Source organism: Eupeodes corollae, chromosome 1, assembly GCF_945859685.1.
Source record: "Eupeodes corollae chromosome 1, idEupCoro1.1, whole genome shotgun sequence".
In the NCBI taxonomy this organism is placed as follows: Eukaryota; Metazoa; Arthropoda; class Insecta; order Diptera; family Syrphidae; genus Eupeodes; species Eupeodes corollae.
In genome coordinates this window covers 41,113,306-41,368,471 of record NC_079147.1, presented here as the reverse complement: position 1 = coordinate 41,368,471, position 255,166 = coordinate 41,113,306, and the positions used below count along the sequence as shown (strand labels likewise).

The following is a 255,166-nucleotide window of genomic DNA, read 5'->3' as shown; positions in this document are numbered from 1 at the left end:
GTGATCGCGCTTTAAGAGTTGGTTGGCAAAATTGTGAAAAAAATTTGAAGAGACTGAATTGGTTACAGTTTTGTAAGGCCTGTGCTTCATCGTTTCGGATGTAAGTGAAAGTGTTGCCGTACACCCCAATGTGTGAATTCCTCGTCGTTCTCAGGAATTAGGATTGTCTTACGGCACATTAGGGCGTATTTTGCATTGTCCCAATATCCATATAAAGTCCAGCTCACAGAAGCGAGATGACCATTCTTCTTCTGTTAATAAACAAAATTGTCGGACCTTACTTCTTCTAAAATGACGATGGAAAGACTGTCACAGTCAATTCGGAGGGTTATGGTCATATAATAACTTTTCATCGCCTGTTATTGAAGAATATGAATTGGAAAATTTGTGGTTTCAACAAGACAGTGCCACATGCCACACACAACTCGAGCGAAGATGGCTTTGTTCCAAGAGCTATTTCCTGGCCTCATGTATGGGTTTTTATGCAGATAAACTCTTGAGCATTTAAAAGTCAACATGCGTGAAGTTTTGGCCAATATGCGTGAAAAAGTGGTCGAAAATTACCTCAAAAAAACCGATGCTTGCAACAACTCTACTCGAGTGGTGGTCGTTTAAATAGTGAGGTATTTCTAACATGATGTTAACGTTCAAACTTTATTATAAAAAGAAATACTACAGTCCCTGGCGTATTGTAATTTCCATCTATTTTAATCAGGTTTTTGAGTATTGTTCCTTTAATAAGAGACTCAATTTTTCGCGGCATACTGACAATGCATGATTTGATTGTTTTCTGCATTTGTGGGTGGTGATTCGACAAGTGAATTACTCTTTCATTAAATGACCGCATTTTTAGCTGTTTCCCTCTTCATCAGCTCCCACACGGTTTCAATGGGTTCAATGGGCTGTTTCCCGGCCATTCCAACAGAGGGATGTTTTCTTTCCTCAAATAAGTTTTAATGGACCGGACTGTGTGGCATGAAGCTCCATCTTGCATAAAAATGTAACCATACATCCATTCTTGAACGTTAAAAATATTGCGTATAATGTATGAACAAAATAATTAATATGTGTTATATTAACGTTTGCTATTGAAACCGCAGAATGGATAACCGAGTGAGTTTTAAATTAAATAAAGACAAATGTATGCTACACTCTTTTGGATATTCTCTACAAAGGTATTTAAAAGATCGCATTTGTAAGCTCCTGAACGGAAATATTTACAGTGGCCTCATCCAACTGAAGCACCTTTTTATACGATTTTTTAATAGTTATTTATTGAAAATAGGGAAGTTACAACGCTCTTTATTGATTTGCTATTTATTTTTACGTGATGTAGTAAATCTTTCCAAAATTTGTGGCCTCATCCTAGTGATTTTGAATGTAAATTAAAAGAAATCAGTTGGAATTGTGATTTTCACAAACCTTACAGAGCGGTAAAATTTGACTAAAAAATAAATTGGGTGGCGAAACAGTCCGTTCAGAACTAGGGCCTAGTGACTTACAACTCTCAACCATTCCTGTGTGCGAGTAATCTTGTCAGGAATGGAGGGGACCTACAGTTTATATGCCGATTCCGACCACCTAATTTGGGAAAGCACTCTTTCATGACAAGAGGCAGGACACAGGTACTGCCTCTTGCGAGGAATTGACAAATTCTCCAAGAGTAATTCTTGTCATGAAAAGTGTTTCTTAAATTCGAATTCGGCATATAAATTGACATGACTCGCACATAGAAATGGTTGTGAGTTGTAATTCACTAGGCCCTAGTTCTCTGCGGATTGTTGCTCCACGTTATTTTTGTATTACTAGGTTGAAGTCAAGAATGGTTAAATGAAAAAATTAACCTGAAATTCAAAATGTTCGAGTATTTTTGTTCAAAATTGGAGAGAAAATGTTAAAATTGTCAAACAAAGCAAAATAATTGTATTCAAGTAGGCCGTCAGAAGGATTGGAGGAATGCAGTGATCTCACGAAAAAACGACGAGGTCATACTATGCTGCTAACATTTCAAATCGATTCAAATATAGAAAACAACAAAAATCATTACAAAATGATACAAATTGACTATCACTGAGCTTCCCGTCTGTAAGCTGATTCAATTCAATTAAATTCGATTGAACAATTTCAGAATTCACTATTGCTATGGTGAAATTTTAAAATGATTTTCGAATTACGTATGTTTTGTCAGTCATAAGAATGTGTTTTTGTACCTAAAAAGGGTAACTGAAAAAATGTTTCATTGGTTTTTTGTAAGCGCCTGGTAGCTCTATTTGGAAACGGCATATTTTTGTAGGAAAATGACTAGTCACATTTTTCTAGTGACAGCTTTTTAGGTACCAATGTAACTATCACCTTGCACAGATCAAATTCAATTATTTTGACTGTCAACAATCACCTTAGCCGATTCCACCCCAGACCTTTTAAAATAAATATACCTAGTGTAGAGAATTGGACATCAAAGACAGATAACTATACATCTTATTTTTCGTTGATCAGATTTTTTGAATTCTTGCTGCACATCTCCTACATATAGCCTTTTAATAATTGGCAAAAAGGTGGCCAAGAAAATAAAACTGCATTTACAGAAAGAAAAAGAGATTAAGGAAAATTTTAAGCTCAAAATGGTGTTACTTGTCGATTTTTCTAAACTAGCAATAACAGAAATACTGCTCGACGCTTTTTCGCAAATCATAAATTGAGTTCAGGAATTACAGGAATTGACAAAGAACTCATAAGCTATTTTGAAATAATATTTAGAACAGTATAGCAACTTGTCGTGAATTCAATAAAGAAAGATTAACGAATCTTTGACAAGATACTAAGAATGTGTATATTTCCAAATACAGCTGGTACTACATGCCTAGCAGCGTTCTCAAGGTTTTCGTTCATGCAAAGAATATAATTTCATTTTTTTATTTCTTGTCGTGAATTCAATAAGAAGATTTAGGAGTATAAGGAAATTCAAAAACCAGACTAGACCACAATCATATTTGATCTAGAAAAGATTAAAAAACTGACTGAAATTATACGCAGAGTTGATACTAATAGACTTTGTCGAAGTAGGTGGAACATCTCCATCGAACAGCTAACTATACACATATTTGTCCTGCAGCAGAATAGTGTATGACAGCTTCTCAATTTTAAAAAAGAGGCTGGGATGCGACCCACACTGATAACTTCCCATTCCGTCTGTCTATTTGTTCTGCTTATAAGTTTGTTGTTTTAGTCTTGGGTTAAGAAAGTTGTTAGTTGAATTATTTTTAAAAAATTTAAAATTACCAACAATATTGTTCATATATAGAAATAGTTATGTTTAAATATCTGGTTTTGTTAAATAACTTTTTATTCGACACAATTTTTTTACCAATTGTCTAAAATTTTTTCAAATTGGATGAATGAAATTAATTTGAGAGATATCAAGAACTATTTTTTGTAGATTTTATTTTTTTATTTAAAAACGAAATGTTGGATTTTTATAAGAAACTACTCAATATAGAAAACGATATTTTCTGTGAAATATAAAAGTTTGAAGACAATATTTAAGTTTTGAAAAGCTATTTGAGTCGAAAGTAAATTTTTACCAAGTAATATTAATTTTTTGTTTAGGTTTTTATTTTTTGTAAGAAAACTGTCAATTTGAGTTTTCTCAAAATTTTACTGAATGTTGAAAATAATATTTCTTGTAAGTTAAATTCAGATGGAAGCCATAATCACAAAGTTTTTTTTCACGAAAATCGATTTTTACGAACTTTTGTTACATTTTCTTTTAAGTTTTTATTTTTTTGTAAGAAAACTGTTAATTCGATTTTTTTCAAAATTTGTCCGAATGTTGAAAACAATATTTCTTATAAGTTAAAATTATTTGGAAGCCATAATTTCAATTTTTGAAAAGATATTCCAGTCGAAATTCAATTTTAAAAAACGTTGAGTAATGTTTTTTTTCGGTTTTTATTTTTTTTTTATAAAAAAAGCTGTCAATTTGATTTTTCTCAAAATTTTACCAGATGTTAAAAACATGATTTTTCGTGGCACAAAATTGTTTTGGAGATAAAATTATTTTGTATTAGAATTTTCGAGGTGACAAATATTTTTTCTCAGTTTTTTTTTATTTATAAAAAAGACCGTTAATTGAATTTTTTTCAAAAAATATATTTGTTTGGTATCACGTTACACTATATAATTTAAAATTTAATTGAAGTCTCTTGCGTTTTTGGGTCGTAAGATATATAGGTTAACCAAAATGTTCACCTTTTTTTAAACAGCTATGGTAAAAAAACCACCCACGCAATTTTCTTGAGAGCCCTTTCTGCTTTTTAATCTGTATAACAAAATTTATTTGAAGTCAATATCTCTTCTAGTTTTTGAGCTATGGACAACGAAAAAACGTGGCTAACGTACGGACGTACGAGCAAACGCACGCACAGAAATCTTTCTAAAAATCCTTTATTTCAACTTTAGGGACCCTGAAACGTTGAGAAATGTCAAAATTTTCAATTTGACAAATCGGACCTATTACAATAACTTCATATAGAAAGTTAATAAAAAGGCCTTTCTCCTTTTTGTTAATGTTATTACGCACGGGTAGACATCTCCCTAAAAACCTTTGGTTTCTATTCTAGGGACTTTGAACATACTTAACTCGACAATATTTTAATATAGGAAGTTAAAAATTAACCTACAGCTTCATTTTAAATAAAAACAAAAACTTTCGACAAAAAACAGCTTGAACTTTGATAATTAATGGCATAGTTTTCAAATTTCCGTTTTGTTTCTTTCAAATTTAAAACTGAGATTCAAGCTAAGCAGTGTTTATCCTAGCCTTTTCTTACATGAATAATTACACCGGATTTTCAGCCCGCCTCCAAGTTTTATTTTTCAAGTTATATATTCTAAAAATATGCGACTTGTAAAGCGGTTTAGCTCAGCAACCAAAGTTTCTTCACATGTTTAAGCCGTTGTTGTTCGAAAATACAAAAATGATTACAAAAATGTTTGAACAGGTTTTAAGCCTTACCTTACTTAATGTATTTGTTCCATACTATTAAAACTACAAGTCCTTAAATCTTATCTATAAAGTAAATAAATTCATTTCATTTAATTGTATAAAAATATATTTTCAATACCTTATTTATTTATTCGCTGCAACTACAAAATAACTTATTCAAAAACTTCTTTAATTGTTATTTTCTTAAAAATAAATTCCTTAAATTTCTTCAACTCGATTAGTCAAGATGTTTGGTACATTCCGAGGATGTTGAGCATCACCACGATCATAATAGCCATGATGATAACCAAATGGATCATGTGGAACTTGATATAATCCATAATGTACACCACTATTAGCAATCTGTTATTTAAAAAAAAATATTTTAAAAGAACTTTTAATTGAATAATAAGTAAACCATTGTTAATAAAATCATATACCCTTTTTAAGCCATTTATTGATGCTAACAACAAAGCCATTTTAGCCAAAAGCAATGCTTTTCCACTAATAACCGACAAAACCTGAAATCCAACAGGTACCATCACTGCTCCCAAAGCTGTAACTCCAAAGACCATTGCAATCATCATGTTGTTTCGATGACGTCTGTGACGAGGAGTTCCATAGACTTCAGATGATTTGCCTGCAATAAGGTTTTCAAAAACACAAAAGTCTCTTTAGAAAATTATTTAAAACAAAAAAAAATTATCATTGATATGACTTAAAGGGGTATGCTCATTTTCGGCCCGGAGTGTACACCAATGAATTTGGTATCAAATTAAAGGTTGTTCTAAGCCGGATATATATATATTAGGCTTAGAACAACCTTTAATTTGATACCAAATTCATTGGTGTACACTCCGGGCCGTATGTCCCTTATAAAATGAGCAATCCCCTTTTGTATCAGAATTTCTATGTTTTTTCTTTAAATAATCCAGAACAGAATCTCGTAACTAGAACTGTAACGCTTTAATTTGTTGGAATTTATTATAAGAGTTTTTGATTTTTGATATTCATTAAATGTTTTTGAAAAAACGGTTCAGATTTTCTTGTGTTATTTATTTTTTACGATTTTTTGGACTTTGCAAGCTATTATGTTTTTTAATTGAATAAACTTTTTAAGAAATTATTAAGAAAATTGTAAACTAATTTCATAGGAAAAACCAGTCGCCTGGAAGATGAATTAAAAAAGAAAATATATGGTATTAGCCAAACTAAACATTTTTCGACGACAAGAACTGCTATTTAATCCTATTTTAAATTCCTTAAATTAAAGCGAATTGTTAAAAAAAATTCTTTAAAATAAAAAAACTCGATTTATAAATATTTTGCATTGCTTACGAATAAATCCAAAAAATGAGATGGACCATTTTGTATGTTTAGATATCAAATATTTTCAATTTCTCTGTTAGCAATTTTTTGACAAAATACCAGCATTCAAATAAATTAAAGGTTCATACATTTAGTTCAAAGTTGTACGCATTGGGACACAAAATGAGTTATTTATACATTTAATTTTTAAATATTTTAATACTCAAAAAAAAAGATATTATACAAACTTGTAGGTTTGTATATAAAATTTCAATTACACTTAACTGGTTTAGTGATTTACACAAATAATCTTTTTTCTTGCAAAAATTAAATAAAACAAAATGGTTAACATATGTTTAAAAAATTACAAAATTAAAATTTTGTTTAAAAGTTTCTCGGATGCAATACCGAAGCCATGAAATTTAAAAAATTCAAAATCACGTTAAAAGTAACCTAGTATTAGTACTTTTGGACATCGAAGGTAAGTAAGTGGAGTTCCAGAGGGGTCTGTGCTGGAACCTATACTTTTCAACATTTAAGAGTAGGACCAGCAATACTAATCACTAAATTTTCTATATTTTCTTACGTCACAGGCATTTTTTCGTCTAGCCTATTGCCTCAATCTGCTATTAATAGCTTACAATATCACTGAATACCTTACAAAACTATCATTACAGCTAAACTCTGTTGGTATCGTTTGATCTGAAAACTGCAAGTAATAAGAATTTTATACCCGTTCATAAACCGCAAATCAGGTATAGATGGGCTAAATACAATTTTGATATTCAAAACTATTTTCAAGTCTTTACTTACTTTGGTTTGACTGCGATAAAGCTTCATATATAACAAAATATTAAAATGAATGTTTAAGAACTTTCTAAGAAAATTTTCTTGTTCTGATAATGAGCTAATTTTTGTAATATCTTAAATTCAGGGCCAGATGAAGAGGTCCTTACCCCTCGAAGCAATAAAGGAGTGGAGGCTCCTTCACATTAAATTATTTTCAAAATAAAGCAAACCATTTTTTTCACTCGAGTTTTTCAATAAATAATTTATTGTGATTCCTTTAGTATTGAACAAACACTTATAAATATAAACGGAAAAAAAAATTATCTGAAACTAAATTTTAGGGTTAACGAACGGAACCTTTCGAGCTTTTTTCGCCGAAAAATCGTTGATGGTTTCGTTGAAATGGAGTTCTCGGAGCAAATCGCTTTCAATACTCAGGAGAGAAAGCTTCGATAGACGGTGTTATCCCATCGTGGTTCGAACCCTATATTTTATAATCTTTATTTTTAAAAATGAGCGCTCTCCAGTGCAATTTGTTTCCATCAAAACCAAAAACATTCTCAATGCAATTTGTTCCATAGTCCTCTTCCTTTTTGTATGAATCGATCAAAGAAATAAATTGAACCAACTCATTACCAAGACTAGGCTCTAAATCACAAGACCAACGAGGGTCGCTGAGTTTTTTCAAAACTAAAAACTGGCCGCTTTTCTTCTCCGATAATTTCTCAATCAAAATTTAGTGCCATTCTGTACTAGTTGTAAAAAACGTGTACAAAATCAAAGATTTAAACAGCCGATATACAAGAGTTAGCAACTACCTTTTGCACTAAATTCAGAGAATGACCACAACAAGGTACGAACGTCGATAAATGATTTTTCTCCAAAATAAGAGCCTGCATCCTCTAGTATTTGCCACTCATTTTTGCAGTATTGTCATATGATTGGCCACGGAAGTCCATGATGTCTATTTGATGTTTCCCTAAAAATTTGAGCAGAACGGTTGCTGTGGCTTCGACAGTAGTATGACTGCAGTTTGGTAAAAAGAATAGAAACCTTTATTTAAGCGTCGATCCTTCCATATATCGAACAAGTATAGTTAGTTGATCAATGTGAGCTTCGTCGAAAGTAGAGTCCACTGATACGGAATAATATTTCGATTTTTAAATTCTGGATACTATTTCAGTTAGTACGTTATCACCCATAGAACCGATCAGTTCTTCCCAAATCGTGGACGAAAGGTAACTGACATGACCACTCCATTTGTTTGCATGCTCTTTCAAATGGGTTGCCAGAATTAGTTCATACTCGGCTAGCAATTCAAAAAATTCCCAGGAAATTTAAATATCTTGGTGAGCCAACAATTTCATTGTTACCTCGAAAGGCTAATTCGCGCTCAGCAATGAACTCAGGATTCTCAGGATTTCTCGCCTATACTCGATTTGTTGAGCCTCTTGTATCGCTAGCTCTTGATCGATGCGTCCTGTGACTTTTCCCCGCTGCATTAAAATCATTACTGATTCCAAATGAGTTTTCAAAATCTCATGTTCATAGGGACGATTCCAGTCACTGAAACCTTCTCCACTGAATTTGTTGTTTTTAGGGGATATCAATTTGCATGCATAACAATATATTTTCCCCGTAGTTGGAGAAAAGCAAAGCCAGAATCAATTGACGGTCTCTTGATTTTTATTGCGGCGTGTAAACATGTTCTTCGTAAATTTCCGAACTAAGTTTATATCTCGCCGCTGATCTTGATGAACTGAATTTTGCAGAGATACTTGATCACAATTTAGAAGTTCTAGGGAACTTATTTTAGTAAAATATTTGATCATTTCCTTTGTTATATAAGTATTAGCTGGCCAAAGACCGATGTCATTTTTGAGACCACAAGCTTTTGCTTTCGATGCTACCTCTTGGGTCTGATATTCGCTTATGGAAAATTGCCGGATGAAACCTCAACCTCATTATGACTTTGAATACTATCGACGGCAAATCCATCTACGGCATCTATTTTTGAATCTCCTGCTGTTTTGTTAGGATCTTGAAGGATTTCTTTTTTGCTTGACGACGTACATTAGATGTTTTGTTTATATCGCATTTGGTTTAATGTGTAGTTTTTAGAAGAAGACAACAATCCGGTATTCAGGCAGATCTTGAAACCCTCGGCAAAAAAGAGACAATCAAAATTAGTAGATTTGGCTTGAATATTATTCTCAAATATAAGAAAAAGCAAAAATCCTAAATGGCTACCTTATGGAACGCCTGATGGGACATAAATATCAAACCATTTTAAAAGAGACGAACTCATACTTAAATAAAGCAATTGTAGTTGTTACTGACTCTGTCAAATTCTTTCGCAAAGTCAGTAAAACTTATATCTTTTTGTAACACTTTTTAAATATTATGTATGGTTGCAGTAGATCTACCTACTAGAAGAATTTGTTGGAAAACTGAAATCTTTTCTTCGATTAAGAACGAAATTTTGTTATACATCACTTTTTCAAATAGTTTTGTATAGCAGATAGCTTGCAGATTGTTCTATAGTTTATTAACTCTTGCTTTGAACCTGATTAAAAAAAAAAAAAAAAACGGAAGTAAAATGAAATTTTAAAAATTGTCCTGTAGCAAGAAAATATTCAAGATGTTTGTAAAGGTTTGAGCTAATTTAATTCCACATTTTCTTAGTTGTAAAGGTGAAATTTTGTCCGGTCCATTACTCTTTATCAGAATGTCTATGTTCTTTCTTTAAATAATCCAAAGCAGAATCTCGTAACTAGAACTGTAACGCTTTAATTTGTTGGGATTTATTATAAAAGTTTTTGAATTTTGATATTCATTAAATATTTTTGATAAAACGGTTCAGATTTTCTTGTGTTATTGATTTTTTACGATTTTTTGGACTTTGAAAGCTATTATGTTTTTTAATTGAATAAACTTTTTAAGAAATTATTAAAAAAATATATTTCAAACTAATTTCATAGGAAAAACCAGTCGCTTGGAAGATGGATTAAAAAAGAAAATATATAAAATAAAAAAACTCGATTTATAAATATTTTGCATTGCTTAAATCCAAAAAATGAGATGGACCATTTTGTATGTTCAGATATCAAATATTTTCAATTTCTCTATTAGGAATTTTTTGACATTTTTGTATAGCAGATAGCTTGCAGATTGGTCTATAGTTTATTAACTCTTGCTTTGAACCTGATTAAAAAAAAAAAAAAAAAACGGAAATAAAATTAAATTTTTAAAAATTGTCCTGTAGCAAGAAAATATTAAAGATGTTTGTAAAGGTTTGAGCTAATTTAATTCCACATTTTCTTAGTAGTAAAGGTGAAATTTTGTCCGGTCCATTACTTATATTTCAATCTTAATTCAATAAAGCATTCTATACTTTATTTTGACATAAAACAAATGCCAACGCATCTGCTTAAGCCTGAAAAATCTTGTCATGTAGAACGGTTTCTCATATCTTGCAAATTTCAAAATCTTCACTAGTAGTCGTGCCTTGATACTTCGGAAGTCCTTATCCCCTGTGTTGAGTTTGATTTGGAAATTTTTAAAACTACATTTTTTAAAAAAGCGATAATGATCGGTGATTTTGTACCTTAAACTGAAAGCTGACCAGTCTCCCCAATTGAAGTTCACTACTCAACTACTACTTCTATTGGGGTTTTAAAGCTTTGAGATTTAAAGGCGCGTTATATCTTCAACTGGTTATGATTCTTAATTTTGAAGATAACAATTTAAGGAGCTTATCATACGCTGTCCCAACAATCTGAGTGTAATTTCGCTTGCAAAACAATTTAGTGGACTAAAAGTTAATGACAAAAATTCAATAATGAAAACAAGGACAAATTACTAGAGAAAAACGGAGTGTTGGGAAACACCAGAGTTTATTTTGTGGATTTCAAATTTGGAATCTTTTTATTTTTCTTCAAAATATCAATTATTTTTTAAATAATTTTATAAAACCAAATTGCTTCTGGCTTAACACTTTGTGATATTAAACATTCAATCTCTAAATCAAAAAAATATGTTTATGTTAAAAAAATTCTTTAACTAGATTTTACTTAAAACTTATAAAACAAGTTTGAAAATTACGTTCCAGTTTTTTAAAAGTAAACAAGAAATTCATTGTATATTTCTAAAATAATTTTCTTTAAATGTTTTTCATTATAGAGTTTTCAATAAGGGTGGGTAGATGTTGAAAAAATTATTTTAAAATAACTTTTTTCTTTGAAAGGCTCATATATGCCATTAAGAGTGATTTATGACTTCATTAAAATACCGACTGAATTTGAGTGATGGCCTGTGTTATGTTCACCGTTAGGTCATCGGTTGATTATGGTTTATTTGCAAAGACCTGCAACTTTAATAAGCCCCACAAGAAAACGTCTAGCCGGGTCAAATCGCCTGACCTTGGTGGCTAAATCACATCACTTGTGCGAGAGATAACCTTAACATCAAATCGTTAATGCAAAATGTCAATTGTAGCGTTTGCTGTGTGGCACGTAGCGCCGTTCTGCTGCAACCAATTGTTTTCCATATCCATATGGTTTAATTTAGGCCATAAGAAATTAGTTATCATCGTTATGTAGTGCTCTCTCTCGACGGTGACCGTCTCAATAATTGCGTCTTCAAAAAAGTACGGACCAATTACGCTGCTCGCCGCCGCCGCACCGGTCCAAAATACACACCAAACGGTAAATTTTTGAGGACGTATTATCAACTTGTGAACCTCGCATGGGTTGCTGTCGTCCACATACAGCAAATTTTGTTTGTTAACACAGCCTTTCATCCAAAAATGCGCCTAGTCACTAAAGATGATTTTTTGGCCAAAAGGGGGTCCTTTTCCCAACGATTGGAAGTCCAGCCAGCGTACAAGCGAAGTTGTCTATGGTCATAAACTTTAAGCTCCTGGTTCACCTGGATCTTCTATGAGGACCCAAGCCCCGACTCAAAATTTGTCAAGTTGAAGTGTTCGAAAGACCGAGATCTTGCGCACGGCGAGAAATAGACTTCCTCTGGTTCTGCCGTACACTTTCACGGACCGCGGCGATGTTCTCGTCCGATCTTGTCTTTCTTGAACGTACAGGTGTTGGCTAATTGTTTACTGAACCGGTCGTCTAAAATTTTAACAAGCACTCATTTTGATAATAAAGTTTTATCATTTCAACTTGCTGTTCAAACATGTAACTTGTATTGATGATTTGTCATAAGCAAGTTGTTAATGCACAAAAGATTTGACAGCTGATGTAAGCAAGACAAAATGGCCTCCACGGGGCCCAAAAATCTATCCGTGTCAATTGAAAAACCTCTCTCCATTTTTTAGTAATTTAGATTTAAACCATACTGATAATTTGGTTTTCTACAAATAAACTTTAACCTTTATTGAATTTCTGCAAAGTATAATAAAAAGACAAAAAGAATTCCAGTTCAATGAGCATGCCGGAAGTTATGACAAAAAGAATGTAATCAATTTGATTAAAATATGGAATCGTTTTTAGCTCGAAAATTAAATTTCCCTCTGTACCAAACTCTTATTTTTATTGCATTCAAGATAAAATTATGTTATTTTATAATCAACCTTCAACAAAGACGAATTTGTTTCTGAAGCTTTGTGAATAGCAAGAAAATGAAAACATTAAATTCACTTACAAATGTCGTAATGTTATAAGAAGACGAAATTTCTTAGATCTCATTTTTCACTATAAGAAAATCCTCAAAAAAAAAGTAAACTATGCATAGATACCAAAGTCGAACAAAAGTAAATATTGAATTTCCACCTAAACGCCTTCAATTGGACCTTCATATATGTATATACCAATTAACTTACTCACCTTTACCATCTAGCTCAAATCCATCAACGATTTCCTTAAAGCTCACTTGCAAGGCATGCGTTTGTAGGACTCTAGCCATTCTTTCGGAAATTTGATCCAGAAACACAAAACTCTCGGAATCCCTTTGAAAGGTAGCTCCAGTATCGGTATCACTGTTTGTATATGAAAATGTACGTTGTAAGGTTAAAGGACAGAACCAAAAACAATAAGACACACACTCAAAAAAAAAAAAATGAATTAATCCTTCGTAAAAGCAAACTCACCTTGGATCATCAGTCGTCCTTTCATCTACGTAATCGGCTACATGCACTAATCGAATCCCCCGCCATATGGGAATCACATTTGACGACATCATCTCGTCAAATAACTTCAGTGATGTGACTTTGAGGCAATTCCATGTTGGGCGATTGGTTTTCTGCATAGAGAAAAGAGGAATTAGCTTTAAAGGGTTTTTTGTCCGTCTATTTTGGCCTTGAAAACCAAATAAGAGTATTTAGCCGGTATGCAACTTAATGAGTTTTACGTAACCTTAAAGGTTCGATTAGGTTAGGGTTGTTTGAGTAAGGAATAATACGGAACACGGGCTTAAGGGAGGAAGCTAAAAAACGTGAATTGAAACGACAAGGTTCATATATGACGCGAATAAAATCAATATTGGAAAAAATATGATTTTGTTTTTTGTAATATTCTTTCAAGGACACTCGCCTGAACTCTGACGGACGATGACGGTCACCAAATTGTTTTATCGGTGGGTGGTCGGAGTTTATTGTGATGTTTTGCTTGTTTGAAATACATGCAATAACAATCACGTTGGGTTTTTTTTGTTTTTGGATACATTTTATTACATCATGGGAATATAATTTATGTAATCTCAATATATTAATGTACCTTGGTATACATATGAACTTTTAAAGCCGTTTGGATCAAAAGATTAAAAACGAACGACAGAAAAAACTGTTCGACATTTTACATGGAACTGATGGGATTATTACTATTTCCGGATGTAATGGGAAATATAAAAAAATGTTATGGAAATCTATACAGTTCCAAGAAGACTTTGAACGGATGTCAACTAAAGGATTTTAACCTCTGTAATTAGATTTCGAGTAAACAAAAAATTTGATTGGTGTCCCCAGTTAAATAAGTCCTTCAATATGGTCACGTTCCCAATAAAAGTGGACTATATGGTTATATATATTAAATATTTGTTACCTTTGAATTTAAAACAGAAGCATGGCTCAATTTGGCACTTTAAAAAAGCAAGTATTTTAAATTTCAATGCAATTTTCTAACAATCGCTTTAATCGACACAAAATTTGAGTACTCGAGAAGTTGAGAAAAATCCGACTTAAACCATTACATATTTGGGTGCAAATGATACCTGGCTATGTTTAATGCATAATCAAATCAACACAAGTACAAGGCGTGAGTTTCGTTTTATTTAAAAATATTACGATTTTTTGGGGACACTGTGGCGTATACGTATTTTTTGGTATTTAATTCAATTTGTAAGAATAATGGGTGCAATTGTCTTAGATCGATGTTTTACTTTAATGGCTTTATAAATACAAAATTGAAAGGTTTAAATGTATGCAACAATTTCGTATGGGCATAACGTTTGACGGTGTACAGGAATGAAATTATGAAGCAACTTAAAAGGAAAAGGTAATGTACGTATAAGGTTTAATTTAAGTCATAAATGTTGTAAGCCTTTTATTCAAAACAGATTTTTCTTTCATTCTTGAGTATAAGAAAACATGGGCTACAAATAAACGTTTATTTTGAGTTTGGTCAGGATTACATAAAACGTTCACCGTTTCAAGGAAAGACATTTCACATATTTTATGTAAAAGGTGATACAAATATCAAGCTTCAATGCAGTTTGTGTTTTGGACTCGAAAAGTACTGTTTTGAATGCATTTTTAATTAATAGTAGGCCAGGTATTTTTTCATTGCAGAGGCTTCATAATCTAAATTAAAAATAAAATGCACGACTGGGTCGCACGAACTTGCTCCTGTATGCAAAGAGTCTGTTTAAAAAAGTACTTATATGAGATTTAAAAATATATGTACCTGTAAAATAAGTTTGGCTTCAAAGATATAAATGCCATTTGAATTGTCAAAAAAACCGCACGATCTTTGTATATATGAAAACCATAGTACTCTCATGAGCATAAACTTTTAGGGCGGCCAGATGCCGAGTCATCGGCGGCGTGGCGTTAGTATCGAAAGTGGAGAAATTCAGCGGGAGCGAGAGAAAAATATTATTCCCATTCCCATAAGCAGCCAGCAGAATAAGGGAGATAATTAATTTTCGACGCAAAAAGTCAACACAATTTCCTTCATTTTATTTGAGTCTATGCTCGTATATGTTTTCACATAAAGAGCTTCCATATGAAGGTTGAAGAATTTGTTTTTGTTTTATTTATATCAATGCACTTTATATAAAAAACAAAATGGCTTAATATTGTATCTAATAAGGGGATGAAACAAACTTTTGCATGCTAACGTCAGCTGTTTAGGATCTTTTACGGATATTTGTTTTTATTTACATTCGTAAGTCTGCATTTACTTGGGTACGATCTTTGTACATGAACAATGGTTTCTATTATGTATAAAGCTACGATCCAATTCATATAGATTGAACTTGTTCCTTCAAAGCTTTTTACCTTTAGATAGCTTTATTGTAATTTCATATTAGAAGAACCAGGACGGAAAATAAAGAAGATAAGAAAGAGGCAGACCATGAATGTTTAAATTGTAAGGCGATCGCCTATTGGTTGTGTAGTTAGGTAGCAGGTAGATGTCTAAAACTACCATAGAATAGTTCACTTGGCGTGCTTAGCTTTATGCAGATAGATAGATAAGGACATGTTTATGATGATAATGAAGGAATGTTATTGGTGGCTAGAAGGAACATACTACATTCCTTCTTAAGTTTTCAGCGCAAACATGGAGTTATTACGTTCAGTCTATTTTTTTCACTAAAGTTTTAAAAAACAAGCATACGAACAAGTACAAGAAATTGCTGTTCATGTGTTGTTTACAGTCAGGCTCTTGTGCGTTTTGGATTTTAGTTAAGAAGTGACACTTAAGCAGTAGTTGTAGAAGTTGTACGTAATACCTTTATAAAGAGGTACAATGTGTATGCGTTGAAAAAGTGATTCTAATAGAAAATACATATACTCTTTCTGGCCCGTTTCTTTAACTTTTACTAAGTATTTATTCTTTTATATAGGCGAAGGCAAGTAAATCATGTGTGAAAGAACCTTTTTCGTAAAGAATAATATTTTAAAATCACATAAACAAAGTTACCAAGATAATACTTCTTGATAGACTCTTTAAAATAGATTGTTGATTAAATATATCATATAAATGTGTACCAAATGCATTAATTTGGATGAAAGATAGGAATGTAATTACAATTTTGTCAAAATATTGCGCTCTTTCGGGCTCATGCACAGTTAAAATAATTTAAAAAATAATATTTTAAGATTCAAAATTTTACCTGAAAAAGAGGTTTGTCTTCAAAAATTTGAATGGCATTTTATAAATCAAAAAACCGTTGATTTTTCAAATTTTTATTTTGAAAATCGTTAGAGCGGTTTTTTTTTAAATTAATTTTTTATATATAAAATTTTCCAATTTTGTTCTAAAAATATTTTTGGAACGCAGTTGTTAAGTGATTGTAAATATACGTCTTAAGTTTAAATTTCGTAAAAAATTGTTGACCCGTTTTTGAGATATAAAGTTTTTAAAAATAAAAATTCAATATTTTTTAAAAAACCCAAACAATTAAAAATTGCATTTTTGTTAATCAAATATTGTTAAGGCTATATAGAAGCTTACTCAGAAAAAAAATTATTAAAATCAGTTCATAAGTTGCTGAGAAAATTAAAAAACAAAATAACGGTTCTATGAGCGGTACCTTTCCTAAGCAATACAAAAATATGGTTTTCATATAAAAAGAAGCCAAGTTAAAAAATAAAATATTAAAGAAAATTTTTAAAAAATCTATCGGTTTGTTTTTGAGAAAATTCGAATTTTCGGTTTTTGACCAAAAAAATTGTATGGGGGCCACTGTTAGTTTTGATCTTAAAAATAAAATGAAAAAAATGCCTAACGCGAATCTGCTTAAAACCTTAACTTCCAAGTTTGAACTCAATTGACCCAATGGTTTAGGCTGTGGGAGCGTGGACAGACAGACAAAACCGACCGGACGGAATCGCGGGACCCACTTTTTTCGACTTCTCTACCAACGTAATATCATGTTTGATTAAAATCTCGAGTTCGAAATTTTGCACGAATGCAAAACTTGCCATATAGTTCCTATATGTCGCAAGTAAAAAAGAGGTTTTCGTATTGGGTTTAGTTGTCAGTTGAATTATTCTTAAAAAATTTAAAATTACCAAAAATATTTTTCATATCAAGAAATAGTTTCGTTTGAAAATCTAGTTTTGTTAAATAGATTTTTAGTCGAAAACATATTTTTACCAATTTTAGTAGCATTTGTTAATTTTTTATAAATTGTATAAATGCAATTAATTCGAGAGATATCAAAGATTGTAGATTTTATTTTTTTTATGAAAAAACGGACTGTTGAATTTAAAAAAAAAAAAACTACTGAATATCGAAACAATATTTTAGGTGAAATAAAAAAAAAAACAGTTTGAAAACAATATTTTTAATATTTGAGTTATTTGAGCTATTTGAGTTGAAAGTAAATTCTTACCAAGTTTTAGTATTAGGTTTTTATTTTTTGTAAAAAAACTGTCGATTTGATTTTTCTTAAAATTTTACTAAATGCTGACTATAATATTTCTTAAAAGATAAAAGTAGTTTAAAGCCAATATCTTAAAGTTTTGAAAAGATAATTGAGTAGAAAATCATTTTTTACCTGCTTTTATTAATTTTTTCGTTTAGGTTTTTATTTTTTGTAAAAAAAACTGCCAATTGGATTTTTCTCAAAATTTTTCAGAATGTTGGAAACAATATTTCTTATAAGTTTTAATTAGTTTGAAGTCATAATCTCAAGGTTTTGAAAAGATATTTGAGTCGAAATTTAATTTTTACCAACTTTGAGTAATGTTTTTTTTTAGGTTTGTTTTTATTTCTTATAAAAGAAACTGTCAATTGGATTTTTGTCAAAGTTTTACCAGATATTAAAAATGTTATTTTTCGTTGCACAAAATTGTTTTGGAGATGAAATCATTTTTAACTCGTAAAATTTTCGAGGTAACAAATTTTGTTCAGTTTTTTCAATGTATAAAAATCCGTTAATTGGACTTTTTTTCCAAAAATATACTGGTTTGGTATCACGTAACAATATATAATACACAAATAAATTCAAGTCTCAAGCGTTATTGGCTCGTGAGATATATAGGGTTAACTAAAATGTTCACCTTTTTTTAAACTGCTGTCTGCATCTTTATTATCTGTATAACAACATTTATTTGAAGTCAATATCTCTTCTGATTCTTAAGCTTTGGACGACAAAAAAAAAGTCGGGAACGTACGTACACACGCACGCGCAGACATCTTTCTAAAATCTTTTATTTAACACTCTAATGACCATGAAACGTCGAGAAATCTAAACATTTTCAATTTGACAAATCGGACCCTCTACAATAACTTTCTATTTTAAGTAAATAAGAAGAACAAATGTAATGAAAAATGTGTTCTTCACTTTTATTATAAAACTTGAATTTCAGAGTACATACGTATATGTTACTTTTTTTAAAATAAAAACTATATTGAGGGTAACCATGAATATCATACAATTTTTTTTGTACACTAACACGCTTTTTCAGTCAACAGATTATTACCAAAATAACTTAAGTATTTATAAAAAAAATAGGTAGCGCATAAGCTCATAGAGAAGCAAGCCATAGCAACTTCCAACTGTCAACCATTCCTGTGTGCTAGTAATGTTTCGACCAAAGTGGACCTACAATTTGTTTGCCAACTCCAAACTGCTAATTTCTCAAATTACTATCCATGACAAGAATAACAAAACTTAACCTAACCGTCATCGCTAGAGGCACAATCTTTCAAAAGTCCATCCAATCAAAATGGGTTTAGTGGTAGATGAGGGCAAAGCCAAATGCATGCTGTCTTAAAAAAAAAAGACTTTGAATGACGACGTCTTAAGCAAAATATCACCTTAGACAGCTATAACTTTGAGGTAGTTAAGGACTTTGGACTAAAAAGGCAATTGAGTAGTAAAGACGTCTCTCACGCATCTAAAATCACCATCTACTCGTATAAGACACTTGTTATCTCAATTCTCATTTAAAGCGCAGGGCCCTGGACTCTGTCAAATAAAGATGAGAGCATCTTAGGATGCTTCGAGAGAAAAAATTCTTTGAGTGATTTTTGGTCCCATTTGCATTCACGAAGTTTGGAGGAGAAAATAAACGACGAACTGTACAGCGACACTGATCTGGTCAATAAACAAACGATCAACGACTTAGATGGTTATCAATCAAATACAATCCTGAGGGACGGTGCAGTAGAGGAAGACCGCGACTCAGTTCGCGCACGCAGGTGGGAGAAGACAGCTAGCTAAGGATCGAGCTGGCTGGAGACGCATGTTGTTTGAGGTCAGTAAGTAAGTAAGTAATATGATAACATAATATATCCCGCCATGAATATGTCGTTCTAGTTCAAGAGATTTAATTCCAAAGAAGAGACATCTTCCTATGTAATCAAAAATCAAGCACAATTTACTTTTGTAGAACGCACAGTTTTTAAAACCACTTTAGACCCTGTCAACCTTGAACGTAGATATAATTTTTTTGTCAAATAACTTTAGAGTGATTGATTTGTCGCTTTCGTCGCGTTGAAATGTCTTATTTAATGATATGAGCAATTGCAAATAAAATTTTAAATTCAATAACGCGGAGATTTCAAGCCAGATGTAACTGTGTCCATCTTTTGGACTTACTTGTTAGTAATCATACACTCAAATTTTATTTTTCGTGAATGTGAAAAATAAAGAAGAAATGAAAGTATTCGACTGATTTTTGATTTTAATATAAGCGTTTCAAAAGTAATTGACCGACAAATACTAAGACGTGAAAACATTTGCACATGTAAATAAAAGTACACCTTTTACAGTGCTGCAATATTCTTTAAAAAAAAAGAGGCTGTGATGCGACCCACACTGATAACTTCCCATCCCGTCTGTCGATTTGTCTGTGAAATAAAATAAGTTTGAATCCATTATTTGTAATTTTTGAAAAGCTATTTGAGTCGAAAGTAAATTTTTAAGAAGTTTTAGTATTGTTTTTTTTTTTGGTAAAAAAACTATCAATTCAATAATTTCTTATAAGATAAAATTAGTTTGAAGATAAAGTTCAAATTTTTGAAAAGATATTTGAGTCGAAAATCATTTTTTACCAACTTTTGTTAATTTATTTTCGGTTTTTAATTTTTTGTAAAAAAACTGTCACTTCGATTTTTTTCAAAATTTTAATGAATGTTCACAACAAGATTTTTTGAAAGATAGAAGTAAATTAAAGCCAATATCTTAAAGTTTTGAAAAGGTATTTGAGTCGAAATTCAATTTTTACCAACTTTTGTTAATTTTTTTTTTAGCTTTTTATTTTTTGTTAAAAAAACTGTTAATTCGATTTTTCTCAACATTTTTCAGAATGTTGCAAACAATATTTTTTTTAAGATAAAATAAGTTTGAAGCCTAAATTTCAAGTTTTTGAAAAGATATTTGAATCGATATTCAATTTTTACCAACTTTGAGTAATGTTTTTTTAGATTTTTAGTTTTTGTAAAAAAAACCGTCAATTCGATTTTTCTCAAAATTGTATCAGATGTCAAAAGCATTATTCTTCGTTGCACAAAATTGTTCTGGAGATGAAATCATATTTTAGTCGTAAAATTTTGGAGGTGACAAATTTGTTTTTTCAGATTTTTTGATTTATAAAAAAGAACGTTACATTGATTTTTTTCAAAAAATATATTTCTTTAATATCACGTTTCAATATATTATATAAAATTTTATTCAAGTCTCTAGCGTTTTTGGTTCGTAAGATATTTAGGGTTAACCAAAGTTTTCACCTTTTTTTCAAATTGCTATGGTAAAAAAACCACCCACGCAATTTTCTTGAGAGCCCTCTCCGCATCTTTCTGCCTTATTATCTGTATAAAAAAATATGGAGGACGAAAAAAACGTCGCGAACGTACGGACGTACGAACGTACGTACACAAGCACGCACAGACATTTTTCTAAAAATCTTTTATTTCCACTATAGGGACCTTGAAATGTCAAAATGTTCAATTTGCGAAATCGGACCCATTACAATAACTTCCTGTGGGAAGTTAAAAATTGGATCCAGAAAGTAAAAAAAGGAAAATACAACACTCCCATTAAAATGATCTTAGTAGGGAAAGACAATAAAATCCATTAAATTTGTATTGTTATAAGAAAATTCCATTTGTTTTTATTTTAATACTTTCTGACACATTCTTAAAGACCTATGTAGGTCCTAAGATTTTACTTTTAGAACTTTCAGGAGTGTCAGAACTGACACTATTTGATTGTTTAAAATATCTAGAATAAAGGCAATTTATCGTCATTAAGTTGACTGACAATTTGTTGTCAAATAGCTGGATGGATACATATAAATAATGTGTCAGTGAATGGTAGATTTTCAATACCAAACGTGACAGAAAAAAACTGATTTATCAGCTCAATAATTTCCTGAAAAATTTAGTTCCCGTGGCCTGTGCCCACCTTAGTGTTTACACGGTCTCTTGCGAAGAATTGAAAAATCTTTCAAGAGTAATTCTTGCTATGAAAAGTGCTTTCTCAAATTAGCCATTGGGATATAGCATACCAACTATAGATCACTTGATCATTGCGTGTTTACACTATTTTTAAACATATTACTTGAATTTATACTGTATTACAACAATTTTTTAGATAATTTTTCTTCAATTTTGTAGCACAGCATGATTGTATGACACTATAACCATGTTTTTCATTGGCAGATTTTGATGTGTTATCGTAGACATTAAAATTCGTTAATTTGTGTTGATCTATCATCTGTCAATCATTTTTATTTTTGCAGCCTAATTTACTTTTTGTTTCAAATTGAAATTGAATTTTAGAATTGTATTAATTTTTATTTTGAACTATAAAAAATCTGAAAATATTGTAAGTCTATATCCGTAAAAAACAATAAATTTGGATTCTAATGATCTTAGAAGAAATTTCAAAAATATATGAATATGACATGTCGCACCAATAACGATGGACATACGGGACTCGAATGTAAGGTAAGTTTCTAGTACCTGATTGGCAAGGTACCACAAAATTTCTTTATGATCAAGGCAACTTTAATGGAAAGTTGAATGGGAAATTAGTCAACGGAAATCTCCCTTATTATCAAGTCAAGTCTACTAACGTCAAAATGTAAGCTGATCATGTTTTTTTATTAAACAGAAGGCTGAACTTCATCACTTTATTTATTTAGCGCACAATTTTATTTAAAGTTTTTTTTGTAAAAGAGTTCCATATTGTAATATTGGAAAAGGAATTAGAAGTTTTTCTTTAATATAAAGTTTTTTTCAATTGGCGCGGGTAGGTTTTTTGGCGCCATGTGGCGGAAATTTTGTTTCGTGACATCTGTCAAATCTTTTGTTTATTATTCAGTTGTTTATGCCAAATCATCATGGCAAGTAACACAATTGAACAGCATGTTCAAATGAATGCGTTGCGCGCATTGCTCCCGTTTTACGCTAGATGTGCTGGCCCACACATTCGACTTTTCAACGTTTGGTATGTTCAGCAAGATCAGCCGAGAACATACCCGCGGTCCGTGAAATTGTACGGCAGATCCCAATGCAGTCTATTCATTGGTCTTTCTCGGCGTTTCGCAGACTTCAACTTGGCGAATTTTGCGTCGGGACTTTGGCGTTTCTCTAAAAGAGGGCAGTTTTCAATACACGCTGGTAGTAGAAAAAAGGAGGGAAAAAAATAAAAATTTCAGAGGAAAAAAGACAACATAAGTACAACATTTTTTAAATAGGATAAAGTTTCCAAGCCAAGTCTAAAGACAAATTTTTTAAAGAAATTGAAATTGAAGAACATTATCAATTTATACACTAAATTGTCTGGCAAGATTCGCAGCCAAGAAATCTTTGAAGACATCAAAAAGTATATTTAGAATGCAATTTCAAAATGCAAGCCCAGTCATTTATGTACTCAAGGTTTTCAATTTACTAAATGTCCCTATTTTAGAACCAACGTTAATGACACCATTTATGTATGTTTATAAGGCTTTTATCAAATAAAAATAAATAAATTATCGGCTGTCACAACAGCCTAGTGACTTAAAACTCTCAACCATTCCTGTGTACGAGTAATTTAAGGGACGGAGGGAGCCTACAGTTTTTATGCTCAATCCAAAAGGCTTATTTCAGAAAAAAACTTTTCATATCAAGAATTTCTTTTGGAGAATTTATCAATTCCTGGCATGAGGCAGTACGCGTGTAAATACTTTAGCTGACACAGGCAGGGATTGAACCCAGAACCTCTAGCAAGACAATCCTACGCACTAACCATCGCGCCATGGGTACTAATTTAATAAATAACTTTTTAAAATAAGGTCATAACCATAAGTAAACGGAAGTACACTTAAATTTATACTAAAATCTTATTTTTCCTTTTTAAAGAATTTCTTGATTGCATAAGAATTAAAATGATAAGCCACTTCCTAAAGTAAGAGACTCCTTTCAATATTTGTTCAAGTTCAAGTTGACCAGTGATGTTTTAACAGGAAACAGGTGCGGAGCTTTTAAAGTCAAAAAGAAAACAACGGGATTCATTAGCCGCCATGGAACCTTCAAAGATAAGGAGGGGAATAGCGTAAACGAGACGCAGTCAATGCTAAGAATCTGGACAGATCATTTCAACCAGCTGCCCAATGGTGATGAAGTCAACGATTCCGGAAGCGAGCAGCCACGTCAAATCGTTAACGAACATGCCAAGTTGAGTTTTGGTATCCCTAATAAATTGATATGACTTATCAGGATGACATTGAAAAATGCTCGTTGCTACGTCAAAATTGGAAAAGACTCAATACAAACCTTAAAAACCACCAAAGTACTTTCACAAGGCGATGCGATTTCATGTAGCAGCTGCTTCAATATTGTTCTTGAAAGAGTGGTGTGCAAACCCAACTCCAATACAAGTGGCACCATCTTTTACAAATCCACACAATATCTTGGACATCGACATTTATGGCAAGAACAAAACAATGACGGGTGCCTTTTCTTATATCGAGTCTAAGGCGAAGAAAATGGGCCTTGAAATTAACGAGGACAAAACGAAGTATTTACTGTAGTCAAATAGAGTCGATTCAAATCGCAGACTTTTTCAAAACGTGACAATTGACATGCATAACTTTAAAGTGGTTTAAAGTGACTTTAGCGCCCTGATCAAACGTCCTTCTTTCAGAGGAAGGTTCTGCGTACGATTTTTGGTCCGATTTGTGTCAACAGGTAAAGTAACATATGGCATCTGTACAGCGACTTTCCACTGATCAAAAAACTTCGTGGTTAACGCTTAAGATGGCTAGGGCATGTCGAGCTAATGACCATCGAAGCTCCAGCCCGTAAGGTATTCAACGCCAAACCTGAGAGGACAAGAAGCAGAGGCAGGCATCATCTCCAGTGGAGTGATCAAATTGAGGCCGTAGCACGTCAACTGGGAATTTAGAGGCAGGAAGCTAGAGATCGAGTAAGCTGCCGAAAGCTATTACTTGAGGCTCAGGGGCACAATGCGCTGTAGCATCAACTAAAGTAAAGTAAGTATTTCAAGCCTTCTTGGGAATTTATTTCATTTTCAAGATTGGTTATTCATGTCACGGTGCAATTAAGCATGAGAGATTATTTCTTGGGAAGGTGAGCCACGCTCAACATTCAAATAGTTTTTTTAAATGTTTAAAAATATTAAACGTTCAAATTATTATATTCAATTATAAGATACATACCTTTTTTATTGTTTTTTTTTTTTTGTATTTAATCTTAATAATCTCAATTTCTAAACGCCACTTTTTAGTTTTCAGTTCATGTACCTAACCTACCTAACAATTTAAATGATTTGTTTTCAGTTTTATGCCTAAAATTGATAAAAAGATGTGATTAATTAAAAATAATAACTAACTATATGCAAACAAAAGTAAAAATCTAGTTGCTTTTATTCTCTCCTATTATAGTTATCCTGAAACACCCAAAACAAATAAAATATTAATTATGTTTGCGGGAATTTGCATTTCTATAAATTAGTGTCATAAATCTCTCATAATGCATTTGCATTTACATTTGATTTAAATGGCTCTAATGGTGTTTACAATGATATATATTATATCCATTCCCCACATTGATATACATGTGGGTACTATTTCTAGACAAATAATATTACAATATTGACGTCATTTCCGGAAGTCAATTAGTTGCTTGCCTTTTTCACTTATTGGATATTTATGTACATTTGCATAAAGAAAATTCGAATAACAATAATAATTCCAGTATCAAGTGTCTTTATCATTCCAACATGAAAGAGCAGATTGTGTCTTAATGCAATCATCTTATATTCACCTTACACAAGTTAAATCATCCAAAAACTTATATGAAACATATGTAAAAGCATATGAATCCCTAAGATTCACAAAAAGTTCAAAATGAATATGTTACACAGCACATTATTAATTTTTAATTCTATTCATCTGAAAACTGGAATAGGTAGGTATACCTTCACACAATCCCTAACATCACTTCGTATTGCTCTCATCCTCGTTAGCCAGGAATCTGAGTCCTTGTTGATAGAATCGTTATCGGGTTCGTTCTCGTTCTTGGTCTTGGTCTTGTTGATGTCGTTCACACTTTTACACGCACATAAATTATTCAAAAGAACCAAGAGGATAATCCCCTTCAAAAACAGAAACATCACAACGTAGATACTACGACGCACGACCGCGGCGGCAATGACGACGACGACGTTCAACACAAAACCTCTTAGGTTGTATTTTTTTATGAAACAAACACGATTTAAGGATCTCGTATCCTTGATTTAAATTGAATGCATTTCACTTTGAAACTTTGACGTATCTGATGCTCTGTGAGCTTGATTGCTACGCTATAGCATATGAAGCCAATATGTGGTGTTGACAACGCGGTCGACCATTGAACTGGAAGAACATCCACGCTCGTGTAGCTTTAAGTACTTACCTAACTGATGCATCACCATTCACCAGTCACCATGACCTATAGCTGGGTCTCCGTATGTTGAGGCATGGTCATGGCCATGGCCAATGACCACTGTAACGAGCATGTACGGCATGAGTGGATCTATGCAACTCATATCTATGGTTATCTTCTCGTTAGTTTCCTTTGCGGGTGTAATTATAGATGCCTTTGATTCTGCCATAAACAAACCTCTGCAACCTGCTGACCGATAAAGTTAGCAAAACCTTCTTGTTTGTTTCTTTTATTTTTATTTGGAAAAGAACCTTAGGCTTTAATACCAACAGTTTGATGTTATAGAACATAGGTACATAAGTGAAACCAACAATATTACATATATCTTTCTTGAAGATGGTTTTTGTGTAGTTAGTATCGGCTTCAAAATGTAAAGAGGATTTTACGCTCCAATGAAAAATAAAAGGCAATCTAATTTGAATTTGAAATGAAAATGATTCGGATGGAATTAAAGAGTCTAGAGGTGGTATCAGTGCGTATAAATGTGTTATTGGTTTTCATGATTTTTAAATTAGATTACTTCGAAGAAAGATTTTCTATTCATATAATTGGTAAGTATATAGGTATATATACTATATTTATTTAAACAAAAAAGAGTCAATAACTGGAACCGATGTTATACTATTTCTTTTCTGATACATATTTGAGAATGATTTCTACGGAACAAAAACTCTTTTAACTAAGTTTACAATTTCTACAAAAGAAAGGCAATTGTTTTGAACTATAAAGGTTTGTCCAGACCAAAGACTCATTTCAGAAATATTTTTGAAACATTTCAGAAAGATTTCCAAAAAACATCTGTACAAAACATTTTAGAAACAGAGAAACATTTATGAAACGTTTTTTAAATGCTTTTTCAGTGTATACACAACTAAAGGGCTAAGAATTGGAGAAAAAAGTAATATATTTGCTTCGTATAACAATTAAAACAATTTAAACTATAAAACTCTGTGTTAATTTGTATCTTCTAGAAGAACGAGAAGACACATTTTACTTTCGGAGATATAACACTATCAAGAATGTTAATTTTTTTCTATACTGTGATTTCAACAAAACTTTTTAAAGGAATTTTTTTTTCTGAATTAGAATGTTTCTATAAGTTGACGTTTTTTAAAATATACCTCCTTGAAAATGCAAACCTATATAATACGCAACAAGATATCATACGCTGTTTTTAAGGCTAGGATAAAACGCAACATAGCTTTTAGAAAATATTATAAGATGTTTTTACAAAGTACGAGTCTTTGTCTTCTAGATACAACTTAATTATTTTCGTATCTCAAATATTTTTCGTAATTTCTCATTAGTTATGAGGTGATATATGTATGTAATACGTAGGTCTTCATTTGATTCTATTTGAAGTTTTGAAAACCCTTTCCTTTTCGTTTTTGAACAATTTGTTTTGGAGTTAATTTTAAGAGCTGAATCCCAATTTGAACTCCAGTTTTAACTATACGTGTTTAAACTGAGAAATATCCATTATTTTGAAATTTTTTTCAGTAAATTTCAAATACTTAGTGATATAACCTAAAGCCTAATAAGAACACAAATTGCGTTTTAGCACAAATGCTTTTTAAGGTTTACTTATTTACAGTCGAAGACTTACAACTAATTAGGGTTATTTGAAATATATTTCAGATACAGAACATTTTAACACGGAATATTAAAGTAAGGATAGATTTGGAAACAAAAATTAATTAGAGAAAAACTTTCAAGACAGATTTAAAAATGTGCTACGACACCAGACACTCCCAATTGATATTTAGGAATTGCTAATCGCTAAGAACCGCATATCGGCAGCTAACGGGCATGTGCATCAAAGCAATGCAAATTAAAAAAAAAAACACGGATAAAAACATTTGAAATAAACAATAATCAACATTCAACAATATTGTTGACATATTATGCAGCTGTTTCACATCACTCACTTGTGACATCGACCGAAAGATTAAACCATGAAAACAATGTCATTCGATTTTTAATTTAGATCGAGATTTCATTTCTCTAGATTTTTGGAACCTTGATAAGGTTTTTTTTCGAATTATAAAATCTATAAAATATGACTTGATAGATTGGTTTTCAACTAATGCCATCACCTTAGAAAAAGTATGATATGATTGCCAGCTACATAACCTTGATGACCATTGACCAGTGCCATCATTTAATGTAGTTTTTCATTAGCAAAAATTATTTTTTTAAGAAAATTGTATTTATCCGTTTCATTAATGCCGCTTTTTATTTTTTAAATCAAAATTATTTTGACTGTAAAAATTGGCTTCTAAATAATTTTAAACTAATTTAAATTCGGATTGAAACATGGGACAACCTTTAAAATCAATTAATTTTTTATTTTTCTTCTAAGGTGCTTCAAGATAAAACATAATCCAGTTCGAATGACATATGTACAACATCACTAGTACTAATCAAAAAATAACAAAAACACAAAAAATAAAATTGCAGAGTATTCAAATCAAAGAAAAAAATCGCAAAGTAAATTTAAAAAAAATAGTACTACTCTCATCCAGGGACAAAAGTTCTTTACAAAAATTTTATTTCTAAACCTAAGGTTTATAAATTATTATTTGCTTTCAGTTCCTTAAGAAATTGCATAGAATTTGAGCTCCAAGATCTTATAAAAACGTTTGCAAAAATTTCGTAATATTCTGTTGCAAAAACAGAACAATACTTCCATAAAGGATTAAGATGTCCTGAATTCAAAACTCACCTCTAAATTTTTCTATAACATCAGGATCCTATAAAATTCCTACAACCAAAACGATGTTTTTAAGGCTAAATCAAAACACAAAAAGAGACTGGGATGCGACTCACACTGATAACTTCCCATCCCGTCTGTCGATTTGTTTTGCTTAAAAGTTTGTAGGATTTCTTGTTTTGTTAAGAAGTTGTCGGTTGAATTATTCTTAAAAAATTTTAAAATTACCAACAATATTTCGCATATAAGGAAATAGTTTAATTTCGAAATCTATTTTTGTTTAGCATTTCTAAATAATTTGTATTTTGTATATAAACAAATAAATTAGATAAATGAAATTAATTTTAAGTCAATATCTTCTATTGTTCACGAGATATCGAGAACCGAACATCATTTTATACCAAATTTGCGAACTATTTTTTGTTGGTTTTATTTTGTTATGAAAAAAAGGGCTATTGGATTTTAATAATATTTGTTTTTGAGTTAATAAGAGTGCTGATTCCCAATCCGAACGTTGATCTTAACTATATGTGCTCAGACTCAGAAATAACTTTTTCCAATTGATTTGTTTTTGTCAATAAATTCCAAAAACTTGTTGTTATGACCTCAAACCTACGTAATATGAACAAAAAATATTTTTAAACTTTTTTGTGATTTTCTGGTAAAAAAACAATTTATTTCAAATGTTCTTTAATGGTTTTTGTATGGCAGGTGAAGATTTGTTTAAATATAAAAAAGCGATTGATATGCTATCCACACTTCTCATCCGTTCCTGTATCTTGATTTTCCTAAAAGCTCAACAAAGTATTAGGTAATAACAACATTTTGTGTGATATTGATAAAAATTTAAGTCAATATCTTTCTTTTTTTCTGATAATTCTTAAGTCGAAAACCATTTTATATCAGTTTTTTGTTGTTTTTGTAGGTTTACGTGTTTTGTAAATAAAATCGAATTATTTCAAAAAAAAAATTAACTTATTGTTAGCGAAAATATTTTGCAGCAGATGTAGGAGTTAAGGAAGCGATCGCTTTCCACTCGTCAAAGATTTGTCTGACATTCCCCTTCTAATGCGAAAAATCTCCAACAATATTGGAACGGATGAATTTTATTACTGCTTCATGGCTAAGTCAAAATAATTTCCTTCAGAAGTATTGCCCTACCCAGCTCAGAGTTCCCTTCAACAAGGATTTTTCTAGAGCCGAGTGCATAACACTTTTCCCAATTAGAGTACGAAAAACTTTATTTTCAAGTCGCCACTACTACAATCATGAACCTCCCGAAGATTCCGAAAACTTTAAGGAAGTTCTGTCTGTCTGGCATATTCTAACGGATTGCCCAATTATACGCTACATCCAAAACACAGTTTTCTCAGAAGACAAACATCTACATATTGCCCAAATTCTTGATCCTTTAAGCACAACATTATTGAAGCTATTCAAAGAAGCCACAACGAACCACAACAAATAAAGAAATTTGAAAATTGATTAAAATATTGTTTTAATACTAGAAAATAAATTATTCCCATTTTTATTATATACAAACATTTAAACGTATATATTTTACCTCTAAACGGCATCTAATGGCCTTGTCACCCTGATGCCTTATATTTAAATAATATATACATTTATTTTGTAACTTATTTTTTGATAAATAAATAAATATAGAACCATCTTAAAATTTAATTCATTAAAACATCAAAATCTTCTTATTCTCCTCCTAAGAAGCACCAAGCTTAAACAGATTGAAAGTTGAATAACGACATCACAAGTTTTCTCGTCAAATAATATTACCAACCAAAACATAAGCAAATGGCAAATTGTTTTATTAATAACCTAATTTTACCAATGGAAACACTTATGATTTTAAGGATCATATCAATCATAAGTCATAATTCATTTTAAAGTAATAAATTAAAATTACAAAAAATCGTAATGATTTAAATTTTGAGTTCCAAAGTCTTATGAAAACGGTCGACAAAAATACGTTTTCAAATCTATAATATTTCTCGTGTCATTGTCGAGAATGATGGTTTTTATATATTAATGGTCACTATAATTAAAAAACAAAATACCGATATTCCACCTTAATTCTGCAATATTTCTAAACCATGACATAAGAGTAAAATAATAAAACGGCAATTTTGGTAAGCATCGTAAGTTTAAAAAAATAGCTAATGAATTTGTTAGATCAAAAGGCTTAAGAACTTCATACAACTTTGAACCATACATATGAAGTGTTGAGAAATTATAAAAACAACGCTTATGGTGTTTTTAAAAAATACAATTTGGACTAAATGACAATGAATTTACATAGATAACTTCAAAACGCCATACCTACATATATTATATATATATGTTTATATATGTTCTCTTTTCGGTTGTCTTGGTAATGAAGATTTGGGACTGACAAAATTTTATAATTAAATTGAAAGCTCCAATTCGATAGCTTCCTATTCACAGTGATCAACGAATTACAATTAAAAACTTGTTCAAATTTAAATTTAACAAAAAAGAAACTAATTTATTTTTGAATTTTCTCTAATCATTAGATGCAGGTTCATAAATTGTTTCAATTCATTTGTATTTTTTTTTACTTTACTTTTATACATGCATGTAATAAACTTTACATAAAGATAATATCCCAATTGTGAAAGACAAGTTCATTATAATTTTATCGTCTGTTACGAATTTCGAAATAAATGGAAATGTTCCCTACGATAAGTTATATTTGTTAGGATCGACGAACCACGGCTGTGTTTATGGATCCGTTTTACTTTTAAAAGTAATTTATTGCTTCAAAAGAGCAAAAACAACAAATAAGGAACAATATACCTAAAATGCTTAATCAATTCCTGAATGAGGAACCCGATATTGCACAAAAATATACCAAAACCAAAGCTCCAAAAGTAGAAGTGCATATGGTTCAATTTGATGGGGCCTAAAAATTGATTTCAAATGTTTTCGTTTTTTAATAAAAATTAAGCTAATTATTAAAATTTTCCGTTGAAAATTATATTTCACAATAATTTCGGATCTCCAAATCTAAATGTTCTTCTGCTTTTTGTGAGCGGCTAAAAGTTGTTTTATTTGTTGCCAACTGTCTCAATGTTGGTAACATAATTGGTCAGGTTCAGACAACATAAGAGACTTCACTTGCAGTGAGCTGGGGCCTGATTATGGGATTCACGGCGAATCGTTTTGCTAGCGAGTATGCTATTTTTCAAAAATTGCTTTCGGTTTCGCCTTCTTCGTTTTAAATTCGACCAATTAACGAATTCGAAGGCGAATTTGAAATGTCATAATGTTTGTTGGCGAGTTGAAATCCGACAGCTTAAGGCGGGTTCACAGGCGAAAGAGTGTTTATTATTATTCACTGTTCGGTTTTGGCTCTCGTCGAGTTTATGAAGAAAAATAAGGGGAGCAATCCTGAATATCAGGGTAAAACAATTTTAATTAATATTGAATATTGTTTATTGAATATGGGCAGGTTCAGATGACATAAGGGACTTGAAAGTAAGGCAAGTTTCTGGCGTATGATTGGCCAGCTGACAAAAAATTACCTTCCAGTTAAGGCAAATTTAATGGAAAGTGGGCTGGGGGGTTAAGCACTCCCTCAGCTTTTGTTTTGGCGGGTTCCTGTCAAGTGTTTTGGTTTGTTTTTTTTTTGTTTGGTTTTCATTTTGATGAGGAAGACAAAATGTAAGTTAAATAATAAATATAATGGTGAAAAAAAAAATATGATATTTCTAATATTTAGGCCTACAACTAATTCTAAACAAATAGACATGATGGTAGTAATCCTAATGTTGCTAAAAAAAATTCCATTTCTCATTTTTGGCTGGCATTTTCATTTCTCATAATCGCTCTACGCCATGAGTTTCGTTTTTCTGGGTTTCGTTTTTTTCTGCCGTTCGTTTCGTATTTTATAATAAGGTTCCTGGAAAGTTAATCAATACAAATTTCCCTTACTAATAAGTCAAGTCTACTTCTATTAAAATGACAGTTGACCATGATTTTTCATTCAACTGAAAGCTGAACCTTATTACTCTGTCATTTATTTATTTTCTGCACAACTTTGTTTGATGCTTTCTGTAAAAGAGAACCTTGTCAATTTGGAAAAGAAATAAGTTATATTTCTTAACAATAGATAATACAAACCGTGATGGACTTGTAGCTTGTCTATAATTAATAATAATTTTTGTACCATAATCTAAAAGTAGAGGTTTGTGAAGTAATGTTCTGTATTTGAAAATCATGATACTTGAAAAACTAAATAGCTGTCTTGGTCAAAATTTACGTTCAAAGGATGCAGTTGACTGCAATTGTAGTCGCTTATGTTGTCTGAACCTGCCCTAAATCACCGCAAATAATTCTATCAAAACAAAACAATATTTGCGGAAAGCTGTCAGACCAAAACTGTCCAAATACTGAAATATTGGAAGAAAATTCATACCAAAATTGCAAATCACTGGAATATAGGAAGAACTATTTTATAACTTCGCCGCGAATTCGTTAAAAAGGAAATGCGACGCGAGTCGAATTTGAAAGGTCAAATTGAAAACGATCTGCCGCGAACCTTATAATCAGGCCCCTGCATTATTTGAATGTAAGTTTAAACCAATGCAACTAGTTAGTTTTCAAGTATCATAAATTTCAAACTTGAACTTTACTTCATTTATTTCTCCTTCAGTTCATCGTACAAAAACTACTAAAAACATTAATGTCTACAAAACACTTCTCAGGCAAGTTACAAGCCCATCACCATTAGTATTTCGTAATGTAAAGGAATATTACTTATTTCATTTTTAATTTGACAAGGAACCCTATTACGCTAAAAAATTAGATGTAATTGTTCAAAAAATAAAAAAATCATTGTTTTCAGTTGAATGAAAACACGTGATCAACTTTCATTTTGACATTAGTAGACTTGACTTGATGGTAAGAGAGATTTTTCTTGACTAACTTTCCAGTCATTTTTTTAATAAAGTTACCCTAATTGTGAATTATTTAGCTTCTGGACAATCAGATACCTTACCTTCAAGTCCAGTATGTCGTCTAAACCAGATCAACCACTTTTTGGAATTGTTCGTCATTATTGTAACGTACCTTCCGTTTGGAGATATGAATGGATATTGTACGTTAAATCAGTAGAATTAAATTTTAGGTACAACAAATCAATTAACTACAAACAATTCGTTGGTATTAATACTTAAAAATATTATTAAACTTTAAAACAACGACTTATATCAAGTTTGAATACTTTCATGCAAATTACGAGTATGTACAAACTTAAAAGATTTTGTTTTACTAAGTTCAATGACCTACTGATGAAGGCAATAATAATAATTTTGAACTACACCAACAAAATTCTTGGGTCCAATAAGGTCCAATTTATTATAAAAATCCCGTTCTCAAGTCGTTTCAAGCTACGGATAAAATATTATGCAATAATGAGGCATTCCAGATAACAATTCAAGATACCAATTCAATGTATTTTATTAAATTAGACATGTCTTTAAGCTCGGTTGAAAAAAGTGATTAGTAATTTATCTGAAGGCCTCATAATATGAAAGTACTGTTTACATATCTAAGAAAACTGAAATAAAAATCCAACGAACAAGAACAACGTAATGTATTTTTTTGTTTCAGCTAGATATTTACACGTTTGTTAACATTCTTTTAATAATTATTCTTTAAAACTTATATAATGAAATAAATGCTAAGCACAATCAACAATTACAAAAAGAAAAAAGAAAATCAGTTAACAAAACTTCACAAAGTCTGAAACTTAATAATATTACGAGTAGATATCTAAATATACTGAAAGTACACAATCTCAGATTATTTATTTCTCTTTTTTGTTTTTATTCATGTGTTGTTGTTTGTTTTAAATTATATTGAACACTCTTCAGTTAAAAATAAATGAAATAAAAATATTATCTAGTTATTCATTATCCACTTTTTGTTTTGTTTATTTTAAAAAATTATTTCGTTATTAGAAAAAAAAAACAAGAATAAACTTTTAAAAAAATAAATTACCTACAAAGATCTCTGTTGAAGTTTGGTTCAACTAATAATTTGTTTGAGTTTACAATAAATTGAAATATTTAAATTTTTACTTTGTTTTTGCTTTTGTAAATTTGTTTAGATCTATAATTTAGTTTACTTAATTAATTCATAGTTTTCCTAACAAAATAAGGAAAGAGACGTTATTCTGAACAAAAAAAAAGTTTAAAAAACCTTAACTGGCGTTTCTATAGGTTTTTTGTTATATTTGGGGAATCACGACCCCGTGGACGGTGTTGGTCTACCGAAACGTGGCAAACAAAGACCGAATTTCGATTCAATGCCATTCAACAAAGGCACAGCCGCATGATAACCGCCAATGTGATCCGGATTTATTCTCTGAACGCCATCGTCAATTGCTTTGGATTTCTTAACCTCCGAACCTGTCGGCTGGCTGCCACCGAAATCAACATAGAACATACGCTGGAGTAACTCGTAAGTGACCAGAGTTACACCAAACTGAGGAGATGATCGCAGAACACGAGCTGTCGAAATCAAAATAAGTTAAAGTAGAAAAATAGACTTTAATTAGATAAATCTAACCAGCAGTTCCTTTCCAAAAAGCACGAGGTCCCTCTTCGGCCATTATTTTCTTTGTGGCATCCCAAACTCCTTTGTACGTAGTTTGTCCTGTTCGAGCAACGACTTGCAGACGAGTTTTGATGACATCGGCAGGTGTGACCAGAGAAGCAGCTGGAACACCAGCAATGGCACCAGCAGCAAGCAAAGTAAGTGGGTGATTATATCTATAAAATCAGATTAAACAATTAAATGAATATGTATATAAATACAAATTTTATTTTACCCGTCTTCATCGGCAAAAAGAGCTTTTGTGTGAGCATAAGTAGGGAAATAAATGGCAGAAAAGGGTACATCACGTAGAAGGCAGGCACGAGCTCCTTTGTATAAGCCAAAAAGTCCTAAATCACGAACGACTGATAAGGCACGAACTTTTGCGCCACCTAAATAATGAAATAATAAGACAAAAATATTTGTTAGCAATAAAAAAAAAGAAGAACACTACGATAAGGCTAGTGAAAGAAGAATTATGCATTTCTAAGTCTAGATACTTTGGCCTTAACTTCTAAGAGGCAGTGCCATTTGTATGTGAAAAAGAATAGTTCCTTTTTTTAAGATTTGTCATTCCAATAAATGCAGTAAGGGCGATAAGAGGTTTCATTTTGATATTAAGGCACTTTTTTAATATAAATAAAAGGATATTTAGTTAATTATTAAAACGATGCTATGCCATTAAAAATGAAAAACGGCTATGGATGCAGTACCATATAGATTAGGTTAGGTGTTAAAGTGGTTGCGGATTCAGAATCCACACACTTAGGCCAAAAGAAAAGGACCATTGTGATACAAAATTAATCTAGAGAATTACTTCCTACTAGTCGAACCATTTTGAGCTTTTTATAAAGCGATGAAGATATTTGATATCCTTTTTAGCTAGTTCACTGGGATTTTCAAAAGAGTATTCTCCCAGATGAAGTTTGCGTCTTAGTGAAAGAGCAGGGCAAGTGCAAAGGAGGTGAGAGATTGTTTCCTCTTCTTCCTCGTCCATACAGCTCCTGAAGAAGTCATTTGAGGCTAAACCAAGTCGTATTGCGTGTCTGGCTATAAGACAGTGTCCCGTAAGGACACCCATTAGGGAGCTAATATGAAGTCTGCTTTGAGGTCCAGTGAAGGCCATATGAGTTTTGTGACTGTGCATGTTGGTAAATTGTGCCACCTAGCGTTTGCTATCGCAAAAGCTGTTTCTTTTAGCAGAAGTTTACATGTAGCTATCGGTATACCTATCACCTCCCTTTCGGGAGGTGATAGGTATATCGGCTCTATAATTTCCCATGATGTCTCTGTGGCCCGGCACCCAACATAGGTGAATGTTAAATTACAGCGCCATCTCCATAAGAAACGATCGACAATCAAGGCCGTTTGAGATTTGGTTGAGACACCGTCTAGAGATTTAATAGCAGCCTGACTATCAGAGAAATTGCGGATAAAAAAAGTTGATATCACGTTTTCTCTTAGCTAGGAGAAAACCTCTTTGAACGCTAGAATTTCCGCTTGGAAGACGCTACAATGATTAGGGAGGCGGAATGAGATGCTTAGATTAAGCTTTTCTGAGTACAAACCGGCGTATAGTAACACATTCAAGGTGCAGCTGGATATTCTTAATCCTCCAGGAATTTCCTCTGCAAAATCATTTATAAATAACGAGAACAAAAGAGCGCTAAGTGGGCATCCTTGTTTGACTCGTGTGCTGTAGCTAAACCATTCTGAAAAGCTTACTTCTTCCCAAACATCAGCCTTCGTATCCGTGTACATCTCTCTAATTGCTTTCAAGAGCTTTGTAGAAATACCAATTTGTGTCAACTTATAAATAAGAGCATTCCTATTGATTAGGTAAAAAGCAGCTTTAAAATCAAAGATAAATGCAAAGACCTTTTTGTTACGTCATTGAAACGCTATGACTATAGTAAAAATGTAAAAATGTTATCAATTGTTGAAAAGTTTTTTCTGAAACCAGCCCGTAGACCAGATAAAATATTGTTCTGTTCGATCCATTTTTCGAGCCTTACAACTAGTATACTGCAAAATATTTTTGCAATTACATTCAAGTCAAGTGAGTCTTTTTTATGTATAGGGAAAATGACGGATTTTTTTAAAGATGAGGGTATGCCGGCATTCACATAAAACTTTTATTGAAAATAATTTTTAAATCGTTGAGATGCATATGTGTTGCATTTTTGAAGAATTCGTAAGGAATTCCTTCTTCACCAGTTGCCTTGTAGTTTTTTTTGCTTTGTTTAACACAGCGGTACACTTCGATACAGATGGTTCAAAGACCGATCACGGAGTTGGAAGTGGTATCTTTTCGGAACAACTGAATCTCAGTCTATCTTATAGACTTTCCAATCAATGAAGTGTATTCCAGGCAGAAGTAATGGCGATTAAAGAAACACTATCCTGGCTCAAAGAAAACATTATATCTTGTAAGGATATACGAATCTTCTCAGACAGCCAAGCCGCTCTTAAATCTCTCGCGTCTGTCTCCACAAACTCTCAAACAGTCCACGATTGTCGATCATGTCTGAATGAGATGACGAAACAGTTTAACATTCACCTCATTTTGGTGCCGGCCCACAGACATTCCGGGAAATTGTAACCCGATGAGCTTGCCAAAAACGGAACACTTCTGCCTAATGTTAGACAAAAACATAACATAGGAACACCACTTGCTACATGCAAATATCTTCTCAAGCAATATGCTCTAGAATCAACAAATGCTAGATGGTCACAGAGTACCACCTGCCTAGCAACCAAGCAAATATGGCCAAGTATAGTATAAAAACGGTCAAAAGGCTTGATATCACTGAGCAGACAAAGTATAAGCTCTACAATTAGAGTCATAACAGGACACTGCCTTATAGGAAGACATGCTCTGAGGCTAGGGGTCTACACAAATGACTTCTGTAGAAGCTGCATGGACGAGAAGGAAAAGGAAACAGTCCAACACCTTCTATGTACATGTCCAGCACTTTCCATTAGAAGGAATAACTTTCTCGGTATAATCCCTTTTTCGAAAATACCAGTGAACTGGCAACGATTGACACAAAACGTCTCTCTAACTTTATTAAAAGTACGAAATGGTTTGTTTAAGTTCATTTCTCTCCCATGAGTAACCTCATTAGTGGTGTCACAATGGACCCTTCAGGTCTACGTGCGTCAAGGACAACTGGACAGCCACTCCAACCTAACATAACCTAACACAGCTTCAATATCTTTTCAATGTCTGCATCTAATATTTGGTCAGTGATTAAATCATTGGCGAAAAGAATCGTAAAGTGAGTGGCAAGGGTTTCGGTAGAAATACCCGCACCTATTTTGTAGTAGGTTCCGTTTATTTCTTTCGCAATTTTTCAGAAGTCCTTTGGATTTATAGTTCAGTTGCTTTTTTATTATCATAACCACATTTTTTTTGCATATATGGGCATTTCGACAGTATTTTTAGCTTTCATGTTACCACAGTATATTAAGCCTTAGAAATGAAATTGGCACTTTCTAAGTGGATAGATTTTCGTATCATGACTTATTTCAATTATATAACTTGCCTTTGACTTGATTGGATTAAAATTTTTCATTAAAATTAATAAAAAAAATAGGCTTAAATATTGCAAATTTCAAGCGTACCAGATGCAAATTTATTAAGTTTTATAAACAAAAAACATTTCAACGACCTTTGAAACATCTTAACATCATTAATTTATAATTATTTATAATATACACTTATAGAAAAACCTCGAAAGAAACGTGTGCTACCATTTAAAAAATAGTACAAAGCAATTAAATTAGAGTACCTCCGTTTTTACAAATATTAAAATCTGATCTTTTTCTCTATAAAACTTTCTCAACGATCAATTGTGGAAGTATTTTATAGGCTTAAAATATTCTCTATCAATCAATAAATTAATTAAAATTTAATTGGATCATGTGCCTCTATTTAAAAATAAATAATGGCATTTTAAAGTTTAAAATTGAAAACGTGATTGGTATAGAATATGTGATTTTTTTAGCGGCACACCTATCGATAAGATGTTACAGAAAAATAAATAATTGTGAATGATAATTTTACGAATAATCAATAGTAAAAAAAAGCCGTTGGTCGAAATTTTTTAATTTCAAAGTTTGTACGACAGTACAAATTCAAATTTGTTTATGAAATGAGGGTTTTTCATTGAATGCACACATCTCCACTGCACTGCACAGAATGGAAGATAATTATTAACGATGTTTCAAAATGAATCACGCAAGTATTTTCTTGTTATTTAGATGATAAACAATCAAGAAAATGTTTGTTTATAGATGTGCCTCAAAATAAAAAAAAAATCAATTGTTGAAAATGAAAGATTCTGTGGAAATGCCTATATACTCGTAAAATTTTATAACTTGCATTCGCTTCCAGATACCAAATATTATGAAGATATCATAACTTACCCGCGATTTCTCCAGCTACTTGAAGTCGAATTTTAACAATTTCGAGTGGATTGGTGAATACAACTTGAGATGCGCCAGCCTAGAAAATTGTAAAATATCAACAATTAATTAAAAATCAAAAAAAGAATTCATGTAAAAGTTGCGAATGAAAAATAAAATAAACTACTAACACATGCTCCAGCTAAGACTTCGGCATATCTTGGAATTACACCTTGTTTGTCGGTAAACTTGTCTCGAACAAAATCGTTAACAGTCAGCTTAATAGCCTTCTCAGGTGCTACACCCATCAATTGAGGCAACAGACCACGATACAAACCAAGCACACCTTCGTGTCGAATGACCTACAAGATTTTTACATTTATAAATATTTTTCCTATTTTTTTTACAAAAACCTAGCAAACCTTTTTAAAGCAATCCCATGAATTTCTATAAGCAATTTCACCAATAAACGAACCAGTTCGTTGATTCTGCATTCTCGTCTTAACCAAATCAATCGGATAAACCACGGTTGCACCAACGGCTTTAAAAAACAAAAACAAAAATATTGTTAGGAGAATTTTGTAACATTTGGAATATAAATATAACTCACCTCCAGCAACTGAACCAAGGGTGAACCTGTATGAACTCTCAAGAATCTGAATGAACGCCGATCGGTCTGCCGGACTATCAACAGCCTTGATATCAGCCAGACGCGTTGTGATATGTTTTGTATAGTGTTCTGGAGCAATATTGCTAAGATCACCGTAGACAATGCGCCTAGATTAGGATTATCAATCAGAAATTAGCTAACATACATTCCAAAACAATTAAAATCCTTAAGTTTTTGTTTCTAGCAAGATAAGTGAGAGGAGGAAAATTTCACCACACGACCACAAGTAAATTGGTTTTCATTCTGGTGAAATTGACCTTTATCAAACGTATATATAGGTCAAAGGTTACAATATGGCCAACCAATTGAAACGGAAAAAAATAATTTTAATTTTTTAAAGAAAAACTCAATACAAAAATGTCCTGGATTAAAGGTTAAACTGGACAGAGGACAAATTAATTAACTTGCCTATTGATGTCAATCTTTTTACGCCTCCACCACCTTTAATGGATGTGAGAACGCGTGGAAAAATATACAGAAAAACGGGACAATAAAAGACCGGTTATTTACTTCTTAAGACATATCGCGATTTGTTTTGTTTTTTTTTGTACATAATTATTAAATTGAGATTGATTTATGATTGATTGTGTGCAGAGCGGGTAGCCAGCCCACTCAGCGCATTTGTTGTGTGAACATAGAAGATGAATCTAACATAAAACAATTATTCTTGAGTTGAATTTGAAACACAAACAAAAAATTATTCTTCAAATCTTAAACATTGTTATTGTGAAGCCTACCCCGTTTGATGAAGTGCACCGGTTAGCTGGAAAAGGATATCGATTTCTAGTGGTGTGATGTGGCTCATTGTTTGTGCTGCCAATAGGAGTTCATCCTTTGTGACGGGTTCGACGCGACTGCCTTGGGTTGCATACAGGTAGATTCGTTTGATCAATTCCATGTTGTTGAGAAGCGATGTGAATGCCATGAAATATGGAAAACTAACTTTGTGTCCTTCTGTCACCTAGATTAAAAGTCAACATCAATTGAAATAATGTAGTGGTTACATATAGCTACTTGAATGTTAACTTACTGCAACAAGATTGTCCTTAACATCTGATGTAAGTAAATGCCTTTTCACTTTAACCATTATATCTTGGAAGTCCAATGGGGAAATGTATCCAGAACCAGCTGGATCTTTGCTTCGGAATGCTTCCATTGCATATTCTTCGTGGAAATCATGAAGGAGTTGAGTGAATTCTATGTAATTGATAACTCGTTGTTTGTCCTAGTAGAATAAATTTAAAAAAGGATTAGTTAAGTTATTTGTGTAGTTTTCTATGACAACTTACATTTCCAAAGTATCGTTTTATGAATTGACCATCTAAGCTGAAAGGAATTTTTGAATGCAGTTCCGTTTTTTGTACCACTTCCGCAAATTCAGCTAAAAAGAAAGAAAAATGGAAAATGAGATTAAGACTTAGATGAGCAAAAATACTTTTGTTTAAATTCAAATGAAAAAGTTTAAATTTACCATAAGAAACAGATCCATTGCCTTTGCGGTCGAATAATTGAAATGCTGTTTTGTATAAAGCATCAGGAGCACAGAGTAGGCCTTCGAAAGCTTGAAATTCAGCAAATGAAATTAGGCCATCTTTGCTTGTATCTGCTATACCAGCTAGCAGTCTGACGGATTCCTGTAAAAGATAATAAATGGAAAGTATTTAAGTTGAGTTTGTTGTTTTATTTAATTAATTAATTCATAAAAGTCACACAAAAGTGAAGCTGCATTGATAACTTAATCTTCCTTACACTATAAGTTATTTATGCATATCTAAAATATATGTAAATGTATTTATATACATTTATAAAAACAAAATTATTTAGATTATATTTCATTCAAGTTATTGTTCACTAGCGGCGCGTTCCGGCTTCGCACTGGTAGACATAAAAAGGTACAGATATTTAAGTTATAAGCATGGTAATTAAAACGACCATGAATCACTAAATTAGAAAAAATTGTATCCTTATTTTAAAGCCTTATAGACGGCAACAAAACGTATTCATTTTTAGGAGATCCTACTCGAGAAAGTGCCTCATACAATTGCCCGTGGGAAAAGCACTCTTTCCTTAAGTCAATACCAACTATGGAAAAAGTTTGTTCCTGGGATTTAGTTATTGTTAGGGCAAAGGATATTTTTAAAGGGAACTGTAACCTTTTAAAATATATGGGCAAATCAGTTGGTATCATCGGGATCCACGGAAGATGTCCAAGTTGACCGGCCACAGGACCTGTAATAAAAGTTGGTACAATCACATTATCTCTTAATTCTTTGATCAATAGTCTTGTACCATTACACATATTGGAAGGGCTTAAATTTCCTAAAAGCATAACAGCGTACTTTTTTTTTTATTAAGTGTGATTCGTTATATTTATTGACGGCTTTTAGTAGTTATACTGTAGTATACCTCTTAAAATAAATCCGAGGTATTTGAACGGCTTATTCAGTATGTTGAAACTTTTAAAAATATTTTTTGTAGAGATGGGTAGGTGTATGCTTCTGGAGGCGAACCTAGAATATAAGATGGACTGAAAGACACCAAATATTAGTCATCTTTGTATTTTTGGAACAAAGGCTATTGTCTACATCCCTAAAGAAACTCGAAGGAAGTTATATGACAGAGCTGAGGCTAGGATTTTTTGTTGGTTACTACAAGCATTCAAAAGCTTATCGGTTTGTGGACAAGAGAACCAAGAAAATTACAACTAGCCGAGATGCAAAGTTCTTTGAGTAATCAAAGAATGAGGAGGTTCATAAGGAAATGGTAATTGTACCAAAACGAATAGTTCAGAACTAATAGTGCCAATTTTACCAAAAATCCAAGACGTGACTACAGAACCAGAAGATACAAATAACGACGAAAATAAAATAGAAGAGGAATTAGAACCAACACAGGAAGATCTACCATCAACATCAAGCAGACAAAGTAAAGGAGTCCCACCACAACGCTTTATAAGCAGTGCAAATATGGTACAGAAATACCTTGTGAAAGAGCTTAGAAACTATAAGGAATCCATTACTTGTAAGAATAAAGAAGAGTTGAAACAGCCAATGACAGAAGAAATTCAAGGACTTGTGAAAAACCAAACATGGGAATTAGAATTTCCAGCAAGTCGGTTGTAGATGGAAGTATTCAGAGGTTCAAGGCTCGACTTGTCGCGCAGGGATTCAGTCAAAAATATAGACAAGATTACTACCAAACTTTTGCACCAGTCATCAGGCACACAACTTTTAGACTTCTTCTTTCTATAGCAGGAAAATTCAAAATGAAAGTTCAACATATGGATGTAAAGTCAGCGTTCTTAAACGGAGAACTCAAGGAAGAGTTTTATATGAAACAACCGCCTAGGTTTGAAGTTGGAGCACAGGGGTTGGTTTGCCAATTAAGGAAGAGTCTATATGGTTTGAAGCAAGCAGCACACGTGTGGAACGAAGTAATTCATAATGTTCTCATTGGAAGTGGTTTTATCCAGAGTAAATCAGATCTATGCCTATACATTAGTTTAACGAAAGGTGAAGATTGTTAATACTGGTGTATGTCGATGACATTTTAGGACGTTTATCAAGAAAACAGGCATTGCCAAATTATCATTTTGAATAATTTGGGAGAGATTAATCACTACTTGGGGATTGAAGTCTCCAAAGACGGCAATATGAATTACAGAATAAGTCAAAAACAATACATTGATAAACTAATTCAAGGCTTTGGACTTACAAATGCAAAGGACTCAAACGTTCCTATTGAACCTGAAAATGATAAGTCAACAAATTAAGAGAACCGTAACTACAAAACAAGAAATACCAAAGACAAATCGGATGCTTATTATATATAGCAATTAACATTAGACCGGACATAGCAGCAAGTGTATCAATTTTGGCAAAAAAGATATCCTCACAAAATCAAGCTGATTGGATCGAACTTAAACGGGAATATTATGGTGATGAGGATTAAGTGTCCTAAAAAAAGTATTGCAGTTATTCCAATCAATGTTGAGCTCCATTTTTAGCTCTTAGAAACAAATTTTAAGAGCACCTTTGGCTACATTATCCACAATTTTAATGCCTCGGTATATATGCTAATATGATATTATATTGTTCCAGAGTAGGGCATCATTGTTAGACCTTTTATTATCCCCGGGTTATCTGTCAATATTATAGTTCGCCCAAAATAAGACTTTGCAACTAGTATAGCTCTTTGAATTTCGGCTGATTCTCCAATATATGTAGCTGTCTGCTTCTTTAGGTAGTAGTCTTTTCCAGACCGAAAAAGTTTGAGAATGTTTTTCTCACTCGACTACATCATATGAAGAGTAATCATCTTTATATGAACCGACTATATAAAAGAAAGGATCAGGGTTGACGTTTTCGATCATCTCACTTAAAGCAAGTTTCGTTTTCAAGGAGGCGGACTGGATTTAATTGAACCAGGTTCAAACAAACTATTTGAAAATTTAACAAGCTAAATACTTTAACACATGCAGGTATAGAGTTTTTCGGTTTATTTCCTTCTAAAATTAATACTTTCGTTGGCAATGTTAAACAAGGAATGCGTCTGATCAGCAAGGGTCTTACTAGCTAAGTTAATAGCTCTTCTTTTGCAAAAGTTATAAAAGAAGTGATATTCCGTTTCAAGTCTTAGAGCCTCTAAACATGTTGATTGTAGGCTCCTGAGGCGGAACGAAAGCAATATTGTTAATCGCAGTGTCGATGTACTTGCAGTTTTTGAATCATGTGCACATGTAGTAAGTTCATTATAAATTACCTTCAACGAGTCTTTTTTAGCAATTATCAAGGCTATTTCAAGATTAAGTCGTTTTTATGTAGCATATCGTTTTAACCAGGTTGTACCGTTTTTTTTTAATTGAATAAGTACGTTTTAATATGAATATTCCATTTTAAATTAGATCTAAACGTAATAATTAAAATGTTTAATCTTTTCGAAGCCGAGATTCCAAGTAGCGCGAATATTAAATGGAAGTGAATAACAATTCCTTTTTCTGCATAGGTGCAATATATCTACTTTTGAAGTTGGAATTATGGTACATTTTTCTTTTGACTTAGTGTGAATAGCCCTGTCTGCCGTTTCTAAATTAGGGTTCACCTACATTGGGTAGCCAGATGGTACTACATAAATATTATCCGCATAAACTCAAAAAAAGTCAAGTTAAAGTTTAATCGACGTGAGTTTTACTATAAGCGAATCAACATGGGTGTTGTAAATTGCAACCGAGAGAGAAGACTTTTGAGCAGTTCCATTTTCAAGTTTAAAGAATGTGGATTTATGACCACCAATATTAACTCGGAAGGTTCTTGAAGTTATGAAGAACGTGATAATTTGAATTATCCGAATATACTGCCCACTGTGACCTCTGTTTTAGGACGGGAATTATTGTAACGCGATTAAAAGCTTTTTGTAGATCCGATGGCATAAATAGATTCTGTTTGGTTTTTGAAAGATTTTTTGCGAGTTGATGGTCGAGCACTTGAACAAGTATAATTACTATTTTGTTCTGACGAAGTTTTAAACGATTAATGCTTGAATTGAAACTGAAAAGGTTTTCTTTAAAATTGGAATTTTATAGCATATGAATAATGGGTTCATTTTAGTCAAACGTGTTACGGTACGTGGGAAAATAAGATAAGATCGAATTGTAAATAACTTGGGAGTTTTTAGAGCCTGGAAAGAGACGGTACATAAATAATATGTCATATATCGCTTTATGTTTTTGCAGACCTTTTAAATAAAGGCGGTCTTAATATGCTGGTAGGACTAAATTAATTTTTTAATTTTTTAAATATGTACGACTTGATAATGGTACCACTCCTGAGAGGAATTTTCAAAAGGGGTAAAACACAGGTTTTGAAGAAGATTGACCGAGTATAATAAGGATTGAGCCAACGTTTTACATAGCCGAGTGTCTACTTAGGAAAAATGTCGTCTACATGAGCCATGAAATTGAACTAAGGATCACATTAAAGCCCTATGTAACAAATAACCTCAACATAAGGAATGGATTGCATATAAAGGAAGTATTCACGGGATGAAGTTTTAACAAGCTTGTGTGATGAGTAATTGACTCACATTTATTTATTGGCAGAGGTAGCTATATCAAAGCGACATACATAGCTCAATGAAAATGTTTTTACCATTTTTATGAAAGAAATTCCAAAATTCTAGTAAAGCTGGTAAATATAATCGAGTGAGCTTCATCATCTTATGGTATATTGATAAACAAGTTTACATAAATCTTTGAAGAGTATGCTATAGCATTAAACTAATATGTCAAGTGTATTATCTAAACAGAGCGCTTAACTATTTGTATTTTTTGTTGCTAAAATCTATTCAAACTATAAATAGACTATCAAAAGAAATCATAAAATTTGAATTGTAAATTTTATTAATACTTTTAAAATTCGGGTTTAGTGTAGTACATAAATGAGGTTGACGACCTTTGGTGATTTATGTTAAATGCTATGACGTTTAAAAAAGTATAGTTTTATAGATGAATCACGTGATGAAAAACTGATTCAAAATTGGATACTTGTTTTTTGCCTTAACACACGACATTTTAGTTGATATAGGTTACTCGTATAAGTGTTATGTGTAAATAAATCTTGGACGTTAGGTAAATAGGACTTAAGCCAAAAAATTGATTTAAGGTTTTTGATTTGGTGTAACGGCAGATACGTTAGATTAGATTAAAGCGGTTGTCCTTGATGGAGAAGGATACACTTAGGCCAGTTTAATGGCCCATTGTGATACCACATGAATCTTGAGGCTTTCTTCTAAGCTCAATGAAACCAGTTTGAGTCCTTTACGAAACGTGAAAAACTGATTATGTTAATATGATTGAGATCTACTCGTAGCATTTACAGAGGAAGTAGGAAAAAAAAGTTTTGAGTTAAACTTGATATGGTTTTTAGCAGAAAATTTGATTGCAAGAGCAATTAACAATTTACGAGCTTGAATAATCATGGATTAAAGATGGCCCGCTATGAGAAACCAGCATTAAGAATTGTCAAATCCTTATTCGCTGGAAATACTTTGCTCAAAAGGTATTGCTAAATTATTGTCAACAAATGTATTATTGTTAGATTTATGATGCAAACATTTCAAAATTTCTGCGCTTTCTTTGACGTTCTTGTAAATAACGAGTCTACTTTAGCCTCGAACAAAAAAAGTGTCTAGCATTGAATAAGAATATCGTATCTCTTTGGCAAAATAAAATCACTTATTGATGTTAATAAAATAATTTTGTCATCTGAATGGAAAAGAAGCAACCATCCATGGAGGCTGCTAAATAGCTTTTGATTCCGTTCTGGGTATATGAATTAATCTGAAAAAAAGGGACGTGAGTCTGAAATCGAATACGAAAAGCTAAGCGAACTACCTTTAGCGAAACAATGCAATGGATAAAAAGTTTCAGACAAAAGATCATTAATACAATATAAAAAAACAGTGTTGGAGATAGAAAAGAGCTTTGTGGTACACCAGCATTTATTTTGTTGTTTGCAGAAAGTTTGGCCGTTTTGAATCTTTGCGCATTGCAATAAGTTGGAAACATTGAGGAAGATAAAGAATTCCACATTCGTGTAGTGCAACTAAAAAAAAGAATCTATACTTGACAGTACGTCTCCGAAATTGGGGTTAGGGGTTATCTGATGAGCATTATTATGTGTATTAAGTTGAGCTGTTTGAGGTGAGGAATGCAACTTGCTATTTCGCTAGACCGTAGTTTATTAAAATAGCGGCGGTGTTTGATATGAATGGCACTTGTATTAATAAGACTGAACATATTGAACCACCTCTTTTAGGACGCAAACATACGCGATGTCGCCAAAAATACTGCAACTTATTTGGGTTTCTTAAGGCAATGCAAGAAGTGTTTATTCCTTTCCAATCTGACTGAAATCCATGAGACATATAGAGTAATTTAACAGTATATACTCTAAAAAAAATAGGGTTTCTTAAGGCAATGCAAGAAGTGTTTATTCCTTTCCAATCTGACTGAAATCCATGAGACATATAGAGTAATTTAACAGTATATACTCTAAAAAAATAGACAGCTTCATTCCTTCCCTTACACAGTTTAACTGTAATACTGGCGCTTATAGGAATGCCCATTAGTATTCCCTTGATCCCAACTACGGTCGTACTGTCAAGTACAGAGATTCGGTCTCAAGCCGTACTACGTAAATTTGAAATACCTAACCACATTCTGTCTTTCCCAGTCATTGCAATTGTCAGAAATTCAAAACCAATGTGCAGCAACATCTCCTTGAATATCCCCCCTTTTTCCTAAAGTGCGAACGTTAATAAAAAATAAAAGGATTTAAGGGCACATTTGTTCAAAGAAGAGTGAAAAACATAATGAGTTCATAATTCTACATTCTTGATGTTCGGCTGAAAAAATAATACTTGTTCTTGACAACAATTGAGCTTAAGGAAAAACTGGGGGGCATTCCTGTATGTGAAAATTAAATAGTTTGACGGAAGAAATTAAACTTGCTGTTAAGACAGAACATTATTTAAAAAAAAAACATCTTAAGACAGCGAAAGACATAAAACATTGACGCGATTTTCAAGCTACATATATAAAATTTTGAGTTATAATTCTTTTGCCTACCATTTTCCCAAAAATTTGCTTTCGTATAAAAAGCTTATGTATTTTCTTGCACAAACGACATAGATCATCAATTAGGTGGAATTTAATTTTACCCAGTGTTTTGTTTGGGGGTCTTGTCAATTTTTTCTTCAAGCTTTAAACGAAATGGTAGCGAAATTTTTATTTTCAGTTATTGACGATTTGAATCTTGAATTGAAAATTAACGTTTTCAACAAAGACATTTAATTTAGGCTTATAATTAAATTAGTATCTTGCTCCATTTTAAGCAAATGTATTTCGGTTCTTATCGGAGGTCGTTTTTCAATTCCGTAATTTTGTGCACTATAATGATTCTATATGTTAACCTTAGTCATTTTCAAAATTAACTTACATCGTTAAATGCAGCATCTGTAAATAATCCCAAATATTTTCGGACAAAATCTTCACTGGTCATATAAGCTTCTCCATCTTTTTGTTTTGATGCGTACTTAAGGAAGACATCTTTTAATTTATCTGTACTGGCACGTTTCAAATGTGACGGTCCCTGAAAAAAATAAAATCAAAAATAGTTTGAATATACAATAACATTAAGATAAGATTTATTTTTTTTTCATTTCTAGCAAATTTAAACAAAAAACATTCAAACTTAAATTGATAATGATTGATGATCGAAATTACGTGTTCTTATCCCATAAAATGTATTTTTATTATAAAACGATTATTTCAAGACTTCAGCTACATACATATGTAGCCCTTGGAAATGGGGTTTATTATTATAAATTAAAGTTTATGGAAGAATATAAACATTAAGAGTTTTATAGAATAATGAAGGACAGAAATAATAACACCGCAACTTCTATAACGTGGCACAGTTTTTGATTTATAGCTGGTTCTAAATATAAGAAAGAATAAGGAAATGATTTTATTAGTAACCGTTCTAAATAACATAAAAGACAACTTGTGTATGCGAAAAAAAGGAATAATACGAGTGTCACTTAATAACAAATTTTTCTATCGGCTTTTTTGAGAGAAACAAAATTATTATTTTTAATAGAACATGTAAGGCCATAGGTTTACGTTTAGAAGGAAGTCTAGTTTTGCGAAAAAACCTAAATTATTTAGTTGGATGTGGTTTTAGTCCCCTAAATAGTTTTCTACTTGTTTAATTCTGAAGTTCCGTTGCAAATGTTTCTTTGATTTTTAACTAATTTTAGCCTTGATCGCTATCAGCTAAGTAACGATGATTCGAAAGGGAAGTGGCAGAAATTGCATTGACAATCTTTTGATTTCTTATATTTCTCTAAAGTGATTAAGTAACATTTAATTCAAAACTTATAACGTCACTAATTTTTTTCAGAAACAGTTTCAGACACAAACCCAATGTGTATGTTGTATGCGTACTATTTTTAAACAGACTTACGCTTTCACTTTTTTGTCAAATTTTATAGAAGAAAAAAAAACATTTTAGGCAAATATCCAATTTTTTTTGCACGTGAATAATATTGCATCAGCTACAATCGAAAATAAAACGAAACCATACGATAAAATAAATTAGGACATTCTTAAAAGTTTTGTTGACTCAATTGAAGTGACATTAAAAAAAAAACTTGTCGCCAAATTGTCTTTTATAGTTTAAATAAAAGAAGCTTGGCATTTAGCAGGTGTTCAATATGATCAGAAAATATAAATAATATTATTTTTGTTGTCAAGAAGTAAACCAAGAAAACAGTGATTAAAACATTAACAACTGCAAGATAATTTTTTTAAAGCTTTTGTGATTTATTTGCAAAATTTAAAAATCATTTAGTATCAATTATGAAATAAGGCTATTCGGATGAAACAACGATTTTATTTGTTAAATTGAATTCCGCTAAAATAGAACTATGATTAGTTTTTGGTGTAGTTAAAACAATTTCACAACTACATTATCTTTATTTAAGATTGCTTTGTAAAGCGTGAAAAAAAAACCCACCTACTATTCAAAACGCATTGAAGCCAAAACCCGAGTCCTTAATTTTTGTTTTAAACTTTGATAGTTCAAAACGAAGAAATGGTCAATTGCATCAAATTTAAATCTCACAGGGTAATGGTTTATTTGCAAAATGCCCACTCAACATTTCATTAAGATGAAGATTTTAAATTAAAACGGAAATTTTATTAAAAAAAAAAAACAAATTATGAGCTTATCAAAAAACTAACAAACATTTTGTCAACGATACTTCCAAAATTCGGGAAACTAGAACCTTGGAGCTTTCAAATCGCATTTTTTATACACAGCATTTTAAAAAATCGGTTAATTACATCCTAAATTCGTTTTTCTATTAAAAGTTAAAAACATTGAAAACAGTTTAAATTTGAAACATCACTTAACAAAAATAAACACATAAAAGTTAAAAGCGCAAAGTTTTAAACCTTTGCTAAATCCATATGACATCTTTATATAAGAGCAGTTTATGGAATGGTCTAGTCACAGTTGGAAATTCCAATTAAAAGGTCCGTTTAAGCTTATTGCTTTGTTTATTTTCACTTTGTGTAAAGACAATTTTTTTTTAAGTTTTAACGACCATGTTTTCTATTTTTCGATATTCGATAAGATGTAATTAAAATCGGTCCGATTTGTCGAGTTAAATTGCTTGACATTTCTCAACGTTTCAAGGTCTCTAGGATCTACGTTAAAGATTTTAGAGGGATATCTGTGCGTTTGTCAACCCTAGAGACCGCAATAAAATCTTATAGTAATACTATATTGAAAAAAGAGGGTGGGATGCGACCCACACTGATAACTTCCGATCCCGTTTATCGATTTGTTTTGTTTCAAAGTTTGTAGCTTTTCGTGTTGTGGTAAAAAAGTTGTCAGTTAAATTATTCTTAAAAATTTAAAAACTACCAACAATATTTTGGATCTAATGAAATAGTTTTATTTCAAAATCTATTTTTGTAACGAGATTTTTTTGTCGAAAACCAATTTTTACTAATTTTAGTAGTATTTCTTAAAAGTTTTTATTTCTTACATTAACAAATACAAATTGGATGAATGAAATTTATAATTTGAAGTCAATACCCGTGTTTTGTTGGAAAATTTATCCATAAAATAGTAGGATTTTAACAAAAACAATATCCGTAGTATAAAAGTTAAAGTAGAATCTTACTAAGGATGGGATTTTGACTTTTATGCGAGTCTCGAATGGATCTTATGTGATTTCGTTCTTAAATGTTGGTACGATTGATATTGCATTTGGATCTCGATGGTACGATTGATATTGCATTTGGATCTCGATGGCTGTGTTTGTTGAGTAGTTGTGCATCATGTGTTCTTTATTGGGGAAAAAAATCAATCTGGTACTGTGGATATTATTTAGTTTTGTTAATGAAAATGGACTAACTGGGCTTATTTTGCAAGAGAAAACAATAGAAAAGATAATTAAGTTTTGCTATGTTTCCATCAAAGGTTTATCTCTGTTTTGATGAAATAAATCTTTTTAGTTTTTTAGAATAAAAAATGATTAAGTTTGACTGCACTTTTTAAAATGCAAATGGTGTTTGATGTTTTTTATGAAGTGAAGCAAGTGAGATAGTTTGATTCGTGTTAAACAATGAAAAACTGAATAGTTTGGCACCATATAAGAATATGCTCCATGTGCAATTTTTTTTTTTATTTGATTAAAACACAACTATATTTTTTGTACACAAACATGCAAATAAACAGACCATAACGCATTATCTGTAACACCAACTTCTCCACACAAGTTTTTCTTCGCAGATTTTGACTCGACTCCGATCCCCCACCGGAATCGAGGCGAATCAAGCCCATTTCAACTCGATTTAGGTATATATAGAATCTAGGCGAGCTTCAAGCTCGCTTCAACATCACATGTTAATGTAAGGTAGTAGTCTACGAACAGACCCCCCTCTTGAAGTTTTTATTTTATGTCAAACTGTTTGGTTAAAACTTTGAAATCGACTATCACATTACACAGACGTATTTTTTTTATTCTGATAGTCAAAAATCAGCTTACACAATTTCACCCGTGGTCTGAACTTCGCTGATTTCATATTAATATCTCTTATTGTTCACGAGATATCGAGAACCGAACATCAATTTTTACCAAGTTTGCGTACTATTTTTTGTAGTTTTTATTTTTTGTATGGAAAAAGTGATTGTTGGATTTTTATAAAAAACTTACTGAATGACGAGAAACTATTTTCTGTGATATGTTTGAAGTTATTATTTTTATTTTTTGAAAAGATATTTGAGTCGAAAATCAATGTTTACGAACTTTTATTAATGCTTACTTTAGGTTTTTATTTTTGTAAAAAACACTATGAATTCGATTTTTCTTAAAATTTAACCGAATGTTGAAAGCGATATTTTTATAAGATAAATAGTGTGATTTGAAGTCAATATTTTTATTTTTTTGAAAGATATTTGAGTTAAAAATCAACTTTTGCCAAATTAGAGTAATTTTTTTTTAGGTTTTTATTTTTTTGTAAAAAAAACAGTCAATACGATTTTTCTAAAAATTTTACAGATGTTAAAAACATTATTCTTCGTTCAATAAAATTATTTTGGAGATAAAATCATATTTTGTTCATAAATTTGTTGAGGTGATTTATAAAAAAAACCGTTAATACTATTTTTTTCCAAAAATATATTTGTTTTATATACGTTCAAGTCTTTAGCGTTATTGGTTCGTAAGATATTAAGGGTTAACCAAAATGTTCACCTTAATTTTTAAATTGCTATGTTTCTGCTTTATTATCTATATAACAACATTTATTTGAAGTCGATATCTCTTCTGATTCTTAAGCTATAGACGACGAAAATAACTTCACGAACGTACGGACGTACGAACGTACACACGCACGCACAGACATCACTTTTTAAAGATCTTTTATTTTGACTCTAGGGACCTTGAAACGTCGAGAAATGACGGCATTTTCAATTCGACAAATCGAACCCATTACAATAACTTCCTATGGGAAGTTAATAAACTTGAATAACAATAAGCTTACGGTTTTTTTAAAATCAAAAAACATACAATAATATTTGTCAACTCGAATATTATAATAATAAATAATTTTATGCAACGAAGAACAACGTTTTAGACATCTGGTGAAATTTTCAGGAACGTCGAAGTAACTTTAATTTAATACCAACAAAATGCTAAGCGGTGCTCAATTTTCGCCCTGTATCTTTGAAACGGTTAAGCGTATGTATGAAGTGTAAGACACAAACAGCTGTCTTCAATATCGTCATGAAAGTTGAATCATGGATCTTCAAATGCTATTCAGTCTGAAACTAAACATAAGTCAACCTATGGGCGTTTCAAGATGAACCCAACCTACTAAAAGTAGTTCGTACTTTAGTACATAATACAGTAACAACCAATTCCAGATTTCTTCTTGGCAATACGAGAAAGCCAACTGGGACGGCCTCAATAATAACTTCAGGATCTTTAACTGGTCACTGTGCTTCCTCGATAGTGACGTTGACGCCAGCGCTGATATGATCACAAGTTTAATTCTCCTGGGTATGAGAACTGTTATACCAAACAGGGTTAAAAGTATCAGACCCAAGGAAAATGCTTGGTTTGATGCGAGCTGTAAAGAGGTTATTAGGGCCAAAGAGGTTAGTTTCCGTTGCTATGAAGCCAACCGTACTGAGGAAAGCCGGAAAAAGAAACAAGCCAGGAAGGCCTGCAACGCCCATATTCGACGGACCAAATTTTTACATGACCAAAATTTACGGCAAAAAATACTGCAATGTCCCAAAGGCAGTAAAAATGTTTGGTCATTTGTAAAAAATATGAGGAATTCTTCCTCATCCTCGGTTCCTACGCTCGTTGTGAATGACACTCCTTTTGTTAGCTCTTTAGAGAAAGCTAATCTCTTTGCTAGACAGTTCGCCGCCAATTCTACGCTGCCAGTGAGTGTTATGACTCCGCCTGTACTTGAGCGAGTTAGTGATTCTATTGGACCAATCTTTTTTCGCACTCGTACTGTGGCAAGAGTCCTAAGAGATCTAAACACACATAAATCCGCTGGTCCGGATGGTATCCCCGCTATTGTTCTGAAGAGGTGTTCTTCAACGCAGGCAAAACCACTGCGTAGGCTTTTTCATCTGTCCTACTCCTCAGGTTTCGTTCCGAGCGGATGGAAAACGGCATTTGTCCAGCCTATTCCCAAAAAAGGCGAATCTTCCTCACCCTCTAACTACCGACCGATTGCACTTACGTCCCTTCTTTCCAAGGTCATGGAAACGCTTATTAATTATCAGCTAAAGAAATATCTTGAAGATCGAAAGCTTCTTAGCAATAGGTCCACTGGTGATCTCATGGTTCATCTCACCAAACAGTGGAGCAAATCTTTACATGGTTTTGGAGAAAGTAAGATTATTGCTCTTGATATTTCAAAAGCATTTGATAGCGTTTGGCATCAGGCTCTCTTATCGAAAATGCGCGCTTTCGGTTTTCATGAATCCCTGCTTCATTGGATTAGTAATTACCTTTCGGATCGTTCAATACAAGTAGTATTGGATGGATTCAAGTCTGAAAACTGTAAAATAAATGCTGGTGTGCCCCAGGGCTCTGTTTTATCTCCAACACTCTTTCTCATTTTTATTAATGATCTTCTGTCTGCAACATCTAATCCAATACATTGTTTCGCTGACGATAGTACTCTTAGCTTTTTATATTCGTTTTCAGACTCACATCCCTCTTCGTCGGATGTGGAACTGCAACGACAAAATATGATAAGCTCATTAAATTCCGATCTAAACAGCATTGTTCAATGGGGATTAAAAAACCGCGTGGAATTTAATGCTTCGAAAACCCAATGCTGTCTTGTATCGTTAAAGCGAGATATACCCCCATTGCCATTATCCATGGATGGAACTTGCATCAATGAGACTGAACACCTCGATATTCTCTGTATGTGTGTCACCAACCACCTCTTGTGGAATGATCACATACGCGATGTCGCCAAAAATGCCGCAAGGTGTTTGGGTTTCCGTAGGCGATGCAAGAAATATTTCACCCCTGTTATCTACAAGACTTACATACATCCAAAGCTTGAGTATAACTCCCATCTCTGGGCTGGTGCTTCTGCAACTTACTTAAGCCTTTTGGATAGTATTGAACGTCGAGCATTTAAATTGATGGATGATAATATCATCATAAGTTCATTTACTTCGCTTGAACATCGTCGTAAGGTCTCTTGTCTTGATTGTGTTAAAAATTCATAAAAGCATTTTAAATGAAATACTATTGAATATTGTGCTAATATTTTTAGGCCGGAAATGTGTTTAAAGTTAAAATACAGGTACCACCATTAACAATCTTCTTTCTATAGTTTCAACTATATTTTGTTAATTTTTTGTCGGTCTATGTTATGTAAACAAATTTATATAAATGTGTTATTGATTAACAACAAACTAAATTAATCTATAATTTTTGCTGACGGTTGAGTGCGAAATATCAAGCTCAACCCATTTAAGAATGAAACAATGACGTGCCATCATCAAAATCAGCGTCGTTGTCGTTGTGACCATCGTTGGTCGTCGCATTGATGTCGACGACTACGCAGTGTGACTTGCCCTTGTTTTTAAACTTATAAACTTTGATTAAATTGTTTATTTTTATGACAGATAAGCAATGGAATTTGCTGGGGGGCTATTAGTGTTAAAATTAAACAACAAACAAATTGAATTTTTGCCTGACAACATCATCAGATGCCTTTTTGTTGTTATTTTTGTGTTCTATTACTCGAAATATCATGGATTTGTAATGAAATAGGAAGCATAATAATCTTATCAATTGTTAAATTGTTTTCCACAATTTTAAGCTTTGTTGACGTCATATCTCTATTAAACTTATTAAAAAAGAGGCAAAAACGAATTATCGTAATTAAAAATAATAATTTTCAATGAAAATAGATAATAATAACAATAAAATTAATAAATCAATTTTGTTGTTCATGAAGGTATTTAGAAAGCTAAGTTTGACAAAAAAAATACTTTTGCGTTTATTATTGTAAACAAAAAAGCAAGTCTTTCAAATGACGGTTATCCGAAAAATCTATAGTTTCGTTCCATTCAAGATGCAAAACTGAATGATCGTAACTTCCAATAGAATTTTTGTACTTGAAAGAATCATTATGAAAACTGAATTCCTCATTTAATACACATCATTATTTTAGAAGACTTTATTAGTTAACAGACGGTTTGACTTCTCTTGACTCTTTATAAATTAATAAATTTAGTGGTGCTATAGCTTCTAGACAATCAGGATCTATTGACTTAGTACTCTCTTTGTTGCAAAAATTGCTCTTGGATCGTACAGTGATAGCCCGCGAATGGAAACCTCGTGGAGGATAAAAGTAAGAATAAGAGTTAATATTTTTCGGCTGGAAATGAACAGTATTTTAATGGTTTATATTTAAATTTAATTCATTTTAGAACACGTACAGAATGTATGTTACATAGGTGGAATAAAAACAAAAGTAAGTGATAGGATTATTCTATCTTAAGAGTTTGCTATAAGTGTTACTATAACAAACAAACAACACTTGAGACGACAATTTTTGCAAAAATAAAAACAAATCAATTTGTAACTAGTGAAAATTTACTAAGATTCGTTTATGATTTTTTTTTTAAATTTAATTATTAAGATCTTCAACTTAGATAACATTTCGTGAAATCGAATTCTTCAATATAGCTTTGAAAAGAAGTTTATGATTTTTCAAAATGAGTTCTTGGATTACATTTTTTTAAGAAGTATTGTAGCCAATGACTCAATTTCTCTTGCGTTTCCGAGTTTGTTTTTATTTTTGCAAAAATTGTCGTCTCAAGTTGTGTTTGTTTGCACAGCTACAGAATATCATTAATAATATTAATTCCAGTTAATTGCAACAATATTAAGCTACCAGCAGTTATGTGTATGGAATGTGAAGTATCAATTTTTGCAGTTAAATAAAATTAATACCTATGTAAATAATTATTTCCAAATCAATTCAAAAACGTGTATTGTTAGATTTTCAGTAATTATTTAGTTTTTTTGTGAAATGTCAGAATATGACATCCTTAAAAGTGACAGCTGCTCAAAAAGCAGTAAACAATACTTAAGCCTTTTTTAGAACTTTTTTTAATATTCTTATTTTTTGTTTTTTAATAAGGACTTCACAATTTGAACTGAACCAACTCTTTCGTTAATTATCGAACTGACATTGTCAATTTATCAAGTAAACTGAAAATCTCCACAGTGTTCTTAAGAATTTGGCATAGTTCAGATTACATTATAGTGCATTTTGTGGAAGGATCATGGTTTACAGTTGAATAAGCTTGCCTCAAGAATTGCAGCCCATGGACTATTTGAAGCTACACATGTTTTCTAAAACAATAATTGTATGATATTTTCTTACCTACATGACAATTTTAGTTGTAAATGGTTTGGCATAGTTAGTACATGTGGCGTTGGTAAGTGCGTTGGACTGTCATGCCTCTTGCGAGGAATTGACAAATCCAGCAAGAGTGATTCTTCAAAATAGCAGTTCGGATTCGGCTTAAAAATGTAGATTCCATCCATTCCTGATAACAGAGTACTCGCACTCAGGAATGGTTGAGAGTTGTAAATCACTAGGCCCTAGGTTTCAACAGACTCGTTCGCCACCCAATTTGATGGTTTTACATAGTTAAGAACGTCAGACTATGTTGACTTTTTCGTTTGGTAAGATTTAATAATTCAATGAATTGTTTGACTCCAGAAAAAATAATCCAAATTGTGAAAATTACATTAAACAATAATGACTCGGATTGAGCAACTTGTCAATTTAACAATCAATGGTAATGAAGCTATTTCTGGTTAAATGGATTCGCTAAGAAGCATTACAAGAAAACAATCCTCAAGCTATTGGCAAATCACCATTATATTCATTGAAATCGAACGTTTGGTGCTGTTTAGAAGCTGAAGGTTTCATTAGTCCTTAATAACATCCCATAGGAATGTTCGTAATCGGTCCGATTTATCGAATTGTAAGTTTCGACATTTCTCGACATTTCGACGTGCGTAGTGGTTTGGGAACCTTTTTTTGTCGTCCAAATCTCAAGAACCAGTAGAGATATTGACTACAAATAATTTTTTTATACAGATAATAATGCAGAAAGGACTCTCAAAAAATTAAGTGTTTTTTTTTTAAAGGGAAAGTATCTCACAAACCAATAGCGCTTGCTTTTTGAAAAAAAACTGAAATATAACAATTAGAACCTCCAATATTTTACAAACCAAAAATGATTTTAGCTTAAAAAAATTAATGCAACGAAGAATAACGTTTTCAACATCTAGTAAAATTTTGAGAAAAATCGAATGGACAGTTTTTGTACAAAAAATAAAAACATAGAATAAACATTACTAATGCTTGGTAAAAATTTATTTTCGACTCGAATATCTTTGCAATGAAATATTTTCTGACGCAGCTTCCAAAGCTTATTATTATGAGAGAGCTTTCAAGATTCAACTCTAGGTTATGTTATTGGTATGGCAAGTTAATGAAGGTATCTGTTTGACCTGCAACCAATCTATAGGTTTTTTTTAACTTCCCATAAAAAGTTATTGTTTTCGATATTTAGAAGTTTTTTTTTTAATACGAAAATAAAATATACAAACATTAGTACGCAAATTTGGTAAAAATTTATGTTCGGTTCTTGATATCCTTCAAATTAATTTCATTCATATAATTTGTAAAAATTAGATATGCTACTAAAATTGGTAAAAATTTGTTTTCGACTTAAAATCTATTTAACAAAACTAGATTTTCAAACCAAACTATTATCTTATATTATAAATATTGGTGCTATTTTTAAAATTTGTAACAATAATTCAATTAACAACTTTTTTAACCCAACACGAGAACCTACAAACTTTTAAGCAAGACAAATAGACAGCCTCAATTTTTGGTTTAATTTCATATTTTTTTTCAAACTGCAACATTTTGCGGCTACACTTTTTTCTGGAGAAAAATTTGTTTTTATAATATTTGGAAACTGCAAATATTGTTGGTCGCGGTAAGATGTTACTCAAGTATCTGTATTCCAAAAAAAGGGACAGTATAAAAAATATAAACAGTACTAAAAGTTGGTAAAAATTTATTTTCAACTCAAACATCTTTTCAAAAACTAAAAATATTGGCTTCAAACTAATTTTATCTCACAGAAAACATTCTTTTTGACAGTCAGTAAATTTGTTATTAAAATGCATTAGTCGTTTTTTACAAAAATAAATTAAAATCTACAAAATTATTACGCCAAATTGGTAAAAATTAATGTTCAATTCTTGATGTGTCAATATTGTTTTTTAGAAATATCCAATCCGTATTTGTTGATGTAAGAAATTAAAATTTATAAGAAATTCTACTAAAATTGGTAGAAAATAGTTATCGACTAAAAATGTCTTCAACAAAAAAAAATTGAAATCGAGCTTTTCAATAATATGCAAAATATTGTTCATCATTTTAAATTAATTTTGTAAACAAATTCAACTAACTCCTTTTTTAACAAAAACGTACAAAAACAACAAAATTTGTCAAGACATCGTTTTTAACTCAAGTATCCACACAAAATATTGTTATGAATATTTTGTTAAAGTTTTGAACAAAGACAAATAGACAAACGGGATGGAAAGTTATCAGCGTGGGTGGCATCCCAGCCTTTTTTATTAATAAAAATTCATTCCAGCAATACTTCTGCCTTAAATTATTATTAGAAGTTTTTAAAACTCTTGAAAAAAACAACCCCTATTTACTATTCATTTGTTATTCAAAATAAAATATTGCATATTAAAAAATGTTATGCATTTTGAGAAATTGAATTTGTATATTTAAATCAATTCTTTTTATAAGAATAAACATACAAACAAAATTACTAATTAAAAGTTTTCTAAGAATAAAAAATGTGTTTCATAATATGTCACATGAAAAAATTATATCCATTCAGAAAATTAGATAAATGACCTCGAAAACAAAATTCCTTCTTTTTAATTTTCTTTTATTCAATAGTAAAAAAGTTAATGCTTATCAAATCAAAACGAAATTATGAAATTATTTTATAATATTTAATTATTTTCCTCTGACACTTTTTTGTTTTAAACAAGTCACACTTCTTTACATCATCAATTATACAATTTTATCTAAGCCCAAGCAAGTACACTTTTATATCTAGCATTTACCATTAATTATTCGTTGCTAATTACATTTTCCAAACAAAATCAAAGCAATTATAAATCAACGTAACTATAGAAGAGTTATATATTAAAACTGGATTTATAATTATTATATAACCTTTAACTAAAAAGCATTTGATGTACTAGAAAAATAATTAATAGAAATATAAATAACCTACACTCACATTCCCATAATGGACAACAATAACAGCAGAAATTATTTTTGTATTATTTTTTCCAACTTTTGACCTCTAAGAACCTTTACAACAATAAATTATTTTTCATTCTTCTCAACAAACTACATAACCTATAAACAAAAGGATATAAGTTGAGCTTATGATGTAAAGGAATTCACATCCTTAACAAGGATTTCTTACACGACAAATAAAGTGAGAGAAAAAATAAAAGAAATGCTGACACCGAAGACACTTTTTCTCTCACTGTTGTTGTTGTTTTTCTTTTGTCGTATTTTTATGAAGGAATGAACGTCATCATATAGATGTCGCTCTATGAGTGTAGAATGCAAAAAGTGTATCTATGGAGACGAGTAAGTATGTTTACATTTTTGTGTTTCGGTGACTTTTTTCAAAGTCAACCATTAAGTTTATAGATAGGGTAGGTATAGGGGGAGCTTTTGACTGATGAAATACTGAAAAAATAAAACATCACGAATGAGTGGAAATGAAGCTTTGCGAATTATATTTATTTTTCTCCACCCTCAGTTCTAATACCCTAACCCCCTGTTGAGAGGCATCATATTTGCAAAAACACATTCAACACACCAGCAAAACGAACAGTTGCAGTCATATAAGTTAATCCAGTGAAATTTGAGTTAGCTTTTTGTTGTTGAAAATTAAGTATTGACCTTACAGTTCCTAAATTACATCTATTCAAACAAAATTGAACATTAAAAACTAGTTTTTTGAAGAAATTTGTTTGAGATTTCAGGAACTCACACAAAATTCAGCCATTTTCCATAAAGAACTTTGAGACTGCAATTCGTGCAGCTTATAACACGGTTGGAAATCTTTTTGTCGGATAAATTATGCACATCTTTGCGACACTGTACCGAAGAATAATGCACATTAAGGAGAAGATGTTTTAATAAAATCCGGTTGGATTATTCCACAGAATGGGGCCTTATTCATTGGTTTTCGAGGGCAAATACTCTTTTAATAGATAATATTCCAGAATTTGTTCATAGGGTTTAAATTACGCCAGAAATGTAGTAGAATTATTATCATACATTACGATTTGACAATGCAAGAGAACTGTTTCTATTCGTTATTTTGGTGAAATATCGAAGCTAAACGGTCTACTCGATGTTCAAAAAAATATCCAGATTATATCAAAATACATTTGACCAGCAATTTTTGTATTGACCTGAATAATAGGTGAAATATTCTTCTATAATTTCCAAAAACTTTGAAATTATATTCGTGACCAAATTGTAAAAACTCGAGGTTTTGTGAAGATGCCTTCGAGAACGAAATTATTCTTCTATTAACAATTTATTTCGTCACATTTTGTTTACTTTTAGCAAAGCGTCCATTCAAGTTCTTATTCTGGAAATACCATCTTATGGTTTAAGCTAATAATTTAAAAGCTTTTCGTTTGATCTCTAATTTGAATCGATGTCAAGAAGGAATACAATTTGATAATTCTTATGTTTTTCTATCCCCACCAGAAATGTTTTTTTTCCAGCTTAGTTTGTTAAAAATACTCATAAATTTTATTATTTGATGAAATAAAGCTAGTTTTTAAATAACCCTTGAGAAATAACGGGTTATGCATTCTGCGGTTTCAAAAGTATAGGGCTGGAATTCGACATCTGTCAAACTAAGTTGTTAAGCCAATTTTTTTTCAGTTGAAAATCTGACATTTGAGAAAATGGATCGCTTAATTATCGCACGACGTATACATATCATGCTTTTAGAGAAAATAATGGTTTACATAATCGTCCAACTATGAAAGCAATTGGCAAAATTGTGAAGAAATTTGAAACGACTGTAAGTGAAAGTGTTACCGAACACCCGAATGTGTCGATTCATCGTCGTTCTCAGGAATTAGGACTTTCTTACGTATGGCGTATTTCCTACACCCATATAAAGTCCAGCTCACACAACATTGAATGCCAGCTGACCATTCACAATGTGCGTCGTGATGGGGTGCTTGATCAACAAGCGGTGGACGGCGTTTTTTCAAACAAAATTTTCTTTAGCACCGAAGCACATTTCTGACTCGATGGGTATCTTAATAAACATAATTGTCGTATTTGGGGTTTTGAGAATCCTCAATTAATTGAAGAGAGGCCATAACATCCACAAAAATTACTGTTTGGTCCGCTCTTTGGTCCAGAGGTGTGATTGGGACTTACTTCTTCAAAAACGGCGATCGAAAGAGTCTCACCGTCCATTCGGAGCGTTATGGTCATATGATAACTGACAACAAGACGGTGCCACATCCCACACAACTCAACCGAATATGGCTTTATAGCAAGAGACATTTCCTGGCCGCGTAGTTTCTTGTCGTGGTGATATCAACTGGCCACCAAGATCATTATGCAATTTGACACCGCTGGACTTTTTTTTGTGGGGCTACTCGAAAGACCGGCTTTTGCAGATAAGCCTTTAACTCTTGAGCACTTTAAAACCAACATTCATCAAGTTATAACTGAGATACCGTAAAATATGTGTCAAAAAGTGGCCACAAAAATTACCTTAAAAGAATCAAGCATTAAATTGCGTGGTGGTTATTTAAATGATATAGTCTTTCACACGTAATGTCAACGTTCAAACTTTATAATAAAAGAGAAATATCAGGAAAACAAATATTTTTTTTGTTTATTTACGTTTACTTTTGAAACCACAAAATGAATAACCCTGTATATAATATTGGCGTATGGTAAGGTTGGTTTAAGGTGCTAGGTATGAAGTGTTGGAGATGATAAGTAACACAATTTCTCCAATCACTAGAAGTAGATATCATTGTTTGGTAAAACTTTAAAAGGGTAAGTCTTCAAGTTTATGATAAAAATAAAAGATTTTGAATACGTGAACTAAGTTTAAAAGTATTTGATTGTCACATTGAGTTGAGCTTTTATTTTTGACGAACTAAATTTGATGGAGAACATAAACGAAAAAACTGAAATCAATTGAATTATATAATTATCTATTATTTTTCTACTACTTCCACAACAAATAGCTGCAATGTCATAAAAATTAAACATTACTCTTCCTTTGACGCGTATTTGCCCATTTTTTTTAAAGAAAATAAAACTAAGTAAATGTATTTTTGTGACTTAATTATATGACCACAACTGTACAATACACACTCTAACCTGCCTACTACTAAGTATTCAATTGAGTAGAAAAGAAGAGGAAGTGTTTTAATATGTACATAAGTGTTTAGTTCATACGCCCGCCATGCCATACCTTTTCCGTATCCTTTTTTTCCGGCATGATTTAAAGAAATATAGAGGGAGGATGATCTTTCACTTTGAGCTTTTTTTAAACGCAGTACATTAAAAGCGAACAACCGCACCGGATCCTTGACACTTATATATTGGAAACACAGGAAATGGGATTTTTCTTCTTTATTTTCTATAAAATATTATGTTGATTTAGATTTTTTTATTTTTATTTTTCACGCAAAAGATCTAAAAATATCCGCGCACGAAGACCTTGCAAAATATTTCGAGGTACGAGTGTGTAGACTATCACAAAATTTAAAAGTTCAATAAAAAAACAACGAAAAACGTAAAATTAGAAGATGTTCGTCAGCGAGTTAGAAGACCCGTACTGATGAAACATAATTAAGAAATATTTTCTTGAATCCAGCAGAGATCAAAAATTAAGTTTTCGATTTGTTGTGATTTTCTCTTCGGATGGAAAAAAAGAGCACACTTAATAATTATAATGCAGGGAGCTTTTGTTTTCTTGATTCGACTTACTACAGTATCAGTCGGTTGAATTAAATCACATCACTTATGATACACCACACATCTACCGTTAGATTGAACGAAACGCGAGTGACTACAGGAGATTTATGACGGTCTATACTACGTCTGATGTATTTGTATCTATAAATTACATGAGTCTCTATCTATTTCAATACTTTATTCGAATCAGCCGCTTGTAGAGATACTCGTAGATACTGATAAGAACAAACTTTTATTTGAGATTCTTTTTCATTTGAATAGTTCTCTGGGAAAATAACAACAAATTCTCGCTCTTGTAATTTGTTTTTTGTTTTTCACTTCCTCGCGTCTGCTAAGTGTGGGAGAGCGGGTTTTGTATTTTTAATAATAACAAAAACTATACAGAAAAATAGCAACAACAAATAATAAGCGTGGAACGCATGTACACAAAATGAACTTGTGATATTGACTTTGATAAAAGTGATCTAATTCCATGGCCAACATATATAGGCAGCGAGTACAGGTAGGTACAGTAAAACCCGTTTAAACTTCGCTTCTATACAGCAACTTTTTTATCTCGTAGTTGGTATATGTAGATCAATTGCACTAGTCGACAAGGTTCTGTTGCTGCCAATCAAGTAAACGTTTGCATAGGTTTTTGTTATGTTAAAAGCAACCCATTACGTCAAGTTTTTGAGTTATCACCATTTAGCCCAGTAACAGAAATTTCATATGACTTTTAACATAATGCCTAGAACACTAAAAAGAAGGCATACACAAATTTCCAGCTTAATATATCTAATACGAGATGATTCCCTTGTTTTGAGGACTATTAGAAAAAATAAACATAATCGGGTTTTTGAGAATATGTTAATGCAATAATTTGTTTTGAAAACTTCTATTGAATTCGAGAAAGTAAATAAAATGGACGTTAGTAAGGACTACAAATCTACTTTTAGGAGCAATTTATAGGCCAAATAAGCATATAGAACTTTCACAATTTTCTGAACTTTTAGAAGAAATCTCTCTGGGCTTTCCAAATATAGTTTTATGTGGAGATTTTAATTGCAATCTACTAAGCCCAAACATTTTAATTCATAACATGCGTGCACTCAATCTTAGCCCTGTTAATACTGTGATTCCGACTCACTTCTTTGACGGGGGCGCGACACTTCTTGACTTATTTTTGGTTAGTGAGATTAGGGATGTGGTTTTGTATGATCAACTTTCCGCACCGGCTTTTTCAAGGCATGACTTAATATTTTTGACAATAAAGTTTAATCTTATATATGCCGTCAAACAGATTTCATATCGTGATTTTAAGAATATTAATGTTCTGCACTTGGAGGAAGATACAAGAGCCATCAATTGGGATAACATTTTTTACATGCCTTCTTCCAATGAACAAGTTCAATTCTTAACGAACAAGATAAATCTTCTCTACGACACTCATGTTCCCTTGAAAACAAAAATTTTGAAACAAAATGATAAGCCCTGGTTTACAAATAATATAAGATCGTTAATGCAAAAACGGGATCATGCATTTAATAATTGGAAGCGGTATCGATTGCCCGAGTTACGACTCGCATTTTGTTCTCTTCGGAACAGAGTTATTGCAGAAATTCGTACAGCTAAATCTCAAATTTTCTCTAAGCATTTAAATGTTTCACTGAATGGGCGACAACTATGGAGAAACTTGCGAAACGTTGGCATTGGAAAGTTGAGAAATGCGACTGCTGTAGGTCTTGATGTAAACACACTTAACGAAGCATTTGCCTCACGACCGTCACTTTCGCCTTTGCCAATCACTTCTGGGGGTGTCTCGTTTGTGGAAGACTCAGATCATCCTGGTTTCGGTTTTCGAGCAGTAGATTCTACTGATGTTGTAGAAAGCTTACTCTCAATCAAGTCTAATGCTATTGGTCTGGACGGAATTACCATTTTTGCTGCCCTACATCACGTTTACATTTAACTCCATTTTAATGTCTGGAGTTTATCCTGACATTTGGAAGGTGGCACAAATCTTACCACTTCCTAAAAATGCTAAAGGAACCGAATTCAGACCTATTTCAATTCTTTCTTATTTATCTAAAGTTTTTGAGAAAATTTTGCAGAAACAAATCAACGCTTTTCTTACGACTAACTCCATGCTTACCTCGCAACAATCTGGTTTCCGCAAAAAGCACAGTTGTATAACTGCGCTTTTGAACGTAACTGAAGACATAAGGCAATCGTTGGATAAGGATGATGTAACTTTTTTGGTTTTACTTGATTTCTCCAAGGCATTTGACACAGTTAATCATGTCATACTTTGTAACAAGCTTATGCAGCAGTTTAATTTTTCAACAGGCGCCACAAAGCTCATATATTCATATTTAAACAATAGAAAGCAAGCAGTCCAAGCTGGTGACAGTTTGTCCAATTTTCTACCTACGTTATCTGGCGTTCCTCAAGGATCGATACTGGGTCCTTTACTATTCTCAATGTATGTAAATGAACTACCATCTTTGATCGATAATAGTTCCTGCCACTTGTATGCCGATGACGTCCAACTATATCTAAGCTGCCCTCTCGGACTTATTGACAATGGAGTCTCCAATGTCAATGAGGACCTTGAGAAAATTTTAAATTGGTCCCATTTAAATGGTCTTTTTTTGAATCCGAAGAAATCTAAATGCTTAGTTATCTCAAGAAAGAACTTAGATCTTGTTTACTTTCCTCAAATTATGTTAAGTAATGGTCCAATCGAATACGTACAGACTGCAAAGAACCTTGGCGTTACATTTAATCGATATTTGACTTGGGACGATCACATAAACGGACTTGTCGGCAAAATGTATGGTGCTCTACGTACACTTTGGGTAACCCAGTATTTTACGCCAGTAAAAACACGAATACTGCTAGCAAAGACCTTGCTTATACCTATTTTGATTTATGGATGTGAGTTATATTGCAACTGTAGATATGATAGTAAACGCAAACTTAATACTGCTTTTAATAATATCGTTCGCTATGCTTTTGGTTTACGTAGGTATGACAGAATATCTAATTATTCTTCCCTGTTATTAAATATGCCCTTGGAAAATTATGTAAAACTTCGTTGTTTAATTCTCCTCTCCGATATATTGCACACAAAACAACCACAATATTGTTTTGACAGAATATGTTTCCCCACCTCTAACAGGACTCGTCAACTAGTTCACCCTCGCTATACATGCTTAACTTCTGAGCGTCAATTTTTTGTAAATTCAGTTCGCCTCTGGAACTCCCTTCCACGCTTTATTAAAGAAAATCAAAACACAACAAGACTTAAAAAGGACTTAATAAATTACTTTTCAATTTAAAATTATATTACATACTTACATAGACCGTATAGAAAGTTATTAAACTTTTCATATTATAATAATAATCATAATATAAATAATTGAAATGTCATTTAATTATAATAATTACATTGTCATTCTCATTTATAAGCTTGTTACTACCTTATAAGATATTGTATCTTACAGTTACTAAGCGTTCAAAATAAAATAAATAAATAAATAAATGATCAAATCCTGCACTAATTTAGTTATCTTAAATTTAAAGAACTTGATTTTGCGCTTTTTTTTTATTATTGTCAAGAAGTTTTCAATCGCCAATATCTTTGCAATCTCAACAGTTCCTCAAGACAGGCTTGTAAAAAAATGCAGTCCTTAAAAATCATTTATTGAATCTAATAAAAAGATTTAATTTATTTATTTCACTTTGGGACATCAGAGTTCAAATAATGCTATCGCCAATAACTTGTAGCAAAAAAACTACAATCATTTTTGGTCTCCATTGATTTTACTGCAATCAATTGAATGCAATCTTTTGAGAATTCATGTATTCTCTTACATTGCTTTGTTTAAAATCGCATTAAACTTTTTCAAACAAGTTTAAAGAAAGTTTAAAGTTGAATTCATCAACTTGTTCAAATCATAAATTAAACAATTTTTGGTCGAAAAGAATTGCAAAAGAATGCAAGGAATGTAAAAGAATTCAAAAGTATACAAAGAATGCAAGAGAATGCATGAACTCTCAAAGATTGCATTCAATTGATTGTGAAATATATGTTTTTTCTACATGTGAATTTGAAGTCTGAAGTTTGAAAGTGAAGTCATTGAATGCAATCTGATTAACAATGTTATTAATGTTATAAATGATTCAACTGTATATTTATGTCTATGATAATAATAAGTAAGTTAATATACTTCATCCGATTCTATCTTACTCTAATATTCCAATACTGCTATCTTGACTTTTTTCAGAAGCGATTCCATATTCCCTCCCGAACGTACAGTTTACAAGATATTACCATTCAATCTGTATATTGCATTCGTAACCTAGTTTAAATTTAAATTTTCGAGCGCATTTTATGTGCCAATTTATCCATTGGTAAAATAAAACGTAAGTTATAAGAATTCTCAAATCACATTAAAACTAAAACCTTATAACCAGTTTCGTTTGGCACCTCCTTCAATAAGTTAGTCATAGTTTAGATTTCTTAGATATGCAGTCCAGTCTTTCTTGCTATATAATTCTAAATTCTTTATAAAAATCGTTTTAGACTTATTAGTTGCAAGTCTCCCCAAAAATGTCATGATGCGTAGGTATATAATATTTTTCATTTTCATATCAGTGCTTCCTACATAAGAAACAATCTCAACAAATGTTTCCTAGTCCCTTAAAAAAAAATTATAATTTTTGTATTCTCAGAAATTCATTCAATTTTCTAAAAATACTAATTAGATTTTAAACTTTAGAAGAAACGCTTAACTGTTCTTGATTAAACAGTTTCAAACAGAAAACGGCAAAGAGTTCAAAAGTAAAGACGAATACGTCGTTTAATTAAGTTTTTAAAATATAAAAACATACAAATAATGTTTTTTGAAGTAAAAATAACCTTTTAAAAAAAACAAGGAAAGCCGTTTCTTTTAAGCTGGTTTTACTGTAGTGTTATTCAAGTATCAAGTAATAAGTTACAAGGTGTTAATATGGTAATGCGAATAGATAAAGATAAAAGCTATTAAAATATGGAATAAGAATTTTCTCAAGTCAGAAGATCGTTATGATTTGATTAATTAGATCTTTGTATAAGAAACCGTAAGTTAAGGTTAAACATAGTTTTTAAACTGGTTGTTTTTTTTTCTTTCCAAAACGGAATAGAGTCTTGTATATTATCATCTAATGTTTCGTTGGAAACGTACACCTTTAAAGTTCTCGGAATAATGCGGTGGCTTTCAATCAGTCTAACTTGCAGATTGTGGAATATATTTTCTCTTAAAATGTGCTGAATTGAAATAAGGACAAGAAAAACCAAACTGACAAATCATGAGTGAAAACGAACACGGTAACCCTCTTTTGGGTATGAGCGTACAATGACACTGATTGATTTATAACTTAACCCCTGTTAATCGGGAACAAATTATCGTCAAAATTCACAAAAAGTCTTGACACGATGACCTGATTAAGTTTAAGCAAACAGAAACATTGTTTAGTTCAAAAGATTAATAGGTCAATAGATGGGCGTGTCTTTTTCCTTCATTTCACAATTACTTTAAAAATAGATTAATAAAATACGAGTTTTTTTTATTAAATTTAAAAGAATCAAGTCTTTCTTAGGAGATATTTATCAAATATTTCATCAGTAACTACAGCCGCTGTATTAGACCTGCTGGTTTGTATTACTTGCCCGCTGTATCTTTTTTCAAGCTAAGATTTTGTGACTCTTTCACCGATTGCAAGATGACAATCAGCTTTTCATCATTACATCCATTAAAAATGACTTTTTGGTGCAGTTTACACACTGGCGGCATGGCCGGTTCTTTTTTCGAGTTTTTTAATGGGGCTTTCGAAAGTCATTAGTTAATGCCGGCTCTTGTAGCATTTAAAGTCAATATTCAAGTCACCATAAGGCGTTTTACTTTGTAAGCTCAAGTTATTTATGAAACACTCTAGAGACCTCAACTGTGAAGAGTTTTAGAATTTGGAATATGTCTTTTCCATAGAACATAAAACGAAAGCGATGTCAGCTTCGCTCAGCTTTTTGTTTGGTTATTTTATTTTGAAGGAATACATACAATTCTGTGCTTAAGAAGTTGAGCTTAGAAAGGAAAACGCCTATTAACATAACACGACCAGATTTATTGGAAAAAGTTTAACAAAATTGCACTGATCCTGGTCGAATAGAATATGAAACTCATAGCCGCGGCTCAGTGTAGAGGACATATGGGTTTTTAAATTGGCGCGGGTAGATTTAGGGCCTCCTGACGGCCATTTTGTTTAGGCGACTATTGCCAAATATTTTGTTTATTGTTCAGTTGCTTATGCCAAATCATAATGGCAACCCGAGCCAGTCTATTCTTCGTCGTGTAGAAGACCTCGGCCTTTCGCAGACTTCTACTTGGCGAATTTTGCGTCAGGTCTTGGGTCTACACCCGTACAAGATCCAACTGACCCAGGAGCTCAAAGCTCATGACCATAGACTACGTCGTTTGTTCGTTGACTGGGCTTTGAATCGTTTGAAAGAGAATACCAATTTTGGCCGAAAAATCATTTTCAGTGCCAATGCGCATTTTCGGATCAAAGGCTGTGTTAATAAGCAATATTGCCGTAAATGGTAGGAAATCAACCAACGAGAGGTTCACCAGGTTATGCATCCTCAAAAAGTTACAGTTTGGTTTGGATTTTGGACCGACGACGGCGGCGTAATTGGTCCGTACTTTTTTGAAAACGACATTAGTGAGGTGGTCACCGTCAACAGTGAGCGGTACATAACGATGATATAAATTGCTACGTGCCACACTGCAAACGCCACGATTGACATTTTTATCATCTACCCGCCTTTATTGAAAAAACCCTGTATTTATACAACAGTCCTGTGTTAACGAAGGCCTCACTTAACAAATTTTACCAACCAACTTAGTCCCTTGCTTGTTGGGTCTAGTTGAATGAGATCACTATCCACTTCTACCTGTGACCTGATCCGCGGGTTTCCTCTACTGCACTGTGTTGTGCTTCTAGTGTGAACAATGCTAAAAAAATCACATGACAGCCCATCACTTTGTCTACAGCCTTTTTTGACTTCGAAAGGTTCGGTTAAGTTATTTCCAACCTTTATGGAGCAATGCGAATTCTTAATGGTCATCCTGCACAAACGAAAGAGTACTCTCTGTGAATGCTGCCATATGTGGTCTTGAAATGGATGAAAAAATAGTGGATGTCGATTTAATGTTCTTAAAGTTTTCCCTAGATCTGTCATAATTTAAATATTTGATCGACTGCGGACTTTTCTGGTCTAACACCAAACTAATAAAGACAATAGGCTTTAAACGTTCACAAATTACGTCAGAGACGATTTTTTAAGAGATGTGAAAGAGCCTGATTTCTCTATAGTTGGTGGAGTTTGGAGGGTCTTTTTTTTCAGTGTCGGGTAAACAATATTGAGGTTCCATTTATCGGGCATCCTTTAATCCGGCTATATTTAACAGATAAGTTGATGCATAGTCCTAATAAAAGTTTCTCCAGCTGTTTTAAAAAGCTTAATTTTTAAGCCATTTGCTTCAGCGGCTTTTTCAGACTTCCGTTTAGATATGACAATCTTGACTTTGACTAAGTCGGGAAGCCGAGAAGCCAGGAAGTTTGGCTTTCATCGTCTGTATTGAATGGATCATCCTGTCTGACAGCGGAATTCGGTTCGTCATCGCCGTTGTACAATCTGAAAATGTGCCTTAAACATCTTCAGCAATGGTTCAGCGGTTCTACTTTAATGTTTTTAACAGATTATAATAATACAAAATTCATTCCAACAACATTTTGGGATTGGTGTTTTTGGTTATTTCAAGTTCTCAAGCTCTTTAAAAAAAAAAAACATCAAACTTATTGAAGTGATTTGCATTTATTTTTAAAGAAATATTCAATATATAGAAATACATGCGTAATAATCAATCATATTTTTGGTTTGTATGCCTAAAAGTGATTTTCAATAATTCAAATATAAATTTGTTCTATTTGTTTTGAATTAATTTAATCCTAAACCATCGTTGTCGTATTCCATCGTTCGTAACTAGTTGTCATTTAAACCATGAGTTTTTACAGCATAACTCGAAATGATAATAAATTCAAGGAAAACTTTTTCCATTGATTTAATTTGTTTCATAATTCTAACTTTTCCCAATGGAAATTTGGAAAAAGTTTCCATGGTTTTTGGTTTAATTTATCTCTCTCTCTCTATCACTATTTCTCTCTGTTTCACTCTTATTGATATCACTGTAGTGACAAATAACCGTGAATTTCATTGTGCGCTACAAATTTTAATTAAATAATATATATTTCTATATCTATACTTGCGAGAGAACATATTTTGAATTCCATAACTATATACGAGTACAACATGAAAATAATATTTAAAATAGAATTCAACATGCAAGCACGTCATGCTTATGTAGCTTATTGGTGCCTGACATTCGCGTTTTCTTCTTCAAATACTCATGATGGCTTCAAGTTCAGACAAGGAATGATAAGGCAATAATAATGGTTCCAGTGATGATAGTCATATATAATATTTATTATCAATATTCTACACATTATTAACAATCATGAGCAAAAAAAAAAATCTTCTAAGGAAGTCACAAGTCGAAAACGTGATTTGAATCCCAAGTCTGATTTCGATGACTGATAAGGGAAAGGTACCTACGTATACTGCTATTTGGCGGATTGATTGTGAATTTAATTTTAGAATAAAAGATGAAAATCTTCGTATCTATAGATTTGTCTTTGACTGATAAGTTTTATCATTTTGATTTCATTACAAAGAGTTGCAAACCAAAGTATAAGCTGAAACCTCATTTTACGCTCTTAAACATACAATCGAAGGTAAATCGATTCAATTATAAACCAATGGTAATTGTTTTGTTACTTACTTACTTACTTAAGGTGGCGCTACAGTCCTGTGTGAACTAGGGCCTCACCCAACAAATTTCTCCATCTAGCTCGGTCCCTAGCTAGTTCCCTAGCTAGGTGTCTCCAGTTTCGCGCTCCAAGTTGGGTTAGGTCACTTTCCACTTGTGCGCTCCACCTGATCCGCGGTCTTCCAAGCGCTCTACGTAACCAAGCCATCTTAGTAGTTGGACTTTTACCCTTCTGGCGTCGCTGTACATCCCGTACAGCTCGTCGTTCCATCTACTCTTCCACTCACCTTCAATGCATACGGGACCGTAGATCACACGAAAAACTTTTCTCTCGAACCGACCCAAGGTTCTTTCATCCGCTTTTGTCATAGTCCATGCTTCTGCACTGTATAGCAGGACGGGGATGATAAGGATCGTATATAGCAACACTTTGGTCTCTCGAGAGAGGACTTTACCACTCAATTGCTTTCTTAGTCCAAAGAAACAGCGGTTAGCAAGAGTTATTCTGCGTTTGATCTCAGCGCTGGTGTTGTTTTCTGCGTTTACAGCGGAGCCTAGGTAGACGAAGTCCTTGACTACCTCAAAGTTACGTCTGTCGATGGTGAAGATTTGACCAAGACGTCGGTGTTGTATGTCCTTTCTTGACGACAGCATGTACTTTATTTTGCCCTCAATAACCGTTAAGCCCATTTTTGCGCCTCTGCCTCAATACTCACAAAAGCCCCATTGACATCACGCTGAGTTCTTCCGATTATGTCAATGTCATCAGCATATGCTAGTAATTGGACAGACTTGTGATAGACAGTGCCTCTAGTGTTGACGTGTGAGCTCTGCACTATTCTTTCAAGCACGATGTTAAAAAAATTACATGACAGCGCATCACCTTGGCTAAAACCTTTTTTGACATCGAAAGGTTCTGTTAAGTTGTTTCCAACCTTAATGGAGCAGTCCGAATTCTCCATGGTCATCCTCCACAAACGGACGAGTTTGGCAGAGATGTCAAAACTAGACATGGCTCTATACAGCTCGTCCCTGTAGATGCTGTCATATGCGGCCTTGAAATCGATGAAAAGATTGTGGGTGTCGATTTGGTGTTCTTGGGTCTTTTCCAGGATCTGCCATAATGTGAATTTTTGATCGACTGTGGACTTTCCTGGTCTAAGACCACACTGATAAGGTTGTTGACGATGGGCTTTAGACGTTCACATATTACGGCAGGGAAGATTTTGTAGGCGATGTTAAGTAGACTGATTCCTCTATAGTTGGTGCAGTTTAGGGGGTCTCTTTTTTTCAGGATCGGGCAAACAATACTGAGGTTCCATTAATCGGACACGCTTTCTTCCGACCATATCTTACAGATAAGTTGATGCATACTCCTAACCAACTTATCTCCAGCTGCTTTAAAGAGTTTGGCATTCAAGCCATCCGCTCCAGCGGCTTTATTAGACTTCAACTTAGATATGGCAGTCGTTATACAGTCTGCAGAAGTGGTCCTTCCATATCCTCAGCTTTGACTGCGGTTCCACTATGATGTTTCCACTTTCGTCTTTGCAGCCTTCGGTGCTAGGTTTATGTACCTGTGAATTTCGTTTCACCTGTTCATAAAACTTTCGAACTTCATTCCTGCTTTTAAACCTCTTAACATCTTCTCACGCTTCTCATGCCCTATCTTTTTTCTTCTGAGAAGTTGGTGTTCCTCTCTCCTCTTCTGCTCATAGAGCTCATGAGCAGCTCTCGTCGTTTTATGCAGCGCAGCTTTACATGCCTGTTGTTTGGCTGCATTTGCTGCCGACATTCCTCATCAAACAGGGGGTCCTTGTTGGTGGCTGTTGTTGCCACTGGTTTTCGATACATTGTGTTGGCGGTGGAGTACTTTGAGAGAGGTTACTTGTAACTCGGTCGGAAAAGGATTTGGCGATCTCTGGCGATTGTAGCCGTTCGACGTTGTACCTTCTACTAGCACCTCCCTGTTTTGCCTTGGGTCTGAAACCCGAAGTGCTACCTTGGCTACAACGAGGTAGTGGTCCGAGTCGATGTTAGCTCCTCGGAAAGTTCGGACATCCATGATGCTGAAAGCGTGTCGGCCGAACGTGGTCTGTTAAGGTACCTATATACCACTTGCATATCCGAAGTTCGTTATCCTTAATTCGTTTGCGTAGGTTGTCAACAGTAAATCCGTCCGTATCCGAGGCGTGTTGGTGCTTCGTAGCTATAAAGTTTTTACGCGGCTAGGAAGTCACCCTGACGGCAAACACAACCTGGAGGGCAAGATCCTAAGTATAACTCCAAGGATGGGGAGCCGGATAAAATCGCTCCTTATAGGCCTGGATTTCGAATAAGTCGAAGAAGACCTACATATAAGGTGTTCACTTAGTAGTTCAACCTTACTGGAACTGTTTTGTTAGTTTACCTCAAAATTTAGTCGGATCGTACCATTTTGAATCTTACATACACAATATAATTTAAAATACAAATATTCAAATACCACCACTTGAATCGACAGGCACAATTCATACTTGTAATGAAAAACAAAGCAAATACACTTGCAAATACTTTTGCTAGCAATATGATACTACCATTAACCTTTTCAACGATCCTGTTTTAACAAGCCTTGTAGATACCTCTGTCATTGAATTTAATAAGCTTATCTGAAGAGGAATAAATTTCGGTTGAAGACATTGAATATTTGATATGTGATCTTAAGAACAAAAAATCTCCTGGAACGGAGCAGAAGAAAATATTGCAAATTCTTAAAAATAAAATTTTAAAAATGATGCTCAAGCTCCCCTGGTATTTCTCAACCCAAGCCTTGCAGATAGAGACAACAAACGTCTTAAAAGTAGACGAGAAAATTGCCATTCTCAGTAAAAAAAATGTCTACAAAACTTGTATTAAGTGAAAACTCTCTAATTAGAAACTTAACTTAACAAATTGTTATTGTGTATTATTTATTATCTTATATTTACGATATTTTTATATTATTTAGTTATGCATCATTATATGTTTATATTGTTTGTTTAATAATTAATGTATCTTATTACATATTCATTCTATTGTCTACTTATTTATTTAAACATTTTTTCTCCTTTACTAATTTATATTTATATATTTATTTATTTGTTTATTTATGTACTTATTTATTTACTTTTTTATTTATTCATTTGTGTATTTACTTGTTTGCCTTTTTATTTATCATTTATTTATTTGGATATTTGTTTTTCTCACTGATAAAATAAATCACCGAAAATTAGTTTCTATTAAATTTAACCATAACCATATAATTATACACAAAATTCGAATGAACACAATGCTGTTGTTGGGGACCCATACACTTAGCTTAAAACAAATAATCACACCGCCAATAATAATTCTTTTATTTTCACTGCCAGCATAAATGATGCGTTTATGAACTCTACCCATAAGGAATTCTGTGTGTTTCCAATAAATGACCGACATATTTCGAAGTACAAAATTACCACGATAAGTGTATCCATTTCCCTCAATGCGGAAAACATGGAATTGAAACAAGTTGAAAGGTGTAATTATTCTTCCCTTCAACTTGATCTTTCTTTTGATTCTTGATATCAGCCGGTGGTGGAACTAATAAGGAAAGTCATAATTCTAAACCTAAAATTAAATTAAATTGATTTTTTTAAGTAAAATTAAGTCCCTACTTAACATCATACAACTTAATAATTTAAAGTTAAAAAATTAAAAAAACTATTGCGCCAAAACTAAATTAATCTTTCATCAAATTTTTGTATAACAAAAAAAAAGAGAAAAAAGAAGAAAAAGCTGTGTGTCATCGTGCATTTCGGCAAAACAAGTGCACAACTATACCAAATCTTTTACGCAAAGCGCTGTCTCTCTAGCCAGTGCCTTGCCTGTCCAGACGACTCCAGTGGACAGAGACACCGAACAGCACTTCGAAGATCGCAGTCAATCATACTCTGCGTGCACATGGTCATTCAAATCTTTCTCCACACCGGCCTAGCTTTAGTTAACCTATTTGGTTCTCGCTAATACTCTGCGTACGTCACATGCTTGGTAAACTTTATCGTAAGGCCTAGTGGCAAACTAACCTGTGACACCACTCTACGAAATTTTGCCAAATAATCGACACCTCGTGCCCTAAACATTGAAGCAAAGACAATTTCGCATTCACATCATCATCTTACAATAGACCTGCAATAGACATATTCATATCCACCAAAACTATCTACAATCCATCATCCAACACCCTATAATAGCAATCTTATATGTCAGCATCATCGTTATCATCAGCATCATTTCCAGCATCAACAACACCATCATCAGCCAAGCAAACAAAAAGATAACAACAACGACGATCTACATAGTATGATCAAGAGTTAAAATTTTGTGTTCTTTTTACTTTTTTATTCGGTCATCCCGAAACCACTCAATTAATTTTTCCGAATTCACAACACCGAAAGTTGAGTATTTCCAATTTTATCATTTTGTTTTTGTAAAGATCGTTCATTTGTTTACTTTTCTTTTATTACATATTTTTTTATTTAGCTAGAGCATCGGTTATTCAATCTGCTGTGCACAACAAATTGAGAAGCCACCGCTGCTGCGCAAATGACATGGTATATTCAACTTATACATTCGACAACAACTTTTTTTTTTAACATAATATTACCTTCAATTGGTGAGTCGTTATATACATTTATTTAATTTTTTTTTATTTAAACATATGAACGAACTATAATTATTTGAATTTATTTTTTTTGTTTATTATTTATATTGGTTCCATCAACCCTTTAAAGGGTAATATAGTAATATATATATATAAAAAAGGTGAATACAAAAGTTCTTTTCTGAATCCATCGATAAATATATATTTTTTTTTTAATTTTAATTATTCGGGTTAAAAAAAAAAAAAATTTCATAATCTCATTCCATTATTTAAATTTTAATATTTAGTTTAAGCACCCATTATTTAGACAATGAATCCATTTTTTTAGAATGTTTGCTAAAACCATTTATTTTTTTTTATTGAATAAAATTTTTTGTTGATTGTAGATCTTAAAAATGAATCAAATTAAGTTTTATTTTAATTTGAAATGATATTACCTTCCTGAGATGAGATTCTGATTTCGTTGTGTTAGTGTGGGTAAGTGAAATTAATAAGTGATGTGAGTGAAGATCAAGTGAGCCTGTGGGGTTCACTTTTCACTATAGGGGCTTTTGCTAAAATCGAGTGGAGCATTAGCCAAGGTCTTATCTGTAATCTTTGGTTATAGATAGTGGGAGGGCAACACTCTAGGAAACCAATACCACCTTAAGGTTTCCCATAGTTTAAAGGTTTTGAATTAACATGCTGTTGTTTAATTTTGTTGTTTGAGTTATTTTTTTGAAAACTATTTAAATTTTTCTAGGCATGTATAAAAAATGTACGGATGTTCAGTAGCCTGCGCAAGATCCCACCCCACCGAAGAGCTGGTTTTTCGTGCATAACGCAAGCATGCCTACCGCGCATCGCTAACTGAACAACCTTTCATACTACCCATAGATTCCTGCAAGGATTCCTGTGTCCTTGGGTTTCTTTGGGATGGCTTAAGATCGCCCTTTTTGGTGTGATAGGACCAACTACCGTTACACAGGTGGCGCCCAACGTGGGGCAAGAATATGCCAACACAATTTATATAAAATTATTAGCAAGATAATATACCAAATTTCTTATGTCCGGAAGATATCTGTTTAAAAAACAACTTCTTGTCTGTTGCATTGTCTTTTGGTATAAAACCATCTATTTTGAGCTACAACTTGATTTGTGTTTTTTTTTAGAATTCTTTCTTTTAAAGATCTTGTCAGACGACCGAAAGATTCAAGTCCATGAGATCATATCTTTGACAGTTGCGTCGGAGCTTTCTTTTTTTGTAAAGTTTTCAAAATTACTTAAATTTTTGTTGCATATAACTTGTCCAATTTATTTTAACCATAATTAGTTTTCAAAAAATCACATTTCGATAACACCTTTAAATGAAATCTCAGTGATAAGTTTCCAGACTTGACAGACGACCAAAAGATGCGGTCAGTGAAATCAAACATTTATTGAAGCGTCGAAGTTTGTTTACATCACAGGATTTCACATTGAGTCAATGAGAGTGATTAAAGATTTAAACGACCAAGAGAATCTATGTAATACAACTTTTTCTCTTTGCTGCGTTACGATCATATTTAAATCTTTCTCTAGAGCCAAGCCAACAATATTTTTTTTATGCAGATTTTGTTTTATAAAACCTTTACGCACTACACATCACAAAATTATATTTCATGAACCCACACACATATTTATGATTTATATAACAAAAAATATTAGTTTTTTTTCACACATACACAAATATACATAATTTGTTTTCAAAAATTTATAATATGACTTCTAAACAAAGAGGAGGGACCCAAAGTGGTCGTACTAAAAGAGATGGCGGAGTTATACCTCCAGTAGACACACGAGATGTTGACCTTGAATTACCGGGTTTACAGCTAAACAATAGCGAAATTCCCCCAGTAAATAATGTTTCAAATAATGTAAATGTCACAGATACTACAAATGATAATGTAACAAATAATGTAGAAGGAGCTAGTGGTTCGAATGTCAATAAACAATTTCCTCACAATAGAACTTTAACAGAACATATTCAGGAAGTCGTAACCGCTTCTATAGGTATAGCCAGAGCTGCCGATCTAATAAGTTTGCGACAAGAAATCGAAAGAGAACGGCAAATAACCTTAGAAAAAGTAGCAGAGACTATTCGACAATCTCTTGAAGCTCCTACACCTCAAGTAAATTCGGACGAATATGACGTAAACAGACTTCCCCAATCTCAGAGTACTGCAAATAGACTTATTTCTCAGCCTTTAGCAACAAATATGCCAAACGCCGCCGTTGGTAATACACCAGAACCTCCCGATCATATGAGTGAAAATACTCATAATTTTATAGCTCAAATTAATGCCTTAAATCTTAATCAAGATATTTCCAATGAACGCCCAGCTTGCTCTTCTTCTTCACGAAGTAACCCATTCAAAAGGTTTGAATTCCATAAGTGGGGTTTAAAATTTGACAACCAAAATATGACGGTTGATGAATTTGTCTTTCGACTCGAGAGGTTGAAAGAAAGTTATGGAGCTTCATGGGAAGATATCTTTCTAAACTTTCACTTGTTTGTAACAGGTAGCGTAGAATCCTGGTACTGGATGTATGTTAAATCTCATAGAGCAGCAAATTGGCAAAGTCTTCAGCTCGCACTAATCGAACAATATCGAAGCTTAGAAACAGATTCTGAGCTTTCAAGAAAAATGTTCGACAGGCGACAAGGGCACAATGAAAGTTTCGATGACTTTTATAACGCCATACTTTTGATGAATACTCGTCTTCGAGTACCTAAAACAGCTAAAGAGATTATCGATTTAGTTAAACAAAATGTTAAACGTCGCATGGGGGAACTAATGATTACGTACAAAACAAACAGTTTACCCGAAATGCTCTACGTATGCAGAACCATTGAAAGATATGTCCTTCAAAGTGAGAGTATCCGCAATAAACAATTTACTCAGTTGAATTTTAAGAAACAGGTCAATGAACTTGATTTTGTGGAAGATGATCCACAAGACTTTGAAATTAACGCACTTAAGACAAATTCAGTTCCCAAACGCGATCAGTCATCTTATGTTTGTTGGAACTGCAAAACTAAAGGTCATTCATTCGTCCAATGTCCCAGCTCACAGAGGAATCTTTTCTGCTTTCGATGTGGACTAGAGAACACCACGACACCCCATTGTGTCAAGTGTTCGGGAAACCGAACACAGGGCGAATCGAAAACCGGGTAGTTTTGCCCTGTAGTAAAGAACCCGAATCTTTAAATTATGCAACATCTATTTCTAATCAATGTTCACCTGTTTTTACATATACAACTGACCTTATAAAAATTCCTGATTCTACGATTATTTTACCGGCTATTCCAAAAAACAATGAATTTGAAAACTCAACTAAATTCGAAAATAACACAAATATTCCAAACATTTCCGTAAAGAAAAATGAAAACGAATCGACGACAAAAATTTTAAAGAATTCTGAAATTCCAATCAAAATTTCTTCAGGACAAATACAACCTAAATCTCTTCACGAGAGATTACTGAATTATCACGAAGTTCGATGCCGGATATTCAAGTGTAAACCACCTAATCATATAATTAAACTTCGAGAACGTTTTCGAAAAAAGAAAGAAGTTCAAAATCAGATAAAAATTTCAAGTCTTTGTAATGTAGATGATCCCAGACCGTATGCGACCATTACTGTCTTTGGAAAACGAATACCTGGACTCCTTGACAGTGGTGCAAGCGTCAGCTGTTTAGGAAGTGGTTGTTTTGAACTTTTGAAAAATTCCAATGTTGAATTTAAACCATTTAAATCGAACATTAGAACAGCAAGTGGTCAATCTCAACCAATGGTTGGAATGGTAAAAACCAATATAACTTACAAGGGAGTTTCGAAAGAGATGACATTGTTTTTAGTTCCCTCATTAGACCAACAGCTATACCTTGGTGTTAATTTTTGGAGGTTATTCGAGATTGCACCTCAAATTATCTCTGAAATTTCTTCGGGATATACTCCGAAAATTGACGATCCAAATGTCCACGAATTATCGCAGGATCAATCCAAACAATTAGAAGATGTCATAAACTTATTTCCGTCATCTGCTAAACTAGGGCTAGGCAGAACGACATTAGAAGAGCATGTTATTGATACAGGGGATACCAAACCTATTAAACAAAGGCACTACCCGGTTTCTCCAGCGGTGCAAAACCTGATGTATGAGGAACTGGATAGGATGCTCAGTCTTGGTGTCATAGAGGAAAGCAACAGCGCATGGTGCTCTCCGGTTGTTCTGGTAAGGAAACCGGGAAAAAATCGTCTTTGCCTTGACTCCAGAAAGGTAAACCAAGTATCCAAAAACGACGCCTATCCATTTGCTCATATGGAGGGTTTGCTCAGCCGTCTTCCAGGTAAACTCTTTATATCGAGTATAGATATGAAAGACGCCTTTTGGCAAATCCCACTGGAGAAATCCTCCCGTGAAAAGACTGCTTTTGCTGAGCCTGGTAGGCCTCTTTATCAATACACAGTGATGCCTTTTGGTCTCTGTGGTGCTGCTCAACGTTTGTGCAGATTGATGGACAAGGTGATTCCGCACAGGTTAAGACAGAATGTTTTCGTTTATTTGGACGATCTTTTGATAATTACGGGGACATTTGAAGAACACACCGCGATTCTCACTGAACTGGCTTCACTTTTAAGTTCAGCAGGTCTAACGATAAATCTTGCTAAATCAAAATTTTGTTTTAAACAATTGAAATATTTAGGATTCATTGTTGGAGATGGAGGTCTGAAAACGGATCCTGACAAAGTCTCAGCTATCAAGGAATTTCCCATTCCAAAAACACCAAGACAAGTGAGAAGATTTTTAGGACTATCGGGATGGTATAGGCGCTTCGTCAAAGATTATTCTTCAATCGCCACTCCTATTACTGATACTTTGAAAAAGGGAAAATCGTTTGTATTTGGCCCAGAGGCAATTCAAGCATTCGAAAAACTCAAAACTGCGTTAACCACAGCTCCAATACTGATAAATCCGAATTTCGAAAAACCGTTTGTGATTTTGTGTGATGCTTCGACAACGGGGATAGGTTCAGTCTTATGCCAAAAAGATAAAGAGGGTATAGAAAGGCCTATCTATTACTTCTCACACAAGCTCAACTCTGCTCAACGAAATTACAGTGTGACTGAGTTGGAATGCCTAGCAGCGGTCATGGGTGTTGAAAAGTTTCGATCTTATGTAGAAGGGCAAGAATTTAAAATAGTGACTGACCATGCGAGCCTGAAGTGGCTCATGAATCAGAAAGACCTGAGCGGACGGTTAGCTCGTTGGAGTCTTCGACTTCAACGATACTCTTTCGAGATAGAGCATCGGAAGGGCTCACAAAATGTTGTTCCAGACGCTCTGTCTAGAGTGTATGCGGTTGATGGAATCGTACCTGAAACATCATTGAAAGTGCACCCTTCAGATGTTCTGTCAATCGATTTGACAGATCCAGCCTTTAAGTCGGATGAATATGTCGACTTGATTAAAACGATAGAGGAAAACAAAGAACAATTACCTGACCTTTGTGTCTCAGAAAATTTTGTGTACAAAAAGGTTAAATGTTGCACAGGAGACCCTAGAGCTGACGACCTCATCTGGAAGCTCTGGATTCCATCCATGCTAACCAACCAATTGATACTTCTGGCACATGATCCGCCAAAAGCCTCGCATGGTGGGATCGCTAAGACACTTTACCGTTTGCGTGAGCGCTTTTACTGGCCTAATATGGCAGCTCAAGTAAAGGCTTTCATTTCAAGCTGTATGGTGTGTAAATCTTCAAAAGCTCCGAATTCTACTCTCAGACCGCCAATGGGGAAAGCTTTTGTGGTAGAACGGCCTTTCCAACATCTCTTTGTAGATTTTCTTGGACCTTACCCAAGATCAAAATCTGGAAATACCTTCATAATTATATGTCTCGATCAATTAACAAAATTTGTATCTATTTCACCCTTAAGAAAAGCAACTAGCGAAATGGCCACCACAGGCCAACGCAAGTGAGCGCGTAAATAGGTCCATTCTTTCAGCTATTAGGTCATATATAGGTCCAAATCATACAAATTGGGATAAACACTTAATCTCTATAACATCGTCTCTTCGTTCTGCAGTCCATTCGGCTATCGGCATGTCGCCACACGAAGCTTTATTCGGGCATTCAAAAATCGAACATGGCTCAGACTATGCGTTACTTCGCAAACTAAATGGTTTGAACAACCCAGAGTATGAACTTTTGCCTAAAGCCTCAAAAATGAATATCATTCACAAACATCTTAAAGATTCTTTATCCAAAGCACATGATCAATATGAACACACGTATAACACAAGAAGTAAAAACATCACCTTCAAAGTAGGGCAATTAGTTTTGAAACGTAATTTCGTCCTTAGTGACGCTTCTAAAAAGTTTAACGCAAAACTTAGCCCAACATTTGTACAAGCCAGAGTAAAAAGTGTAGCTGGTAACAGCCTCTATGAACTTGAAGATATGCAAGGAACATCACTCGGAATCTTTCATGCTAAAGATATCAGAAAATAAAATAACAAAAACAACGAAAGCAATGCTCATTACTTATTTTAAGACAAACAAATTTTAAGATTTCATACCTTCAGGTCCTTTTTCATTCAATAGACTTTTCCTGCTGTTAAAGCTATTGAGATGCTTTGTTGGGGACCCATACACTTAGCTTAAAACAAATAATCACACCGCCAATAATAATTCTTTTATTTTCACTGCCAGCATAAATGATGCGTTTATGAACTCTACCCATAAGGAATTCTGTGTGTTTCCAATAAATGACCGACATATTTCGAAGTACAAAATTACCACGATAAGTGTATCCATTTCCCTCAATGCGGAAAACATGGAATTGAAACAAGTTGAAAGGTGTAATTATTCTTCCCTTCAACTTGATCTTTCTTTTGATTCTTGATATCAGCCGGTGGTGGAACTAATAAGGAAAGTCATAATTCTAAACCTAAAATTAAATTAAATTGATTTTTTTAAGTAAAATTAAGTCCCTACTTAACATCATACAACTTAATAATTTAAAGTTAAAAAATTAAAAAAACTATTGCGCCAAAACTAAATTAATCTTTCATCAAATTTTTGTATAACAAAAAAAAAGAGAAAAAAGAAGAAAAAGCTGTGTGTCATCGTGCATTTCGGCAAAACAAGTGCACAACTATACCAAATCTTTTACGCAAAGCGCTGTCTCTCTAGCCAGTGCCTTGCCTGTCCAGACGACTCCAGTGGACAGAGACACCGAACAGCACTTCGAAGATCGCAGTCAATCATACTCTGCGTGCACATGGTCATTCAAATCTTTCTCCACACCGGCCTAGCTTTAGTTAACCTATTTGGTTCTCGCTAATACTCTGCGTACGTCACATGCTTGGTAAACTTTATCGTAAGGCCTAGTGGCAAACTAACCTGTGACACCACTCTACGAAATTTTGCCAAATAATCGACACCTAGTGCCCTAAACATTGAAGCAAAGACAATTTCGCATTCACATCATCATCTTACAATAGACCTGCAATAGACATATTCATATCCACCAAAACTATCTACAATCCATCATCCAACACCCTATAATAGCAATCTTATATGTCAGCATCATCGTTATCATCAGCATCATTTCCAGCATCAACAACACCATCATCAGCCAAGCAAACAAAAAGATAACAACAACGACGATCTACATAGTATGATCAAGAGTTAAAATTTTGTGTTCTTTTTACTTTTTTATTCGGTCATCCCGAAACCACTCAATTAATTTTTCCGAATTCACAACACCGAAAGTTGAGTATTTCCAATTTTATCATTTTGTTTTTGTAAAGATCGTTCATTTGTTTACTTTTCTTTTATTACATATTTTTTTATTTAGCTAGAGCATCGGTTATTCAATCTGCTGTGCACAACAAATTGAGAAGCCACCGCTGCTGCGCAAATGACATGGTATATTCAACTTATACATTCGACAACAACTTTTTTTTTTAACATAATATTACCTTCAATTGGTGAGTCGTTATATACATTTATTTAATTTTTTTTTATTTAAACATATGAACGAACTATAATTATTTGAATTTATTTTTTTTGTTTATTATTTATATTGGTTCCATCAACCCTTTAAAGGGTAATATAGTAATATATATATATAAAAAAGGTGAATACAAAAGTTCTTTTCTGAATCCATCGATAAATATATATTTTTTTTTGAATTTTAATTATTCGGGTTAAAAAAAAAAAAAATTTCATAATCTCATTCCATTATTTAAATTTTAATATTTAGTTTAAGCACCCATTATTTAGACAATGAATCCATTTTTTTAGAATGTTTGCTAAAACCATTTATTTTTTTTTATTGAATAAAATTTTTTGTTGATTGTAGATCTTAAAAATGAATCAAATTAAGTTTTATTTTAATTTGAAATGATATTACCTTCCTGAGATGAGATTCTGATTTCGTTGTGTTAGTGTGGGTAAGTGAAATTAATAAGTGATGTGAGTGAAGATCAAGTGAGCCTGTGGGGTTCACTTTTCACTATAGGGGCTTTTGCTAAAATCGAGTGGAGCATTAGCCAAGGTCTTATCTGTAATCTTTGGTTATAGATAGTGGGAGGGCAACACTCTAGGAAACCAATACCACCTTAAGGTTTCCCATAGTTTAAAGGTTTTGAATTAACATGCTGTTGTTTAATTTTGTTGTTTGAGTTATTTTTTTGAAAACTATTTAAATTTTTCTAGGCATGTATAAAAAATGTACGGATGTTCAGTAGCCTGCGCAAGATCCCACCCCACCGAAGAGCTGGTTTTTCGTGCATAACGCAAGCATGCCTACCGCGCATCGCTAACTGAACAACCTTTCATACTACCCATAGATTCCTGCAAGGATTCCTGTGTCCTTGGGTTTCTTTGGGATGGCTTAAGATCGCCCTTTTTGGTGTGATAGGACCAACTACCGTTACACTGTTTAAAGCGGAATTTAACGAGCTTGTGATATTTTGTTTGTGAGTCTGGAAACGAATATGAAAAGCTTAGATTAGAAGTTGCAGACAATCAAATCAAATGGGGTGACGCAACAGTCCGTTGTGAACCAGGGCCTAGTTACTTACAACTCTCAACCATTCCTGTGTGCGAGTACTTTTGTCAGAAATGGAAGGGACCAACAATTTAAGGCCGAATCCGAACGGCTAATTTGAGAAAGCACTTTTTCATGACAAGAATTACACTTGAAGAAATTGTCAATTCCTCGCAAGAGGCAGTACCCGCGAAAATTAATTTTTTAAATTAAGGTGGCACAGGCAGGGATTGAACCCAAGACCCCTTGCATGACAGTCCAACGCACTAACCATCATGCCACGGGTACTACAGTTGCAGACAATAGATCATTAATAAAAATGAGAAAGGGGGTTGGAGTTAGAACAGAGCCATGGGGCACACTAGCATTTATTTTGTAGTTTTTAGACTTGAATCTATCCAATACTACTTGTATTGAACGATCCGAAAAGTATTTACGAATCCAATGAAGAAGAGATCCATGAGAACCGAAAGCACGCATTTTCGATAAGAGAGCCTGACACCAAACCCTATCAAATGCCTTTGAAATATTAAGTGCAATAATTTTCTTCTCCAAAACGATCTAAAGATTTGCTCCACTATGTTCGGTGAGATGAACCATGAGATCACCAGTGGACCTATTGCTACGAAAGCCGTATTGCCAGTCATTAAGAAGCTTTCGATCTTTAAGATAATTCTTGAGCTGATAATTAATCAGCGTTTCTATGACCTTGGAAAGAAGGGTCGGAGGGTGAAGAAGATTCGCCTTTTTTGGGAATAGACTGGACAACTGCGGTTTTCCATCTGCTCGTAATGAGACCTGAGGAGTAGGACGGTTAAAAAAGCTATGCAGCGGTGTTGCCAGCGTTAAAGAAAATCTCTTCAGAACAATAGAGCGGATACCATCCGGACCAGTGGATTTATGTATGTTAAGATCTTTTAGGATTCTCGCTACAGTCCGAGTTGCACTCACTGGCAGCGTTGAATTGGAGGAGAACAGCCTAGTAAAGAGATTAGCTTTCTCTAAAGAGCTTACAAATGGAGAGTTATTGACAACAGTATTTTAACTAGTTTACTTTTTCATATGATGGGAAATGAGTTGACGTTTTTTGTGGGTTTACCGAAATTTACAAAAGAATTCCGAAACATTTCGTTAATATTATAAAATATTATTCAGGTGATCGTTTCCTTAGAAAAGCTACGAGCTCGAACATCTTCTATTGTATTTGTTTGTTTTTGAAACACTATATTCTCGACAACTATTTAGTTTCACCTTAATCCATTAGTTAAAATTTATGGTGGGTTTATGGGTTCTTTAAATCGTTTGTGTTATCAGATTTTTCAAAGCGTCTATTGTTTCTAGCAAAACCTAATCGAATGGCTTCCAGGATTGACTTTGACCGGGGTGCTATTGATAGAACTTCAAGACCCAATATGGATTTTAGCAGGCCAATGGATTTGTTTACGTTAAAAAGAGTAAAAAATCACTAAATTCAGTTTTCTAATGGAGACAAAAGTCCCAGATACTTAAAAAATCAGAGGAACTTACCTCTATCTTAAGAATGGTACATATTTCAGCAGAATTGTCAAGCAAAACCTGTTATAGCAGTTAATTTTAAAGAGGTCAGATATTATATTAAATAAAACAAAGACGATGATACATTTTTGGTGAACAAGGACTTTTGCGTAGTCCAACAGAATAAATCATTATCTTGGTGGCCAATAAACGTCATTCTCAAACCGTGAATCATGTAAACAGGAAACTTCTCAGACAATAAAAATAAAATTGGTCAAAGTACTACACGTTAAATAACTGTAATGAATTCGGATCATCAACAAAACTTACAATTGTAGGTAGATTATAGTTACCATACTTATCCTTTTCTTTTAATTACTAATTTTGTGGCAAGTTTAAATGGTTCAAGACTTTAAACAACTTATTTTAATCCTTTCTTTTCGATTTTCTACCTACATAGTAAATTCTAATTCTCTTTCATTACAAAACGGGCATCCGAACATGTCTAAAAAGTGACAGTTCGTAGAAATAAACAAAGCAAACACGCCTAAAGGAACTTATTAATTCGGCTCGTTTAGTATCATATTCGATATGATATCTTAGATACGTGGATTTTTAAATATCTTATTGAACGCGTTGGATGAATAAATTGAGATAACTGTCAAAAAATAAAAGCAACTTTCAGTTGTTCACAAAAAGGTAAAACCAACAGTTAAATTTTAGGGTCTAAAACTATTTTATAATAAAATTTTCAACTCATAATTTTAATAATTCATCGGTTTTTTCCAAAAAAGAGACAGGAAATTAAAATCAATTTTCTGATTCCTTCAAGTTCAACCATTTATTGAATCAGCTGTCAAATACCAATATATAACAGACATTTTATGATTCTTTTACATTCCTTTTTATTATGACATACAAGATGTTTTTTATCAGCTGTATGCGGGCATCCGGAAATCCTTTATGTCTAAGACTTAACGGAGCCATTTGAATTCCCAATTGAAGACTGGACCAATTAAAGTTTTACGCTTATAATTTTAACTCTTTGTCATATTGTTAAATGATTCATTATGGTAAAACATTCAACTTAAATCATGTAACTTCAAATGACAGCTGATTCTGACCGTTGTCAAATACCATCTTCAAACCACGAAATTAAGGAATTTGTCCGCGAACGAAAAAATAAACTCACATTTCAAAGTAGAAAAACTTTGAAATACTGGCAAGTCCTTTTTGTACGCTTCTAAGTTATGTTTGTTTTTATAAAATTAAAAAAGTGCTCACCATGAAAGGATACACAAAATATGTTTTACTTTTAAGTCATGACAATGCGACTCTCTGTCCTATTATTCTATATTAATTATACTATTATACTTACTGCTTTTATTTTCAGCACGTTTCCATACCTATCATGCCAATTAAAAAGTTGCTTTATTTTTATTTGTTTAGACAAAAATATATGCGACAATTCATATATTTTTATCTCTTAAAGGTCTCAATCGATGGAATAAATTATTTTTATCTATGGATACCTTCATTTCTATTCAAAAAAAAAAAAAAAAAACAAACAAAGACCGAAAACAAATTCTTATTTATCATTCCAATTTGTTTCCAATAACCGATAAAAATATTTGTTTCTTTTTTAGATTGAAACTAAAACTAAAAACCTGGAAGATTAAATCAAAAATACGAGTATACGAGGCTTTGGTTTTGGCTTTGGCTTAAGCCCACACTATCTAACTATAAATGCCTATACTCAGATTGTCTCTAGAGAGGAGGCAATTGACTACATGACTGTGCAATAATAATGCAGCTCAATGCCAACTTTTGTATTAATCAATAATGTGGCATCACGTGCATGCACAGCACATAACTACTGTATCGAGGTCAAATGTCTGTTTTTCTTTTGTTGTATTGTTTAATATATTTTTTTTTTATCTTAAGGATTTTATTGATATTGGGAATATTATGAAGATGGGTAGTTAACATTTTAATTTTCATTTGTGGCTGGATATTGACTTTATGATTATTTTAAGTGAATGAACGAATTGAACATAGAAATTTCCTGCCCATATTGCTGAAAGGCTTCTATGCGATATAGGAAAGAAGATACTGGGATGCGACTCACACTGATAACTTCAAATACTCGATATTTTTAAAAGTTTAAAAACTATTAATAATAACAGATAAAGAAAGCTTAAAGTCAAAATCTTTATTTGTTCTTAAGATTTAGGAGTCGAAAACCATTTTGTATCAGTTTTAGTTTTTTTTATAGGTTTTCATGTTTTTGTAAAAGAAAAGTTGTTAATTGGATTTTCCTAAAAAATTAACTCAAAGTTAACAACAATATTTTGCATATGATAAAACAAATTTTATTTCAACATTTGGTTTTGTTCCCGAAAGCGATTTTCTACCAATTTTTGATAGCATTTATATTGAAAGCTTTTATATCTTTATATAAAAATATGCGGATTAGATTTTCCTTAAAATATCACGTTATGTGGGTTCAGAATGATTGGCTATGTGGACGATGTTGCCATAGCACCATCAGATGCCAAGCACCTTAACACACTGAAGGAACAACTTCAAACTTCTACCAGATCCCTGTTCAAATTGTTGTAGACTCGGTTTCAATCTGCAAAAAACCGAACTTGTCTTTTTTACCAAGAAGATTGGTGAAGTTTGCATCGCGTGTTCAACATCAAGGCATTTTTCAAGAGTAACGTTTTGTTCGTAACTTCGGTATACGACGAATAAGTGATGGGCCGATATTGAATTTAATTCTTCAAGGACTCCCGAAACCATTGAAGTGCTGAATTGAGTTTACGTGACAATCCAATACTTATGAAACGGAAAGAGCGATTATTCATTAAGTTTTAAAAAAGGATTTAAAGTTCCATCCGTTCACAATTCAAATCATTGAAGAACTCAAAGAAAGAGATTTTGTCTTAGAATTGAGCGACGAGGCTCATTTTCATTTAAACGTTTGCGTTAATAAACAAAACTGCTTTTACTGGTGTGCCTTATCCAGACATGGAGTAATTGGACTATTTTTTTCGAGAATGTTCGGGGTCAGGCGACAAATGCAAATAGTTACAATAACAACGGATTTCTTTTCTCCGAACCTGCAAACTTTCCATCGTTTTCATCGCACACGTGGTTCCAACAGGATGGTTACCGCACACACGGTTAGAGATGAATTTGCTTCGGGACACTTTCCCTCAATGACTTTTCAGTCTCTTTGGAGACATTTCGTTACCGAGGTCTCCCGACCCACTCAAAGTTGATCAATAATAATATTTGCAACTCCATTGTTCTGAACTCATTCTGATCTTTTCCTAGTAACGTCCTCAACTAAAACTACATAAACTCTCATTCACAATTGAATAAAAACTTGCAAGTGTCCACCCTTTCCAGGTGTACCTAAAAGAAGTCATTTTTGAAAAATTAAACAATTAACTTATATACATATTTATCAAAAACCGATGACGGGATTAGTGGAAACCTGTACGCCGATGAACTAATTCAATGTCTCTCATTTCGTCTTCCCAATCACTGAAGGGTGTTCCAGGCAGAATTAATTGTCATTAAAGAAGCCTTTTTTTGGCCGTTGGCTACGTTTCTTCTCAGATAGTTAAGCTACCCATATATCATTGGGCTCTTATCCAGTAAACTCACTAACAGCTGAAACTGTGAGATAGCTGAACATTTCGGGTCGTAGATACAATCCAACAACCTGCAAAGCTGAAAAAAATTAAAGAACTTTACCTTTGATGGGCAACAAATACAACATCGGTATACTCTAGCTACTTTAAAGCGTATGCTAAAGTATGATACCAAAAATAAAGAATACCACTTGTCATTGAACTTAATTAATTTGATTCGGAGAAGCTGCATGGATGGGGAAGAAGAGAAGACAGTGTCTCACTTTCACAAAGACAAAGATTCTACCTTGAAGACTTTAACTAATACTGATCCTAGCGAACTATGAAATTTCTACATCTATGGTATTGTCTCAAACGCTTCATAGCTAGCTCTAACTCGTTAAACGAGTAAGATAGATCTATATAGATATATGTGATATAAAAACGAACCAACTATTGGTCTAAGTGCGTTGGCTTTTTTCATCAGCGGCACCTACCTTACATGAACAACAATAATTTGTGTAGAATTCAATTATTTTGAAGTCAATACTTTTATTTATTTTCAACCAAAGTGTTTAAATAAATTAGGTGGCGCAACAGTCCATTGAGAACCAACTCCTAACCATTTCTGTGTTCTAGTACTGTTATCAGGGATGGAAGGGACCTACAGTTTTAAGCCGAATCCGTACGGCTAATTTGAAAAAGCATATTTCATGACAAGAATTCCTCTTGGAGAATTGGCAATTTCTCGCAAGAGGCATTACACGTGAAAAAATCAGCCCTATTCTGCTATTCACGTGGATCGTATATTCGATTCCCTTTCACACTGTATTTGCATTCTGCTATCCATCAGGTCAACTACATTATCCCAAACCAATTTGACATTCAAATAAACAGCTGTTCATGTAAAAATCTTGAGATTGTTGGATAAATTGTTTTGATTCATACAAAAATTAAGTGTAATCAATCCACCTAAACAGAATAATTTGTGTAATTTTTAGAAATGGGCAGTATTTGACTTTTTATTTCGATTGGAAGCAGAGGAATAAGAGAATGCAGAGAGCTTCGGAGAAATGTTAAAGAGTGTCTTCTTTCCCCTTAAAATGTTAAAACTCTTTTATTTATAAAACAAATATTCTAAATTAAGCAATAAATTAGGTTTCTGTTACATTTTGCTTAAAAAAACTAACAAACCAGACATCATATGAAAAATCCGCTGCATTTTATATCCGGAACTGAATTGTAAAGAATGAATGCTTTCACGTGAATAGAAGAATACCGCGCAGTAATACCGATAAATTCACTGCGAATGAATAGCAGAATAATGATTAAAGAATATTCAAGTAAAATATTAGATGGCATAGGCGGGGATTGAACCCAAAACCTCTGGTATGACAACCATTATGACACGGGTATTACGTGTTTACTTGCTTTTAAATCGCTATTGTAAAAAAAAAACACACACACTCAACTTTTTTGAAAGTCGATTCTGCATCTTTTAATGTTTTTATTTGTAAAATAAAATTTATTTGAAAGCTTCCGGTTCTTGAAATATGGCTGTTGAAAAAAGATTTTCGATCGTGCTATAACACGATGAAAAATGTCAACATTTTCAATTCGACAAATCGGACCGATAACAATATTTTTAAGTTTATAATAATAATACATGTCTTGGAATTTGAAAAGAATATTTTAAAATCTTCAATGTTATTTTGAGTAAGTCTCTAATTTAAAAGTACTAATTTTTTGTCAGTAATCATTATCAAATCTCGTCTTCTTAATTTTGATGTTATTTTTATTATTAATATATTCCTTATTTCTCGATAAATGTTTACATTTTGTTCATATAAGAATTGTAAACCTTGACAAAAATTTTGCCGTCTGCCTATTTGACTTATTTCGAGTTTTCAATAAATAGAAAGAAAAGGTTAAAGTTACAAACACATATAAAAAATAATATATATGCATAAGAATCAAATTATTATATAAGATTTAATAAATTTTAAATTAATAAAAAAAAAAATAAAAAAATGAAGAACATGTTTTAACAAAAAAAAAGAAATTTAATTTTTGTCTAATCATCACTTAAATTAGTTTAAAATTCAATTAACAAAACTGTTACGGAAACCTAAGGCATGATTCACATCGATACCAAGCATGTTCCAACCTGAGCAACCATGTAAAAGATCCATCTTCTATGAGTGTAAGGAAACTCTTCGAGAAGTAAAGCCTGCGGATTTTTTGTAAGATTGGGCACACGGCTAGAAAATGATACACGTTTTTAATTTCATTGCAATTGCACAAATTACATATCGGGTGAAGGTCTATAGTTTAAACATATTATTTCAGTCCTTACTTTAAAGATAACACTCATTTGATTAAGATTGAGTTTTTCGTTAAAATAATTTTAAATAAAAAGTGCGTTGGTTTAATGCTTTATTATTATAAGCCTAGTTGTCGATGTTTGCGCTCTATTCAGACATTGCAAATACAGAAAATCATATATTTTGCTATACAGCTGTAGAATAAGTTCTGCTAATTGGTATGCCTTCTGCCATTAAGGTCAAAGTCTACGCTGTGTATAAAAGCTATATAGATCATTTCATTCTTTGAAAGGCGATACTTGATGTCTAAGTGAATATTTCAATATCTGTTTTTGAAGATTTGAGTCAGGCTTTTTCAAAACTTTTTTTATATAATCAGCATTTGATTTTAGATTCTTTAAAAACAATTGTGGCATACCGGATTCAGTATAGATTGCAAATGTAGGTGTTGAGTTATCCAGTTTAAAGATGCGCTTGAAAAATAAGCTTCTTCTTAGTTTTAGACAAACATAGCCAAACACTTGATTTGCATAGCGCAGGCATATTTTAATCGTTGCATCAAACACTCTAAATTTAGCAGTTGCATCAACATACTTGTTACAGAAAAAATTACTCCACAAAAGATTTATTGCAGTTCTGGCTGCATTGCATTTTTTTTACATGTGTGCGAAAATCAAGGTTGTGAGTTATAAAAAAAACTTAAGTATTTGAACTGATTTACTTTTTCTATAGGTTCACGTTCCAAAACCCATTTTTCTTGGCAAGTTATTCTTCGCTGAGTGTTTTCAAAATGATTTTCGACTTTGCAACATTTACACTTAAATCCCATAAATCACAAAAACGCTTAAGCTTGTTAATTTGTATCAGCCAATAGTACAATGTCATCCACGCTTAGAAGCATTTTTATTAACCCGACAATGGTGACCTTATGGTCTGTGAGACCGGGTGTGAGAAAAAATGCGAATAAAGTTCGTCCCCGTTATTGTTTTTTGTTGAATTTGAATTTATGTATTATAATAAAAGAGCTTATGTTGATTTAACATCATTGTTTTATTGTCAAAGAGCATCATGTATTAAAGAAAAAACACGAAATATTAGTCACACATTTCGAAAAATCTACAGTTGAAAAACCCGATCTGTGAGACCGGCGCGGCGTCACCATTGGTCAAAGTTAAATTTGCGTAACCAATGACGGGCTAATGTTTCACCAACCTTAATACCACCAGGTAAATCTTTGGATACGTCATCAATATATACTGCAACATTAATGGACTTAATCCACAACCTTGTGGAACACCAAAACTTGAATTAAAGAAATTTGACATTCTACTTCGATTCCATACAGCAGCAGAGGTATTAGTTAGAAGAAGCTTATATAAGTTGTGAAATTTTGTTGATATGCCTAAGGTTGAAATTTTATAAATTAAGGAACTCGTGTTAACCGTATCAAAGGCCGCTTTTAAATAGACAAAAAAAGTACCTAAAGTTAGTGAATATATGATCAACTGTTAATAGACCCGATCGAAAACTTCTTCAACCCATTTCGTCAACCTATGGCATAGAAGATGGGTGAATATTTTCCGAGCGACAATAAAATCGATATGCCCCTGTAGTTGTCTCGGCGCTGGGAATAACCTTTTTCAAATATTGCGCAAATCCATTCTCTTAAAAAAGATTTCGGAATAGATTCTCTCTCAAAAAGCCTGTTAAAGAATAAATTAATATGAACCAAAAATGAACTGATGAGTTTTTGTAAAATTCAACGGAAATACCGTCAATCCTCGCAGACTTATCATTTTTCATTGATTTCAAAGTATCTTACAACTTTTTCATTGAAATTGATTATCAAGTTCCGGTTTTTTCACTAAAAGTAGAGCATATTCAAAGGTTTGGTGAGCCGATAACGTGTTCAGAAGAATTTTGAAGTGATCAACAAGTTCTTAAACTGCCAAAACCGAAGATGCCACATTTTTACAGCCACCACCTCCAATTTTGACGAAAATGTTTTTGAGTCCTTACATAATGAGAGACCGGTTACTACAGCACTAAAATAAAGTTTCCGTTTTTGAACTAAAAGCTGTTTATATTGTTTGTTCGCCTCTAAGTAAAGTGCTTTGAAAAACACGAAATTGTTCCTCCTAAAAAGGTTAAGAAGAGCGAATACTTTTTTGCGAAGTTTTATACATTTCCAGTCAAACCATTCAGCCACGAATATGCCATCACCTTGGGGTTTTTTTTCTATACTAGATGCTTGCCGTACAATATTTAAAATATTTTTACTAGCCTGATCACTACTCCAATTTTCTTTTGCAGGAAGGTACTTTAACTGAGCATCAAGTCTTCGTTTGTGCTCATCCCAGCAATTTTCAACCCACTTTTTGCTCTTAATTTTGTTATTTGTCCCCAACGTCACCCCTGGCATTATGAGAGAAGTTACTCTTGGCAGAGTATTTCGCACTTTATACCTCGAAGTCACTAATAATTCTTAGCCAGTTTACTCTCGCGAGACAATAATCGATTACTGAACTGACTTGATCCGATGCGAAAGTGAGTTCGCCATTTTCGTCTGCTTTAGTTATTCCATTTAGTACTATAAAACCAAAGTCGTCAATAAATTCTAGAAGTTGCCTCCCGCATCTATTAATTTCTTCATCCCTAGATTTCCTTACACCTTCAAACACATTTTGATATCATAAAATAAAGTTTGCGTCTCTTGAGGGCTTTAGCAACCAACTAAGTAGGTATATCCAAGTCTTCAGTAAACAAAAAAGTAAACTTTTCATTTTTGTGTTAAGAGTGCAATCAATTAGGTTTTCTATGAACATTTTTTGAAGTATCTTCGCGAAACTAGGTACCTACTTATAATCCTTTGCTTTGGCACTTTAAACCTCCTCTCGAAACTACTTAAAAAGCATTTTACTTATATACACAAACATATGTATGATGATTCAAAAAAGCACCCTCTACATTATTTATACACAAAAGCCCATTTTGAAGCAAGTAGTTTTCTTTTTTTTTTGCTTGTTAATTAAAATAAGTTTGATGTTTTTTTTTTTTGTATTTTTAAATTAATTTGGATTTGAGCGGTTTGATCGTGATTTAATCGCATACAAAATAAATTATATATATAATTTAAAAATAAAAATTAATTAATAGGTGTGTACCTACTTTATGGTTATATCATCATGGTCTTATAGTCGTTAATACGAGGACGTAGTTAAAAGTTATTTTCAATTATGTCAGTCTGGAGTGACGTTAGAATTAACAATAGCTTAATTATGTTATATATGTTTTCGTTCTTGATAAACTAAACTATTTTAAGGGTTTTTTCACAACGCCACTAAAAAATGTGTTATATTTGAGAAATATTATCTCTAGATAGTTTGGAATGAACGGAATCTCAGAATTGTTTGCATACTACTAAAAAAGGGAAAACCTCTAAACTACACTAGATATAGAGGGATTAGTCTCTTTAACATCACATACAAAATCTTCTCTGTCGTAATACATGAATGTCTAAAGGCCATCATAAACAACCTAATAGTTCCCTATCAGTGTGGTTTTAGACCAGAAAAGTCCACAGTCGATTAAATATTCACATTACGACAGATCCTGGGAAAAACCCAAGAACATCAAATCGACACTCACCATCTCTCTTCGTCGATTTCAGGGCAGCTTATTAGAGCCTCTACAGATACGAGCTGTATTGAGCCATGTTTAGTTTTGGCATCCCTAGCTTGCTCATCCCTTTATGCAGGATGACCATGAATTCACATTTTGATTTCAAACAACGCTATAGGCAAGGTGATGCGATGTCTTATCATTCCTTTAACATCGTCCCTAAAAGAATAATGCAGAGCTCCCACGCCAACACTAGAGGCACTGTCTTTCAAAAGTCCAGCCAATTACTCACATATGCTGATGATAAAGTCCCTTGTCGATCATGAGTTCCGCTATGAATACAGAAAAAAACAAGCGCTGAGATCAAACGAAGAGTAACTCTTGCTGCTTTTTTGAGCTAAGTAAACAATTCATCAGTAAAGCCCTCTCTCGAGCAACCAAAGTGATAAGACCCTTATCATCCCCGTCCTGTTATATAGTGCAGCCGCATAAAACTATGATAAAAACAGATGATAGCAACTAGGGTCGTATCGAGAAAAAAGTTCTTCAATGGATCTACGGTTACAGTGGCCCGTTTATGCAAAACTGTTTGCAATATTCATTTTTCGGGTTGGTCAATAATGCAAAACTTTTTAGTTAACTGGATTCACAAATACTATGCTCGAGTAATCGAAAAAAATTATTCAATTTGGGTTATTGGTGTCTTTATAGAGCAGGCCATAGTTGAAGATTTTTTATGAAGATCATTTTTTTTCTTAACTTTGAATGTAAAAACTAAAAAAAGTGCTTGGAAACGCTTTTTGTTTTTGTTTTCGTAATATGCTGTGCCATTATTTTGATCGATAATTAAAAAAAATAGTTTTTAATTGTTTAATTTAATGTTTTTGGAAACACTACTTTTTGCATACTTTTTCGACTTCAAATTGTATAGAAAAAAAAGGTGCTGAGATCATAACTGATTTAGAATCCTTTTATATTTCTTAACATAATTCTAAAAGATCAACTGCGTCATTTTGCATCGAACTGAGCTAGGGAGCTGTCATTTTTTCACCCTCTTTTAACATGGAAAATTCTTTGAAAGTACGATTTCTCTGTTTTGTATGTTGTGGATTTAAAAAATATGATTTTATTTAAAAAATATCACCTTACATAGTCTAGTCGCTCAAAGTGTTGTGTTCTCTACTCTGTAAATTTATGGGCTGAGTTAAATGTAATGTATTTAAAAAAGGTTAATCATTTTTGATTTATATCAGCACATTAATGTACAGAGTAGAGAACACAGCACCTTGAACGACTAGACGTAGACAGTCAATAATATTAAAAGTCAAATAGCAGATATTCAACCAACGAAACTTAGTGAAGAAACAACTATAACTGTGAATCACGAGTTCTTTTTAACTATGATAGACGGAAAAGTATTAAACGAATTAACGGAAACAAAGTCTACGCGGTCGTGTCCGATATGCAAAAGGGCACAAAAGAACTTCAATTAAGATGAATCAATTAAGGACGAACATAATTACTAATATTCCATATTAGTAATCCCTCCACTGCACGCTAGAATCAGATGCATGGAATTTATTTTGAAGCTTGTGTATACTGTCCGACAAGAAGGAGAAGGTACTGACGAATTGATTGGGTCCAAAGAGGCGGAAAAGGAGAAGAAAATAAGAGATCTAAAGGCGTTTCCGCGATGAGCTTGGCGCCTTGGTTGGTGTGGATAAACCAAAACAAGCGTTTGGAAACACTTATGACGGAAAAACAGCAAGAAGATTTTTTGAACAGTCAGGTGCAACTGCTCGAATACTTGGAGTCAATGGAGATGTTAAAATGAGGCTCAAAGTAATATTGAACGTTTTGAATTGCAGAAAAGTAGTGAATTCAGTTAAATTTGGGCAGTATACTAAGAAAACGGCAGAGCTTTTTAAACTAAAGTATCCCGAAAAACTACTCACACCTTACTTACTTACTTAAGGTGGCGCTACAGTCCTGTGTGAACTAGGGCCTCACCCAACAAACTTCTCCATCTATTTCATTCGCGCTCCAAGTTGGGTGAGGTCACCTTCCACTTGTGCGCGCCACCTGATCCGCGGTCTTCCTCTACTGCGCTATCCTGTGGGTGCGGATTCGAAGACTTTCCGGGCCGGAGCATTGGTTTCCATGTGCTCTACGTGACCCAGCCATCTCAGTCGTTGGACTTTGATTCTTCTGGCTAAGTCTACGTCGCTGTACAGCCTGTACAGTTCGTCGTTCCATCTTCTCCTCTACTCCCCTTCGATGCATACGGGACCGTAGATCACACGAAGAACTTTTCTCTCGAAGCGACCCAAGGTGCTTTCATCCGCTTTTGTCATGGTCCATGCTTCTGCACCGTATAGCAGTACGGGGATGATAAGGGTCACTCAATTGCTTTCTTAGTCCAAAGAAACAGCGATTATCAAGAGTTTGATCTTAGCGCTGGTGTTGTTTTCTGCGTTTACAGCGGAGCCTATAGGTAGACGAAGTCCTTGACTATCTCAAAGTTACGTCTGTCGATTGTGACGTTTTGACCAAAACGTCGGTGTTGTATGTCCTTTCTAGACGACAGCATGTACTTTGTTTTGCCCTCATTAACCGTTAAACCCATTTTTGCCGCCTCTGCCTCAATACTCACAAAAGCCCCATTGACATCACGCTGAGTTCTTCCGATTATGTCAATGTCATCAGCATATGCCAGTAATTGGACAGACTTTTGAAAGATAGTGCCTCTAGTGTTGACGTGTGAGCTCTGCACAATTCTTTCAAGCACGTTGTTAAAAAAATCGCATGACAGCGCATCACCTTGTCTAAAACCTTTTTTGACATCGAAAGGCTCTGTTAAGTTGTTTCCAACCTTTATGGAGCAGCGTGAATTCTCCATGGTCATCCTGCACAAACGGACGAGTTTGGCAGGAATGCCAAAGCTAGACATGGCTCTATACTGCTCGTCCCTGTGGATGCTGTCATATGCGGCCTTGAAATCGATGAAAAGATGATTCAAGCCATCCGCTCCAGCGGCTTGATTAGACTTCAGCTTAGATATGGCAATTTTTACTTCGTCTAAGTCGGGAGGACGGGATTGTTGGCTTTCGTCGTCTATATCGAATGGGTCATCCTGCCTGACAGCGGAATTCAGTTCTTCATCGCCGTTATACAGTCTGCAGAAGTGGTCCTTCCATATCCTCAGCATTGACTGCGGTTCCACTATGATGTTTCCACTTTCGTCTTTGCAGCCTTCGGTGCTAGGTTTATGTACCTGTGAATTTCGTTTCACCTGTTCATAAAACTTTCGAACTTCATTCCTGCTTTTAAACCTCTTAACATCTTCTTACGCTTCTCATGCCGTCTCTTCTTCCTTCTGAGATGTTGGTGTTCCTCTCGCCTCTTCTGCTCATAGAGCAGCTCTCGTCCTTTTATGCAGCGCCGCTTTGCGTGCCTGTTGTTTGGCTGCATTTGCCTGCCGACATTCCTCATCAAACAGGGGGTCCTTGTTGGTGGCTGTTGTTGCCACTAGTTTTCAATACATTGTGTTGGCGGCGGAGTACTTCGAGACAGGTTACTTGTAACTCGGTCGAAAAAGGATTTGGCGATCACTGGCGATTGTAGCCGTTCGACGTTGTACCTTCTCCCAGCACCTTCCTGTTTTGCCTTGGTTCTGGAAATCCGAAGTGCTACCTTGGCTACAACGAGGTAGTGGTCCGAGTCGATGTAAGCTCTTCGGAAAGTTCGTACATCCATAATGCTGGAAGCGTGTCTGGCGTCGATCGCAATATGGTCAATCTGGTTGACGGTAGATTGATCTGGAGAGGTCCAAGTTCCTTTGTGGATGTTGAGGTGTGGAAAACGCGTACTGGCTACCATGACGTTTCACCCCGCAGCAAAATCTATGTGCCTGAATCCATTGTCGGAAGTGTGGTCGTGCAGGCTGTTCTTCCCGATTATTCCACCAAAGATGTCTTCCCTTCCTAGCTTGGCATTAAAATCGCCCAGGACTATTTTAATATCGTAGCTAGGGCACTGCTCATATGTTTTGTCTAGGAGCTCGAAGAACATATCTTTGGTGTTGCCGTCTTTCTCTTCTGTGGGGGAGTGCGCGCATATCAGGCTAATGTTGCCGAATTTAGCCTTGATGCGTTTGTACATGAGGTGCTCATTGTTGCACCTATAGCTCAAGACTTATTGCCTAAGTCTGGCTCCAATGACGAAGCCGCATTCAAATAAGCGCTGTTGGTTCTTGTGGTAGCAGTCACCATAGTAAATATCGCAGTTTTTCATCCTCTTTTTGCCCGGCCCATCCCATCGTATTTCCTGGATGGCGGTGATATCTGCGGTCTAGGGCCTCCGCTAATTCTTCGGCTGCACATGTTCTGTTAAGGGACCTAACATTCCACGTACATATCCCAAGTTTGTTGTCCTTTATTCGTTTGCGTTGGTTGTCAACAGTAAATCCGTCCGTATCCGGGGCTTGTTGGTGCTTCGCAACTATGAAAGCTTTTACGTGACCAGGAAGTCACCCCGACGCACAAAACCCAACCTGGAGGGCCAGATCCTAAGTATAACTCCAAGGATGGGGACCCGGATAAAACCGCTCCTTATAGACCTCTACTCCGAATAAGTCGAAGAAGCCCTATAAGGTGTTCACTAAGTAGTTCAACCTTACTGGAACTGTAGACGCCACTGTTGATTCCATCTCGGGAATTCCTCCGCTGCCGTCTGGATAAGGAGAGGTGCCTTAGTGGAAACACCTTTCCCCACCTCTCTCGTTTGCTGCCCCCAACGACTTTCGACTGGGGTTGGAACCCAATCTCCAGTTGAGGTACTAGGCACTCGATGTTCACTACGGGGAGGTGAGAGTTGGAGTTGATAGACAGAGGTTTGTTTTAAGAAAAACCTGTGGACGCTTGTGTCCTCTTGAATGCACATGTCTACCATTTGAAAATCACTACTCACACCTACTCTAAATAAAATATTGGTTCATAGTCAAAATATCATTGAAAATCAATCACTACCACTTGGAGAACTGTCAGAAGAAGCCCAGGAATGCCAAAATAAAGACTACAAGAAATATCGATATCAGAATACGTGTAAAATTTCAAGAATTCGGTAGAATGATGACCTATTTAACATAAATATTTGCAACCTCTTCGGATCCACTTATTTCTTCCTTAAGGCTTTTGAGAAGTCAAAATGATCTGAAAGAACGATACTCTCCAGAAATGATGAGTTTATTACACATTTTCCCGGACTTGGATGATAGGTTTCAAGAAATGTAGTGTTTATATATTAATTTGTTTGGTCTTTATTTCTTTTCCCACTGTTTTACTTTCGATATATCACCAAAATACATTATGTACTCTTGCATACTGGAAAAAAAATGCATTAAAATTAAAAAAAAAAATGTTCCCCCTATTTCACTCGAATTGGTCCTTTTTCTTTTTGATCAACTTATTCAATTCACTCAGAAAAATACAAAATTGATTTTGACGATTGTATATTAAAATACCGCTATGTTTATGACCTTTTTTAAAACTTCTTATTTTAACGCACATTTCTGAAACACCTGTTAACATTTTTTTAAAGTCACAATTTGTATAGCCTTCGAAATCTCCTTCAAGATAAAAAAAAAAATTGAGGCAATATTTTTATTCATTTAGGAGATATGATTTTTGCAACCAAAAAGTCAAAACGAGCCACTGTGGCATAGAAGGTCTGTGGACGAGAAGAGGGAACTACGAGCTGTACGGGCTGTACCGCGACGTAGACTTAGCCACAACAATAAAATCCAATGGCTGAGATAGCTGGGCTACGCATAAAATCCAGTGCACCGGCCCGGAAAGACAGCGTGGTAGAAGAAGGCCGCGGATCATGTGGCGTGCACAAGTGGAAAGTGTCCTCACCAACTTGGAGAAATTTGTTAAGTAGGGCCCTATTCACTCAGGACTGTCGCTCCACCTTAAGTAAGAAAGTAAGCTACATACATACATACATATGTATATAGAACTAAGCAGTTTATTTCCATGACGTGATTTTTGGAAATTTTTAACGTGAATATCAAAATAAGAAGAAATTGTCAAGTCTTATTTTTAAAAATTAGAAGAAACGCATCTAAAGTTGTATTGTATGCCTTGTCTTTTCCGAGATATATACAAAATGAATAAATCTTATTTTCTCGAAAGTCGAGTCAAAAACTAGCTTCAAAATCGATACCGACAATAAGGTTCACATTTGTTAAAGAATTAAAACTTGACATGCAGGTTAGTGAAACAAAAAGCATTGGCTAAAAAATAAGTTTAAAACAGAAAGACCACAATAGTTAAAATAACTACATAGCTAATGTAAATTGTTTTAAATGTCAGACACAAAATTTGCTTTAGTGACACAAAAAAAATATCAAACAAAGGATTAAAATGTGTACTTTACGTGTCGCCTATTTAAATCTTTTAAGTTATTTTATTTTATTTTATTTTTATAGTCAACATTATGTACATAGGCATTTGAACTCGAATAGAATAAAGTATACATACATAATAAGTCTTAACTATGGCTACAAAAAATTGGGGAGGATGGAATGTACATAAAAATGAACATTGCTTATCGATTACTATACACAACACAGTGTTAATGGGTGGCTGGAAATCGATGATGGTGGGCAAATGGTTAAAATAGTCAATGGGCTGTTGTACTTCCTTTCCACCATAAAGCGGAAAACATCAAAATATTTCATGCGTGGCAATAACAAGAGAATTTTTCTGAAGGTCGTTGGGAATTGGTCATTTAACCATGGATTTTCAATAATTAACTGTTGCCTTTTTAATATTTTGTTTGCCACCTATGAACTGCTTTACGACCTTGGCCTTTTATTCAAAGTTGCTTTTGCCTAAAACAACATTACTCAAAGTTCGTAAAAATTGATTTTTGACGCAAATATCTTTTCAAAACTTTGAGATTGTCTCTACCAACTTATTTTATCTTATAATAAATATTGTTTTCAGCATTCGGTAAAATTTTGAGAAAAATAGAATTGACAGTTTTCTTACTTATAAGAACCTACCAAAAAGAAATAATAAAAGTAAGTAAACATTGATTTTCGACTCAAATATCCTTTCAAAACTTTGAGATAATGCTTTTAAACTACGAGTACTTTTATCTTTTCAAAATATTGTTGTCAACATACAAAAAAATTTTGAGAAAAATCCAATCGACAGTTTTTTTTACAAACAATTAAAAACCTAAAAAAAATTAACAAAAGTTGGTAAAAATTGATTTACGAATTAAATATCTTCTCAAAAATTTGAGATTATGGCTTCCAACTAATTTTAGCTTATAAGAAATATTGTTTTCAACATTAGGACAAATTTTGAAAAAAATCGAATTGAGAGTTTTTTTTACAAAGAATAAAAACCTACAATAATTTACAAAAGTTGATAAAAATTGATTTTCAACACAAATATCTTTTCAAAAGTTTAAGATATAGGCTTCAAATCAATTTTATCTAATAAAAAATATTGTTTTCAACATTTTATAAAAATCTAACAGTCAGTTTTTTCATAAAAAAATAAAATCTATAAAAAATAGTACGCAAGTTTTCGGTTCGGATGTTCGGTTCTTGATATCTCTTGAACAATAGAAAACTTTAACTCCAAATTAATTTCATTCATCCGATTTGTATTTGTTTATACTAGAAATGAAATCTTTTAAGAAATACTACTAAAATTGGTAAAAATCTGTTTTCAAATAAAAATCTCGTTACCCACAATAAATCGAACTCTTTGATGTATGAATAATATTGTTGGTAATTTTAAATTTTTGTAGAATAATTTAACTTTTTAACTTTTTTAACAAAACATGAAAACCTACAAAGCTTTAAGGCAGTCAAATCGACAGACGGGGTGGGAAGTTATTAGTGTGGGTCGCATCCCAGCCTCTTTTTTAGTTTTTGAATTTCACATAGATACATAAAGTGTATCTACCTACTATAAAAGACTTTTCGGGCTGCAAACTGGGTTACCAATATACAGTTGTGTCTACTGATGTTCATTTTTTCAAAATTGTAGCGTCTCCGGAATAGTCCTTCTTCACATACCGAGCCAACAATGCAATCAACCAATAAGCCAGATCTCCGATTCATATGTGAGTACTGGCAGAACCATTGGAAAGCTTTCGCCTAATGTTTCGCTACCATGAGTTTTCAACGAACACATTAATGTCTTTAAAACAATTTTGTTTACAAAATAATTTACGCGCGTTTTCATTATCTTAAAAGTAAGTAGAGGCATTCCATATCTTTTTGGGACAATGCTGTTTTCAAGTCCCTTACAGACTAGAAAAAGGATCCTATCTGAGCTATATGTCTGATTTTGTATCTTTAGTTTTTGGACTTTTTGGCCTCGGTGGGAACTAACTGACCCTGACAAACTTTTTTAAAAAGTTGATAGATTTTGTCTTATTACAATTTTTCAGTGCTTGTTTGGCAGGGCAGAGAATCGGTCTTATTATATAAAACCCTGTTAATATTTTTTTTGGTTAAGTTTTCTGCTAAAAACATTTATGACCACAAAATTAATTCTCAAAATCAAAAAAAGGCAATTGGGGACATTTATGATATACAAATGGATTAACCAAGGTGATTTATACTCCTAAAAATGCACCTAATAAACTGCAATTAAAAATCGTATCGGTACTAACTATGTTACGGAGTGTAAATGAGCCAGGTGCTTTAAAAAATTAAAGAACAACGTCAGCGAAGCAAGAACAAGTACAAAGGCGAAGATATCTTAATTTATAATGTTGGCAAAGCAACAAGCAAGAATTTGTCTAGAATTTTAAAAGGACTTCATATTAGATTGTATGTCAAATACTACTTTACGAACGTATCCATTGAGCCTCGAGAAAGTATCAAACGTAGAAACTGCATTCTTTGAACGTAAAATTTGAACAAGGCCAAGTGTCATGAACTTCAAACTTGTTACTTCACTTTACTAACCTCTACATTCAATTATATTTAAAAACGAAATCAGATATAACTTTTCCAATTTCACTAGAACCTTTTAAATAATATAAGGTGATGTTTTAAAAGCTATAGGAAAATTAAAAAAAAAAACACATACAATTCAGAAAAATGCATAAAATGTTTATTTGAATCGATAGTACGGTCCATATATTTTTATGTTTGAAGATTATTTCATGCATATGTTGACCTTTAGTGCGGCTCAAATGGTCCATCCGCATAGTCCAATTTTGGCATACTCTTTTCAACATTTCGGCTGGTATCTCACCAATAAATGCTTCAATGTTGTCTTTCAATGCGTCAATTGAAGTGGGCTTGTCTGTATAGACATGATCTTTAACATGGCCTTACAAAAAATAGTCTAAAGGCGTAAAATCGCACGATCTAGGCGGCGGTTGTGTGGCACCGTCTTGTTGAAACCACATGTCATGCAAGTCAAGCTCTTGCATTTCAGGCAAAAATAAGTTTCACGGTAGCGCTAACCATTCACAGTTACGTTTGCGATTCACATCATCTTTGAAGAAGTACGGTCCAATGATGCCACCATCATTGGATTTTATTAAAAGGATTTTACGGATCCTTATGTTTTACTAACCCTTTATACTAGTTAGGTCAACAATCGAATATGCTGATGTGCTTGGAACCCATGCTATAGAATTCATTCTGATAGAATTGAACAGGTCCAAAGGCGGTTTACTAAATTTGTGTTTCGTTAAATGCGTTGCAATTTTAGTACAAACTATAAAGCCAATTGCTCGAATAAAATCCCTAGAATCTAGAAGAATAATTTATGATGTAATGTTTGTGAGAGATATACTTTGCTATCATATAAAAAGTCCGTTTTTGCTTTCTCAGATTTCCATTTATGTACCATCTGCATAATACTGCATAGAACAATATCACGAACAATTTCCTCGTTCAATGGAGTATGTGTTATTTTTGATTTTCATTTATCTCGAGATAAATTCAAAATTGAATTATTGTATAAATTTATATTTTAAATAAATAAGTAAAATTTTTGTAATTGCATCTGTTAACCAAATTGCTTGTATTTTTTGACAACTTATCTGTTTTTGATCAGCTGTTGTTTTACACGTAAAATACTAACAAAAAGGTATCCGGATACCCTATCGTATGAGATTGAACGCAGCCAATTAGTGCACACTGGTTTTGACGTTTCACAAAAATTCAAATTGAAGTGAATCTTTCGGATAAATCAATCAAAGTTTGTCTTCTATTTATTTAAATAGAAAAAAAACTATTTAAGGTTCTAAAAACGCAAATGTTTCTTATTTTATATATTTGTATTTGTCATCAATTTTGCATTCACAAAGCAAGTTGAATTTTGACTACCCAGTGACTAGCTTTGTGAATGCGCCCATTAAGATTTACGTGTTAAAAATTATTGTAAAATAAAAATTGTAATAATTTATTTAATTTTTACCAAAACCATACAAATTTAAAATCAATGGTAAGCCTCCTTTAAATTCAACCATATGTTGAATCAGCTTTTCATTTACCAACAATTCTCGGATACCTTTGGATTTGTTTGTAATCAGCTTTTCTTTTACACGTAAGAACTAACAAAAATGTATTTAGGTATACCCTATCCGTCTTGAACGCAGCTAATGTAAACGGTGATGTTTTAAGAGCTTGAGAACTTTTTTAAAAAAAAAACGCATAAAATTTGCAAAATATCATCGATTCTTTATTTGAAACGTTAGATTGGTCCATGACATTTACTTTTTGAAGATAATTTCATTTAAATGTTGAACGGTGGTCCATTCGGAAAGTCCAATTTTGGGTAACTTTTTCGAGCATTTCGGCCGGAATAGCCCGAATTTCTTCGGAAATGTTGTCTTCCAAAGCTGGAATAGTTGCTGGCTTATTTGTGTAGACTTTAGACTTGACGTAGCCCCACAAAAAATAGTCTAAAGGCGTCAAATCGCATGATCTTGGTGGCCAACTTACCGGTCCATTCCTCGAGATGAATTGTTCTCCGAAGTTTTCCCTCAAAATGGCCATAGAATCGCGAGCTGTGTGGCATGTAGCGCCATCTTGGTGAAACCACATGTCAACCAAGTTCAGTTCTTCCATTTTTGGCAACAAAAAGTTTGTTAGCATCGAACGATAGCGATCGCCATTCACCGTAACGTTGCGTCCAACAGCATCTTTGAAAAAATACGGTCCAATGATTCCACCAGCGTACAAACCACACCAAACAGTGCATTTTTCGGGATGCATGGGCAGTTCTTGAACGGCTTCTGGTTGCTCTTCACTCCAAATGCGGCAATTTTGCTTATTTACGTAGCCATTCAACCAGAAATGAGCCTCATCGCTGAACAAAATTTGTCGATAAAAAAGAGGATTTTCTGCAAACTTTTCTAGAGCCCATTCACTGAAAATTCGACGTTGTGGCAGATCGTTCGGCTTCAGTTCTTGCACGAGCTGTATTTTATACGGTTTTACACCAAGATCTTTGCGTAAAATCTTCCATGTGGTCGAATAACACAAACCCAATTGCTGCGAACGGCGACGAATCGACATTTCACCGTGACACTCTCAGAAACAGACGCAATATTCTCTTCTGTACGCACTGTACGCATTAGTGTGGTTGCTTTAATGTCCAATAAAGTAAACTGAGTGCGAAACTTGGTCACAATCGCATTAATTGTTTGCTCACTTGTTCGATTATGTAGACCATAAATCGGACGTAAAGCGCGAAACACATTTCGAACCGAACACTGATTTTGGTAATAAAATTCAATGATTTGCAAGCGTTGCTCGTTAGTAAGTCTATTCATGATGAAATGTCAAAGCATACTGAGCATCTTTCTCTTTGACACCATGTCTGAAATCCCGCGTGATCTGTCAAATACTAATGCATGAAAATCCTAACCTCAAAAAAAATCACCCTTTACTATCGAACCTTACCGAAAAGAAAGGTGAACACAGTTTGACATTATTAACTGTCAAACCATTGACAACAAAAATCGAAACTTCTCGTGCAAAAGAAACACCCTTTATTTTCTATTCGTTTAAGAAAGAGAACACAGACTTCAAAATTCCAATAAAGCTATAATTGCGAAATCTAGGACCACGAGCGACACAAACTCCCTGTGGATATCTTTTTTGTATGAAATTACAATTATAAAGAAAGCAAGTTGCAAAAGCAAAGTCAGTGAAGACTTCAATGGTGCGGATGCGGAGCTTTTTGTATAGTAAAAAAGGCAATGTCTCATAATCTCACAACAGCTCAAATAAAACACTTCTTTTGTATCTTTAACGTGGCATATTCTTTCATCATATTTTCTTTTTAATTTATTAAAAAGCAAACATAGAAAAAGAAATTAAAAATATGTTTTCATTCAGTTGAAAAATAAAATTATCAAGTGTCACGTGATTGACCTTGACTGAGAACCCATTCAAGGTCACATTAATTTGTATTCACTGGAGTCGAGTTGGAGTCGAGCACGCTCCATCGTCATGGTCTTATATTTCATATCCCAACCTTTCATAGATATTTTACTCAAAGTAAAAATTGTATAATAGTTGTGCCTCCCAGTCCCAACCCTGCCTCGGCCTCGAGCTTCTCCCGACAATAATTTGCACCACGAAGTCAAATAGAAGTCATTAATCCACATGTTTAAGCTCGGTTTGCACATTTTGTATGTACATAGGTTCATTTATAAATATGTGGCTAAGTAAGTAGGTATATATTTTCATAATTGGGATTGTGTCACCGCTCACGAATTTAGCAGCACCGGATAAATAAATAAAAAAAATTAAACTTAATCGTTCAAAGCCCAGGAAAACATCTGAGAACGAAACGAAAAGATGATGACAAATCCTGTTGACCGATGAAGCAATAACTACAACACCCTAAACGATTTCGGGTTGAGCTTGGACATGAGATTGATGAGATGGGTTATTCTAGGTTGACGCGTATGAAGGTATTGAATGAAACTCACCTCTTGACATTGGACTGCGGGTAAAATCCATTGAGCTGGTGAAGAAAATGCACTTCTCATTATCACGAATAGGCAAAACACACTTGAATTTTATTTTTTCTCTTTTTATTTTGTATTTCTAAAGCAAAACCAATTACGGAAATCCGATTCTTCTTTCTTGACTGACTTAGCGCACTCACGTTTTCTTTTCTTCTTTTTGTATTCTTTGTGTTTTGTGGATAGGAAGGAGGAAAAATTCAATAAAAATCTATCAAAACGAAGAGAGAAAGGATATTGAATTAATAGATTTTAATTTTTAATGGATATGCAGTATTTTTTCGGGGAGATAATCAAAAAAGACATACACGCCACACGCTTGGTCTTATTGCAAACAAAATAACTGTGGGAGCAGATTAGTCGTAGTCGTTTTCGCGTCCACGTCCAGAACCAATAAATGGCAAAATTTCAAGAGACGAGAGATGAAAAACGCAAATCCACGACGAACATGAGCAAGGGAACTTCTGCTTTGCTTCTGTTAGAGAAACGTTCACGTTGTGCAAAACGAAGTATCAAGAAAAATAGGTACAATTGTCGTTTCGTTGGGGCTTGGGGGGAGCTTCTGGCTTCTGCCTGTTCCAAACTGTGGCCAAGTGGAATGACGGAACGTCAGATATTTGTTGACTTTTGTTGTTGTGATTTGTGGGTCACTGGTAAAGGGAGGTATAAAAAAACCGTGTTTTCTTGACGTGGATCCGAGGAGCTTGGAGCTGGTGGTTGATTTGACAGTTGTTGATGTAATGTCATGGGGTGGTCATGAGCAGAGATGTACAACATAAAGCTGAAGTGAAGGGCTACGTTCAGAGATTAGATACTTGGCACGTTTGGTAACGTGGTGAGCTCTTACGAAAGTTTTCGGAGTGAATGAAAGACATACTAGTTTAATATTCTTATTCTATGGTGCCGCAATTTAAATGTATATATTCCATTGGATCTATTAAGTTAAAGGTTTTGAGTTTATAAAATAGGTTAAATTTGTTGCTTTTGTAGCTGCATTACAGTTTTATATGGTTTGACAGTTGTTGGGAGAGGCAGTGGATAGCGAGCGATATGCAGCCATGATTACTGATTCCGTAAATAATCCGCTAATTGACGTTTGATAAACTAGCCCCCGTGTTCGTTTTACATAACGCCTTTTGATGACTGTTTCGGATATATGTTTGTCGGTATAGTTTGTGACGACAAACGAGCAACGCTTGAAGTATTTTAAGCCAATATTTGATTTCTCATGTACGTTAGGTTAGGTTAAGTTATAGTGGCTGTCCGTGATGGAGGAGGACACACTTAGATCTTATTTTGCTCTTTTATTCGCCTGAGAGCTTAAATAAGATTTAGATGCATTCCAATTGTGTATAAAAATAGTCAGTCTTTAAGGTTAACCAAAGTACATTAATTTGTTCTTATTTAATCTGTCAGGTGAGAGATGCTTGGATGGTGAATCTCTTTCTTCTTCTTCCAAGGGAATGACTAATCGAGCTTCTTGAAGCCAATATCGTTGGCGTACTCCCTGAAGCACTGACGGCAGATATTCAAACCGTATTTGCGGATGAGACCATGTCGGTTAGAGCATGACCGGCAGCAACGAGAACCTTGTCCGTATTTTCGGAGCTGGGAATAAGAGAGATTTGCAGAACCCATGTTGGCTACTTTTCTTCAAAAAATCAAAAATCAAAAAAAGGATAGTTTAATAGCCAATTTTGGCACCACATGAATCTTAAGGCTTTCTTCTAAGCTCAATGAAAACAGTTTGAATTCCTTACAAAACATGAGAGGCTGATTATATTAATATAATTGAACTCTTTCCTCCTCTTCCTCATCCATACAGCTTCTGTTGAAATCATTTGAGAATACGCCTATTCACGTGGCCTGCTTTCCTATTACACAGTTTCCGGTTATGACACCTATTATCGAGCTTACATATATGCGATCTGCTTAGAGAGAGCATGTACCTTGAGCGCTTTAAATCTAATGTGGGCCAGATGTTTTTTGTGACCTGACACGTGGTGATGTTGTTCCACCTGGTGTGTGCCTTCTTCATAGCAACGGATATCAGATGTTGATAGCACGTTTTCTTTAAGCCAGGACGAGGCTTCTTTTTTCACAAAGCTATAGTTGAATTTTGACTACGTAGTCACAAGCTTTGTAAATGAGCCCATTCTAAGTAATTTTTTTAAATTCATACTGTGATACACACAAATGTCAAAACTGACAGTCTCCGCAGTGAAATAAAACTTTTTTCTATTTTCACTGAAAATGTGCTTTACATTAATTAATCAAAGAATTTTTAAGTTAAGTTGAATATACAAAATATATCATCTGATATTTTGGCACAAGTAGGACATTTAGCTCATATATAAAGTGCCTAGTTAAAAAAGTAGTACCCATGGCATGATGGTAAGTGCGATAGACTGTCATGCGACAGGTCTTGGATTCGATCCCTGCCTGCCTATGCCACCTAAAGTTTTTTCACGGGTACTGCCTCTTGCGAGGAATTGAAAAATTCTCCAAGAGTAATTCTTGTCATGAAAAGTGTTTTCTCAAATTTGCCGTTCGGATTCGGCTTAAAACTGTAGTTCCCTTCCATCCCTGACAACAGTACTCGCACACAGGAATGGTTGAGAGTTGTCAGTCACTAGGCCCTAGTTCTTAAACGGACTGTTGCGCCACCCAATTTATTTATTTTTAGTTACAAAATTGTCCTACCTTGAGCGGCTTATATATTCATATGCGTTATCTGATCTAATTGATTTACTCTGGTTTTCTTTAACTGGTCATTTGCCATTTGGTTAAGTGCATTTTAAATATTCTAGAAATCCAAACCGATTGAATTTTCCTTCATTTGGCAAGCTTATTAATTTTTCGGAATCGCAAATTGGTATGCATACCAAGACGAGTTTTCTCTGAAAACGTATAAAACTAGAAATCACTTCAAGAATCAGAATTAGTTGTCAAAATTGTGCTGATTCTTTTTGTTAATAAAATTGGATTTCATGTCAATTAAAGAATCTGAAAAATGAGTTTTGGGTAATTTCGGAGTGATTTTTAGACACATTGGGCAGGTTCAGACAATGTAAGGAACTTTATTTGCAGTCAACTGCTTTCTTTGAACGTACATTTTGAACAAGGCAACTAGATAATTTTCCTAGTGTCATACTCGTAAACTTCAAAACTTAACCATCCTCTACTTTTAGTTCATCGTGCAAAAATTACTAAAAATATAACTGTCAAAAAAAAAGTTATCAGGCAAGCAACCTACTTGTATTTTGTATTTTAAATAAATATTACTTATTCCAAAACATGGAATGGAATTGTACACAAAATATATAAATAATTATGTAATAAAGTTCAGCTTTTAATGTAAAAAAAAACTTTCATTTTGACACAAGAAGACTTAACTTGATACTTAGGGAGATTGGGCAGGTTCAGACGACATTAGGGACTTGAAAGTTAGGTAAGTTTCTAGTATCTTATTGGATAGCTGCAAAAAATTACCTTCCAATTAAGCAACTTTAATGGAAAGTTGACTGGAAAATTATCCATCAAAATGACAGTTGATCATGTTTTTTCATTCAACTGAAAGCTGAACTTTTGCACTCTATGATTTATTCATTTTCTGTTCGACTTTATTTAATGCGTCTTGCAAAAAGATTCCTTGTCAATTGTCAAAATAAAAATCGTGATGGACTTAGTACTTGCCTGAATAATGTTTTGTAGACAATAATTTGATTGATACTTTTTGTACTATGAACTTAAAGTAGAGGTTTGGGAAGTAAAGTTCTGAATTTGAAACTCATGACACTAGAAAAAGTAACTACTTGCATTGGTCAAAATTTACGTTCAAAACCTGCCATTTTTCTTGACTAACTTTCCAATCTACTTTCCAATAAAGTTGCTTCAATTGACAGGCTTTTTTTTTTGGCGGCTGAGCAATCAGAAACTTGAAACTTGCCTTACTTTAAAGTCTCTTGTGTCGACTGAACCTGCCCATTATCTTATGGTGACAATGTCAAAACTGGCATTGGATTCCAATAACAGTTTTTTAGGTTGAGTGTAAAATATACATAAGTTTTGTCCAATGAATGAACTTTGAACAAAACTATACAAATACACATTTATAAAAAAATTAACACGATAAGGCAGAAACCGAAAAAAACAGAATTGGCAAAAATATATAGATAACTGATATACTTAGTGGCCCGAAACTAGATCTTTTAAATTTATCAGATACAATGTACTAGATACTAGCATATGCTGATGTCATTGACATAATCGGAAGGACTCAGTGTGATATCAATGGCTGCATTCAATCTCAGACAGATAGGTTATTCGGATACCTTTTTATAAGTTTTTAGGTGTAAAATAACAGCTGATCAAAAACTGCTGAGATCTCAAAAAAGAAATCCAAATGGTATCCTAGAATTTCTGGGGTATGTAGGTATCTGACAGAACAGCTGATTCTCAACACATGGTTAAATTTCAAGAAACTTGAAAATTGATTTCAGCTTTTTTTTATTTGTTGGTAAACAAAAAGATACAAAATGTTAGTTTAAGTTGTATTTGAGGTTGCTATGTCCATAATCGACGATGAAGAAGCTATTTGCTTCCGGCTTTTAGAAGATAATTATTTTTATTTTTTAAGCTTCAAAATTGACTTATTTCGTTCTCGTTTTGTAGATGACCATCGTCCAACGAAACGATTCAGTTCAATTATCAATTAAATGTTTTATGTTATAACAATTTTGACTTCGAAGTTAAAATGTTTCTCTGTTTTCTTGAACAGCTGAAAGTTGTTTTTATTTTTTGACAGCCATCCAACTCGTTCAACAAAGTATCTAAAAATCTACTTATCCAAGATACCCTATCCAACACGAGATTGAACGCAGTCAATGAGCCTGTGTGAGTATTGAGGCAGAGGTGTCAAAAATGAGTTTAACGGTTCAAGAGGAAATAACAAAGTAAAAGCTGTCATCAAAAAAGGACCTACAACACCCACGACGTCTGTGTTGTAGGTCCTTTCTCTCTAGTCTCGATTAAAACGTCACCATCGACAGATGTAACTTTGAAGTAGTTAAAGATTTTGTCTACCTTAGATCCGCTTGTTCCGTTATTAACACAGAAAGCAACACAAGCTATGAGATCAATTGAAGAATTACTCTCGCTAACCGTTGCTTCTTTGGGCTAACAAAGCAGTTGAGTAGTAAAGCCCTCTTTCGAGGACCGGGGTGTCACTATATAAGACCCTCATTATCCTTGTCCTGCTATACGGCACAGAAGCATGGACTATGACAAAAGCGGATAAAAGCACCTTGGCTCGTTTCGAGAGAAAAGTTCTTGGTGTGATCTAAGGTCCGTCCCGTATGTATCGAAGGGGAGTGGAGGAGAAGATGAAACGACAAGCCGTACGGGCTGTACTACGACGTAGATGTCGCCAAAAATGCCGCAAGATATTTGGGTGTTCTAAGGCGATGCAAGAAGTTTTTCTCCCCCTCTGATCTGGCTGTTATCTACAAGACTTACATACGTCCAAAGCTTAAGTATAACTCCCATATCTGGGCTGGTGCTCCTGTTACTTACTTAAGCCTCTTGGATAGTATTGAACGTAGAGCATTTAGATTTATTGGTGATATTACCATCATAAGATCATTTACGTCACTTCAACATCGTCGAAATATTTCTTGTCTCACACTCTTTTACCGTTATTTTAATTATTTATGCTCTAGAGAAATAGCCAGCTGCATTCCTCCCCTAAACAGTTTAACCGTAATACTCGCGCTTCTAGGAATGCTCATCAATATAACCTCGAGCCCAACTTCGGTTGTACTGTCAAGTACAGAGATTCGTTCTTTAGCCGTATTATGTGAATGTGGAATACCTTGCCACACTCTGTCTTTCCCAGCTATTGCAATTTTCAAAACCAATGTGCACCGACATCTCCTTTCAACACCACTCTCCCTTTTCTAGTGCTCACACTGTGTCTACATAATAAGGGTAGTATATCTCTTTGAGTGTGCGCTTATTATAAGCAAAACAAACTTAGCCAGAAGCTTAAAAGTCCAATGACTTAGATGGCTGAGTCACGTAGAGCGCATAGAAACCAATGCTTCGGCCCGGTAAGTCTTCGATTCCACACCCAGAGGGCGGTGCAGTAGAGGAAGACCGCGGATTAGTATCTTCGTCATCAATAGTTCTTCAGCTGTTTTTTCGTGTTCACTTTCGTTAGATATTGTTGTCTCATCAAAATTTTATAATGTTGATAAATCAGAAATCAGGGAAATAAGCATTCAAAAATTGTTAAGATTATGACATCGTTGGAGTCATGGGATGTCACGGATGAATCTGAACATACAACTTTGCCGTATCAAAAGCAAATGCTTTATTTTACAAACCAACATCAGTTATTTCATCAACGAGTTTAGGACTGCTTGAAAACCTTCGACTTGCATTGCCATCATTAGTAATTCAAAAACTAGGTTGGGTTATATCAACGATGAGTCCAAGTTTTAATTCATACTTTTCTTGTGATAAATGTTTCTTTCTTGTAGAATATTTTTTTTCGGAAAGAACTCTTAGATGCCATTTCTTCCACGGAATTTTAAAAGCAAGATAAAGAATGCTTTCAAAAAAAACCTTATCCTTTGATGCAAAATTAATGATTTTTAACTTTAAGAATGGATAATTTTTCACGTTTCCATTGGAAACTATCGTATAAAGCCTTTTTATCTCGTTGTGCTCCTAGGAAAATCGATGGATTCTTTTCCATTGGAAACTATCGTATAAAGCCTTTTTATCTCGTTGTGCTCCTAGGAGAGTGTTGTATATAAATATTCATATATATGAGCAACTGTACTGAATTATTACTTTAAATATCAACTTAATCAAGTTATCAATTGATTTAATATTTTCCTGTTATCAAAATAAAATATTATTCGATTTTCGTTTATATTATAATAAAGACGTTTCATAATTGAGTTAAAGGAATCCGCTTTTCATTCAATCCAGAGTTCCAAGACACAACAGTATTGGCGACGAGGTGAACACTTATTTTCAAAAACAGAAGATCATCGAACATAAAAATGAATTCCGAGCAACTCAATTCCTTGATTCAAGCTATGTCGAATATGACGACGGCCTTGCAAAATCAACAGGAACATCGAACGGCAAATATAAGCATAATTTCAAATTTCGACCCATTCAACCCCAAGGTTGAACAATTCAATAATTATAAAGAACGTTTAGAAAATCATTTTCAGATAAAAAAGATATTCGAAGATAAAGAGATGTGCGCTAAATTATTGCTTCAATTTATTGGTTCTTCAAATTATTCGTTACTGACGTCACTCTCAGCTCCCAAAAATATTAACGAATTGAAATAATGATGAATTGATTGAAAAATTAGAGAAGCATTTTTGTCCGAAAAAAAATTCATTGGTAGAACAACATTATTTTTTATCGGAATATCAAAATGAAAAGGATTCCATAAATGATTACTTAGCAAAACTTCGACAAAGGGTACTATACAGCAACTTCAACTGCACATGTGGTTTGTCCATAGCCAACATTTTTCTACGAGCTCAATTTATTCGAGGGCTTAGGGACAACAACATAAGAGAAAAACTACTTCAGGAAGAAAACTTAGAATTCGACAAAATTGTTGAACAGGCGATTAAACTCGAAGCATCAAAAATTAATTGCAAACTCATTTCAATTACGAACAACTCTTCGAACATAGAAATAAATAAAATATCAAATTCAAATTTTCAATCTCAAAATAAAATTCACAACCATGGTCCAAAACCTCGATCTCAAGAATATTCAAAAACGAAAAAATCGAAATCTTTTATAGATTACAAAAGTTTGGGAATCGAAGGACTGTGTCTACGATGTGGTAGAAATAATCACCTGTCAAATGATTGTAAATCTAATCGAAATCAACTAAGTTGTGAATTCTGCAAGAAACATGGTCATGTGAAGCGAGTTTGTTTGAAATTCTTATTAAATAAATCAAACCAGAACACAAACGCTATTACAAATGCAACAGATAACGCAGAGTACGATTATTCAGATAACATACATCATTTAAATAAAATAATTGATGTTTATGGAAAATCTGAAATATTTTCAATAGATGGTCGCAAATTTTACATAAATGTTTCAATAAATGGGAAACGTCAAGAATTCGAAGTGGACTCTGGGGCAGGCTTCACGTTACTTCCAGAGAAAGATTTCAACAAATTGAATTTAAATGTTCCCGTAAAAAAGTCAGATATTGGTTTTCGATCCTATACTGGTGAGATATTTGCTCCAATAGGAAAGGTTGAAGTACAGGTCCAATATCAAGATACAGTATCGAACGAGGAAATGTATATAGTTCCTTCAAAATACGCACCGCTTATAGGCAGAGTATGGATACGACATCTTAACATAAATTTACAAACGATCGATCAACCTACACGTACTGTCAAAAACGAAATTTGCACTATCGATTCAGTAACAGAGCAAATGAACAAATATTCACCGTTGGTGATAATTCCAAAACCCGATGGTAAGGTGCGACTATGTGTGGATTACAAAGTTGGTGTAAACCCTCAGCTCGAAACAGCTCATTATCCGATTAAACGAATCGATGAACTTTTGAATCAGTTACGAAATTCAAAATATTTTTGTCGTTTGGATTTATACAAAGCATATTTACACGTTTTAGTCGATGAAGAAAGCAAGCAAGTACAAACTATATCAACACACAGAGGCACGTATCGAATGAACCGTTTATCTTTTGGCATTAAAACAGCTCCTAGTGAATTCAATAGAATACTAGACCAAATACTTCAAGGATTAGAAGGTACGTTATCTTATTTTGATGATATTATTATTCATGGTGCAATAGTTACTGAATGCAAAGAACGATTAATTAATTGTTTCGAAAAATTACAAAAGTACGATTTACATGTAAACAAAAATAAATGTGAATTTTTCAAAACAGAAATTCGATATTTAGGCTATGTTATACGTAAAAATGAAATTCTAAAGTCACCAGATAAAGTTCAAGCTATTAAAGATATGTCACGGCCCAAGAATTCAGATGAAGTACGTGCATTTTTGGGTATGATTACTTACTATTCAAAATTCATTCCTGATCTTTCGACAATAACTTTTCCTTTGCGACAATTACTTCAAAAAAATTATAAATTTAAGTGGTCAAAATCGTGCGAATTAGCATTTATTAAACTCAAAGAGGAAATTATGAGCAATCGTGTATTAACTCCTTATGATCCACAGTTACAGACTACTTTAGCATGTGATGCGAGTCCTGTTGGAATAGCAGCTGTTTTGTCACAGATTGATGAGGGTGTAGAACGACCAATTGCATTTATATCTCGATCACTACCACTGTCAGAACAAAATTATAGCCAACTCGACCGCGAAGCACTAGCTATTGTTTTTGCCATTGATAAATTTTACATGTATCTATATGGAAGAGAATTTATTTTGATCACAGATAATAAACCATTAACCAGAATTTTTCATCAACATTCAAAAATCCCAGCAATGACATCATCTAGACTTCTAAGGTATGCTTCGTTCCTTCAAGGATTTAACTACAAAATTCAACATAAAAAAGCAGAGGAACATCTTCATGTAGATTGCTTGTCGCGAAACCTTTCAACCGATTCATTTCAAAAATTTAAATTTTTCCTAGACGACGAAATCAAAGACCTTCAAGACCAAATTATCAATCAAATATCAACCGTGTCGTTAACAGCAACATCTATAGCGAAGGAAACAGAAAAAGATTCAAAATTGTCGAAACTTAAACAGGATTTACTTAAAGGCCAAATAGAAAACCCAGATTATTCTTTACAAGATGGTGTTATTTTTAAAGGAAATCGCGTCGTTATTCCAAACACTCTTCAAGACGAAGTCCTTAAAGAATTGCATCGTACTCATATCGGAATTGTGAAAATGAAACAACTGGCTCGTAAATATTGCTATTGGAATGGAATAGACTCAAGCATAGAAAAACTCGTCAGGTCTTGTGCAAAATGTGCTCTTTGTAAGAATAGTCCTCCTCAGATCACTACTCATCATTGGGATGAACCAAATGCTAATTTCGATAGAGTACATATTGATTACGCTGGTCCATTGCAAGGTTATAATTTCTTCGTTCTAATCGATGCAAAATCAAAGTGGCCAGAAATCAAAGTTACAAATTCAGCTCCTACATCAGAGGTAACTATCAAATTTCTTCAAGACATTGTAGCAACACATGGTCTACTAAAAGTTATTGTATCAGATAACGCTTCGATTTTTCAAAGCAATGAATTCAAAGCATACTGTAAGGAAAATGGTATAATGCAAAAATTTATAGCGCCAGGACATCCAGCTACAAACGGGTTAGCCGAACGATATATTAAAACATTAAAATCAAAATTAAACGCGATGTCAGAAGAAGAAGGCTCAATACATAATAAAGTACGTGAAATATTATATCGTTATAGAGCAACACCTTTATCAAATGGTAAAAGTCCAGCACAACAATATCTTGGAAGAGAGATGAGAATCAAATTAGATTGCCTACGTCCTGTTAAATATGAAAAATCTTCCAACGAAAAAGTAAACTCAATTCGAAATTTAAGTGTGGGAGATAGAGTTCAGTCAAGATTTTACTTAAACGGAAAGCCAGCTTGGAAATTTGGAGTTGTTAAGAAAAAGTTTGGTCAACTGCATTATGAAATCGAGCTCGACAATGGATATGTATTAAAACGCCATATAAACCAATTATACAAATCAGAAGTGGTTTTACCCGAAAAGGAAAATACTATTCAAGAAGATCAACCGAAAAGAAGTGATCCAAGTATAGATGAAATACAAATTCAGTTTGAGTAAGTTCCAGTAATTCCAGGAAGTTTTGAAGTTCGAAGACAATCAGGAATAGAGACAATGAACATTCCTGAAAATCGAATACACACAGACATAGAACCAAGCAACATTCCTGTTCCAAATCGAAGAACGAATAGAAACCGACGGCGGCCAGGATATCTTCAAGATTATGAATAAAATAGTGTGGGAGATTGTTGTATATAAATATTCATATATATGAGCAACTGTACTGAATTATTACTTTAAATATCAACTTAATCAAGTTATCAATTGATTTAATATTTTCCTGTTATCAAAATAAAATATTATTCGATTTTCGTTTATATTATAATAAAGACGTTTCATAATTGAGTTAAAGGAATCCGCTTTTCATTCAATCCAGAGTTCCAAGACACAACAGAGAGTCGATGGTTTCTTTAAGTTTTCTTGAAGCATGTGATTTTCGGGTTTCACGTAACTTCACTCCGGTATTAAACACAAGTTTAACCATTTCGTTCTTCTTCGCTTGCTGTGTACGCTAAGCTCTGTAAAAAGTTTCCATGGGTTTTTAAGCGACGGTGGGTTTTCTACCGACTTTTTTGGCTATGCAACCAGCACATTTTCGAAACACAGAATAAATGTTTAAATTGTTTTCACTCTTAAAAGGTGATGATTCTCGAGTGCAAAGTTAAATTTTGTCCACTATTTTCGTTGACACTTCTAGTAAAATCAATTAAATCGTAACTTCATTGTTATTATTTTTACATACATATTTTATTTTATTTTTATAATATAGATAAAAATAGTATGTTATGTATATATATATATATATGTAATGTATATTAATTTCATTAAAATGCCAAACTGTCTTTTCTTTTAAAAGTTAATGCATCGACTTAAAGTGAATTGAAAAACGCATCTAATTAACATACAAATTAAAAAAAAACTAGGATGTTTCAAAAACAAAAAGCTCTATTTTCAAAAATTACTTAAAAAAACAATATTAAATTATTTAAATGCAATTGCATATATCATCATTTAAAAACCAATATCCTAATTATTCAAGCTCTTTCTTACTCTTTTGTTTTATCAATTTTTCATTAAAATATAATATTATTTAGGTATTTGGTGTAGAAGCCGCCTTTATAAAGCACTTAATTTTTGTTTGTATATATATATGTTGAATTTTTGTTTGTTTTGTAAATTTTTTAGCTCCAGCTAAGCAAACAACATTGAACATGAAAAGGGCATGTAATTTTTGACCTTTAGTAGCATTTGTTTTTCCTTTTTGGTATAAACTTGAAGAGATCTTTTGTGTCAAATATTGTTTTCAGACTATCTTCTAAGATCAACAAATTCCACATTTAAATGTTCATCAATATGGATATGAGTTGCTTCCTATAAGCAGCGAGGACAGAAAAGGTTTAAATTTTATGAATTTTTAAAAAATTAAGAAATGAAAACAAACCATAAACAAAGGAGGATCATTTGGATGTGGATGAAATCCAGCTTGACGACATTGGGCAATATAATCCAGGCCATAATTCGGGGTTAAACAAAAGAAACCAGATCTGTGAATTTAGAAATAAGAAAATATAAAGAATTTAGAAAATATTTAAAAAGTTGTTACGAATTAATTTAACTTACGTTTGGTATTTGGGAGCACATACAATGGCAATAGCTTCGGGCATCATCATTTGATAGGAGCAATGAGTGTGTAGATCGACCGAAGAAAGAAAAGCCGTCTGAGTTGGATGAGTCTGAAAGTTAAGAAACGTATTTGTTTATTATTTTTTAGAAATTAAAAGTTATATTTTTGTTTTTGAAACTTTATTTAGAAAGTTAGCAGAAAAATAATTAACCAACTTTAACTTTAAGCGGATTTTGTGATCCTCCTTAACGAAGTCGCCTGCCTTGAACTCATTACTTTTTAATAAAAGAACTTTACAACAGGTACGCAAAATGTATAAATATTATGTTTATTAAAACAAAAAAAACGTAAATGGAAAATTTTTGAAAACAGGACAAAAATATTTCCAAAATCACCTCCCCGCGGTGAACATCGGGTGCCTTGTACCTCAACTGGAAATTGGGTTCTAACCCCAGTGGAAAGTTGTTGGTGGCAGCAAACAAGAGAGAGGGGAAAGGTGTTTCCACTAAGGCACCTCTCTCTATCCAGACGACAGCGGACCAATTCTCGCGATGGAATCAACGGTGGTGTCTACAGTTCCAGTAAAGTTCAACTACTTAGTGAACACCTTATAGGGCTTCTATGACTAGCGGTTTATCTGGCTTCCCGTCAATGGATTTATACTAAAGATCTGGCCCTCCAGGCTGGGGGTTGTGCCGTCGGGGTGACTTCCTGACCACGTAAGAAATACCTTAGTTGCGAAGCACCAACAAGCCTCGGATACGGACGGATTCACTGTTGACAACCCAAGCAAACGAAATAAGGACAACGAACTTCGGATATGTACGTGGAATGTTAGGTCCCTTAACAGACCTAAACTGCTGCAAGGCAGATATTACAGCCATCCAAGAAGTGCGATGGGATGGACCGGGCAATCGCAAACTAAATGACTGCGATATATATGTACTGCGGCGACTACTACCAAAAACATAGACAGCGACTATTTGGGTGTGGATTTGTTGTTGGAACTAGACTCATGCAAAAAGTCTCGAGTTTCAACATCGTGAGCGAGCGCATCACGACATATTGCATTAAGGCTAAATTCGCCAACATAAGCCTAATATGCGCGCATTCCCCAACAGAGGAGAAATATGAAGACACCAAAGACATATTCTTCGAGCAAGACATATGAGTAGTGCCCTGGTTATGACATAAAAATTGTCTTAGGAGATTTCAATGCCAAGCTAAGAACAGAAGATATCTTTGGTGGCATAATCGGGAAGTACAGACTGCACGACACCACCTCCGACAACGAATTCAGGCTGATCGATTTCGCTGCGGGCGAGAAGTTATCAATATCCACAAGGGGACATGGAAATCTCCTGATCAATCAACCATCAACCGGATTGATTGATTGCGATCGACACACGACACTTCTCCAGTATAGAGTATATCTGAACATTCCGAGTGACAAAAAATGACTCCGACCAATACCTTGTTCTACGGATATCCCGATCCAAGCCAAAACAAGGAAGTACTGTGAAAAGATTCGACGTTAGCCGGCTACAATCGCAAGAGACTGCCATGTCCTTTTCCGATCGAGTCTCTAATAACCTCTTAAGGAGTCCTATGCTGCCTGCATTAAGCATTGAAAACCAGTGGCATCATTGCCTTGCAGCCATCAGAAATGCCGCCTCTGAAGTGCTAGGTTTCACACGGCCACCACAGCGAAGCCCCTGGTTTGACGACGAATGCCGGCAAGCGCACAACGAAACAACAGGCATACAAAACGGCCCTGTACAGAATGGAAGATTGAAAAGAAGAGAGCTCGAGAAGAGAGCGATCGAAGAGATAGAGGGATGTCACAGCAGGAATGAGGCTCGTAAATTTTACCAAAAGGTAAAAAAAACCTCCCAAGGGTACCAGCCACGAAACGAAACCTGTAAAGACGATCAGGGGAACATCGTAGTAGAACCGCAGTCGATGTTGAGAATATGGAAATACCAATTCTCTAAATTAAATAATGGCGATGACAAACCAAATTCCGCTGTAAGGGAGATATAACCACTCAACCTACGCGACGCAGATCAACAATTCCGCCTACCCGACCTAGACGAAGTGAAGATTGCTATATCTAAACTTAAGTCAAACAAAGCTGCTGGAGCTGATGGCACGCTACCGAACTTTTTAAAGCAGCAGACTATGACTTGACAGGGAGCATGCACCAAGTCACCAAAATATTGTTGGAAGAAAGCATACCCGATGAGTGGAATCTCAGCATAGTTTGCCCAATACATAAAAAAGGAGACCCTCTAAATTGCGCCAACTACACAAAAAAGGACACTGAACAACGACGTCTTGGACGAAACGTCACCATGAACAGCTATAACTTTGAGATAGATAAGGACTTCTTCTACCTAGGAACCGCTGTTTCTTTGGACTGAGAAGTAAAGTCCTCTCTCGAGCATCTAAGTCACCATTTATAAGAAATTCATCATCCCCGTTCTCATTAATGGCGCTGAGCCCTGGAAAGAAAGAAGAAGAAGAAAAGAAAGATGAGAGCGTCGTAGGATGCTTCGAGAGAAAAATTCTTCGGGTGATTTTTGGTCCCATACGCATAGAAAGAGAATGGAGGAGAAGATATAATGACGAACTGTACGGGCTGTACAGCGACACTGACCTAGTTAGCAGAATTAAAGTCCAACGGCTTAGATGGCTAGGTCATGTAGAGCGGATGGACATTAACGCTCCAGCCCGAAAGGTCTTCGAATCCAATCCCGAGGGACGGCGCAGTAGAGGAAGACCGCGACTCAGGTGGCGCACCCAGGTGGGAGAGGACTTCAACCAACTTGGCGTGCGAAACTGGAGACAGCTAGCTAGAGACCGAGCTGGCTGAAGACGCATGTTGGTTGAGGTCCAGGTCCGCCCCGGACTGTAGCGCCACCTTAAGTAAGTAAATGGCTTCCCTGAGGGACAAAGTTGACACTAGTGGCTTTATACAAATTTCCGTGCAATATTGAGTTTTTTTCGTCTTGGAACTCCATTGGAATTGTTTTTCGTAACATTTGCAGTTATCTTCATTCTTTGAACGTAAATTTAGACCAATGCAACTTTTTCAAATTCAGACCTTTTCCTCGCAAACCTCTGCTTTAAGTTCATAGCATAAAAAGCATGACAAACTGCTGATTTTGGTCGAAGTAAACTTGACTTGATAGGCGTGTACCATCAACTGAGCGCTCCGAGCGCTCAACTATTTTTTAAGTGAGACAAAAAATTCATGGATTCATTTCTCAATTTGCTTGTTCACCCAAAACAGCTGTTCAGTTGTCATTTGTCTGGTGTGGCGCGTAATTTAAATTATTTTTAAGAAAAGAAATACAAATTTAAACATTTTTATAAATTAATTAACATGAGTGAAGAAGTTCAGCAAATTTTTGAGGTCGACGGGGTGCAATATCTTTTCATCGATACCGCCGAAAATATAGATGTATTGCGAACTGGTAAGCATAACTTTTTTTTTCCAAAAGTAACAAAGAATTATAAATACAAAAAATAATAAATTCACATCAAAAACTACAATGGACAACATATGTTTTTGACAACATAGTTAGGGAGATTTCCCTTGATTAACTTTCAAGTCAACTTTCCATTGTTGTCTTAATTGGAAGGTAATTTTTTGGCAGCTGGCCAATCAGGTGCTAAAAACTTGCCTTACTTTCAAGTCCCTTATGTCACAAGAACCTGCCCATTGTATTTTTTGTGTAACTTCGTACCTTGTCAACGAGTGCGATCGAGCTTTGAAATTTTAAGTTAAACTTATTTTAATAATCGTACTACCGGACCCGACAGACCTCGTCCTGTCAGAGAGAAAAAAACTAAACGAGAGAACCAAATTCGACGGTTGCTCTCTTTTGCATATGTATTAACTCCATATGAAAAAAAATATGGGGAACGAATACTGATGCAAGAAGATGTGCATACTCCCCACATTAAAAAAAAATGGCGTCCACCTTTGAAAAATGGCGGATGCCATGTTGTTCAGAGGTGTTCAAAGAAAATTCAAAATTGTGGATGAACAATTTTTTGGTACTCTTATTGTGTTACTTTGGAAGTAATATCATTCGAATATGAAGCACTACAACTATTATTTGTTTTATTATTAGCTGCGTTTATGCGTTTAATTTTCGCTCAGACCGTTAAAATATGCAAAAAAAACTGAGATTTGTTTCAATTTTCAGAGTTCATCGACTTAATTTTGGCTGCGAGAGTTGCTGGAACATTAACAACGAGAGTTAAAGAATGTAAACATGGATCATTAAAATAAAACAACGCAGAAACATTGAAAACATTTTTATAAACTCATCTCTTTTTTACATTCCTATTGTATTTGTGTGTACTCGTTGTTTATTTTCTTTACGTTACCGACATTTCCAAAATGCTGAAAATAAGTGATTTAAGTAGAGACTAAATAAAAAAAACCGTGAACTTCTGTTGCCAATTTTCATCGCATAAGATTTGTGAATTGGCGATAAGCTATGCTTTCTACTTAGCTAGTGTGCTGTTTTTAAAAGCTTAACTACATATCTAAGCCGAAAAGTACTTTTGTACAAAAGTAAAATTATTTGTATTCTCGCTAGGTCAGTGGTTTTGGGAAGGGAATATACAAATTTGTCAAATTTTCAACCAAAATTTAAGTCTTATGCATCATTTTTATAAGTTTTCCAGTTCTATTATTTATTTATATCTTATCTTTCAGTTTCATAACAAATAAAGTCTAGTTTAAAAAACCTTAACCTTGTTATACACTCTTTCTGAACACATCTTTTCTGGTTTTGGTTGTTAATGCCATCTATCTGTAACTCAAAGAAAGAGAAAAGAAAAACAAATTCACCACAATCTTCCGTTTTAACGTTTACCGTAATTCATTGACAAACGAAAATTGTTTGCTAGAATTAATTCGTGAAAACCAGAGAGAGAAAGAAATATCAAATATCTCGATTTTCTCTGCTCTTCGAGGTGAAAACATGTATACACCGATACGAATTCAACACGCTATAAAAAATGAGAGTAAGAGGTTCCAAGAGGACGGAGACGAGGAAATTTGGCTCTCTCATTTATATTTTTCTCTCTGATGTATACACCGTTACGAATTCAACACGCTATAAAAAAATGAGAGTAAGAGGTTTCAAAGGGACGGAGACGAGGAAATTTGGCTCTCTCGATTAGTTTTTTCTCTCTGGTCCTGTCATAAAGATTTGTAATATGGCAGTTTTTTGCTCCTACGTTTTTTTTTTTTTTTATATTCACAAGCACTAATGGGGTTATTAGTACCCTTTATATGTTTATATTTAAACACAGTGCGAGCCTTAGGAAAATAGGGAAGGATTTAAAAGGAGATACCGGAGCACATTGGTCTTAAAGTTCTGAACATCAAAATGGGAGGGAAAAACAGAGTTGGCCAAAGCATTCCACATGCAACTGGCTAATTCGACAGAACATTGTTTGTAAAAATATCTATAAAATAACGAAAGACATGAAACATTGCGACGGTGTTCTAGCGATGTAAATGTTTCGATTATAGTTCTGTCGCCTAACATTTTTAAAGCCCTTTTTTGAATTCTATCCAAGAGATTTTGGGGGCACCTGCTCAGATATGCGAATTATACTCAAGCTTTGGACGGATAAAAGCTTTGTAGATTATAGCCAGATCAGAAGGGGTGAAAAATTTCTTGCATCTTCGGAGAAATCCTAAGCACCTGGCAGCATTTTTTGCGATATCGAATATGTGATCATTCCATAAGAGGTGATCTGTGATATTCATACCGAGTACTGAAAGTTGATTAGTTTCCTGGATGCAAGTGCCGCTCATGGATAGGGGTGGGTTACGCTTTAAAGACAAGAGACAGCATTGAGTATTCGATTTGATTCCTCATTGGACAATGCTGTCAAGATCAAAATTTAATGAGCTTATCATACGCTGCCGTTTAAATTCCACATCCGAAGGACAAGGATGTGAATCTAGAAACGAATATGAAAAGCTGAGGGTACTGTCGTCGGCGAAACATTTTAATGGATTAGAAATGACATACAAAAGATCGTTTATGAATATAAGGAAGAGAGTCGGAGACAAAACGGAGCCCTGGGGTACACCAGCATTTATTTTATGAATTTCAGACTTGAAACCATCCAATACAACTTGTATTGAACGGTTAGAAAGGTAATTTCTAATCCAACGAAGAAGATAAATTAAGATAAAAGAATAAGATATTTTATAACCGTGGCTAAAAATACTCCTGAACAGAACCGTCACCCTGGTGAATGGGCGTTGTGTTCTTTACTTGGTGCATAGACAAACAAATCTGATGGGTTTCCAACACGGGAACATGCAAAATACAATTAACCATGTGAGAAACATGGGTTTTCTAAATTAATACCACAAACACCTAGTGATTGTCCCTGGGACTTGTTTATGCAAAAGCAAGCCGCCCTGGAGACTGTTGTCGCTTAAACTCAAATGGCACATCAATCCGAATCATCGGGTTGAGCGGTATGAGAACATCTTCTCTTATATACTTTCCTTTAAGAAAAGTTGCTTCTATCACGTTGCTTAGTAATTTTTTTTCTTGCTAACCATGTCCCGTTGCAAAGACGCCGTTGGTTGATATTTCGCAACATTGTAACTATTGAGCCAATCTTTAATTGATGATTGCGATGTGGCAATCCTGGCAAATCCAGCGAGTTTAAAAATTCCGTTGGATAGTTGACTACATCATCTTGGTTAGTAGCCGAATCAACTGATTTATATATCCTCGATTCGCCTGTAATTTGTTCTTGAATTTTGAAATTTAATTTATTTACATCTACGTTTCTTACAAATAATATAGCTCGTTCGCTCAACCAATCACGGTTTCTGTACTTTTGAGATGTGTTAACTGACAAAAACTTTGAAGAAAGATAATGCAGTCAGTCAAAATATCTACAGGAAATTTGCCGTTACCAATAATTTGTTTAGAAAATATGTTTAAATATTTTACAACTCGCATATTCATGCTTAAATAAAGTACTTTGACATGTTTCCACCAATTGGAGGACTTTAGACATGCATTGACTTCATCAGTTGGCGTTGATAGTGGAATCACTGATTTCATAATGATTAAGAAATTGAAGATTAGTGACGCATCCTAACTTAAGTGAAGAAAAATTTTATTCGCTAAAATAATTATGAGTAACTGCTATGATACATAACTTAAAAGGTTGCATAAAATTTTCCCGAACTATATTTTGTGCCCCAAATGAAGACATTCGAAAGCAAAAAATGTCAAGAAATGTATGGAATCTGTTATTATTCCTGAAACCAATGAGTTCAAGGGCTCTGGTGGTGGATCCAATGATAATCATTTTCACTTAACGCGCACTTGCGCAACACAATCCATTGGCTTTGTTTTTGTATTTCAATGCCTTACAGAGTGAGAAAACCGAGATCATATAACCAATAACAACACATAGGTAGTTACTGTAGTCAATTAAGACATCGAAACTGAAAGCAGACCAAGTTCAATTTAGTCTTCACGTTCTTGCGCAGTACGATTAGATCGGTAATTAACTTGTTTTGTAGCAGTTCGGGTTCTTCTACCTAAATTGCTTTGTCTTATGGGAGGCATATCAAATATAAATTATTTTGTCACTAAACACTAAATAAACAAACACTAACACTGACACTCTGGTACTAACCTCTTAGTAACTAATGTTGGAAATGAACTGACCTTTATTACTAAAACTCGACAAGAAGTTCAAGTAGCCAAAGAACATTCGTTCTCTGATCATAGATATATCCAGTCCAATATCAATGTGGATGGTCCAGTGACTTTTCGAAATCATTGAAAAACTGACTGGGCTTCATAAAGCAACTAATTACAGAGTTTACTAGAACCTGGACTATCTAGGCCTTTCTCTAACGATAACTACATTGACAACAAAGTCAATGAGCTCACCTCAGCTATGAATTGATCGCTAGAAATTGATTGTCCACTTATACTCATAAGAGGAAAGAGGAAACAGCAATGGTGGGCCTCAAGGTTTGACTCGTTCGGGTACGTGTATAGCATTGGCTATACACATCGGTAATTAGACCCATTTTAATGTACGGTGTGGCAGTATGGTGGACTACTTTAGAGTAAGCTATAAACCCACAAATTAGATAAAGTCCAACGTTCAGCTTGCCTATGTATAAGCGAATCGCTTCGCACGACCCAATCTGCGGCATAACCCCATCTGCTGCACTGTACACCTTACTCTAACTAACAACTCTTGACATATTTAGCAAACAAATAGCTGCAAACTCTGCTATCCGCCTTAAAGCTTCGTCGCAGTGGATTAACAACAACATTAGCCACTCCGGTAGTCTATAGAACAACTTCGGTAGTCAATACGACAATTTGGTTGTCATATTGACTACCCAAAATTGACTACCGCAGTTGTCCTATTGACTACCGCAGTTGTCCTATTGACTACCGCAGTTGTCATTTTGACTACCGCAGTTGTCCTATTGACTACCGCAGTTGTCACATTGACTACCTCAGTTGTCGTATTGACTACCGCATTAGTCAACACGACAACCGTAGTTTCAATTTCTTGCAACCAACGTTGTAATATTGACTACCGCAGTTGTCATATTGACTACCAAATTGTACAAAAATTTCGGATCCCAAAATTGACAACCGAAAATTGTTCTATTGACTACCGCGGTTATCGGGTGAAAATTGACTACCAAATAGTCATATTGACTACCAAAATAGTCAATAGAATGACTTTTTTCGTTCTGTGTATGTAAACTATTGTTAATACAGGACGCTATGAAGAAGCACAAAACACGATATACAGACTTGTTTCAGCCGTTTATCGGTTGACAAAAGCAAACTCAGTAGATAAGGTAACAGAAAATCCAAGAAAAACAACATCAAATCGACATCAACAATTTTTCTTTTTTTTTTTTAAATTGATATGACTTGAAGTCAAATTCTTTAAGCCGACTATTTGTATGGGTAAAAGAAAAGGGCTATTTTTATGGTTTTTCCGGCAATTATTGGAATTTTTCTCGCCGTAAAAACCATCCTTAAACTTCAACGAACATTTAAAAAAAAGAATTGGCCAAATAGATCCAGGCTTTTTGAGTTATGCGGTAACCAACACATTTTCCGATTCATTTTTATATTTAAGAAGATTAGTAAAAGTGCAAAGATGAGTAAATCTGCCAAAAAATCTAGATCCGTAGACATGTTCTTAAATCAAAAATAAATCCATTTTTTATGCCCTAAATAAATAAAATAAATTGATTAGTTTTAACCACGGGAAGTCCCATGATAAACAAAAGGAATAATAGTGGTCCCAAGAGGGACTAAGATTTTTTCTGACACTTTATCCTCAATTTTTACTAATTGATCTTTTAAAATGTTAGACATATGCTTAGCTAAAACATCTAAGGGTTCTAACATAAAAGCAGACATTAATCTTTGTCTTGAAATTCCATGAAAAACTTAAGATTATTATATTCTAAGTTTTAAAGTTTTAGAAAAAATTGCAATCACGAAACTCACATGAATCCAACCTAAAGTAATGAGATTTTGTTGATCCTGTACATCGAAAATTTCCTCTTCTTTCATCGTATTACAACTATCAGCTGTGCCCTGCTGTTTTGGAATTATAACATGAGTGATGAGCAAACGATTGTGAGCCAATCTTCCAGCTAGAATGCCGCATGTCTCAACATTATTCGCCGTGTTTTTACTTGCTAGACTAAGAAATAGCATCATGGTGTTATGTGGAATAACAACAGTTCGCAGAGAGCCTGAAGCCAGTAGCGATTCCGAAGAAGAGTCGTTAGCTGGCTTTTGACTTCGATCAAAAGCAGGTCTGGAAAAGACAATTAAGTAAAATTCCAGAATTCATTTAATTTCAAAAAATACTTTAAACATACTTTCCCGTTTTCTTATCAGAATCCGGTAAAAGCAGCCCCGACGATGGTAGGTTCGACCTGCCACCGGTACCACTTGGAAAATCGTTAGGATAAACCACTTGATCGAGTAAACTTAAATCGGGAGCACTAGGCTGTACTTTCGGGTCGATTTGAACTTGCAAACCCATCGGCATGGCTCTGTTCGATTTGTCCTTCTGTTCCTGAAGCAAACGTTGTTTTTCTCTTTCCATTTCACGCGCTTTCTCCGCCTCCTTATTGGCCAAAAACTGTTCATACTCTTTCTGATAGCGAACGAGGAGCTTTTCCTTGAGTTTCTCAGCAACTGGAATGATTTCTTTGAGTTTCACCCGAATGGGTTGCTTCACTGCTGCAGGCACGCTACTATAATCGGGGTGAGTTCGGATTTTCTCGATGAACAAGGTCATGAATTTTATATACAGAATGTATGCATTTTCATGATTGCCCTCGGTCAGATAGACATTGGCCATTCGAAGGATTTCTGTGCCTGAACGAAAGTATCTGCAAAATAAAAACAAACATTTTCGGTATGGCATGGAATTTGGAAGGGATTTTCAATGTGACTCACCTCTGGACAGGCATATTTGGATCAACTTCGACCATGTTGCCATAGTTGGCCAAATGTTTGATTCTCGCCTGGGGCTCAACTATGCTCATGCCCATGTAGTTGACGACTTTGGACATTTTTCGGCTTTTCTGTCCAGCTTTTTGATTGAATATTAATGAAATGAGTGATATTTTTGTAGATTTTATTTTGTAATCGTCGTCGAGTCAGTGTGAGATTTTTACTACTTTTACGATTCTTTTCCTTTTTTCCTCATTTGACCTCGCACAGCCAGCTGATTGATTCAAAACAAAAATGATGTACGGAGTGTAGGACAAGTGACAAGTGGTTTTGACGTTTTGTTTTTTCGGAACTCCGAAAATCGAAGTGGTTCGGAGTGGATAGACATGGTGGGTGTATTGGATAAGATGAGTTTCTATTGAATTTCTAATTCAAAAAACTTGTTAACAGTTTTTGTTTGATTTGATCTAAAAACGATCAAAGTAAAGGGTCATTCATTGAGAAGTTTAAGGCACAACATTCCATTGCCGCAGCACGAATTTCGACTTGCGGTTTTTTTATTTGATAGCTAGAAACATTTATTTCTATTTTTAATTAATTTTCAAAGTTCACTTTTTTATATACAAAAAATGGTTGATTTTGACATTTCTTTCCTGTTTTTTGTTCAGTGTTGCCATAATTGCTTTTTTTTTGGGGATTTCTTTGCTGCGTGCTGCGGTTATGGAAAGTCCCCCCAAGTTTAATTTTGAAAAGCACGCGTTGGCTTTTAAAGTTGTCGCTTTTTGACATTTTACAAGTAAAAACTACGCTATTACTCAAAAATTACTTGAAATTTAATACGAAAATGGTTAACTTAAGGTCATCATGGTATTGATTGGAGTCATGTGAAAGATAAGATCTATGCCGAATCAATTTAGGAAGAAGATGGAAATCGTGAAGTTATCGAGGCCGGTTTGGCCATGGAAATTTGTTTGAAAACGGATATGAACATTTGATAAACATCGTTTTTCATTGCCTTTGCATTCGTTCTTCTTTGAGTTCATGCGGTAATGAATATCTAAGGTTTGTTGTAAAGTATAATAGTTGGGATAGGGCAAGTATATAAGTCTTCATCGCACCACACTGTGCATCTGTACTCTACAAACACCACTTTTTTCAAAAGAGGCCCAACGAAGTTATATTGTTGCTGACAGTGGTTGATACCAGAAGTCTTATGTCATTTGAACAACTAAGTGAAACGATTCTAGGCGACAGATATAGGACAAGAGTACAAAGCGTAACCTTCGTCTCATACGATGAGAAGAACTTTTTGAGTCAGCTATAGGCATCAAAATTACCATGAAAGACTTCAAAACGAAGGTACAAACAACAAAGGGTTAAGCAGCATTCACATGAGCGCGACCAACAAACGACGAATGACTTACAAAATGTGAGTTTATATACGTTTGAAGACATATTTGGCTGTGGCTCCTTGTCAAACTTCATTCGCGACGAATTAAAAACTCTCATGTGAATGAAAAGTCAAAATCGACGAATATTCGTTCATTCGTTGGTCGTGCTCATATGAATTGTGCTTAAGTTAGACATCAAAATGGCCATGAAAATTAAGGTACAAACAATAGAGTGTTAGACAAGATGCCACACGCCACGCAGCACACCTTTACAATCAATTTATTGAAGAGTACGCTTGATAAGTGTGTTATTTCAAGAAATAAGCCATTCCATTAGCCGCATCGTTCTTCAGATTTAACGCCTCAAAACTATTTTCTTATGGGCTTTAGTAATTGCACAGGTTCAGCCGACATAAAGGATTTGAAAGAACAAGTTTCTAGTATCTGATTTTCAACTTTATTGGAAAATTGACTGAAAAGTTAGTAAAAACAAATTTCCCTTACTATCCAGTCAAGTCTACTTATGTGAGAATGACAGTTGATCATGTTTTTATATTCAACTGAAAGCTGAACTTTATTACTATTATTTTGCCTGATCATCTTAAAGTAGAGGTTAGTGAAGCAAAGTTTCCACTTTGTAGTTTCTGATGCTTGAAAAGCTAAGTAGTTGGTCAAAAAACGACTACATTACCAACATTGAAGGAAAAAAAGGGGTCGTTTTCGCTGAAATACATATGTAGCCAAATTGTCAAAAATTAGTTTCAACGAATCAAATATGAATGAAGTCGAGCTCCATAGGGAAGGTTAAGACGACATAAGGGACTTGAAAGTAAGGCAAGTTTCTTGTATCTGATTGGCAAAAAATTACCTTATAAAAGGCAACTTTAATGGAAAGATGACTGGAAAGTTAGTCAAGAAAAATCTCCCATACTATTAAGTCAAGTCTACTTCTATCAAAATGACAGTTTGTTATGTTTTTTCATTCAAGTCAGATTTATTTTCTTCACAACTTCATTTATTGCGTTCTGTAAAAGGGTTCCTTGTCAATTTGGAAAAGAAATAAATAATATTTCTTTACAATACAAAATACAAATCCTAATGGACTTGTAACTTGCCTGAGGAACATTTTGTAGCAATGATTTTGCTGGTACATTTTGTACTATGAGCATAGTAAAGGTTTGCGAAGTAAGGTTTTGAATTTTAAATTCATGACACTTGAAACTAACTAGTTTCTTTGGTCAAAATGTACGTGCAAATGAAGTCCCTTATGTTGCCCGAACCTGACAATACTCATAAATGTGTTGATCTAGTCTATAGTATAGATCTTGAAATATGTCAAATGGTTTACGTTTAAAAAAATAAACTGTCAAGCCTATATTGGAATAAAATTTATATTTGGGCCTGTGCAAGCAAGTAGAAACCACACTCAGCTGTTAGATGAGACTTAGGCCAAGGTCAACAAAAGAAAAAACTTTAAGGCTCCTATATATCAGTGGTATAGGAAGAAGATAGAAATTAACTGAATTTCACTAACTTCATGAAGACATAGGAAGTCCAATGCATTGTAAGACGTGACAAATGCAGTCATACCAACGCTTAGACTTGAAAAGGAAAATTACAGCAGAACCCTTTAGAAGATTACTAAATAAAGAGTTCAATGTTGTTTAGCGCTAGATCAAAGCAAAAATAATCATTTTAAGTCCGTGAAATTGTATGTGACTTAGTAACTTAAGGTAAAGCTTCAGTCAGTGTTAACTAGGGCCTTATCAAACAAACTTCTTTATCTGGCTCGGACCCTAACTAGATCTATCATGATCCTCGGTCTTTCTCTGCTGCGCTGTTCTGTGGGAGGCGATTCGATGACTTTACGGGCCGTTGCATTGGTTTTCATAAGTTCTACGTGACCAAGCCATCTCAGTCGTCTGACTTTTATGCTCCTGGCTAAGTCTACATCGCTGTACAGCCCGTACAGCTCGTTGTTCCATCTTCTCTCCCACTTACCTTCTTTCCTGAAAAGAAATTTTATCTCGAAACGACAATTTTTTGAGATAGACCATGCTTCTGTACCATATAGCAGGACGGGGATGATGAAACTTTGGTTTTTTAAAAGAGGCGTTTACTATCCTCACTTGCTTTCTTAGCCCATAGAAACAGTGGTAAGCAAGAGTAGTCAGTAGTCCATCGAGAGGGAGAGGGAAAGGGGGGATAACCCCATGGCCCCTGATTTTCTAGGGACCCGTAAAATTAAAAGTAATGAGGAGAGTGGTGTTGTTTTTCAATATTCATCATCAACTACTTCTTTTTAGGCGCCCGAAAATTACAAATCATTCATGCTTTCGCAATCGGGCCCCTGTTTGCATGTTATCTATATTATATTATTATTGACTTGCATAACTCTGAACTATTAAAAGAAAGTTGCAATATATTGTTTTGCTTTTCTTATTTAATTTAATGTAAACTTCAAATTTATTTTATTTTGAAAATTTGTGATGTAAAAATAGGGGACCCGGAAACTTAAAACAAAACAAATATTTATTTCGGTTTCTGTTTTTATAAAGGTTCTTTTCTTCTATTTTTGTTTTTGGGAACGACATTTTTGATTCGGTTTCGGGGGAGCGGAAAATCCCACGCAAACATTTTTCAATAATTGTGGTTTCCGTAACATTAATTAATAAATATTTTGAATAAGTTGTATACTAAAGATTTGAAGGATATTAAATCACTCCAAAGTGTGTATATCAAACAAGCCATATAAGAAATTCAGCTGAATGTTGTACTGATGCAATCACATTTGTTGGTGTTCTTCAAAAGTGTTTCAACTTGTTTAGCAGCAGTGCGCAACGTTCGGAAATTCTTAAGAAAAATGTGCCCGGAACCCTTCACAAACTATCCGATACCTTACCTTAGAACATCATAAGAAGCCATAAGTGATATTAATGTAATTGCTGAAGCTCGAAGAGATTTAAATGGTGTTTAAAAATATATGCAGACATTTGAATGCTTTCTGATGATGTCTTCGATTTGATGCAAGGTTTTTAGTGCTATAAATGAAAGAAGTATCATTCTTCAAGCCAAAAACAGACTATTGACGTTGAAATTCGAAATCTCGACAACTAGATCTCCGATTTGAACATTATTCGAATCGGATGGGATCAAATTTTATTTGAACTCAAAGCATTTCCTACTGGATTGTGGGATGTTCCAGAATCATTCCGAACGAACCGAAAAAGGCAATTTAAGAGACATTTCGGAGAAATTCGAGGAGCCGGAGAGCAAATTGAAACAAACGAAGAAATACATTTTAAGAGAAACACCTTTTACGTCATAGTTGATTCAATTATATCTAGAATTTAATTTTTATGGCATTGTTCAACTATGGACGAAAACTCCGTAACAAGGTTTATCGGATCTGTCTCAAGAGTTGAAAGCAGAACTTCCGTCATTGAGTTTGTTCAATGCTATTTATTCCCTGAACTTGGAGACAATTTTCTTCAGCATTTGTGTTGCTCTCCATACCTGTAACGGTAGCTAGGAACAAAGAAGTTTCATCTCTCGTGCTGATCACAAGATCGTGTTTCCGGACTTGCTACACTTATTACATGCTATTTGTAATTGAAATAAAAACGTTCCATATCAGTAGGAATGAACTTTGAAAAAAATAGTAAAAATGGGGGGCCTGAGATTTGTCCATCCCGGGCCCGGAATTCTGCGAACGAAAGCCATTAAACGTTTTATAGTTTTTTTTTTAGTCTTATTATAAGTCACGCAAACAGTACGGTTCGCAGGAATTCTAATATTAAATAAATATGGATAGTGTTTTTTTTTATATTTTTTACACTCTAAAAAAAGCGTTGTGTTTTTATTTTAATTCGGAAAGTTTCTTTTTCATAAATGGTAAGTTGGGCTATGAAACAAATGCTCAAGGAAAGCAACATCACTTTTTAGGTAATATACATAAGCGGAATTCTGACACTAAACAAACTTCAAAAATCGTAAAAACTGTAACGGACTGACTGAATGGTTATCAAATTGATGAAACACTTACTGAGATCTTAAAATCTTAAGATTCTATATAAAGATATGCTTTGTAGAGCAAACAATTAAAAAGGGGCGTAGTATTCACCCACTTTATTACACAAGAAATTAGTTTTTATCAGAACTTCAAAGTATAATAGAATATTAAAATTTAGTTGACTGGCAGCCGTGTATAAATATTTACATACAAACAAAATTAAGAGGGTTGGAGTGAGGGTAGGTAAGATATTATTATATTTATTATTTTTTGTATATTTGTGCCTACCCTAATTAAATAATCTACATGATTTCCTTCAGATAAATTGTTTTAATTTTATGATCGAAATTAATCCAAAATAGCTACCTTTTAAAATCTAAAATTGATAACCTGTCTTTTGCAGTTCTTGACTTCTAAAAAATGTTCAGTTATAAAAAAGAGTACGAATCAAGACCCTATGTACGTAAGGCACTTCGTATACTGTAAAATCTTATGATAAGGTTGAATTTACAGGAAACACATTAATTAACAACTAAAGGAAAGAAACCACAAGTGATAAGATTAAAAAATATTAAATCAAATGCGTACGACAATTATTATGCAACAATATTATGACATCAAAACATTTAAAAGAAGAAGGTATTCTAATTTATATTGGGTAATGTATATCTTCAAAACAGCATACGTAGGGTTCCAAAAGATATAAGTCAGGTATTAAACATTAATCAATTTTTAAAATGCTCAATAATCAAGTCTTCTTTCTATCAAATTCATAAATAATAAACACTTAGAAATAATCTTCTTGAGTTAGTTAAGGTTCATTTTCAGAGCCAACAAAACTTACAATTTATTAGCTCAAACTAAATAAATACAGTAACATTTCAATCTTTTATATACCGATTAAAGACATTATTAACCAAACCCTTTGGAGCTGGTTTTTTAAGAATTTCAAAGGATTTTAAAAACACAAAAACTAACATTTGTAACAGATAACATAGTCCACCCAAAGGACTAAGTAGACACTTCCTTGACATCGATTTCTCTTTAGCATAAAATTCTCTTATTGATTTCCCTTTAAACAATTGCAATTCAAATTCGTTTAATTTAAATTGAAACCATTTTAAAAATATTTCAATATTGTTAAATACCCAACCGAGACCAATTACAAATCCAAATCCGATAACCATAATTATATTGATTCCATTATTTTGACTATTTCGATTAGAATCTCTTCTTGTTGAATTTCGAATGCTTCGAAAACTTCCTAAGGGACTGTGACGTCGTGGAAAATTTCTCGATCCCCTGGAGACGATACTGTCAGTTGAAATGGCTTGTTTTAAGTTTAGGTTTTGTGCAATATATTCAACTTCATCTGGCGTATTTATACGAGCTAAAAAATATTACATACATAAATTCGAAAATGCATTTTTTAAAGGTTGCTAAACTTACTGTTACTCCGATTATTTCTTTGATGTAATGAATCTTCGAACGTATTGAATTTTGGAATGGGTATGGAGTTGATATCATTTGTTCTGGCTGTGTTTGAACGTGAAGTTTCATTCTCATCAGTTAAATTAAAAGTTCTTGTACGGCTTGTTTGAATGTCACGAGCGCTTTCATCGGATAATTCCTCTAACTCCTCCATCTCTACTTAAAGCTGTAAAAATTGTGTTATGTGAAACTAAAAAGGATTTTTTTTTGTAATTGGAAGTGAAATGTCGACATAATTAAAAAAGCAATCTAATCGGGATTCAGAGATATTCAAAGTATGAACTCATTTCTTTTTCAGTAGTAGCCAGGAAGGGCTTAACTAAACATCTTCTGTTACGTACCCACTTACTTAAGATGGCGCTACAATCCAGACCGATTTGGGCCTCAACAAACATGCGTCTTCAGCCAGCTCGGTCCCTAGCTAGTTGTCTGCAGTTTCACCAGCCAAGTTGGTTGGCTCTTATGGCTCTTAAGTCCACAGAAGTAGCGATTTGCAAAAGTTACTCTCCGATTCATTTCAGCGCTGGTGTAGTTATCTCAATTTATAACGGCGACTAGGTACATATGCAAAGTCCTTAACTACCTCAAAGTTAAAGCTGATCATTGTGACGTTTTGTCCAAGACGTCGTCGTCCAATGTCCTTTTTTGATGACAGCTTTAATTACTAAACCCACCTTCTCAGCTTCCGTTGCAATGCTCCTAAGCCCACAACTTACATCATGCCTTGATCTTCCAAATATGTCAATACAATCGACGTATCCGTATTGGATGTACGTTTGGAAGATTGTGAATCTAGTGTTGACGGTTGAATTTTGCACAATTCTTTAAAGAACGATGTTGAAGAAGTCGCATGATAGTGCATCGCCTTGTCTAACACCTTTTTTCCGAGCTTGTTAGAGCAGCGTGCATTCTCCATTGTCATTCTCCACAAACGGAGAAGTTTTACAGGGATACCAAACCTAGACACTATTCTGTTAAGCTCTTCCATGAAGATTCTGTCATACGGGCATTGAAGTCGATAAAGAGATGGTAGATATCGATTTGAAGTTTCTGAGATTTTGCCAAGATGATCTGCCATAATGTAAATACTTTGTAAATGGTGGACTTTTCAAATCTGAAGCAACAGTCACACTAATGTGGAGCTATCAGGTTATTGACGAACGGCTTCAGACGTTCACATAATACGGCAGAAAGGATCTTATATGCAATGTTGAGGAGACTGATGCCTCTGTAGTTGGCGCAGTTGAGAGGGTCTCCTTTTGTTTGTATCGGGCAAACTATGCTGAGATTCCACTCATCGGGTATGCTTTCTTCAAACCATATTTTGCAATGACTTGGTCCATGCTCCGTACCAAGTCATCGCCTGCTGCTTTAAATAGTTCGGAAGCGATGCCATCAGCTCCAGCAGCTTTTTTGACTTCAGTTTAGATATAGCTATCTTCACTTTGTCGGGGTCGGGTAGGCGGAATTGTTGATCTGCGTCGTCTAGGTTGAGTGGTTCTATTTCCCTTACAGCGGAATTTTGTTCGTCATCGCCGTTTTATAATTTGGAGAAATGGTCTTTTCATATTCTCAACATATACTGCGGTTCTACTACGATGTTCCCCTGATCGTCTTTACAGGCTTCGGTTCGTTGCTGGTACCCTTGGAAGGTTTTTTTTACCTTTTGGTAAAATTTAAGAACCTCATACCTGTTGTGACATACCTCTATCTCCTCTATTGCGCGCTTCTCGTGCTCTTTGTTTTTCATCTAAGAAGCCGGTGTTCCTCTCTCCTCTTCTGCTCGTAGAGCTCGCGAGCAGCTCTGGTACTTCTGATGTGCAGCGCCGTTTTCTGATGGCTGCAAGGCAATGTTGCCACTGGTTTTCAATGCTTAATGCAGATAGTATATGACTCCTTAAGAGGTTACTAGAGACTCTATCGGAAAAGGACATGGCAGTCTCTTGCGATTGTAGCCGTTTAACGTCAAAACTTCTCACAATACTTCTTTGTTTTGGCTTGGACCGGGATATCCGAAGCCGTACCTTGGCTACAACGAGGTAGTGATCCAACTAGCTACCAGAACGTCTCGTCCCGCAGCGAAATCGATTAGCCTGAATCCGTTGTCGGAGGTGATGCAGTGCAGGCTGTATCTCCCGATTGTGCCACCAATGATGTCTTCTCTTTCTAGCTTGGCATTAAAATCTCCTTAGAGCCAGGGACCTGCTCTTGTCCAAGACCTCGAAGAATATGTCTTTGGGGTCTTCATCTTTCTCCCCTGTTGGGGCATGCGCGCATATCTGCCTTACAGCAGTTTAGGGCTTCCGCTAATTGTTTGGCTGCACGTGGTCTGTAAAGGAACCTAACATTCCACGTACAGATCCGAAGTTCGTTGTCCTTATTTCGTTCGCGTGGGTTGTCAACAGTGAATCCGTCCGTATCCGAGGCTTGTTGGAGCTTGGCAACGAAGGTATTTTTTACTTGGTCAGGAAGCCACCCCGACGGCACATCCCCAACCTGGAGGGTCAGATCCGTAGTATAATTCCAAGGACAGGGAGCCGGATAAACCACTCCTAAAAGGCCTGGGCTCCGAATGAGGCGTAGAAGCCCTAAAAAGTGTTCACTATGTAGTTCAAAATTACTGACACTGTAGACGCCACCGATGATTCCATCGCGAGAATTCGTCCGCTGCCGTCTGGAGAAGGAGAGGTGCTTTAGTGAAAATACACCTCTCATCCTCTCTCGTTTGCTGCCCCCAACAAATTTCCACTGGGGTTAGAACCCAATGTTCACCGCGGATAGAGGTGGGTTTTGGGAAAAACTTGTGGACGAAATGGGCAACTCAGGTGATGGGTGTACGTTGTTATTAAAGACCGCAACAACATTTTCTTTGTACATCCTGAGCATCTTCTACATTCTTTATGTGTAATAAACAGTGTACCATCTATTTTTCCATCTGTTGGGTGTCTGATAACACGATTTGAAAATTTAATGAGTGAAAGATCGAGTGGCATGGCGCGTCTTACGGCAGGGTCCAGAGGTCGTCTAAATCTACGTCTTCAAATACAATAAAAAAATATTCAGTTAACAAATTTACTTGATACTCTACTGATTTAATTTTTGTCGCGCTTCACTATTGTGGAAGTCCTTTGCTTCAAAATGTCCGTTTTTAACGACAGCTCCTGCTCTAAGCGTTTTTTAAGCTTCATCGTATTCAGGCGGTTAAAGTAAATTGTAACAAAAAAAAACATTTCATTTGAAGTCAACTGAATTTCTTGAACGCGAAATAAGACCAAGAAAGCTGGTTAATTTTTCAGATGTCATTGGGCAGGCTTAGGCGACATAAGGGACTTGAAGGTAAAGGTAGTTTCTATCATCTAGCTGCCAAAACTATGCCTTTAAATTAAGGCAACTTTATTGAAAAGTTGACTTGAAAGTGTGATTTATTTGCACAATTTTATTTAAAAGGTTTCCTTGTCATATCGGAAGAGGAATAAGGACTTTTTTGTTAACGTATAAAATACACCTTATTATGGATTTGTACCTCAGGTAAGGTGTTGGTATTTTGTTGATAATAATGGTTTTGGTGCTTTTTGCACGAACAACAGATAAAATATAATGCAGTAAAGGTTCAAGTTTGAAATTAGAGACATCTGGAAAATTAACTAGTTATACATTGATCACATTTTGCGTTAAAAAAATTGAGTTCACTGCAAATGAAGTCTCTAATGTTGTCTGAACCTGCCCATTAACTTTAACATTGCAACTTTACTTGACGAACTTTTACTTGCGAAAAAACAACAACATGATTATATACAAAGTTCCCCTGTTTTTGCATTTTAGGTGGCCCAATTAATTGATTTCTTTTCAATTTAAGATTAAATCTTCGGATCTGGATTTTTCGCAGATTTACCCCTCTTTCCACCAATACTTAGAAAACAAATTTTTCTAGTCAGCTGTCCAATAAAGTTGGCTTAATCGGAAGGACATTTTTTGACAGCTGTTTACTCAGAGTTTAAAACTTGTCCTACCTCCAAATTCCTTATCTTGTCTGAATCTGCCCACTGTTTGTTCTACACAGTACTTACTTAGGATTTAAGTTTTCAATATTTCCCAACGTTTTTGTTTATAGTACCCTTTTTTGTCAAGATTTCGAAAAAAAAATGAACCATCTATTTATTTATTCAGCATAATTCAAGCTTTAACTTAACACTAACTTAACATTTTTTTTAAGTTCTTGTTATCAGTTTTCAACATTAATTTATGTTTGCCCTAAGGCCCACATAAAAGCTCTTTAATGTACAAGAACTAACAATTTTGATTTTATTGGACTTAAAATTAAAATTAAAATTGCAGTGACGAAGAATTCTGGACATTGTTTCAAAGTGTCCGTAATTAGTGCGGTGATGAGGGATATAGAAAAGGGAAACAGATCGCAGATTTCGAGGGTTGGTGTTAAGATGAATATCACTCAGGAGTGCCGGGGAATCTATATTGCCCATTAAAAATTGGTGAGCAAATAATATATCAGCGTTTTTGCGTCTAATATATAGGCAAGTTGGATGTATCATTCCAGGGAAGGCCACGTAAGGCAACTTGGCATGCATATTCAAGATGCGGAAGGACCAAAGAAATGTAATGTGATTTAGTTACAAAGGGGTTTGGAAAATTCTTTTGACCATCTCTTAATAAAACCAAGAGATCTATTAGCTTTATTAATAATTTGGTCAAAATGGGAATGGAAATTCAGGTGTTTGTCACACATACCAAGAACTCTAATAGAATCGACTACGTTAACGGCGTCATTAAGGAAGTAAGTATACACTATGAGATGGGATTTGTTTGCGGGAAAAACTCATTTGTTTACATTTACCTACATTTAACTTTATGAAATTATGCATGCACCAAACAAAAAAGATATTATCATTTTGTAAAAGTAAGGAATCAGATGGAGTAGAGATAATCTTAAACATTTTCTTATCATCCGCAAACAATAGGATATCTGAGTTTTTAAATTTAAGACAGACATCGTTAACAGATAAGACGAAGAGAAGGGGGCCAAGGTGACTACCTTGTGGGACTCCAGAAGTTGCATGTATAGGAATGGAGACTGAGTTACGGAAAAGGACTCTATAAGTTCTATTCGCAAGATAGGAGCTTATCCAGTTTATAAATATAGATGAAAGCCTAGGGCTCTTAGTTGGAGATAAATTATGTTATCGGATATTTTATCAAAGGCTTTGCTGTAATCAGGGTATACGACATCAACTTCTTTGCCATTCTCAAGGGCTGACAAAACTTTGGATATAAATTCAATTAAGTTAGTCGTGGTGGATCTACCTTTAAGAAAACCATGTTTAGCGGGGTAGAATAAAGGCTTGCAATGGAAATAAACGGAATCATAAACTAAGCTTTCAAAAAGTTTTGGAATGCATGAAAGTTTAGCAATAGGTCTATAATTGTTAATTTCAGTTTTATTGCCTTGTTTATGAATGGGAAATATAAATGAATCTTTCCATATATGAGGAAACACACCTTGGGAAAAAGAGAGTTCAAAGAGCGCAGTTAGAGGCTTTGACGGAGAATGCATACATTATTTTAGAACAACTGATTTGACGCCATCAGGACCAGGGCTAAAGTTTTCTTTGAGGTTCACGATTTTGGCAAGTACCATTTCTTCAGTTATTGCAAAAGATGAAAGAGATGTTTAAGTGCAACACCTGATACACCTTCAGATTCGATTGAAGTAGGAATTTGGAGTGATGAACTTTCAAAATTACTAGTGATAGGTAAAAGCACACTACGACCATGTGTATTACTCGCACATTCCACGACATCCATTCGTTAGATGGTTAGTTAGTTAGTTAGTCGTTAGTGTAGAATTCGGTACTACAGATATCAGGTGTGAGGTTTGTTTCGGTAAGGGCAAAGATGTCATAAGGAAGGTTTTGGGAGTTATTAAAGAAGGCAGACGTTTAAGACCGTAACTCTCTTACGTTATCATCATTTTAGGAGCGATAATATTTTTTTATATCTGTACGGTATTTTTAGATATGAGATAATCGTTTTGAAGAGATAAATAACGCAAAAGAGGTTAGTTCTCTCCACTTTTTGAGGAGAAATTTCAAGACCATCATGAAATTTCAAGAATATTTCCATAAGTGCATCACGTTTGGTAGGGAGGTCTTCTTGGGTGATTAAAACTTTTATGTTTGTATTTGTTTTACCTTCAAAGCAAACAGAATCTGGTTTGTCGTGCAGGAAATCCAGGTAAAGACAAACATTATTGTACATTTTGCGGTCTCTAAGACGGGACATAACATAGCGATCATTTGCATTCGCCTCAGATAGTTAACTTGACATTTGGAGGGATCAATGGCTTAAGAAATCTTTATGGTTATTAGGAAACTGATGAAGGGTTAAGCTGTTTATTTCAAAATAACACCTACGATTAAAATGTAAACCAATAGATGACTTAAGCGGACCAGCTCAGTTAGTTAGTTATTTAGTCAGAGCCGAATTTAGGAGAGGGCAACCGGGGCAAAAGACCCGAGGCCTCCACAAATTGGGGGCCACACAATAGAGGCTTGTAGACTTTTGTTTCAAATTCCAACTTATAAACACTAGTAAACATCTTTTCCTTTGATATCTTCTTTTTTTTGCTCTTTTACCTTTACCTGTACATACATGATTATTTAATTATATTAATCTTATATATAACAGAAATCATTGATCTATATTTGTTCACTCCAATCAGGCAATCAGTGAAATATCAAAATCTCAAGTGGAAGCACTTCCAATTCGCTACCCATCTTAAGTAACTCGCATTCTAATTGAGAAATTATCGGAGAAAAAAAGCGGCCAGTTTTTAGTCTTGAAAAAGCTCAGCGACACTCGTTGGTCTTGTCGAGCTGAAGCTACGAAAGCCTGAGTCAACGGCTATTCGGAAATTGAAAAGGCTCTAACCAGCATATCTTCCAATAAAGAGAAAAACGACATCGTATGGAATGAAGCAACGCGATTTTAAGAAGAGCAGCGGCATATTTTCCTGCTTAAAAATCATTGTGTAGAGGTACTCGCATATTCGTAGTCAGACAAAACTTTTTTACATGTACCCATAACACAGATGCTTTCAAACATGCGTTTATTTCATCTGCCGGTGTATGTACCTCTAGTAATTACCAGCAGGGTCTATATTATACTGTTTCAAAAACAATTTTTTGTTCTGCATTTAAAAGTGGAATATCCTCTGTTATTCTCTGCTCTAGAGCGACAGTATCATAATTTAATTCTCGAACTAAATCACTGCTCACTTCTCAAATTTTCTGCAGTCTGATTATCCCAAATTCAGACAAATATTTCCTTTTCATGTAAGGGAAACCCTAACAGACGACACACAGCTTGTTGCTGACATAACTGCCAGACTGATAGGATTGAACTTCGTGCCCGAAATTTGTAGCTTCCGTGTTGCTGAAATTTAATATTGCTGATTTGATGGCTTTATTAATATATTAATGAATTTAATAGCGCACTGATTGGTCCTTATCAGTGTGGCTTCAGACCAGGAAAGTCCACTATCGACCAAATATTCACACTAAGGCCGATCTTGGAAAAAACCCAGGAGCTTCAAATCGATACCCACTATCTCCTTATGGATTTTAAAGCCGCGTATGACAGCATCTATAGGGAAGAGCTCTACCGAGCAATGTCTAGTTTTGACATCCCTGTCAAACTTATCCATCTGTGCAGAATTACGACGGAGAATGCACGCTGCTCTATCAAAGTCGGAAAAGATCTTACCGATGCATTTGATGTCAAAAAAGGTTTCAGACAAGGCGATGCACTGTCATGCGACTTCTTCAACATCGTTCTGGAAAGCATTGTGCAAAACTCAACCGTCAACACTAGAGGCAAAATCTTCCAAAGGTCCATCCAATTACTCGGATACGTAGATGATATTGACATAATTGGAAGATCAAAGCGTGATGTCAGTGGAGCGTTTTTGAGCATTGCGATGGAAGCGAAGAAGATGGGTTTAATGGTCAATGAGGGCAAGACTAAGTATATGCTGTCATCACAAAAGGACACTAAACGACAACGTCTTGGACAAAACGTCACCATGGACAGTTATAACTTTGAAGTAGCTTAGGACTTTGTCTACCTAGGCACCGCTATTAATACAGACAACGACACCAGCGCTGAAATCAAAGGAAGAAATACTCTTGCAAATCGATGCGTCTTTGGACATAGAAGGCAATTGAGAAGTAAATTCCTCTCTCCAGCATCTAAAATCACCATCTTTAAGACACTCATCGTCCCGGTTCTCATTTATGGCGCTGTGGCCTGAACCCTGTCAAAGAAAGAGGGGACCGATATATATAACGACGAACTGTACGGGCTGTACAGGGACACTGACCTAGTTAGCAGAATTAAAGTCCAACGGCTTAGATGGCTAGGTCATGTAGAGCGGATGGACATCAACGCTCCAGCCCCGATGGACGGTGCAGTAGAGGAAGACCGTGACTCAGGTGGCGCACCCAGGTGGGAGAGGACCTCAATCAACTTGGCGTGCGAAACTGGAGACAGCTAGCTATGGACCGAACTGGCTGGAGACGCATGTTGGTTGAGGCCGAGAGAGAACCAAGCGCGCTGTCTGTCCTCAATTAAGCACGTACTGAACTTCAAGCCTTAATGTTTATGTGGGCGTTGAACAGTTTTGATAAAATCCATACTAATAACTTGCATAAAGGATGGGTAATTCCTCGTTGTGGACAGTCTCTTTGATTAGCTGGCGAGGGGATTTTTTGGTCAACTTTCCATCCTTCATGCAAGGGATTTGAGGGTTTTCGGGACCACATGGACCATGAATCATATTTTTGACAATAATGTCATGAAGTGTCAGGTCACTATTAGCATCTGGTTTTTCAGCACTGATGATTTTGTGTATTTGGTCTGGCGAAGCCGGCGCTAAATACGTGTATGATGAGTTTAACATGTTCGACAACTTATTTCATAAGGGTTGGGAATGCGTTCTTTTCCCGTAATATCATTTGTAACCGAATATTATTCAGATTTTTGGTAATTTAAGAGTGAAAGCGATCAGATTCGCAAAAAAGTAATTTTTCCCATGGGAATGCGTTGTTTTCCCGAGGTCAAAAGTAACACATGTCCTTTTTTAAGTTTCAAACTATCTCCTTACCAAATTGAATTAAATCTGTTCAGTAGTTTAGGCGTAAAAGCCACCGGCCCACCTGAATTTTCCCATGGGAATGCGTCATTTTTCCGGGGTAAAAAGTAGCCTATGCCCTTTCTCGGGTATCAAAATATCTTCATACCAAATTTCATGCAAATTGGTTTAGTTGTTAAGGCGTCATTGAGTAACAGACAGACAGACAGAGTTACTTTCGCCTTTATAATATTAAGTAAGATTTCGACTTTTCTTTTAAACTTTTGTATCTTCATTTAATAAATAAAATACCTTAATAAATTCCTATTCAATCAAATTAAGATTTCTAAATTGTTGATGTAATCATCATTTGTCAATCTGAGATTTTAGACCATGATTCTTACAAAAAACGGTATTTAATCTTTCATCATAATTAAAAGGAAACCATTAATAGAAAGCCACCGAAACTTAAATAAAGATATCAATCCACCTTCATTTTAATTATCATTTTCAAGATAGATGATGATGAACCCTTCATTAATACAAATCTAGAACAGAACTTTGAATATAGAAAGCTTTAATTGTATATTTTTCAATTAATATTTTATTATTGTTCCAATTTCTTTGTATTTCATTTTGCACCCGAAACCTCCAATAATAATTGATTTTTCTGAAATAAGCTTTTTTGCACACGTCTTATATTCAGCGTTTATGATGAACTTATAGAGCTGTTGAAGACCTAAAATTGTTTATTAAAACGTATGGTATTTTCTGAAGACACGTCTTTGTACTCAAACAGTTGCTACCTCAATTTAGATGGCAAAAAAGAAAAAAAGAAAAACATTTAACAAAAAAATAAACTAATTTACCTTTGAACATATAATTAAATAATCTAGATATGTAGGATTGTAGGTAGGTAGGTAAAGTATAGGTACCTGCAAAAGTATGATTGAAGATTGTTAAATTATAATGCATCAGCTTATTTCTTTTATTGCTACCAATATTTTATATTATTTTTTTCCATTGTTTGTTGCAATTTTGTTTTAAATATATAAAAAGATAAAAGTCCAGCTGTAGGTGCAAGTACTTTATTTTAAAATAGGTTAACAAAAATCAAAAAGGTTGCAAATGCATTTTATTGGAAAATGAATATTTGTCTTTTGAATAACTTGATCGATTTTCACCTGTTTTTCTTTTCTGTATTTTAAAATAATTTCATTTAAAAAATGAAATACGAGTGTCTGCGGTTTCAGTTTAATCCAAAACTGGTGATAAGATATACAACCAGTGAATCTGCCATTGTACATACTTTGCGATAACACTTTGTTTGGACTTCTGATAACATTTTTATGTTTAATATTTATACACGGCTCTGGAAATTAATTTAATTTAGTCGCGTGAAATACAACGACAACGCTTGGAGTGCAGTTTTAAAACACGGCGAAACAAAAACTTTTTTATTCTGATAATTTATATTTATTTTTGTTATTTTTGATTGATTAAAAAATATGGATCACGGTGATCATGGTATGGATCATGGGGGCATGGATCACGGGGGTATGGACCATGGTGGACATGGAGATGGTTCTTCCGACTCAAGAACTTGTCCAATGATCATGACAGTGAGTTTAAAATTCTAAAATATTACATACATATATTGAGAAATATAAATTAACTTAATCTTAAAGTAGTTAAAAATTGAAATCAATCAAAATAATACAAAAATGCTTGGCTTGTGGTGACGATAAAATTTTATTTGAATTTATCATAAATTTTGAGTTCATGTTTATCTTTTGTGTTAATATTTGCTCTTTTTTTGTGATATGGTTTCAATCAAAATAAAAGTAGGTAAATATTTTGTAATTGGAGAAAAAGGTGTCAATGATCTTTGAGTGATTTAAACAGTCCAACACGGATATATGAAAGTCTAGCCATTCAGAAATATCTTTGGAAATATAAAAAGAAATAAAGTGTTTTTGATTTTGTTTCATATATAGAGTCGTCCATTTGTCTGTTTCGTAAATAAAGCTTAAAAGAGGCTGGGGTGCGACTTACAATTAGAACTTACCATCCGTGCCCGTCTGTCTATTTTTCTTTCACAATTTATTAATAACAATATTTTAAACAAAGTCAATATCTTTTCTTGTTCTAAAGGAACCATTTCTTATAATTGTTTTTGGAGGTCTTGTTTCCTTTTTGTAGAAAAGCTGTCAATTGGATTTGCTTAACAAATAACTTAACGTTAACAACGATATTTTGAATATGATAAAATAAGTTTGAAACTCTCGTTAACAAAATCATTGAAACCTGATTTTGTTAACGAGAGTTTTAGTGCAAAACCAATTTTTACAAAGTTTGAATAGTAATTTTTTTAAGGTTTAATTTCTTATAAAAAAATGCTGATTGGATTTTCTAAGAAAATAACCTTATGTTAACAACAATACTTGTATAGAATGAATTGATTTTAAAGTCAATACCTTCATTGATTCTCGGGATATTCCAGCCAACAATCTGTCTATTTACCAATTTTCTGTAATTTAAAATTTTTTAAGTTGGTTTATGTTCAACATTCCGAATTCAAGCTTCATCAAACAGAAAATGTTTGCATTAACAATGGTAATGTCTCAAAACTTCATCTTTTTGAGTCTGACATTCTTAATGGTTTCTCTAAATTAAAATCAAGCTCAAATCCTGGTCCAGATAGAATTCCATCTCTGGTTCTGAAGCAATGTCAATTCACATTAGTGTTCCCACTATTAATAATTTTTAATAAATTTATCTGTACTGACGAATTTCTTGATGAGTGGAAGTTCTCATATAAGTCCTATTTACAAAGCTGGTGCAAAAAATCTTGTAACAAATTACCGCTCTATAACTAAGCTCTCGGCAACACCTAAATTATTTGAGCGTATAAAATCATGCTTTATTGTAAATATGTCGTCTATTCATTAGAATCTGGTTATCAGGTAGATACTACTTACACAGACTTTATAAAAGCATTTGATTCTATTTGTCATGAAATTCTTCTAGCTAAACTTCGAGCTTTTGGCATTCACGGATTGCTTCTGAAATGGATTTCCAGCTATCTTTATAAAAGAACACAATGTGTGAAATTGGGGAAATTCTTCTCTAATATCATACAAGCTTCATTAGGAGTTCCTCAAGGTACCCATCTGGGATCACTTCTTTTCAATATATTTGTTAATGATATCCCCTCTCTTCTTAAAAATGCATCTTGTTTGATGTATGCTGATGACATGACCATTTATCTTTGTTACAAAAATAGAATTGATCAGCAAAATCTTGAAAATTATTTAAATGTTTTATCTGATTGATGTGATACGAATATCCTTCCTTTAAATATCACAAAGTGTAATGTGTTTACGGCACATCGTATTTTAGTTCCCATGATCCACAACTACCATACGTTCAACCAGATTCTTGATCGCAAATCTAAGATTCGTGATCTTGGAGTCATTTTTGATCCGAGTTGTCTTTTTCGTTACATATAGATTATGTAATTGCAAGGGTTAATTCAATGCTTGGTTTCGTCAAGCGAAACTGCAACGAGTTTTCTAACCCTTATGCTCTGAAATCAGTGTACATGTCATTAGTTCGTCCGATCCTTGAGTATTGTTCAATTGTTTGGTGTTCTTCTATTTCCATTGGGATAACACGTAAAAAAAAAAAATATTCTATTTTAAGGACTTTGAAAAGTCCAGAAATGTCAAAATTAAAAAATCGTACTGATTACAATAACTTCCTATGTAAGTAAGCAAGCTCCGTCATTAAGTGTAAAAGTCAATCAAATGGTCGCGTCGTCGTCGAGGAGCTTTGTAGCATTCTATTCTTTTGATAGTATATATTTTGATGTTTTTGACGCGTCATATAATTGCTAAAAGGTCAATTTAATTAATAACATAACAAATATTTAACTGATGTTTTGACACTTCAAATGACAATTGAGCTTGACAGTTTATAAATGCCAGCACTATATTAGTTGGAAACCACAAAATGAACTACTCTGAATATTTATAAGTGTTTCTTATATCCGTAAAATACTGTACTGAATACATTTTCAGCCACCTGTGTAAGGTGAATGGTATAAACTCAAAATAATGTGACGAATGTATGTACATTATGTAGATATATATACATATGTATGTATATATCATAAGGAAATATATATGTATGTCGACATTTTATTTTTTTATTTTTTTTTAAACTTACTAATATAAACCTAATTTGTTGTTGCTTGTTTTTCAAACAAAATAAAATATTTACATATAAGCTTTTCAATTGTTTGCATCCAAAACTGTCTTCTTTTTTGATTTTTAAAAGCAAGACAAAAACTATATACTGTGGGTATTATGGTTTGGTAGATAATTTAAAGGTACTTATATTTTAAAAATGATTCCCACCGTAAAATCCACCGTGGCTACGAGTTACACGAGGAGATTGTGGAATCAAATCGAAATTGAATTGAGATTTCGATCCAAGTCAGTGGATCGACGAATCGAATTGAATTGGATTCAAAATGAAATTTGAGTTTTTTTTATGTGCGTACTGTGTTGAGAGTAACTTTTATAGATACAAAATAACAAATTGTGTAGTTTTAAAATTCAAATACAATAATGCTTTAACAAAAACCTCATTTTGTGAGATCAGATTTGGTAATCCTATTTCAATCCGATCCAGTTACATATATGCCGCGCTAAATCCTGATTCAATTTTCATTTAATTGTCCTTGTAAACTAGGTGATAGTCTATTACAGCAGTCCAATTTCTTTTTATGGAAGTTGATTTTTGGCTGATTAGTTTTTAAAAACATTCAGCACGTTTCGATGTTAGAGAACGGATTGCAGCTCCCTCCACATTTCGAAAGAAATAAGGACCAATGTTTCTACTAGTGTGAAAACCGCACCAAGCAGACAATTTTAATGGATTAAATGGTACTTCATTACTATGTGGCTTGTGAATTGTCTTCCCTCCATATACAACAATATAGTTTATTGACTAAGCTCCGTTAATGAATTTGTCTATAAACTTCGAGAACATACATATTTATTTGTTCATTTCGATAAATGTCAACAATAGGTAAGTAATAAGCATCGAAACTTTCCGTGCAGCTAAAAAAAAACACCCTATCGTACATACGACCATAAATTTAACTCTTGCTAAAAAACAAAAGTTTTAATTATTTAATGAATTTTATCTTTGAAATTGCTCTGCAGAGTCAAAAATAGACTTTATAATCTTGTTCGCTGATGTTATTAACTTGATTTCAAAATTAAGACGATTTTAACCAAATTGGATGTAATTTAAAAAAAATATAAATACAAATAACTAATATTATTTGTATGGTAAATAACTACATGCAAACAATTTGTTGATCTTTGAGCTTATCAAGTAACTTCAAGTTAGCTTTTTTATTAACTATACAATCTGTCAAGCAGAGCATGAGGTCAAATTGAGTCGGAAAATTTAGTTAGTGTTTTTCTCGACAAATGACAGAGAATATGAAAATTTATTTTAGAAGTGAAAACAACAGGTCATGTAAACAAAGTAAAAAAAAACATAAAAAGAAATGTCTTTTAGGCACCAGTTATAGCTATCATTAATTTTCATAACTGGAAACGAATATTGGAGTTTTTTTTTGGCAGGTTTATAGCTTTCATTTCTGTCATTGAAAAAAATTCCTGATTCAAAGCCACCGAAAAATTTTTACTGACAGAAATCTGTCATTGGAATTGTGTGAAATTAGAACACAAATCAGTGGAACGACTAGTTTCACTTTTGAACATAAAAGTATCAGCTGTTCAAGAAAATGAATTTCCGTCCGGAAAACATAAAAACATATTTATGGAGAACAATAAATGCGCAATTACACTTTTTTCTCAAAAAAACTTCTTTGTGTGATTTCCGATCGATAAATTCGATCAGTATATAATATCGATTCAAACATTTTTTCCGGATCGATTTCAATGATAGCTATCTATAACTGGCGCCTTACTTTTTTGAATACATTAGGCAATAACGACCATCTTCTTAAACTTGTTCATACTTTCATCGATTTCAACGTTTGTCTGTATAACTTCTTTTTCGTCAGTTTGCCAAACGGTGACTTCTTATTTCTTTTGATTTTCTGAGTTTTTGAATTCTTTCAAAATTCTGCAAGCTTTTGTTGTTGTTTCTTGCTCAAAAACTTTCTGCCAATCATCCAATATCCAATTAGTGGACAATCGTCGAATTATTTGAAAATACAAACGTGTTTAGAAGAGCACAAATGATTGCAAAAGGTCGGCCAATTTTTGATGTCACTGTCATTTTAGACAGACACTATTGAGTGTTTGATAGAAAATTGGTTAAAATGTTTTGCAAAAATCTGCTAATATCGGAAGATATTCTAATCGTGTATACTTAGCTTAAGTTAAGCAACTTTATATTCTTTGATGGAACATAAAAATAATATGCCCTTTGTTATCACATCTCATGAGACTCCAACGTATTTGTCAATATTTTCAAAACCTTTACGAATACCCAAAACAAAAACAAATTGCTCAAAAAAGGTGCCTGCAATCCATTTATAAAATTATAAATTGCCTAATTATTATATTAATTGAGTATTATAATTTGAAAGGGGGTTTTTTGGACTTGTCATTAGACTGCTGTGAAAAATTTGTATTACATTTTTTTATTTAATATCAATATTAAATAATAATTTCAATTATATATGTAATTAATCCGCAATACCTGGGGCACATATAAGTTCTTTTTAATTTAAATTAAAGGATACATTTAAGATGGGGTAGAGAAATCAACGGTAAACATTGTCAGACTTGTGGAAACTACGACTAAGGTTTCAGGACCATATACACATTATGAAATTTTGTCATGATCAATCCGTACATTTGAGATAAATATAATGTCCTCGATGAATTCACGAATTCCATCTTTAAGGCCTTAAATTTCTCTTGGCTTTCAGCAAAAAAGACTCAGTGTTTAATTGTCACTTTTCTTGCAAAACTAAGAAATTTTCGACGTCTTTGCATTGAAAGCGGGTATCGGTCTATTAGTAATGGCGTAATTTTTAATTGTGAAATATAAAAAGTTGCGAGCTTATTGAACATTAAATAGAATGGTTTTAATGTAAAACAACAGCTTCAAAAAATTCGGCCATAACAAATGTGTGTATTCAAAGTCTTATTCCATTGACATACTAGATTTGAACTGCTAGTCTATTTTAGTTGCCATACAAAAAGTTTAAAAGTTTCTCCATATTTCCGTTCAACCCAAAGAAAGTAGCATTAAGGAATAGAACGCAAAGTAGGTTTTTATCAGTCCATATCTGGTATGTCAATGAATTACACCTTATGAGCAAAGGGTAGGTATACGAATTGTCATTTGACAAGCTAAGCTTTAGTTCAGAGCCGTCGTTGGTACGGCTTACTTTTTTGAGAATTAACTTACCAAATTTTAATTTAATTTTTCTGCCTGAAGGCTTAATTTAAAATCAATCTTTCATTTGGATATTATTAATTTTTGGAACTCTCAAAGTTGCAATACAACTTGTGGTTAAAATATATGTCCATATCTAATTATTGATTGCATAAGTCCTTATCAAAAATAAAAAAAACTGGTTAAACCCAAGAAAATACTTAGCCTTGACAAAAAAGAAACGTGTAAAAGGTAAAGTTGTATAATGCACCATTAAAATAATATATTTGAATGTTCTAAAATAAAACTATTATAAAGACAAACAAACCGCAAATAATCAAGTTCAAATACGTATAAATACTGGAAAAATCACATGAGTCAACTCATTTGTAACAAAAAATTTGACCAATTTATTTTGTGGTTACATATTTTTATTTGACTTATTTTACTTCCTAAACAGTACAAGCTGCTTATAATTTCACTAGTTAAAAATTTAATATGAAATAAGATTATAATAATATTATTATAACTATTATGAAAAATTCACAATAACAAAAAGAGCAAAATAATAGCAATGACATATCTTATTTATTTTATTTCAAAAAATTTAGTAATTGTAGCATAGCCCTTATGATTGATTACGGCTTCATTACGACGATGACTCATTGAGTTGATAAGATTCTCACATGTTCCAAGTGGTATCGATTTCTAAGCATTCTCAACTACGGCCGACAGCGGCAACACCATAGAAAAAAAGCATTCCCGTACCACAATACTTGGCCATCCGTGTGTAAGGGATTTTACTGTAAATTTAGAATCATATCCGGTATTTGGTAGATGTTTCACATACTATCGATACTATTTTCGTCGGTCTAGAGAACATTCTTCCACTTTTCAGAAGCACATTCAAAAAGATCCCGAGAAAACTTTAATCTTTTGGTTCTATCATCTTTTTTAATTTGGAAATTTTCGTGGACTGCGAGCATTCAGACTGTAATACCTTTTAAACGACTTCTTACAGTAGGGACAACGCAAGGAAAATAAAGCTCTCTCAAAATATCTGTAGCTCCTCCAATTGGATTCTTTTTGGAAAATCAAATAAGGCGTTATTTTCTGCTTTTTCGTGGAATAACCCATTCACCGAAACAGCCTGGTTCATTGTTACGGGTGTTGTGTGGCATATGGTACCGTGTTGTTGAAACCACATGTCACGCAAGTCTAGTCATTCTTATCACCGCGGTTGCGCTTAACAATATCCGTATTTTGTTGGAAAATCTATGAATAGTATAGTAGGATTTTTCACGAATAACAAAAACAATATCCGTAATATAAATACTACCGATGAAAGTTAAAGTAGAATTTCACTACGGATGGGTTCTTGACATTTATATGAGTCTCGAAAGGATCTTTTGTGATTTCGCTACGATTTATATTGCATTTGTATCTCAATCGCTGTGTTCGTTGAGTAGTTGTGCATTTGGAAACATGTGTTTTCCATTGGGGAAACAAATTAATCAATTACTGTTGATATTATTTAGTTTGTTAGTGAAAATGGACTAACTGGGCTTATTTTGCAAGAGAAAACAATATAAAAGATATTTATGTTTTGCTATGTTTCCACCAAAGGGGTATCTCAGTTTAGATTAAATAAATCTTTTTGGTGTTTCCACTGGATAGTCCAGCACCATATAAGAATATGCTACCTACTCCATGTGTAAGTTTTTTTTTTTAAATTTGATTAAAGCAAATCGAGGCAAATCAAGCTCATTTCAACTCGATTCAGGTATATAGAGAATTGAGAAGAGGTTTAAGCTCGCTTCAACACCACATGTAAATTTAGTAGTCTACGAACAAACCCCCTTCTTGAAGTTTTATTTTATGTCAAATTGTTTGGTTAAATCTTTGAAATCGACTATCACATTACACAGACTATCAAAATCAGCTTACACGTTTTCACCCCTGGGTTGAATTTTGCTATTTTTTGTTGGAATGTTTTGATAAATTATTCTTGCAAATATTCAGTTGTATCAACTTTCAAATATAAAAACCGGACTACTGCGGATCGTTTTAATTTCCCACTGTACTATACATGGAATACCAAAAAACACGGTAAAGAGATACGGCCCAATGATTCCGCCATTTGATAATCCGCCCCAATAAGTAACCTTTTCAGAATGCACTGATAGCTCTTACAAGGATTCTGGCAGCTCTTCAATCCAAATACCGCAGTTTTGCTTGTTCACTTATTTATTCAAACAGAAATGACCTTCGTCGCTGAACATAATTTGTCTATTTTCCATATGTTATGGAGTATTAGAGTCGTAATCGCTACGAACGGCATCGAATCGATAGTTAACGGCTATCTCTAACAATAGCTGATAGAGCATCGATATTTTCCTCAGTAAGCACCAATCTCTCTTAACGAAAATTTGTGCTTTTGGTATTGATGAATCTCTTTTTCGATAGATTACAAACTATCTTTCTAACTGTTCAATACAAGTTGTATTGGATGGTTTCAAATCTGAAACTCATAAACCCTGGTGTCCCCCAGGGCTCCGTTTTGTCACCTACTCGCTTCCTTACATTCATAAATGATCTCTTGTATGCCACTTCTAATCCATTAAACTGTTTCTCTGAAAACAAAACCCTCAGCTTTTCATATTAGTTTCCAGATTCACTTACTTGTACTCCGGATGTGGAACTTCAACGGCAGGGTATATGATAAGCTTATTCTGATCATTCGATATTGCCAAAAATGCTGCTACATGCTTAGGCTTTCTCCGACCACGATGTAAGACATTTTTCACTCCTTCTGATCTGGCTGTAATTTACAAAGCCTTTATCTGCCAAAAGCTTAAATTAAATCGCATATCTGAGCAGGTGCCCCTAAAACAAGTTAAAATCTCTTGGATAGAAATTAAAAACGGGCCTTAAAAATAATTGGCGATAGAATTATAACCGAAATATATTGTTTCATATCTTTCGTTGTTTAATAGATATTTTTACAAACATTGTTCTGTCGAATTAGCCAATTGCATTTCACTCCTTAAACAATTCAGCCGTTATACTCGCACTTCCAGGAATGCTCATCAGTTTACCCTTAAACTCAATTTCAAGCGTACTGTCAATTATAGAGATTCTTTTTTTAAACCACACATCGAGAATGTGGAATACTTTGACCAACTTTGTTTCTCCCTCCCATTTTGATGTTAAAAACTTTATAAGACCAATGTACATCTCCTGTTAAATCCTTACCTATTTTCCTAACGCTCGGAATGTTTTTATATATAAACATATAAAGGGTACCAGTATAAAAAGTGTAGGTTCCTTTTATTCCCCAAATTATGGTCGCATACCAAAATGGTTGAGAGCTGTAAGCCGCTAGGTGGCCTTGTTCTCTACCGACTACTGCGCCATCTAATATATTTTATTTTATTGCTCCAAACGTATCTAACTTTATTGTTTTATTTTTAATTGTATTGTTTTATTTTTAATTTCATTCCAGTTCCACGGTGGCCATTGTGAGAGAATCCTATGGAAGAGTTGGCTAGCATACACCCTTACCGAGTTCATATTCTCAGCGCTGGCAATTTTTGCTGTTGCCTTCGCCTATGAAGGAATCAAATTCGTTCGCGAATATCACCTGCGCAAAGTTCTCAAAGAAGAAAGCGACCGTCTGAGAGCATTAAATTCAAAAAATTGTATGACCAATGAGGGTTCCTCTTCAAATACTCCACTCCATGTAGCTTATCAACTCAACTATTTCCAACGAATCTTCAATACTCCTCACATTCTTCAAACGTGCCTCAATCTAGTCCAGATTATCCTGTCCTATTTGTTGATGTTGATCTTCATGACTTTCAATTACTGGCTCTGTCTGGCAGTTATACTCGGCCTGGGTTTGGGCTATTTTGTTTTTGGTTGGATAAAACAAGATGTTTACGAGACAGAATGTTGTCACTGAATTAAAAAACAAAGAGCTGAACAATTGTATGTACTTACTTAAAAAACAAGTTCAGTATTTAAAATGTTATGTATACCAACGATAATTACCTTAATTTTGCTTTATTGAGTAGTTTTTAATAAAAATTAAATAAAAACAAAATTTACGAAATTGTATTCTTTGTGTCATATGTGTGTCCTGTGAAAAACAAACAATAAGATATGTAAAATAAGGAGAAGCCAACTTAATACGCCTTTTTGAATATGCTCCTATGCAAAGGACACCGCAGCAGTTCAATGAAAGGACACTCATAAATGTGACACTCGTGAAAAAGTAGGTTGGTATTATGTTCTGTGAAATTTCTCGCCATGCTTGATTAATGTTTAAGCGGGTGACTTTTGAAATAAAACACCATCCACTGCATTGTCAAGGTATTCAGAACTAAAATCGGACTAGAATTCTAGGACTGGGGCTGATTGCAGATTAAAGATATTTTTAGATTCGATGTTCAAATGAGACAGTAAATTTTCAGCCATATACCAAAGGATGAAGCTATGTATATTTTTAAATGTTCGTAGTTACTTAAAATTTTAAAATCAGCCAGTGATGATGGTTAAGGATGACTTTTGTATAACGAATGTGATTTCCGAGAAGTAATAAAATACCCGACTGGGTCGTACGAACTTGCATATGCATCCAGAGAGTCTGGCTAAAAAATTGTCTGTATTTTAAGATTTAAAAAGAGGCTGGGATCGTTTTGTCTTGCTTAAAAGTTTGTAGGTTTTCGTGTTGGGTAAGAAAGTTGTCAGTTGAATTATTCTTAAAAATTACCAACAATATTTTCATATAAGGAAATAGTTTAGTTTAAAAATCTAGTTTTGTTAAATATATTTTTAGTCGAAAACTAATTTTTACTGATTTTAGTAGCATTTCTTAATTTTTTTACAAATTGGATGAATGAAATTAATTTGAGAGATATCAAGAACCGAATATCAATTTTTACCATATTTGCATGTAATTATTTGTAGATTTAATTTTTTTACGAAAAAAAGGACTAATGAATATCGAGAACAATGTTTTCTGTGAAATAAAAAAATTGAAGACGATATTTTAAATTTCTGAAAAGCTATTTGAGTTGAAAGTAAATTTTTACCAACTTTTGTTAAATTTTCTTTTAAGTTTTTATTTTTTGTAAAAAAAACTGTCAATTTGATTGTTCTCAATTTTTTTCAAAATGTTGAAAACAATATTTCTTATAAGCTAAAATTAATTGGAAGCCATAATCCAAATTTTTGAAAAGATATTTGAGTCGAAATTCAGTTTTTACCAACTTTGAGTAATGTTTTTCTTAGGTTTTTATTTTTTATAAAAAAAAACTGTTAATTAAAATTTTTCTCATTTTCTATTTTTCGTTGCACAAATTTTTTTTGGAGATAAAATCATTTTGTATTCGTAAGATTTTTTCAGTTTCTTTGATTTATTAAAAAACCGTTAATTGGATTACGTTTGGCATTACGTTACAATATATAATATACAATTTAATTTAAGTCTCTAGCGTCATTGGTTAGTGAGATATTTAGGGTTAACCAAAATGTTCACCTTTTTTTAAACTGCTATGGTAAAATAACCACTCTCGCAATTTTTTTAAGAGCCTCTTCTGCATCTTTCTGGCTTAATATCTGTATAACAACATTTATTTGAAGTCGATATCTCTTCTGGTTCTTTCGCTATGGACGACGAAAAACGTCGCGAACTTACGGACGTACGGACATACGGACGTACGGACATACGGACGTACGGACATACGAACGTACGAACGTACGTATACACGCACGCACAGACATCTTTTTAAAAATCTTTTATTTCGACTGTAGGGACCTTGAAACGTCGAGAAATGACAAAATTTTCATTTTTTTTATTTAAATTTCGTAAAGCTGTTTTTTTTTTAAATAAATTTTGTATGTATGTATATACAATTTTTCAATTGTAGTTTAAAAATATTTTTGGTATGCAGTTATTTAGAGGTTATTGATATACGTTATACATTTCAATTTGGTAAAAAGATACGTCCTATTTTTTGGATTTTGAAAAAATAATATTATATTAATATTTTTTCAAAAATCAAAAAAAAAAATAAAACAATGACATTTTTAGTCATCAAATGTTATTGAAAAAGTTAAATGACTTGTGCCGAAAAAGTATTAGCAAAATCAGTTGTTTAGTTTTTAACAAAACTTTAAAACTTAATAACGGTTATATGGGGACTATTGTCATTTTAAAACTTGAAACACACAATTTACAAATACGACTAACGCGAAGGAGTTTAAAAGCTTAATTTCCAAATTTGAAGTCAAACGATCTAGAAATATGGATATCTCAGAAAATGTCAGAACATTGTAAAAGAAGTTTCATAAACAAATATTTTTACCAGATCCAAGATGTATTTGACACATCGCTACAAAAAACCTTTTTAAAAAGCAAACAATATACCGAAATATAACTTAATTATAAAACATATGTAATTGAGTAACATATGTTTCCTGAAGAAATTTTATGTACAAAGTTGTCCGATTACAGATTGGGAATTCGTTAAGTTATCGACAATGTTATGAATAGGGTGTTTTTTTTTTGTATAGAGAAGTTTCAATGGTTCTTGACTATAATTTGACAGTTGACTCTTGTATTGACATTTCTTATGAGTCAGGTTTAATAATTCATCATTAATGCTAATACAACGCTTCCATATTGTGGAAATGCACATTGAACTAAATTAATCTGTTTAAGAAATTCATAGAAAACTTTGTTAGAAAAATAGTTTTAATTTTATTTCTGGTTAAATAGTTTCGACAAGGGGCGAATTTGTCGTTGTATATTTTAATCCATCCGATTATCATATACCAACACTTAGTAACATTTACCCTACAACAGCTTCTCTGTTTAATCAATGACAACAGTAACACCTTTTTGTATATCTTCATTCTGGTCAAGGTTTATGTACCCTGTCCAGGAGTCGGAGCAAAATAGTTCCGACTTAAACATTGGATAGAGAAACTTGAAGTCATTACAGTTTGGTACGGTTAACATGCTAACGACGTCATCATCGGTCCGTGTATTTCTTTTGAAATGAGAAAGGAAGGAAGCTGCCGTTTTAGTTCACGAGTCCAGTTGATGAATTGTTGTTTCCAAAACTTAATCAGCTAGAAATCGACGACGTTTCGTTCCATAACCGCTTTTCCATAGGAAGTCATTGCTTTGGTCTAATTGGTCGAACTAAAAATGTTGATATTACTTGACGTTTAAATCCCTTATAGAATATAAATCAAAGATTTTTAGAGATGTTTCTAGGTGTGCTTGAACACAGAACATGCCGAAAATCTTTCAAAAATGAAAGATGTTTTTATGGTCTTTCATATGATACCTAAATCATTATCCTACGTGCTATACTTTTTGAAGTATGTATACGGAATTATTTGAGGTTTTTCCAGGATTTTCAGATTTTCGACGCTCAACTTCAAGTACAATCAAAATCCTCACGTTAGAATTAAAACATATTCGGCAGAAAGATTTGGCTAAATGTAAGCTTTCATTGGGTTATTCTAGTCTCAGAATGGGCCACCTCTTTGTTCTAACTCTTATATTTAAACTTTAAACAAAATTAAACCTTTTACATTCAATTAAAATGAGTTAGGTTATTTTTCATGTGAATTTATATTCCCCATCATCGTGTAATAAGTTGTAACCGTGGAAAAATGTTTTATTATTTCAAAAAATAAAATGCTTTTATTACTACGTAGACAATTTAAATTAACGCCTAAATGTATTCCTTATTTTAACAAAATAAAATGCTTTATGATGAATTCCAAGAAGCTTAAAGTATGCAATTGTATGCAGGAAAGTTCAATTGGCAATGGCAACGTAAGTGGCACTGGCAACAGTAAGTTACCCATTAGTCACGTGTAACTAGTTGCATTTAATTTTCCGCGTAACTAATGTAAATTATGTATCTAATTTATCTAATATGCACTGACGTTCATAAGGTTAGAAGCAGGCATTTTCGAGAATTAAAATATGATATTTCGGCCGTTATATGATGAATTAGAAAAAAAAAACAACTAAGGTATATAAGGAACTATTTTGTCAACAACAAAATATAAAATTTGGGTAAAGAAGAGATTTAGCTTATTGTTAGTAGAGTCAAGAATTAAGCGGAAATAAATCGGGTCATTGGATTTGAAGCAGTGGATAAATCAACGTTGTTTTGTGAAGTGCATACATTTTTTTTTTCGGAAAAACGGTACAATTTATAAAGTAATTGTTCTTGATTGAGTGTTAAGAGAAATGGACAACAACAAATGTTTGACAGTGGAGAAAAGGGCAATAATTACTCTAAAGGTCTTTAGTGCTTTGCTATGGCCCGAAAAAAGTCGACTAATTATTGTGTCAGCAATTATTATAAACAAAAAATATTTAAAAAACGAACTTCCTCTGCCTTATGAATAGCGTTAAATTCAGCTCTTTAGGCAGCTAAAACTAGGGAGAAAGCTTATGTTAAGGCCCAATTATTTACTGTTAAATGCACGATTCGCCATGCTAAACACTTAAATCGCCTGAATTTAATAAATTGGGGGGACCTACAGTTTATATGCCGACTCCGAACGGCTAATTTTTGAGAAAGCACTTTTTCATGACAAGAGTTACTCTTGCAGAATTTGTCAATTCCTCGCAAGAGGCAGTACCCGTGAAAAGACTTTAGATGGCATAGGCAGGGATCGAACCCAAGACCTCTAGCATGACAGTCCAACGCACTAACCATCATGCCACGGGTACTAAATCGCCTGAAGCTTAAGAAAAAACCACCAATAAACGACGCAAGGCAGAAACAACGCTTGTGATCCGTGAAAGATCACATGAGCTAGAGTGCAAAATGGAATTACAGAAAATGATTGGCGGAAGGTTATTCTTTGGGACGAACAAATTTAACCCAGATGGGCCCAATGATTATGTATAGTTATTATTCTTTTCAGGACCTGAGGAGAGAACAGTGATTTTGAAACCGTCATCATAGCAAAGAAGGAGGCGTTATCGTATGGGGCTCGATTTTATTGTATGGCGCTATCGACTTGGTAATCCAAGATACAAAATGACTAGAAAAAGATACAAAGTCTTGCTAGAATCAGTATTTCCCAATATTAGCAAGCTTTTTGGACCAATTTCATGGATTTTTCAGCAGGAAAACGCTCCCATACACGCAGCCCGAGAGGTTATTTATTAAAAAACTCGAGTGAAAAAATGGTTTACAAGATAGAATTTTTGAAGTTATTATGAAGGCTGGTGGTAGCATACATTATTAAAAACCTAATAAAAGCTAAAATACATAACAAAATACAAATACTTGCATTTTATTTCCATTTATTTGATGTGCTTCTAATCTAACGACCCGATTTATTTTCGCATATTCTTGACTCAATTAACAATTTGCCATGAAAGTTCCGTAAGCTAAATTTATATTTTGCCAAATCTTATATTTTATTGTTAACCCCATAGTCCCTCATTTACCATGGTTGTTTTTTTCTAATTCATTATGTAACGGGAGAAATATCAATTTTAATTCTCAAAAATGGCTGCTTCTAACCTTATGACTAGCAGTGTAGAGAGATAGAGACCAAGTGTAAAATGAAACTTTTCGGATGCTTGACGATGGCTCCAAATAGGGGTCAGCTAAAAGAACTTCATTTGTCGAATCCTTGGTTAAGATGAATAGTGAAACTGTCGTGTTTTCGACTATATCAGACATTTGAATCTAAACACATGCAAACATATTTTACGCTTTTTTACAAGTATGAAAATATTTAAAGAATATCGTGGTAATTTATTTTTAAACTATGGTTTATGCATAAAATTATTTTCAATATTTTCATCAATAATATTGGTGTAAGAACTAAAATTTTAATTAATGTTCATATAATGAACATAATATTAATAAATTTGATATTTTAATAATCTATGGTTTGTCAATTATTCTTATCAGGGCGGCGTAATTTCAAAATTGTAATTTTTAATCTGGTTTAACTTTTTCGGAGTTGGTTCTTGGTTTTGTGGCTTTCAAAATCCAACTCGTGCAAGAACCAGCGTTGCCACTTCAAAAAAGGAAGAGCGCAGTGGATCATAACAAAACAAAAGCAATAGATTGGAACTTTCCGTAGTAGGTTTTTATCGAACAAAAAATATAAAAGAAAATAATTTTAAAACTATATTTATATGTACATTTTTAAACGGATATGTATTAAAATCTAATATAGGAATTCTTGCTAAATATCTAAACGTTTTTTTGAAAGACTTTCTATCATTAAAAGTTAACTTTTCGAAATACATACTCAAAAAGCTCAGGACAGTCTGACATTTACTGAAATTATTCAGATTGTTTGTTTCGTTATTTAATTTTTACTGTCAGTATAGGGAAAGGATTCTAAAAGGGGATATATTGATGGAATCTATGTATGTACCTATTTCAGCAGTTAAAGTTATGTATCATTAAAATCAAAACGTTTTTTATTTGGTTACAAATGTCTACATAAAAATGTAAAACATCCCTTTTTAATTTATCAGTTCCTAGTTCAGTGAATTTACTTTATTTATTCATGAAATGCTATTCTAAAATATGAATTGAAAGCTTTCTAAATTTCTTATGACATCCACGTAGAGATTAAAAATGTGCATATTGGAGTGTACTCTGATTTTAATAGATATTTGTTTTTTTTTTATAATAATAATTCTTGTAAAATGAGGAATTGTCAGTGTCACACAGTAAATATACAAATTAAATAAGCTCTCAGAATCCTGTAGTTCCGCAGAAAACGGGAACACTTTAGAAACGAAGACAGAGATTTGTTTTATGAACGAAATCGTCAAAATAATTTCATACATCATATCAAGTATACAATGAATTGGCCTCGTTCGGCGGGTTTTCACAGCGGTTATTTGTATTTACGTTTTTAAACAGCTGTCCAAGAGAAGGTTTATTAAACATCAAAAAATGCAGTACATTGAATCTAGTGGCAGTAGATTTAGATTTTAGGACATGTGCAGTAGAGTTACTGCTTTTTCGGCAAAGTGGCATCGTTGCCATCAATCGTATCGCACGTTCGGCGAATGAGCCCAATTTTCGCAAGAAATTTTTCTTCAACGACGAAGTTCATTTATATTTATGAACCTTTTATCTACTTTGAATAAACACAAAAATATTAAAAACTTAAATACTTCAACAAATACAAAGAAATCAAGAAGTCTCAAATGATTTTAATCAATTGATTTCAGTAAAATGGTACAAAATAAAAACCTTTATTTTGTGAGAATATTGCAAACATAAAATCAAAACTATTTTTCTTTATTTAAAACTACGAGTGTTTGAAAATAACCTGTTTCTTATTTTTGTTCAACTGAAAATAATGATAAATGCAGATGGGCCATTTTTGTTCTTATAGTTTACTTATTTTTAATTTGGCAATGTCCTAAAAATACATATCTCCTGCACTTGACATTAAAGACTTTTTGGTTATAAATATTTTAATCTTCCCTTTTAATTTTACTTCGAATTTAGCTTGAACTAAGATAAGATGAACTTTTTATTCCTTTTTTAAAAACAACTTCACAATAAAATGTTAGATATAAAATGTACTCCTCGAATACTCAGAAATATTTGTAATGGGGTTAAGTCGCTTGTGTACGCATATAAATCCGATAGCATTTTATTTCTTCTTACATACAAACTTCAAATCTAAAAAAACACCCTTTAGATATACAATGATCCAATATTTACTCATCTTTGAAGAATTCTTGAAATTTATGTTTCCTCAAGTATTTACATGTGTATAAACATTTTTGAAATAATATAATTAATGTTTTACAAGAATATAAACATCAGCGAATAAAAAAGCCATAACAAAATCTTAAATAAATATATTTCAACAAATATTCGTTTTGATTTCTCTTTGCGAAAGACAATAAATAATTGATTGTTAATTCTTTTACATCAGATATTATCAACGATATGTTGTCAATTTCAAGTTCAATCAATGTTATCAGTTGTAAAAGTAAATCGATTAATAAAACAAGACATTTTTATCGATAAGATTTATTTAAAAAATAAAGTTTGCTATAAATAGCACTTACTCCACTAACTCAAGATCATTTATCTTCGAAGAATTGTGCAAATTTTCATCAGGATGAAACTTTTTGGTAAGAAATTTATAGAAACTGTACGCAAGAATCTATATTGAAATAAACTTTAAAACAGTAATTTGCAGTCTTTTGCTCATCTTGGCAATAAGTTCCACCATCGCTGCCCCACGAGGTAATGGTCGTCCCGGATGTGCAACCAGCCAGGAAATCCACACTAGATTCTATAGGAATTTTTGGGATCCAACTGCCTACTGGGTATGTTCTGAGTTAAGAAAACCAGCTTCAGCTGCAAGATGCCAAGACGAGGAAGCATTCATGGATAGCCTTAGGAAATGTGTCCCATGGAATGATTGGCATTGGGAAACTATTAAATCTCCACCAAGTTCAGCAGCTCATTAAATTACAATCTTTAACAAAAATAAATACTTACTCACATTTGAAAATATTAATGTTTTGTTTGTGTTTGTGGACTCGCATTTCAAGCCCAATTTTTAAACCAGCTTCAAGTTAATTTACGGATCCGTTTCGTATAAACTTTTAATTCAAGAAATAACAAAAACATTTATTTTTATTTCTTGTAAATATTTAATTTCTCAATAATATATTTAAGGGTTTTTGTAAATATAGGCACTTAAAATAATAAATTCACATTTGATGTGGGCATATAATTAAAAAATTACGTATTTTCAATGCTTCACTGTTATGGTTTTTTTTTTTTTTGTAAATTGTTATTAAACAAAATTTTAAATTCCTTAAAAACTACATCATATTCGTAATATACACTTTGTTTCCTATAAAGAAAATAACTCAACATAATACTTTTTTTTTAATTTACTAAAACAAAAACTTGCATATTTAAAAATAACCTAACTCAAAATTATTCCTTAATCTTATTCTAAAAAACCTACCAAAAATATCTAAAATAAATTTAAATTAATTAATCTTGAAAGTGTCAATTGAGAAAAAAAAACATAAAATATTTAATCTAACTTTAAATTTAAAATAACTTCACAATCCCGTCGCAGTCGTCATCATTCCGCCATGATGCATCATACTGGCGTTCTGGATGTACATATAGTAGTTGGTTTCGTCTACGCCGAGGTGAGTCGCAACTGGTGATCCGGCCGTTGGCATAGCCGGAAGGGCGCCTACTCCAACTCCCACGCCCACTCCCACATTGCCATTGCAGCTGTTTCGCAGGGCATTGTTGGCTGCCTGCGCTTGATGAGCAAGAATGTCCTGGACAGAATGCGACGATGGCCAACAGTGCGAGGGTCTGAGTTGGCCTTGTGGAGGGGATGGAGAATTGCACGAAACTGACCGCATTCCATAAGGATTGTAGGTTTGATAGAGAGAGTTGTACAGGTGCGTGTGGTGATGGTGATGTGCCGCAGCCGCCGACGCAGTTGTAGGCGAATGGTGTGGCATCGAACCCAATTTGTTGCGGAGAATTCTCGAAATCGAACTGACACTGGGAACATTGGTCTTATCACAAACTCCCTCGCTCAGCAAACGGTCACGAATTTCCCAAGCGAAAATGCCCGGATCTCGTTGCTTCAGATCGCGAATGTAATTGACAACTTTTGGGGTGGTTACCCTTGGCTTCGAGCCTCCAATGGCTCCCGGTAGAATCGAACCGGTCTCGTGGTATCTTGCAAGAATCTTGGACACACAACCATGACTGACTCGCAGATGACGGGAAATATCACAGGGCCGAGTTCCTCGCCGGGCCAGTTCGACTATTTGCAGACGTATATTATTCGGCAAGGGACGTCCATTCACAAACACTCCACCCAACTGGTTGACCTCTCCATATTGAGGGCACTGATTTTCTGCAAAGAAGAACAAACAAAATAATCATTAATATCAAGAGGAGAAAAGTTGTTTTGTTTATAATTATTATTTAAGTTTGAAATATGTTAAACAAGCGCGCTTACATCTCGCGTACATTTCTGTAATGAATTGATCTGTGTTTCCGATTGTATATGATGCCAACTAATTGGAATATGTTCTAGGAATCACGGATGTGGAATAGATGAGGAAGTTACGTCAGAATCGAAGAAATGCAGAAACGTGCAAAGTTTGAAATTTGTGTGTGTTTACTTTCGTTTTTTTATTTTGCTGCATTAGGTTGCGTATTTACTTCTGAATTTTGTACCCTAATGTTTGAATGTTAAGACATCTGGATAAGGTTTAGACAAATGTTTTTAAGTAGGATTTGAAAGTATTGTGAGTCGAAATACTGCATGGGAACAATACTCTAACTAAATGTTGTATGTCAAAATTCTGTGCTACAAAATTCTATATGCACAAATTTCTGTGTGGTTAAAATTGTGGAGGACAAAGTTTGTATTTCAAATTCTGTTTGGTTAAAATTCTATATTTCAAAAACGCTTTAAATAGTCTGAAATTTGATAATGTAAAAAATAAGCATACAATTTTAAAAACCCAGAATATTTTTAAAAATAAGGTTTGAAACAATTTTTTACGAACCCTACATTAACAAAACATTCTAAGGCAGTCAAATTTATCGAATGAAAATGAATTTCTTGTACATATTCCTAAAAAGTTGTTAGTTTTCAAGTTGTATGTGACTTTTTTAAATATTTTCTTTTAAACAAGGGTTTTTGTAAAATTATGTGGTACCCGTGTGTTGGTTAATATGTACATAAGGCTGCCATGCCAGAGCTCTTGCATTTAATCCTTGCCTACGGAGATATTTTGTCCATAAAGCGTTTTGGTATAAATTATTCTAAGTTTACAGTGTTTAGAAATCCAGAATTTGATCATACCAGATCGTGAAAAATAGAAGTTTGACCCACTCTCTAGTGAGAAACTTAACTTTTAAATGATTTGTCAATATATGTTGCCTTGACTTGCACACAAATTGAGTTGAACTTATAAGAAGACCAAAGTTTATATCTGCCAAAACATGAAGAATAACATAAAAGGATTTTGGATTCAGGTGTTGGTCCTAACCCAACATATTTAATTTTTTCTGCAACAACCCTTAGAGCTTTTTTCTTTACTATAAGTTTACAGAATTGACAGTCTCAACTTTCGATTCTCAACTTTCGAGATGATCAATTTTTGTTTTCGTCATTTTAAAAATAATAGAAGCTGAGAAAGCAACTGGAGAATTTTCTGGCAAATTCAAATTTTGTAACACATTTATTTGCATCTTCTTAAAAAAATTATTCTCGCTCTCGGTTTAAATAAAAATATATTTATAATATTGGGAAAATGAGAGGATAAATTTGAACATGTTATCAAAAACATTGAACCTTTGAATAGTGTGACACAACGTTTCAGATCCTCGGTATTTTAGGCTTTACCTTGGAACAAATTTTTTTTTTTGTGAAAAAACCTTCATCTTTACTTTAAAGCTAAGTTGAGTAGAATATATTAAAATTGTGAAGTCATAGAAGTACCATAAGTTAGGTAGAGTAGTCAGAAAACGCAAAAAGTGAGTAGATAATTAGTGTTGTTAATTTAAATTTGTGTTTTTTTGAATGTCTACATTTTTAAAATTTTCATAATTTGATAATTCCATCCATTGTTATTAATTTGAAAGCATTTTTTAAAATTAAAAGTCTCACCTTTTTTTTAGCGTTAAAATTTAAGGTGACCTTTAATTCTTATTATTTAACTATAGTTAACAATTTTCAAGAATTTTACTTTATTCAAACATTTTAATTGGTTTATTCATCGCTATAGTTACGGTGATCATCCTTACTTACTTACTTAAGGTGGCGCTACAGTCCGGGCGGACCTGGGCCTCAACCAACATGCGTCTAAAGCCAGCTCGGTCCCTAGCTAGCTGTCTCCAGTTTCGCACGCCAAGTTGGTTGAGATCCTCTCCCACCTGGGTGCACCACCTGAGTCGCGGTCTTCCTCTACTGCGCCGTCCCTCGGGATTTGATTCCGGGCTGGAGCGTTGATGTCTATCCGCTCTACATGACCTAGCCATCTAAGCCGTTGCCCGTACAGTTCGTCGTTATATCTTCTCCTCCATTCTCCTACTATGCGTACGGGACCAAAAATCACCCGAAGAATTTTTCTCTCGAAGCATCCTAAGACGGTCCCATCTTTCTTTGGCAGGGTCCAGGCCACAGCGCCATAAATGAGAACCGGGACGATGAGTGTCTTAAAGATGGTGATTTTAGATGCTCGCGAGAGGACTGCCTTCTTGCCTTCTAAGTCCAAAGAAGCATCGATTTGCAAGAGTATTTCTTCGTTTGATTTCAGCGCTGGTGTCGTTGTCTGCATTAATAGCGGTGCCTAGGTAGACAAAGTCCTTAACTACCTCAAAGTTATAGCTGTCCATGGTGACGTTTTGTCCAAGACGTTATCGTTCAGTGTCCTTTTTTGATGACAGCATATACTTGGTCTTGCCCTCATTGACCAATAAACCCATCTTCTTCGCTTCCATCGCAATGCTAAAAAACGCTCCACTGACATCACGCTTTGATCTTCCAATTATGCCAATATCATCTGCGTATGAGTAATGATGTACTTCTCGGTCGGCCAGCTCTTCTTCCTTCTTGTGTGAGCGGTTTCCACCTTTTCGAAGCGTACGTCCAATCCATTGCCTTGGCGTTACAGTGTATATAGGTTCCTGGCCTGTTCTTTTATGTAGGACCTTATTTGATATACGGTTTGACCAGAAAAACCTTAGGATGACGGTTGAGTTTTTCACAATGCTTTCCAGAACGATGTTGAAGAAGTCGCATGACAGTGCATCGCCTTGTCTAAAACCTTTTTTGACGTCAAATGTATCGGTGAGATCTTTTCCGACCTTGATAGAGCAGCGTGCATTCTCCATCGTCATTCTGCACAAACGGATAAGTTTGACAGGGATGCCAAAACTAGACATTGCTCGGTAGAGCTCTTCCCTATAGATGCTGTCATAAGCGGCTTTAAAATCGATAAAGAGATGGTGGGTATCGATTTGAAGCTCCTGGTTTTTTTCTAAGATCTGCCGTAGTGTGAATATTTGGTCGATAGTGGACTATTGAATGGAAGGAGAGCCAAATAAGTGCTGGAGATAGGTTGGTCGAAATGTTCAAGTTTTTCAATAAAAAAATAATACAGTATGAAAACATTTCAAAAATCGTAAAGATTTGTTTATGCCTTCCTGGGTTTAATGCTAGGGGCAGAGGGAGTTTTCTCAATTTTAAACAATGTATGGACAAACCTAAAAGCCCGAATTAATTTAAAAAAAATTGTTTTTACGAAAAGTACTTATTTTAACAATACTAATATATTTTAATTCGATTTGAAAGGTGTTTAACTAGCAAATATGATATAAAAGAGTTTAAGATTTTTTTTTGTTAATAAGTTAGAGACTGAGTTATTTTTATTTTTGTTTTGTTTATTATCGTTAATGGTTTCTTTTTTGTTTATTTCATAAATATACATAATTATACTATATTTATTAATTCATTTACATTTTATTATATTTATTAACAATTACTCAATGAAATAAAAAAAAAACTTGAAAACAGGTCAACAGTTTTCATTTTATGGATACTGTTCATTATTTTGTCTCGGAAAATATGGTCTCCGTAGCTATAGTTAACAATTTCTCTCTTATTAAGATCGCCTCAAATTTGAGATTTTAATTTTTTCTAAATGTGCTAAATATCCACAAAACCTTCAAATTATTAACAATGGATGGAATTATTAAATTAATACAATTTTAAAAAAGTAGACATTCAAAAAAAACACATTATGCTCTTAAAATCGTATACAATTTGAAATTCTTTTTTAAGTTACTAAAATGTCTTTAACATTTCAATAAATCGTTTAAAAACATTCGGTTTTATTGTATTCTTTTGATGTTGAAATAAGAACTTTTCGAAAAAGATTCATATAAACAGACCATCTTCTGCATGATCACTTTACTTAAGAGAAAAGTCGGGCCAATTGCAGTCTAGTAAAATAAAGATTTCACCTGGAAAAGATGATAATAAGCTAGAAACTCGTCTAAACAATCCTTTTTGCGTTATAAACGTTGTGTAAGGTCTCACAAAAATCTTGTGTCTGGAAGGTCAAAGATCACGTAAGTCGCATTTTGTGATTATATCCGTTGATATTACTTTTACCTTGTATTCTCTTTGGCAGTTTTCAAAGTTTTACAAAAATGTAAAGTGCAAAAATAGGCAAGTATAACGCCTCTGAAATTAAGAACTGTGAATTTTATACTTTACATTCAAAATTGTATAATATTCGAAAATACACTACAAAATTTTATGTTCTTTCTTCAGTTAGCTATGGTTTTTGAGGTTTTTGAAATTGTATAACACAGGAACTATGTATATACGTTTGTATATGGTATATATCTAATTGCATTCATGTTGGGAATTTTTAGTTTCTGACCAAAGTTAAAAAATCGTCTGAGATTGTTCTTGAATTTTGTGCTTTCAAATAAATGTGACCCTCGATTTGTTGGAATATGAACAATCTAACTCAACATTACAACACATATTGAACATCTCTTACATCTGAAATAAAAAATATAAATGTAAAGAGTTTGCTATTTACAAAAGAATTCCACAATGTGCGTTCAGAGACCGATCTGAAATGTTGGCTCAAGTTTTGTGCTCGCTTTAGATCGTTTATATCGTGATCTCGATCTGACAACTGTATTGTCATTGCAATTTCTGTTATTTCATAATCTGTGTATAGCAGCAGTATCTTATCTTAATTTATTAACTGCAGATTTTAAATTACCTTTTAAGGAAAACTTTTGAATTTAAGTCAAAAATAGCTTTACTGATCTGTATGGCTTGAAAAAATGTTTAAATTGAAATTCAATTTTTACTTAAATACAATTTTTAATTTAAGCAAACAAAAGCTGACCCGTAAACTTCTGAGAATGAAAATAGAATAGTGGGTATGTTCGGTTACTTATTTAGAGATTTCAAATATACTCTAATTCTGCCCATCTGGCAGGCACGGGATAGAATAAAAAAAAAGATTCAAAAACAAAACGTGAAGCCAGCCAAAGGTCCGTCATTCATGAGTTTGTATTTCTTACTATACCTTTTACTACAAGTTTTTGTATTTATTTTGCATCTATGGTAGAGGAGTACAAATGTAAGTACATTGTTAAAGGGCCACTTGCCACATACATCTTAGTCACGGACGCAACTTCTTATTTCTCACGTTTGAACAAAGTGTGATTTTTGTTTTTCTTTTTATTTTAAATCATTTTTCCCTTTGTTCGAAACACCACTCATAGGTTTTGTTTTTTTAATTATTGTTTCGACTTCGACTTGCCTTTAACATAACACTGCTCATAGAGTATAGACATTGGTTATTAAAATGAGCAATTCCAAGTTTATTACTAACAAGTGTGTGGAACTAATCGAATAATAATACGCGGAACACTTTCTATAGAAAACAATTGAAATTGAAATTGGATATCAATTTAGCTGCTACTGAACTCATTTAAAAATTATATGACTCAGAAATGAAAAAAAAAGTTAAAAAAAAACATTAAATTAGAATTTGAATCTTGACTCTACGAACGCGACTCGGATTTAACTTTTAGGTGCGGTTGGAAATGGTGCATGACGAAGTGTTATAATTGTCACAATATTAAAGGCAATAAAATGACTGTAACTTTCTTAGTTCATATAGTTCCGTTTTTGCATAGAATTATGCAATTTTGCAACAACTTAGGGTTTGTAAATTATGGTGGTTTCAAGTTATTACTGCTGTCATTTGACACCTGTCAAACTTCGAAAAGGCAAAATATTATTTTAATGTTTGCCATTTACGATAATGGATTGCGTGCAAATCGAACAACTCCTTATAATTATGAAAATATGTATTACTTAGCTACTTTACGTGAATCAGGTGAATGTTATGGTCGTCAAATCGGTTGATATTGTTTTCACACTCAAGGGCTAAGTCCAAACCTTTTTTATTTAAATTTTCTTCTAAACCAACAAATTAATGACTTTCATATCGAAATTTAATTCTATTCTGAAATTTGTAGCTAATTCTAAATATTACGTCTATAAGTGTTTCATTTATCATCATTTAAAATTACATTAATTTTGTTTTAATGTCTACCCAGCTATTAATTTCTTTTAGCTTTCCAAATCAAGTCTTATTCATTTAACGATCACTAAAATGTTCCCAGTCAAAAATATGTCAACTTCTTTTAATTAATTGCTAGACGGACAACCTTAATTTAATTCTTTTTCTTCATTAGGATATATTTACTTCCAGGGAGATGGTAGCTTCTGTAATTCATGCACTGAATAATGTGCGAACAAGATTTTGATGTCAACATAAAGTTGACACGGAACGAACGCACATGAAATCTAGGTACTTATGACTTGCATCATAATTTATCCAGCGAACGAACATAACACTAAAAATGTCGCCCACCCGAGAGAAGGAGAACTCACAAGTCACAACTTCAAAAAATGATTATTTTTGTTTTCCTAGTCATGTTCTAGAAATTAATCATGACATTTCGAAGATCGAATACTAGACAGTATAAGCGCCAACTCTTAAAAGACAAGAAAAAGAAAATGTCTATCATCCAACAAAAACGAGCAGAAGCGCGCCAATGTATTTTGCTTTTTTTGCAATTCTTTTTTGACAAGAAATGTCAAATATTCGCCATAGGCGGCAATTCATTTGTACAACACAAGTAGTGACGTGAGTGAATGTTACATAAATAAACAAGAAGTGCACAAATGTCACACAGTTGATAGGTTTGCATTTATTTCGGATGGCTGAATGTTTCTTTTTGCGATATATAGAAAAACATGTCACTTGCAATTTGTTTATGTGACATATATAATACTTTTCTTTTCATTTCTTTTGGTATTTTGTGTGTTTTTCTCTTTTGAAGGATTTTGTTTTTACACATTCTTTAATAAATGTAGACAAAGAGAATGCATTTGACACTTGTTCGTACGATATTGTGTTTTTTTTATGGGTTTTTTAATCCTTTTGGACTTGTGTTGAAAATCGTATTATCAACCTTTCGTGAAACTAGCGCCACTTAAGAATTCCTTTTGACTGATAAAAGTCAAATTTCTGACATAACAAACACACTTTCTTTAATTTTTCAATGACTCATAACAACAGTTCCCATATTGATATTTTTAAACAAACAGATCTCTCTATGATAAAAAAATGACAGTTTAATAATCAATCAGAAAAAGGAAGTTTCCGAGTTTCGTCATGTGAAATACATAGAAGCCTTACCACAATATGACGTTTAAAGATTCTCTATGTCAAAAATAAAAAGAAAACAGCACAACCCACAAAAGATATACTTTTTCTGTTAAACCAAATGTTGCCGCCGGGCTATACCGCCGCCACTCTGCTGTCGTTGACGTTCGACTTGAGTAATATGAGGGCGCGACTCCAATGAAATTTGAAAGTATATAATGTATGACAGTCTTCTATACAAACTTATAATACACATGGTATTTCGCCCTCCAACACAATGCATTAAATAAAATAAATAGGTATATCGTATATAGTAAAATAGGATTTTTACGGTCCGTTTACACTGACTTATTATTCTGAAATGGGGTGCAGTAGCCTCAAAGAGAAGCAGCCATATACATCGATGTGTTATGCTCTTCAGGAACGAATTTGATTCGGTTTTCTATTCATCTTATGAATGTGATTCAATATGATGCGCATATTTAAGAAGCTAAAAAATGTGCATTCATTAATTCTTCCATTTTAAAAACTTATATGATTTTTTAGAATTAAAAGCTGTTTTTATAGCAAAGATATTTCGTTTATTACAGAATATCATAAATAGACTGCAAAAGTAATTAAGTGTCAATTTTGACATTTGTACCACCGTTTTTAAAGTGCCAGCTATTAACAAATCACTCCAGTTCCATCAAAATTAGTTAACGTTCGATATAGAGAAGCATTCTGCGATAAGGTGACATTGAGTACATTCAAGTGCAATTTATCATTGTTACATTTTTAAGTTAAGTTAAACGTTGAGCTCACATTAAATCTAATATCTGAAGGTCAAAAATTGTGTAACAGATTTGCAATTTTACTAATAAGATTAACATTATATTTGAATTGGTACAGCAGTTTGATTTTTTATCGGTTTCTTGTTTGGATTTAAATTGAACAAATGAAAAAAAAAATTATTCTGATTCTGACAAAACTATAATTAAATATTATACATACATCGCACATTTAGTGAACAGTAATTCAAATTTTAAAATTAAGTAGGAAAAAATAATGCAGGCCTTAAACTGCATAAAGAGGAGAGTGTTTATAGCTCTTGAAGGTACTCAAGAATAAAAAGAAGAATAAGGCCAACAAAAGATATCTATATTTTTAAAAACTACTAAAAAGCCATTTAATCTTCTCATAATATTTAAACGTAAATAAATGTACTGTTTTTAAGTCAAACAATTCAAAGCCGTTTACAAACCCCAAAGTTAGTTGCTTATTAGTTTCATCTGAAAAACCGAAATATCAAACAAATTTTAAATCAAATACGTCCACAGGGCAAATTGGGATAATCTCATATGTTCAAAGGAGCTAATCTGTTGATAGATATGTTATGATTTAAAACTTTGTGTCAGAAGGCAAATAACTCCCTATTCGATTCAAAAAAAGAAGCTGGAATGCGACCCGCACTGATTATTTGCATCTAGTCTGCCAATTTGTCTTGCTTAAAACTTTACTAAAATATTCATAAAAATATTTTTTTAAAAAAGATGCCAGTTGGATTTTTCTAAAAAATAATCTTAAAACTACCAAAAATATTTTGCATATGATGAATTTTGAGATTTTTAGTCGAAAACCAATTTCTACCAATTTTAGTAGCTTTTCTTGAAAGCTTTTATTTCTCATGTAAAAAAATACAGATTGGATTAAAAAAAATAAAGCATTTTTCATTTATTCACGAGACATCGAGAATCTACCAATTTTGCGTATTATGTTTTGTAAGCCATTCGTTAAATTGTTTTCAAGTTTGTTAGGTTGGTATCACTTCACAATATATAACAGACACTTTAATTGAAGAAGAAGCGTTATTAGTTCGTGAAATATTTTGGGTTAACCATTTTTTGAGAGTACTTTTAGCACCTTTTTGCATTACTATCTGTATAACAACATTTAGGTATTTGGAGTCGTTATCACCACTGGTTCTTTAGATATATGGACGACGCTAACGTGTGTACACATGCACGCACAGACATCTCCCAAAACAATCATTTGTTTGGATTCTAGGACCTTGAAACGTCGAGAAAAGTAAAAATTTTCAATTCGACAAATCGGACCGATTACAAATTCTTCATATGGGAAGTTAAATAAACGCAGAAGGAGTTTGGGATTATTGTCATAACACGTAGTTAACCCATTTTTTTAAATACAAGCCTGAATGTGTTTTATGGACTGCGTCCGATCTCTTAGTTTCGTTATGTTTGAGTTAACCAATATGGTGTTTCTGCAATAAACTTTAAATTAATTACGGATCTAGAAGGGATATGACCTCAGTCCTCTGGAAGATTTTTTAACAATATTTTTTTAAAAAGCTATGGTTTCCAAAAACCTCTCTAAGCCATTGTATTTTAGCTCTTTAATAGGGCTTACATTGCTATACAACAGTTTTTTAACAAAATCATAATTTTTTCAGCCTTCTTTACAGAATATTAAAGAACGTTTTCAAGCGGTGCCCCAAAATTAGGGGTTATGTTAAGTGTATAGGGTCCCCCATCTGATAAAAGGTATTTATATGCCCTTGGGCTGAAACTTTATGGTATTGTTATATACTCATAATAATGATGGTATATTTAATTTCATCACTAATGCAAAAATTCTTAAACCTTTCTTTAGTATGACATAACATTGCAAATCCTCGGTACGCTCTTTCTTGTTATAAAGTAAGATGTTGTTCTTTATTTCAAAGCTTAGTTGAGTAGAATAAATTGAAATTGTGAAGTTCTAGAAGTATCATACGTGAAAAGAAAGTATTACTTGTTGTTGACTTGTAGGGTATTTTGACTTTTAGCACATTTTCAAAAATTTAAGGTAATCTTTAGTTCTTAACATTTAGCTATACATAGTTAACAGTACTCTAAATATGAAGCATTTTACTAGCTATTCAAAAATGTAAATCGTTTCGTCTAAACAGACACAATTTTTGCAAAAAAATACGTAAACTAACCTAAAAGTGAGAAAAAGACCTATTTATTTAAAACTTCAGAAATAAAGAAGTGATGCGGAATCTGCAAATTAATAAAAAAATTTAAAATGTAGACATTTAAAAAAAGATGTTAACACAACCCGGTTTTCTATAATAGTGGAACAGATATACGAGGTGTGTTCAAAAAGTACCCGGAATTTTTGCTTTTTTTTTTCAAAAAGTATTTATTTATTCGTTTATATCAATGTGGTCCCCTTCAAAGTAGTCCCCCCAGATATAATACACTTATTCCAGCGTTTTTTTCCAATTTTCAAAGCAGTCTTGATATTCACTTTATGATATGTTCTTGAGCATTCTCAGCCATTCGGCCTTTATTGCTTCGATCGAGGAAAAAACCGTCATTTCAAGGGTCACTTCAACTTTGGAAACAGGAAAAAGCCACACGGAGTCATATCTAGTGAATATGGAGGTTGGGGCATGACTACGCTATTGTTTTTGGACAACAAATTACGAACAAGCAACGACGAGTGAGCAGGTGCGATATCGTGATGCAAAAGCCATGAATTGTGTTTCTATAAATCTGAGCGTTTTTTTTCAGATTACTTCACGCAATCAATGGGTAACTTCAAGGTAGTACTCCTTATTAACCGTACGACCTTGTGGTAAGATCTCTTGATGCATTATGCCAAAATAATCCAAGAAAACAGTAAGCAAAACTTTCACATTTAATCGACTTGACGTTCTTTTTTCGTTGGTGACGTTGGATGCTTCCAGGTGTTCGATTATGCTTTGGTTTCGATATCATAACCGTACACCCATGTTTCATCACCGGTTATGACCCTTTCAAGCAAACTTGGATCGTCGTTGACGTCATTTAACAGCTCCTGCTGAGCGATGTTCATGCGATTATTTTTTTGGTCATACATTGTTTAAACAAGCAAAAATCACCTAGCTCATAAAAACACGTCGAACCTTAACAACTACGATAGACACCATACTTTAGGGACATGTATACCAACAAATTTTGACCTTCGGACTCTCCAGACCCGCAAAATTAAAAATTCCGGGTACTTTTTGAACACTTTTTAGCTATTAAAGAATTTGTACTTTAAACTCTCGTTACTTTTAATAGATGATCATTTTTCTGCATAAGAGAATAAAGAATTACTTCTTGCCTTGCATAGTTTATGTTCTTGGTGAAATTTCACTTCCTTTTGCGAAGTTTTTAAACGATGTGCCCGTAACAATGTTTGTCTCCGGAGATATGTAACCCGATCCTAACTTTAATACCTATGTACAAACATACTATGTCTGCACATATAAATTTCTTAAAAGAGGACCAATACTTGGAAAATATCGATTGTTATATTTAATTTGAACCTAATACGTCTCAATTTTTGGAATGTGTCTTGAAAATTAGGGCAAAACTTATACTGGCCAATCCATTTACATTTTCATATTATTACTTTTCAACAAATAGTTTTCATTTATGTTTCCTACTTGAATTTTGTTTAAAATTTTTAATATTTGTAAATGCAAAAAATACTTTCTTCTAAAAACTCCTTCAATTTTAAGACCATACTTAGTGTCTGAGACGAACATAATTTCTAATAATTATGAAATTGAAAAGTTTCTTATTCGGATATGGTAAAAATAAGTGCATGAAAAATAAATAACAAAATAACATGTCATCAAACATACATACTAACATCTCATTAAATTTATTGAACCAAATAAACGAACAACTTTATCATTAAACCGTATAATTAGTATTGTCAATTATGAGAATATACACAATTAATAATATAAATAGGAAGCAGTTATCAAAAGCATAATAGGTTATCTCAGTTTGAGATTCCAGAGTCTTGAAAATGAAAAAGGTCATCATTACATGTTGTTTTAATAAGATTTTTTATGAGATCTCTCTGAAATATGTACATTATTATGATTTCTTATCATTTGATGGGGGTAAGTCGAAGTCGGAGCTCTCGGAGAGCGACATATTGACTAGACAGACTTCCAATATCAACAATGTGAAATACTAAAAAAAATATATCTATTTCAAATGCAACATCGAACTTGTTGTCTGGCGTCATACATTATATGATTATATTTTAATGTTTCTTTTGATTTTTTAGCATTCTGAGGTAGATTCATTTAAAAATATGGTGGTATCAAAAAGGAATTGGACTTGAAAATAAGGAGAATTTTAACACAAATTGCGCACTTGTTTTTATTTCTGAACACATATGTCAAAATTGTAAGTATCCTAAAGTTAAGGGTTTAGCATTTTACTAGTAAGATATTTCTGCAATAGATATTTAGCAATTTACAAGGTATTTTAAAATTTGCTAACTAGTAAAATTATAATTCCCTTTTATTAAAAACTGTGCAACTAAACACGTCTAAATAGTGACAGTTCGTGAAAAAAGCAAACAAACCTAAACTGGAAACGGGCTTATTAATTTGAAATGTCAAAAACTCAGAAAAGGTTGCCATTTTGTTATTAAAAGTTGAGTAAAATATTGAGAGATAGTAACGTGCTATGGTCGTTGAATTTAGAAAAATCCTACTTTTTACTTAGTAACTTACTAAAATGCGAAGGTGTTCTTCAACGCTGTCAAAACCACTGCGTAAGCTTTTCCATATTTCATACCATACAAGTCTCTTTCCGAGCGGATGGAAAACAGCGTTTGTACAGCCTGATCTCCCTCTAACTATAGTCCAATATCGCTCGCGTCCCTTCCTTCCAAGGTCATGGAAAGGCTGATAAATTGTCAGTTTTAGAAAGAAAAAGCCATCAGTATGGCTTTCGTAGATTGCGTAGTTTATCCTACCGAACAGTGGAACAAACCTTTATATCGTTTTGGAGAAAGTAAGATTATTGCACTTGATATTTCAAAGGTATTTATTAGAGACTGGTACCAAACTCTCTTATTAAAAATGCAAGCTTTTGGTATTGACGAATCTATTCTTCGTTGGATTAATAATTACCTTTCTAACCGTTCAATAAAAGTTGTATTGGATGGTTTCAAGCCTGAAATTTATAAAATAAATGCTGGTATTCCCCAGGGCTCCGTTTTGCCTCCGACTCTCTTCCTCAAATTCATAAACGATCTCTTGACTATCACTTCGAATCCATTAAACTGTTTCGCTAATAGCAGTACCCTCAGCTTTTCATATTCGTTTCTAGATTCACATCCTTGTCCTTCGGATGGGGAACTTCATCGGCAGTGCATGATAAGCTCATTAAATTGTGATCTCGACAGAATTGTACAATTGTACAATTGGGAATCAAAAACCATGTAGAATTGAATGTTTCGAAAACTCAATGTTGTCTCCTGTCGTTAAAGCGTATATAAAGGTGCCACTAAAACAAATTTAAGTATTTTGGACAAAAAAGAGCTTTCAAAATGATAGGCGATAGAACTATAACCGACACAATAACGTCACTCGAACACTACCGCAATGTTTCATGCCTTCGTTTTTTTACCGATATATTTGTAATAATATTCTGTCGAATAAGCCGATTGTATTACCCCTCTCAAACTATTCAGCTGTAATACTCGTTATTCTAGGAATGCACATCACTTTAACCTTGAGCTCAATTTTGGTCCGTGTATAAAGATTCTTTTTAAAAACGCACATCGTGAATGTGGAATTCTTTATCCAGCTCTGTTTTTCCTATCATTTTCATATTCAAAACTTTAAGACCAATGTGCATCGGTATCTCCTTTTTAATTCTTCCCTATTTTCCTAAAGCTCGCACTGTTTTTATAGTTTGAACATGTTAAAGGTATTAATAACTCCTTGAGTGCCCGTTAATTAAATACAAAATGTACTAAATTGTATCTTTTGTGTGAAGCATCCGTTCATAAATTTTTGTTTTTAATATTAAAAAAAAATAAATAAACTAAATATCAACAAACGTTATTTAGGGACATATGTATGAAATTAATATAAATTGGGTGGCGCAACAATCTGTTGTGAACCAGGGCCTAGTGATTTACAACTCTAAACCATTCCTGTGTGTGAGTACTGTTGTCAGGAATAAAAGGGACCTACAGTTTTAGGCCGAATTCGAACGGCTAGTTTGAGAAAGCACTTTTTCATGACAAGAATTACTCTTGAAGGATTTGTCAATTCCTCGCAAGAGGCAATGCCCACGAAAATATTTTTTTTTTTAAATTAAGGTGGCACAGGCAGGGATTGAACCCAAGACCCATTGTATGACAGTCCAAAATAATCGTCTTTTAATTTAGAATTATTTTTGCTAAAGTTATTAAACTTACTTTAAAATTGTTTTAAACAAAAATAAAAATCAAATTCCTCCATTCGTATAAATTTGACGTCCCTGCCCTTTTGGGTTAAAAATATATTTCAAATCTGTTAACCTTTTTATAGGCAGAACTTTTAAACATTTTTCATATTAATGAACTGTGACTGTAATTTAATAATGAAACAAAAAGAACATATGAATATACGATACCGCCTTTGAGTTAAAAAAAATACACAGATTCGTATTATATATATACTAAACTCACCCTCAACAGTGTACAGGGGCTTTATACAAGTTTGATGAACATTCGATAGAAATATATATATAAATCCGTTGAATTATTTCAAACAGTAGTCGCGATTGTATTCTTCAATTTCCCAGAATTTATGCGGTTATGGTTCTTTAAGACAGTTTTAATTAGCCTTTTTACGATTGTGCTTTGTGAGACAGTATTGAAAGATGTTTGTAGACTTAAGAGATTTAATATGGATATAGAGAATTATAATATTAAGTCTGTGGTATTATTTGATTTTTAAAATTTCAATGAATAAAGAAAAAATAAGGAAATTAAGGTTATAAATAAGAAGTTGTACTTTAATAATGCTGTGCATCAAGGTAGACCATCTAGTGGTTTCTTTTTAGATTAAAGTTATTTTGGCATTGACAGCTTCTTCGCACGCGATACATTGACAGGAAGTCAATTTCAGACAGAAAAACAAAATATTTCGCTTGAAATTTGAAAACTTGTTGTAAAAGTGAAAACGCTGAGTTTTTATTTTGAAAAACGGTTTGGCCAAAGTGAAAACCCACCGCTATGCTCTTGCTATACCCAAGCTCGTATGCAACAAAATACTTGATATAAGACAACACTCATGTTTCTCGCCGTTCGTCGTCGCACAGTAAACATCTAATCTAAAAATTCCGGACATGGCATTAAATGAAATTTTGTTTTCCATTTTTGTAAATTACCTTTATTTTGACTTTCTCTTTCGTTCGAAAGTTATTCGAATTCTTTTGATACGTATTTTTACTTTCTAACAATTCGAAAGTTCATTTTAATTCGAAAATAAAGCAAATTTTAACTTTCTAATCATTAAAAATAAATTTCTTAGGCGTACACATTGTTTCATTTTCATGGAAATCAGTTGATGTTTTTATTAAAGGTCCAAGTCACACTCAAATTGGACAACTAGAGAAAAAAAGGAAGGATTGTTATAAAATTAATGGAAAAAAAAAGAAAGAAATGGCGAGGGGTTTTTAAACAAATCGAACTGATGTTGATCGCTTTTGGAGAAATGCCACCGAAAAATCCCTTACTCTTCTTCTGTGACTCTGTTCCTCACTATTTTCACTGCTCACAAATAAAACAATTGCCATTTTGCTGCTTAAATATTACTTTTGTTGAAACAAACGAATTCAAATTGGTTTTCTTTTGTTTTTTGAAAACTCACAGGTGTGACCAGATGTGGCCAGATTAATACGCAAACTTCATTTTGATGATTCCAGATATATAATTGAAAATCTTTGATTAAACACTAAAATTCAATAAAAGTGACTCGAATAGTCAAATCAAACTCTAATATTTCACTATACAAATGTTTTATATTTAATTTCATTCTTTTGCATGTCAAAAAACTTGTATTACAGTTCCAAAAAAAAAAGAGGCTGGGATGCGACCCACACTGATAACTTCCCATCCCGTCTGTCGATTTGTCTTGCTTAAAAGTTTGTCTATATGTACTCGTATCAATTTTTACCAAATTTGCGTACTATTTTTTGTAGATTTTGTTTTTTATGAAAAAACGGACTGTTGGATTTTTATATAAAAATTACTGAATATCGAAAACAATATTTTCTATGAAATAAAAAAAGTTTGAAGACAATATTCTTAATTTTTGAAAAGCTATTGGAGTCGTAAGCAATTTTTTACCAAGTTTTAGTATTGTTTTTTTTAGAGTTTTATATTTTGCAAAAAAACTGTCAATTCGATTTTTTTAAAAATTTTACCAAATGTTGAAAGCAATATTTCTTATAAGATAAAATTAGTTTGAAGCCAATACTTAAAATTTTTTTAGGTTTTTATTAAAAAAAAAAACTGTCAATTCGATTTTTCTCAGAATTTGGCATAATGTTGAAAACAATATTCCTTATAAGAAAAAATTAGTTACAAGCTATTATCTCAAAGTTTTTTTTAAAGATATTTGAGTCGAAAATCATTTTTTACCAACTTTTGTTAATTTTTTTGTAAAAAAAACTGTCAGTTCGATTTTTTTCAAACTTTAACTGAATGTTGACAACAAGATTTTTTGAAAGATAAAAGTAAATTGAAGCCAATATCTCAAAGTTTTGAAAAGATATTTGAGTCGAAAAATTTTTACCAACTTTTATACATTTCTTTTTAGGTTTTTTATTTTTTGTAAAAAAACTGTCAATTCGATTTTTCTCAACATTTTTCGAAATGTTGAAAACAATATTTCTTATAAGATAAAATAAGACTGAAGCCCAAATTTCAAGTTTTTAAAAAGATATTTGAATCGATATTCAATTTTTACCAACTTTGAGTAATGTTTTTTTTTAGATTTTTATTTTTTATAAAAAAAAACTGTCAATTTGATTTTACTCAAAATTTTATCAGATGTCAAAAACATTATTTTTCGTTGCACAAAATTGTTCTAGAGATGACATCATATTTCAGTCGTAAAATTTTAGAGGTGACAAATTTTGTTTTCAGTTTTATTGATTTATAAGAAAAACCGTTATATTTATTTTTTTCAAAAAATATACCTGTTTGGTATCACGTTACAGTATATTATATAAAATTTAATTCAAGTCTCTAGCGTTTTTGGTTCGTAAGATATTTGAGGTTAACCAAAATTTTCACCTTTTTTTCAAACTGCTATGGTAAAAAGACCACCCATGCAATTTTGTTGAGAGCCCTTTCTTTATCTTTCTGCTTAATTATCTGTATAACAAAATTTATTTGAAGTCGATATCTCTGCTGGTTCTGGAGCTATGGAGGATTAAAAAAACATCGCGAAAGTGCGGACGTACGGACGTACAAACGTACATACACACGCACGCACAGACATCTTTCTAAAAATCTTTTATTTCGACTCTAGGGACCTTGAAACGTCGAGATTGCAAAATTTTCAATTTGACAAATCGGACCCATTACAATAACTTCCTATGGGAAGTTAAAAATTCATGTTTTCGTTAATGTATTTCAAAATCATTAACTCATCCCGCCTTTCAGCAAAACATTACTTCGCTTTATGCTTTTGGAATATGTGGATTAAAATGCAGAGAAGTTGGGTATCTCTTACAACACCTTTTGCGTAGCTGTAGTGACCAAAGAGAAAGTGAAACGATAATCCATTTCCTCTGCAAATGTCCTGCTTTGGCAAACACTAGAATGAAATACTTTGGAAAATCATTCTTTCAAGAACTTGATGAGACCTAATCTTTTTTCTCAATGCGACAAAATGGCTCTAACATAATCGCTATGATGCTTCTCTATCAATCTATCCCTTTTAATCAAAGGTCAAACAAGTTTTTGGTATCAAAACGGAGCTCTACAGCTCTAATTGGATCTCAGGCTAGGTTGCCTTAAGATCGCCATTTCTACCTACCTACCTAGGATTAAAATTAAATAGTTTGCGAAAGAAGTCAGCTTCGTCATACTACATACATATAATAAAAATGTCAGTAAACTACAAGCAGATGATTTCGAAAACAACATTCATTTGCAGTATTTTTAAGGCCAAAGAACGGATTTTTGTGATTTGTTTGTCTCAGGGCATTTTTCTGTTATCTTTTTGAAATACAATTTTTGATGTGAAATTGGTTCACTTAAGCATTAGCATTGAGAAAATCCTTAAAAAAAAGTAGTTTTTGCCCTAAAAAAATCACTTTTTGTGACTATTTAAAAAAAAAAATCTTATTTCTGGTTTGTAGATTATTTTTAAAAAATGCTCAAACATGATCGGATTTAAGGTAATCTTAAATAAATCTTGTACTTATGTGGAGTCATATTTTCAAAAAATTGGATCCGACTCCGTTTTCCGAAGGGCTTTTAAAAATCTCCATTAGAGCTAAGAACTATAAACTTGAATAAAATAATTGTGTTGACTGAAGCAGGGGATAAGGTGTATCTTCGCATCACAAAAAATTATAACTTCAATGAATACATCAAAAAGTATGGAACAGTAACACGCATAAAAGAAAGACGAAAGGGGAGATGGGATTCTTTTTTCTTTTAATTAAATGTTATGTACCTAGTCTGGTTTAAGAGATTTTTTGTATAGGCTATTATTATTTATATTAGACTAAATGAAGTCACTGATTTAGATATAAAGCTTTTTAAAAGAATAAATATTTTATTTATAACTATGGTTTCAGATGAAGAAAAAGTTGCAGATGAATTTCAAAGCTACGAATACGATCCAATTTATGTTTCAACCTATTATTGGTATTTTATACCGCCGCCAATGGTTCATAAGATTCTAGTTCATGGGGCTGATCCCTATTGGAAAGCTTTCTGGAGAATCTAGACATAAGGAGTTTCGAAAAATTCATCTTCCACCAGGAAAATTAACAGGTTAGTTACAAATGAAGATTTGTTAACACGTTAACAATAATAAAAGTACAGCATAAAAGGTTTGAAAACTCCACACGTTATTGTTCAGAAACCAATGCACACACATACTGTGCAGACTCTTTTTCTGCAAAAAATGACACTAAAACAGCGATTTAGTCAACGGTGCAAGACAAAATAACCTTTTTCTTCGTTGTAGATAAGATAAAATGATGTGTCCTGAACACAAAGTCGTGCAAGAATCTGCTTGATGCAGCGCATTCTGTCATTCTTATTTTCCAAGACTTTGGTAAAGGTTTTCGGTTTAAGTTCCAAGGATTGCTAAAAATAGACCAAATAAATAAAATGCCAAGATTTGGCAATAATATGGAAAAATTTGATTCTCAGTTTAGTTTGGTATTTTAAAATGAATAGACTTACTCCTAAGCAAGTCTATTACCAAAATAATGGGTCGATTCGGGCAAAGGAGCAACGAAATAATCAAATTATTGATGACTCGTTATCTCAAGTCGTCGTGATCCTGTAACGTAAATTTCAAGTTCGTACGATTTAAGACCGCTTGACTATTTAAAAATCGACAATTGACGTCTTCTAAAAGAATATTCAGCGCGTTTTTGCTGACTTACCGGACCAATTGCTGTAAAAAGCAGCCGCGAAGGTTGCCCGAAATCATTTTTAAAACATAATGGCAGACCCTCATCTTAATAATAAAGCCTTAATTGTCTTAATTCTTTGTCAAAACATTAAATTACTTGTGTTTTATTTCTTTTTGAAAATCACGCATCTTAAGAAAACATATGGGTTTTCGGTTGGAGTAATTTGTATCCAAGAAAATTCGAAATAGTTTTCCGAATCTATAATCCCTATCTTCAATATTTCGAAAAATCTTCATAATTTTAATATTTCACTTGGTTTACATAAAACTTAAAGAAACTCTTAACCATTTTCGTTAAAATAGTTTTTAACAGCAAAGTTTAACACGGTTGAAAGTAATTTTATTTTTTTTGTAACGAATTCGTCACGTCTATACCAAGGCACATCAAGCTCGTTTTTAAATGTATCGTGTATATAAAAATAATTTTAAAAGCAAGTATTTTTAAAATTTGAGAAGTTATTTAAAGTTTGGATTCAAAGGGCCTTACTAATAATAGAATTGAATGTTCAGGTTAAAATTTGTGTGAAATTGACTTATATGCTAATGAACCTTTTGAATAAACGATACATGCTCTGACTTAAATATTGAAGTCGACCCATAACAATAAACTTACTCCTCAGGTAAAGTTCCGAGCGGATGAAAAACAGCATTTATCTAGCCCATCCCCAAAAAGGCGAATCTTTCTCATCCTATAATAATAAGTTGCTTTTTTCCAAGGTCATGGAAACGCTGATTACTTATCAGGTCAAAAAATATCTCGAAGATCAGCTCAAGAAATATCTCGAACATCAAATGCTTCTTAATGACCGTCAGAACATCTTTCGCAGCGATGGATCTACTAATGATCTCCTGGTTCATCTTACCGAACATTGGAGCAAATCTTTACATGGCTTTAGAGAAAGTAAGATTATTGCACTTGATATTTCAAAAGCATTTGATTCTGAAAGCCACAAAATAAATCAATTGATTTTGAAAGCCACAAAATAAATGCTAGTGTGTCTGACTCTGTTCAATATCCAGCACCCTTGCTCATTTTTATTAATGATTTCCTATCTGCAGCTTCTACCAACATATTTTTTCGCTGAAGATCACATCCCGCTTTTTCGGATGTGGAACTGCAGCGACAAAATGTAATCAGCTTATTCAATTCCGACCTAAACAGCATTGAACAATGGGGTTTTTAAATTAGTGCGGGTAGATGTTGGCGCCCCATGGTGGCCATTTTGTTTTGGTGAAATCTGTCAAATTTTTTGTTTATTATTCATTTGCTTATGCCAAATCATCATGACTAGTTACACGATGGAACAGGACGTCGAAATGATAAAAATAATCGTTTGAAAGAGCAACCCAATTTCGGCCGAAAAATAATCTTTAGTGACAAGCAAAATTGTCGTTTATGGGACGACACTAATCCACGCGAGGTTCACCAGTTGATAATGCATCCTCAAAAAGATAGCGTTTGGTGTGGATTTCGGTGACGTAATTGGTCCGTACTTTTTTGAAAATGACATTAGTGAGGCGGTCACCAAGAACAACGAGCTCTGCATAACGATGATAACTAATTTTGTGTGGCATAACGATGATAACTAATTTTTTGTATCCCATAATTGAACCATATGGACCTAGACGACATGTGATTCCAGCAGGACGGCCCTATGTGCCAACCAGCAAACGCCACGATTGACATTTTCATCATCTACCCGCACTTATTAAAAAAATGTATAGTTTGAAAATATATTAATATAGACGTTGTACATGGGCAAAACTTAATTTAGTTCATTTTATTGCTCTATCAAAAAGAAACATGTTTTTGAATCATCCCTTAAACTTTTCAATGAAATAAAACTAGAAAAACAAAAGAACGTCTATACATCCCAACACATCTGTTTCAGTAGCTCAAAAATAATTATGAAAATGACAATCAAACTTCAAACAAAAAACCCACATCCCATATAATTCAAATTCCCAAATAAATGTTTGCACAAAACATTAATGCACAAACAAAACAAACACTATTCAAGCCCCCACTTCCAATATTACTAATCTCTTGTTTAACATTCATTTGCCTGCCATTAGCCACTTACAAATTTTGTCCGACTTCCGTTATTCGCAAACCCAACAGAAACACATATTTTTATCCGTTTTTGCGGGACCTGAGACATTATTCTATTAAGAATCAAATAAATACGGACCGGGTTCAGTTTAGAGTACGAGATTCAGGCTTCAAAATGTTGAAAAACTGATCAATTAGGAAGGAACCTTTAAGTTAAGAAAATACTTAACAGCATTAATCGCAAACAGATGAATCGACCACCGTGTTGTTGATCCATTATCCCTTTATGTCGTCGCGTCGTCATCGTCGTCTTGGGTCTTTGGTCTTCGGTCGTCTTCATCGAACTCTGATGTTTGTACGTCTGTCTACTCGTATGTGACTGCTGGAGGAATAAAATATACTCAAGCCCATGCCCAACATTATTTATATTTCGGCTATGTACCGTCGGGAGCATTTTTACGTTGCCGTTGGCTGTAAACACGACGACGACTTCACTCCTGCTATCATGTATCATAAAATCTTAATAAGGTGTGCAAACAAATCCGTGTCGTCCTCGATCTCGGTCTCGGTGGCGGATGCTGTTGTCGGCGTGGCGGAGTCAGTCGCGTCGTCATATACATAGGTAGTGCGATTCCCTCAATGCACTTGCATTTGCTCTTCAGACATAAAAGTCGAGGTCGACTTTTGGATTAGGTACATATCGGATCGGTAAGATACTTCAAGACAGAGGTTATAGCTTCTGAAGATTTATAAACACTCGACCACGAATCATCATCTTCGAATCTTTGTTGCTGTTGTTGTTGTTATTGTTGTTTTTGTCAATTTTCATTCGGAAAGGTAAAAGAAAAATTATTTAGCTTGGTACACAAGCCCGATCCCGAGTAAATAATAAAAACCGTCGGCCCGGTCGATCTTTCGGTGATGAAAAAGAAAAACACGAGTAGCCCATAACTAGTAGCTAGCTTAGGTACTAATGCGCATCGTGTGATGATGACCGCTTTATGCACCATAAGTGATTTTTCACTACTTTTTCATTTATTTTCGACTTCGACACACATATAGATACGAGATACGAGATATCCCTTTACCCTTTGAGCTATTGTTATTCGTCATAATATATCATTGGAGAGAAGACCTCCAATGGTTCGAAGATGCATATGGCTCAAACCTTGGTATCTATATGAAATCTTTGTTGAACTAACAAATTTTAAACAAATAATTTTGTCGGCTACTGGCTTTTACGCAATTTTTATTAAATTACAGAAATATCTATAGACTCTGAAGATGGTATAACACGTCTAGATCTACCTTCTTTCATAGCCCTTCTAGTTCCAGTATAATGGAGAGACCTAAGCGGGGATTTCGATTTACTTAGTTTGTTTGTTTGCTGATTCCATTAAGCTTTAGGCGTTTTAATTTCATCTTAGCGAGAGTTTGAAGAGACTCTCTTAATGGCTTTGAACTTGATAAATCCCCATCAGCAGAGCAAGTTAACAAACATTCTTAGGCTATGTGATGAGCTGCTGGCCCATTCACATATTTTGAAGTTTTGCGTAATTCAGTAAAAATGTAGAAGGTATAGATAGTTAATAGCTAATTGAGAACCAGTCTTCAAGTATGGTGTTAGAAGCAGCGCGCGTTGACAATGGTTTGTAATGATGTTTACCTTTTTGGGTGGTCTATACTGTCATGGGCTGTCGAATTTTTATCGAAATTTTATTATTGACCGACAAAGAGGGGAATCGTTCATAAGCAAATATAAAATGTTGAATTAAATTACACATTCATATGTATTTAGTTATTTGTTGATTTGTTGAGAAACAGCTTTACATTTTAAATTGTAAATATGAAAAAGATTTTCGGGAATGTTTTCGATGACGTGATGCTTCAAAAATTATAGGAGTTAAAGAGTTTTTCTTTTGAGGAAACTGAGAAACAATTTCAGAAGAGTCTTAAGAACACTAGCGCTAGCTCAGATTGAAACCAAGCGATAAACGATACATTATTTTCACCGTGGTATGGGAAAAACGTAGAATTAATTAGAGCAAAACTAATGATGATTCAAACATTAAAGAGGCTTGCATGTCCTTTTACACCTGTACAAAAACTTTTGTTGAAAAGGTCACACTATTTAATCGATGATAATTTTGTGGCGTACAAAGCAGTGGGCCAGGGCTTAGGAAATCAAAGTATTGGTCTTCCAGATTTTAGTGGCAAGGAAAAACGAATGACAAGATTTCAGCGGATATTTTTGCTATATAGATCCCGACTTATAGAAGTTCCTTGAACCTTAGTAAACATTTTAAAGTCATCCCTTACCAGGACAGATTTGGAGGATATCATGGTTACGAAAAACTTCGATACCACTATCTTTACTGACGTTTCTAAGATGAAGTGTAGAGTTGGCTCGGGAGTGTGTATTTCAAGCTGGTTTGCCATCAATTATAGAAGCATTCAAAATATTCAAACAGAACTGAAACCAAAAGAGAAACATGGCTATCTACACTAACAGCCAGGCCGCAGTTTTAACTTTTTAATTGTCAGGATGAACTATCCAGCCTAAGTATCAACTTCTTCTAAGATTCCAGTTCATAGTGGCATTGATGGAAATGAACGGGCTGATGAGTTGGCCCAACAAGGATCACTTCATAGATCACTTGCGGAAAATGTAAATATTCCTCTTGGAGCTATGAAACGGATTGTATTATATCCAGAGAGATATGGCATCATATCTACTATCACTAAAAGCTTTAATATCGAAATTCTATGCAAACCGAAGCATGATATAGAGCCAACTAACCGATAGGAGAGCATGCAGTAAAGTTGGACATTTATTTCAAATTTTCATATTTGGCCTGCTCCACGAATTCCATCTTAAAGGTCTTAAATTGACTGTGTAGCATTGGCATAAACCATATGTTTTCCGAAAATAAAAAAGTTTGAAGTTTTTCAATAACAAAAGGCAGCTCTCAAGAACTCTTTAAACCTTAAAGAAATAACATAGACAGATATCATTGTTTTTGCAAATTGCGATTGTTTTGCTTTGAACAGATTAAGTTCTTATGTTAACTCAAACTTAAAAAGGCTTTTAACTTTATATGGTGTAATTTCGTTTGTGGAACAAATAATTCCAAAGATTGGTGAGGAATGTATAAACATGGCTTTACGCTTTCAACTACGGCCTACAGCAGACATACAGGAGCTCACAAATTTTTTGATCAAATCCTAATTAATACAATAAAATTTGTTAAAAAAGGAACTTTAGCTAAGATTTAATCTTTAAAATAAGAATTTAACCAACTTGTTTTATTTTGAAATCTTAAATTTTACCTAAGAAACACAAAATAATTAGATTTTCCAATGCAACAGCTTATTTGATCCACTGTGTTTAATCAGTAACTGCTCAATCAAAAACATTTAAATAACGGCAGCACGTTCTTTAAACATGGAAAAGCGAACAACAATTGAACAACATGAAATTCTCCTGTTTCATCACAGGAATGAACTTTCCCGGAAGAAAATGGCGGAAATTGTCAATATTCCAGACGGTACGATCAAGGCCATAATCCACCGTTTTGTTTTTTGAGGGAAAAATGCTTCGAACAAAATATTTACTGCGTCACATGAAAGATGCATACCTTTTGCGCAAAGTAAAGCTAAACCCCAAGTTATCGGCGAGGTGGAAAATAAGCTCGGAAAGTCTTGCTCTCCCGAAACGATAAGACGCATTTTGGGGACTTACGAGTTTAATGGAAGAGTTGCTCGAAAAAAGCCTTTCATAAACAAGAAAAACCGAGATAGTCGTTTAAAGTTCTCAAAAGAACACATTAGAAAAGATTTTGGCGGAAGAGTCAAAGTTAAAAAAAAAAAGATCTTATGCCTGGCGCAAGCCAAATACAAAGCTCCATAACAAAAATCTTAGTGCAACTGTGAAGCTTGAAGGTGGTCATGTCATGGTTTGGGCCTGCATGTCAGCAGCCATGAGTTGAAACTCTGGAGTTCATTGAGAGTACAATGGATAAAATGGTGTAACTCAATATCCTCAAAAAAATGTTCTCCAAAGTGGTTTTATCAAAACAACGACCCGAAACATACTTCACGAATTGTCCAAACATGGCTTATTTATAACTGTCCCAACGTCAATAAACCCACAGCACAGTCTCCGGATTTGAATGTTATAGAAAACCTGTGGTCTATTTTGGATGCAAACATTCGAAAACGACACATTTCAAACAAAAATGACCTCAAAACTGCATTGACTAAAGAGAGGCCAAGAATCCCACCAGAAATAAATTAATTTAGGTGGTGCAACAGTCCACGAAGAACCAGGGAATAGTGCCTTACAACTCTGGAAGGATGGAAGGGACCTACGAACGGCTAATTTGAGAAAGCACTTTTTCGTGACAAGAATTACTCTTGGAGGATTTGTCAATTCCTCGCAAGGGGCAGCACCCTTGAAAAAAGTTAGGTGGCACAGGCAGGGATTAAATCCAAGACCCCTTGCATGACAACGCACTAACCATCACGCTACGGGTACTACTCCAGAAACAACAAGAAAATTGGTGGATTCTTATCTCGCAAATGGGTGGAACGGTCTTAAGGAGATGGATAAAGCTCTTTCCAATGATGGCAACTGGCTTAAGTTGGAGAGTGGAAACTGTTAACACAATCATCATCGCTCGTTCTGTTTTCTATAACACAGCCATCGTTGAATTGGTGCCCCCACCGGAATTAAAAGGATATTTATTTGCGGTATGTTGCTGTTTTCTTCACATAATTTAGGAATTTTGTTTGAGAATTCCTTAGGCTCCGTTTTGAACTTCTGGCAGTTGTGCAATAAAGCGTTTAGAGGCTTCTTCAAATACAATTGATCTGTCAAATTCTGTTTAATTTGCGTTTATTTTTTACGCAACAATTTTAAAACTCGTTCCTGCTATTTAGGGTGAAAGGAAAAATCAACATTGGATGCATTTTCAATCTTCTCTCGAGCTTTGTCCTTATCGCGATAGGTAGCACCTTGCGCCTTTTTATTTTCTATATTTGAACTTTACTCCAATACGGTTCTCACTAGACAATCTTTCTTTTCTAATGTGTGCATACACTTTATTTTATTTAGTTATTTAGTCCATTTTCATTTCAATTTTTTTAAATAAATTATTTTTCAAGTTTATAAAGCATATCAGAAATAAAATTTGAAACAATAAAGAAAGTCAAATGGAACGTTGAGATTGAGACTGACATTTAGGTGGCATCTTTCTAAAATTATTAAAACAAACCATATATGGTGTGTCTATTATTATTATGGGGAATTTTTCGAAAACTGAAAATTGGCCTACTTTTGAATCTTAACTTCTAAAGTGTGAGTTGAAAGAGTAAAACAAAAATAAAAAATTCAAATTGCCTTTAAAATAACGGTTCAAAACAACTTTAGAGTTGTTTAAACTTTGATTTTCCAGCAAGTTGAACAGTAGAGAAAAAAATCGCCTTTATGGTTTAAAAGTTTAAAGGCTTTTATGGAAATAAAGAACATTTCCACTAATTAAGCTTATATTGGAGTCAAGGTAGAGAAAAGACAAATATTGCCTTAAATCATCAAGGTGCAGAATTAGCTTTGCTAGCAATTTAATGCCGCAATTGAGAACAAAAAAAAATAAAATACTAAAACTAACCTAAAACTAATTCTAAAATAGTTTGTCCGATACCGCAGAAGTCATTTCAGTGAACATATCGATAATCAATCAAAAAAATTTTTAAGTAAATCCAGCCATTCGGTATCAAACGTCAGCTGAGAAAGAGAACAATAATAATAATAAGGCCAGCTGTCAGAGCATTTTTCGTCAGATAAATTATATTTAAATAGTAAGTAACTCTCTATTCATTATTCTTTGACGTATTTTCCTTGTAGAAGATTTTGTATGTATTGTTTTCATTATTGCTTATTTAATATATGTAGATACATAGTATACCCCTGTTATTAAACAAAGCTTTAATTATGTGCTTTGTTTGTTTGAATTAATGGTTTCTGCAAGATATTCAATACTAAAAAATTTTACTAAAAAAATATGTGCGCTGCCCTGTCAAAATTTATTATTATATGTCCTAATTTCAAAACAGTATCAGCTTAAAGTCATCATTATAGCTTGCAATTTTTTTATAAAACAAGTTTTTCAATTTGCAACAAGAAAATTGACGATAATGAAAATGATCGACATTTTAGTTGTCATACCAATTTTTTTGTTTAGTTGATAACATAATTTTTTTTCCAGAATCCACACAACTCCAGCTTTATTGCAAAGGAAATTTTCTGGCCTGATATAGTGTTTCAAACATAATATCAACGTTCAAACTTTATAATAACAACAAAATATTATGAAAAAAGTATTTAATGTGTGTTTTATTAACGTTTATATTTGAAATCTCAAATTGGATACATTCGTTTTTGTTGATAACAATCACAGAGCTTTAATAAGCATCGAGCCAAAAAATTTCAATTTGATTGAGTCAAAATAATGCAGTTTATGTTAATTTAATTAAAATACGTGAAATTCCAAATCTTATTTCTAAACTTATTCAATTAAATCATTATACACATAATAAAAATTGATGCTTTATCCTTCGACACATAATAATCTGATTTACATTGTAATATTCTGGTAAATTGTTTTAGCCTAATTCTTTTGTTCGATACACCATTTTGAATTAAATTTACCGAAACAAAAGTTTACAGAAAGGAAAAACAAAAAATAATAAAATACAAAATTCCACAGAGGAAACAAAAATTAATTTAAATTACCTGCGAAAAATTCTTTCTGATCATTTAAATACCCCCGCGCAATATAAAATCCTCAAATGATGATCAAATCAAATCCATTGGTACAATAATCATCCATCCGCCAAAAGAGTTCTTGATATTGTGTGCCAAGGATGGATCGTAGCTCGTAGGTAGAGAAATTTAATTTTTATTCACGTTACAAATTGATTTAATTAACGCTCTGCTATACCGAACCGCGGAGTCTTGACGAGATATTTCGCTGTTCTCGTCTTCTTAGCCCATCAACCATCCCCATTCCCCATCCTTAAAAGTGGGCGATTTATTATTTTTCGCCCAGTTATAATACTGCACACCTAATTGCAATTTGTTGCATTAAATGTGCGATCGTGTTTTTAGTTTTCCTCTCTCTGCTTTCGATCTTGACGCCGCCGCCTCTAAGGAAGTTCAAAAAAATCTATAGTGCTCTATAAAGATTCTGTACTCTACATCGCACATAAGTTCTTCAAAATGTATCTTTTCTTGTTTTCTAATATAAAACACATCAGAAGAAAAATAAATAAAAGATACAAAAAACCGCTTTGTCAACGAAATAAATGACTTCATAAATCAAACGGAAGACATTTCTGAGCTGCAAACAACAATAACAAGATTTGAGTATAATCCCCTGAAGCTGATGCTGATGGCATTTGTCGGGGGTCACTAATGAGCATCATCGTGCATCTGAATCTGAGCCTGAGCCTCAACGAGAGTTATTGTAGAAACATTACCACAAATGACTTTGGGAACATTTTCGTTGACAGTTCAACACACATGCGACATTATGCCACTTGTTGGGAATGATTTGGTGATTTTTGAAGAAAATTCATTCCCAAAAATGTACATTTTTAACAACACAAAACAGGATACCTTTTTGTAGATGTATTTCCCAATGGGATATGATCCAAAGGGTAACCTTACAGAACCACATATGCCGATATGGAAGGATCAATAGGAAGAAAGGAGATATTTCAAAAATGTTTATGGTATCCGGTGGAATGCCATCAGATCGCGTGCCGTAGCTGACTATGGGCTATGTAGAGTGATTCTATAACAAAAGTTTCTACTGTATGAAGAGGGAATTTGATTATTCCAAATGTAGACGAAAGCGAAACACTTGTCAATTGAGTTCCCCTAGAATCAATTGGATAAGATTAATGAGACTACATATAAGGTCATGACAATTGGCGCACGCTGCGCTGTACCAGAATCAAATTAAAAGGGGGAATATTAAAATTGATTGGGTAATGATGGATAAGTTACATTATAATTGATGCTCTTATCCTTCGAGAGGGTCCTTTAGTGTTTTACAAACAAATATGTGCATATTTTAAAAGGAAATGTTTTACATCACATCATGATCTCAGATTAGTTAGTTAGTTAGTTTTATTTACTTCAAAAGATCCAATAACAAAACATTATAATTCTTAATTGTAAGATTACACAAGTCTTTAATTGGTTGGCAGAAGGCCGTCTAACAGACTAAAATTTGTTTTTAAATTTATATATACGAAAAAAAAATAATTATATACAATTTAATAAAATAATCTTTATAATTTTTAAACTTTAAAACCTTAAAAATTTTCCTCAACTATTCTGGTTCTATAGCGAAGAGCGTTTAATGAATATTCATACAGAAGGTCCCAACCTAGTTCTCCATTCAAGATGTTGATCGTTTCTTCTAAACCGAGTATATCTATCCCGAAATAGCACTTTCGGAACTCCTTGAGTATTGCACACATTCCGAGGAAATGAAATACATCTTCGCGTTCTTTGCGATTGCATGAATCGCACAAAATTGGCAATTCTGAACGGTGAGGAATGTAGTTCAAATTGATGAGTTCACCTCCTACTGTTTTCCTGTTTTGTTAGGTACTGTTTTGCCAAGAAGTAGGTGTTTTGGTTAAAGAAATGGTTTCCTTTACTGTAGCAAGATCTATAAATAGATGCTTCAGCTTCACTCTTAAACTTATCGTACATCATGTTGCCGACTTTTTTTTAGCAAGTTATCAAAATTCAACTTAGGACCTCGATACTTTTGTCTGCTGATATTGAAAAAGTAGTTGAGCATTCAATTGCCAGTTTCTTCCACTCTTCAACACACGAAACTTCAGAATTGATAGCTTGTGTGAGTACTATTCGCGGAATTATTTTGTCACGATCGACACTCCCATACTTGCGGTCCGTAAAACAATATTGCAATTGCAGTAGCTCGACATACTTTGTGTAAAGCCTTGTGCGAAACGCTATTTCTTAGAATGCAACTTCTCCACACAGAACAAATCGCACGCTTTGCTTCCTATAATTTAAGATGTAAATGATCTGAGATTAAAAAGCCATAAGTTTATGAAAAGGATAATAATCATAAGACAGGACCAAAAACAAATACAGATGTTTGTTATGCCAAATAAATCTAACGAAGGACATTTTTAAGGTTTTTAGTAGTCCTGAGTTCGAATCTCATATTATTATTTTAAAATATACATGGCTCTATAGTTTTGCTGAGATAAAACAAAAACGGAATTTTTAAATTCAAACCAAAACATTTCAGATCACATATGTTTATATTCTGGATCATTTTAAATCATTTTGGTATCTTAACTCCCTTCCGTAAAAACATCATTTAGCTTTGCAAGTCCTTACATAATCAGCTGTATGGGCAATTTATTGTGAAATATTTCTCCCACAGAATTTAACTATTCTCGAGAATACATTCCTCCTATCTTGAATTCCACGGTTAAGAGAAGAAAATTTCCCATACAAAAATAGTTCACGAGGTCAATATTTCTCGCGGAATTTTTCCCTGATTCCGAAATTAGTTCACGATACCTATTTTGCCCTGAATGATACCACAATAGATTCTTCATTTACAATGATGGAAAAACAAACTGCTTTGATTAAAATGAAACTCAGAAAGGCACCTAGTTACGATGGTTATTAATTTTAAATAGGAAATCCTTAATATATGAGCTTTCAGTAATCGGTTTATCAACCAAATTCCAAATGTTTTAAGAAATGCTGCTTGAGGACACTAGTTCAGCTGTTCATAACGGTTCAAAAAAAAATCGTGAAACTTTAAATGCCAAACTGGAGTTCATTAAGGTTGTGTCTTAAGTCTTTTACTTTTCAAAAATCACATCATAGAGTTAGTAAGGGTCGGTAATAAAATTGTTAAAATTCTCATATACGCAGACGTTTTAGTTATCTTACCTGATAACCCACTTTATCTACAGCTACAAATTAATGAGCTCGACAATATTGTCATACATGGACAAATTAATAGCTTATAATCAAAAATGATGGTTTTCAGATAGCGTAAAAGGTTAGTAGGTTATAATCGTAACTATAGACTCTCGAGTACGATACTGTTGAAGTAGTTGAGAATTCAAATACCTTTGTTATTTATTAATGTTAAAGAAAAATACGAAAGCGGCCAAAGTAGCTTTGAACAACACGTGGTCTAATTTGTTCAATAATTCGGTGAATCTAGCCTTAAAATGTAAAGTATTTAACGCTAAAATATAAAGAAGCCTTTACTGTAGCAGTGAAGTATTTAAATGCCATATGGATACGAGAAACTGGAAGAATTGGAAAGCGTTCAGATTAATTTTTTAGACTGCCAAGGAACACTCTAAATACTAAATTATGGCATTTACGTGAAACGGGATTTCCACAAATATTTTTGAAAAACCTGAAGGCAAATGCCGATTGCGTAACCAAGGTAATGCGTTGACCTGTCAAAAATCTCAAAAAAAGCAATCTCAATACGAATTGGGAATCGAAAAGAGTTAAAAACATCACTTTAGCATTAGCACGATGCTAGGAATCATCGTCTTGAAGTATTCATCCTCAACTATCTTTTAATCTGGGGGTGAAAAACTATTTTAGAAATGACCCCTTACTTCGTTAAATGATCCTAATTTTCAAAGTAAGAAGTATTAGATTAAAAATTATAGATAACACTTTACAGCGTTATGTCCGATCTACAGGAGATCTGTAGGCTCAATTTTTGCAAAATTTTCCCATCATCCCAAATGCTAGCCAAGGTTCGAAGTCTCTTTTTGAATATGACTTGCGAACAAAAATATCGAGACTATAGTATTTGAACGTGTTTTAAATCAAGAAGTTTGTTTGAAAAAGTAAAGAAGAATTGAATGAATTGAAAAATGTTTATTATGAAAAGATTTTATGAGTCTTCATATAAGACTCCGTGTAAAGATTTTATATTTAAAAAAAAATACATTTCAGACATTAATCTTGGTGCTGATTTTTAAGTTCACGTTTTCAACTTGTTTTTGTGTTTTTTTTTTGCAATATATTTCAATAACTTGATTTGATAGCCTGCTCAGACGAACGGTTTCGATTTTGTCTTCTTAAATTCAAGTTTAAGAACGTTTTAGCATAAATGATTGTTCAATGTATCTTTAAGTTTATTTATACAACATGATGAAAACTTACAAATATTGAGGCTATATTGTTAACTTTATTAAATACTGAAAATATTTAAAATTAATATTGATGAAAGGGTTTATAGGGTTTGAATATCATTACAATTTTATTCAAAAAACTACGTTTTCATTAATTTCTTGGTTTCAGGTTGGTAGCACAGACATTTGACACCTGTTATACTCAGCTGCCATTTGAAGTGTTTAATATTTGACAGGTTCAGACGACATAAGGGACTTGAAAGTAAGGCAAGTTTCTAGCTTCTAATTGACCAGCTGCCAAAAAATTGCCTTCCAATTAAGACAACTTTATTGGAAGTTCGACTGGAAAGTTAGTCAAGAATAATCTCCATAACTATCAAGTCAAGTCTACTTCTGTCAAAGTGATAGTTGATCATGTCTTTTTATTCAACTGAAAGCTAAAGTTTATTACTCTATGATTTATTTATTTTCTGCATATGTAGCTGTATTTAATGTTTTGTGTAAAAGGGCTCCTTGTCAGTTTGTAAAATAAAGAAGTAATATTTCTTTACAGTACAAAAAATACAAATCGTGATAGACTTGTACCTTATCTGAGGAGTGTTTTGTAAGCAGTAATGTTTTTCGTAGTTTTTGTACCATGAACTTAAATAACAGGTTTGTGAAGTAAAGTTTTGAATTTGAAATTCATGACATTTGATAAAATAACTAGTTGACTTGGTTAAAATTCGCGTTCAAAGAATGAAGTTGACTGCAAATAAAGTCCCATATGTTGTCTGAACATGCCCATTTCCTTTTACAATAATGGATCCACTGATCATCCGAATATCGTAATGGGTGGTTAAATTTTAAGGGGTGATGTCGATTTTGAATACAAAATTATTTAGAAAATTATTGTCATTTATTTTAATACTGAACTAAAAATGGAAGCACCGACCTCGGATTACTCTGAGGCATAAATTAAATACCATTAATGCGCCGAATTATCTCATGCTTTAGCTGAATTGTTGCTGGCTTATTGACGTACATATTTTTTTCAAATAAAATCAAAGAAAGAAGTCTACCGGTGTCACATAGTCGTCTACATCCATATCTTCCAATTTGAGCCATACAAACTTCTTACCTTCTCACGATAGCGAACACCATTCACAGTAATTTCCTAAAAGGCGTTATTTTAAAAAAAAAAAAGAAAGAACAAAGCCCGATGATGCCGACAGCCGATATACCCCACCAAACAGTCAACTGAACCTTGTAAGCGTGAAAATACACGTCTTTATGCATAACGTTTAACAACGACGAGTGCAAAAAGTACAATTGTTGGGCACGACGACGTTTTGGAACAGCTCTTCAGTCACACTATCGCGAAAATCATAGCAATATTTTCTACAATACTGGCTATACGAACAGGCACTGGTATTTTCACGTCTCCTAAAGACCCGGTTTGCTCAATTTTTCCTAATCCTAAATTCATTTCCAGTCTTTTATAATTTTTGTATTAAACAGAACATGATATTATTTTTGTCTAAGAGTGTACTGATTATATTAAATTGTGTCTAAGATTGGATCTAGAGCACACCCATGAGGTTCCTCATCAGCCACTCTTTCTTCTTGTCCTCTCTGTCTTCTTTTTTGTATATAAAATATAAAATTTTCAAATTTTGAGTTTTTGGTAATTATTCTATACGAAATTTTCTTAAAAATTTTCTCAACCTTTTAAATTGTTATCATGAAAAAAATGCATTGCACAACGAATAATACTTCATAATGTCAACGAATTTTTTGTTAAATTCATAAAAACTGTTTTTATTTAAGCTATAAGGAAATTCATAACATTTCCGAATGGAATGTGTTAAATGTGTTTAAACACAATTTGTATAAGAAAACAGTTTAAAAAAAAATAACTTAAGAAAATAGTATTAAAAATAAAATTTCCTTGAATTTAATTTTAAACCATTTTATTTTCTTACACATAAATCTTTTTTTTCTGTTAACTCAAAGAAAAAAGAAACAAAAATATTTCGTGCTTCTTTAATTAACACGTTCTTTTATTAATGTTGCATGTAATAAATTAAAATGCATTAATCAACTTTAACATTTTTATTTAATTATAAAATTGAAATAAGCAACAAAACAAACAATAAAAATTCCTTTTTGCAAATCTACAAAATTCTTATACCTAAAAATAAATATTTATAAAGTTACGCTTACATCCATGTAAAAACAAAAAGAAAGACGTCTCTTGAAAAAGCAAAAATGCAATTTATTGATCATTTTGAAAGCGCACTCTCAAAAACAAGCAGTACCTTCCTACATTTTATCATTTTGGCTTCATAACATTCTAACATATGTAGATACAAAATATTTTATGTCTAGATACATATTTTTAGTTGCCTAGGATCAGCAAGCACAAATTGAATTTAAATTTGGCATGAAATAGAAAGTTTAATTAATAAACTCAATATACTCGTTCCTATACAGCATCACCAGTAAGACAAACATTCCCCTTTTAAATAGAGACAAATAAAACAAAACCTAAAATAAAATATAGCTAAATCACTGTATTTTAATTTAGAAGAAAAAGATATTATTTTGTTTTTCTCTGACGACACACTGTACACAAAATGCAACCCAGAGAAACAGACTGTCAGACGCAGATTGATCTGATGTTTTGAAATATGAAGTTCAGATGAACAAACAACATTTGTATAAATTAATTTGAAAAAAAGTATAGTTTTTATGTAACAAGGGTGCCTACATATTTTTTGCCAAGTAATTAAATTTACAGAACTTTGTGGGCACGACATTATCATTTTGATATAATTTTAAAAAACGCAAACACTTAAAAATAGATTCATATACTTTGTATGAAAATGAAAAGCGAAGTTTGTTTTTGTTTTGAATTTTTAGGTGAAATTATTAAGGTGAAGCATTTTATTTCTTGGCGAAAGTTTTTTTAGGAAGATGGTTTTTAACAACCTATGCTTTTGAAGCTGTCATCTTTTAATATTTTACAAGATTTACAAAATTTGAAACGAAAATCACTTAAAAATTTCATTGAAATTGTTAAAAATTACATTGAACATTTTAAAGCCACTGTTTATTTTTACAAGACAAGTATCATGGCTTTGTTATTTCTCGAAGAAAAATTTAAATTTTCTAGTACGAACTTGAGATGAAACACTTTAAGACTTTTTTCTTTAGGTCCACGAAGAAGAGTTATAGTGTAAGAGTATACAAAACGAACCTGCGTTTAAGTAAGCTGGGACTTTTTCCAAAGTATAACTCTATGTACATGTTCCATAACCTATTCAAAACCTTAAACATTGAGTTCATGCACAGAAAATTTTACTAAAATGTTATGGGCCTGCAAATGTAGCAAGAGCGTCTATTTGCATTTGGCTGACATCGATTTTTTTTAAATTAAAGCTGTACAGAGATTTTTGATCTAATAACACTTATCACACATAAGTTTAAGAATATCTTTCTTAAAAGGATGATTAAATGTTAATTCGAAATTTGTCTAAATTTAGAAAGGTGATGAAAAATTGAACCACTAGGATGAAGTCTCATGCTAAATGTCATAAAAACTGTCAAACATAATAAAACTTTTTTAATTTACACCCGTAGTGCTTATGACATAATAATTAGTGCGATGGACTTTTTAAGTTTTATTTAAGGACCTAATTTTAAGTGTTTTTAAGTAAAAAATAAAAAAGGACATTAATATTAGTTTTTTTTTTCAAATTATCTAATAAATACAAAAAGAAATAAAATTTAATTGAAGTAAAACAGATCTTAGAGACAAAAGGCATTAGTATTAAGTGTTATAGTTTAAATTAAAGTGTCCGTATGGGACCACTAAGTTAGTTGTAAGTTATGGTTAATTAGGCTCGTTTTATGAATTTTTGTCTAGCTTTGAGATAGGTTTAATATTGAATTAATAAAAATGCTTAAAAGTTTGTCTATATGTACTCGTATCAATTTTTACCACATTTGCGTACTATTTTTGTAGATTTTATTTTTTATGAAAAAACGGACTGTTGGATTTTTATAAAAAAATTACTGAAAATTAAAAACAATATTTTCTGTGAAATAAAATAAGTTTGGAGCCAATATTTTAAATTTTTGAAAAAAAATTTTGGAGGTGACAAATTTATTTTTTCAGTTTTATTGATTTATAAAAACACTGTTATATTGATTTTTTTTCAAAAAATATACCTATGTAATTGGTATTATTATTAATAAATATACCTAATTGGTATTACGTTACTATATATTATATAAAATTTAATTCAAGTCTCTAGCGTTTTTGGTTTGTTAGATATTTAGGGTTAACCAAAATGTTCACCTTTTTTTTCAAACTGCTATGGTAAAAAAACCACCCACACAATTTTCTTAAGAGCCCTTTCTGCATTTTTCTGCCTTATTATCTGTATAACAAAATTTATTTGAAATCGATATCTCTTCTGGTTCTTGAGCTATGGACGACGAAATAAACGTCGCGAAACACACGCACGCACAGACACCCTTCTAAAAATCTTTTATTTCGACTCAAAGGACCTTGAAACGTCGAGAAATGTCAAAATTTTCAATTTGATAAATCGGACCCATTACAATAACTTCTTATGGGAAGTTAAAAAGTGCGATGGACTGTCATACCAGAGGTCTTGAGTTTGATCCCTGTCTGTGTCATCAAAAGTTTTTTCAAGGGCACTGCCTCTTGCCAGAAATTGACAAATTCTAAAAGAGTAACTCTTGTCATGAAAAAGTTAATTCAGAAAACTGTAGGTTACTTCCATCTCTGACAATTGTACTCACACACATGAATGGTAGAGAGTTGTAAGTTACTAAGCGCTAGTTCTCAAAACGAACTGTTTTTAATTTAATATTTAATTTTAGCTTTTTTGAACCAGGATCTTCTGAACTTTTGAAAACTTGTACAAAACTAATGATTTAACTTAAATTATTACAATTTCAAAGCTTTGTTTCCTTAATTTATTTCAAAACATAACAAATTATTGATAATAAAAAATATGGATCTTGAACAATATGTTCCTATGGTAAATCAGCTGTGGACTCAAGAAATGTTGGTTCTGTTGATACTTTCAAGACGCCTGGTGTAGTTATAATTTCATTTAAATGTGGTGTTGTAACATTGATTAAAAGTTTTTATTTACAATTGATGAAGTTGTATTCTTCTCTTCTATAGACAAACTTTTTAAACTCACCCACTCTCTGGGATTTGACAGTTCTTCTACAAAGTCAAAATTTCAAACTGTGTGTCTCTATAAAAATGACTATCCATCATTAATGCACTAAAGCATATATTTGATTTTTATTGTCAATATTTATTAAAATGTTTAACTACTTTGTCTGCAAGTTATGTTGGTTATATGAATTAAAGTACAATTTTAATATAAATTTCGTTTGCCGCTATATCAAGTGCAAGGACCAAAAAACGATACGCCAAAGAAATCTATAAAAGAATATGTTGTGTACTAAATTTAAAAAAAAAATGAACCATGCTGATTTTTAGTGGAGCTTTATTTTGTCATCCCCAAAAAGTTTTTGGGACTGACATGACAGCCCAACTATTGAGTTACGCTTTGAAAAATATTTTCTATTGAACGACACAGTTTTAAAAGTATAACAAGAAGGGAAATCCATCATCTTGAGAGCGTTGAATTATGTATGTATGAATATGGAATATTACACCCTTAAAATTTGTTCTCTCTACTCGAAATTGAAGGTTCAAGTTTAAGATGTAATAATCTTTCTACAAAACTTCATATCAATCGAAATTTGTTCGAAGTAAGGACCTTTTGTATCTTAATTTCCTAGATCAGTGTTTTTCAACCTTTTTCATGAAATGGACTCTTTAACACGAAGAAATATTTCGCGACCCACCAATCCATTACTTTTTATTCCGTACCGTCGAACTTCCATAGCTGGAACTTCGATAGCTCGCATTTTGTTCAATTAAAATAATGTGGCAACAGTCTTAAGAGTTTTTCTTTCATACATTTTAACTTTGGCATCTCGAACTTTTATCTTGAATAAAAGTCTTCAAGGCTGGGATGAAAATGTCATCTTTGATAAAAACAAAATCCTTGATTTTACAAACAAAATTGAATATTGGTCATCGTCTCTAAATCAAAACCACTTAGATTCATTTTTCTCGACACAATCTTTTGTTAAAGAAGTCGGATGTGAGATAAATATCAAAGAATTTATACCTGTTATGAAAATAGTGTTTGAAAAGTTGAAAGAAGAAATGTGTCATTACTTCTCAATGGAAGAGATATCGAAGAATATTGGACCAAGGTGGATCTTTAATCCGTTTTAAAATGCTGCTGTAAATGAGGCAAAATTGGCAATCAAGCTCAAGGAATGTCTGCTGGATCTATCTGCCGATCGAATGCTGCAATTCAAATTGGATACCTTATGGTTAGAAACGAAATTAGAATAACCTGGATTAACATTAGAGGTTTGAAGTGCTTGATTCCATTTGCCACCTTGAGTTGACATTTGCATCAATGGCTCAAAAAAAACCAAGCGCAACCCTCGCATTAGAAATAACATTTTGTTAATTTGATACAAATGTTTAAGATGGATAATATCTCATATATGTTATTTTTATTTTGTGTTTATCTGACACAAATGAATATTTCCTTTAATTATTATTTTTCTTAATAAACCTTTTTTAATTTTATTGGTTTCTTTAACTGCAGTATTTTCTTATGGTTTTTTTGGTTGGATGGAATACTAATACCTAAGGTCAGTAGTTGATCCGTTGTGATACCAAATATTTTTTCGAGCTTTCTCAATCGTTAAGCCATTTAGAGATTATTACTAATCGTATGATAAATTAGAATTGTCGGAATGAAGTCATATTTTTTTCTTTAAAAGATTTCTCTTAATGTAAATGTCAATTTAATCGTATTGTCCATTAAAACGTTTTAGAGAACTAGTTTTTAGTTCATTTAACCAACTCTTAAATAATACTCTCTATATTTATTTCGGAAGATTCGTTTTTCAAAATAGAAAAGAATATTAATGAAAACAATTTAATATAGAGAATAACTGATTGTCTAAATTTCCTTTATAAATAAAACACACTCAACGGAGAAAACTCCGGCATCTTATTTTTAGTCTCTTAACGATACATCGTACTTTAATTTTCTCAAGACATAGGTGGTGAATCTTTTTTGGAATTCTTTCCATTTAGAAAATAATATTTACTCCTTTTTCGGAAACCTGATATTGAATTTTAATATGGAGTTCTAAAGTGCATCTTTTAATCAAAAAAATCAAAAATTATTTATAACATTTACTCTAAGAAAACTAAAATAATGAAAATTGTATGTACTTTAAACTGTATACACTAAAAATGTTTCCATTTTGAATAATTCAATTTCAAGTGATTCTAATTGCACCATCTTAAAACATTGTTAAATGGCTGAATGCAATAATATGCAATCTCTTTTTAAAGATAGTAAAAGAACAATGTTTACATACTCTGCGAGCATCATATAATTCGAATATCTTAGTTCAACCGGTAACTTATTAGCAAAAAAAATAAAAAGAAAAGTGGCCTTAATTGTCTTGCTCAAATGAGCCTGTTCTTAAGGGTGATTTTGTATAAGCTAAAGGAAAGTTTTAAAAAACAAAAACACATAAAATTCAGAAAAAATCATAAAATCTTTATTTGAATCGAAAGTACGATCCATATAATTTAGTGTTTTGAAGATTATTACATGCAAATGTTGACCTTGACTGCTCCTCACATGATCCATCCGCTTAGTCCAATTTTGTCATACTTTTTCCAACATTTCGGCCAGTACGAATAATTGGTTCAATGTTGTCTTCCAATTCACGGAAGCTCTTACCATTCACAGTTACATTACGATTCGCATCATCTTTGAAGAAGTACGGTCCAATGATGCCACCAGCCCATAAACCGCACCAAACTGTCACTTTTTCTGGATGCATTCGTAGCGCTTGCAATGCTTCTGGCTGATATTCATTCCAAAATCGACAATTCTGCTTATTTACGTACTTATTGAGCCAAAAATGAACTTCTTGCAAGCGGCGTTCGTTTGTGTATTACAATTTAACCATGAAACTTATTGTTTCATGGTTAAATTATAGACAAAACTGAAGAGTTTTGAAAGTGAAACAAAACACGAAACGTGCGTCAGCTGTTTAAACCTGTATTGCCAAAAAGATAATAGCTATAAAATCACTATAATATTTGAGGTATACCTTTCTATCTCTACCATTTGCTTTCTATTAAGGATACATGGTTTTAAAAATTAAGGCAAAGCCATATTAAACCTTATGTTTTTTTAATAACTGCTTAAAAAGACCAGCGTGTACGCTATCAAATGTAGTTAGCATCAATGTTTCTTAGGAGATGTTGATCCATCTGCAGTTTGCTTCCTTCAATTAGGTGTCATACTTTATGAAAAAAAAGGTTTTAATGCGACCCACACTGATTACTTACTTAGTTACAGACGGGATGGGATCGTCTGTCAATTTGTCTTGCTTAAAAGGTTTGTAGGTTTTTGTGTTTTGTTAAACAAAATGTCAGTAGAATTATTTTAAAAAAATTTCAAAATTACAAACAACATATGCATGGTTTGATTTCAAAATGTATTTTTGTTAACGAGATTTTTAGTCCAGAACCAATTTATACCAATTTTAGTAGCAATTGTTAAAAGTTTTTTTTTTCTCAAAAAAAAAAACAAATACAAATTGCCTGAATGAAATTAACTTGAAGTCAATATCTTCTATTGCTCACGAGATATCGAGAACCGAACATCAATTTTTACAATTTTGCGTTAAGTTTTGTGTAGATTTTAATTTTTTTTATGAAAAAACCGGCTGTTGGATTTTTATAAAAAAAATTACTGAATGTTGAAAACAATATTTCTTATACTATTATAGATATTTGAGTTGAAAATCAGTTTTTACCAACTTTTAGTAGTGTTTTGTTTAGGTTTTTTCTTTTTGTAAAAAAATGTTTTCCTATCACGTTATAATATATTATATAAATTTAAATTTAAGTCGATAGCGTTATTGGTTCATGAGATATTTTGGGTTAACTAAAATGTTCACATTCTTTTTAAATTGATTTGATAAAAAACCACCTACTCAATATTTTTGAAAGTCCTTTCTGCTTTATTAAATCTGTATTACAACATTTATTTGAAGTCGATATCTCTACTGGTTCTTGAGCTATGGACGTAGGAAAAAACTAAAGACATGTAAACTAACAAACCTTTTAAGCAAGACAAAACGACAAACAAGATAGAAGAATTTTAACGGAATGCACTTATTAGAAATATGACAGGAACTTTTTTGAAATCTGTTCAAATTCCTTAAGGAAAAGATCACATCCATAATTTTAATATAAGATGTTCCTTATTTATGTACAAACGAAAAAGCAAACAATCCAAACGCTACAATTTGTATACAAATATAAAATATAAAAACAAGATGAACGACCTATAAATTTCAGTCTAAGAAGCTCAACTTCTAACCAAAAAGTGCGTTGCTGTACGATTTTTGAATCTGTCTAAAGCACCTATTAGAAAAACTTAATTATTTTCAAACTTTTTATTTAACAACAAGAAAAACTAGTAATCTTTAAAGGTATTTAAATCTTCAGACTTTCCAAGCAAATATTTTTAATAGAAAATCTAATAAAAATATTATTAAACTTTATTTTTATTGAAATAAAAGGACCATGAATTTCGATAAGTATTGTATATACCATCATAGCTATCTAAAAAATGTTTTAATGTACAAAGTAATACTTCTTCTTTTGTTCGTGCCTCATGCACTTCAAACAAAAATCAATGTCAACATAAGAAATAATATTCATATATAAATTCAAAAATTTAAACCTCAACGGATTGCCGCCATTGTTTGTAATTACTTTATGCTTCGGACATAATGTTAACTGAAGTGCTACCGGCACCTGTTGCCCTCATCCATGATCACTCTGACTCCGATCATCGCATTTAAACCTCCATTCATACTTATCATACTTGATTTTACATTTATTTACTCAAAAATGGTGTAGATACATGGTGCATATTTAATATGTAAAAAAGCAGTGTGTTGAGAGGTAAAAAAGAATTAACAAAAAGTACAAGTTTAAAGTTGGCATCATCGTTGGTATCGTGATGGTGACGTGACGACGACGACGTGATGAAGTAGCATTTTAATTAAAAGTAAGCAATATGTCCGCCGACCGCCGCCGCCAACTCGACAACGCCAACGAAAACGACATACAAAAACTAAAAGACGTGGATGTCTGATCTTTTGGTCTTTTTTTCTGAACACAAAATTAAAAGAAAATATATTATGGCTTTTTGTGTGCATTGCCATTAAGCATCAGGAGCCACTTACAATCTTACATACTAAAATTATGAACAAAAACGACATATTTGCGAGCAGCAACTCAGTAGGTACACCTAGTAGCTTCTTTTCCATGTACACAACAGCCATAGTCATTTAGGTACATATAAATAAATAAATATTTAACGAGTATTTTCTTATTTATGGTCGTATACACCTTGACTTTTTACGAACGAGTATATAAATAAGAGGATATGCATTTCTTATTATCCACCTAAGGACAAGTAAAATCGACACGAATCGAGTGTTAAAAATTCACCTAATGCAAGTAAAAATTTAAATAAAATCAGACAATTCTAACAAAGATTCATACTCATAGATTCATGTATCGTTACAAAACGTCAAATAAACGTCAATTTAATATTGTATAAAATGATGAATTGACGTAATCGCTTTTTTCTGAACCTTCAGAAATCAGATAGGAAAATCATCATTCAGATCTCTTGCAAACGCATTTATTGTCAATTGTTTGTATTTTTGCATAAGTATAATGGCCAAAAATGGCGTTAGTTTGGTCGAGCCTTTCACAGGCTTCTTAACGACTCTTAAAAAAAATCAAACAAAATTGTATTAACAAAACAGTTGTTGTCAGCTGTCAGAGTGCGACAAAATAGAAAATAGATGTATTTGTTCGTTTACAGTGCAGGGTGCTTCCGAACTTCGCAAGTAAAATATTCTTCCAACTTACTCGATTTTTATCGCGCTTAACTTGGTCGCCGCAGATGAGGTCCAACTCTGCTTCTTGCTTCCTCTGGATTAGCGTTTAATATACCATACAAGCTGGAGCTACGATATTCACTCGCTTAATAGTTGAACACGGAAAGTGTTAATTTACCAGTTGACACAAGTCGGTCTATAAAATAATAAAAGAGCCTTAATCGACCTGCAAGGAGGAACATCCTTCTACAACGTCTCCTTGGTGCAATTAGGAAGAGTTAAACTACGCTTGATTTCAGCACTAATGTCATTTGCAGAATAAACAGCACTGCCCAGGTAGATGAATTATTTCATATCAATAGTCAAGTTCCGACTAAGTCTGACAATAAGAAACGATCTTTCAATGAAAATTCCCATTTTATTCGATTTAGGCTCGATGCTTGAAAAGGCACCTGTAACAACACGTTTGGTTCCTCAAATAATGTCGAAGTTATAAAAGATATTGTGTGGATTTTTAAAAGATAATGCCATTTGGGCCTAGAGTTGCGCAGCATACTCTCTCAAAAACAATATTGAAATATTGTCGTAATCCTATTATGGTTTTGAGAGCATCTGTTGAATTACTTCTAATTTTCGAGCATTCTCCAAAGTCATTCTGATAAGGCGTATATCTGCTTGGGAGGAATACCAAAATTCAACGCGAAACGGTATATCACTCTGTGAACGGTGCTTTGAAATCGATGAAAAGGTGATATAAAGCGATGGTTCCTCTCCAGGATTTGACATAGACTGAAAATTTTGTCGATATGGTAGATTTTACAGGCATAAAGTCACACTGCGATCTGCCAATCAATTCGTCAGTAAATGGCTTCAGGCGTTTATCTAATACACTTAACAGGATCTTGTATGCGATGTTTAAAAATCTTATACCTCTTTCTTCCGAACAAATCATCTTCGACGTACTTGAAATGCTCCGTCTGCCGCTTTTTATAGAAAAGTCGTTCGTGATCATTTTGGCCTCATCAGCTTCTGAATTAAAAACTATGTTAAAGTCATGTTTTTAAACCTAAGATTAAGTTAAAAAGAAATTTTACATTTGACAAGCTTACACACTTCTGCTTAACAACTATTATTCTAGAAGTATATTTATAAACACACAGTTCACGAAAATATATTAGTTGGACTTTTAACAAAATTATGCATTTTTAAAGAAGTTTTTTGAAAAAATGGTTATTAAATAAAGAAATGATGTTATATTATATTAACTTAGAAATCACTAACTTTTTCAAGATACTAACTGTATGATGCAGCATAAACGAAAGTATTCAAACAAAAAATTTTTACACAAATTTTAAATTGAACAACAATATTTTGTATAATATTATGTACTAATTTTAAGCAGCTGTTTTTGAATTTGTTTTTCTTAAAATTTTAAAGGTGTTAAAACATAATTCTTCATTCCATTCAATTTTCCAAAGGTTATATAATTTTGTGTTCGTAAAATATTCGATATTCTATCCTTCTTTTTACCGAAATTATTATATAACATGCTATACGAGATAAGATATGATCCATTTTTGCGAAAAAATGTGACTTCTTTGATGTTTTATAAATTTATATTACAATTTCATGTCATTGATTTCAATTTTGCGTACTTTTCTTGGCCATGAACGCTCTTGGCAAATAAAGCCCTATTTTATTTTTAAAAAAATGTAAGACAAACAAATAACAATTTTACACTTCAAATGTCAAATAAATTATTCCACTTTGTATTTTAAAAAGTCAGTTGAGTCATGAGCTTTGAATATCCAAGCAATAGGAAAATAAATTGTTTGGAATTGTGTCGTTTAATATGTATCCATCTTACTTCCATCTTCTAACATTAGTCTTATTCTATCATGATTTTAAGTAAGGAAACTATTTTAGTTTTAAAACTAGATTCCTACAAACTTAATTAATAATATGGAAGATTTTTTCGGTTAAATTATTTTCGTCGAGAAATAAATTAATAAAAACTCTTAAAAGCTAAATGTGTTTGGTTTGAACACGAACAAATATTTTCTATTAAATTATAACAGATTTTGTAGACTTTTTTTTAGCATCACAATAATTTTCGGTTGAATTTCTTCTAGAATACCGAGAGTCATATTTGTCGTTTAAGATGAGGCATTTAATTCACTTAAATCAAATAAATATGTCTAAATCCAAAAATAAATATCGCTTTTATATATCACCATTGGCCATGAAAAAGCTGTGTAATAACTTCAAAAACTATCGCCCGATTAGGGCAATCGAAATTTAGACTGTTGTCATTACATTCAAAAAAACCTTACTCCAAATTGTTTAAAATATTTATATTATTAAATTCCAATAAATTATTATTGTAATCGGTCCGATTTGTCGAATTACAAATTTTGACATTTCTCGAGAACAAATAAAAATATTGACTTCAAACTTTTTTTATCTTACACAAAATGTAATTGTTAATATTTTGTTACACTTTGAGAAATATCGAAAGAAGGGCAAGAGTTTTAAATTATCAGAGTGGGTCGCTACCCAGCATCTTTTCTTATTATAATGTTATATGTGATATTTTCCTTTTTCATGACGTAGTAAGTACAAATGTTTATAAAGGGTTCTCCAATAAGAAATTTAATTTTGAATATAGAGAGTCTTGTATCTATGGGAAAATTTTATTTTTTTCACCTTTTGAAATTTTATAAGTAAAAACTACTCCATTACTTAAAATGGAACCATATAAGCTTAAATCGACAATTTAATAAAATTGTAAAAATTCACTATAGAAATGATGTAAATTTAGCAGTTACAGTTCGAAGTTCTATTGACTTTTCCAAATCGTAAACAGTTAATTTAGTTCACACTGCTTCTCTCAATTAGTCTTTTTTATTTTTCCACTCTCAGATCGTATTTTCACAAATAGTTTTCAATTACAGTCAAGCAAATCGATATAGGAGTTCTCAAATTAGCTTACTTCATTTCATAGCAACAAACCTTACAGGAAACAATTAAAACCGTCGCATATTTTTCTATGATATAATTTTTTAAAATTCAAATTTAAGTTGAAGTATATTTTAATTTTGCAAAAAGTTCGCAAAAATAATTAAGTGGCTTCCGACATAAGGTATCAATATGTAAAATTCAAGACGACGTTAAGCTATTAATGCTTTTCTTGAAATTGTGTGATTTTTAAAATGGTCACGAAACCAGAAAATACTAAAATATTAATATGAAAAAGTCACTTTACACATGGAAACTAAAAAAATTTATAGAAACACAAAAAATTCAAGTTTAATCAAAGTATTGTTACTAAAAAATGTGTTGAAACCTTATTCTAAAAAACATTTTGTTTTCAGAATTCTGGTACTTCCAAATAGGCTAAGAGACAGATTGTTGAACAATCACAGTTTTTGGAATACAGAATTTTGTTAATACAGAATTTTGATATACAATATTTTAAGTTCAGTATTGTGACCCATACAATATTTCGACTTGAATCTGGTTTCTTGACATTTTTCATAATTTTAATAATAATTGTATTCGTCATGTAATAACTTATTTGGCATATTTACTAAAAAACGTGTAAGTTTATTGTTTGAGTATTTAGCAACACAATCTTAGAACATTTTAATGGATGAATCTTGTTGGCAATCTTACTATTTGTTTATTTCCAAATTTAAAATTGAATTCACTAATTAAAGAAGCTACATATGTATAGACTATTAAAACTCTTCTTTAAGTATTAAATGCCATAGATTTTAAAAATGAATTAATGAATTGTTATTAACTTTTACAAAAAACACATTTGTTTAAATATAAAACAAAAACAGGAAACCATTTTCATGACGAAACAAATACATATACACATGATATAATATTTTTATACGTATTTGTGTAAATTAAAAAAAATATTGTCCAATACCAACCTGGATCCATTTTGTGATTGTTTTTATTTCAAAATTCAGCAATAAATAAAAACTTTTCGTCTATTGATGAGATAAAAATCGTAATCCAAATCTATGAACACACTTAAGAAATTTTTTCCGTCAGATAAATATTTTTTTTTTTATTCATAAAAATAACATTGTATCTATAGAATTTCTATGTATATTTATTTATTTTCATACGTACATAAACTTATTTTTAACACTTGAATTCACCTAATTTACTAAACTTTAATTTAATTAACACTTTTCACATCTATCTATGTTAAGTTATCCATAAATATTGTTTAGCTATGGAAAAGTATATATTTTGTATGTTAGGTATCAGGTATAGGTAGGTCTAGGCAGAGGTAAGATCGCGTGCTCACTTCACACCTAATTTGAATTCGCATTAAGTATGCAAATTTTATTGTTTTCAAAAAAATTTCAGAAATATTTTGAAAATATCAAAGAAAAATAGGCAATTTCAGTTTTATTTTTATCAACTCATTTAATTTTTAATAATCAAGTAAAGTGAGAATTTGTGATGAAGTTATTTGTCCGTAAAAATTGATTATTTATTTATTTCTTCGTGCACCAGTTGACTCGTTCTCTAACTAACCGTAACTGATGATCAGTGATCGTAGAAAATTACTTTCGAGTCAAAAAGATGCGTCCGTCGTCGCGTCTGTTTATGATGCGCGATTTATAGTCATTCGATAATAAACGCAATATCTATATACAAACTCGCCTTTTAAAATGAATTTTAATTTGACGTTACACGTACTGAAGCCGATCGAACACTGCAAAACAACGCACTAATGTCAAATCAAATAAATCACTAATGCAACATCGAGAAAATCTCTAGCATCACAGCTTCCGATCGAATGGGTATCCTAATACTAAAGTGCCAGTGGCAGCCAAGCCCAGAGAGATGCTAATCTGGGAATATTAAGTCAAACAACAACAAAAAGGCAACTAGGAAGGGCTGGTCCGCCTCCCTTCCACATGGTGAATCACTAAAAAATCATCCAACTAGCGATGAGCGTCGATCAGCGACCCGACCGACGACGCGGACGATCTTACGGATGAGCCACAGCCAAGCCAACGCAAACGGTTCGCCGAAGAAGAAAATGAAGTAAATCTGTCCGTGGCTATGCGCTATGGCGATGGCGGTCTGTATCTATGAGATTCACCATGTTCTGCGCTGCGCTGCGCTGTGTCGCGTATAGGTCCCGTACGTATACCCGTTGCGATCTTCGCGAGTCGTTAGGTAGATCGAGATCGAGAGATATCTTTTTGTTGAGGTTGTTGTTGTTTTGTATCTTTTGCAGCACACATGTGTATATGAAGGCAACCGGGCGGAGTTAATTTTCGTATGGTTGAATGGCCAATCTGAAACAAGCAAGCGTGTCAGCTGTAGGCGGAGAGATTTCAACGCTACGTATAATGAGCATGATCAAAACAATAATAAAAATTGATTGTGACTTCTTATTAAAAGTGTCCATCCGTCCGTCCGTCTGTTTGGTTTGAATTGCAGAACCATCATCATCAGATAGGTTGGTACCTACATATTATAGAATAGGCAAAGGCTAAGTTGTATTTAGCTATGGGTAGGGGTAGGTAATCTATGTATATCGTCTATACCTGGTCGCGGTAATTGGGTGCGGCAGGTTGTCTATTTCGGAACCGTAACAATTTTGATTCGCTCGATTTTGTAAGCCTCTTATGAGATAATTTGATTTGATTGCAACCATTAAATGCAACGAAGAAGAAAAAGATGGTGTCAGTGCCGGCCGCCGTTAATTAAATGAAATCAAATCATTTTTGTGGCTATATACCTTTATTTTCTTCTGACAACATTAGTAACGAATATTTAGGAGTTATTAGATCAATTCTCAATAAGTAAAAGTAAAAGTTATAAGTGTGAACATTATAAGCGACCATAAATAAGAAATATACATTAAAATGTTATTTTTCAATTGAAACTCCATTTCATTTCAGAAAAGTAAAGAAAACAGATTAGAAAATAATCTTGTTAAAATAAAAAAGCTGTATTATATCCACATCCGGCATTCAGAGATGGTTGAGTCGTGGTGTTTGAAGTTGTTGATTTTCTACCCAGTTTTTCAAAAAATTCATTTGACAAAACATAGAAGTTTTGAATATCTCAAGTGTTATATCAATCTCGTGGGTAAAGGAAGATCAAAAATATTTTGTTGTTTTAAATTTTGTAAGCTACTACTTACTTGTTCTCATGCTAAATTAGTAATTATTTAATTTGTAAATATGTAATTTGATCCACAAAAGTAGTTTGTACTTAGATATGAAATGGTGCGTATACGCCAGAGGTTCTCACTAAATTTTTTATATTTCAAAATTTTAATGCAAATAACTGCTTTTTTTTATGTTTGTGTGTATTGTATTGGAAATCAGATCAATTCAAAAGGCAATACATAAATATATGCAATTCGGAATGAAAAAGAATTTATTTTGTAAAGCTATCAACTATCAACTATTGTAGGGATTTTTATTAAATTTCAAGCAAAACATATGTGAGAATAATTGTGCCAGGCTTCGATGCAGTGGCGTCTTTAGCCATGGGCCCGGTGGTCCAGGCCACAGGGCCCAAGGCCCCCCAAAAACTCAAAGTGATTTATATAAAAAACGAACTAAGGTTAGCAGACAGTAAAAGAAAAACGAGTTTCATTTTACTCTCCATTCCGTTCAAATTCTCATCCTCAACATCTTAAACTTCTGGTAACATAAATCTTTAATCAAACACCTGCACACGTTGTCAATATTATTTTAACAACTCTGCTGTCGTTGAGCTCTACAGTTTTGCACACATGTTGGCTTTTCAACTCACTCCATAAACAAACACAAAGTTGTCCCATCTTCTTAAAATGTAAATATATCTATTCAGGAGCAAAAGTCTGAATATTTGGCTGACACAATAATATTGACAATTCTGGAAATTCATGATATTTTAATATAGGATTGAAGAGGACAACGCTATGATAACACGACTAATATGTCGAACAAATATTCTCGTTTGCAAGCAAGTTTAAAGGAGAAGTGCCAATTTGCTACCTTTGTACCTTGTGCAGCACATTCTCTTAACTTAGTAGGCCTTCATGCGGCTAGTTGTGTGCAAAAGGCAACAAGTTTCTTTCAATGTGTTCCAAAAATATACAACTTTTTTTCTGCTTCTATCCATTGCTGAAATAAATTGACTTAAAAGCCTTTCTGAAACAAGATGGTCTGCACGAGCTGATGCAGTTAACGCGCTCTATCATGGGGGTAAGCAAATTACTGAAGCCTTGACATCTAGAGATCCAGAGCAAGCTCTAGACAAAGCCTGTCTAAAATGTCAAAACTGGAGTTCGTTATTTTAGCAGAAATTTGAGCACAATATTAGAAAGAATTCATAAAAATAGCAAGAGCCTTCAAAGAGAAAAAATAACGATTGACGTTGCTGCCGATTTGGTTTGTTCAGTTTGTTCTTTTATAAATTATCTAAGGGGGAAACTTGATAAATTTGAAACGTGTGCCAAAATTTAGAATCCGGATGCTAATTATAAAGACTTGATGCAACGAAAAATAGTACGAAAAATAGTACGAAGTTCGAGTGAAACATATTTTGATGGTTCTGCACCATCCGTCCAGCTTATTGGGGAAGAAAAGTTAAAAATATCAACGTTTTTTTTTCGAATTATTGACACTATTATGTTGCAATTAAAAATACGATCTAATTGCTATCAAGAAATTAATGCTTTGTTTGGCTTTTTTTTGTCGATTGCAATATTTGACTTCAGTGGAGTTGCAAAATTCTTGCGAACAGTTTTCAAAAAATATCATAGAGATGTCAATGCAGATAAACTTGAGGTAGAATGCCTGCACCTCGTGCAGTTTTTAAAATAATTCAATAAAGATGTAAATGGAGATCTTATTACAATATCAAAATTGTGGAATCTAATTACAGTGGATGAAATTGGGAACTCATTTCCCTACATTTGGAAACTGCCTGATTTTTTTAATTGAATCGGATACAAAATTAACTTTGAAGCACAATGCTACAACTAAACATCAAATGTTATCAATTGAAGAATTACTGTAGGAAATTGAATTTGATGAATTCATTCATCATTTTGCAACTGACAAAGTCAGAAAAGTATGCCTTCAATAATATTTTATTGTATACTTAAACTTACATTTACATAATATGTAAAAAAGAAACTGAATCAAAACAAATATAAAGAAATAAACTTACATACATTTTAAAAAATATATAAAAACATTAGAAATCAACCAAAAAACAATAAAGATCAAAAATCAACTTCAATGTTCAACTATTGAAGGTAAATTAAATTAAGAATTTAAAAAGTATAAAAAAAATCTGTTTATCTTTAGTTCTTTAATTAAGTAAAAATATTTATATATATATAATACACAAATTAATTTTAAAATTATTTTCTTAACCTAAAGAATAAAAAAAAATATATATATCTACCTATTTTTTTTTTGGCCCCCAGATTCTATTGGTCCCAGGGCCCCAAAAGTCTAAAGACGCCCCTGCTTCGATGTAAAAATAAATGGCTATAAAACTCTAACTAATGTTTGGAACTTAAAACTAAGGATTTGAAGAAGTTATAACCGCTTATAATTTTTCTTTCATTTGGAAAGCAGATTATGTGATAAAACCTAGTTTAAAATCAAGGCTTATTAGTTTTTCAATGAAGTATTTCAATGAAGAAATATAAATATTTGCCTTGTACAAGGCAAACAAATCAAAATATTTTGATTTTAATTGTTTTGAAACATTGCTGCACATCAACAACTTTTCTGGCTGGCCTTGAGATGATATAATCAATTTGGTATGTTGAATACTAGCATTCGTTTCGTGGTTTTAAGTTGGTAGCGCAGGTAACTGACAATTGCCATTTGAATTGTTATAATATACAGTAAACAGTCAGTATTTAAGATGATACATAATAATTTACCAAGCAAATAACGCCGTAAAATTTTACAAAATTGACGAACTATCCGCTTTTTGCGCGTGCTTTATGTGATGTTTATTATCGTCATTATCTGGTGACTCCACAAAGTATCGGTTTAATTGTGAAGAACTTTAAAGAAAGCGGAAGCGTTACCGATGTCACAGTTCCTATTGAACACAAAAAAAAAGTACTTACTCGAATAATGTTAATGGTCTTAAAGTTTTGAATATCAAAATGATAGGGAAAAATAGAGTTGGGTAAAGTATTCCACATTTTCGCTATACGTTTAAAAAAAGAATCTCTATACTTGACAGTATGTCCGAAATTGAGCTTAAGGTTAAACTGATGTGTATTCCTAGAAGTAAGAGTATTACGGCTGAATTGTTTAAGCGGTGAATAAAATTGGCTAATTCGACAGAACACTGTTTATAAAAATATCGAGGGAACAACGAAACATTGCGGCCGGCGGTGTTCGAGTAACGTTATTGCGTTGGTTATCGTTCTATCAACTATCATTTTTAAAGCTCTTTTTGTATCCTGTCCAAAAAACTTAAACTTGTTTTAGGGGCACCCACCCAAATATGCGAGTTGTGTTCAAGAATTCGACGAATGAAGGCTTTATAAATTAAAAAATTTCCTGTACCGTCAGAGAAATCCTAAGCACCTTGCAACATTTTTGGCAATATCAAATATGATACCATTCCATAAGAGGAGATCTGTGATACACATACCGAGTACTGAAAGTTAATTAGTTTCCTGGATGCAAGTGCCACTCAAAGATAGCGGCATCGGAGGTGGTTAAGCTTTAACGGCAGGAGACAGAATTGAGTTTTTGAAGCATTAAATTCTACACGGTTTATAATTCCTCATTGGACAATGCTGTCGAGATCGGAATTTAATGAGCTTATCATATACACTGCTGTTGAAGTTCCACATCCGAAGGACAAGGATATGAATCTATAAACTAATATGAAAAGCTGAGAGTACTGTTGTCAGCGAAACAGACAAAACATCGTTTCTGAAGATATGAAGATAAGGATGAGAGTCGGAGTCAAAAAGGAGCCCTGGGGAACACCAGCATTTATTTCATGAATTTCAAACTTGAAACCATCCAATACAACTTGAATTGAACGGTTAGAAAGGTTATTTCTAAACAAGTGCAATAATCTTATTTTTTCCAATACGATGTAAAGATTTGTTCCACTGTTCGGTGAGATAAACCATCAGATCACCAGTGGACCTATTGCTACGAAAGCCATACTAAAATGTAAGTCACTAAGCCCTGGTTCGTTAGGGACTGTTACACCACCTAATCTTTATACTATCTAATTAATAAGATAATTACAAGCAATTCAATTTGGAACTTAGGTCTGCTTTAAGAACACATTTTATTCAAATTCGGCCTTAAAAATAGACTAGTCATTATTCCTAATTTTAATATTTTTTACTTTTTTCACTTTGTATTGATGTAAAGAAATTTAAAAACCCTTCAGAAACATTAAAAAAATATTCACTAAATATAGAAACATATCTGAATTTTTTTTTAAATGTTTCTAAAATTAAAATTCAAAACTTTATAATAAATTTTAGTCAATAATTTTTGAAATAATTGACTTAGAACTGTTCCTTTAAAGCGTCCGAAAAATAAGATATTCATAAACATTCCGGAAAAGTTTTTTAAACACATTGCGAAACCTCATCGACGTACAATAGTACCTTAACAGTTGTCCTGATAATTCTTATTTCTCCAGGGAGATCATCTGCAATGTCGTTTATAAACAAAAGGAACAGAAGAGCACTACTTGGACATCCTTGTTTTACTCCTCTACTGGAACTAAACCAATCCGAAAAGTATTCTCCATCCCAAACAGCTGCCTTCGTGCATGGGTACATTTCTCGGATAACTTTTATGAATTTTGTAGACAGCCCAATCTATGATATCTTGTAACCAAGTACATTTTTGTTGACTAGATCTAGAGCAGTTTTAAATCTGAACGAAGACTTTTTTGTTCCTGGCTTGAAATGCCTTAACCATAGATAAAAGTGTAAAATTTTATCAATCGTTGAAAAAGAATTTTTTAAGACCTGCTTGTAGTTCAGATAAAATATTATTTCTTTCTACCCATTTTTCAAGCCTGTCCAGTAGTACGAAACAGAAAATGTTGACTTTTACATTCATAAATGAAATGCCTCTATAGTGTTCAGGAGCCTGTATAGAATTCTTAATTTTGTTGTATTGGAAATATGACATATTTTTTGAATGAAGATGGTGTGTCGGCATTTGAACAGATTTTATTGAAGAGGATTTCAAAGGATTGAAAACGCAGAGGTTGCAATTTAAAAATAATTCGTAAGAAATGCCATCTTCACCGGGTGCTTTCTTTAATCTTTATATATATTTACATCTAACGTTTGATCGCTGACTAAAGGTTTCACAATATTAAATGATAGTCTGGAGTCGTGAGAGAGTAGACGACAAAAAAAATTGGCAAGGATTTCAGTACAGAAGTCCCTGTACCTAATTTATATTTAGTTCTATAATCTCCTTCACAATATTCCAGAAGTTTTTAGAACTTTTCGTTTGGCCTAGTTTAATCGCATTTTCATTTTCATCTTGCTTCAGATTGTTTCTTTTACGTATGTACATAATGTTTCTTTGGTTTGCAAAAACCTTTAATAACTTTTTCTGCACCGTCGCAGTAGGTTTTTATCGGTGTTTTTAGTAGCTGTCGCATTTTAAATTCCTCATTTCTTAATTACGCAACTTAATGGCTACTTAGCACATTACTTTAGAAAAGCTTCGTGTTTAAGTTCGAGTACTTAATATTTTCAAGCCAAAACTCCAAAGATAATCTAGTAATTTATAGATCGAGTTTTAAATTGATTTCGTCAGAAATTTTTTAAGAAATGAGCTGCCAATTTCGAGTCATTTGGAAAGTAGATTTTCTCATCCTACCAAATTTGTATTTATATAATATTAAGTTAAGCTGACATTATTAATTACTTATTTAAATATACAAAATCCAGTGAAACGATAAATTGCTAGAAGAAAAAACAAATCAATTAAAACTATTTGTTTTCACAATATATGTACGATACAAATCTTTAAAATTCAGAATTAAGATAAACAAATGATATTATATTTTGAAATACGTTTAGTTTCCATTATATTAAAATTATGATGACGCAACCAAAATACGTAATATCATTCTCGCGCATAATATTCACTTATTATTCTGAGCATTTTAACAAATTAGTTGACACCTTTGATCTGTTGCGACATCATGTGCGACACCAAACTGACAGATACAATCAATTGCCACACTTAAGAAAACAAAACGTCAACCGTTCGTTAGTTCGTTCATCCGTCGTCGTCGTCGGATTCGAATATCAAAGGAACATCCGTGCATCGCATTGGATCGCTTCTTTGGGTTTAAGTTGAAATTGAACTCCTCAGTCGGTCCTCAAAAAGTTTGTGCAGCACAGCAATAAAAATAAAAAGGATCAATTGAAAAGAGTGAGATGTCAGAGCCAAGGATGAATTTGTTATTTTGCCATCGCTACGCTAACGATAACGAGACTTATTGGCATCCGGATAGTCGTGTCCGTCCGACTTTTAGGATCGGTCAGTATATAAGTTGCATCATACGCGTCTTCTTGTCTAATATTATTATTATCACCCAACTTCCTTGGGATCAAGCAATCTTTTCTTTACCTACATACATGACCAGGACCACTTGAGAAAACATGACATGGAATCGCACACCTGATCCGAAACCTATAAGAAGGCAGTAAAGAAGTCGAGTAAAACCACTTAGACATGGGTGTGAAAATCGACTTCGGATCATCGGAGTAAAGGAGAATCTTAACACATGTGTGATGTATAGAGGATACAAGCCTCAGTTAACTGGATCAATATTTCGGTATCCCACTTGAATTGCGCAACCTCGAAAACCGAGGAGTCTCAAAAGGGAAGTATTTCTCATAGACAATACTCTGTTGTAGGCCTAGGTACTTTAAAATTAGGTACAGAAGTAATCTATGATGGTACTTTGGATGTGTCGCACTCGTCATGGGTCATAAAGATTTTCGAGCATCACTGTACTATAGACTTTGTCTTCGTAGTAGGGCTGCTTTCTGTGCGGATGCTCGTAAATCCCTGATTTGACATCGGCTTTATTAGATGATGTTGTCAAATTTTTGTTAATTGTTTTTTTTTGTCTCCTTTTGTTTTTATTTATGATGATTGTCTCTTAAGGTAGATATATGTTAATACATATGTGTGTTTTATATGCGCCGTTATTTGTGTATTAACAATGCGGTTAGTTATTTGTTTAAATAAATGATGGGTGACGGTGTTATAATTTGTCATTTTCGTTAATGATTTTTCTTATAGGATCAAAAACATCTATACTTGGGAAAATTATAAGAACTAAACAAATGCATAGTCCTATTATAATTTTAATTAAAGTTTTTATCCGGAAAAAACAAATCCTGTGGTTTACTTACTGTCCATGGTTTTAAAATGAATGGACTTTAAATATCAAATTATCATTTTCTAAGTGCCAACTATAAATTGATAAATATTAAATGTTAGCATTACGGGTCAATGTGGGTAAATGTAAAATGGGGGAAACAAAAATATGGCGCATTTCAAATTTCAGTAAAATCTTGTTGTAACATAATTTTGTTTAGTAGTGTTCCAATTTATTTCACCATTGTGTACATAGCCTTAAAGTTATAGATTCGGAGTAGGTAATAACAAATGTCAAATTATTATGAATAAATCTCTCTCTTCTCTGTAAACTATCAAACGAACTGGACGTCTTTTATTTCGAAGCTTTGGTAATCTGCATAATATAAAGTAATCATATTACTTTTACAACAGGTTATGGGCCTATTGCACCAAAAAAAAATATTAATTAATTCATTCAGATTAATATTTTAAGATTTTTTGCTAATTTTTATATAATTTTCTTAAGGAGACGGGGAAGCGTCTTGGAAGAATAATTCTAACGTGAGCAAAAAATGGGGAAACCAAAGAAGCTTCTAGGCAGAAGTAATTTTGATGAGTGGAAGGTGGAAGCCAAGGCCTATCTTGCTACAAAAGGCCATTGGAAGTGCTTCGACGGGACAGAGTTAGATGTTGATAAAAACTTTTTGGCAATACAAATGCTTAATTTGCTACTTTCGTCCTCGCTTTACACGTACACAGAAAAGTGTACAAGTGCAAGAGATGCTTGGGTGTCAATTTGTGCTGCATTTGAGGACACTGGCATTGGTCGTCGTGTCGATTTGCTAAAGCAAATGGTAGGGCTTAGGCAAACAGACTGTTCTTCAATGGAAGAGTATGTGCATAAAATGGTCTTGATGTCCATGAAGGTCAAAAAGGCTGGTCTGAAGATAGGAGACGAGGTTGTGGCGGCACTCATGTTGGCTGGTTTGCCAGATGAGTATCGTCCTATGGTAATGGCTATAGAAAATACAAAGGACAAATTAACCCTAGATTTTGTTCAAAATCGTTTACTTCAAGAAGTTACTTCTAAAGATGAAAGTGTAGATTCTGCTTTTATTGCCAATAAGCGCAACAATTTCCAAAGGAAGAAACCTCAGGTACACAAAGTTAGGGGGAACAAATCTGTGACGTGCTATGTATGTGATGAAGTTGGTCATTTTGCCAACAAGTGCCCAAACAAAAAGAAAAAGCAGGATCAGCTGTTTCTATGTTCCTCTTTGCCGCAAGATATATCTTCACAGGAATGGTATATAGATTCAGGTGCTTCGGCACACATGACGATGAATAAAGCTTTTATGTTAGACATGCGCCAACCAAAACAAAGGGAAATCGTTGTGGGTGATAATTCTCATTTAGCTGTTGAGCGCACTGGGGACATTAAGATATGCATTGGAAACGACAGCTCATCTTATAACCGAAATGTACTAGTCAAAGATGTTTTGCACATTCCAGAAATCTGTGCGAATTTGATGTCGGTTAGTCAGATGGCGAAGCATGGTAACACATTAGTCTTTGACAAAGACAGTTGTAAGATCTTTGATGCAAACAAATCATTAATCGCAACGGCACCACTTATCGATGATTTATACAAACTAAGCTGTTTAACGGATCAAACAGCAGTTGCCATGGTGGCGGCTGACAAAAGTTTGTGGCATCGGCGACTGGGGCATGCAGGTCAAACTAGCTTGAGGAGGATAAAAGAAGCGGTGAAAGGTGTAGATTTTGTGGAGGGTACTGGCGAGAAATGTGTGACATGTGTGCAGGAAAAACAAGTTCGACTTTCGTTCGGAACCAGTGAAAATCATGCACAAGAGGTGTTGGAGATAATCCACAGCGATGTAGCGTTTATGCCTGTGCGTTCGTTTGGTGGTGCAAAATATTTTGTTACCTTTATTGACGACTTCAGCCGTAAGGTTTTCTTATACCCAATGAAGAACAAAAATGAGGTATTTAGCATCTTCAAAAATTTTAAAAATTTTGTCGAGAACCAGCAAGGTCGCACTATAAAATGTCTTCGCACAGACAATGGTACAGAGTACTGTAATAAACAATTTGATCAGTATACGTCAGACCATGGCATCGTGCATCAACGTGCAGTCCCACATACACCCGAGCAAAATGGGATGGCGGAACGCATGAACCGCACAATAATGGAAAAAGTTCGTTGCATGTAGTAGTAGTAGTAGTAGTAGTAGTAGTAGTTTTTGGGCTGAAGCTGCCGTAACTGCTGCATAGTTGATTAATCGAATTCCATGTCGATCTATATTATATTATACACCAGAAGAGCGATGGACGAAGCAAAAACCTGACTTGTCTATGCTGCGTGTGTTCGGCTGCCAGGCTATGGCACATGTGCCAAAAGTTCAGCGTAACAAACTGTCTCCAAAAGTGACTGAGTGTATTATGGTCGGATATAGCGAAGAGTCGAAGGGGTATAGATTATATGATCCAAAAGCTAAAAAAGTTTTCATTAGTAGGGATGTTACTTTCATTGAAGATAAGAAAACGCAAGTTACTTCAAAGTCAATTAACTCTTCTGTTTCTTCCTTAAAGGTTACAAAGGGTCATAAGGAAAGTTGTCAAAACTTGGCTCAATATGATTCCAGTGATGATAGTGACTCAGATGATGAATCCAGTGAGGCTGTTCCAGATCAATTGACTGAATTGCCAATGGATGCGGTACCAGATCAGAGCAATTCCTTAGATGATTCCGTGATTTTCACAAGTCAGGAAAACAAGAATACTTCTTTAATAGAAATCAATGATGACATGGAAATTGAACATAACGAGTTCAGTGGAGGCAGTGAACAACGAGAATTCGTCATATTCATCTGTCAATGAAACCGATTTTGATGTTGCTGCTAGTGAGTTGTTGGTTGTACCATATCCAGTAACACATAGTGAAAGTCATGCAAGTACGAAGTGTCCTTCCAACACGAGAGTTACCCACAGTTTATACGCTATGTTAGCAGAGGCAACTAAAGACGTGAGTGAACCCAGAACCTTCGAAGAAGCAAGGCAGTGCGAGGAGAAGGCGGAATGGGAGAAGGCGATGAAAGCCGAATATGAATCACTGAAAGCCAACAATACTTGGGAGTTATGTGATTTACCTGCTGGTCGAAAAGCAATAGACAGTAAATGGGTGTTTAAGGTGAAAAGAAATGCTTCTGGTGTGATCGAGCGCTACAAGGCTCGACTCGTTATCAAAGGCTATAGTCAGGTAAGAGGGATAGATTATGACGAAACATACTCGCCTGTAGCACGTTATTCGTCGATTCGGTTTCTGTTGGCAATGGCGGTCAAGTTTAAGATGATAATACACCAGATGGATGCAGTGACAGCGTTTCTTCAAGGCGAACTATCAGATGAAGTTTATATGCGTCAACCAGAGGGGGTAGGTGATAAATCGGCAAAGGTTTGTCGTCTTAAACGAGCTCTTTATGGCCTAAAGCAATCCAGTCGAGTCTGGAACGATAAACTTAATGATGTTCTAGTACGAGAAATGAAGTTCAAACGATCCTCCATCGATCAATGCATTTATTTCAAGCACTCGTATCAAAACACCATCATTCTTGCTGTTTGGGTTGACGATATAATGATATTCGCGAGTAACTCTACTATGTGCACGAAATTAAAAAGAGATTTATCCAAACATTTTATGATGAAGGATCTAGGTGCAGCTTCATCATTACTAGGTATGAACATTACATACAACATAGATGGATCACTTTCAATTGATCAGCACCACTACATTTCTACTATTATCAAGCGATTCAACATGCAAAATAGTAATCCTGTCTGCACACCGATGGATCCAAACCAAAAACTGTCAGAAGAAATGTGTCCCAAAACAGATGCGGAATATCGAGAAATGGCTGATGTTCCATATCAGGAAGCAGTGGGGTGTATTATGTATGCTGCACAAATCAGTCGTCCGGATATATGTTTTGCCGTTAGCGCTCTTAGCAGATACAACACCAATTATGGCAGATCACACTGGGAAGCTGTAAAAAGAGTGCTACGATATTTAAAGGGTACCATCGGTTATAAGCTAACGTTTTATCCAAAGGAAGATCATGGACTAGTTGGTTTCTGCGATGCAGATTGGGCAGGAGATCTTGACAAGCGACGTTCAACCACTGGTTACGTGTTTCGAGTTCAGGGTGGAGCAATTTCTTGGGCAACTCGTCGTCAACCAACTATTGCATTATCTTCAACCGAAGCTGAATTTATGTCAATGGTATCGGCTATCCAAGAAGCACTTTGGTTAAAGCGCTTCGAGTGTGAAATATTCTTAGAGGCATCGAAGAAAATTACTTTGTACTGTGACAACCAAGGAGCACTTCACTTGGCAAAGAATAAAAACTATCATGCTCGAACAAAGCATATTGATGTGCGAAAATATTTTATCCAAGAGCATTTTGATCGAAATGTCGAAGGAGAAATTGGTCTGAACTTGCAGTATAAGCCAACAAATGAAATGATAGCAGACATCTTAACAAAGTCGGTAAATTCTCTAAAGTTAACTAAATTTATATCTGAATTTGGATTAGGCAATTGATTGATTTTTTATTTTTATTTTGAGTAATCTTTTTAAGTATATACATATGTATACAATACATACAAACATTTTTTTTTGAATTTCTTTAATATATTATTGTAACACTAGTGAGGCTGTTGTAACATAATTTTGGTTAGTAGTGTTCCAATTTATTTCACCATTGTGTACATAGCCTTAAAGTTATAGATTCGGAGTAGGTAATAACAAATGTCAAATTATTATGAATAAATCTCTCTCTTCTCTGTAAACTATCAAACGAACTGGACGTCTTTTATTTCGAAGCTTTGGTAATCTGCATAATATAAAGTAATCATATTACTTTTACAACAAATCTATCTGTCGCATTAGTAATAAATGGGGCATACAACTCAGAGACACGCATTGGCTATATCTACACATCGGTAATCAGACCGGTTTTAATGTACGCGTGTAGCAGTATGGTGGACTGCTTTAGAGAAAGCTATAAACCACGACAAATTAAATAAAGTCCAACGTTCAGCTTGCCTATGTATTAACGGATCGCTTCGCACGACCCCATGTGCGGCACTGATCACCTTACTCTACCTAACACCTCTTGATATATTTAACAAAAAAATAGCTGCAAGCACTGCTATTCGCATCAAAGCTTTGTCGCAGTGGACTTACAACAACATTGGCCACTCCGTAATTCTTAGGTATTTAGAATTTCAAAGCACACAGACTACACCATCCCCCAACTGCAATTCGTAGAAACTTCCAGATTTCTATAGCTCCCAGATCTTTCTAGGAGGATATAGGACATTCTTAGCAGATGGGTCGATCCATTCTAATCTAAATCATATCAGCATAATCAGCCTCTGACGATTCGTAAGAGACTCAAACTGGTTCCATTGAGCTTAGGAGGAAGCCTCAAGATTCATCACAATGGGCCATAAAACCATTTTGGTTTTCTCCGACACGATGCAAAAAGTTGTTTACCTATTCTGATCTGGCTATCACTTACAAAGTTTATATCCGTTCAAAACTCGAGTATAACTCTCATTTTTGGCCCCAGAATCTTACTTGAGTTTTCTGGATAGAATTTAAAAAAACTCTAAAAATGATAGAAGATCATTCTCTTACCGAGATATTTACTTCTCTTGAACACCAACGCAAGATACCATGCCTGTCATTGTTTTATCGTTATTTTTATAAACAATACTCTAGTGAAATAGCCAGTTGCATTCCTTAAACAATTAAATCGTAATACCCTTACTACTAGGAATGCCCATCAGTTTACTGTTGAGCCCATTTTCGGACGTACTGTTAAGTACAGAGGTTCTTTCTTTAGCAGCACTATACTAATGTAGAATGCTTTACCAGACTCAATATTTCCCACTTATTGCAATGTGCAGACATTTAAACCCAATGTGCATCGGTTTCTAAAAAAAAATTGTCCAACTATGCAAGCAATTATTCGCTAAATTGTGAAGTAATTAGAAGAGACAGATATTATAAGGGCTGTGCATCATCGTTCCACTCGTACCACTGAAAATATCGCTGCTGTAAGTGAAAGTGTTGCCGAAGACCCGAATGTTTCGATTCCTCGTCGTTCTCAGGATTTAGAACTGTCTAACGGCACATTATATCGTATTTTGCATTTGGATCTACACCTATGTACACCCATATAAAGTCCAGCTTACACAACTGAAGTCTGCTGACCATTCACAACGTCGTAGATATGCGAATGAGTGCTTGAACAAGAGGCGGTGGACGGCGATTTTTCAAAATAAATTTTCTTCAGCGACGAATCACTTTTCTGACTCGGTGGGTATGTTAATAAGCAAAATTGTCGTATTTGGGATTTTGAGAACCCTCGAATAATTGAAGAGAGGTCATTACCTTCACATAAAAATCACTGTTTGGTGCGCTGTTTGGTCCGGAAATGTGATTGGACTGTACTTCTTCGAAAACGACGATGGAACGACTGTCACCGTCAACCGGAGCGTTATGGTCATAATATGATTACCGACTTTTTTTTGCTTTATATTGAAGAATACGACTTGGACTTGTGTGACATGCCACACAACTCGAGCGAATATGGCAAGAGACATTTCCTGTACGCGTAATTTCTCGTCATGGCAATATCAACTGTCCTCTATAAGATCGTGTGATTTGACACAGCTGGACTATTTTTGTGCTACAAGGTAAAAGCCCGTGTTAATGCAGATAAATATTTAACTCTTGAGCACTCAAAAACAAACATATTCAAGTTATGGTTAGATACCAGTCAATATGTGTCAAAAAGTAATCGAGAATTTCCTTAAAAAAATCGATGCTTTCAACAATTCGTGTGCTGGTCATTTAAATGATATATCGTTTCACACATAATTTCAACATTCAAACTTTGTGATAAAAAAGAATCATCATGAAAAAATGTATTTTATATGTTTTTTATTTACTTTTATTTTTGAAACATCAAAATGGTTAACCCTGTAGTGCAAAATATTAACAGAAATATTTTAATGACAGTAAACGTTTTTTATTCTCGAAATATTTGGGTCAAAGATCTATTTGTACCAATTTTTAGTACTCATTTTTTTTAGTTTTTATTAAAAAAAAAAAACATTTCAATTGGATTTTTAAGAATTTTACGTTTTTATAAAATAAAATTACCTTGCAGGCAGTATCTTAAATTTTTGTGAAAATATTCGACTAGAAAATACATTTTTACAAACTTGTTTTGTAGTGTTTTTCTAGTTTTTTTTTTATTTATTGCAAAAAAAGTTAATTCGATTTTCCTTACCAGATGTCAAAACGGCTAGTTTTCGTTGCATGCACCCCTCTAAAAATCTTTGATTTAGATTCTAGTCATCTTGAAACGTCGATAAATGTGAACATTTTCAATTTGATAAATCGGTCCGATTTCTTATGAAAAGTTAAAATGTTAACCTTATGTTATTTTTTGCATATTCCTTTCATGTTTTAAATGAAAGCTATTAATGGTTTTTAATTTAAAACAAATTATTTATTTTGATTGAAATTTATTTTCATCATTGAATTTACTTTGTAATATTTCAACCTCTTTGGTTCGTTCATTCGGAGCATCAAATTCGTTCAAGCCTTGACCTAGAATCCTCTCGATAAGAGTTAGTCTAGCCATGACCTAGAATCCTGTCAATAAAAAATTAGTCTGGAATAATACACATACAGAACGTGTCAACTCGACAACTTATTGCTGCTTAGAAAAAAGATTTTCATTTTTGAATATGTAGATGTAGTATAGCTTTTAAAACTAAAAGGTTTATGAAACAAGAGAATTCAATATTATTTATGAAACGAGAAGCCAATCAGATCTATGTACATACATATTTAGTAAAATTGGCTGATAGCTTATTTGTTAGAATCGGTTACTGCATTAAATAGTTATAGATAATAATAATAATAATAATATTTAGTAAAATTTCTTTAAGTTTTGACCACTAATTTCTTTTCAAAAGTGGATCTGCAAAACAAAAATTCGAAACGATTTTATATATTCAAGATTCAACAATTTTGTATTTATTTTATAAAAGCGAAAATATCAATTAAATTCGGACTATTTTAAAACAAATAATTCTGATGTTCAATTATTGCATTTAAATCCATTTTAAATTAAATTTTCCAAAAAAAATGTAAAAAGATTAGAAGTGGCAAAATTTATTTTAAATGTCAAAATTAGTTTTTTGAATAGAATCCAACATAAAAATCGTAAATCAGAACGCTCTAATATTTATTAGAATTTTTTTAGTCAAATTGATGGCTGTGGTCAATCTCGTGTTAGATAGGAAATTCTGAATAGGTGAATTCTTATCGCTTATAAGAGTTGGATAGGTAAATAGAAATAGCTGTCAAGAAATAAATACAACTTTCAGATGTTTACAAGGAACAGACAAACATTTTAATTTTGAAGTTCAAAATTATTTCAAAATAAAATTTTTGACGAACGATGTGACGAGTTTTTGGAATCGATATTTAGATTCCTTAAAATTAAACCACATTTAGAATCAGCTTAAATCAGAAATTCTTGGGTAACAAAATAGAAAAAAAAATAAGAAACAATGAATATCGAAAAGAGCTTAAAAATCTAAGGATGCGATATTTTCGTTTTAAACTGATTTGTTAAAATTACGTTTGTGTCAAATGTTTGAAACCTATTGACTTACCGATTATTGGAAGGAAGAATAGAAATACATGAATAATAAATAATTCTCAAGTGATTTGCGATCTGAAAACAGCCTCAAATTTTTCTCTTACCTCCTCATTTTAATATTTTAATATTCAACTCTTTTTGACCTGATCGTAATTTTCTTCAAAAAATCATTTAACTTAGGTTATTATTTGATTAACGTTTATTCTTTGCATTAAAAAAATATAAACTAAAAAGAACATCAATTTACAATCGATAAAAGCCTTCGTTATCTGAATCCTATTTTTAATTGCCATGATTTTTGTATCGAACACTCAAGCTCGCAACATTTTTGCAACCTATGGAATGGTCGATTTGCTATTGATTTCCTATTCTTAGAGTTTTTCAGCAAAAGTCCAAATTTACATATACGAGAAACCTTAATTATTTTTACAACACAGTTGTTTTTCACATCACAGAAATTATAGTTTTTTGTTTTTCAGATTGCTGTATTATCAAAATTCTGTAGGTATATGATACTGTTTTTTTTCAGAATGACCAAATTATTACATTTTTTTATGCTGCAAATTCCTTGTCACAAATACTTTTGTTTTTGATAGTTCTGTTTTTATCTATCTGTAGGTACAGGATCTCCTGCTTCACACCCCTCTGGGTTCTATCGGAAATAGTCCTACTAAGCCGAAGGCTCTCAACTCCGTCCACTCAACTAAACTGTAAAGGAGTCTCCTATCTACAATCTTACGGCCGAAGTAGTATATTAGCGGAACTGCCTCTCTATTTTTTATCGACTTTCGAATGTCTTAATAGATTAAAGCATCAGGCAGGATAAATCCGCTTAAACGCCTAATTTCGTAGTTTTTTGACCTCATCTCCTAAGAAATATTAACTGGTTTAATGTATAATTAACAAGAAAACTTATAAATTCCGATATGTATAATAGATACGTTCTCTAAAATCATTAGTTTTAATTATTATCTTTACATGACTTAATTTTTCTGAAATTGTATGTGTGAATTAAAAGAGATTAGGAACTACTTGTCGGATTTAAACAAAATAGAATACAAAATAATAAACTGTCAGTTTGAAAATTTATTGGAATGTTTGTTACTGTTATTTGTTAACCTAGAATATTATCAGAATGATTTTGAAATGGATTTGTATATTCATATCACTGCAAATTTGTTTTTGTTTGAAGTTCAAGTGCATAATGCATTATTAAATTTATATAAATAAAAAAAATATACCACATATCCAAAATGGCAATACAAGCTGGAAATATAAGGCCAGATGTAGGGACATTATTCAATTCTTTGTTACTATTTGCATTGAGTTAATCAATACCATGAGTTTTTAGTACTTATATTAAGCCTTTGATTTTTTATAAGTATTGTTAAATAATTTTTAAAATAATTATTAGTAATTTGGAAAATAAATAAACTTCCGACGGAAATCCCAAATGCACCTTCTGAAATCATCAATTTGTGTATTCTATTATGTTGGTCGGCATATTTCTCAAATAACGAAATATACGAGTACACATTTGGATAATTTCGATTTAATGTTCAAATTGCTTAAGTAAATTGTTTTACAAACAAAACAGAATTTTTTTCGCCCACCACAAAATATGTACGAGTTGATAAATATAATTATTTTTCATCATTCCAGAAGGTAAACTCGATGGATTTATTTGATCTTAGCAAAGGTACATTATATAAAGGTATATTATAGACAAGAAGATGGGAAAGGATAATTATTACACTTAAGCGCTAATTATGTTTTTTTGAAAATGAAGTAATTTTTAAACAAATATTCTTATGTTTAAAGAGCTAAGAAAAAACAATAATGGTTAGATCATGGAATTTGATTTAAAAAGTAAATTTTTAAAAATTGTCTCATACTCGTATATGAGCATCAAAAACAATAAAATTTGAGACACCGCTTAATTCGATTTTATTCCATTTGACTCTGGAATAATTCGATAAATAAGAATGTAGAATATTATTTAATTTAAGTTCTGTGTTATGCTGTAATTTTCATAAAATAAAGAATTCATTCTGACACAAGTTGTGTTTGACAGTTGATAGTTTTCAATTTCACTTGTGTTGTAAATTTCTACAGCGCTCTTGGCGGTGAATAGATAAAACTTTCATATTTCCAATCCCATTACTTAGGAAACAAACATTACAAATATAGTATGAATAGATTCTGCGTAGTTTTGGTCATTTGCGTTGCAAAAATTGTATCGAAATGTCAATTTCATTAAAGTTAATATGAAATGCCACAACCAAAAAATGTCTGCTAAAGTAATTTGATTTAATGACAGATGAATACTGAACAACTTAAAACTATTAAAGAATTGAAGAAGTGATTGGCCCCTTAGGATTTAAAAAGGCATCAGAAACTCCGCCACACACCTATTTGTTTTCCAAAATAAATATGAAATTGACACAAGATGGCAGTTCTCCAAACTGCTGATTGAAACCAATGACCGCCTTACAATTTCTAATACTTCTCGTGTCAAGTTTATCATTCATGCTTGTGTGCGGAATTTCCTGCAGCATATTAGAAAATCGTAAAATCTACTTCCAAACTGTGCTCTTTTCCATCACCAAGAACCGTTTACGAGGCAATTTACACGTTCACTGGTAATTTAAGTAAGAAATTATTCCTTTCTAGAACGAATCAAAGTGATTTCTTTCCTTCACTTGCAAAACTACGAAAGCAGAAAATTCGCTACGGCTTTTTGAGAACACCGTGAACGTGAGTTAAAAAAATAAAAGCAACACGAAAATGCAAAACAAAATAACGCAAATGTGCTCATTCAAAGTTCAAACACTTCAGACAGTGATGAAACCGAAAAATGTTTTACGACTTTTGCGGGCTCTTTGAACAAGTTTTATCGTCAAAAAAAAAAAATTACCACCAACAGCATAGACATCATATACGAGCGTACTGTAAGCGGGACCGGGAGCGATATGTGAAATTCGTTTTATGTTTGCGCGCATCATATGTGACACAAAACTCAAAAGCTGACAATGAAATATGCATTTCGCAGAAAACGACGGACGAATAAAAAAAATACAATCAGTCGGAAACGAAATCATGACAGCTGTCATTTACTCTGCGGACAAGGACGCGGACGCGGACATAGGACTCATCTCGGGTTCGCAACTCGACATAAGTGCGAAAATATTTAGGCTTGTTATCGCCTATGCGTTTATTGGAATTACCTTGCTGAGATAATTTAAATACTAAATGTTCTAGAGATAGAGGCCTAAAGCAAGGTATAACTAGTCAATGTTTATTCAAAAATGACATAAATCGCTAAGCGATAGGCTCTGCCAAAAATGTGATTTCATCTTCTTAATTTTTAATTTAGTTTTTTTTGTTTTTGCTGGGCGTCTTGCTACCCATTTCAAATAAAATGTTCAATTAGAAACCTTATGCACGGGTCGTTTTGGTATATCGCTGCTAAGATCCCATCCCAAGCCAAATACCATCATCTCTCTATCATCCGCAGTCAGCCAGCCAGCAACATCAGCAGCGTCAGCATCAATTCAATTGGACTCAGATTCGGATTCAGATTCAAAATAAAACCAACACTCTAAAAATGTTCATAAGAAAACCGAAAGAATGAGAGTTCGCTTCATGCTGCGCTTGAACGAATGAACGCTTCGACGGCATTCTGATTTGTTGCTACATATGCTGTCGAGTGATCGCGCTATACCCTGCGGCACGGCAGCCGCCCTGTGCCTATGCTATGAGCGCTAGCTTCTAGGCTAGCGCGATGGTTCATCGTTGGCGTTGTAGATACATTTTGACTATTTCAAGGAGTAATAGAGCAGTGGTGGACGACGACGCTCCCAATGACTTTCTTATGTCATTTCTTCTTGTCTAAAAAAGTACAACTTTAGGTCTATCTCAGTATAGCTAATTAATAATTTAATTATTATTATTATTTTTGAAAGCCCGTTTTTTCTGTTCTTTTTCTATACACGCGGTATCGTATGGCTTCTAGCTCATTTTGATATCTTTTCCGCATCATGATTTCCGATGATAGACGCGGTTTAAGTGCATAAAATTGCTGACTATAAATAAGAATTAATGAATCATTTTGGAGGGTTTTTTAGTTTTTGTTGAATTGTGTTATTTTGGTCTTACTTTTACGGTTGAGTTTGTATGGTTTAGAGTCAAATGAGGGAAATGTTTAGAACATATTAAACTAGCTACCACATAAGAATAGTGAAGTGAAAACTCCCAACCATTCCTGTGTGCGAGCAATGTTGTTAGGAATGGAGGGGACTACAGTTTTAAGCTTATCCTAAACATTTGAGAAAGCACTTTTCATGAAAAGAATTACTCTTAAAGATTTGTCAATTTCCGTAAGAGGCAGTCCCCGCTAAAAAACTTTCAAAGTCACAGGCAGGGATTGAACCGAAGACTTCTGGCATGACAGTCCAACGCACTTTTCGTCAAGCCACGGGAATTAACTTATTTTATCATTTTAAAAAGACAGTCACGGAGGTATCCGGCAATAGATAATACTGATCAACAATGTTATGTAATTGGCCATCAAATAATACTTTTTATATTAAAAGTTAACTTAGGGTGTTATTAATACCCTTAACATGTTTAAAGTTTAAACAAAGCTTTAGGAAAATAGGGATGGATTAAAAAATAGATACTGGTGTACATTGGTCTTGAATATCAAACTGATAGCTTTAAAATTTATATTGTATTTTTAAAGGTTGTGTAAACTCTTGAAGTAGTTATATTCTAAATTATTAACTTAGTATACATGATAGATAAAGATATTCATTGTGATTGGAATACGACCTAGACATTTTAATAGCCCTTTTAATTATACATAATTTATTATAAAAGTCCTTCTTGGCCCTTTCATCAGAAGTGGGATACATCCTAAGCCAGAAGAAGAATTTTGATTATTGGGATCCTAAAGAAAATTCAAGACATAGAATTGTTGCTGAGGAAAAATTTCGAGATATTTCTAAAGAAATAATTGGAAGAAAAGTCCAGGTATTTGGAGTTTAAAAATGAAAAAAAGAAGAAGAACATTTTTTTCAAGATAGAAAAGATAAGTAATTTTTTATTTTTTTTCTTATATTTTTATTTGTCCAGTTCAGTCCTGTCCAGTTCTGTGTTTAAAAATAAATAAAACAAAATGAATACAGACATTAATGAAAGTCGGGAGAATGGTGTTGAGGAAGTTGCTATTCACAACGATCAGCAAAATTTAATCAGTTTAAAAGCAGTAGGAGATATTATTCGATTAGTCAAAGATAATGATAGACAAAAAATAATAACTGGGTTTCCTGTCTTCGACCCTGATCGTTCTCGTGTAGATATTAAGAAATGGTGTGAAGATGTGGATTTGAGGGTTAAACGAGACAGTTTGTAAGATTTTGATATTATACCACGAATTCAATCTGCATTATTGGGAAGAGCTAAAACCTGGTTTGAAAAATATGGGTTTCAGCATTATCAATGGGTAGATTTACGTTCGTCGTTGATCCATACCTTTGCAAGTGGTATAAATGTTGTCGCAGTTTTGAAGAAGGTGGCGAATTTTGAAAGTTGTGAAGCCACCTCATACAACGATTTTGTCATGGAAAAAATTGCTCAAATTCATCAGTTACCATTTGAAATTCCTGAAGATATGATAGTTCGAATTGTTATTGGTTGTATAACTGATTTAAGTTTAAGAAATTCATTAACTTTTGTTATGCCAAACAATGTTCAGAGCCTTATTGATCATTTATCCTCAATAAGTAATTCTTCAAGGCGTATTGAAACTTTAAATACGTCTAGTTTTCAAAAACCTAAAAATCAATTTTCACACGAGTCACTCAAACGATCTGCGGATTCTTACGCATCTACAAGTAAACGTATCAAAATTGAAAAAAATTGTTTTGCTTGCGGTAAACTAGGCCACATTCGGACTAATTGTCCGAATATTATAACAACAAATACTAAATTGAAAGAAGTTACAAATAAAAATGAAAACCTTTGCAATTTTTGTAAGAAATCTGGTCATGTTGAGAATTCATGTTGGGCTAAGCAACGTTTGGATAAAATAAAAGTTAATGCGTGTAACAAAGTATGTCAATCAAATTATTCGGATGTTGTAATAAATAATGAACATTATGGTTGTCTTTTTGATACTGGTTCAGATTGTTCTCTCATAAATGAGAGAATCGCTTTTAAATATGAAAAATTTATGGAACCATGTAGCCAATCCATCCAAGGAATAAGTCAAAATTCTATTAATCTTTCAAAAAAGTTGACATTGCTTGTAGAGTTCAAGGACATTCAATTTGAGGTGACCTTTTACGTTGTTGGAAAAGAATATTTAGATGTTGACTTAATTATTGGAAGAGAAGTACTCAAGGATAGTTCTTTAGAAATAGTAGCAGATTCTAAAGGGTCAGCTTTAAGAAAAAAACATATCGTGAATTGCCTCTCAAAAGTAGATTCATCCACTTTGGCTAAATTATCAGTTAATGAAAGTGAAAGTTTGAACAAAATGTTAAGTAAATATTCTCGTTATATGATAGAGGGCTTTCCGGACAAAAAAGTTAGAACAGGTTGCCTTAATATTCGCCTGATGAAGGATACAGTGGTAAATTATCGCCCATATAAAATGGCAATATCAGAAAAAAAAATATTATCGGACATCATTTCGGATTTAAAAAAAAAAACATAATATTATAAGAGATAGTTACTCGCCTTTTGCTAGCCCTGTTATATTGGTTTCAAAAAAGAATGGTAAACATCGGATGTATGTGGATTTTCGTGCATTAAATAAAATAACAATTAAAGACCGTTATCCATTGCCAAGAATAGATGATCATTTAGACCAATTAGCTGGGAATAAATATTTTTCGTCTTTGGACATGGCATCGGGATTTTATCAGATTCCTATAGCTGAAGATTCAATTGAAAAAACGGCATTTGTTACTCCTGAAGGGCATTTTGAATTCTTAAGAATGCCTTTTGGATTAGCTAATGCTCCTGCAGTTTTTCAGCGACTATTGATAACGCCTTAAGGAATGAAATACAAAGTAAAATTGCACTGGTTTATATGGATGATGATGAGGCATAAAGCGAATTGATATTGTATTGAAAGCTTTGACTGAATGTGGATTTTCATTGAATATTGAAAAATGCAAATTTCTTCAGTTACAAATTGAATATCTTGGCAGAGAAGTATCTGTTGAAGGTATAAGACCGAGCTCCAAAAAAATATATGCACTAATGTTAGCCCCATCTCCAACAAATGTGAGACAAGTCAGACAGTTTATGGGTCTTGCAAGCTATTTTCGTAAATTTATTCCGGAGTTTAGTGCAAAAACTCATTGTATTACACGACTTATTAAAAATGATGTTAAATTTGATTGGAGTCAAGAATGTGAAGAAGCTAAGTTATATATTGTGAACCAATTAACGCAAAGACCTGTTCTTACAATTTTCAACCCTGATTTACCAACAGAATTACACACAGATGCGAGTGCTCTTGGTTATGGAGCTGTGCTTTTTCATCGTATTGAAGATAAATTACGAGTTGTAGCATATTTTAGTAAAGCTACTAAGCCTTTTGAGACAAAATATCACAGTTACGAGTTGGAAACACTTGCTGTTTTTAATGCAATCAAACATTTTAGATATTGTAACTTTTGAAGTTGTTGGTACAATAGTCAAGCTTAAGATTGCCTCTGAGCTATTGTTGTTAATATCGTTGATTAAATTACATTGTTTACGTAATAGACAAGCTTAAAATTGCCTCTGAGCTAATGTAAAAGTAAATTGTAGTTGTTCTCAATGGTGAATATGTTCAAGCTTTTGTATTAATCCTGGATTGTGCTTTCTTTATTTTGTTAATAAAGATAAAATGTTGTTGTTGCATAGTAACTAAATTGGTTTTGTTTTAGATTTTGGAACAATTTAAAAACAAACTGGGAATGCGAATCATTGTGATGATTATACCTGAACTCAATTTAATTTAATTTTTTTGATTAAAATTGCTGAAAAATTATAATTGTTACTTTTTTTTTATTGTTAAATGTTGATTATTTTTTTTGTTGTCCTAAAATGATGTTTAAAATTACATATTATCCTTAATGTTGATTCAATATAACTGTTTGATATATTAAATCGAAATCAAAATAAATTGTTAATTTATAAATTTGAAATGATTGGTTTTGTGTATAAGAACCAAAACTTATAAAATGCATCGAGAGCGCTGCATATTGCAGGATGGCCGTGATAGATAAAGATATTCAAAATTAACACTTTGTAAATTTGTTATTAGCAGATCGATAAGCTTTGAAAGCGTCGTTAAGGATTGTTTGAAAATGAAACAAAAACAATAAATAATTTTCGTCTAGAGAAAAGTGAAACGATGAGAATTGGGGCATTCTCATCGTAGCTTTTCTAGAAGCAAGTCCTTGTGATAAAAGTCCTTCTTGGCCCTTTCATACATATATAAAAATAAAATTTGTATATTGTAGTTTTCACTTAGTAGCTAAAAGTTCTACCCTTATCTGAGGACTTTACCGAAAGCTTGATATGAATCGGATATCCAGGTCATTCCAAGAGCAAATATTCAGATTTTTGAGACAAAACCTTAAAAAAGAGACCGTTAATTTGATATTATATTCCGAGAAAACTGCATTTTTTATTTTGATAACACAGACTAAAGCTGCTTCCTGAAAATAGTATTCAATTCAAAACTGATTGTCTATTAAATACAAAAACTTTTGAGAAATAAATTTAAATTGAGATGAATTTGCCTTGTAAGCTCTAGAATTGAGATTCAAACATGAAAGTCAAGAATATAAATGACCCAAAAACAGCAAAGGTGGCATTCTTTTCAACAAAATACTTTATGTACGTTTAAAATCTATTGATTTATTATAAACGCTTCCAGAAAACTGAAGTGAGATTCTGTAACGTGTATTTTGTGAGTGCCACATTATAGTTTTTCCAAACTTACTTTTTTTTCTGAGTTTGTTTGTTTTTAATTTTTTGAATTTATTCATTGACTCCTTTTAGATCAAAATATTTTTAAAAGGTTCAGACACGGTTTTTTTTATAATTTGTCTTCTTACTTCAGCTCCAATCTACGAGTAAACAGATACGTCAGAAAATAAATACCAAAAAAAGAACCAAACTATTCTTCATATTAAATTCTGTTTTATTTAAAATAGGAAAAGATCAAATTTGTCTTGTAACGTTCTTCGTGTTTATAAATATCTCAAAACAGAATATATAATCCGAATGAAGGTTTTTTATCATAGTTTTCCTTCAAATTTAGTTTTTCTTAATTCAAATGTATTGACATATGTATTAACTTTCATAACATTTTTCAGTTGCAAGATATATTTCAAACCTCTAAACAAGTTGCGTAGGTACTACGCATATTTTTGTAAAGCCTTAGCTATGAAAAATAAAGTATCTATCTATCTATCTCGAATATATAATTTTTGGAAAAGAACTACGTTTTATGTTGTAGTCTTGCAATGCTGCTGGAGAGAGTCGTCCAAATTTAATAGTTAGACTGAGACCATACCTTGCTGGACTAAATTTGTCACACCTTGAACTATGTAAATGTGAGGTTAAGATAAACATTATGTTATTTTAATCAGCTTCCTTTGGAGAATATTAAAAAACATTTTTAGTGGTGCCCAAAAACTCGTCTTTATTATAAATGTATGACCCCGACCCTCTGATTAAAAGTGTGGATCCGCCCTTACTATAGTACCAGTGGCGGGATGGTTAGTGCGTTGGGCGTAGTTTTTTTCATGGGTACTGCCTCTTGCGGTAATTGACAAATCCTCCAAGAGTAATTCTTAACATAAAAAGTGCTCGTTGGAATCGACTTAAAACTGATTGTCTTGCATGTTTCGCTTCTGGTTCTTCCCTTTTACTTGTCCAGCAGTAATCCGCTAACATATTTGGATTCCATTTGCCCTGGTACCGCTTTTCCATATTCAAAATGTCCTGATGGAACCTCTCATCGTGCTCGTAGCTGACAGCCCCTAGATTGTCATGAAATTAAATCCAGGCGCGAGTCTTAAGTGACATGTTGCAACCAAAAGTTTAATATGTCATTAACAGCTCGCTAACCAACTCCCTGTAGTTGTCACTATTGTGGTTACCCAAAAAATGTCCAACACGTTTTAAAAAGCCTTCCATGCAGATTTTTCTAAATCGCTAAGTTTTTCTTCAAATCTTGTATCTTGTATAAGGGAGTTACCCTTATTTGAGGGCCAACAAAAATACCCTCTTTCATCTTTGCATCACTTATTTTAGGGAATTTTTCTTTCAAAAACAAAAATTCACTTCCATGGATACATTGCCTTTACAATTTTTTTTATTAATTATAATTTGATATGCAATTGTGGTAGAAACACATTACTTGGCTGAACAAGGGGTAAATACTTTAAGTTTTTTTGCCCAGAAATTAACAATGCACGAGTTACGAACCCCATTCCCATGCAACATCAGCAACATCAGCAACAACAGGGAATAATGCTTACACAACAAGTCACTGACCGACGATACTAATTATTATTATTAGGTCAACACAATTGTTAAAGTTAACAGGAATTCGAAAGCATAACGCTTAATCAGCGTCTAGTTCATTTCCTTTCGAATTCCTGGAATCAGAACAAGCAATAGAATAAGTTTCGTGTAAAGTTATTGAAAATAAAAGATTATTGTCATTTTGAATTTCAACCCAATAAGTTGCTTTTTTTTTACCCAAGCGCACGCCGCGACTTATAACTGGCGCAGTCGGCATAGGCCTGGTTAAAGTTTAGACAAGTTATTTAAATACGGAGGTTTACCGTTAGTGAAAAGAAAACTTTAGAAACCAAGGAGTTTCAACTCCTAAAACCAGTGCACCTACATCGCGAAAAAAAAAAAAAAAATTATAAAAACACAAAAGATTAGTTCAGTGTCATAATAAATTAAACATTTTGTTCGTCTAAGTCAACGGTATATTGACTATAAAGAAATAAAATAACACAAAGACTAATTGAGTGTCATAATAAAATTAAATATTTTGTTCGTTTAATAGACGGAATATCGAGTCAAAAAAAAAAAAAAAAAAAAAAAAAAAAAGGGAAACAAATATTTAAATAATCAAGAGCATATTGATTACAACAACAACAACTACAACAACTACAACAACAACGAAATGATAATCCTTCTAATATCTGGGTTAATGTAAGTAGGTTCTAGTAAAATTAGAAGTAAAATTAAAAAAAAAAAACTTAAATTCATGAAAATTACAAATTCTATTGATCATTTATAAACAAAAAAAAAAAAAAAAAAAAAAAAAGAGAAAAATATATAATAAGAAAATTTTGTTTCATCAAAACCATATATGTACGTATGTGCAAAGTTATCAATAAAAGAATATAATACAAAACTTTTACAAGAAATAAAATAATCGAAAATAAATAAGAAAGAATTATACATATATTATATATTCAATAAATAAGTATTAAATAAATAAAATAAGACAGTAAAATTATAACAATTATATCATTATTATAAATAGAACGAAAATCATATTTACATACATATACATTCATATATACATACATATACATTTAAATACAAATTGTAATATTATAAAGCAAATATTATAAAACTACATATCATATTTTAAGTTATATCCCATGCCTAAATCCCAACCAAAACCTTACCAAAAACTTACCCGCTTGTTTCGCAGTCTTAATTCTATCCCCGAATCTATCGAAAACGACAGCATGAATAACATAACTACTCCTATTGCTTCAACATCAGAAGCCCAACTTAATGATAACAGTTTCGCCACTAACAACTTAGCTTCTAATACTCAAGCTGCCTTAGCTTTCAGCTCAAAAGCAATATTCGAATCATTAAAAATTCCCGATGCGGTTAAGGACCTGCCAAATTTTGAAGGCAATCCTCGACTTTTGTACGACTTCATAAATAATGTCGAAGAAATCTTAATACATTTGTCAGGCTTAAACCAAACACCCTATGCAAATATAATTCTTAGAGCTATTAGGAACAAAATCCGCGGACAAGCCAACGAAGTCTTAAACATGTACGGTACGAATCTTGACTGGGACGAAATGAAAGAGAATTTAGTTCTCCATTATTCAGACAAACGTAACGAAACGTCACTGATAAAAGACTTACACCGACTTAAACAAGGAACCAAAACAATCGAAGAATTTCATTCTGAGGTCGTAGAACTCCAAGCGGCGCTCAACAACAACGTACGTATCCACGAGACAAACCAAAACGTTATTACAGCGAAAAGGCAACTCTTTCACGAAATGTGCCTCAATACATTCCTCTCGGGCTTAAGAGAACCATTAGGTTCAAGTATAAGAGCCATGAAGCCAAGTACGCTAGCTCTAGCCCTATCTTACTGTAATCAAGAACAGAATATGTTCTACATGAAAAATGCAGTACAAAAACCTCAAACCCAATACCAAGGAATAACAAACTACTTCCCATTCCCTCTTGGACAACATATCCCCACCCATAACCAAATTTTCCATCGAGCACAAAACCAACAAAGCCCAAATTTATCGAGCATTTATAACCTTCCCTTCAGATCCTACATGCCTTACCAAAATTTCCAGTACACACAAAACCAACAGACCCCAAATCTCCCAAGTAATTCTAACATTCCCTTTAGATCCTTCATGCCCCACCAAAATTTCCAAAACTATCAAGCCCCAAATTTCTTAAACAACGCTAATTTATCTTTCAGACCTTTCATGTCTAACCAAAATTATCACCGAACACCACAAAATTCTCTCTCTAAACATTCCATACCCAACCAAAATCTCCTCTCGAAACCGAACGAAAATTTAAACACACCAAGAAACCAAACATCAAATACAAACCGTCCTCTCCCACCTCCAGAACCTATGGAGTTAGGATCGGAACAATCACGCTTTAAGCACTCTACTAACTATCGACCATCGACAAATTACAAACAACCATCGAATATAACTAGACGAACTGCGGAAATGCATAACGTCGACGCCCAAGAACCACCATCTTATCTTGACAACCTAAATCAATTTTATACGTATGAAGACCAACCTGAAGACCAATTCCTCAGTTTCGAAGACCAACAGGCATTGGAAGCCTTACAAGAATTAGACGAAGGAAATTTTCCTCCACTTGCCTCCAACAACCAGTTGGATACTTAGACATAAACAAACACGGATTCATTCTCCCATATATTAATATCTCTTCACCATTTGGTCGTCCTTTGAAGTTTCTAATAGACACTGGAGCATCCGCTTCATTTATAAACCCCGAATTCACTGCTAGATTAAAAATAGAAAGCTCTCCTCCAATAAAAATTTCCACCATTTTAGGAAGTCATCAACTAGATAAGAAAGTCTCAACACCAATTTTTAAGGAATTTGAGGAAAATGGGACTATGACTTTTCTAATATTTAAATTCCACAATTATTTCGATAGACTCATAGGTTTAGATATTCTTACAAAACTCCATGCTAAGATCGGCCTAAGTAATAAAACTTTAGTAACAAGAAACTCTTCTATTCCTCTCTTATTCAAACCAAACTTAAGCTCTGGCAAATACACTATCTTCGCAAATACAAAAACCATAGTGAAAATACCTGTCGATTACCAAAATGGCGATATATTCATAAAACAGACTTTGATAAAACCCAACCTCACAATTTCCGAGGGCATATATTCTGCCAAAGAATGGTATTGTCCAGTGGAAATTTGCAACAGCTCCACAAATGACCAAACTCTATTAATAGAACAACCATTAAAAGTAAATCCTTATTCTTCCTCTCAATTTATAGAAATGAATAACTTCAATTTCAACTGCGACATAACGGAAAAAAGTCCCGAAATAACAAAACAAATTTCAATCTCACACCTCAATAAAGAAGAAAAACAAGGCCTTCTAAAAATTTGCAAGAAATTCGAAGACCTATTTTTCCAAGACGGTCAAAATTTGACCTTCACAAATAAAATCAAACACGAAATTCGAACTACAGACGACATTCCAATCTATACAAAAACCTACCGATACCCCTATTGCCACAAGGAAGAAGTACGGCAACAAGTGGACAAAATGCTTAAACAGGGTATAATTAGGCAAAGCTACTCACCTTGGAGCGCACCCGTCTGGGTCGTCCCCAAGAAAAAAGACTCAAGTGGTAAACAGAAATGGCATCTCGTAATTGATTACAGAAAACTAAACGAGAAGACCATTTCAGACAAATATCCTATCCCTAACATCAATGAAATCTTGGACAAACTAGGAAAATGTAATTATTTCTCAACACTTGATCTTGCAAGCGGATTTCACCAAATCGAAATGGACCCCAAATCCATTGCCAAAACAGCCTTCTCCGTTGATGCAGGACACTACGAGTATTTGCGTATGCCATTCGGCTTAAAAAACGCACCGTCCACCTTTCAAAGAGTCATGGACAATATCCTTAAAGACCTCGTAGGTAAATGTTGTTTAGTCTATCTGGACGACATAATTATTTACTCTACCTCCTAACAAGAACACCTGGAAAGCCTTGAAAAAGTTCTAACAAAACTTAAACAATCAAATCTAAAAATTCAAATCGACAAGTCTGACTTTCTAAGAAAGGAAATAGCTTTCTTAGGACACATAGTGTCAACAGATGGAGTTAAACCAAATCCAGACAAAATCCAAGCCATTCAAAAATTTCCAATACCCAAGACCCAGAAAGACATCAAGTCATTCCTAGGATTACTTGGCTATTACAGGAAATTCATTAAAGACTTTGCCAAACTGGTAAAACCTCTCACTGTATGCCTAAAAAAAGATAATAAAATAGAACTGACGGAAGAATACATTAAAACCTTTGAAACATGCAAAGACATTTTAACTAATGACCCAATCCTACAATATCCCGATTTCTCGAAACCGTTTAATCTGACGACAGATGCTAGCAATTTTGCAATAGGTGCTGTCCTATCTCAAGGCCCTATTGGAAGCGATAGGCCAATATGCTATGCCAGCAGAACTCTTTCGTCCTCAGAGACAAACTATTCAACTATAGAAAAAGAACTACTCGCTATAGTTTGGGCAACAAAGTACTTCAGGCCCTACCTCTTTGGACGCAAATTCAAAATAATTACAGACCATAAACCACTTACATGGATTATGAACTTAAAGGATACCAACTCCAAATTAACACGTTGGAGATTAAAACTCGAGGAGTACGACTATGAAATTGTTCATAAAAAAGGTACCGCCAATACAAATGGTGATGCTCTCAGTAGAATCAAAATAAATCACCCTGCCAATATCCAAACAATAGACGTAAATGCTAACGATACTTTCTCAGTGCATGGCACAAGCGGATCTACTGTACACTCTGCTCTAGAAGACTTAAATGACGGCATTCCCATAGCTGAAAGACCGCTCAATGAATTCAGCCTCCAAACCATCTTGGAGAAAAGTGACAAAGGATCTCCAATGACACTAGAAACAATTTTTAAGAACAAACAAAGACGAACGAACAACGACGAACAAACAGACTTTACAGAGGACACCATAACAGATATATTCAAGAAATTCCTATCACCAAACAAATTAAACGCTATCTATACAAACGACGACATCTTTCGAATAGTCCAATCGGTCTATTCAAAATACTTCTCAGCCAATAAAACATTCAAAATAGTAAGATGCAAACAACTACTAACTGACGTAAGAACTGCTGACGAACAAGAAAACCTCATAAAAAATTACCATAATAGTTTCAACCATAGAGGCATAGACGAAACGTTATTGCATATAAAACGAAAATATTACTTTCCATACTTAAAAACAAAAATAACAGAAACAATTAACAATTGTGACAAATGCCAACTACTTAAATACGATAGAAACCCCCAAAAAGTAGTATTCGAAAAACCGGAAACATCCTCGAAACCACTAGATATCTTACACATCGATATATACACCATCAATAATAAAACTATACTAACCATCTTAGACAAATTTTCAAAATTCGCAGCAGCATATACCTTGCAATCTAGGACAAGTATTCTTGTTGTTAAATCAATT

The 255,166-nt window shown here is 33.3% G+C and overlaps 9 protein-coding genes across 11 annotated transcripts; 3 read left to right on the top strand and 6 right to left on the bottom strand.

The window, feature by feature from the left end:
- Positions 1 to 5,151: 5,151 nt before the first annotated feature.
- On the bottom strand, positions 5,152 to 13,345 carry LOC129943294 (uncharacterized). The gene is made up of 4 exons (XM_056052616.1): positions 13,188 to 13,345; positions 12,925 to 13,076; positions 5,425 to 5,624; positions 5,152 to 5,347 (listed from the first exon to the last, which is right to left on the bottom strand). The coding sequence occupies exons 1-4, from the start codon at positions 13,343 to 13,345 to the stop codon at positions 5,204 to 5,206; spliced, it is 654 nt and encodes a 217-aa protein (XP_055908591.1). The 3' UTR covers positions 5,152 to 5,203.
- A 21,188-nt stretch (positions 13,346 to 34,533) lies between these two features.
- LOC129953753 (calcium-binding mitochondrial carrier protein Aralar1) lies at positions 34,534 to 112,887 on the bottom strand. 3 transcript variants are annotated; one of them, XM_056067187.1, is made up of 15 exons: positions 112,471 to 112,887; positions 112,127 to 112,373; positions 49,631 to 49,783; positions 42,106 to 42,268; positions 41,924 to 42,015; positions 41,665 to 41,859; positions 41,372 to 41,595; positions 41,043 to 41,075; positions 40,575 to 40,741; positions 40,387 to 40,505; positions 40,156 to 40,326; positions 39,986 to 40,064; positions 35,790 to 35,946; positions 35,528 to 35,730; positions 34,534 to 35,469 (listed from the first exon to the last, which is right to left on the bottom strand). In XM_056067187.1, exons 2-15 carry the CDS (start codon positions 112,184 to 112,186, stop codon positions 35,201 to 35,203), a joined length of 2,085 nt encoding a protein of 694 aa, XP_055923162.1. In that variant the 5' UTR covers positions 112,187 to 112,373; positions 112,471 to 112,887; the 3' UTR covers positions 34,534 to 35,200. The 3 variants fall into 3 exon arrangements, with proteins under 3 accessions (XP_055923162.1, XP_055923164.1, XP_055923163.1); XM_056067189.1 differs by lacking the exons at positions 112,127 to 112,373; positions 112,471 to 112,887 and adding an exon at positions 64,883 to 65,456; XM_056067188.1 differs by lacking the exon at positions 41,043 to 41,075 and having other exon boundaries at positions 112,127 to 112,886.
- A 719-nt stretch (positions 112,888 to 113,606) lies between these two features.
- Positions 113,607 to 113,812, bottom strand: LOC129940160 (40S ribosomal protein S29-like). Its single transcript, XM_056048412.1, has one exon. It carries the CDS (start codon positions 113,798 to 113,800, stop codon positions 113,630 to 113,632), a length of 171 nt encoding a protein of 56 aa, XP_055904387.1. The 5' UTR covers positions 113,801 to 113,812; the 3' UTR covers positions 113,607 to 113,629.
- A 6,379-nt stretch (positions 113,813 to 120,191) lies between these two features.
- On the top strand, positions 120,192 to 123,046 carry LOC129954259 (uncharacterized protein K02A2.6-like). The gene is made up of 3 exons (XM_056068049.1): positions 120,192 to 120,210; positions 120,288 to 121,001; positions 121,143 to 123,046. Exons 1-3 carry the CDS (start codon positions 120,192 to 120,194, stop codon positions 123,044 to 123,046), a joined length of 2,637 nt encoding a protein of 878 aa, XP_055924024.1.
- An 808-nt stretch (positions 123,047 to 123,854) lies between these two features.
- On the bottom strand, positions 123,855 to 135,502 carry LOC129942320 (STAM-binding protein-like). The gene is made up of 6 exons (XM_056051192.1): positions 135,209 to 135,502; positions 134,623 to 135,141; positions 134,243 to 134,558; positions 124,667 to 124,779; positions 124,488 to 124,590; positions 123,855 to 124,417 (listed from the first exon to the last, which is right to left on the bottom strand). The coding sequence occupies exons 1-6, from the start codon at positions 135,322 to 135,324 to the stop codon at positions 124,355 to 124,357; spliced, it is 1,230 nt and encodes a 409-aa protein (XP_055907167.1). The 5' UTR covers positions 135,325 to 135,502; the 3' UTR covers positions 123,855 to 124,354.
- A 5,900-nt stretch (positions 135,503 to 141,402) lies between these two features.
- On the bottom strand, positions 141,403 to 142,357 carry LOC129942371 (uncharacterized). Its single transcript, XM_056051269.1, has 2 exons — positions 142,058 to 142,357; positions 141,403 to 141,998 (listed from the first exon to the last, which is right to left on the bottom strand). Exons 1-2 carry the CDS (start codon positions 142,251 to 142,253, stop codon positions 141,490 to 141,492), a joined length of 705 nt encoding a protein of 234 aa, XP_055907244.1. The 5' UTR covers positions 142,254 to 142,357; the 3' UTR covers positions 141,403 to 141,489.
- Positions 142,358 to 152,496: 10,139 nt separating this feature from the next.
- LOC129940203 (high affinity copper uptake protein 1) lies at positions 152,497 to 162,800 on the top strand. Its single transcript, XM_056048466.1, has 2 exons — positions 152,497 to 152,866; positions 162,187 to 162,800. The coding sequence occupies exons 1-2, from the start codon at positions 152,753 to 152,755 to the stop codon at positions 162,643 to 162,645; spliced, it is 573 nt and encodes a 190-aa protein (XP_055904441.1). The 5' UTR covers positions 152,497 to 152,752; the 3' UTR covers positions 162,646 to 162,800.
- A 7,943-nt stretch (positions 162,801 to 170,743) lies between these two features.
- Positions 170,744 to 171,245, top strand: LOC129942433 (uncharacterized). The gene is made up of 2 exons (XM_056051358.1): positions 170,744 to 170,859; positions 170,918 to 171,245. Exons 1-2 carry the CDS (start codon positions 170,847 to 170,849, stop codon positions 171,199 to 171,201), a joined length of 297 nt encoding a protein of 98 aa, XP_055907333.1. The 5' UTR covers positions 170,744 to 170,846; the 3' UTR covers positions 171,202 to 171,245.
- Positions 171,246 to 171,413: 168 nt separating this feature from the next.
- LOC129942432 (paired box pox-meso protein) lies at positions 171,414 to 221,995 on the bottom strand. Its single transcript, XM_056051357.1, has 2 exons — positions 220,811 to 221,995; positions 171,414 to 172,634 (listed from the first exon to the last, which is right to left on the bottom strand). The coding sequence occupies exons 1-2, from the start codon at positions 220,818 to 220,820 to the stop codon at positions 171,811 to 171,813; spliced, it is 834 nt and encodes a 277-aa protein (XP_055907332.1). The 5' UTR covers positions 220,821 to 221,995; the 3' UTR covers positions 171,414 to 171,810.
- Positions 221,996 to 255,166: the final 33,171 nt, after the last annotated feature.

Bases quoted from the DNA above. Each gene is read 5' to 3' on its own strand.
- LOC129943294 (XM_056052616.1), bottom strand. From the start codon at position 13,345: ATGCAGAAAACCAATCGCCCAACATGGAATTGCCTCAAAGTCACATCA. The intron at 13,077-13,187 runs GTGAGTTTGCTT...ATATACAAACAG, and splicing joins AGGACGACTGATGATCCAAG to TGATACCGATACTGGAGCTA. The intron at 5,348-5,424 runs GTATATGATTTT...TTTAAATAACAG, and splicing joins CAATAAATGGCTTAAAAAGG to ATTGCTAATAGTGGTGTACA.
- LOC129940203 (XM_056048466.1), top strand. From the start codon at position 152,753: ATGGATCACGGTGATCATGGTATGGATCATGGGGGCATGGATCACGGG. The intron at 152,867-162,186 runs GTGAGTTTAAAA...ATTTCATTCCAG, and splicing joins CTTGTCCAATGATCATGACA to TTCCACGGTGGCCATTGTGA.
- LOC129942320 (XM_056051192.1), bottom strand. From the start codon at position 135,324: ATGTCCAAAGTCGTCAACTACATGGGCATGAGCATAGTTGAGCCCCAG. The intron at 135,142-135,208 runs GTGAGTCACATT...TTTATTTTGCAG, and splicing joins CCAAATATGCCTGTCCAGAG to ATACTTTCGTTCAGGCACAG. The intron at 124,418-124,487 runs GTTTGTTTTCAT...CGCTGCTTATAG, and splicing joins ATGATCCTCCTTTGTTTATG to GAAGCAACTCATATCCATAT.
- LOC129942371 (XM_056051269.1), bottom strand. From the start codon at position 142,253: ATGGAGGAGTTAGAGGAATTATCCGATGAAAGCGCTCGTGACATTCAA. The intron at 141,999-142,057 runs GTAAGTTTAGCA...AATATTTTTTAG, and splicing joins AAGAAATAATCGGAGTAACA to CTCGTATAAATACGCCAGAT.
- LOC129940160 (XM_056048412.1), bottom strand. From the start codon at position 113,800: ATGGGTTCTGCAAATCTCTCTTATTCCCAGCTCCGAAAATACGGACAA.
- LOC129953753 (XM_056067187.1), bottom strand. From the start codon at position 112,186: ATGAGAAGTGCATTTTCTTCACCAGCTCAATGGATTTTACCCGCAGTC. The intron at 40,506-40,574 runs GTGAGTTATATT...TGTTTTTTAAAG, and splicing joins CCTTGGTTCAGTTGCTGGAG to CCGTTGGTGCAACCGTGGTT. The intron at 40,327-40,386 runs GTTTGCTAGGTT...AAAATCTTGTAG, and splicing joins CATGGGATTGCTTTAAAAAG to GTCATTCGACACGAAGGTGT.
- LOC129954259 (XM_056068049.1), top strand. The intron at 121,002-121,142 runs GTACGTTATCTT...TTTTCAAAACAG, and splicing joins AATACTTCAAGGATTAGAAG to AAATTCGATATTTAGGCTAT.